The sequence below is a fragment of the Lichenostomus cassidix genome, chromosome 19 (assembly GCF_008360975.1).
Source record: "Lichenostomus cassidix isolate B80296 chromosome 19, HeHo_3.0, whole genome shotgun sequence".
NCBI lineage: Eukaryota > Metazoa > Chordata > Aves > Passeriformes > Meliphagidae > Lichenostomus > Lichenostomus cassidix.
The window spans coordinates 5700406-5924807 of NC_139499.1; the positions used below are offsets into that span (position 1 = coordinate 5700406).

A 224402-nucleotide genomic window follows, 5' to 3' on the forward strand; every position below is an offset into this window, starting at 1 on the left:
CAGGAAACATATTCCAACTTTCCCATCCCTAATTTTGTTGGCTTTTCCTCTCTTAAACTGACCCCCTTGTTCTTTTCTGCTGTTCCCTCAGTTCTACAACTTATCTCCTTTCCCTTTTCCCACCAGGACACTGAAACAGTGCTCGATCCTTTTGCAGTTCTGTTTCTTCCTACTGTGAAATCCCTCATTTTTACCACTTTTCTCACCTTCTCCACCTTTTAAAAGTGTCCTTATCCTTACTCTGGGCTTGGACAGGAGATTGCCGATGTGTTGTTAAAACATTAAGCACTGAATTTCTAACTGGAGGGAATCGGTGTAAATAGGATTTTGCTAACCTGTGTCTGATATTACATGTGACAGGGGATATTACACCCACATGGGATCTGTCAGCAGTGCCACTGGGTATTTAGCAAACTTCACAGGGATTAGTTGGCTTGTCCTACACTGCTCAACTCCTGTCCCAGTTTGTATCTAGGAAATGATGAATTCTCTCTTTATTTTGAGATCAAACAGGCAATGTTTTCTGGATAATAAGGAATGTAGAATGTCGATTAATATTTTTATGATATAAATGGAACTAAAACTAAACACAAGCAGAAATCCTTGAGTTAAAAATGAAAATTGAAGAAATAGGATTTCTTGAAGAGCTGGAGAGTTGAACTTTTTTTGAGGGGAAAACAGTGAAATAACATTGCAAAATACACTTTTTGAGGCAAACTGAAGTGCATTCTCATTACTATCTTTTCCATTTATTCTGGTTTGGGTGTCTCTCCACTTCCCATCATCTCCTTTCAGTTATTTTATTTGAAATAAAAAGATTAACCCTCAAAATCCTCACCCCACAGTCAATACCAAGGAAGTTCTGAGGGGAGAAGTCTCCCACTTATTTTCTTTTGTGCCACAGTGGATGGTAAATCATTCCTACATTAAATTCCCAGCTACACCCTTTTCTAGGTGACAACGAGTACTAGGGAGTAAATTGCCCATTCTGCAGCACAGAGAAGTTAATTAAATATATTTTAATGTACTCAACGATCTGAACTTTATTTGTACTTTTGTAATCAACCAGAGCCTTTCTCTACTATTTCATTTTTTTTGCTGGAAGAGTGCAATGCTGAGGGAGTGCAGCTCCAAAGGAGCTTTGGTGGCTCTGGAAATCCACTTTTCACAATAGGATTGCAAAGAAAAAGGATGGCAGAAACTGCCACAGTGCACCTTCTTTAAAAAACCATCCTTTTTTTAGCTATCTTTCTGGTTTGGAGAAAGAAAACAGCTCCATGGGCTGAAAGTGCTGGGCAAACGCACCGTCAGCTCGGCTGCTGCTGACATTTTTTGTTCCAAAAACCCCCAACTTTGTTTTAATGAATTTTTCAATGTAAAAGGCCCCAAAAACAAACAAAAAAAAATAGACACCATAGGGTGCTGAGCGAAATGCTGAACACAGTAAACATCTTTCATGACAAAGAACACAAATACCCTGCAGATCTGCTGTCAATAGCAAGTCCTAGGCCCCCTGCTTTCAATAGTTAATACCGAGGGCCCCTCTCTCCCCAAGCCTTAGTGGTAACAATCACAGGCCAATGCTTAAAATGTTGACATGCTAAGCACATTTGGAAAAACCCATGTCTGCATTCCCTGTGGATGGGGTAGCATCGCTGTCTAACACCTAAAGAGCAGCAATTCCAGCCAGCGAAGTGACCTCCTCACCTCACCTCCTGACCGGTTGGGTCTCTCTTGATATTCCCTGGCATGATGGCAGTGGGCATGGAGCTGACCCAGATTTGGATTTACAGCCCAAAAATCCATTTCCTGTCTCCGCTGGGAAATGTAAAATTTTCCACTAAAAATGGTTAGGAAGTGTATCTCTGTTAGGAAAAAAAAAAGCTGGTGAAAGAGGTATTTGTGTTGTGCTCCTTCATCCCCAGCTGTGTTTTCATCATGGATAGTAAAAAGCAGCATTGATGGGAAAAGGGTGTCAGGAGAGGTCTGGAGTGAAACTTTTGGGGAAAGAGTGAAAATAAATATAATGATTTGGTGCTGGGGTAGAGATATAAAGAAATGGAAAGCAGAAATAAAATTGTGTTGAAGATTCTGAACCTTTATCTGAAGAGAGTGGTGAGAGCCAGGCAAGGATTAGCAGATTGCTGGAATGAAACTCTGTAATGTGGTTGTCTGGAAACACCATCTTTTCACATGAAAACTGACATCCTTTCCCTTCTCTCAGGCAGCTCCATGTGCAGGATTTGGGACATGGCAGAGCAGTCACAGAGCTTTTGCTGTGCCAGTTTTGGCCAACTCACAAGGCCAGTTAATCCTGACATGAAAAAGGGCAGCATCCATTGCATCCTGTGCACTGAGTCACACCAGCAGCTCTCAGGCTGCCTTTGGAGACCTTTCTCCTGGCTTTTTTCATTCCACAGGACTTCACAAGAAATTGTTCTGAAGTATAAATGAATTCATATCTTTACCACAGTCCTTGTGTTATGGGGTCCTCATGCCCACTGAAACGTTTTTTAGGGGTTTTCAAATTAAAAGGGCTAAAAAGCCTGTGCAGTTGGCTTTTAAATTTTGCCCTACAGTTCTGTATCTGGTGATGAAATTTCCTGCAAAGCTGGGAGCTGCTGTCCAGGGCTGTTTCCAAAACCTTGCAGGTTGCTCGTGTTACTCTGAATTTAGGATTTGCAACAGCCCAAGGAGAAGAAAAGGCTTAGAAGTGGGACTGGAATTTTGTCTGGTTTGATTGTGGAGAAAAATGGGGCTCATGGGTTTTGTGCTGGAATTGCAGGGTGGAAGTTGGTGGGCAGAAGTCTGACCTATTCAGTTCCCTAAATCCCTAAAAGGCTCTTAAATCCCTGCTGCAAGCAAGCAAATGTATCTGAATGACACTCCTTAGGGAGCTAGAGCTATTGTATTTGCATATAAAATTTCCGCTGAGAGATAATGTCAAAAATAAGGAATTCATGTTTCCCTGGACAGATAATTTTCCTCGCTGTTACCAATAGGATTTTCAGCTATTTGCACTCAGTGAAGTGTCCCGGTATTATGGAGAATTAAAAGGGCTATTGCAAAGTTTAATAGCACACGGTTTAAATGGGAAAGAGTCCCGGTGATGGCTGGGAAAGACACCATGCTGAGGAGTTTGATGGATGCACATTCAAGTGCTTTAAAAGATAATTACGAGTATTATACAGCTACTCCAGCCTCGCATGGTTAGAGATTTAACTTGAAAGGACTTTCTCGGTACAGTTTTGCTTTTGTCACGCTAAACGGCGGCTAATTGTCAATCTGGATGATCTCAGACAGAAATTCGTACTATTTTCTGTCTAATGTATGGAGAAAAGGATTGAGGGGGAAGAGCTTATTATCACCGGCATTGGTGGTTCAGTGGTAGAATTCTCGCCTGCCACGCGGGAGGCCCGGGTTCGATTCCCGGCCAATGCAGTTGATTTTTTTTTTCCTCGCTTTCGTTTTTTTTTTTTTTTTCAGTTCCTTATTTCTCCTTCCTTTTCCGCTTCCGTCCCGGCCTCCCTCCAGCTGCAGCGGGCCTCGCTCGGCTCTTTCCCCGCCGTGTCCCGCCGGGGTGCGGTGCCCGGGGCTGGCGGGAGGATCGTGCGCGGCGGGAGGACAAGATGGAGGTGTAAGGAAGAGCCTGAGGGGACACGGGGCGCGGGCGGGCCTGGGAGCCACCCCGCTGTGGGGACAGCGCTGCCGGGGCTGCATCCGTGTGGGGATTGTGTGGGGTGTATATCCATGGGGTTTGTGTGGGGTTTGTACATCTGTGGGGGTGTGGAGTGTGTGTGGGGAGGTTATATCCATATGGGCCTGTGCGTGAGGGGACGATAAAAGTATGAGGGCTGTGAGGGGACAATCAATGTGTGAGGGGTGTGAGGGGACAATCAATGTGTGAGGGGTGTGAGGGGACAATCAATGTGTGAGGGTACAATGAATGTATGAGGGGTTTTTTGCCCCCAGCAGGGAGTTCAGGCGTTCTGGTAAATATCTTTCTGGTAAATATCGGAGGGTTTTTTTTTTGTTTAAAACTCCTGCTGGAGCAGCTGTTGGGGCTCTCTGTGAATCCCGCTCTTGTCCCTCTTCCTGTCCCCTCCTGGGAGAGGCAAAATGGGGATTTTACTGCCCTGAGCTCCGGGTAGGAGCTGAACATGCTGGAGAACGATAAACCTGAGGGGTTTGTGGATAAACCTGATGTGCTGGAGGAGGATAAACCAGAGGGTTTGTGCCAGCGATTGCCAACACAATGAGAGAATCAGAGGTTTATTGGACAATATTTCAGGGCTGTTACACCAGGCAGCGTTTCTTGCTTTCCCGCCGTGTGTTTTGGGCACATTTTGACCTATTTTAAAGCTTAAAACCTCATGAGTTCCGTGCAGCTGGATAAATTTCTGATTTTCATTTAATTTTCATTTCTCTAATGAGTGGGGTACTCGTGGGATGTTTCCCTCAAAGCCAGCTGAGCTCCTGTAGCCATGGAATCCAGGGATGCTTTATTATCATTAAATCTTCCCTACTGTGAGCATGGAAATCAGAAGTTGGTAACAAATAAGAAACTTTATTTCTAATTTCTGATTTTAATTTAATTTTCATTTCTCTAATGAGTGGGGCACTTGTGGGATGTCAGCTGAGCTCCTGCAGCCGTGGAATCCAGGGATGCTTTATTATCATTAAATCTTCCCTACTATGAGCGTGAAAATCAGAAGTTGATAACAACCAAGAAACATCTGCTGAAATACAGGTTTATATGGCATCAGTCTTAACACAGGTTAAGCCTGCAGAAAAATGAGCTATTCTGGTTGTTTTATACTTAGAAAGATGTTTTTGATGCCATTAATAATAAATCCATGATGCTTCTTATACATCCACTGAGTTTTTATTGAACTTTTTTTGCCTCCTCTCTTATGGCCTTCCTAGAGGGAAGCTTTGCACCTCTCCAGGTTCTTACCAGGCCAGAATTATCTGTTATTAGAGCAAAGAAGCCCTCAGAAACCATTGTGGTTTAAATACACAACACATTTGAAGACTTAAAACTGTAAAGTGTCAGTGGTATTTGTAGAGTTATGATGCCCTATACTGAGATATTTTTTGATATATGCAGCCCTACTCAGGAATATTTTGGTTTGGGCTAAAATTTGGGCAAATATTACCTGTTTAAAGATTGTAAAAAGTGTTTGTATTTTGGTGTTCCCATGAAAATTTTAATCTCTCTGCTTAAGTCTTAACCTCATAAAAATTAAGCAAACTGTTGAGCTGACTGCTTAAAAATACACATTAGAATTCATTCTTTAGAATTCCTTGTTTCCTGGCTGTAAAATTGGTAGTTATGAGTTAGGACTGAAGGAAATTTTATTTCTACTGCAAAAAAAGTTCATCAGTTTATAATTTTGATATTTCAGCACGACAGAGTTGTTGAAGATTCGAGACCGAGGGGAAAAAAAGAAGTGTTTTTCTGAATGGCACAGTGGGTCTGAGTGCAAAAGGAAGCAGTTGTCTTAAATAATTTAATTCTTCAGCTCGATTCCGCAGCCATGTATTTACTCCATACGACCCTTTCAGCCCAACCATTCCATACGTAATTCTCCCTATAGAATGTCTTTGATCCGCGGGGATTTCTGCAGGGCCTGGCTGAATGCAAACATTCTGAAGACTTGCATTTACCTCACAACAAAAGCTATATGGTTTGTAAAACATGAATGAAAAACTAATGCGTGCCTGAGCTCACTTGCTGAAGTTTCACTCGGGTCAGCGAAATGGAAGTTGAAGTTCATCTCAGCGTATTTTAGGAGGTCCTTTTCATTTAAAAACAATGATAGAACCTGTGGAAGTTTGTGGATGCATTTACCATTTGAAAGTGATGAACGTGACAATTCTATTCAGGCGATTCACGGTGCTTAACAAACACATTGTACCTTTTTTGTTCTTTTTTTTCTTTCTCCCTAAGCTGCTGCGCAGACCTGAGAAAGGCCTTTTTTTTTTTCCTTTTGTATGGAAACTTTCTGTTGTTGTGGCTGCTGACTGCTCAGCAGAATGTGTTGTTGGGGGAATATAGGATGTTCTGTGTCTGTTTTTCTGCCTCTTTTTTACTTTGAATATATCAATTTACAATATCCAGGAGGAATGGAGGCATTGTGAGGGTAAATATGTGCTTGGCTCTGCAGTCATCCTGCCAGCCTTGGAGAAGGATTCTTGCTTAATTGGGACTGAGGAAGTGGAAAATGGGAAACTCAGCCTTGCCCTCCTCATAAAGGAATAAGCACATAAAGATGGAAAGAATAAATAAGGAGGAAATGCAATAAATTGGGTTTTTTTTACTCAGTACAACACGTATAAATTAAGCCCTGTCTGTGTCTATGCACACACATACATCCATGGTACTAAAATACTCAGTGCTCTCTTGACTAATAAAGAAAGCAGTGTGTGTAATCTGAATTATTTTTCCCATCAGTGTTTATGTGAATAAAATTAGAGGGTTTTTTTTTCCTAAGGAAGAAGCAAATCAATTTGCTTTTAGTGTGTGAAATGGGGTGAGTAAAATAGTGTGTTGTACAAGTATATTCTGATTTATGGGGCAAACTGTGCAAAATATACTCAATATTTATGTCATAATTCTACTGACAGTTTGGAAATAATACTTTCCATAGGTGGCAGGTGTAGAATCACCAAAATACGATTTCTTGGGGCCTTTTTTTTTTTTTTTAAACTTTCTGGAAACAGTGATTGTTCTTTTAGTCTCTGTGACTTGGCAAAGAAAAATGAAACAGTTATGTGGAACTTAATTAATTTTTTTTCATTTTCCCTTTTAGAAAAGATTCAAATGCTGCATTGCTGAGTAACTTTGAGGTAAGTTTGTCTTCATTCTGGTTTTAAAGCAGCAATTTAAAGCTGTCATCAGTGCCTTAAATAATCTTTGGAACCTGAAAAGTGTCAGTGGCAATCAGCAAAACCTGTAGGGGATTTACACCTCTTTGCATTTGGGTTGTTTTTGGGAAAAAAGGGGTTTTAAAAGAAGATTTGGAAATTATTTTGCTAGTCATGGGTATTGTATTATTGCTTGTTTGGTCTTGAGATTATTCCAAAGCAGGAATTTTTCTCTGTCATTTTAAGGGAGGTGGAAGGAAATACTGTTTTAACTTAAGCCAGGTAATGGGAAGATTTCAATGCTTTGTTGATAAATGTAATTTTTTAACAGTTTTAAGAGCCCAAGAGTTCTTGTTTGTGTTATTATATTGCTGAAGCTGTTTTTTGCTGCACAGCTGTTGCATTCTATTCTGAAATAAATCTTAAAGTGTTTTATCCTGAGCTGCATCTGTCAGCAAACAGCAGAGCAAGCATCTGGTGACTGTCAGAAAGGCTTTAATGAGATACTTGGAGAGAACTCTCTTAGATTTCCTCTAAGAAATAGATGATATTATATCAGCCAAACTGGTGTTAAGTGCCTGGCTGTTAACCATGTGAAAAAAATAGCAAATATGGCTTTTCAAAGAGCTGATTCCCCTAAAACACTGATACCTTTCCATTTGCTCCGCTTCCCAGTTGCAATTTCACTGGCAAAGCCAACATTCTGTAAATCAAAGTGATAGTTTGCACAGAAAGTTCCATCCCTGCAGTTCTTCTGTGAGCTTGGAATTGTTATTTTGTGTTTGTTGTCAAAGTTCACGGCTTGAATTTGGGATTTCAGCATCGATAGGTGTTCCTTTCTCACAGGAGGTGCACAGTGAAGTAATTGCAGGATCTGCAGTTGATTACATTCCTATTTCTCACTGTCTAGAGAGGTTTGGTTTCTTATTTCTCTGGACCTGTCAGTTTATAATTCCCTTATAATTGGATATATTGGGGTTGGATCTTGAAGTCTTTACCTGAGTTGATTTACCCTCAGGTAAAAATGAGGGGAAGAGTGAGAAGCACTCTCTTGCTTTGCTCTGGGTATTGACTCTGGATACAGTGGAGAGCCTGAAGCAAAACATCTGAAAAAGTTTCATTCATCTGTTTAAAACAGCTTTTTTTAAAAGCAATTTACACTCCCATTCATCCCTCTGGGGCCAAAATATTTCTCATTTCAATTGCTGCTGCATCCACCAAAAGAGCCACACGTTTTTTGTTGTTTGCCTGATAGGATTTTCCTTGTTCATTGATGATTTCCTGTTGCAATATTTTTAGGTTAAATGCTCTCAAATGGACTAAAACACTTTATTTTTTACCTTCAGGTGTACCAGTTACTTACTGATCTCAAGCAGCAGCGCAAAGAGAGTGGCAAAACCAAGCAGAGCTCTGGCCAGCAGAATCTGAACACAATCATGTATGAGGTGAGCACTGGGAAAATCCTTTGCCAGTTAGCTCTAGCTGGAATAATTCACAATTGTATATGTATATTGATAAATACTGTATATTGTATAATTGTATATTGATTGTATATTGATAATTTGGAATCAAATCTCCCCTACTAAAAATCCCAGTAAAATAGTTTATCTGCCACTTTGCTGTGCTCACTTGATTGAGGTTGTGGGGTAACTGTGCTGTCAGAGTAGAGGTAGGCAGATGTTACTAAAATCCTTAAAAAGAATTATAAACCCTATGGCTTTTAAGTGTTTTGTTTTGTTAGGATTTTTTTAAATTCCAGTTATTCCATCCTTTTAAGACCCAGGGCAGAGCTTGCTGTCATCTGATGAATCAATGATATCCCATAATGTGATGATTAAGGTGATGATTTCAAAGCTGAGGCACAGATCACACGGTATTTTTTTATTAACGCTAAAACAGATAATGTCAATTTTTATTTTGTCAGAAAAAAAAGCCAAACCACACACAGATAACATCACTTGGCTGCCAGGTTGATAATAACCATTCCATCCCTCGCTGGGAAAGAACTCTAAAATCCTATACCACAAATACCAACATTTAAAACACCCCAAATGAGCAACTTCCCAGAGCCTTGCAGTGAGAGCCATTGTGTCTGTGCTGGAGAACTGCATGAGCAGCACCATGATTGACAGGCAGCTGAAAGCACTTTGCCTTTGCTTGCATGAGTAATTCTGTTGAGCCCTGAAACGACTCATGTGGATAAGATCTGGCCTAGGCTTTGGTTTTGTTTTAGTTCTGGCTTTGTTTGAAAAGGTACAGAGTTGTAATTCCTAAGCCTTGCATTCAACAAAATAGGGGCTTACCAAAAATCGGAATTAAATCTTCATGGAGACTGACAGTCTCTTCCTGTACCTCTGGGAAACAGCTGAGAAAGATCCTGTAAGTAAATTTGATCAGGGTGCACCTGAATTCTTTAATTGCTTTGATACATTGCTGTGTGATAAATACCTATAGGATGCTTGGGTTTGTGGAAGCTCTGGGTGTATTTTCCGTGTTGGACTGAAAGAAAACCAGAATTTGATCTGGCAGGATTGTTTTTGTATTTCTTCACAAGCTCCCTGCAGGATTGGATCTGTTGGCACTGAAGTAACTCTGAGAAAGGAGCTTTATTTTTCTGTATATTTGGCATTTTCATTGAGTTAAAATTGCCAAGAAAAGTTTTACCTGGAAGAGAAATTACTCCAGTGAAATAATTCTATGACAATATAATAATTTAATTTCAGTCATTGGTGGTGAATAACAGCTTCATTTTATCTGAAAAGACAAGGCTTACAGAAAGGAATAATCAATTATAGTTATTTACAGCTCTTCATTTTGAGGTTTAATTCAAGCAAAAATAAATACTCAGGAAGATTTTAAGCCACTTCCAGTGAAAAGTTAGCGGTGAACTGGAATTTTTGTGTTTTTTTTTTAATCAACAAACTGATTTTTTACTCAGGTCAAATCACATTGTGTAATGTAATTACATTGTTGGGTGTTGTGTTATTTTACATAAAGCAAACAAATGGCACATCTGCTGTCAAAATCAGTTGAGGTTGGTGGGTGTTACAAATGTAAAAAATGTATCAAAGTTTCATTGTATCAAGTCAGATAGACATTTTTAATAGCACAATGTCCTTGCAGATTTCATGCCAACCCACCTAATGTGCTTCTGTCAACTTTAAATTGCCAAAAATGCAGGTAAAAGGTAAAAACAACCATAGATTAGAGATCTTAAAGAGGGATTTCTGGGCTGGCAGTGAGAGGATCCCTGGCACTGAGCACATGAAAACTTGGCAGAAGGTAATGTGGGTTTAAGGATAAATAATACTTAATTTTTCTAAGTGCTTTTAAAAGACAGAAACCAAACAAGGAAGAAACCAAGGAAGCAAATGTCTGTCACAAACAGCAAGAGGGTTTTTTTAGAAGACAGATCTAAAACACACTTCTTTCCTCCCCTCTTCAACTTTGGGCTTTGGAGAGGTGAGGTAAATCTTGATACTCCAAACCTAAATTGATTTTCCAATTTTTCTCAGTACTGAGGAGACTTTTCAAAATCTACTTCTGTCATACACAGCGGGTAAAATAAATACTAAATGTGAAATAATAAATGCTTTCTTTCTGTCCCCCGCAGACACTGAAGTACATTTCAAAAACACCCTGCAGGTACCAGAGTCCTGAGATTGTCAGAGAGTTCCTGGTAGCAATGAAAGACCATAAATTAACCAAGTAAGTGGAGCTGTGCCTTGGAATAGAAGTATAAACTCACAGCAGTGCTGAAAAACTGATCCCTGTGTGCAGTGTGATAATCTGATTAATGGATTTTAAGTATTTAAATTCTCAGCCAAACATCTTTTCCTTCACTTGTGGATGAGTATTTCCACCTTCTCTTCATGTGCTGTTTGTCCCCTGATATTTGTGTCCCTCAGGATCTCTGAGATCTACATTTCAGTCATCTAAATATTGTATCAATCAACTTCCCCCCTTCCTAGGGAGTTTGTAGTAAGTATAAACATGCAGTTCTTATTTTGGGAAGTACTGCCTGGAAAAGAAAAGACTTCCTTTGCAGTTACAAGACTCCAAGGGCTCCTTTACTCTCTGGCAGTGGTGGGAGTGTCTGTTCTTAGAGCACATAATCCTCTTGAACCTCTGCAGGGTGGGAGGTGAAGCCTGATGGAAATAGAAATGCTTCTATTCCACTTGTTTGGATAGCTCTACTCACTCCTCTGACTTTTCAAGTAGGAAAAAACCAATATTTAGCTGCTTCTAAATGACTCTTCCTTCACTTCAGAGGAGGAGTTTGTCCTGCAGAGACACTGAGTGTGTTTTTATTCCCTGCTGGGAGGACTCCAAGGAGTTCATCCTCTAGGAAAGAGGCTTTTCATTCATTTGGTTGTCACAAAATGCACAGTGAGAGCATCTGGAGTGCTGCAAGGCAAGTTTTTAGCCTGTCCAGAGCAGAGGAAGTGGAGCAGAAAGCAGATTGTCAGCTTTTTGTTAGAGTTTCAGTGCCCCCTCTCTACAAACAGCCACATCCAGCACAGCAGCAGCTCTGGTGCTGCTGGAATTGCAGGCACAGGGATGCTGCTCCTTGGGAGTTCTGTCCTGGCTGTTGGAATTGTGCTTTTATTGCTTTCTTTGGCAGAGCTGAAGTTGCCAGATTAGTAAATCAGTGTTTAATCCTCCTGTAGCTCATTTTATACAGCAGGATACTCGTTTATGTAGTGGGCAAGGTGTCTTAATTATTTTCTGGAGGTGTTGAAGCATGGAGAAAATACTCTGCAATAAAAATAGAGGTGTAAAGAGGTGGTAATATGGCACTGAAAGTGCCTTAAAATTGACAGCAAACAATTTCTTGAGTAGTAGTGAGCATTCTGCATTTCTGGTGATGTCAAACATCCCTTTTTGAGGAGAAATAAGCTTTGCTGTCTGTGCAGGGCAGCAGTTTAGGAAGAAGCTTCACAGTAATGGGTGATAGCAAAACAGGCAGAGCAGGATTTTTTCAGAGTAAAAGGAACTGAATGATGTAGGTGTAGAACTCCCATTAAAAGTCAAAGGGTTTATTGTGGTTTCAAGCTCATTTCTAAACTTCTTTCAGGTAGAATTTGACCAGGACCTGAGGCTTAGCTCTTAGCAAAAAGGCAGGAGAGCTCTGTTATCACATCAGACACCTTGACTGCAGCTGCTCCCCTGGATGAGATCTCCAAGGGTGAAATACTGGAAAATTTGAGTCATAACAGAGAAACTTTGGCTACAGAATCTCTGTCTCCCTTAGTGCTGAGCACTTTTGTAGATCTACCCAAATATTCACCTTCCCACCCCTGCTGGTTCAGTGAGCTCTGCTGGAAAGGTTGCAGAAGTTACAAGCTTTAAATGAGCTTTTTGACTGTTGAATTTTTTATGGATGTTCCAAGGTGCCTTTGGGTTTAGGTATCATCCTGCCTGTCCTGTTCCTGAGGCAGTGAAGCAAGGGAATTATTCCCAAGTCATTTCTTGTGCATGGTGGCAGCAGGATGAGAGTGAAGAGCCAACCACTGGTGCAGGTGACAAATTTACTCTATTTATGGCCTGTGAGAATTGTGATTTGTTCTGTGAGCATCCTGGACATCTTCTGCTTTGTTCATCCCTCTCTCATCTGGCAAAGAACTTCCCAACTCTGCATTTGCCACGTGCTTTACAAAATAAACCCCAGAACAGTTCAGTGTGATCCTGGCACTTCTTTTTCCTGATGTTTTCCATGCATCCCCTTGAAGCCAGAAGTGTCAAGAGCCCATCTGGCAGCCCCACCACCCAACCCACAGATAGCACATGGGGTGCAATTACCCTTTAATGCACTTGATGTTAAACCACTTAAAGCAGTGATGCCTCCAGGGCAGTTTGGAATTACCCTTTGGTTCCTAACCAAGGCCATTTCAACACTGCTGCCCTTGTTAAATAAATGAAAAAAAAATTCAGGGCTTTGATGGTTTCCATTCTGTGGGATGGAGGTGTTTGGATGAAAGGCTTCACTGGGGATTTGTTTGTAGCTGTTTTCATGGAGAGCTTTCTTCCCTTGGAGAGGACAGCCTTGCAGTGTTTGCTCTTCCAGGACCTTGCTTGCAGGATCCTGTAAGGAATAATAATCTCTCTTTCCTCCCACCAAGAGTAATGAACTCCAGAGTCTCTTTGCTGCTTCCTCTCTGGGTAAGGCACCCCAAGATGTGCTCTCTTAGCTGGTCAGACCTTGTGTCTGCTGCTGACAGCTCTCTGCAGGTGGCTGATTAGATTGAAGATACATTTGTGTTAATTGGGGTCTATCCTCAGACAAATCCATCTGGTTATAGGGTCAGGAAAACCCCATCACCCTAGACTGCTTCCCCTGCCATTTCAATTCCTTGTCATCACTCCACCTTCAGTCAAAGGCAAGCAATTAAGCAGCGTTTTTGTGCTCTTAATTAGGCTCAGTTTATCTCCTAAAACAAGGACTTGAGGGGAGAGCAGGATTTGCAGCCCTGCCTGTGGGATGTGATTGCTGCCCTCAGCACTAGGTTGTGCTCGTGGATGGGAGAATCCCCAGCTGGGAGGAGAGAGCAGCCAGGGAAACAGCAGGAGCTGAGGCACAGCTGAGCTTTGAATCCAGGGAATTCTGGTTTTTCCTCCCACAAACCTGCACTGATCACACAGGATGTCAGGCTGCACGGGGTGTCCCTGCTCCAGGGAGAGAAGTGATAATGTAATTCTGGCAAATTCTGCAGTTCCTGGAAAATCACCTCAAATCCTTCTGTTAGCACTGATGTTTGCCACTCAGAATACCAGGTGAACAGACCAGCATCCATTCTGTGATGGATTTGTCTTATTAGTGTTACAGACACCAAAAAAAGCTTCCTAAAAGGCAAATTTAAAAAAGAAACACCTTCCAGAGTAATTTCAGAAAGCTGCCTTGCTAAATGGAACAAATTCAAATCCATCTAAACAGATACTTCACTAATGCAGTTAAGATGTGGTAAAGCAGTTTTCCCCACAGGTTTTCATCATCATTTTGATAAAATTCAAACTGTACAACTGAGATTTTTTTCAAAACTAAAACTCTGAACCCACATAATGAATTCTATTATTACCTTGTTGAGGCCTCAGGCTTTGGCTGAAGCTGCTGTTCAGTGAGCCATGTTGTACTTGGAAATAGATTATGCCACTAGCAGCTAATTTTCCAGTTTGAGTCCCTGGAATGGCTTCATATTTTATAAGGTATGGAGAATTGCATTGCATAAAAAGAACATTTATTAAGCTGAAGCTCTATAATTATGGTTCAATGAAAACTGGCTCTACTTGTGCTTCTTCCTGTTACTGATAGCCTATCTTGGATCTCATTTTGGAATAACCAAATTTCCAATCACTGTGCATTATTATAATTTAAAAAAACTGGACAGGAACATTGCCCTTTTTGTCTTTAAATCAACACAGTCAAGGAAGTGTTGAGCTGAAAATCTTCAGTACTTTTAGAAAGTATTTTCCCTCCTTACTGCCAAAAACTACAACAGATACAAACCTCTGAAATATTAAAGAATGAAAGATTTACTTTGTCATTTTTGTCTCCTCCGGGGTTTTCAAAATGAATATTTAACAGCAAGACAGGATGGTGCTTGTTTGACAACAGCATCATTGTATTGTTTATCAACAGCATATTGATTTTAATAAGATTATTGCATTTCTCTCTGAATTGATTGGGAATTAACCCTTGGATCTGTGGCAGTGGGGTTCAGTTTTTCCAGTGGGAACCCCAAGATGTTTGCACAGATCCTGCACCCACTGGAGCTGGGATTTCCCATTTTGGGACTGCTCCTCCCTCTCAGGATTCAGACATCAAACACAAGTTACCATGGCTGATTCAGGGCCGTGGGATTGATATTTCCAGCAGGAATAAAACCCCTGCTTATGTGTACAGCTGTTACTTCCTGGTTTTCCTAGCAACTCTAGTAAAACATCCATTCCTGAGGATAAATTTGCCTCTGCACAGCCACAGATGTTTGAAGGGCTTTTTTAGCTCTCTGTGCTGGATCTTGGCACTGTTCTCTCCTTACCCATCTCCTGCTGGAAAAACACTCTGGGAGTTCAGTAGATTAAAAAAAGGGTGATGCCAACACACATAATGTGAGGTTTTGGTTAAAATACAAACTGCAAAAATTTGCTCAATGCTGACAGAAAATGACACATTTTGTCTGAATTTCTGCAAGAGCATAGAACTATCTTTATTATTTGTTAGAAGTGATGTAGAACCCATGTAGGAATGTGCTGTCAGTTCTCTCTGCCCAGGTGTGATCTTGACCACAACCCAGTGGTGTTTTTTGCCTTGTAAAACTGGTTTTTTTTAGGATTTTTAGGCTGCAACTCAACATCTTCACCTCCTCCAACACTCTCCCCTCACACAGACCTCAGACCCATTCCTCCCCCATAACTGCACACATTTTTATCCCCAGCAGCCTGAGCTTTGTGTGTCCCCAGCCCCACTCCAGAGTGTTTTTCCCTCAGCTGGAAAAGCTGCTCTTGGCTCCAGCTGAGCCTCAGAGCTGCAGGATGTGGGCTGCAGGCTCAGCCCCACAGCACTAATTGCCTTTTTGGGATTTCTCACCAGGCAGCTCCTGTACAAGTCTGCAGCACGGACCATTAACTCTGATTAGTGGAATCTTGCTTTTATGTGAGAAAATTGCTTTCAACTGTCACTCATCTTCTGTATGGATTCCTCTCTTGAATGAGCAGCTCTCGTGTTCCAAACTGTTACTAAAATCTGGGCAGCGCAGGGAAAATGCAGATGCTGATGGTTGGGGGCAATGGAGCTGAAAATGTCCTTCACCTTCTGTTTGGATGAGTGGGACAATCCCCCTTTTTATTGAACAAGCATCAGTGTGCCATGCATGCTGTAAAAAGTGTAAAGATGAATTCATGGGAGCTGGAAAAGGTTAATTTTATTTTGTAGACTTAATGGAGCATGAACTAAATTTTAGGTCTTTGCCCATGCCAAGCACTGCAGTCAGGGCTGATCCTAATGCATGGTTGCCTTCCTTCGAGCTAATCCCTGATGAAATGGTGGTTATTCAGGTTTTAATTTGTGGATGTGCTGTCAGGAAATTCTAGGTGCACAGAGAGCCTGATCCTAGCAGTTGATTTTTGGGATCAGTCTTAAAAAGCACAGTGCAGTGGCTACTCAAATCACACCCACACTGCTTTCTGCTGCTCCTGAAATAATCCAGTTTGCCATTCAAAGTGGACTTCAGAGACATTTTGTGAGTGTTTGTTCATTGCTTCCCTCATAATTACATATTACCATCTCTAAAGATTGTTAGGTTGGAGTTGTAATTAGTGCTCATGCCACACAAGCAACTTCAGATGAAATTTGGCATTTATGCAGCTTTTAGGGTTTTTTTGCACCCTGCTGCTCATTCCTTTGTGATGTTCTGCATCATTTTCCAGTAGGGAGCTTTGCTGATCAAAACCAGGCATGAAATCCTTCCCATTACACATTTGAATGTGTTAATCACTTGTAAGCTATCTCTCCTCCTTCTGTACACATTTTTAAAACTGCAAATACCCTGAAATTATGCTTTTAGGATCTCTTTGGCCTGACTGTAAAATTCCTGTCTATTCCCTAATGAGTTATGGTAATGTGAATGGCTTACAAGCAAAAAGTCTTTTGGAGGTGACCTTTTTTTATTGTGCCCTCCATTTCTTCAGGAAACATGAGCAGTTTCCCCTAATTGATTGTTTTAGTCACGGTGTGTAATTGGTGTTAATTTATTTCTGGTTGCTGCTGTGCCTGTAATCTTCCTGTGATAAACACAGCTCTACCTGCTTTCAAACAGCTCTGGATAAATCAGGTTTGCGTTCCTGAGCTCAGGTATGAAATGGCTTTGGCTATTTGATCCTCTATATTTGGCTCTAGAGTTCTATTGGCAAAGAATTTCAAGGATACTACTTTGGAAAACGAGAAGATGAGGAAATTAATTTAATGTGTTCCTTTGTAAAAAAACTCAAATAATGTGGTTTGTCTGGAGAGGTGGTGGAGCTGTAGGGCTGGGATGTGTCTTGCTGCAAAAAGAGAAGAAAGAGCTGTTTGAGAAGGCTCTGATCTCAGAAGTGGCATGTGAGTGAAGTGCAGGAGAAACTTGGATAAAATAGGAATTCATCACACAGTCTAGCTTTGTAAGTAGGGCTGGGGGAGGAGGAGGAGGAGGAGGGAGGTTTTTACCAGCAGAAGCTGTTTGAGAGCTCTGGAAACTGAGGCACCAACATTTGCTTGGCCAGGGAGCATAAAGCAAAGAAAGCAGCAGCTCTGTGCCTCCATCAGGCACCAAACCAGGGGATTTCCCAGCTCTGCAGGAAAAAACACTAAATCTGTCATACATTCAGCTGAATTGGCCAGATTTTGGTACAGTGAAGATATTGTTTAATATTTACCCAGCTCTGTATGGCAGTGCTGCCTTTAGCTTCACTTGTCCACAAATGGGTTTTATCTCTGACTGATCCCTTAAATCACCTGTTTTCCATGGAAAGGATTTGAGGCCTCATCTCCTGTCATTATTGAGGTTTTATTCCTGCTTTTCATGACAGTAGTAGATGGCAGCAGTTATGAACATCTCATTTTTCTGCCAGGAAAGCAGCCAAAGTGGTGCTCTGAGTTCAGAGTTCAATCCAGCCAGGCTCTCCATAGTCTCATGCTGTAAACACCAAATAGATCTGAGTGATTAATATTGGAAAACAAAGGAGGTGTGTCCCTTACTTCCCACCACCACTGGAAACATATTTTGGCTCTCCAAAAGCAGAGCAATAATAAATAAATAATAATAAATAGGAGGATTTCTTGGAGCTTTCTGTTAGGAATTGTTCATATCTCACAAGTGCTGCATTAAAAATGACAAGCTTTTCTTCTGAAGCTGAAAGTCGTGATTAAAATGACTTAAATTATGATGGTGAAATTATGATGATTAAAATGACTTAATTAAATGATTAAATCCAGGACATTTTACCTGGATCATCCATGAGCCAGTGGCAGAGGCCCTCTGAAATGAATGATATCTCTGAGGTATCTCCAGACACCCAGAAATTGTTGGTAGTAAACATGGAGTGATCTGTGTTCTCCTAAAAGCTGTGAGGTTTCCTTTCTAAACAGCCCACAGCTCCAATAAACCAGGGGAAAGCCCTCCAGAATCAGTTTAAATCTGCTTTAAAGATGCCCTATAAATAGTCATAAATTCCAAGCTTTACTTCTTCCTGTATACTTCACTGCTGTAACTTTGCAAAAATAGAGAATGAGCAAGTGGCTGCCCTTTGATGGATTGTAACTCCTTAGGTATGAAAATTGTTCTTGTGGTTGTGGGTTCATAACAGAAGGTTTGGATCATTTTTTGGGCTGTTCAGCATCTCTGCTCAGTTTTAACAAAGCACCAATTAATTAATGCTTGCGCAGTAATGATCTAAGGCTCTCTGCTTGCCACCTTGGACTAGAGGTGGCAACAGCACCATGGCCAAACACAGGGAAGCACCCAAATGACTAAAACATCCAAATTATGGCTGTCAAACCACACTGCAAACCCAGTCAGGATCATTCCTGGCAGTGACATTTCATCCCTAAGTTATCAGGAATGTGTTTGCATCACTGCAGTCGTTTGAGGGAATCCTCCAATCCCTCAGTAATGTGGATTGTCTTCCCCTCTGCTTTTACCCAGGGCAGAAAAGCTGCAGCTGCTGAACCACAGGCCTGTGACTGCAGTGGAAATCCAGCTGGTGAGTAACAATGCCTGGGCCTGTTCAAAGCTTAACTGGAAGCAGCTTTAACCTTGGAGATCAATTGAATAATTGCTTTCTCATGGGCCAGTGATTGAATGTATCCCTTGATGCACATTTTACATCCACGGTTTCAAATCCGCTCAGCTTCCTGTCAGAGCCCTCCTCAGAGTCCTGCCAGACAGATTCTCCACCTCTGTTTGCTTCAGTGTCACACATTTTCAGTGCCCAAAGCAGTGCTTCATTAAAGGATTGCAAATAAGAATATATTTTATCTTTTTGCTGCTGCAACCCTATGATGAAGTACTTCACTTTCTGACAGCTGCCCTGGTTGTTACACTGGCAGGGTTACACTAAAATCAGAAATCCTACAACATGAGTGAAGCAGAATGAGAAATGGATATAAACAGACTTTCAGATGGAAAGTAGCCATTGTCAGTCTAAGAATAATTCAGATGTAAAGAGAGATTGTCGCTGAATGGAAATAGATGCTTCCATTCTCTCAATTCTCCTCAGGAATACAAACCCCCATGGTAATAAAGAGCTCGTTATAATCAGGATATTATTTCAATAAAGATCTCTTGCATTAAGAACATCTGTTTGCAATCTTACCCTGAAACCAAGCTGAGCAGGAACAGGATCACATTTTGCTGCAAATAAAAGGGAAGGATTAAAGAGGTACCAGTAGGACTATTTTTCTTCTGTCACCAAGGAGCAGAGATTATAATGCTGCAGGAGAATCTCAGAAGAATGATTTTAGCTGAGGAATTAATGCTCTGCTTTGTGGCTGAGGAGATCAGTGTCCATCAGCAGCCCAAGCAGGAGCTTTAAGGCTTTGAGTTAGTCAGAAGCCATGATTTGGAGCCTGACTCACACCTTTGTTAGCTTCATGTGCTTAGATACAGATTTATTTTATTGCCTTATGCAGGCTTTTCTTCCCTTCTTTAAATGCAGTGATCTTTTGGGGCTCTCAGGTGACTGCATGGCGTTGTCTGTCTCCTCCCTCCTGTCCTTCCTGCTTCATTGTTATCCTGTCTGCCCATAAAATATTGAAAATAGTTTGCTCCTGTATGCTCCTGGAAGAAAATAGGAATTTTGGGCCTTTCTATTAGAAGCCAGGTGTCTGTAGAGTGCTATACTTTAGATATTCCAAGTTTTGCAGCGTCAAAAACTCGTTGCTGAGACTTAGAGAACACAGATACAAGATTTAAGTTCAGTTTCAGCTCATTATTGATCCAAACCCCTTCTCTAATGACCAAAATCAGCTTGTGAGAAATTTAATATTTGTACATTTGTGGATTAGCCTGAATTTGTATGGTCATGGAGATATTTGGGATGCAGCTACTGTTCCATTGTGATTCCCCTGTAATTCCCAGGGCAAGTTTCCCCCAGATCAGTGCTCTGAGTTGCCTGGATTACTAGCAGTGTGTCAGATGAACCCTCCCCAAAATTGCAGCACATTTCCTCTTTCATCAAAGTGCATTCATCCAAGCCTTTCAGGCTCAGTGGGAAACTGCAGGTTGGTGTTCCTGAAATCCAGAGCCTGGGAGAAGCAAGGAGATGATTTTGCTGTTCAACTGCTGGCTGGAATCCTTTTTTTTTTTTTTTGATGAGGACAGAGGTTGTAGCAGTCACTGAACACACAAAATCTGCCTTTTCTGGGTGTGAAATAACCCAGAGCAGTGAGGCTGCAGCGTGTCCACAGGGAGAAGGTCACCCATGCAGGGATTTCCTGCAGGAAAGTCAATTCCCTGAGACACAGCCTGCTGGGAAGTGAATATTGGGGCTGAAATGGCCTTGGTTCTCCTCTCACTGAACTTGCCTCTGCCTCTGCAAAGCTCCTGGAGCTGAATCAGAAATGAATGATGGGGAAAGCTTCAGAGCAGTTCCTGGAAATGGGGGCACATCAGTCTTCTTTCTTAGAAAGCTTGAAACAAAATGCCAGACAGGGCAAAGCTGATTCTCACATGCTCAGAGAGTTTTGATGTCTCAAACCTTTACTCAGTGCTGCCTGACCATGGAATGGAGTCTAATTTACCTGAGAGGATAATTATAATTATTACTGCTTATTGCCTTTTTCCTTCCCAGTTTTTTACTTTTCTTCTCTCCCTCTACCAAATTCCCTATTTTAACTGTGTGCAACCAATAAATCCATTTTGATAAAATTACTTTTCAGCTCAAAAGCAAATTATGTTGTGATCTTTTGATCCCAAGGTCTTTTGTAAGCCTTAATGCATAAATTGCTGCCATTGTCCATCTTTGTCTTTTCCAGAGCATGTGCCAGGATTTATTTTCCACCAACAATAGCAACAAAAGGAGCATGAAATCCAAATTCCTACCCCACAGGGTAAAACACTGTACACATTGCAGCTCTGTTGACCTCCTGATTTAATCTTTAACACATGTTGGGCCTGGCTCAGTGATTCCCAAAAGGAGGAAATCAAAAGACAAGGATGTTTTATCTCACCACGATGGGGTTGAAGATAAAGCAGCTTTCCTAATGAACAAATTGCTCCACGTTTTTCTCTCTGAATGGAAAAGCAGATTTTAATTTTGTGCTTTTCAAATTTGTATTTCCACTTTGTACCTGTGAGCTCTGCATAACCAGGCTGGCACACTGTCTTTTATTTACTGGAAAATAACAGTCTGTTTTGAAAATGGAAGATCTTAAGAGGGTTTAAACATCTGATTTTCTCAGCAATGTGTTTTGCCTTCCCCTTGGTTAATTGTCTCGGAGGGATATTAATCCAATCATTCAGTCTTTTACTTTATTTCATTTTTTTGTGTGTTTTTTTGTCCTGTTAGTGTGGTGGTGCTGAGCGATTTCAAATCACTGCTCAAAGGAGGAAATAACAGTGATTTTCTCATCAAACATCTCCCTCCTACACTGGAGTTAAATTATGTGCTTGATTGCTTTGGAAATGATCAGAGCCCCTATTTCCTTTATTACCCTACTTTACTGATTATTTTTAAATAGAATTCTTAGCTTCTTACTCAAATAAACAATAGCTTTTAACCCACAGGTTCTTCTGTGATGCTGAGGTTTGTTCCCCACCAAACACTGAGAGAATTTCTCAGTTCTTTCAGAACTTTTTGGGGTTCTTCAGTGTGGTTTTATTTACTCTTCAACATTTGCAGTGTATTATTAAGTCTCAGGGGATTAAAACAAATAAACATTAGCACTGAAAGCTTGAAAGCAGCACAGGGAGGATGATGAAGTCTCTTAAATTCTGCTTTTGTTTGGGTAAGCACAAAAGATAAGGTATGGTTTGAATTAAGGATGTTTGTCCTTGTTTTACGGAGGAAAAAAAGGAATTTAGACAATCCTGAGTGTCTGTTTGGACAGATTTTGTGCTTACATTTGTATGAACATATATTTGAACCTTAATTTATGAATAAACACTTTAATTCCTGGAATCACCTTCATAGTTTAGTTTTTTCTGAAAATTAAATATAAGCTGCAGGAGGAACATGCTCCTTTCAGGGTGAGCTGGGAGAATTTTGTGCCAATTAATTTAGAATTTTTTCCTGATTCCTTCTTTGATTATATGTAGAGCATTAGCTCTGTATTGTGGAAGTGAAATGGGAGAATTGCTGACTTAATGAATACATACATAATGGAAATTTAATAGCAAACTGCTCTAATTTGGGAGAAATAGAAATTATCAGTGAGGCCTGACGTGAGTGAATTATCTTGCTCACATTTCACAGGTAACACACACTGTGTGTGTTTATCAATGGCATTGATGGGCTGCACCAATTTCTCCTAAACCTCTGCAGTTATTTTGGGATAGCACGGAAATTCTGGGGGAATTTTGGAATGCTGAAAGCAGCAGTGACTTGGGAATTATTTATGACACCAGGGAGCTTTTTATCCATCAAGTGTATTTGTGTCACACTGCCCAGTTCTGCTCCTCACCCAAATCTCCAACTATTGAGGGCACTTTGGTCAGAAATACCCGAACCTTCTCACAGGGCATCATCTAAAATAAAAAACCATTCCCATTTGGGGTGTGTGGCATTGCCAACATCAACATCTGAGCTCATCCACTCCGTTCAAACATTTGCATTTTTGTTTTCCTTACATAAACTTTGCATTCCTGGCTGCTTATGGGCTCAGTCTGGCTCTCGAGCACTTTCAGCCAAGTGCAAGTTAGATGTTAGCAAGGCTTTTGTGAGGAGATTTTCACAAAGATTGGTAAAATTGGTGCTGGAAATGTTGGTACTTGAGTACAATTGGGGTTTTTTGCCTCTTAGGCTTCTTCTTGCATATCATTTCTCACTTCAGCACCATATTTCTTAGTGCTGTCAGCTTCAAAGGTATTTTGTCTGCCAGTTGTAAGTCAGAAGGCTGTGAGAACATCTGTTGAATGTGGAATGAGTCTCAGAGTGACCTCCTGTTCCCCCTGAGATCTGTTTTCTTTCAGGACAGTTGCATTTGCTTCTTTATCTCCCTGCTGTCTGTGCTTGATTTTTGAATTTTTCCTTTTGGCTTGTGGCTTTGCTGCTTCCTCGCTGCTGATGTTTTCATAAATCAGGCTCAGGCTGGTTTTTCGCTTCCTGAAAGAGTGAAAAAACTTGATTTTTTACAGTTTGTGCTTTTGATCCTTCGAAATCTTGAATGTTATCCCAGCAAAACAAGGCTAAAGCATCAACTTGGCTAAGGAGCTGTCTGTCCATCCTGCTAAACATTGATTTGTGTCTGTTGGTGATCCCTGAGAGGCACCAAGAGGTGAATTTGAAATGACCACTTCCCTCTGGCACAGGCTGTGCATCTGTCAGCAGAAGGGAATTTGGAGCTCCATCCCTCCTCAGTGCAGGCTCTGGCACCTCCCTTTCAAGATCCTTTTAATAATTTTAATGAAATATCACACCACCAGAGCATCTGAAACACGAGAGCTGATTCCTTTGGATCTGTGGGGCTGCCAGAGGTGCTGGGGCTGTCCCTGCAGTTTGTCAGCCTCGTGCTGTGCCAGTAAAAATGACATCTGTGGGGTTGGTCATACTGGGAGTTGGGCATTACTCATTTGGGGTCACTGGGGAGCAGGGAAGAAAACAGGGATTAGACATTCCCATGTTCTGCTGTAAAAGCAGAAGTTGGGAAGAGCTGGTGCTGCTCTGGTTTTTATTTGAGTTCTGATTTCAGCAGAGCAAGCCCCTGAAGGAGAAAATGGGGGCAAAAAGGGCAGAAGAGATAGAGATAGAGATAGAGATAGAGGTAGATAGAGATAGAGATGATAGAGATATAGAGACAGATAGAGATGTAATTAAAATGGGAAGAGGGTTGGACTTTATCATGCAATAAATCAAATATAAACAAAGCAAAATGCCAGTTTTCTGGAGATCAGCAGAGGGATGGTAGCCAATGTGGGAGACCCTGGTTGAGCCATCCTGCCTGGAGTGATATCCCCTGTCCAGAGCTGGTTCTTGGTGCAGCTCCTGCTCCTGCAGCACCTACTCCACCTTTAAAATTCAGTGTAACCTCATTATCCAGTCTGCAAACCAGGCTGATAATCCTCTCTGCAATTTAATAGCAAAGGTCATCTGGAGAGGAGTGATTTGTCAGCAGCGTTGGCACCAAGGAGTGGGTGGAACAGATTTGATCATGGAATCACACAATCCCAGAATAGGTTGGGCTGGGAGAGACCTGACAGAACATTGAGTTCCAACCCCCCTGCCAGGGCCACCTTGCCACTTCCACACTTGGTGGTGTGATGTTGATGCTCCAAGGTGTGCTGAGATGATTCCCTCTGGGAATTGCCTGGCAGGAATCAGCTGCAGGAGTTCTCACAGGCAGGGCAAGGAGGATTTTTAGTGGATTTTTAGTGGATTTGAGCACAGGGTGTGCAGTGCAGCAGCTGCTGGGAACCAGAGCCAGGGCTGCTGTTCAAGCCAGTGTCCTACAGTAGTTCTTGAACTAACAGTACTTGGAAACCACTCCACAGGGAATTTCATCCTTTGATGGGGAGAGTCCCCAGAAAGTCGTTTGCAAATGGAAATTCACTGTCTGCCTTTTGCTGAGGAGTGGATTCTGCCTGTGTGAGCTTCCCCTCCAGGATCTGGGGATGATCCTGATGAAAGATGATCAGATTGTGCAAAGAGGGCTCGGAGGACTCTGAAGAAAAACACAAATTAATTGAATATACCACTCTGCTTTTCAGAAGGCAAGAGGCCTCTGAAGGGCTGGCAATTTACAGCTAGAGCTGATTAAACCTGCACTGACTTGGAACCATCATTAATATAAATCACTGCTCTTCAAAGGCCATTTTAAAGGACTTGGTATAAAAGAAGAAAACTCAAACCCCACAATCCTAATTGGTTTCACTTGTGTTTGAAGAGTTGTTCTGACTTGCTTTTCCAGTCCTCTGACAAGATTTTTTTTATCCTTTCTAACAGCTGCCTATAAATTAGGGCAGTTGTTTTACTAGTAGCAGAGATACAAAAGTTGCCACAGCTCCCCAGTGGGTGTTGGTCCCTAGTAAATCTTATGGAATCATGGAGTTGATTCATGACAGTGTAAAAGCTCAGAGCTTTGACATGTCTTTATGTTCAGGAATCTCCCAATCCAAGCAAATTGCAGTGGAGATCAACTGTAGGATGAGGAGGTTTATTTATGGGCTGATTATTTCCAGTGTAGGTGCTGCATGAGATTCCAAAGGGAACTCCTCTCAGGATATCCCACAGAAACTTGGGGAAAAGGTCTGGAAGGTTGGGCTGTGTGTGAGCTAAAGGCAAAGCCTGGCTCAGGATGTGTAGGTTGACAGAAGCTTTAGGATAAAGCAGGCTGTTCCCAGAGTGGTGTTTTCCTTGCTGGAAGGAAAGCAGGATCTCATTACACAGTGCCAATTGTCGTGGTTAACAATGGAGTTCTTTCTTTTTTTCAGTTCTGCTTTGTGAAATGCTTCTGTAATGAGCTCAGGCTGGCTCTTGACAAAGTCTTTCCCGCTGAGCTGAGTCTTTCTCCGTGGAGCTGAGGGAGGAAGTGTGGATTTAATGGTGACAGTGGTTTGTTCTCTGACCTGCAGATGGTGGAGGAGAGTGAGGAGAGGCTGACAGAGGAGCAGATCGAGTCCCTCCTGCAGACAGTCACCAGCATCCTGCCTGGAGATCCAGAGGAGCAACACTCAGCCATGGCAACAGGAGACAAAGGTGACCAGGCCTAGGAGGCACCTGGCAGCAGTTCCAGAGGAGAACCAGTCTGGTTTTGATACCAGTTCAATCCTGTGTTGGGCATAACTGTAAAATACATTCCAATTTTTATGGCTTGGAGGTGATGAGGGAAACAATTGTTTACAAGCAAGCACGGAAAAGGACACTATTGTCTGGGTGTTTTGTCACAAACAGGGGTGGCAGTGCCAGAGCTGGCAGTGGGGCAGCCTGAGGAATCCTTTGGGATTTTTCCATTCCCCATGGAAGAACAGCTGTACATTTGAATAGGCCCATGGACAGCTGGCAGTGCTTTCGTTAGCACAGCAGGGCTGGGATCAGAATTGCTTCCAGAAGCTTCCAGAGCAGAGGCTGCCATGGAGAGCCAACTTTGGGGGCTGTGTGGGGAGCAGAACACAGGCAGGGATGCACAGGAGCTGCTTGGGGTCTGACCAGGCACTCCCAAACCTTGGCATCATGGAATGGAGAGGATCTGTGTGAGGGCAACTCAGGGATGGCTCACATTAACAGAGATCCAAATCACTCACAAATTGTCCCAAACCTGGGCCAGCTCACAGGGGCTGAAATCAAAGCTCTGAGCACCCAAACAGCAGAACATTGAGGTGTTTCTTGTCCCTCTGAACATTTATTCCAATATTTACACATAGACCAGGCTCTCCTGTGCTGGAGGAATAAATGAGCCAACACTGAGCTCCTAATCTGGTGTGCAAGAATGAGAGGCAGTCCTGGATGAAGCAGAATTTACTGAGCTTTTTGCTCTGATTAAGGATTTCAGGATCAAGTATTTAATGTTGAAAGCCTTGGTGATTATCATAAATCATTTGTGTGTGAATATCCTCACAAAGTCAGCCGCTGGTTTATATTGTGGCCACAGACCATTCTTTTATAATTATTATGATGTACTGGAAATAGAAATAAAATTCTAAGTACATCCTGGCAATTTTGTGATTTACAGACAAGATCAAATCACAGTATCTGACTTTTTTCCGCCCCCCTCAGCTCTGTCATGGTTTTATTTTGTGTTTTTATGCAAAGAATTTATGCTTTCTGAGCTTTAGTTTTGCAGTGTATGAAAGGGACTGATAAATTCCAGTGTCTGGGGGATTTGTCTTTTTTGTTTCCATGGTATTTAAGCTTCTCTGATGTTTGGAGAGGAAAGAAAATTATTGGAAAAATGTATTTGTTGCCTCTTAAAGATAATTTATCTTACATTAAATGCCTTCCAAGGCTGGAGACTAAAGGTATGTTTAGACTGGGTTTGTTTAGTACTGAAGAGGGAAAGTGCTTGGTGGGTTTGTGATCCATCAGTATATATTTTTCTCTCCAAATGGGAAAGAAAACAAGAGAGATAAGTGGATCATAGCATGGAAAACCGTGCAATTAATTTTAAAATTAGCATTTTTATTCAGTGACTGATGTTGTTTGACATCCTGCAGCCTTGGGCTGCAAGTGTTTACATTTTCATCTGTCCTTTCCCAAAATGAAGTTATTGAAATTTGCTCTGAACATATCAAAAGCAGCTGGAACCAGGCTGTAAATATCTTCAGCCAACAGGAATAACTCATCAGATCCCTGCAGTTGGATATTCCATCCTGGGAATTGATTTGTTGCTGTGGTGGATCTTTGCCAGCCTCTGAGCTGTTGTGTGGGTATTGTACAGGATACAGAACTCCCTCACTGAACCTTCTTATCAGGATCAATTCCAGATGTTAACAGCTGTGCAAATGCATGGATGGCTTGTGCAGTGAACAAGAATTCCCCTAAAAATGCAGTGCTGAACAACAATGAAAAGGTTCTGGGCTTGTGGCATGTGCATGACCTCAAGAAATGATTTTTAAACCTCCTGCTTGTAAATTCAGGTGAGGGTTTGCTTTTCTGAGCTGTGCTGTTTGGGCTTTTCTGTGTCAGAACCCCCAGATCAGCAATGATTTATGGGGAGCAAATGTCTTCTTGCTGATGTGTCACCATTTCCCAGTGTGCTGAATATCACACAGAAGATCTGCCACTCTCCCAAGGCTGCTTTTCCCCCTTAATTAACCATTAATTAACAGGAGATGGACCCTCCTAATCCTTTTGGAACACAGAAGGTGGCACCGAGTTGGCTCCGTGGGTGCCAGAAAGGTAAAAGTGTGTTCTGAGAAGAAACTGAGCACTCAGCACTTCCTGAATATTTCAGAAGCATATGTTGCTTTTCATTTTCTCATTTCTTATATCTTCCTCACTTTTTTCCCCTCTCTTGTGTGGGTTTGGCTCTGCTCAGGGCTGCTCTGCCTGGGAGGAAGGGGAACGAGCTGCCAGAATTCCTCATCTGATCCTTGAAAACACCTGGGGTTTCTCTTCCCATAAATTCAAGCTTTCTCGAGGATTCTTTGGCACTCACTGCTGGAGAAGTTTTATATCAGAAGAAGCTTTGTTTAATGGGAGGAGAAGGAGCTGCTGCTCCTACCTGGCTGGGCGAGGGGAAATGGATCTGCTGGGAACAGATGTGCACAGGGAATTTTGTGGGAGATCCAGGAAATCCCTGCTGCTGAGCTGAGCAGCTTTGCTGGGGCTCAGGAGGTGGACAGCAGGTAGGTGGGATTTGGGAGAAATGTGCACAACAAGCACCTTGGTGTTCTGCAGGCATCATCCCAGTTTTCAGCTGGATGCACTGGTGTCCCTTATCCCATGGGGAAAGTAGGATATTGGCTGAGCCCTGCTGCCCATCCCAGACAGCTCCAGAGCAGCCCCTTCAGTTGCAATCCTCTGCATCATTTGTCACCTTTTTAATGCTCTTCAAATTCTGCTTTTTCCCTTTTGTGTTGTTGCTGGATTTCCTTCCACAAGGCCCTGGCTCGGGGGAGCAGCAGGCAGGGGGAGGGAAGAGGAAGGGCTGAAAACACCCCCACAAAACCTAATGGGATCCAACTCCTTCCTCCCAGCAGGTTTGCTCCAGCAAAGCCCACAAATCCCCCCCAAAATCTGCTGCTTCCCACTGCCCACGCTGGGTGAGAGGGCAGGGGGATGGAAATGGTGTAATTCAAGCCAATTTAAACATTTTCCCTTCTCCTCTCCAGCATCCTGCCCCAGACATGGCCTCAGTGGGAAGCTGCCTGTGTCCCAGCCCTATGGGGCTGCTCCAGGTGGGGCAGGACCCCCTGTCCTGAGTCACCAGCAAAGCTGAGACCCCAGCAGCTGAAGCCACCAGGGAAGGCAGCTCAGATGTGCTGGGTGTTGCTCTGGAAATGGCCCTGAATTCCCCTCACGCTCCCAAAAGCTGGTGGAGGATATCCATGTGGAATATCCCTGAGTGCTGCCAGGGTTGTCACCCTTGGAAATCATCTGGTGGGATCAGATGGGATGTGCAGCTTTCACCCCAAAACCTGCACCTGACCCTCCAAGTGCTGCTGCTTCCTCTTGGTTTTGAGCTTTTCCCAATGTTTTTCTGTGCTTTTCTGGAGCCGAAATCTTCCCCCCAGTGCCAGCTGGGCTGGTTGTAGCAAGCCAGGAGCAGAAGCTCTGAGGAAAACCATAATATTTAGGGGCAGTGGTGAGGCAGGGAGCTGCCAGGAGGGCAGGGAGAGTCTTAGGGAGCCTTTGGATTCTGGGTTTTTTTTGCTGGATTTTTTTTTTTTTTTTTTTTTTTTTTTTTTTTTTTTGCCTCAGCAGAGCAGAGCCCAGGAGTTAATCATTCAAACATGCTTATGTGTAACTAATCTCTGCAGGACAATGAGCTGAGAAATTATTGAATGCAGTTGAAATGGGGCAGAGTGGTTGCTATAAAAAGGGTGTCCCGAGCCAATGGGAGCCACCAGGCTCCTATAAAAGCGGGTGGGGAAGGAAAAGCAGCCGGTGGGATCACCAAAACCCCAATCTGTGTCCTGAGCTGCCTCTGCCTGGGCAGAGATCCTCCTGAGCTGCTGGAAAGCAGGCTCTGAGCCTTCCTCCAAGCACTGGGGATCCCTGTGGGGTCAGTGGGAAGGACAGGATCTGCCTGGAATCGCCCCTGTTGGAGCCTGAAAGGATGGAATCCTGCAGTGCCGTGAGTTGGGGTGGGAGTGCTGCAGGTGGGGGGGAGCAGGATGGATTCCATGGATTCATCCTCTTTTCCAGGAACTGGGTGAATCCATGGAAGTGGAACTCCACGTGGAGCTGCATTTTGGGAGCTGTGAGGGTGTCCAGAGGTTTATTCTGTGGGATATCCCTGGAGTGGGAATAGGGAGGTGGGGAAAGAATGGGAAGGGATTTTTGTGAACTTTGAGATGGATGATTTCAGCTGGGCTGACCCCAGTGGCTCTCACAACTCCTGCACACTCATCCCTTGGCTCCCAGCCTTCCCCAGCAGGTTTGGGCTTTATCCCTGATGCTAAAGCAGGTTTGGGTTTTATCCCTGATGCTGTTGCAGCCTCACAGGACCCACGGTGCCAAACACACCTCTGGGTGCCATCAGTGAGCTCAGCACTGGCCACGGCTGGCAGGAGAAAATTCCTCCTGGAAGGAAAAGTGGCACAGGAGCTCTCTGCCAGCCTGAAAATCCCCCAAAGAGGTGTTAAGTGGAGTTATTTCCAGCTCCAGGGCACAGTAATTCCCGCAGTGATGCCACTGCCAGTCCTTAGGAAAGCAGGAAATCCCAGCATCTCCAGGCATCACATTCATCCTGCTGCTCTTTTTTTCTCCAGGCTTTTAGTTTACTAGTAATTTATCTGTCTCTTCTGGTGACTTCTCTGCCTTTTGTCCCATTTGAAACCACACACAGCTGAGTGACCCCATGAAATCAGCCTCCAGCCCCCTTTTTCCTGCCTGCGGATCAGCAAATGGGTGTGAGGAGTTTGGGATGGGATCATCCCTGCCCGGGCCAGCTGCTCTCCCATCCAGAAAACGAACAGCACGGCCTGTTTCCTGTTAAATCCTGCTGCTTGCATCGGTTTACATTGTTTGTCTCATGTTTTACAGCTTCCAAGCTGATGTTGCAGTAAAGCTGGCTGGAGTTGAGGCAAGAAATCAGATGCAGGCACTGGCAGGGTTCCCCAAAAGCATTCACGAGGGTTGATCCCACAGTCACATTTTCTGAGTCACTGCAGGAGCTGGGTCCTGGCTGGTGCTCCAGGGCTGTGCTGCTAAAAAGTGTTTTCTTGGGCAATTTTTGGGGTTTTAATTGCAGGGCAGGTGGTGGAGGAGCTGTGCCTGCTCCTGCTGCAGCCAGAGCAGTGCTTTGGTGTCTCCTGAGTTTTTTTGTGACCCCTGAGCTTTGTTTTCAGTTTATCTTCCTTCCTGTCCTGTTGAGAGGGGACTGAGGGAGGCTGGCTGGGGCAGAAATTTGGATTTATATGGATGTGTATGGGTGTTTAGAGAAAATGATAGAGAATTGTGGAATAGATGGAGTTACAAGGGATCCCTAAGGATCACCAAGTCCAGTTCCCTGCTCCTCACCTCTGCCTGAAGTGAATAGGAGAATCCAGAACTCTGCTGGGCTCCCTTCCCTGGGGAACTTCTTCCAGAGCATTTTCTGTGGATATCATGGATATAAAAATGTATTTTAGACAAAGCAGGACTTTATCTTTTAGGCCCAGGGCTCTGCAGATAAACAGGGCTGATTTGGGGTGGCAGTTCCAGATCCCCCACAGTTTGCTGCTGTTGTCCTTGCTGGATGCATCCACAAGAAACAAACCCAAAACACTAAATCCAGCTGCTTTCCATCCATCCCAGGTTAGCCAGAGGCTGCCTGAAGGGCAAGGCAGGGATTTCTGCCCTAAAGAACTGAAAGTTTTTGGAATCCAAAGCCCTGAGCTAAGGGCAAAAGCTTCCTGCTGGCTGCAGGAGTGAAGAAAAGTTTCTTTACAAGCATCAACTGCTGCTGGCTGGGGAGTTCTGCCCTTTCTGGGCCAATTCTGCTTTTCTTCCTAGCAAAACAAGAAACAGAATATTCCTGTAGGGACTGAGTACAGGAGAATGGGCAGAAATTCATCCTAGGGAATACACCAAATCCAGCAGGTTCCCATGGCAACAGGCCAAGTGTAAATATCTGTTTGTGTGGGGATATTTGGGAGTGATGGAGAAGGTGTTAGAACCAGGATGGGCTGAGCAATTCCCGATTTTGCCATTTCTGGGCCTTTTCCCTCCTCTGGGAAATTGCTGTATTGATGGCTGCTTTCTTTTCTTGATTTAAAGTGTTCATTCAGGAGGATAAGTTCAGGATTTGCCTCTGCTGGGGCAGTTTGGGGTTTCTTAGGGAAAAAGGGATTTTTTTCTTCTCATAAAGGGGCAGAGCTTCAAGTGATTATTTCTTTGATGCATTTTATTCTTCTCTGTGCTGCTTTTTTAATTTGACATCTGTTCTTTAGCTGAGGGGGACATTATCCAGTGGTTGGGGATAGGGAGGAAGGAGGTCTGGATTTTGTATTTTGTCTGCAATGAATTGATATGAATTATTTAGGATTTTTTTTTTTTAGAGTGAAGGTTTCAAATTGGGATTCTCCCCTTGGATCTCACCGTTCCCAAGCTGAGTTTTCAGGGAGGGCTGATCCCTCCCTGGAGCATTAAATGCTGGGGTTCCAAAAGGCCACTGGAAAAATAAATGATCAGTGGGCTCCAAACAAAATGAAGGAGCTCTGGAAAAGGCACCACTTTGCAGCTTCTCCCAGAGTTTGGCCCAGGGGTTTCACTCATTTCCCTCCAGACCTGAAGATGCCAACTTGGGAATTACAAAAATCCATCCAAACCAGGGTTTTTCAAGCCACATCCTGGGCTGAGCTGTTCATGCACTTCAAACAGGGAAAACCCTACCAAATGAGTCTGTTCCCAAAAGCAATGGGATTTTATTTGTTATTTTTATTTGTTATTTTTTAGGGAATCACATCACCCTCCTCCTCTGAGGGCTCCAATGGCTGAACTGATACGTGGTGACCATTCCATGACAATTCTCTCCCCTGTGGGGGGAGAATTCAGCTTTATTTATTTCAGTTTCTTGCAGCTGGCAAATGCAGCTCAGCCCTGCAGGAGACAGGGATTGATGAAAACACATCTGGAATGAGGAATCACGGTGGGGATGGGACTGAGATTCTGCCTCATCCCACCTTTCATGGTGTGGATTTTAACTCCCCTTGGAAGAACCTCAAAGAAAAAAAGGTTGCACCATCCCATCACCAGCATTAATGGTGTTCCTTCTGAGTTCTGATCCTGTGCAGGCAGAACTCTGTGTCTTTGGGTTTTATTCTTTTTTGGGATTTGTGAGTTCCTTCCACTTCTTCGTGTCACTTCCCAGAGATCATTCCTTGTGTCACTGTCATTATAAATGAGCTGATGGATATTTACCTCGTTAAGAGGCCAGTGTGCTAAAAGCTTTACAAACTCATGCCTTGAGTTTGGGAATTCTCTGCCAACCACTGGGAATTTTCAGCCTTTTCAACCTCATGGGACAAGGAGTAAGGAATATCTTAACCCTCTTCTCTTAAGGCTCAGCTGAGAGCATCACACATCACTCAAAGCCTTCAGCAGCCGTGTGAGCTTTATAAAAACTCCAGCTCAGCTCTGTGATACTGCTCGGGGGTTTTTTAGGGTTTTTTTTCAGAGAATCCTAAAGAAGGGGAAGGAATTAGGCAACGGGATGTTCTGGGATGAGCTGAGCTCCCCTCCTGCACACGTCCTCGTGCCACATCAGCAGCTGTCTGCGAGCCAAGGACACGGGGAGATGCCTATGGCTGGAAAAACAGCTCCTGCTGTATTTGTTGGACTGGAAAAACCCAGGGAGCTGCACCTCCAGGGGCTCCTGCAGCTGCGGGGAAAGTTCTGTGGAATAAATCCGTGCAATGCCTGAAACACCTCGCCTGTGCTGAGGGCTGCACGGAGAGGTTCTTCCTGCCCCCATAATGATTTCTCCAGACACGTGGCAAGGTCAGCTCTCAGCTGTCCCATCTAGAAACGAGGCAGGGATGGGGGAATATGGAGCTATTTATCCCAAAATGCTGCTTTGTAGGGTTAGAGCAGAAATCTCTTTGATTTGATAGCCTTGATCTTCTCTGAGCTACAAACGGGTGAAGGTCAGGTCATAGCTCCCTGGAAATGAAGTTCATGTTCTCCTGGCTTGGATAACCTCAGTTTAAATCCTCCTGGAGTGGTGCTTGCAGCAGAGAAACCCTGCTTGGAGATGGAGCAGGATGAGTCCAAACCCTGCATGAGCCAGGGAGCAGTGCCAGGGAGTCCAGGGAAAAGGTGGAGCTGCTGCCAGCTTTGCACCAAGGTGGTGCTGTGCCTGCAGCTCAGGGTGATCCCTGGGCTGGAACTGAGGCTTTCTGCTGGCAAAAACTGGGAATGGCTCCATGGCATTCCCATGGCTGGGTTTGGGTGGCTTTGGAAAAACCCTGCCCTGCCAAGGGCAGCCTGTGCACAGGCACTGCCAGAAAAATAGCAGCAGCAGGGAAAAGCAATAAGAACAAGTGTTCCTCTGGGAAATGCCCAGCCAGACACCACCATCCTTCCAAGTGAACCGGTGGCCTGGCTGGCTTTGTGGCTGACAGGTTTGCTCTGCTCCTAAAACCATCTGCAGGCGACATGTGGGTGCAGAAACATCAGGTTCTCCTGCAGGGAGGGGAGGCAGCAGGATGTCATCAGCCTCATGTCTGTTTGCCCTAAACTTAAAAGCTTGTGGGCACAGTCCTTGGGTTTTCTCCTCCTCTGGGAATCATTAGTCTTCCCTGGATGTCCAGGCTGGGTTTTTTGGCTCAGCCAGCACTTGCAGACACTGCTGGGCTCCATCTGCACTGCTGGCTGCCCCTGTTGCTCCTCACCCTGCAGCCAGCAGTGGGTTATTCCCATTGCCTGTCCCTGCTGCAGGGCTCTGGGGTCACCCTCAGCCCGAGGGCAGCTCAGAGGCCTGGTGTGCAGAGGGATTTTGTCCTGGCATCCTCCAAGGCCTCACTGACGTTTTGGAGTCTGTGCTGCTGCAATCATTGGCAGTTTCCTTCGTCAGGAAGGTGCCAAGCCCATCCTTTTCCCCAGGGTTTGTTCCCATCCTTAATGCCCAGATGACAGGATTGACTCAGGCACATCCCTGACAGAGCCAAGGAAGCATTAGGGCTGCAGGGAGAGGGAAGGATTCCCAGCACAGGGGCTTGGGATTTTGGAATTCTACCCCACAGCCAAATGGATTTTCACAGGAGAAGCTGAAATCCAACCCTCTTGCTTTATGTGTGCTTTATCATATCAGTACCATCCAAATCCCTTTATCTCTTCAATTCCTCCTTTCAAGGCTCCATCTAGATCCAGACTTCTACAATGGAAGATTTTTGGAGTCCCTCACCCTTCCCTGCCTTTCCAGACTCCCTTTGGTGACTTCAGGGATGAAAACCACAAGCACCAAACCTCCTCCAGCTGCTTCCCAGCGAAGGAGAGATCAGAGATCCTCCTGGTGTGAGACTGAAATTGGGGTTGTGCAATTGCTGCTGAGGTATTCGAGGAAAAAATCACATTTAACAGTCCTGGCAAGGACTTGCCTAAGCCAGCAAGCACAGCTCTCCCTGCTCTGGGCTGCTGCAACAAGCTGGACAGAGCCAGGGGGAAATTCTGTGCATTCTTAGGATTGGGAGGTGGAATTAAGGTAAAATGCTCCTGGGTGAGAGCCAGGCTGTGTGGAGTAGGGATCTTTGAACTATCACACCGGACTTGAATTCAGGAATACTTTTGGAGTGGAGTTAGTGTGGGGAAAAACGTTGGGTTGGAAGTGCAGGGAGGGAAAAAAAGCCTCATTTTTGCCTGTGGATGTGCCAGACCTCCATCTAGCCGAGGTCAGGGCAGCAGTGCTGGCGACTCTGCTGGCTCCCACGCTGGCCCAGCAGTTCAGCTGATGTGGCAGGAGAGATTCTGCTCCTCACGAGGGCCCTGGCGAGGGGACAAGGCTGGAAAATGTGTCCCTGCTGCTGGAGCTGGGCCAGTCTGAGCTGCCTGAGGCTGGGCCTGGCTCCTGCAGCCTGCCCTGCACGGGACAGGGATGTCCTGCTGCTCTCTGCCGTAGGGAGAAAAGCCTGGCTGGTGCTGTGGTTCACATTTGGGAAAGAAAAAAGTTTAATTGAAGCTCCTAAGCAGCACCAGAACTCAGGGATGCTCTTCATTCCTCCTCCCACCAGCAGTCCCACATGCTCTGTGTGGCACAGCTGGACCTGAGAGCATGGGAATAACCATGAGCCATGGCAGTGATGAGGGAAAACAGGGAAAAACTGGGGGAAACATGGAAAAACAGGGAAAACCAGCCAACCAGGACCCACTTCTGCTCCTCTTGGAGCTCAGCAAACCCCAAGCTGTGACTCTGCAGCACCATCCTGCTCCCCAAGGGTTCCACCTTTCCTCCTGGGCTCATCCTTCATCCCGTGCTGAGCCCCAGCCAGGAGGAATCCTTCCCAACTTCCTGGAACAAACCAGGGCCAGGCCAATGTAAATGTCCCAGCTGAGCAATTAACACTGCCCCTTCTCAGGGCAAACTTACTGGAAACAGGATACACAGTCTGTCTCGTCTTTTATTTGTTGGTTCAGCTCCAGCAGCATTAGGGGAGAAAAGGACATTTATCCCTCATCAATAGCTGTCAGGAAGGAGCAATTTGAAAGGGATTTTTGCATCATCTGGCTGCACCGAGATGTCACTTGGTGCAGTATTTGTGCAATATTTGCTGGTTGTTTGAGCTGAGCATTGATTAAAGAAGGGCCCAGCGTGGGGCACCCTCTGCCTCCAGGATTTCCATCTGCCTCATCCAGCAGCGCTGTGTTTTCCCCTTTTCCCTCGGAGAGCAGCGTTTCCCCCTCCCTGGAGGCACCGTTTGATTGGAAGGCTTTAAAAAGGCACAATGTGTGTGAGTCACGGTTCAGGCCATAAAAAAAAACCAATAAAGCCATCTGAAAAGTGCCGTTTAATGGATTGAGGGCAAACTTACTGGAAACAGGATACACAGATTGTTTCGTCTTTAAACCGTTGGTTCACATCCAGCAGTGTTTGGGGAGCAAAGGACGTTTATCCCTCATCAATAGCTGTCAGGGAGAAGAAATTTGAAAGGGGTTTTGCCACCTGAAGGGAGTTGTGGGTTTCTCTGTACTCCCAGCAGCTCTCTGAGCACATTTAAAAGCCTTACAGGTGCTGGGAACTCTGGAAATTCAGTCTTTCCAGGGCAGAGCTTTTCACAGAGTGAGAATAATTGTCACTGTCACCAACACAGGTATCTGTTTGCATGGCAAATATTGATTTTCTTAGCAAATAAAACACACCTGAGCTGAGCCATGTTCACCCCTCTCAACAGAGGTGTTTCTCCACTCTCACTGTGGCTTTGCCCAGACAGAATTTTGGGATCTTAAAGCCCTTTGACTAGTTTTTTTTTCCCCCACGTGGCAAGCAACGCAGATCTGGGGAATGTCCCGTGGGATTGTTCCCTTTATATGACCCTGCAGCAGCAGTGACATTTCTGCAAGGTGTTTGTCTACATCTGGGCTTCTGTTCGTGAAGAGAGAATATCTTTTCAGTTGGATTTAGCTTCTGCATATCACTGTATTACCAAGTCCAGCTCAGCCTGTTCTGCTGGTGAGGAACCAAACCTGGCTTTCCACATGGAGCATCGGGAATGAAGGGGTCAGGGCGGCCTCAGGCCACGCTTTTTCAGAGGTGAGTTAATCTACAGATGTGAATTTCCTTCTCAAGCTGCACCTCCAGGGGCAGAGAGCTGGTGCAAGTCACCCTCCCTCCTTTCCCGGCCGCTTCCCCCAACTGTGGGTCGGACGGGTTGGGATTTGTGCCAGCAGCTGGCGCAGGCTCCGGCTCGTGCTGCAGCCTGCCGCTGCTCCAGATGTTTTCCCGCTCGCACACGTGGTGGGCACATGGCTGCCGCTTCCCGTCTGCTGCAGAGCAGGTGTGTGACCCCGGGGGACACCTGAGCCCTGAGCCGGGCTGTCAGCACCTCGGGCCTGTTCGGAGCTTTGCTCGATTTATGGGACAGCTGGAGCGCTGCGCTTCAACCGCCTGCCCAGGACAGTGGAGCTGTGTGTTTGGGGTGGTTTGAATACTGAAAGCCAAGCCGGGAGGGGCAGAAATCGGGACGGAATTTTCCTTTCAAAATATTCGAGAATAAGAATAATTTTCGCTCGGCAGCGGGGGCATTCTCGCGGCGTGAGCTGTGCGCGGCTCACATCTGTCTGGCACAGCTGGCCGGCCGCTGGCGCACGTGTGGTCCGCGCGCCAGACGGCGCCGCCCAGATGTGCGCGCGCGCGCGCCCCGCCCGCGGCCAGCTGTGCGCGCCAGATGTGCCGCGGGGGGCGGGGCAACCGCCTCGGCCGCGCCCCTTCGCGCCGTCAATCACCCGCCGCTGCCCAACCGCGGCTCGCGACACATCGGGGCCCGCGACCAATCAGGGCGTGGTTGTGATTTCCATGGCAGCCGCAGCCGCGCGGCTGAGGGCAGGCGGCGGCGCGGCCGCTCCCGGTGCCGCTCCCGGTGCCGCTCCCGCTCCCGGTGCCTCTCCCGTCCCTCGTCCCGCTCCCGTCCCTCGTCCCGCTGCCTGCCCACGGCGATGGTGCCCCAGCGGAGCCGCGGCGGCGGAGGGGCGGCGGTGCCGCTGCTGCGCGGCTCCAGCCCGGCGCGGGGGCAGCAGCAGCAGCAGCAGCAGCGCAGGTGAGGAGGCGCCGCGCCCGCCGCGCACCTGAGGCGGCCCGGGGCGCTGCCCGTGCCCGCCCTGCCCCGCCCGGGCCGCCGGAGCCGCTGCCGTGCTCGGGGCGGGGGGCCGCGGCCTGAGGCGGCGGCAGGAGCGGCTCTGTCCCCGCTGTCGGCCCCGCTGTGCCGGGCCGGGCCGGCCGGGCGGTCCCGCAGCGCAGCCGGAGCGGAGCGGAGCGGCAGGGAGGCTCGGCGCGCTGCTCCCGCGGCCCGTGCCAGCCGGGGGGGGATTGCCAAAGTTTCCCCGCGGCGGGAGAAGTCTCAGCAGGGGCTGCCGGCGCTCCGGTGCCTTTGTTCGGTGTGGGGCGGCTGGGGGACAGCGGGCACTGCGGTTTGTGCTGCGGGCACAGCGTGGCACAGGGACACCGAGTGGCTTGGCTTGACCCTGTACATCATCTCTTTCTACGCGCAGCAACACTTGCCCTAGACCAGGCTGCTCCAAGCCCCGTCCGTTTTATAGTCCTATAGCTTTATAGTTTTATGATTTATAGTTTTATAGCAGTAGAATAAATCTGTCCCTTAGCTGGCAGTGAGTTTGCTGGGTTAAGCCATTTGTTTGTCGCTGTTAATATGCCGTGCAGACTTTGATAGCTCTGTAGGTTTTCACTGTTCTGATCAGTTGGATTCCCTGCAGTGCTCAGTGTGGAACGGGGTGCTGAAATCCCTCTGAGAAGTGCACAGAACAGCAGTTCATCTGCTCTTTAAGTGTCATTTTCCCTCTCTTTTTCCCTTTATTTTTTTTTTATTTTATGCATAACTTTAAAGAGCTTGAAGCCTCTGTGTGTCGCCAGTAAAATTCCTTTTGTTGGATTGTTCTCCAGCAGGAACTGTATAACTTCACAAATAGTGTTTATTCTTGCATAACCAGGAGCACGTTGGTAAATCTTTTTTGACCATTCTGTATGCAAATCCTGATAATTTGCTGTATGTATATTATAGATGTAAGTAGAGCAGAATGGATAGAGTTATTTCCTTTGATTTGAAGCAGAACTCTTTAATTACCTGCTTTTAAAAGTTAAATTTTAGAGGCCTTGAATGTTGAAAAATCTAAAAGTGTTGAATTTTGAGTGCTTGGGTAACAAAATGGAAATGCATAAACATGAGCACATTTTTTTTTTACTCTTTATAAAGTGGTTGTAATAGAAATAATGAAATTATTACATAGTTATGTGTTGTATTCCCTGATATGGAAACTTCAGATTCTTCAGTCTGTGACCATGAAAGTTAATTTTAAATTTTCCAGACCTTTAGAATTTAAAAAAAGAGCCAAAAAAAGTAGGTTCAAGGAATGCAAATGTGTGACCAACATTTTTATAGTTCCTGCAGTGGGAGCTCTAAGGGAAAGTTGTTCACACATCTGCATTCCCTGATACTAATCTTGTCCAACTTTGTTCTGTCATTCTAGGAGTTGGCTCTCTTTCATTCCAGATGTTTTTATGCCAGGTGCTTTACTCCTTATTTCTTTGGGGAGGTGAATAAAAATTACTCCTATTTTATCATCCTTTTTTTTTTTTACCCTAAGATTAGTAGGAGGAGAAATCTGGGGCAAACAGCTGCAGGGCTTGAGGGCCAGGAGGGCTTAAAAAGCTAAAGATGGACTTGCAACTCAAGGCTTCTGGATTTTTATTTTTAGCTTTGAGTTTTTTTGCTTGGGATTTGATTCCTTGTACAGATTCTGACCCACACACACAAACAGCCAGAATCCAACCAGCTCATTGAGGAAAAATTTTATGGGATTCCTTCCTTAAACTTTGCTTTAGGAATGCTGAAAGAGCTTAGTGTAGAACTTCCTCTAACGAATATCTTCAGTTTTCTAAACATATACTGTTTTGAGGGTGATTCTGGAGAATTCCCAGTGCCTGCTGCCTTTCCAGGATTTATCTTAAGAGAGAAAAAAATGAAAGGTGCAGGAAGAGACAGGGAACAAACCGACAGAGTTGACATTTACTTTTTAACAGCATTTTCATTTCTCCTTTTCCAAGAGGCTGACAATGGCTAACAGCAGTTTGGGATGCTTTTCCATCCAGCTGAGCTGAATTTCCTTCCCAGTGAAGTTTTGGGTGCAGTAGTCAGGCTGTGCATCAGAACCTTCTGTTTCTGGAGGCAGTATTTTGGAATCTGCTCCACAAAGCCTTGGGAAGGGAGGGGATGTTGCCATAGCCCCAGAGAATCAGGGATTGATTGAGCAGATCTCCTAAGTAGGGCAAGGAAATCACAGGAACATGGCAGGAGGATGTGAGGGGAAAGACAACTTTCCAGTAGTATGAACTCTTCCCAGACTTCTCTCTTGCTCCTGCTTTTTGGCACAGTGTTTGTAGGATGCTGTGGAGCCTCCTGCCCTGCTGACACGGAGCTGAGTGTGTTCCTTCCTTCCAGCAAAGCTCTCCAGAAGAGCAGAGGTCAAACCCTGGCCCTTTACATTTTGCAGAGCTTTAGATTCAAACCAAACCCTCAAAAAAGCCTAAGCTCAAGGGAATGCAAAAACCATTCCTATAATCCCTGCAGTGAGAACTATTAGGGGAAGTTGTTCACCACACTTGGGCAGATGCAGGAACAAAATACATTCCACAAAACCTAAATTGTGCCCTTCCTAGGAAGAGAGCTGACAGTCACAACTTCAATACATGGCAGCTAATCACTGAGAAATCCTTCCTGTGAGTGTGGGGTTGGGTTTTATTTGGAGCTGGGTGATGCCACTGTCACTGTCCTCTCAATTTAGCCTTGGAAAGGCTGTCTGGTTGAACAGGAGGAGGGAGCTGCTCCCTTTCCAGCTCCAAAGTGAAAAGCCTGAGCTCCAGAGGATTCCTTGTCACTGCCTGCTCATGGAGCATCTTTTCTTCTTTTCCTCTGGCAGGGAATGTTTTAAACAACAACAAACCCCAAACTGTTCTAGCATAAAAGACAAATGAATGACTTGCCTCCTGACTGAGCTAAAAATTTTCAACATTTTTTGGATGAACTTGAGGAAAAAAGGTCCTGACCTGCTGCTTGGAGGGGGAGGGCAGGAGAATTAAGTGTGTGCAGGAGAAGGAAACAAAGCAGAGCAGTCAGTTTTGCTGTGCTAACATCATCTCAGGGCTGACTCACAGGCCTGACTTTTCTGGGCAGAAAATTCACTTACATGCAATTCTGCTTGGCTGCTCTTTCTTGTGATGAAACTTGTAGATCCTAATTTTTTTTTTTTCCTAAGTTCCACTGATTTTTTTTTTTTCTGGGAATTCTTTTTATTGTGTCACTTGAAACTTGCCAAAGGCCTTTCTACCACTGTAGTTATCTGCAACTTCCTCAGCTCATGGCTGGGTTGTGTTTGTTTGGGTGATTGTGGGGTTTGTTTTGGGATATTTTTAATAAAAGTTGTCTGTGCTTGAAAAAGCAGGGGGAGGTTCTCTTCCCAAGTGAGTATGAGCCTTCATCCTTCACCTTGTATTGTTCCAAGGGGTAAAATAATACATTTTTAAAATGACTATTTAATTAACATTTTAAAATGTTGAAAAACAGTCATAACTGTGCTTGTAAGGTGAGCAACACTTTTCTCAGGTAAAAACCCCACAATGTTTCAAACTCTGCTTAAATGCTGCCAAGGGATTGCTGATTTGGAGTTGTGATTTGGAAATGCTGACAATTTAGTTGCTGTTAACAGCAGAGAAATGATAACTTTTACAACCCTTCAGGCTGACAGATGTGCTCCAGAGCACTTAACTCACGGGGAGGAGAGGAATTATTATGGGGTTTATTTGCAGAACAGCAACTCTCATATGTCATCCTCATCCCAAAAGAGCTCTCCTTGGAACTTCAGGCACAGAAGGGAGTTTGCTGGCTTGGAAAAGAAATTAATTTTATGAGAGGAGCTCTTTCTGACTGCTCTCTCTTTCCTGACATGAAAAGCTTGGTCTTGCTACAGTTTATGGCAGTGTGTGCTCCAGGTAAAAAAAACAGCACAGAGGGTTGTGGGAGAGTTTAATCCTGGTTCTTTATGGTCTTGCAGCCTCTGGCAGCTTTGAACTTCCCAAAACATGTTCAAATGCATCAAATGAATGGGTTTGAGGGGACTGATGAGGGGTTTTTGGTGGTGTAGGTGAGTGGTCGGTGCTCAGAGGCTGAAATATTCATTGGAATTCCCAGCTGGCATTGTGCCCAGAGGGAGTCATTGTGTGCTTTACCCAACCTGTGAATTGAGGATTTCAGCCAACAATCACCAGCTTTTCTCCAATACTGAGAGTTCTTTGGGTTTATTTTATTTTGGTTTAAGTGATCTTCTAATAGAAATCTCTGCTAGAGTTAAACATCTTAAATTTATTCTTGATGTGCTTTTCTCTAGTGATCAGCTACCTAACTTTTGCATTTAGGGAATGTTGGTGTCTTCAAGGAGTAGGTTTTAGTTTGGAAGATGAAGGTTTTTGTGGAGGATTTTTTTTTTTCCTTCCTGAGGAAATTAGTTTTGTGGAATTTACTCAGACTGAGTAATGGTAGGGAATGTAGGAAGTGTAAATATTTGTAAGGCTTGTGTGTTCTGTGCTAAAATGCTGTTTCAGTTGTGTTAATTCTACTGAGAACCAAATCTTCACTGTATCTAAAGGATGTTAAAATTATTTTGTACTATTTATTCATTTTCAGCAGAACAATTTCCTCAATTTCAAGTTAGCTCTGCATGCTGAAACTTTCAGAGGAGAAACTGTTGCTGCTATGGAAGTATGAACTGCATGATTTATTTTCCTTTCTTTTTGAGCACTGTTCAGATGGCCTTAGTTTCCTGTCAATTTGAGGGTGTTTTTTAAAATTTTTTTTTAATGTTTAGATATTTAAGGTCCAGTTAAAGCAAGCAGAGGTACGTGAGTAGAATGAAACTTGTCACAGAGGATGAATTGTTCCTGAGTGGTGTTCTGGCCAGACAGCGTTGGCCATTTCACAGGAAAAGAAGGGAATTAATCCTTGAGTGATATTTCCAGTTTAATTTTGGTAACAGAGGCTAAAAGCTGAACTTTGGGTGATGTATTGTGACAGCTGTTGATTGGAATAAGCTTTGCTGGTGTGAAGGGGCAAAACATTCTCCTGGATGCACTGCCAGAGAAAACCTCTGCTGTGACACATTCCTGTGTGAGGAATTCCCTTCTTTTCCCCAGTCCCAAGTGGGAATTCTGTCCCCTGGCTGCTGGCTGGCTGCACATTCCCATAAAACAGGGAGAGAGCCTCTCTGAAACCAGGAATTTCTGAGATAACTGGATTTTCAGAGGAAAAGGTTAAGAGGATGATGGTTTGGAGAGAGAGCAGGGAGCAGGCAGAAGGATCTTCTCCTTCAGGGATGTGTCCTGCACTGCTGACAGAGATGGAAAAGCTAGGAGGAAGCCAATCATTTCAAATGTTGGAGATCCCTCTGTGCCTGGAGCTCCTCCCAATTAAAATCATCTGCTATTCAGAGTGCTCAGTGAGCTGGTTCAGCTCTTCCTCCAGAATTCCAGTAGAGCACTAATTTCGTTGGAATTTGGAGAAGGAGAGTCACTTTTCAGCCCACCTGAGCTGAAAAGCCAAAGCAGGTGAACTGCAGAGCACAGGTAAAATGATTGTCTGTAGATAAAGTGTTAGAAATGGGAAAAATAAAGATACAGGTGGAGTCACCCAGGCAGCAGAATGAAGATTTATCTAAGCCACTGTTGGGTATTGCTGGTGTTCACTGTAAGGCATGGCATGTTCTTAGTCCTTCTTGGAAATGGAATTAAACAGACAGATTTTCAAATTATTTTCAATCTAAGACTTTTGTTCCGACTCTTATGCATGTCTAGGAATCATCTAATAGTCTTTTTCTTCTCCTCTGTAGAAATGAAAATGACTTTTGAATAGCCCAATTTTACGAAGCGAAACTGCAAAAGAAATAATGGAAAAGTTTGCTTTTATTTTGGGCGTTCAGACTTCTTCTCGTCTCATTACAGCTTGGAAAAATAATTTTGATGTTGATTTATTGTAAAAAATTCTGATTTTTTTTTCCTTAAATTCTTTCTCTGCTTGCCATACCTTAATTTATTCCAGTTTAGGATTCCTATGGCAGGTGAACAGGATAACTTGGAATAGAAGCTCTCTTTTGTTCAGACATCTAGAAATCATCTAATAGACTTTCTTGTCTCTGTAGAAATGAAAATGACTTTTGAATAACCCAATTTTAAGAAGCTGAACTGAAAAAGAAATAATGGAAACGTTGGCTTGTATTTTGGGGTTTTAGGCTTAATCTTGTCTCATCTCTTGGAAAAACAATTTCTGTGTTGATTTATTGTTCTTGACAAATTTCTAATTTTTTTTTTTATTTTTCCCTCCCGTTGCCAGACCTTAATTTATTCCGGCTTAGGATTCCCATGGCAGGTGAACTAGAGGCAAACCTGGACTAGGAGCTCTGTTCCCTTCGAGGTTCCTCTTTCCCAAGATGGTTGGCAAGCTGAAGCAGAACCTGCTGCTGGCCTGCCTGGTGATCAGCTCGGTGACGGTGTTCTACCTGGGCCAGCACGCCATGGAGTGCCACCACCGCATGGAGGAGCGCAGCCAGCCCTCCAGAGGGGACAGGGACAGTGCCAGGGGGGACAGGGACAGCGCCACGCTGAGGACAGCCCCCAGGGAGGGGGATGGAGCCAACAGGACCCTGCCCTACAACAAGGACATGCCGCTGATCTTCATCGGCGGCGTCCCCCGCAGCGGCACCACGCTGATGCGCGCCATGCTGGACGCTCACCCCGACATCCGCTGCGGGGAGGAGACCAGGGTGATCCCCAGGATCCTGGCCGTGAAGCAGATGTGGGCCAGGTCCAGCAAGGAGAAGATCCGGCTGGACGAGGCCGGGGTCACGGACGAGGTGCTGGATTCGGCCATGCAGGCCTTTCTGCTGGAGATCATCGTCAAGCACGGCGAGCCGGCGCCCTACCTGTGCAACAAAGATCCCTTCGCCCTGAAATCCTTGACTTACCTCGCCAGGATCTTCCCCAACGCCAAATTCCTGCTGATGGTGCGCGACGGCCGCGCCTCCGTGCACTCCATGATCTCCAGGAAGGTCACCATCGCCGGCTTTGACCTCAACAGCTACAGGGACTGCCTGACCAAGTGGAACCGGGCCATCGAGACCATGTACAACCAGTGCATGGAGGTGGGCTTCCAGAGGTGCATGCTGGTGCACTACGAGCAGCTGGTGCTGCACCCCGAGCGGTGGATGAGGACTCTGCTCAAGTTCCTGCGCATCCCCTGGAACCAGGCGGTGCTGCACCACGAGGAGATGATCGGGAAAGCAGGGGGGGTTTCTCTTTCCAAGTGAGTATGAGCCTTCCTGCTGCACCTGGTGTGGTTCTGTGGGGGAAAAGAATGCATTTTGCGTATAAAAAACAGTCATCACTTGATTTTGGTTTTTCCCTGATGGTGCCTTGGGAAGCTGATTTATGATGAATGTGGAAAATGAGTCCTTGGTAATTAACAATTTGCAATCTGACATTGGTTCTGCTGAACAGAAGTAACCTGTGTGTAGCATATGAACAAACTTTTAATGGTCAAAGCTAACAAGGCTTTTTAAAAATAATTTATTTAAACTTCAGTTTTGAGAAGTAAGAATTGGGTGATATTCTTTATTTAATACCTAGGAAGGTGACTGTGGATTTTCTAATATGACTTAAAGCAAATACAGAATTATTTATCCTTCATCCTTCACCTTGTGTTGTTCTAAGGGGTAAAATAATGCATTTGGCATATAAAAAAACAGTCATCACTTGGTTTTGGTTTTTCCTTGATGGTGCCTTGGGAAGCTGATTTATGATGAATGTGGAAAATGAATCCTTGGTAATTAACAATTTGCAATCTCACGTTGGTTCTGCTGAGCAGTTGTCCCACTAATGTGTGTGCAGCATATGAACAGATTTTTAATGGTCAAAGCTAACTTGAATTTCAATATCTGATACCACCTTTACTATTCTCTGTGCCCCAAAGTAACCCTGAGCTGTTTCACCCAGACTGCTGTTACCCGTCCCAGCCAGGTCACCCATCTGATTTCAGCAACAATATTGTTGTCAAGGCAAGAATGGCCTTGGAGTTGTGTTTGCCAAGAACATCCTCTTCCAGGAAACTCGAGAAACTGCTCCAAGAGAATAGAAAGCAGAATTGGCCTGCTTTTCTCTTGGCATGTGCTCCTGAAAGGACAAGCATTCTGATGAAAATTAACCTTGTTGTAAGCAAATCTCTCACTACTCTGCTGGGCCATCTGTGCACCTGATCCTGCTGCTTGCAGAACCCAAAATCCAGCCCTGCTCAGAAAACCTAGCTGGGTGTTGTTAAAAGGAAATCTGATTAATCCTCTGGTTAAACTACTCTGGTTTCTTTGCCACTGTTTGCAGCTGAACAGCTGAAACACAGAAGCTGTTTCATCTTTACATTGAGAGAAATGTTGCAGTGTCTGACTCTTATTTTGCAGTGGCTGATGCATCAGCAGATTAAATTTCTAAAATATTAAATAATAAGCCCTATTCCAGTAGCAGGACATGCCCAGTTAAATCACTGCTGGATTTTGAATATTCAGCACTGGCCAAGTGCTTCTGAGTAAGAGGCACCTTGCACAGCAAGCATAGTTAGAGTGATTCTATTTATTTCAACTCCAGTTTTGAGAAGTAAAAATTGGGAGATTTTCTTTGTTTAATGCCTAGGAACACAGCTGTGGGTTTTCTACTATGTTGTAAAGGCTTTTAATTTAAAGCAAATACAGAATTACTGTCAGTGGCTACAAAGAGAGCTTAAAACTCAGGTGACAATTATATATTGACAATCTGGAGGTTTCACATCCCCATTCCCACTGAAGAAACAACCTCCACTGTGTTCCCAGAGTTATCAGCAAGGGATCTCATCCCTTTTTTTGGCAGTGTTTTGGCAGGTTGAAGCCTCGTGGAAATGTTAACCTGCTCAGGGCACTCCCTGGAAGCTGATCCACATGGGAACTTCTCCCTGATCACCTGGGGTTTGTTGCTGCTTCAGCAACAAAAATGTAAAAGGGTGGTTGCCAAGTTTTGTTAAGTGTCCTGTAAAAAGATAACTGCATAATCCCATTTCTAGTAAAATGTTACTGATTTACAGCTTCCAGGTTCAAGTTTTTAAAAATTAATGGACCTTTATACAGTAACCTGACTGAATTTTTATTAATATTTCTTCTTAAATCTGGTGGAATGGAGTAGGAGGAGTTGAGAATCCTTGTTTCTAAAAATTAAGAGAATGGATTGTTCAAAGTTTTTTTTTTTTTTCTTTTGAGTAAAACCTTCACATTTGAGACAAATGAGTGTGAACATGTTCTTGTGACCTTCAGCTGAGCCTGGTCACAGAATTCTTGATGTTTTAATTATCTCTCAGGGGATGATCTATGGAAGCAATTTCTGATTTCAGAAGGCTCAGGCCGTGGTGGGAAAAGCCTGAATTATGTCTGGGGTGGGTTTTATCTTATCAAATACCCTTGCAGTAGGTGGGGAGATTTAGTTTTCAGTTGCAAGAGGCCTTTATGATTTGATAATGATTTCAGTGACTCACTCCTTCAAGGGCTGCAGAAAGCCCAGTGAATATGAAAACCTTAAATGTCTGGCTTGTGTATTTATATGATTCCAGTTGAAATTGTGCAGGGAGAGCTTGAGATTTCCCAGTGTGATGTCCTTGTGCAGTTAAAACCTGCTGGGTTTGGCATCCCCAGCTGGAATATTGTGTAAAAACTTAACAAAATCATCTTTCCCCCACCTGTAAGACCTCCAGATTTTTCATGCAAGCTCAGCATCCACTTCAGCTTCCTGCTGCTGCCTCAAGTCCAACCTGAGATGCCTGGAGGTGTTTGAACTGTTGGAGGTATTTTTCAAAAGAAATCTGACCAGTTTTTAAATATCTCAAGATGACAAAAACATTTCAAGAAGGAAATCACAGTGTCACTAAAAAATCTTCATTGCCATGCTAACAGAAGATGAACATTTCAGTATTTCTCACCCTTTATTTTGATTTTTATCCAGCAAAGGCTGTGGGGATGTGCAGTGCAGGATTTTTTTGTGTGAAATGTTGTGTGGTTTGAAGTCCCTGCCAGCGTGGCTGTTGAAGGAATGCATTATGGACTCCATGCTCTAACGAGGATTGTTAATTGAGCTCTGGCATTTGCCTCCCAAGTGAAAGCAGCTGTGCTGACCACTGATGTAAAGAAATGTCAACCCCTCTAGAGCCATTTTTATGAGGTTTGTTATGGAAATAGCTGTCCAGGCAGAATTACTTCAGCATTTGCTATATTTAGCACATACTTCTTGTTTGATGCTGGCACAGATGCAGAATTATTTGGGGTCAGTCTGTGTGCTGTGCTTCCAAAGCTGAAACTCTTCCTGGCATTTTGGAGTTGATTTTGCAGTTGATTTTGCAGTTCAGCTGGAATCACTGCCACAGGCACACATCATCAATTTCCCCAAGAATTGGTGTTTCCTTCTTTTGCTGTTGGGATTTTTAGGTATTTCTCCCTGTCCCAAATCTGTCTTCCCCCACAATCCTCAAAAGTTTTTATCAGAAGAATCTTTCCCACAAATTGTTTTCTTTTCCTTCCCACCTTGACTGAAGGGACAGGAGAGGATTTAAGCAGACCAAGTGTGGAGTGTTGTATTTTTTATCAGTGCTAAATGCAGTCCCTGCTTATCTCTTCCCTGCCATCAATCACCAGGAAACATTTCATGTATCGTTACCAAAGATTAAAATGACATTTAAAATGTGCTTTGACATCTGTGAGAGGAATCCTTATGTGCACAAATTTAGGTCCAAATTGATCTTTAACACCCATTTTTTGGGGGTCCAGCAACCTGGTTCTCCCAATATCATCCTGATTTTAAATGGATTTGCAGTTTTGCTGAAGGGATTTTGGGTTTGGCTGGCTCTGTCTGAGGACCCAAAATCTTACATTTCTCAAGCAGTTAGTGATAATTTTTTCCTGGGTGTCCCAATCCACTTCTGGCCTGTTGTGGTGCTTTGGCTTCTGCCTTGCTGCTTTGAATTGCTGAAACTTCAACAGTTCTTTGATTGCTAATTTGATCTGGAGGCAGATGCTCATCTCCTAATTAGAAAGATCAAAAAGGCAGTGCCCAAACTTTTTAGTTTTCCATCCAGACCAGTGAGCTGAGGCCAGCAAGCCTCAGGAAGGCTGAAATCCAGTCACATCTCCCTGGTCCCAAACTCCCATCCTGACATCCTGCCTTTGCTTTGAGTCACTGCTAATGGTTGAAGAGGGAAGGCTGAAAATTCTGGGTTGTTTTACAGGTTTTTGTGTTTGTCAGACCCTCTGCAGCTTCCTTGAAACACCAGTCTGAAGGCCCTGCTTGCCAGGATGGTTTCCTTGTCATCATTTCCTCGTCTGGTTTGCTCTTTGTTGATTGTATTTAAATTATTTCACTTTACTGACCTTCCAGCAATGGGTGAGTGATTTCCTTCCTCTGGCCTGGAAGAATTTTAGCTCTGATGAGGAGTTAAAAAGAGTAACAAGGTGAACACTGACAGGTGTGTGCTCAGCATTGGATTTGTGGCAGATAAAAATATTCCTTTTATATATACAATAATGTCCAAACTCTTTCTAAGGTCAGAAAAAAAAGAGTTTTAAATCATTCAGAGTAAAAACTCAGAGCTTTCAATTACTCAGCTTGAGTCCTGTTCCAGAAATAAGCACAGTAAAGAAATTGTGTTACAATTTAAAAGGAGCAAGGAATGTGGGAGAACAAAGCAGTGCCAGATTCCTTCCCTGGAAGGAGAAAACACAACAAAAACACTCAGCAAAAGTAGAGCAAAAATGAAAATTACATTAGGACTGTTATTAAATGAGCAAGAAATCAGCTATTTTCTAAATATGCCACTGCTGTGATTGTGCACTTGCCTTTAAGAGCTGTGTCATGACCAAACAATCAGAGGAATGGTTATAAAAAATATTTCTGTAATTTATGGCTTTCTGTCATCTCAGGTCTCTCTTTTATTAAACAAGAAAAAAAAAAAAAAGATGAATCAGAGAATGGGCGTGAGAATAAATAGCACATGGATTTGAATTTAGAATACAACTTTTAAGAGCATCCCAGGCAGTTAAACAGCAAATGTGGGAATATGCCAGTGGGAAAACAGCTTTCTCTGTAGGTGTGTGCTTCCTTTGCACTGAGCAGCTCCTGGCATTTCTCTGCTGCCTTTTATGTCATGAAGAAGTTGCTTCAGCACAGTGTGAGAGCCTAAACCAGCCAGCATCTGCAAATAATGTGCAAATTATTCTCATTAAAACTTTGCTCACCATCAGCTCTGTGGAAACCAGGAAACTTTGTGAGGGAAAGAAGAGGAGTGGGGAAAACAAAAACCCTAACAAAACAAGCTAAAGGTCTTAACACTACTGAGGAAATATTGGTTGGAATAGAAAAAATAAACTCTTTTTTTTCCTCCTTGCCCAGGGTTGAAAGATCCACTGAGGGGGTCTTAATACTATTGAAGAAATATTGATTGGAATGGAAAAAATAAACTCTTTTTTTCTCCTTGCCCAGGGTTGAAAGATCCACTGAGGGGGTCTTAACACTACTGAAGAAATATTGGTTGGAATAGAAAATATAAACTCTTTTTTTCCTCCTTGCCCAGGGCTGAAAGATCCACTGAGGGGGTCTTAATACTGAAGAAATAATGAAGAAATATTGGTTGGAATGGAACAAATAAACTCTTTTTTTTCTCTTTGCCCAGGGTTGAAAGATCCACTGAGGGGGTCTTAACACTACTGAAGAAATATTGGTTGGAATAGAAAAAAATAAACTCTTTTTTCCTCCTTGCCCAGGGTTGAAAGATCCACTGACCAAGTGATCAAGCCAGTCAACGTGGAAGCACTGTCCAAGTGGGTTGGGAAGATCCCTGCTGACGTCCTGCAGGACATGCCAGTGATTGCCCCCATGCTGGCCAAGCTGGGCTACGATCCCTATGCCAACCCACCCAATTATGGGAAGCCAGATCAAAAAGTCCTGGAAAACACCAGGAGGGTAAGGCTTTGGTGGGTTTGATTGGTGCCTGAGTGGATGTGAGCTGCAGAGTGGGAGCCTTGGGTTTGGTCTGGGGGTTTTAAATCTGTTTCTGATATTTTTGGATGCTTTATAATGTGTTTCCCCTGTTGGGAAAGAATTCTTTGGGGCTTTGAGCTGTGCTCCTTGGGGTGTGGAGTTGAACCTCTTGAGAGCTGCCCAGACAGTTGGGAACTGGTTAGCAGTGGGGAAAAAAAGCTTTCTTGTCTGGATGTCAAACTGGATTGATGAGCTCAGCTTTTTCTGTGTGAGGCTTGGCACAAGCTCTGCCACAAAACTACACCCCAAATCCTTGGTAGGGTTTGAAAAATGACCCATAGAAAATGGCCCATGATGATCAAAATGTCTGATTTTTTCCAATTCTTTGTGGAACAAACCGAAGATGGAGAAAGGCCTGGCACTGATTAACCTAAACTTAAGGATTTGAGTCTGAATTTAATGCTGTTGGAATGTGGGTAGTGAGGCTATAGAGCTGTTTATCCCTGGAGGTATCCATTGAAAAGCTCATTACCATTGTTGGAAATAAAATTAATAACTCTGCTTCTGTTCTTTTGGGCATGTATAGTTTATTAAAAGAGGGTGACTGCTGCTGCTGCTGCAGAGTAATCAGGGAAAAAATGGAATTAAACTATTTAAAAGGACTGTCTTCCACCACTTCCACCACTCCAGACTGTCTTCTTTTCTGATCCTGAAAAAACTGGTTGGAATATAGATAGGAATGAAAAAGAAATTGGGGATGGTGAAGTCTCTAAACATTTTTGCATTATTTCTTTTTAGAAAAGATGTCATTAAACAATTGATCAGTGTATTAGAGGCTGGCAGGTTGATTGTGTTAATTAATAGCTGACAGCTCAGCATGGAAAAGGTAACTCACCCTTTTGGGTTACAATGTATAGGTTCCCTGTTTTAAAAGGCTCACTGTTTTAAAAGAAATATCAAACAAATTAATATTTCTGTACTCAGTTAAAAACTGTATTCAGTACTGCAAATTTCAAATGGTATTGGTTGTGTCTCACTGATAAAATTGACACAAGTTTTTACAGCCTGGTGACCTTCCTGAGGTCTCTCCCTGTGTGTGGCAAGCTCAGCCCAAGCTGTAAAAATTGCCTGGATTTCTGTCTCTTCTTGAAATGTATTTGACTTCAAAACACACGAGAGAAATTCAGGTAATAAACAAAGCCAGGAGCAACTCTCTAAAGGAATTAAAACCTAATTTCAAAGGCTGAGGCTTTACTGAGGCTTTTTCCCAGTTTGCTTTGAAGGAGAATTTGTTTGTTTACTGATGTTAAAAACATCTGTTAAAAACTGAAGCAGATCTAAATATTGCAAGCATATGGAACACTCATTAATATTTTGGCTGCTATTTGAATTTAATAGCTTTACTTACAGCCCCAGACAGCATTTAAATGTTATTACTCATTGTTGCACCCAGTAGATACTTTTCTAGCCACCTGTACTTTGACAAAATTACATTTGCATGTGTGGTTTGTACAGATAAAATGAGGGAGGTGTTCTGAGTGAATGCTAAAAGCAAGAGAGTTAAAGATGGTTCATCTTCAAAAGGTGGAATATTTGTCTGGAGAGCAGCAAACTGTGTGAAGTTGGCCCAGCAGGGACAGCTCTTGTGGGTTTCCTTTTCTCTTCCGGGAACCTCTGCTCATTTATTCCTTGCTGCTTGGAGAAGAGAGCATTTCTTTAAATAAATAATAAATAAATCTGGTTTTTTCCAGCCTTTTGGAACTGGCACTGGGCAAGTTAAGTGTGTTCCTGTGTACTTTCTTTAAATTTCTTCAGCTGGGATAGCCTTTCTCAGAGTTTTGTACTGGATAGGTTGAATATGGATGAATATGGAATAAGAATGAAGCTGTCCAAAGCAAGTCTTCCCAGAGGTGCTTTGCAGTACATACAGAATATCTGTATCTTGTTTGTAGCCATCTATTGGCTCATTTTGTGTTTGGAAGCAGCTCTCTTAGGTTTGTATTTATATTTGTGGTCTCCAAGGCTTTAAAGTGAACACAGAACTTTGATTGTATTCATTGAAAACAGATAAAGTTCAGACTTCTAAAGCCCAGCAAAATCTGGCATTTCTTGGAAAAGACCACAAATTGCAATTAACAGTGAAAATACTGCTCAGCAATTTAAAGCTGCTGCTCTGAGTCCTGAAGGTGAGAACCAGCAGTGTAAAAGGGTCTAAAACAGGAGCAAAATGGAAATAAATGGCTGGTGTGCTACAAAATATGAATTTCCCTAAGCTTTCTGAACAGTCAAGCCGTGTTCTTTATTCCTCTTTTCTCCTTTTCTGTCCCCTGCTGGTGACTTTCATATGTACAGCTTAAACATCTTTTTTTCCCTTCAGTTTGGAGACAAAATGATGATTTTTCTCCGGCTAAAGGACAGTGCTTAAATTAGAAATGCTATCTCTGTGTAGGTAATGCAAGGGAAGCAATGCTCTCTGCTAAATTTGGATTTTTTTCACTTGACTGTTACCTGTGTAGGGCAGGAAAACGCTGAGGTTGGCTCTCTGTGCTCCTGCTGCACAGCACAAAACCAAAAAGATTCAACCTGTGTTTGCACTTTGGCATCTCTGCTTTTGTTTTAGGAACTCACAGAGCACGAAGGGAACTTCACCTCTTCTTGTGTTGCTCTCCCAGTGCTGTGGGGATGTGAGGAAATAAACCATCTCTGACAGGATCTGCACTGGGGGAGTCACGAGCTCGACAGATTTTTCTGATGTTTTCAATAACAAAGCCATTAACTTGCTGTTGATCTGGTTCATGTTAAGCCTGACAGCATTATCTTCTCTGACAGTTTCTCTTGTCTCACTTAAGGAATGCAGAGCAAAGTCTGGCCAGGGTTGTGCTGCTCAGCAGATCTCTGCATGTGACTCCTTGGAGGCAGGATGGTTTTGCCATCATTGAATGTGTTGTGGTTTTCTGGTAGTTCTGTTACTGATCTGTTTATGGCTGTGAGGGTTCCTTCCTTATAGATACATAACTGACTTGTTGTTCCCCCCTGGAGTTTGAACAAATCTTACATCCTGAACAGAAAGGAAATCAACATCCTGAAGTAAATGGAGTTTTCATCTGCCAGTTACACAGAAAATGCAATTAATGAAGCTGGCTGAGCTAGCAGCTCAGTCTCTGTAGGGTGAAATACAAAGGTGCTTCACTCCTCATTAGGACAGTGTCTGATATGTCCTTATCAGTACTGTGAGACTGTGTAAAAGTGAGTGTCAGCAGTTTGACAGAACCCACCAGAAGAGGAGAGCAGCTCCCAGCTGCAGAGCTCTGCCTGCTGCCCAGTAGAAACTCTGTTGTTGTGTTATGGTTGGCAGAGTGGTTTCCTCTCACATCTGTCATGAATTACAGCAGATTTTCTTTGGCACGTCCTTCCCACTAAATAAATTTGTATGCTTGGAATACACACTCCAGTGAGTTCTTTTAACTTCTTCATGGAGTTGTACTCCTTTCCCTGGAGAGATCCAGAGGTGGAAGTTACAGAACTCCACAGAAAGGTTTTCACCAGGACTTTTCAAATCCACGTGGCTCTTCTAATGCCATCCCAGAGCTGTTACCCAGCTCTGCTTTATGTTCAGCTGATGGTGTTTTTCTGCAGTAGCATCCAGAGAAAAAAGCAGTTTACTCACTCCAGTTTCATGCCTGGTTTAAATTGTGAGAAACCATCTCCTGTTAAGACTCAAAACATCCACGGCAAGCAGGATTTCAAGAGTTTGTCTTTGAGATTTTAAGGGCAGGAGCAACCTCCTGAGTTTGTATTTGAGGTTTTAAAAACAGGAGCAAGCTCTGATAAAAGGTACAAAGTGTATTTATTGTGCTGTCAGAGGTGTGTGAATGCCCAGCTGCTCAGGGCTCTGCAGCTCTATTTTCACTGATTAACCTAACCTTAAAGGCATTTTGCCTTCGTGAGCATTTTCTCTGCTATTTAAAACAAAGTCTGGGGGGTTATTTCATCTTGTCTTGTGACCACAACAGCACAGACCTTCTCAGTGTCCTCTGAGTGTGTTTAATATTCCCTCTAGAGGGTGTTTCTTCCAACATATGAATCCCCAACTGCATAATTTTTCCCCAGAGCTGCTGCTATCTCATTTTTTACAACAAAACCCCCCAAACCCCTTAATTCTGCATCTCTGTGATTAATAATGCACAAAGAGAGTTCTTCCCAACCAAAATGCAAAGTGAGGTGTGGTTGCAAGCTGCCTTTTGGCAGCCATTCGTGGGCCTGTGTAAAATCCTGCTCTCTGCCTTCTCCCTGCTGGGTAAACATTTACATCCCACATGGCCCTTCCTTGGCAGGTCCAGAAGAGGTGAAGGATTGTGTAAACCTTTAAAGCTGCCTGAAAAGCTGAGGAAAATCTGAAAGATGAGGGTGACTCCATGTGCTGTGGAGTTTTGGTTCTAGGAAGGGGCTCTGGGGCTGTTTGCAAAGCAGGCAGGAAAGTGGGTGAAAAAAAGGGCTTTAGTCTTCTATAAAAATGAATTCTAGCTTACATTTTTTTTAATTTCTTAACTCCTCCCTGTGGATTTAGAAGGGTTTTCTCAGGCAACTGGATGTGGAACTTGTTTTCTGATCTCTTTTTGAGGATAGCATGCGTTCAGTTTGGCTGTAAGAATGTGTTTTGGTTTTATAATAGTGCAGCTTGAATACTGCCAACACTGAACAACAAACTGACACAGATCCCCCTCTTTTGGAGCTCCATTTGGACTTGCAAAATAATCCCCTTAGAAATGGTAAACACCATTTCTTCTCAGTTTTACTGAATTCTTGCTCAGACTGGAAATAATTCCAGCATCCTGCTTCTGTCTCTCTAATGCCACTGTGAATGATGTGTTTTAGACTTACAAATTGGTCAGAATCGGAAGAATTTGGAATCTGAAGTCTTTAATTTCTTTGGCTGCAGATGGAGTCATTGTTTCTAGAATTTCTGGATTGCTGTTAATCCCTGGGTTTTGATTCAAAAGGGGACCACTTGGTGTTTTTGGAACTCCTTTAAACCAGTTCTCTATGCAGTCTCCATCCTGACAAAACCAGCCTTTAGGTAATGGCAGTTCTGAGACAGAATTGGTGTGTAAAACCTAATCTTGGGCCTGACACTGTTTAGATTTACCTTGGTAAATTGTGCTGTGTAAATTGTGATATTTTCACGTAAATCTGATATGAAATACCCTCAAAACATTTGTTTTCCAGTGACATTATTTTTGCTGATGGATGACTGCCCTGGGCTATCTGCCATTAGGTGCTTATTAGGGATAAATGCTGCTCCTGCAAAGGTGAAGTTTTTAGAACAGCCACAAATGTAGATGTATAATATAAAGATTAGACTGAGTGATAATTGCAGGAGGAGGAAAGGAGAAGAATTCTGGGGAAACAGCCTTGGGTTTGGTCCCTCTGGTTCAAAGTCACAAAGTGCTGTCACCTGCAGTATTAATTGCTTTTTAAGAATTCCCAGGGGATAACTGCCAGAAAAGTTGAAGGTTACTGTCTGTTCCTTCCAACATCAGCACAATGTAACAAAAAAAAAAAGTTTTTTTCTTGTGAACCTTACTTTGGTTATTCTGTAACTTTTTTGTTGTGATAATATTGTTTTGTAACTTCCATTCGTGTTCTCCACCACACGGCCTGCATTTTAATGGCTTGGATAAAAGCTGCAAATGAGAAATGCTCCCCTTCATTTATAAATATTTATAGTGTAACAAGGCTCCAACAGCCACACTCTGAATTTCTGCCCAGGGTGACTTTCCTTAATGTTCCCATGGGAATGGCAGTGGCCCCTGGCTGAGTACAGATGAGAACTCTTCCTATTTTACCTAAAATATGGAATATCAGCATGTGTGTGTAGTAATTCCTGCTCTCCTAGTGAAGCCTGGGGGTTTGGATCCCAGGGATGGATTGGGATGGGAGCTGCCAATCCTGAGTCCATGCCCAGGGCAGGAAATTCAGAGCTGGCTCAGCTGCAGTCCCACTGCAGAATATTGACAAGCTGGGGATGCCTTTGTATTCTGGTCATCTGCAGAGAAAATTGTTAATAAACATCCCTGACTTCCTGCATCTCCTTCCTTTGAGTCAAAGCAGGGATGAAGCTCAGAGAGGAGCTCCATTTCCATGTCATGGCCTTATGGGATTTTTCTAAGTAGGTTTGTGCCCTTTTGTAATTTTTATTTTCAAATGGTTACACAAGACCACAAAAGTCATCACACTTGGGATAATCAATCTTTATGGTAGAAAGGATGGTAAAGTCCTTCTGGTATACTTCTTTTTTAGTTAAAAAAAAAGAATACATTCCCCCCCTTTGGAATGTTTAAATTCAGAAGCAAAGAGCTTTTAAAAATTATCCTCTAGAGAGAAGACACTATGTTGCCAAAATATTTAATGTTCTAGCATTTCTGGATGTTAATAACACAAAAAAACCTTTTTTTTCTTTAGGTTTTCTTCCCTTAAGAAGCTCTTCAGCATTTCAGACAATAATGAATGAGGGCTTTGAGTAGTATAACTTTTTTGTTTGTTTTTCCAGGTCTATAAAGGTGAATTTCAGCTTCCTGACTTCCTTAAAGAAGTGCCACAGGTACAGTATTGAATTAATTTCCTTTCTGTGGGTATAGCAGCAAATTACATCAAACAATCTTTACAAACCACTTTTTCATGAGCTTGATTATCTTGAATTCAGCATCCCAAACCTCTCCTGAATCCATGTGTAACTCCAGAGTTATTAGAGTGGTGTTTGTCAGCCTGAGCTGACTGAATATTGCTGTGAAATGGAAGGAAAATCTGAGTCTCTTTTCTGGACCAAACTGCCAAGTTTGTTACTTGGAGAGGAGCTTTTATCTTTTGTTATCTTGATTTGAAGCAAGTCTAGTCCAGAGGGCAGAGTTTTAAGTACTGAGAGATTTTTAAAAGAAATAGAGATGTTATCAAAGCCAACAAAACCAGCCATGGATAGGGGTGGTGTTTACTTAACAGCCAAGTGAGCTATGGAACTTCAGATTTTACAGAAAATTCATAATTTGGTACCCCCAAATGCTGTTAATTGTCATCAGTTCCCTAAGGGACCTGCAAAAAACAAGCAAAATCATGGAGCTCTCCAACTGTAGGATCTTGCAGATGTAAAATTGTAAAATCCCAGAACGGTTTGGGTTGAAGGGACCTTAAAGACCATATTTTTCCACCCCTTGCCATGGGCAGGGACACCTTCCACTAGGCCAGGTTGCTCCAAGCCTAGAGCAGTTCCAGGAATGGGACAGGTTAAGAACACCCAGCAATCTACCACAGACAAACCATTTTGACTTAACCCATTTGTTCAAATAAAAAACGATTTCATTTAAAAGGCAAACTGATCTCTTTTGTTCCAGCCCAAGAAGACAGTAGAGAGGAAGTCCCGTGCCAAGATAAAATGACCACGGCTCAGTGAAGTGAACTAGCTGTAGTGTGTGTTCCATGTCTCCAGAACATAACCCTGCTGGGCACAGCAAACCTTTCTGAGCAGCCTCTGTGTGATCTCTAACGTGGGCTTGGCTTTCTCCTGTCTGCCTGCTTGGATCACTGGGTGCTCCTGCTTTGCTCAGCTGCTGGAGAGCCATCCCAGCCCTGTTGCTCACAGCGTTGTCCCTTGTCACTGCTGGGCCATGTCTGCTCCACGTGTGCTGCTTCAAGGGGCTGGCAGGAGCCTGCTGGGCTCACTCCTGGGGCTTCCACATGGCATTGCTGGGATTATCCACAGCCTTCCAGATCAAACTGCAGGGATAGGGTGTGCCTGAGCAGGAGGGGAGGTGTTGCTGAGGAGGATTTGTGGAAAATGCAGGGAGATCCTTCAAAGCTGAGCACGCTCTGTGTAGATATAGCACTCTGTGCTAGCTAAAAAATCCTTGATTGGGAATAAATCCTGGGTTAAATCCTTTAAATCCTTGTTCTGCATACAGTGAAATGATGCTGTTTGTGTTTTCCAGTGTGATACCCAAAGGAATCTGGGCCACTCTAGATAAATATCTAGATATGATAAATATCACCTTCATTCCAGGGAGGTTCCTGCTAAATTCCAAGAGGTGGATTGGTATTTGGTAATACCCATTGGTTTAAATACAGTATTTATTGGTTTAATATTGGTTTAAATACAGTATTTACCACACTCTGAGCAGATTTATCCAGAGCAAAGGAAGACCATCTAAAAGACAAAAATAAGCATTGTGAAACAGTAAAAGAAAATTTCTTAAACCATAAGAAGTTGATCAAATTGAGGGTGATGGTGTTCTCCTTTAGTATTAACATTATGTAACCAAACAGCTCAAAGGTTTGGAGTGGAAACATTGGTGCTGATAATATTTGTGTCCTCTAATGTAAATAATTTCTTTTTAATTATTCACTTGGCAGACTGAACCTATGGAATAGAAGATAAAAATGGACATTTCTTGCACAGAAGGTAATAAAAGAGAATTGTAATTCTGCTCATTTGTTGCTTTTTATTTAGTTATGGTGATTAATTTTTTAGCTTCTGTAACCCCCTGGGTAAGGAAAATATGTAGATATGTTTTTTAAAGGAAACTGGTGGAGATGAGCTGATTTGTAATATTTACTTTTAACATTTCATAGCCAGTATTTCCAACAAGCTGCACTTCAGTCCCTGAACAGTAACAAGATTTTGCAGGGAGCTCAGTAAATTCCAGACCAGTTCAGGAGTGAGTGATGCAAAATTTCCTGTGTTAATCCAGGATTTTTACTTTTCAGCTTTGCTATCAGATGTCCTGGCCTGCCAACAAAAGCCAGCAAAATTTAAATCCAGTTTAAATATAGCCCAAAGCAACGTGCCCCACAAATATCCCCAAAATAGATCCTTACGTGGCCATAAATAAAAACACCCTAAATATAGCCAAAAGCACTGCTCTGTGTAGGAATAATGGATCTAAAAGCTTCCCAGAGATTAATTGCAGACCTTCACTGGGAAATCAATAGAGAAACCAGAATCTTTTCACACAGTCAATGTTAAAGTGACTGAAGCATCAACCTCATGTTGCCACTTAGCTCTGAAAAATGGATTTCAGGCTGCAATATTTCTGCCCAAAGCTGCTGCCCAGCTTCTGAGAAACCAAACTGGGAACTTCCCAGCAGCAACTTCCCACTGGAGGGAAGGAGGGAGGGACACTTCCAGCATGGCAATGCAGCCTGGGCTTACAGGGGTTTGGGATTTAAGTAGAAAATCAATTTTTTTTTTTTGCATTATGCTCCAAGCAGTCTCTCTAATGATAAACAATGGACAAAGCATTCCTTGCAGGAATGTGATTTATCTTGGCAGTGACTTTTCACCTGCTGGGACAACAGTGGCTACTCTTAATTCTGCATTATTTGTAATTCCAAAACACTGGTAAGGATAAAAAGCTGGATATTACCAGGAAAGCAAAACATAACTTTATTTTTTTTTCTTTAGAAGATCAACTGCTGCCTTTTCCATGGGAATGATCCCTCAGGCCAGTCCCCCTGGGATCAGAGGTGTGCTGCTCATGGCCTGCTCTCTTCAGAATGTTCTCTCCTGGTTTCTTCATCCTGTTTTTGTTCCAAATTTTGCTGTTGTGAGCGCATGTAAACCTGTTAAAAAAAAGAAAAAAAAAAAAAGTCACTGATGTTAATGTAGAACTGCATTACATTCGCACAACTATTTTTTTAAGGTTTTAACAAATGCAAAAGCAATGCCTGTCTCTGAAATTGCTCTTCTGTCTTAATTACGGAGCTCCATCTTCAAAGATTTTTTTCTTGTTTCTTGTAGCAGTTTGGTTTTAAATGTATGAAGCTTTCAAGAGTGATCTGTGCTTGTCCTAAAAGGTCTTTGGTGGAACAGTTTGTTTGTCTTATTCATATGTGGAAATTGTTAAATATCTTTTATTTAAAAAAAAAAAAGTTGATAAATTACATGTACAATTACAATTCAATGATCTTTTGTATTTTATTTTTCAAAATAAATGCTTTAAATGTGATTTTTGTTTATTTGTTTATTTATGCTTTTGCTTCCAAGTTAAGATTTAAATAGTTCAAGATGTTGATGTGAGGGGAAGATATGATCTCATGTCCTGGGTTTGGATCTAATTTTAAGATTTGCAATTTAATGCTTTTTGTTTGCTTTTACTAGCTGAGTGATGAAGAAATAGTGAATTGGAGTGTCCCACTGAGAGGTATAAAGGAAGTAAGGTGAGATTTGTTCACTGCAGGAAGAAGTAGGTAATTTTTAACCCCTTGAATTTGTTCCTCTAAAAGCAATTGTGTTCAGAGATGCTGAAACCTTGTGAAGTTGTATCCTAACGATCAAAACTTTGGGATACAATGTACAGTGGGATACATTTGGGATGAAATGATGATACAAAACCTTACATCATTCCTTCTGTAAGGTATTTTTGGGATGGTTGTTGTGTCTCAATTCCTGCTCACTGAAGCGCTGAAGGCGGTTTCAAACTTCCCGCTGGTTTTGAGAGGAGTTCTTTCAAAAATATTTGTATTTCCACAAATTCTCCTCTTAGCATCTGAGTGCCAGTTTGGCTTTCCCTCCCATCCCGTTTGGGATGATTTATCTATAACTTTACCTATAAATCTATATTTTCCGCGCTCCTTCCTCCCGCGCTGCCGGGGCAATGCCGGGGCCTCCCCTGCTGCCGGCTCGGGCTGCCGCTAATTAACGCGGCTAATTAACGCTGGGCGTTTCCCCCGGAGCTGCGGGGAGCTGAGGGATAACCCCTGGCTCAGCCGGGGCTGGGAGCGCTCCCGGTGCCGATCCCGATCCCGATCTCTTTCCCGCTGCCGGTGCTCCGCCCGCCGGGCCCCGGATGGTCCCTACGTGACGCGGGGCGCGGCGCTCCTCCCGGGCCGGAGCCGAGCCGAGCCGAGCCGAGCCGCGGGCACCAGGTGAGCCACCTCGACAGCCTGCCCTTCTCCCCTCATCCCCTCATCCCTCCATCCCCGAGGCTTTCCCCGCCCGGCGCTCCGCTACCGACCCCCGGCAGGTGAGGGAGGGAGGGAGCGGCAGGTGAGGCCGCCGGGCTGGAGGGGCTCCGGGAGCGGGAGGGGACCGCGATCACCCCGGCAAGGCGGGAGGTGGCGGTTAATGGTTCGTTATTAATGAATTATTCATTAGTTATTCATTAGTTATTGATTAAACCGGCGGACTCCCGGTACCCGCCTGCCCCGTCCAGCCGCGGTGGTGATGCCCTGTGGGTGATGCCTCAGCTCCTGACAGTGCTCAGAGAGCTCCAAGCTCTACAAGCTGGGGAATTCTGAGTGCAGCCCCAGTGTGCTTTAGCCACTGCTCAGTGCCAGCTCTCTCTGCTGTCCTGCTGCTGCCCGGGAAGGTCACTGATGGAGAATCCCATTCTCCCCATCCATGCACCCTGTGTTTGCTCTCAGCTGCTAAAGCTGAGTTACACTGTCCTTTCATCACACCCGGTGATGTTGTTTATGTCTAGGCATGCTGAGTATGTCAAGATTTTAGAGTCCAATGTGTGACACAGTTTACTGCAGCTCAGAGATCCCAGCCTCTCTTCCAGGATGTTTCTTTGCTATTCTGACAAGGATTCATTAGAATTTACTGGGTGTTGTGTCTTTTCCTGCTGTGTTCACACAAACCTTTGATCACCTGAGTCTCTTGAAGTTGGCTATGCAGAGACTGCTAAATCAGGTCTCATTATATCCCAGTTTCTCTTAAAAAGGTGGGACCCTTTCTAACAATCCTGTTGGTATCTCCCCAAAAAGCACATCTTGAAGAGTTCCCTTTGAACAGGAGTTTGTGTGGGTCTCCTCTGATGGCTTCATACATCAGCACCCTGATGAAAAAGTCTTTGACTGTATAACCATTATGTTGCTTTTTTTAGGTATTTAGCTTTTTTTAGGTTTATAACTTCACCAGCACTGGTGCAACCTCAGAAGGTATTTAAGAAAAAGCTGTTTGAACAAAATACAGAGCAGTTGAGGGAATAACAGAGCCTTGAAAAGCTTTTTTGAATCTTAGCATCAAGCCCAGCTCGATGCAGCTCAAGGGTTGCTGTCATTCCCTGGGGAATGAGGCCAAACTGGCAGGGCCTGTTCATTGACTGAGCCTCCTTTGCTGTGTGAGGGACAATATCTGAGCTGGCCCCAGCAAAGCTCCAGGAAGCAATCCCTGCTGTGAAATGACAGGTGGAAGGACTGGAAGGAGGCATTTCTGGTAGAGTTGGATGCTGCTGATGTTTGGATTAGTCAAATGTATGATTTAACGATAATTTTTTATTGGTGGTATTTCCTCCCTGACTATCTGTCGATCTAGATGTATTTGAAAGTGAAATGGAGGCATTTAGTTAGGTTAAATAAACAAATTCTGTAGATTTATTGAGAGGTTTAACAAAGGAATATTTTTGCACATAGTCAAAAATAATTATTGCACATGTTGGAAGTGGCAAGAAGAGGATCAGCCCAGGCTGGATGGAGCTTGGAGCAACCTCCTCTGTGGATGTGGCATGGGGTGGAACTGGGTGATCTCTGAGGTCCTGTTCACCCCAAATCATTCTGTCCTTCTGTGCTTCAGATGGATTTGTTTTCTTCATGACATGCACTGATGAACCTCTGTGTTTCTTTTAGGAGGACTCTGTTGCTATCAGCACAGCTCTGTTTCACTGCTCCAGGGGTGAACAGGCGAAGCCAGCTGGGAGAGGGACTTCACTCACCTTTTAATGAACGTCAAAAAACAGGTTCAGCTTGTCTGTCATTCATCTTTTTATTGCTTATTCTTGAAATCCTGGACTAATGATGGGCTGAGACCTTGTGTGCTAAACCTGATTATTGAGGGGATTGTGTTGTGTGGATGTTCCAGTGGCAAAGAAGGTTGTTATTCCCAAGCAGAATATAATTAATGCTGTCTCATGTTTTTTTCCCTTAAACCTTAGTGTCATATGGCAGGAGGATTATGAAAGAGGAAGAAAAACTCATTTTTCTCAGACTGTTAGTTCTGTCAGGGAAGAGGCCCTTTTTGGTGCAGTGCCAAATGGATGAACTTACCCCAAAAACACATTCTGTGGTCAATAATGCTGATATATTTAATGGAATGAATGCTGTTTATTCACAGTAGACTCCATTTAAGTGAAGTCTATTGGACATCCTTGAAAAATGCAGACAAAGAACACACTTTTGGTCAATCTTGAGTTCTTTTGAATAGTCTTAAGAGAACTGGAAATAGCAGCCAAAGCATTGGTGTCAAGTGGCAGCATTATAAATTATATATTCACAGTAAACACAGACTCACCCTCAATTTTTGACTGTGCATCTTACAAGTGAAGCTTCTGCAAGCTGTTTCTGGGTGATAATTTGTTTACCTCCTTAAAGGAGTCCCTAGCAAAGTAATTTATATTGTGTATATTCTTTATCTGTGAGACATAGTTGAGTTGTTTGGATAACTGCTGATGCCAGAATAAATATTGTTTTAGGGCAAATATTAAAATTGTTAATAGGGTGTGGCCCTTCAGAAGCACTTCCATCCTTATTTGTCTGCCTGTGCATTGGACTGTGGTGGGAAAACCATTATGAACTGTAGAGGAGAGAAATTAAATTCCTCTCCTAAGCTGAGCCAAACCTCTCAAGGAGCTGCAGCATAAACAGAAATGTTTGAAACTTCACAGTACTTGCTTATCTGTGCTTATTAGGGTGTTAAATAGGGTATTTCACCTCCAGATTTTGGTGGAAGAAGGCTGCCCACACAATGTGGAGGTTTTGGTCTGCTGAGGTCTCTAAAAAGTATCTGTTTTGCCCAGGGGCATCCCAGGTCTGTCTGGCTTCACTCTGAACTCAGTATTTACTTTCAGAGCTGAGATCTGACAGTGTGCACAATGACTGTGAGCAGAATTGTTAAGGCAGAGTAATCCATAATATCTTTTAAATTTTTATGTCATTTTTTTTCTTGCAGATTTTGAGGGAAAGCATCCTTTAGCTAATAAATAAATGTGCCAGATGTGCTTGTGCAAATAATCCTCTTTCTGTATTTTAGAGCGATTTGAGAGAAGGCTTAGAGGTAGATAGAAATATCTTTATTAGGGAGTTGTGACGCTGCTGGAGACACCTTGGGAGCAGGGATTTTACATAATGCAGTGCAAAGAGAGCAGCAGGCTTTCTCTTTGCCACTCTGCTCTTTCAATTATTATTTTTATCATGCAGTTTATTGTCAGTGCATCCCATCCTCCGGCCGAGCATGGACTGAGAAGCCTCGTAGGTGTCACTGGGGGCAGGGAATTAAATTGATAATTAGCGGCGCGATAAGCAGAGCTCCATATTTGTGTCTCGGGTGTGGAGTGGTGTGATGTGATGCGGCGGGCAGGGAAACGCCTGCTTCCCCTGGCTGGCTAGAAATCCCTGTTTTCCCGTTTCCCAGGGAATTCCAGAGCCCTGCCGGTGCCCGTCCCCGCTGAAGGTGACAGACGGAGCGCGGTTGTCACCAATGGCAGGGCCGTGTCCCTGCATCCCGCCCCCGGCAGGGCCGTGTTCCTGCATCCCGCCCATGGCGAGGGACAGGCTGGGACAGCGGCCACCCAAATTCTCCCAGCAAATGACATTTTCCTGCAAAGCCGCGCCGGAGCCAATCGCTCCCTGCACGGCGCAGCCAATGGATGCCGGGCTCTTCCCCAGCCCCTGCCGGCGGCTCCGGGGCTGGAGGGCCTTGGAATAGCTCTGCCGGCGGCACTCCTGCCCGCAGCCCTCTCCCGGAGCGCTTGGCATCCCTGCAGCATCCTTTTCCCGGGAATAACGCCGCCGCCGGGAGCGCTGGGGGTGCGGCGGCCGCTGCGGGGAGCGCCCCGGCGATCCGGGTGATTAATTTGGGTAATTTGGGTCTCCCTCCAGCACTGCCACGGCCTCCTACCCAGCCGAGCTGCTCCCCAGAGCCAGAGGGATGGTGGTAGTCACGGGGCAGAGCAAAGTGAGCGCGAAGGCGGATGATGCCATGTCGAGCTCGGATGCAGAGGATGATTTCCAGGAGCCAGCCACTCCCACCGCCAGCCAGGCTGCACAGGCGCTACCTCTGCTGCCTCAGCAGGTAAGGGCTCACCTGAGCGCGGGGCTGATCATGGCACCACACTCTGCCCACAGGTCAGCATTTCCATGTGGATAGCCAGCTCACTTTCCATGCTTGAATAAAACTAAATATCTTGAATTTATTTGAGTAGCTCAGCAGCTTTGTTTCCAAGTTCTGTCCGTGTTTGCACTTGGGAAATGCAATTAAGTGTTTATTCTGGTGCTTAAGGCATCCTAGGGTGTGATAATGAGGTTTTAGGCCTGATGGAAAGAAATACAGGTTTTTTTCAGTGCATAGTACAGTCTGATTGTGTAATGGAACCAACTGAGCACAAGTCCCAAGGTTGACCTGAGATTTCCTCATTTTTTCCCTCTCTCTGTGTAAAGCTGGGGAAGGGGTTTTGTTTTGTTCTTTCCCCAAAAGAGCCAAGAGGAGGCATTAATATCTCAAATACCTGCTATTTCAGCTGAGTGATTTCTGCTGTTTCAGATATCCAACTACAACTAGATTCCTCCCAGAAGCCAAAGTCTCCACTTTTTCACCCCTCACAGCTCCCTGGTTTATGGCAGTGGGGCAGTAAGCACACATTTATCCTGGTGGCAAACTGGAAGTACCTTTTGGAAGCTGTGCAGAGGCCTTGGGTGGCTCCTTTCTGATGTCCTGGTTGCTTTTGCAGTTCCCAGAAGTTGTCCCACTGAACGTGGGGGGGATGTTTTTCACCACCAGACTGTCCACGCTGCGGAGGTACGAGGACACCATGCTGGCAGCAATGTTCAGCGGCAGGCACTACATCCCCACGGATGCCGAGGGCAGGTACTTCATCGACAGGGATGGCACCTACTTTGGGTAGGTACAGAGTCCTCGGGGCATGCTTTGCATGGTCTCACTGAAAACTTATTTTTAAACTGATATTTAACAGCTTTTTTCCTTAGTTAAATCACATTCGTGGAGTATTTAACGTTCCACGCTTTCAAAGCATCGCAAGAGTAATTGCAGTTAAAAACTGTTTGTTGGCTGTGCAGTGGGAAAGGAAAAACCAGCAGTGCTTTGAATTTATGCATTATCTCCTCGAGAGTATCTCCTTTCAATGTATCAAGTTATTTAGGTGGTTTAAAGAAGTGTTTGGTGGTGCTCTGCACAGGAAGCTCATTTGCGCAATACTGGGTTTTAATTGATACTCAGTATCTAATAAGAAGAGGGAACGGAAGGAATGAATCTAGGATTCTTACACAGTTGCAAAGATGATGTTTTCCATCTTTTAAAAGGATATTACTGGTAAAAAAAGCACAAGCCTTAAAGAATTAATTTTTCTAAATTATTTTTGCTGGTAGTGCCTTATTCCTTCACTTCTGGGATTCCTTCCTAAGTGTTCAGCTTTTATTTTATTTTTAATTAAACTACCCATGATTACTAACGCTCCGTTTGAATTGGGGTGAGATTGCTACAAAAGATAATCAGTTTTCATGGGTTCAGGTCTTTCCCCAAAGCACACATTGCAATTTATCCTAAATTTCTTGTTTCTCCTTTACAGACATTTCCTTATTGTCTTCAGCAGACAAGGACTGAATTATTTCCAAAGCATTTTTGAGTTGTGCCACAATCTGGGACAGAGATAGATTAAGCCACTGTGTTTATTCTGAAATAAATGTGGCTTTACATGTGGCAATTTGTTGGAAAACCAATTAATTAGTGATGTGGTCAATCTCAATTGAAAATACATCTGGAACAGAGACCCAAGTTGGCACATGCTGTATTTGTTGTCAGTCTAAGGAGGATTGCAGTAATGCTTCTTTATTTGATAAGGTTTTATTGGTTAGCACTTATAAAGTGATTTTTTTTTTTGTTTATTTGATGAAGTTTTTCTTGGTTAATACTTATAAAGTGATTTCTTTCCCTGTTAAAAAATCCTGTTGCTTAACAGTGTTTCAGAACTGCAAGGAAACATGCTTTTTTTAAAATTCTGGTTCTTATTCTGTAAATGGCCCTGATCTGTGGAGAGAAACCTCCTTTGCAAAAGTACCATCCCTTCAGCTGTATCTGCATGGAATAAAATGTCCACGAGTCTGATTCTCTGGGAAAATGCAAAAGTTTATTTTGTCCCAGACCTAAATTTGATATACAGGGACTACAATCTCTTTCCCATGAAACACTGTGTCCTCTTCTGTGTTATAAATGGTTTCCTCCACATTGAATGTTTTGTTTAAAATACACTGATTTTTTTTCAAATGAGCTTTGAGGCAGAATGTGAAATGATGACTTGCAAACCGTTTTAAAAACAAACATTGGGAATATGGATCATTTATTTCAGTTACTGTCTCAGCAGAGCAAACAATGAATATCCACCATTTCCTCTCCTTCCCCACCTGCGAGATTTTTGGCAGAAATCTGTTTGTTAATGATATTTTTGCCCTTTTTTTTCAGAGACATACTAAACTTCCTCCGATCTGGTGACCTGCCACCCCGAGAGCGAGTGAGGTCAGTGTACAAGGAAGCTCAGTATTATTCCATAGGACCATTGCTAGACAATCTAGAGGATATCCAGCCTCTTAAAGGAGAAAAAGTTAGACAAGCTTTCCTGGGCCTAATGCCATATTACAAAGGTAAATAAACAAAGTAGCACTGACTGTTTCTTCTAGTGGGATTCCAGTGTTGTACTTCGTGCTTTCAGTCTGCTTTCAGCTCCCAAACCGATCCCATTGCAGCTGGGAAGTTTATGATGTATTTTTCATGCTGTTTAGATCTTTGAGGCCTCCACACCAGCTTCCTGCTGCATCCCAGAGGGTGGATTTCTGTGCTTAAAAGGGAGCAAGATCTAGGCTGTAATGTTATTAAATGAGAGGGTTTCTCTGCATTTGTTCTGTCAGGACCTGCAGCTGAATAAACTGAAGGCCACCAAGTTCACCAGATAATTTGGGCATATAATGATGCCAACAAGTTCACCAGATAACTGGGATTGATTTGATTATTATATATGCTGAGAATAACTGCAGTGAAAAGTTTCACCTGAAATAGTTGTCGTTGATTGCTTTTCCTTGGCGATTTGTCGTAATTCTCGAGCTTTTTGTTTGGTTTGTGTTTTTTTCCCCCAGACCACTTGGAGCGGATCATCGAGATAGCCAAGCTGCGAGCCATGCAGAGGAAAGCCAGGTTTGCCAAGCTGAAGGTGTGTGTGTTCAAGGAGGAGATGCCCATCACTCCCTACGAGTGCCCTCACTTCAACTCGCTGCGCTTCGACAGGAGCGAGAGCGAGAGCAAGCTCTTCGAGCACCACTGCGAGGTGGACGTGTCCTTCGGGCCCTGGGAGGCCGTGGCCGATGTCTATGACCTCCTGCACTGCATTGTCACCGACCTGTCGGCCAGGGGCATCACCGTGGACCACCAGTGCATCGGGGTGTGCGACAAGCACCTCATCAACCACTACTACTGCAAGCGCCCCATCTACGAGTTCAAGATCACCTGGTGGTGAGCTGTGGTGGCAGAAGGACAGAAGGACTTCTAGAGGGCGGAGATTCTTGTTGCTGCTCACATTCCTTGGGATCGGCCTGCTGGCAGCGGAGGGAGCCTGGTGCAGGGGTTGGGGAGAACCTCTGGAAACTTGAAAAACCAGCCTGAACTCAGACTGTTGGCTCAGGTACCTTAACGAGGCACAAAACAGAATCACCTCATGCAAAGGGTGGAGGGCAGTGGCTGAACATCTTGCAGAAGGTGCCACGTGGCTTCGGGATGGAATTGCAGATTTTTCCTGCATTTGTTGGCAATCTGGGGTGCTACTAAAGCTGACCTTTCAGTTTGACCCTCTTAGAGATGTTTTAGTTCCTCCTTCGACTTTATAAAATTGGAGTCGTACCCAGCACAAAGATTCTGGAAATGTCATTTTGATGTAATAGATAACTTTAAAAAAGAAGGAAAAAAAAAAAGAAGTATTCCCTATTTATTATTAATTGTTGTCAGGGTTAAGCTGTATTTCTTTTTTTAATTGAGAATCTGCATTGTGAATTATAATGTTATATTTCAATTATTTCCATTGTTATCAAAAGGAATAGCAGATTTGGAATATATTCCTTAATGCTTTTAGGAATAATAACTGTTCATGGAAGACTTGTGCCTGTTTTTAGCCTTAGAAATTCTACATGTTTACAATATCTACAAAAAACTCTATAGAATCAGGTCATTTACAAAGGCTTTTGGTAAATGAGAAAACCCTGTATGTATCTTCCTATTAGCAGTAGTAAGAGGAATATTTAATGTATATTATTTTATTACCGACTCTTTTTACATTCTGTGATATTAAACTTTATTTTAGACTCAAAGTCAGATGATATTAGACAAGTGCTTCCTTCACCTCACCTTCTTCAGACAATTAAATCTTAATTTTATCATTCTTGTTGACCCATCCTGGTATCATAATAGGAAAAATGAAATTCAGCCTCCACATTCCAATATTTCTCCACTCTAAACCAGTAGCAAATTTATTTCCATACTGAAAGGAGCATGGAACCACATTTTCTTCAAGATGTCATTTTTGCACTTCTGACATGAGCAACCACATCCCAAATTTTAATTACTGAATTCAGCCCAAAACTGAAAGGGAGAAAAATCTGAAAATCTTATTGTTTTGTGAGGTCCAGGAAACTCTTAAAGAGAGAGGAGGAGTAAGTGTTTGCATATTGCATTCCATTGGATTAATTAATCCAAGAATATTGCTTCATTAACCTTCTGACCAAAATTCTTGAGAAACATTCATGCCAACGATCAAAATCCTCAGTTATCTGAGGCAATTTTTAGAATAATTCTGAGAATTCCAGCATCAAATTATCTTCCAAAAAAAAAAAAAAAGAGACCTTTTTTTGCCTTGTCACCCTTTCAGGTATTTAATTTAGGAATTCAGTTGTCTCTCTGAGGTGGGTGTCTCTCTCCTGATCTCTCTGCAGAGGATCATTGTCAAGTGCTGAGTGTCAAGGCCAGAGATAAACCTGAATAGAGGGAGTTACGCACATTTGGATCTAAATTTAAGTTTGTTTCAATTGTTTCCTGAAATAATGGCCTTTTGTGTTACAAGTTCTTGGAGTTGGGTTTGGCAACCCAAAATTAAAAGTTAAACTGAGCCTAAAGTTCTCCTGTAATGAGAGGAAGCTTTGGTTGGTTTCTTTGCTGCCTTCATTTTGTTTTTCCCCTAGGGAATCTCAAACTGCAAACCACAATTTCTTATAAAATTAAATAACATCTTAAAGCTGAGCCTGACAACTTTTTGGCTGCTTGTGCACTTCAGATGTTTAACTTCAGGATTTTCAGCCTAGATTACAATGAGAATTGCAGTTTCACTGGGATTTTCAGTGGGTTTTTGCCACTTCCCATAAATGTATTTACAGAACTCTGGTTGGGATTCCAGCACTCCTTGCAGAAATGGATCACATTTGATTTTCACAGTGTATTTTTGGTTTGGCTTTAGGAATTTTCCTGCTATCGTCCTCGAGAAGCTGTGATGACAAAACTCCTGTTTCAGTCATATTTGTTGTTCCTTAATATGTTGGGCTTTTATAACTTTTTCCTGTTCATTACTTCAATATTTAAGGAAGGCAACCCCACCAAAAAAAGAAAATTAACATCTTGCTCTGTATCAGCTGTTTCTTAATCCAAACTCTCATCCTCCTGAAGACATTAAGTGCAATACTGGAAAGGAAAACATGGATTTAAACCCACATGCTTTAACTGGTGCTGGGATTTGTGATTTGTGCAGGTTAACAACGTTTTAATTGTTCCAAGCAGTCTCTGTTTACAAGGCTTTAGCTGCTCTTGCCTAACCTGTGCTCATTTTTTGACAGAAGCAGAAGAGTGCTGCAGGTGGATGGCAGGGGAGTGAAATCTAAAATCTGGGTTATGTAACATGATTGATTTCTCTTTTCTGGGCCTGTAGCTTTTGAAACTCTACATTTGCCACACAAAATGTGAGTAGCTGATCTACTAAATCCATGGCTGAGAGGATTGGTGGGTTTTGTGTGTTCTGAATATTTTAGAATTGTCTCATTAAACTGTGGAATACTGCTTTCTTTTTTATTTTTTTATTTCTTTAGGACTTTTCTTTGTATTTGGGCAGGCTGGTGTTTTGATAAAACGTTTTTTTTCTGTGCTTCTTAAGCTTTTTTGCCACTTTATTATCTACAAAGCCACTTTTCCACCCTCACACTCCCAAATCCCTGTGTTTGTGAGCAGTAAATCAATATTTAAGTTTTAGGAAGTCTACCTGGGACACACCTCATGATGTAATATATGCAAATACCTGAATTTGTTAATGTGAATATTTTTGAGATTTTGTGGTTCATTGTGTAATATTCTTCCCTGAATCTAGCTAGAGTGATAAGGGTTGAGTTAAACATGGTTCTGTGATAAGCCAGTTTATCCCTTCAACATCTCCTGCCCTCATTTGTAAAATCACTCATCCAAAGGCTGTTAAAGTTACAGGAAAACCAGGAATTTTCTTTGCTTCTCCCCAGTGAGTCATGAGGAGAATCAGGGCTCCTTCATCCACTCCAGGCTCCATTCTTGGAGCCAAAGTGGTCACAGGGTCTGACTCAGACCCTTGAAGGCAAAACTCAAACACTCCTGTCATGAGGAATGAGTGGATTTGCAGAAGTACCTAAACCTGGCCTTTGCTGAGGGATTGTTAAAATCCCAGCAAATGTGGATATTTTCAATTGCTCCAAGTGGTAGCTTTGTTGAGCTCTGACCTGCTCTGAGTTGGTGCAGTGAATGTTTTGTGATACAGAGGTTGAACAGTCCTTTTATTTGAGCTTTTTGCTGTATCTGAGTTTTCCCAGTGAAACCTAAAGCCCAGTGAACAGATTTCCAGCTTGTCCTGTGCGCTGAGCACTGATTTTTGGAAATCTGGAAGTGGGAGGGAATTCATTCTGCAGAATGCTCCCCAGTCACAACCTTCACTACCTCTAAAAGCAAACCTGGAGATCCTGATCCCCACTCCCCCACACCCCTGTTTGTTACACAAGTGCAGGAGGAGATGAGGTGTCTGGGCTGAACATTCCCAGCTAATGACTCCAGCTGGATCCCCCGTGGTCCTCACCCCCTTCTCTAACCTTTCACAGGTACAGGAAATTTCTCTCTTCTCTGCTGCACCCTCAGATTTGTTTCCAAGGTGAATACTCAGCCTATTTTAAACTCATTCTTAAACTAATATTTTAATATTGCAGTGTGGGGACTGTTAGTTGCTAAGGAATCTTATTTATGAAATCTTACTACTCTCAAAAATACCTGAATAAATGGATTATACTAACTTACAGCATAATCACTTTAATTTCACTCTTCTGCTTTTTTTTCTAATGACTGTTAAGAAATGTAAACTCTTACTTAGGGGCTTACATAGGAATATGTATTCAGCCTAAGAACGTGGATTTTGGGGGCTGAGGGCCTTGCTTGTTGCTTGCTGTGAGCTGAAGGATAACTGCATGAGCCCTCATCTGTTTTTTCCCTTAAAAAGTTAATGACTGGTGCAATTAAAGGTCATGGTTTTCTAGCTTCATTTGGCATTTGCAAGCCCTGGGAGCTCTCATTCCCAGGTTTATCCTCACTGCTCATTCTTGTTTAGAAATGACAGGGGACATGATGAGGAAGGTGATGGAAGTGGCAGCAGGGAAAATTCCTGTCAGAGCTGTTGTTTCCAGGGCAGAGTTGTTCTCTGTGTTTGGTTTCTTGCTGAAACCTTCAAGGAGGAACAATCCACCCCATTTGTGTGAACCTCCCCTGCTCACCCATTTGTGTAAATCCATTGTGATGTGGTTCTTGGAGCTGAAAGGGTGGAAAATCCCAGTGGCTGTGGGTTGCACTTGAATCTGGTTCAGAGGACCTTTATGTCACAGCTGGATCTTTCTTTTCTGCATGGCAAAGCAGAGCAATCACTTGGGACACAACTGCCTGGCAGGTAAGGGAAGAATTCAGAGCAGACACTGCAGAAAAATGATCTCTTAACTCATTATGAACTCTGAGATATATTTCTTTCACTTCTCTTCATGACTACTTCACCCTGGATAATTTATAGACTCCCCTGGCTTTAGGTTGTGGATGGCATTACTGAGCCCTGGAGTTGTACTGATCTATTTGTAGGTAAACAAATGTAAATCATTTCAGGTTTTTCACACACAGCAGAGAGGACCCACGATAGTTCTAAAGTTTTGGGCTATGAAAAAAAACAACAACCAAATCCTCCAATCTTTCATTATCTTTCTGCAAATAAGCTGATTTCAGAGGAAAATTATGTTCTGTTATTATCTCCTGTATATAATTCTCTAACTGGAAATCACTTTCCAGAACAGCAGTTCTTAGTCGTTTTACTTACACAAGCTTAGTATAAGTTTACCTCCACTTTCACTGTGACTTTTATAAATGGATTTTGTTTTGCTGAATTACAAATTGTATGTGTCTATGCATTGTAACCTGTAATGCCTTTGAAAATCCAGCCTGGATGCTAACGATCAGGGTTTGGAATTCTCTCCAAATGTGGTTTTGTTAATTTTGTTGACGTGTGACATTCAATACTGTGAGTACCGCAGTGTATTATTTCTTTATACTTTTGACTTTTCAGTTCAGGTAATATATAGTCTATCTGTTTTTTATTTAAAACACGTAGACGAAAATGTGGATATAAAGGTTGTGTTGTGCAATAAATAACTACAATACTGAAAACTGTTGGAATTCTGGCTTATGTGGTCTGCAGCCACTGCAGTGCCTTTCCTCACCTTCCCTGGGATTTCAGTGTGCTTTGCCTGGCTGCAAATGAAAATTAAGACACAAATCTCTGTCCCAGGCTGCTTTAATGGCATTTAGAGGTTTCTCATCCCTTCCTGAGCAGCGTGCTGTTCTCCTGGGGACACCAACTGCGAGCAGATCATTCCAATTCCATCCTTCCTTCCCCACCCACCCATTCCTGTGACAGAGCACCGGGACAATCCCAGCAGCCTCCCCTGCTTGTACAATGCTCAAAAACAACCTTTCTGGCTGCGTTCAGAAGTATTTTCCCTCGAGCTGAAGTAATTTCCTTGCTGTTCCTCTGTCCTGCTGAAGCGCTCCCTGTCTCACAGCGGGATGTCCATGCCGAGTTTAAAAAAAAAAAAGAGAAAAAAAAAAAAAAAAAAGAGATGGAACACAAGGCTGTGTAACTGAGAGTGGAATGAGAAGTTTGGGATAGTAGCAGGTGTTTCCCTCCCTGCTGCAGAGAGCCCAAGAGAGCTCTGGGATGCTCGTGTGGGGCTGAGGAGCCGCTGTGGGTGTGGAGAGCGAAGGGAGGCCGCTCGGTGGGAATGCGGCTCGCTGCAAGGGGCAGACAGCAGGGAGCTGAGGAGAAGGGCTGTGGATCTGTTCAAAATAGAAATCTGTGCGTGCGACAGCCCCGCTGCCCTCACACCAGCCCCGCTGCCCCTCACACAGCCCCGCTGCCCCTCACACAGCCCCGCTCCCCTCACACAGCCCAGCTCCCCTCACAACAGCCCCGCTGCCCTCACACAGCCCCGTTCCCCTCAGGACAGCCCCGCTGCCCCTCACACCAGCCCCGCTGCCCCTCACACCAGCCCCGCTCCCCTCACACAGCCCAGCTCCCCTCACACAGCCCCGTTCCCCTCAGGACAGCCCCGCTGCCCCTCACACAGCCCCGCTGCCCTCACACCAGCCCCGCTCCCCTCACGGCACCGCTCAGCCCCGCGCCACCCGCTGCCCCCTCAGGCCCTCAGCCGCCGCTCCGCCCAGCCCAGCCCGGCCGAGCCCCGCTTCCTTCCGGGCCCGGCGCCGCCCCGGAGGTGCTGCCCGCCCTTCCGCCGAGCCGAGGGAGGGACCGAGGGAGGGCCGGAGCAGCGCCGGGGCTGTGAGGGGCCGCGAGGGGCAGCGGCAGCAGCGCAGCGGAGCGGAGCGGCCGGGTGGGCCCCGCCGCCCGGGGCAGCCGGTGAGAGCCGCGGGGTGAGGGCCGGCCGTGCCCCGGGCTGGGACAGGCGGTGGCGGCGGTGTCCCCCCGGTTACAGCCCGTCCTGAGGGGCTGGGTCGGTGTCCGCCCCGCCGAGGGGCTTCAGACCGGCCCTGCTGCCTCCTGGGGCCTGGCCGGGGGTCCTTGGGGTGACAGCGATCGGGATAAACAACCACCGGGATATACGGGACCTTGGCACACCGCCTTCCTCCCTGTGCAGCTCCTAACACTGATTTTCATTAGATATATATTCTATTCGATGGGTCTGTCAGCAGTTAGCAGGGTGCAGGTGTCCCTGACAGCTTGGCCAACATGCCTCCCCAGCCTGTTTTCCTCATGAGCTCCTTGTGGATCAAGGAGGTTTTGGCTTTTGTTTTGTAAGTATTGTCGCTGCCCGGCTGAGGATTAAAGTCCTTTCAGCTCAAGCCGGGGGAAGTTTGGACAATGTTTCAGGTGCCGAGCAGTGCTATTTTGATGCTTTTGTGGGTGTTTGCCTTCCTCCATGTGCAGCTCCTGAAGCTAATTCTGATTATCTGTGTATTTTAATTAATTCCATGCTCCTGTGCTGGTAGTTAACAGGGTGCAGGTGTCACTGATAGCTTTACCCATATGCCACCCTAGCCTGTGCTCCTCATGAGTTCCTTGCGGATCAATGAGTTTTTGGCTTTTTTCCTGTAAGTATTGCCCCTGTCTGGCTTCTCACTGCACAGCTGAGGATCAAAGTCCTTTAAAGTCAAGCCAGGTGAAGTTTGGAGAACACTGGAGATGCTGAGCAGTGCGTTTTGAATGCTTTTGTGGGTGTTTGCCACTGCTGGTATCACTTTGTGTGGCGTTCAGGTTGTTCCCTTGAAGCAGGGAGTGGCTCAGAGAGGGTGTGAGATACTGGAAGATGAATGATGTGCTTGAATTACCAAAGAAATTCTCTCACAGGGTGGTCCAGTGCTGTCTGAAATCCTGCTGCTCTGTGGCAAGGGCTGGAGTGACTGCGAGGGTTTTACAGGCAAAATGAAATTGGTTATTCTTTGGCTGAGTGGGGCTCAGGGCTGGGAATTAACAGCACTGAATAGTTTGGGGAAAATGGTTACATTGTGGAGGCTGTGATTTAAATCCATGATTGACTTGCCATGCTTGGTTTTTGTCTCATTTGAAACTATTTTCGAAGCAGTGAAGTTCCTCACACCAGGACTTTGGGAAGTGCCCTGAGCTGCTCTTGGTTTTCCAGTTACACTTTTTTGAGACCAGCGACCAAACCAGGCCAGCAAGAAGGACGTGGTGTTTTCCAGGAGCAGTGCTTTAATCAGGAATTGGATGTGCTGGCCTCCTGGACATGGCTACACAAGTGGTTTTTTTGCAGCAGGGAGGATTAGCAAGAGAATTGTAACTCAGTGGAATGTTTTGCTGACTGCGAAAAAAAAAAAAAGCCCAGAACAACACACAGTAGAAAGGGAGAAATGGATATAAAGCCAATTATACCAATTCCTAGTACTGCTTTACACAACAAACTGCTTATAAGCTTGAAGATAGTCCATGATTCTGGAATTTAATTTTGTTCTGTGGTGTTATTTAAGCTAGAACAATCTTTCTCAACTCCCTTTGTAATCCCTAATTACGCTTGGGGCTTTTTTTCCTGATTATTAGCTGCTTGTGATCTAAAACTAGACCTACAAACCTTGTTTAAGTCCTGTTAAAATGCCACTTGTAACAAGTCGGGTACAAAGTATATAAAACGTTTTGAAGTTTTCCCCTGAGCTTTGAGGCAACTTAATTTCCATCTGTGCCCAGGTTAGTGTGTTTGGCAAGAAACATTGTGTAGAAACCTGTTGTTAGTGTTTCTGAGGAGATTGTAGCAATTTTAGCTAATCTCTTTATTCTGACCTGGATTCCCCAATCACGCAGCACACAGAGAGTTTTTCGATGTTTCCTGTGATTTCGTTAAAAGCCCAGCTGTGAGTCACATGGAGCTGGTGAGGCACAGCCTGCTAATTTCGCCGGGACAAACTAAACCTGTAGCTTCAGGCCTGGGCTGACATTTGAGGGGCAAAACACATCGCCAAGCTGAGGGAGTTGGGAGCTCCTGTGGCCAACAGGATTTTAGAGGTTTGAAGCAATTTCCCCCCACAAATGACAGCACCCGGCGCTGTGGTTTGTTTGAGGTGTTTGCTCATTAAAGCCGCGACTGTTTCTTCTCTTGGGACTATTTTTTCGCAGCCTCCACTGTTTATCCTACAACTGCTGCAGCTGAAATCCTTTAATTGCAGGAAAGATGCACGTTAGAAACGTGAACGCTGCGGAGATAACACTCAGCTTTCTTGCCTCGTTCCCTTGGCTAATGGCTTTTGTATTTTCTGTTCACCAGTCTGAGATCATCTTGCCCCACCCTTTCCTCGGGAGGAAATTAGCTCATGGTTAATTACCCTGCTGCTAATTACATGCCGGAGTGTTTGGGGTTGCACCTGAATCACGACTCTTTCAGCACGTAGGTTGTTGCTCCTCAGAATTTTGGGGCGTTTGCGTCAGTGCTTCTTTGGAATAAATACATTTTAAGGGCACTTCCCCATTGGCAAAATGCACAGTTTTTAGACACCTTAACCCAACTCCGTCCTTCCACCCCTTGCACTTTCTAACCTACCTTATAAATCTGGTTTTAGTAATTAAGCTAGTTGGGTGCTGTCTTGATCTGAAATATGGTGGTTTATTCAGGCACCAGAAAAATGTGAAACAGCAGCAGTTCGTGTAAGAATTGTATATTTGGAGACTTCCCTGGTTTTATTTATTTATTTTTTTCCCTGCTTTAAAATTCCATGTCTGGGGATGACCAGAGAGTTGCACTGAGTGATACTTCATTGTGAACACTCTGTGGTGTTTTTGAACAGGAAGAATTCAAGTTGTTCATTGACTGCAACAATGACTTTTGAAGAGCTGAATCACAGCCCAGTGAAAAGGCTGGTGTAGGTTGTTGCTAATGGTTGTGCCAAGATTTTTTTGGAGAAAACTTAATTTTAGGGAGGGAGGAAAAAAACAACAGACCAACAACAACAAAAAGAAACCAAAACATAACCACAACCCAAACCTTCCTGTTCCCAGTCTATATGAGGAGTTTTCCTGGTTTTAGATACATTTAATTAAGTTGTTACCAATACTGAAACTCAGTTATAGCACTTCAATTATAGAATTAAAGCTCCCACTATAATTTCCAGTGTTAGTTCAGGGAGTTATTTACAAGCTGCTTTTCATAGCTTGTAATAATTATAAATTGACTCGCAATTAGCTCTTATTAAAGGTGTTTATTGATTGACTGAGACCCTTTCTGTTGAGCTTTGACTATGAGCTTCTCCAGGCAGCTCTTGTCTCAAAGGTGACCTCTCAATCCAGCACTGATAAATACTTTATAACCCAGCTGATATCTCCTCACAATCTGCACTGATAATAAAGGTACCCTGGCAAGGAAGGGAGATGGAAAAGAACCAGAAAAACAAGCTGGTGGTGTTGGAGCTCTCAGTAAATCCGTGCTGCTCCTAAACCATCTCCCACCCAGTGCTTCTCCCCAAGCCAGAGCTGTGTCTGCAGTCGTTGTGTTGTGAAAATTGTCTTGGCTTTCTTGCTGAAAAGAAGGTGTTATATAAGTTTAGTCTTTCATGTCTGCATTAAATCAGCCCAGGGTGGTGGATCCAATTGGGGTTGAAGGAACCTCTTTTTTCCTACCATATAAAAGCTGAGGATGCATCTGCTGTTTGCTGGGACTGATACCTGCTTTAGTGGGTTTAATATGAATTTTTCTGGCTATTCTGGAACTTGGTCTGTGTGAAAATTAGAATTTAGGATGTTGCTGTTATTGAGATACAAAAGGTCCAAAGTCCTGGAGCAATGATTTCTTCTCCTTCAGTCCCTGACAGAAACAGCCTGAGGATTTATGGGCTCATAACAAAATTCATGTTTCCTGTGCCTTAACTCTCTCTGTGTCGTCTCAGTAAACGTTCCAAGTGTGTGACAGGGAAAGTGAAATGGCTTTCAGCCAGAATATTTTGCAGAAATGTTGATTTTACTGGTTTGGGTTCCTGGTCTCCTTTTCAGTGGTGGTAACTGAAACCCTGCAGTGTTTGCACACACATTCTCAGTTTCAGCTCTGACAGAGCCACAGAGGGCAGGCAGCTGCTCTGTCCTCCCTGAAAAACAGTCTGAGATTTCCCATTTTCTGAAGGGAGAGCTGTGATTTGTTGGAGGTTCTTCTCGGATGGCAAACTCGACGGGAAAAATCGAGGGGTGTGAGCAGGGATGAGGAGCCTCTGAGTTGGTATTGCCCTTTTAAAAAGGTGTTTGCTCTAAACAGGTGAATAAAAAGAGAAAATATATATTAAATAAAGAATGAAAAGAATAAAAGAGAAAGAATAAGAAGAATAAATACATTCTTCTAAAATATTCTTTTTTTTAGAAGAGTAAATATATTCTAAAAATATTCTTTATTTAAAGAATAAAAAGAAAAATAAGTGAGTGTGGCTACAGCAAGAAAAATGTCATGATGGGAAGATGTATTTGAGAGCTTCAGAATAAATTGCATTAAAGCAAGTAGAAAGTTAATTTTGAATTAAACCATAATGGTTTGGGGGTTTTTTTGAGGGGTTTTTTTGGTTTTTTGTTTTGTTTTGTTTTGTTTTTTTGGTTTTTTTTTTTTCATCATAACAAAGCTACTGTAAGATGCTCTAAAAAAGCTGGAGCAGAAGATCTGATCTGTCATGAGAGACCTTTGATGTGCTACCCTGCAGATATATCTGACTTCATGTGAATCATATGCCTCGTTTCCTCCTGATTTCAGTGGGATTGGGGAAAATAAAGCTGGACATGCAGCACAGCATGGAAGGATGTAGCCATGGGCAGCTGGAGCTTCAGCATGGGAATTCTTGTGGCAGGAAGACAAGGAATGTTTTGGTGTCCAGAGGCAGCAGTGGGACACCTTTCCAGGCTGTGATTATCCAAAATAAATCCCTCAGGAGCCACCCAGTGGGTGAGGTGCAGTTAAAAGATAGTAGAATAGAGTTGGGTGATTTCCATTTTTCCATTTCAGTGGAGAACAGGAGACCAGAAGCTTTTACTTGCAAATAAATACCATGAAGTAAAGGCATTTTATAAATTAATAACTAAGGCTAAGAGCCCATTGATTTTCTAAACTCCTCAAAGGGGTGTTGCTAATTAACACAGATATTAAGGTGTGATGAGGTCTAGTCCTGGCACAGAACAGCTCAAAAGAAGCTTCTGTCCCATGGTGTTTGTGGTGTCATTGCTGCCTTTCCTGATGATATTCACACTTGTGAAACATTTAGTAAGCAAAGCAGTGGATGAATTACATTGAATTTTTGCTCCTGGGAGGGAGATGTGGTGCTTCTTGGAATTGTTGTAAAGTGTTTTAACTGGGATACAGGAGATGGTTTTTTTTTCCCCCTTTGAATTGTGTTAGAAGTGAGCTTTGAACATTCAGGGTAGGAGTGAAAATAAGAGGTCTGACCATGCAGAATGTTGGTGTGACTGTGCAAACACGTGGAGGAGGTGATCTTTGGATAAGGAATGATACACCCTGAGCTGGTGAGGGGAAGAAGGGAATAGAGAAAGAGGGAAAAAAGCATTTTGGACACTCAGAACCTTGACAACGAAACATTTGTAGCTGTGGGAAGATCACAAAGTGCACAGCGATTTAGTTGCCAGAAATTAATTTGTGAAGGTTTTTTCCCATTCACTCGATTAGAATTTCAGTTCTGTTCATGAAAATGTTAACGCTGACCTGCAGAAATTGGCTGTGAAACTTCTTTTTTTTTCTGAAGGCAGCCGAAAGTCTGTGCTTTCTGTGCAGCATGTGACTCCTTGCCGTGGATTCAGGGTGACCTCCCTTGTCCCTGCATCTGAAGCTGATGTCACTGCAAACACTCCGAGGGGAGGGAATTGCTCGCAGTGCCTTGACTTTGCAGCTCTTTGCAGCTTTGCTCTGCACTGAGGAAAAGTTGATGTTGAGTTCTGATGTGCACCCAGGGGGAGCAGAATCCCAGAGGTAACGGTGGTGCTGTGGGGGTGAAGCTCTGTGGGTCCAAAAAAAGGATTTTTTGTGTCTCTCTGGAGGGGGTGGAAGTGAGCTGTGGCTTTCAGGTGTTGGGCTGGGAGAGAAGCAGCATCAGGGATTTTATTATATTCCTCTAATCCTCAAAGCAGTGTCTGGAACGTGGTGGTTTTGAGTAAGAACAGACACCTGAATTCTTGAAATGATTGCAATTGCAAAGCTGTTAAAACTTTGCTGTGGTGGGTGACGGGATTTTATAGGGTTTGATTTCCTTGGGCGACAGAAATCCCTGTACAATTTCTGTGCAGTTTGTGGTATGAAAATGGTTTTATTTATTTTTTGTGGTTTACAATGAAAACATTGGCTGAGCAGCTTCACCTTCATGTCATGTAATTTTATGCATATTTATTGCAATTTTTTTCTGTGACAGGCAACTACAATAGAAGTCTCTGACCAAAATGCTGCTGCAGCTTCTGCTTTTAGGAAGTGGACTTGAAACTGAATCAGGGGCAGCCAGAGAGTTTCAGGCTTTTGCTTCCCCTTTCTTTTCAGAATTGTTGCTCAAGGCCATGTGGGATGTTCTGGGAATGTCCTGAGTGTGCAAATCCTGCCAACACTCAGTTCCTGGCCAGGCTGTGCAGCTGACACTACAAAGTTGAATTTCTGAGATGTTGGCAGCCAGGAGCTCACACAGACACCTTCCTTGAGAAATCAGTAAAAGAAAACAAAACTTTTTTTTTTTTTTAAACCAATATGCTTATGTTTCTTGCTTATTTCTCCATATGGGAATGAAGGAAATCTCTCAAATATTTAAAATATAAGTGGTTTTTTCCTTCATTTGGCTTTGCAGAAGCACATTATTGTCTGTCAGACTTTACAGTGGGAAAGAAAAGAAAGTATTCAACTGCTCTCCCATTTATAAAAATGATAACATGTGTCTATAAATTATGTCATTAAGAAACTGATTCCCTAAATGTGCATGTCTCTACAACGAAACTATTTTTAGGTTATTTTTAGAAACTCATTATTTCTTTCAAAAATAGAGAAGTGGAAGAAATCTTAATACTTATGTAGATAAGATGGAATATTTAATTTGTTCCTCCCTCAGAGAAAATCATCTGTTTCCTGCTACTTTACTCAAAATAACTTGATTCGATTAATGGGAAATGTTAAACATTATCAGTCTTTTAAAATGGATAATTCAGCTTGGAACAAAAGAGCTGGTACTTCCTGTAGTAGGAAACTCAGTGGCAGTGACATTTGTGCATATTCCATCTGCTGTGCTGGATGATCCAGAGAAGAGTTTGGGGTGGAATTTCAGGGGGAAAGAAGATAACTGACTCAGTTACTGATGTTGTTTGGTTTGAGAAAATCACTTTTCCTCTTGGTTTCCAGCTGTGTGTGATCTGAGGCCATGCCCTGGTCCTCAAACTGAGGCAGAATTGGTTTTAAAATCTGCTTTTCTGTTAAGGAAGGATGTCCTGGGATACCTTTGGTGAGAGCAAAAAGCCCAATTACTGAGGTCCTTCTCAGCTTGAACAAACCACTCTCTGCTGAGGAATGGCAGGAAGGAAAAAAGGATTTTCTGGATTTACTGGACAAAACCTTGCTCTGCTATTTCACCTGTATTTCTCCCTATTGCAATCCAAATGTTAATATTTCAATATGCAGACCTTAACCTGACGATCCTGTGCTGTTTTTCTCAAATGGATCCATCATTTCCCACCAGGACCAAGCAGTTGGGATGCCTTTGGGAGGAAGCTGGCATGTGGGATGCTTTCTGGCAGGCAGGAGAAGAAAGGGAGGCTGCTTGCTTGGAGAACAGGCTTGGCACAGCGCTGGTGTAGGCAGGAGAATCTTTTTGTTGCAGCCACTAAATATAAATCCCACTGAGCTGTGCTGTGTGCAGGCAGCCAGGTTAACTCTGGCATAACTTGGAGGAAATGGGAATTTGCCTTTTCCATGTCTTGTCATGCCCAGCTGGATCAGCTGTGATCCCTCACTGTGCCCTGAAAGCCCTTTTAATGTTCAAAGTTCCCCAGAGCCACACCAGTGTGGTTCTTTCAGAGCTGTTAGAACACAATCCATTCTGTCTCTTATTTGCTCCCTTCACTGTTTTTGTGGAACTTTATTTCTTTTTTTCCCTCCATTGCATTTCCAGAGCTGTGTGGAGGTCCTGGCCCTGCAGATCTGCCCCAGTGCTGCCCCTGCCTTTGGGGCTCCAGCTTATATAACTGTGCCCTCCCTCCCCTGGCAGTCATTTGGTTGCTATGGAGCTGTTAAATAATTCAAGCAGGTGACTCCTTCCTGAAAGGCAAACCTTCAGAAGGAAGGATTCCTTGCAGGCTGTACAAGGTTTCCCTTTTTAACCCTTCTCCTCTTGCGGCAGGAGGAAAATGAACCTGAAATCGGAGCGCAGAGGAATCCACGTGGATCAGTCGGAGCTGCTGTGCAAGAAGGGCTGTGGTTACTATGGCAATCCTGCCTGGCAGGGATTTTGCTCCAAGTGCTGGAGGGAAGAATACCATAAGGCCAGGCAGAAGCAAATCCAAGAGGATTGGGAGCTGGCAGAGCGGTAAAGAGCCTTCTTTCTTCCTTTTTCCCTCCACCAAATACTATTCCTGGCTCCTGTTCTCTAGTCCTGTTTGCTCTGGCTCAGGTGCATCACCAATTCTCCAGTTTGACCTTTCCAGCAGGAATTAGAGCCTTCCTTTTGATGCAAAGATGAATGTTTATGACATTCTAGTTTAAGAGGTTTGGAAAGAAAACCTGGGAAGTAACACATGTAAACACAGCCCAACCTTCCCAATAAATACTTTGGCCTAATTTGCATATGCAAATCTGTATTTCTGTCTAGCAGTTAGAAGGGTTAAAGTGATAATTTTGGTGAAAATACCCTTTGGAGCCTCTGGAGATGGCTTGGATATAGAGATAAATCCAGGATATAGATATATCTTGGATATAGATATATATATGGAGATGGCATAGTTTTATATTTTAACTGCCAATTAAAAACCAAATTGTTTTAGTATTCTCTATGGTCATTCCTTTAAACTGCAGGGTTAAGCCCAAAAGCATCAAAACTTTAATAATTTAGATCATTTTCTAAGCACTTATTTTTCTGCAAACCAATCTGGTTTTCATCATGTGATAAATGCTTGACCCTGAAAATGGAAGATGTGTTTTCAGGGGTGATAAGCATTTGGCAGCACAGAGGACACATCATTGTTTTCCTTTGCCATAAATGTCTTAAACAGTTAATAAAAACTTTATTATTAGGGCAGATAGGCTGCCAGTCCTGGAATATCTCCAAAATAAAGTGTGGTATTTAGGGAATTCTTTAATAAGTAGCTGGGAGATGCTAAAGGCACAGAAAAGCTGTGATTGTTTGTTGCAGTGAACAGACAGGCTTGTCAGCACTGATAAGATACAATTCCTGCCTCAAGAGATTGCAGATCCAAGACTATTTATGGTCCATCCTGAGCTGGATGGATGTTAAAGACAATTGCTCAGCCTTCCAGCAGCTTGAAGGGCAGAATAATGTAACTTATTTTAATCCTTCTGCATGGGAGGAAAAGCTGCAGGATTGGTGTGTTTGCCCTCCTCTACTTTAGACTAAAAGCTGGACTTGGTCTTTGCAAAGTTTGCCTCATTCATTCAAGTTTATCTTTGGAAACAGATTGTGACAACAATGATCTGTTTCCCAAAATATTTCTGAGGTTGGGACAGGATATTTTGCTTTTGTAAGATAGTGAAGGACTGCCTGTGGTAACAGGTTGTGAAGCTCAGTGTGAGGCAGGGAGGAAGGCAAGGAATCTACAGCTGGAAATTCTCCTCTCACCTGTACCTTCAGACAATTCAGGGCTGTGACATGAGGGGACAGTGACCATGGTTAAACCTCCATTCTCTCCCTTCTGACCTCATTATTTAACCCTCCCTCACCATCCTGAGCTTTCCCTCCCTTTTACCACAGCATGGAAAGGTTGGTGTCGTGTAGGGAAGGGAGATGTGGCAGGAAGCAAGGAATGAAGATGAGCAAAAGCAAGAATTAGCATGTCAAATGAGTAATTAATGATTGCACAGGAAATCAGCTTCTTTGTCTTGTTTCTAAGCACTTAAATCAGAGCTGGATTTTTCTAACTCCAGGCTGCAGCGTGAGGAGGAAGAAGCCTATGCCAGCAGCCAGAGCACCCAAGGAGCACAGTCCCTGACCTTTTCAAAGTTTGAGGAGAAGAAAACCAATGAGAAAACAAGGAAGGTCACTACTGTGAAGAAGTTTTTCACTGCTTCTTCCAGAGCAGGAGCTAAGAAGGGTAACTTTCCTTTGCTTTCCATGCTTCTGTACCACGTGTTAAATTTTTGAGAGATTAGCGCTCTGTGCTTTGACTTTTTAAAGTTGGAATAGTGACATTTCTGGAGAGTGGTTGTTACTGAAAACACAGGAAAATGTGAGTGATGCCGAGCAATGTTTTAAATAGAGCAGTGCACTGCTAAAGCTGTGTTTCTATGTTGTTATTATACAGGAGTTCTTCCACTAAATGGCATAACTGTGTTCCTGCTGGTGGCCTGGCACTGCACTGCTGAGGGGAAGTTCCTTGTCCCTCTGGCACACATTCCTGCCAAATTCCTGCCTCAGCCATGCTGTCACACCAGCATTTAGGGCTGCAAGGGGAATTCCTCCTGAGGAGAGCAGTGGAAAAGGTGCTGCCTGTCAGTCACCCCCTCCAAATTGCTGTGTCTGAGCAAGACACAAACCCTGAGTTAAAATATCAGCACTTTGACAGCTTCACCGAGAAAAAATGGGATGTGTGAGCAGAGTGCCTTGAACTGCTCAGAAATGGGAGGCTCAGAGTGTTTGTGTGTGGGCTGGGAATATGGAGTTTGTGGCTGGCTGAGTGTTTGTTCTACAGAATGTGTTACAAGCAGGAATGATGAATGGCACTGCTGGCTTTGCATAGCAATAGCTTACACAGAGGAAAGCTGGGAAATGCTGGACTGTGGAGGAGGAATTCCAGAAGAAAAATCAATATTAATCCGTGTTAACCTTAGAGACAAAGCATTTCCTTAATTTCAAATCCAGCCTATTTCTCATTAGAATTGTCCTAGTGCATGGCAGCAGCTGGCTACGTGAATTAAAACCTTTTTATTTTACATTCATTCTTCTCACTTTCCATATTTCCTTTTTTTTTTTCATCCCTTCACCACCTGTCCTGCCACGCTCCTGCTCTCGGTGCCCTGCTTGCTTTTGGCCTTTTTATTTCAGCAGCTCAAGAGAAAAGCCCTAAGCAAGGACAGCTGGGGAGGGAGAGAAATGCTGATAACATTCTCAGGGATTTGAAGGAGATTTTTACTCCCTCCTGGGAACTGGCTTCCCCTTCTGAAGGTAATGCAGGACAGCCTGGATGAGCTGTCTGCCTGGTTTTAGTAAGCTTAGCTCTTAGCTGGGCTTTGCTAAGCACAAACTAGGGTTGTGCCAGTTGTAATTCATGAAGATGGCAAAAAAAACAAGTCCAGCATCTTGAGGTGATGTTGAATCTCTAAACTTTGCTTTTTAGCAGGGAGTCATAGCAGTAAAGGTGAAGCTTCTCCAAGCTCCACCCTAGGATTATACACTTTCCAAAAAGTAAGAATTTTTTAAGAATCGTGTGCTGCTTTGTGGTTTTTATCAAAAAAAGAATTCCAGGTTGCTGTTACAAATCTGATTGTTATAAGTTGAAGCTACTGAAGTTGGCTTTTCAAGAACTTTTGCATACTCAAAACATCTCCAGATGTTTGTTACAGAAACCAAGAAGAAAATTTCCTGTCAAGAGGAGACACATTGATTTCATTGAAACCAAAAGGACACCAAATCCCTTGCTGCAAACAGCTTCAGGAGCTCATCCTACTTGATTTGTTTGCAATTCTGCCTTGCTCTGCTGGCTAAAGATTTGACATTTGAAGATGTCCCATTGTTTATTGATTAAATTACTGACGAAGGTGGATGTCTGTGTGTAGTGGAGCTGATGACAAAGCTTTTTTTACATTCCATGCTTGGACTGGGCTCTGTGACCATGGCACAACCATAGTGAATCCCTGGAGTGCTCCTGTTCTGCTGTGACAAGTGGCTTCTCTGTAGAAAGATTTTAATATGAATAATGTTTATTCTTTGTGAAGCTGATCCTTCCTTAACTCCATCCATGCTCGCTCCTGGTATTTTGGCATTTTCCTCTGCTGGGTTCTCTTTGACTTGGTGGAATTTCTTGGTTGTAATCTGCTTCTTTTTAGTTAGACTGAATTATTTGAGAACATAGGACTAACCTGAAAATATTTTGTTGCTGGAAATACATTTGTTCCTGCAGTTCTTGGTAATCAGTGCAGATTAATTTTCCTTATATCAGGATTTCAGCTCAGAGATTAACGAAGCTGCAACTACAAGTAGTTCTTGGTGTAACTCATTAAAAGACACTTCATTCTAACTAACATTCTCTTTTTAATATTTAATATTAATCTGCCTCAGTTCACTACATCTCTCTAGTAAGTAAACAACAATCTAGTTTGAATTTGGAACTAAAAAAATAACATTCATATTCCTTAAGGTCAAACAGCAAAATGAGGCTCATTATTTTTATAACAGAGTGAACTCATTGTTGAAGTAAGTAAATAAATCTTCAACTCTGCTTTGAAATGAGATCAGTGATTAATTAATCATGGAAGAAATATTTGATAATTCTGCCCTTTTCTCTGTTTATTATTTCAAAATAAGCTTTCTGCTCCTCTAATATGAAATGTGACCAATTTAATTAATGGCCACCCTTCAGCTGGAATCCTGTGTGGGTTTTGGGATTCTCTACAGAGAATCTTAGGTATAAAGACAATGGAAAGGAAATCCCCTCTGGAAAAAAAAAACCTCCTTGTGTAACTAGAAAGGAGTTGGATTTGCACTCCCTATCTCAATTGCTGTGGTTGGAATTCAAATATTTGCAAATCCTTTTCTGCTCTTGGCACTTAAATACCAGAATTGTTCAGATGGTGCCTGAGCAAGTTATTCCCCAGAGAAGGTTGTGCTGAAGTGTGGAGCTCTGGGTAGGTGAGCAGTGTTTGTTACTCACTGGCTGACACAGCTTTGGGTTTCCTGCACTTGCTGGATCTCTTTAAAAACAAATAACAACCAAAAAAAAAACCCCAACAAGCTCCCTCAAATCCAAATTAAACCAACTTAAACATATCAATCCCATTTATTTCCTTTTCCTTTGGAGTTCTGCATGCTTGTTGAAAGCAGGATTTCTGTGCTGTGCATGTGAAGTGTTTTCAGATGGAAAGCTGTGTTTGTCCTGTGCTGACCATGGATATTTTCATGTTTTCTATCTCTCTGCTGCTCGCTTTTCACCACGTTCACTTCCACCACCTCTATTCAATCCCTCCATTCCCAACAGCGCTGGCTGGCAAGCTGAAAGGTGGGTGAACCAAACGTGCCTAGGGAAGCTATTGGAGCAGCAAAATGAACTTGGAATTTGGAAAATCAGATGGTTTTTTGTGGGGAAAATCCCCACTGTGTGTGTTCCTTGAGCAGAACTGCCCTGGGCTGCTTGTGAGCCACTTGTGGTGCTGCAAGCAAGGAGGAGGAGGGTAGAGGTCAGGGAGAGAGGGAAAACCACCCCATAATCCTAAGGAATCTGCAGAATCCCATCTGGAAACATTGATTTTAAATGGAGATATCTGACCTGGAAATGACAGTGTAAGGAACCCAAAAGCAAGCCCGTGTTGCAGTCATTTCTAATATTAAAAGGCCATTAGTGTAAATGGGGGTGTGGCTCTAAATGTTCCACTTCAGTGCCATTCTCAGTGCTCCTGGAGTTGTGTTTAATAATAATTGCTGTGTTTAATAACATCCAGCATTTCGCTGGCAAAGCTTGAGAAATCAATGACCAATTGTGTGCACAGCTGAAAAAAAAACCAGTTTGAAACTATAAAACCTCAGTGAATTTCTCCATCAGTTTAAAAAGCTGATCTGTTGTGCCCCAAATTTTCCCAGCAGAGATCCAGGAGGCCAAAGCTCCCAGCCCTTCCATCCACAGGCAGGCCAGCATTGAGACAGACAGAGTCTCCAAGGAGTTCATAGAATTCATCAGGACATACCAGAAGCCTGGCCAAGACATCTATAAGCAATGCAAACTCTTTTTGGACACCATGAGTCATAAAAGGGTAAGCTCTGCTTGAATAAAATTGGGGAAAGTGGGGAGAGAGGGAGGAAATGCTGCACTTTTTCCAGTTTGGCTTTTATGGAGTGTAGCAGGAGCCTTCAGCTGGTGGGATTAATCAAATTAAAGTCTTGTGGTAGCTTTAAATTCTTGTTTCTTGCTAGTGTGGGATCAAAGGATCCTTCCAACCCCAAAGCTTTGCATCCCAGGTAAAATAAAATCCCATGTAAAGTAGTCTGTTCAGCAATATTCTTCATAAATCTGATTTGTGGAAGTCATGAGATATTACCTGGTGAGCTTTTAGATATCACAGGATCCCAGAGTGCTTTGGGTTAGGATTTAAGATCATCTGTGGGCAGGGACACCTTCCACTGTGCTCCAAACCCCATCCAACCTGGCCTGGAACATTTCCAGGGATCCATGGGCTGTTTAAAGATAATTCAGCATCAATCCACACTTCTCCTTATATTGGGGAAGGGGAATTTGACTCTGCTGCTTTTTTTTAATATGAAATAAGGGTTACATCTTCATTTCCCATAAAAAGAATCGATGTTCTTGAAATATTAATCAGTCTGTGGTGCCACCTATGGTTGGAATGAGACAAAATTCAGCACTACTTTTTTTTCCCCTTCTTCTGCCTTTCCTGTTTAGTTTGTAGTTACTCAAATTGTCTCCTCACATTGGTCTCAATATTAAAGGGAGTTCTGATGGAATCTGATATTCCCTCTACTTTGAAAGCTTCTTGAACTTTTTTTTTTCTTTTAGATTTGTTTATTCTGAACACAGGGTTGGTGAGAACAATGTGGGTTTATTTTTGGCTTCAAGCACTGAAGGTTGTTTTCATTTCCTACCTCAGTCTTCTCAAAACATCAGATTTTTACTACATACAAACCAGACCTAAAATCCAGCTCTGCCAGCAGGGCTGAGACTTGTGTTCAGGAAAATACCCATTTTTTGCCTTAGAGAATTCAGAAATTAAGTTCTCCTTCCATTTTTTTTAATGTCTGGTTTTATTCAGCCATTTAATGGTGAAAATTGCCTTAATGAAGTTAACTGGAAGCCTTCAAACCTCTGCTGTGTTCTTCAGGAGCTCAGCAAAAGTCAGAGTTGTTTCACAAATAACACTGAATATATATTTTTAGTAACTTTATCATCATAACTGTCTGCTGTGTAGAAATTCTTCAAAATAATTCATGTTCTTGGGGGTTTTATAGATTATAAATTATCTTTTTTAAAATCAGAGGTTAAATAGGGACAAACATTCTGCCTGGTCTCAGTTGTTTAGTTGCTGTTCCTCAGGATGTGTCTGGGGAAAAAAGCATTTCTCCTGTGCTAACATACATTTGTCCAGCAAACAAATGCAACTCTTTCACTTACTAAAGAGCCAGTGTTGCTTTCTCCTATTTTTAAATCAAATTTTGCCACTATAAACACCTCTGCTAACACCTTTGCATTCTCAGACTGTTACTGCAGCTGGACTCTTGCCTTGAACCAAAACAAACCAGCAGAGGAGTTTTGCTGCTGCCAGTTCTTCCCCACAGGCACTTAATCCTTGTCCTCCTGCAGGATTTGAGCATTGAGGAGCAGTCTGAGTGTGCCCAGGATTTCTACCAGAACGTGGCAGACAGATTGCAGACCCGCTGGAAAGGTACTGAGTGCTCCTTCCTCATCCTCCTGTTCCAAAAGCAGTGATTTCACACTAAAGCCTCTTGTATTTTCAATTCAATCAAAGCATTCCCGGCTTTCAGAAATGCTGGGAACAGGTTAGAATTGTTCCCAGCAGCACCAATTCTAGAAGGTTTTTACAGCTTTCTCTTAAACTCCCAATGAAGTTCTACCCATTGTATTTTTATTTCTGCTGTAGGGAGGGAAAACAGTAAATTTTTAAAGTATTTTCTTCTCTTTTTTTTTTTTTTTGTTAAGTGTAAAGAATTGTATTTATTTTAGTCCATTAGATTTCTATTACAATTTCTGTTAAGAAATCTACAATTATATTATTTCTATTTTGTGAGTTTTTGGAACTGAATTTCAATTTTCTACACAAAATGGTGTAGTTTTTAAGCAACACCAGTCCACTGATATCTCTCCCATGATATCCATTTATGAACTCATGTTGGCTTGAATTAGTCATATTGATTTGATGATGTTTGGACTAAACTGAATTAAACTTTCCAAAGAGCCATGAAATACTTCATTTGTGGGATTTATCCCTTTCAGTGCCACCTGAAAAAGTTGAGAAGGCAATGGATGAGGTGGAGAAATACATCATGACTCGACAGTATAAATATGTTTTTTGCCCTGAGACAACTGATGATGAGAAGAAAGACCTTGCTGTCCAAAAGAGGATCAGGTAAGGCTTGAAAGGAAAAAACAATTGAGTCATCCCTAATTCTGTAAATGAGCTCTGAACCAAACATAGTAAAAACCTTGTGCTGTGCACAGAAAAATGGCTTGTTAACCAGCAAGGGTTAAAAGCATTTTATTTAAAATACAGGAGGAATGAATAGGTTGGATAATGACAACCACCACACCGGGAAAATCGGTTTGCTTTTGTTAAATTACAGCCAAAAAAAATTTTTCAGAAAAAGGAAGTATTTTTTCTGAAAATAAATTACCTCAGTGGAAATAATTGGCTCATGGCTGGATGAATGCCTCATTCCCACAAAGCACTCCTTGTGCCTGGAGTTGAGGAAGCAGCTGGTTTCAAACACCTGGATGTCACTGGCACTGAACAGTTCAACCCTTTTTTTCCTTTTTTCACAGGGCTTTGCACTGGGTGACTCCCCAAATGCTGTGTGTTCCTGTCAGTGAGGAAATCCCTGAGGTCTCTGATATGGTTGTGAAGGCAATTACAGGTTTGTGAGTGATGAAGTTTACATCTACAGCATGAAATTTCATCTCTTTTCCTTATTGAGACAATTTTTGCTGCCATCAGGGGGGACAGGGTGTTTGGGAATTTGGATTTGCAGGAATCCTTGTGGTTTCAGGCTGGAATATTGAGTGAAGCAAGAATAATCATCCACACTGAAGTGTTCAGGCTTAGCTGATCTGCTTGGAATGCAGACAGAAATGATTCCACATTAATATTTCCCAGTAAATCCTTCTCCAGTGTCAGCTGAATTTCTCTGGAATGATCCCAGGACGTTTTTCCCCTCGCAGATATCATCGAGATGGACTCCAAGCGCGTCCCTCGGGACAAGCTGGCCTGCATCACCAAATGCAGCAAGCACATCTTCAACGCCATCAAAATCACCAAAAACGAGCCAGCCTCTGCTGATGATTTCCTGCCCACCCTCATCTACATCGTGCTGAAAGGGAATCCCCCTCGGCTGCAGTCCAACATCCAGTACATCACTCGCTTCTGCAACCCCAGCAGGCTGATGACTGGCGAGGATGGATATTATTTCACCAACTTGGTGAGTGTGGGAAGAATTCTGGGGTTGGACAGCAAGATTGGGCTTTTAGTTGGTGGTAGAAATTGCCAGCAAAGGAAAACATAAATTCAAATTCATCTTCAAACGGTGGTTGGTGTTGCTTAGAGCACAGAGTTTTATCTCCTCTCTCTTCCTTCTCTGCTGTTCAAAGCAGAGCTTTGCTTTCTTTCTTTCCAATTTGAAACCCTTCATATGAAAAGTCTGAGCCAAGGCTTTTGGGTGTATTTTTACTCCCTGTGAGGAGATCAGCACTCTCTGTTCCTCAAACCCTGTCTGGGCTGTGCAGATGTTCCAGATGCAGAGTTCCCATCTGAACCCACGAGGACTTGTCCCTTGAAGGGATTGCAGAATTAGGCCATTAATTTGTGGAGGTAAAAAGGCTTTTTAAAGCTTCTCCAAGAGGCATTTATGGTCGTGAAGGCAATTACAGGTTTGTGAATGATGAAGTTTACATTTACAGCTGGACATTTTATCTCTCCTGCTTACTGAGATGATTTTTGCTGTCATCAGGAGGGTCCAGGGTTTTGGAACTGGAATTTGGATTTGCAGGAATCTTTGTGGTTTTGGGCTGGAATATTGACCAAATGTCCTCTGGATTTTATCATAAAGGGAAATCACAGAGTTGAATGAAACACATGGGATGTTAAAAGCTCATTTTTAATGAACTTTTTTCAATAGGAGCAGAGCATCCACAGAATGAGCTGAGCATTTGCCATTCCTTCCTTCAGGAAATGCATGCAGAGCATAGCAGATCTCTGCTGATCACATAATTCAATATTAATACACAGCTCCTGGCTCCCTGTCATGTTCCTTCTGGCCCCTCACCTCCCAAAAGCAGTGATCCTGAGGCTTGAAATGTACATTATCAGCTCAGTTTTTGACTTCTTCACACTTTGGGGAGAGGAAAGAGTTGTCTGATTAAATTAACTGCTGGAAAAACTCATTTTGAGGAAAAAAAAAATTTTAATTGCTTCCCTGCTGTAAGAGGAGGATGAGGAATGGAAATCAGGCACATCCCAGTGTGTGGTGATTGCAGCTTAGCAGTGATGCTCTCTCTGTTCTATTTGCAGTGCTGTGCTGTGGCCTTCATTGAAAAACTGGATGCTCAGTCCCTAAACCTGAGCCAGGAGGATTTTGATCGTTTCATGACAGGCCAGACCTCCCCAAAAAAGCAGGAATCTGACAGTTTCTCCCCTGACGTCTGCCTGGGCGTGAAGCAAATGTGCAAAAGCTTAGACCTCCTCTCTCAGTTGAATGAGAGACAGGAAAGAATTGTCAGTGAAGCCAAGAAACTGGAGAAAGACCTCATAGATTGGACTGATGGCATCACCAAGGAGGTGGAAGATATCGTGGAGAAATATCCTTTAGAAATAAAGCCCAAAAGCCAAGCCTTAGCAGCCATTGACTCTGAAAATGTGGAGAATGACAAGCTGCCCCCACCTCTGCAGCCTCAGGTGTATGCAGGATAATTCCCAGTGGCAGCTTGGAAAAGCAGCATTATCCTAGTTGGGAAGGGGAAAGAAATTTAAGGCTAAAAAAAAAAAAAAAATCACATGAGCTTAAATCAGTACATTTTTTAAAGTACTTTTTTTTTTTCCTTGGTTTTTTTTTTTGGGGGGGGTTAAGTGTAATGAATTGTATTTATTTTAGTCCTGTAGATTTCTATTAGGCTTTGGTGGGTTTTCTGAACTGAATTTCGATTTTTCTACACAAACTGGTGTAATTTTTAAGCGACACTAGCCCATTGACATCACTCCTGAAAAGCTTCCTTCTAAGCATGCACTTACTTGTTTTTAACGATTAGTTTAACTTGAAGCCAAGCTCCAGCAGAAACTCCAAAAGGTACCAATATTAGTCTGAACTTATCCTGTAGCTGTAAAGATGAACTATATATTGTAAAATATGTAAAATTGTAAATAGATTCCAAAATCTAACGTCTCAACTCTGCATGAGCTCGTGTGTGAGTGAAAATGATCTCAAAACGTTGATTTTAGCACCTTTCAGTTCCATCATGTTGCAGTATAAAGGCAAAAACCACTGTTGGAATTGAATTAACCCAGATGGGAGAAGTGATGAATTACAGACACTCCTCTTAATCTGCTTTGTTTAAAAAAGAAAAAAAGTATTTAAAAGATGATATTTCTTCATTTAAATGCTCTGGTAACCTTCTGTGGTGCAGAGAAGTGTTGATATTCCTGCTTTGGGAGGGAATGTGGAGCCAGAAATAGAAAATATTTCAGCAATATTTGTATTTAAAATTGCATCATGAGGGGAAAAAAGGGGGGAGGGAAAAGAGAATCATGAAAGAGTTGCTCCAAAAGTGGTTTCCTCTTCTGGTCACTCCCATCAGTGAGTTTAATTTTGGTTGCTTTTTTGACAATCCTGGGAGATAAATAAGTCCATATAATTGGAGGTTGCTTTTTGGAAGGAGCAGGAGCAGCAAATGCACTTTATTTCCACGAAACATCAAACTCCTGCTCTTCAGTGACCCCTTTGGCACCTTGAACGAGGTAAAAACAGCTTTGTGTCACTAAAAACTCAGATTGGGGTGAAATAAGAGCTCACCCCACAAAAAACAACCTCCTGCACCTGAACCTTTTTTTACCAAACATTTTCTGTGTCATTTGAAATCTCTTCCAGCTCAATCCAGCCTGCCCTGACTCCTTTGTGTCCCTGAGAAATCAAACCTGAAGCTCAGCTGGAACCACTTTTAAGCAATGTTAAGCTCATCGAGGAGGAGGGAAGTACCTACCTCTTAATTACTTAATTCCCACTTCATCAAAGCACTGCTCCTATTAAATTTGCACTGCAATAACTCCAGACCACGACTGTGATTTGTCCCTTTTTCTGGCAGTTTTTTTAGCCTTATCAACTATGCACCACCCCTGGTGTTCCAGAGAAGCAGCTGCAGCGATGGGATGCTCCTAAAAAAAATTAAAAAATCAAATTATTCCCGCGTGTCATCGCGCTCAAATCGCTTTTGTAAATAATCCTGGGATTGATTTATTTCGGGGCTAAACACCAGGGGCTGATTCTGATCTCCAGGTGCGCAGGTTTGTCCCGGGGAGGGGCGGGGAAAGCAAACTTTGGGCTGTTGTGTGTAAATGCCGGTGTTGAAATAAAAGTGTCCTCATCCTGCCCTCGTTCACGAGTCCCTGATAGCCTCCTGAGCGGCTTTTGTTCTGCTGTCAATGATTAATGGCGAGATAATTTGGGCTGCTGCTGCGGGTTTTTTTTTGATTTTTGGAGACAGCCATTCTAGTGCGAGGCTGGGTAACAATGTTGTTTGCTTAATTTTCTTTGCAGAAAGGTCATTGGGGTGATTAAGAACCTCAGAACGATTTTGTAACTGAAGTATCTGTTATTCATGTGCCATCTTACCAGAGCACTAAGGTGGGGATGTTTTCAGTAAATAAATTGGGTGAGGTGGTTTCTATAGCCCAACGAAAAGTGATTTCCTCCTCCCTGGAGTAATCCCTGGGCAGGGCTGGAGCACTGAGCTGCTCACAAATTCGGGTGAAACACAGTGAGAAACTCCAGAGCTACAAGAAACTGTGAACCAGAGAGTTTAACTGAAATATCACCCCTTGAAGTGATTTAAAATACCTGTGCTGTGCTGACAGTGACAATATCAGAAACTGATTTTATTCATCCACAGCCCACTATTAATTCAGTGTCACAGTATCAGAAATTTGTTTTTCCACAGCTCACTATTACTTCAGTATCACAGTATCAGAAATAGATTTTATTTTTCCACAGTCCACTATTGGTTTAGTATCACTGAAAACAAAGCTCATTGCACTGGATCTTTTATTGTAAAATACTTCTTTCTTTACTATTGTAAAATACTTCTTTCTTGAGTAAAAAAACTGAGCTCCTCGGTTTATTTCGTTTGGTAAAGAAGATATTTTACAGGAAATTAATGGCTAATTAACACTGTGCGACATTCTTGGTTCCACACAACTGAGCTATGGAATTAAATTGATTTTTCCCCCCAGTACCATGGATGTCTCTGGTGTAACTTGGGGCTCCACGGGGTTTGCTCCACTTCCAGACTTTTTGCATTATCCTCTGGTAAACACCATCATATTATCATTAATAACACTAATTATCAACAACACACAATAGTCTGTTTTATACACGATAATGTCACCTTTTACATTAATAAAGCATTGCTAATATATTATTATTTATAATGCAAAATATCAGTGAAGATGATGATGGTTTGCTCTGTTACTCCCCTGGCTTTAAGGCTTTAACCCTGAGCACTCGCAGGTATTGCCAACTCTCGCAAACAGAAGGAAAAAGATGTTTGGGATAGTTTTGAGAGGAAAAGGGGATGGGAAAGGTGAGGAGCAGCCTGAGGGATGGGAGGAAGGCAGGAGCGGGGGGCTGCAGTGCTCGGAGCCGCGGGGAGACCGCGCTGAGCGGCGGGCTGTGCTGCCGGGCTATTCCCGACTCCTTCCCGGTGCCGTTCCCAGCTCTCGAGGCCGTTCTCGGTGCCATCCCAGGCCCGTTCCCGACTTCTTCCTAGCCCATTCCCGGCCCGTCCCTGGCCCTTTCCCCGTACCATACCCAGCCCATTCCCGGCCTATTCTCGGTGCTGCTCCCGGCCTGTTCCCTATGGCATTCCCAGCCCCTTCTAGGCCCGTTACCGGTACAGTTCCCAGCCCATTCCCGGTGAGTTCCCTCCCCGTTCCCGGTGCCGCTCCAGGCCCGTTCCCGGCACCATCCCCGGCCCGTTCCCAGCCCATTCCCGGTACCGCTCCGGCCCGTTCCCGATGCCATCCCCGGCCCTTTCCCGGTACCATTCCCAGCCCGTTCCCGATGCCATCCCCACCCCGTTCCCTGTGCCATCCCCGGTACCGTTCCCGCCCATCCCCGGCCCGTCCCCAGCCCCACCCTCGGCCGTCCCCCGGCGCTCCGCTCCGCTCCGCACGCTCCTCCCCGGCTTGTCCCCCCCGCGCCACCGTCGCGGCGGGTGAGGGGTCAGGGCTGCGGCCCGGAAGCGGCGGCGGAGGCGGGGCCTGCCGTCTGTCCGTGTGTCCGTGTGTCCGGTGTGTGTCCGTGTGTCCGGCCCGGGGGCTGCCCGTGTGTCCGGCCCGGGCGCTGCCCGCCCCGCGGCCTCTCGCAGCCCGGCCCGGCCCGTCAGGACGATGGTGCAGAGCCCGCCCGGCCGGCAGCGCCGCCGCCTGTGAGCCCCGCCCGGCCCGCCGGACAGCGGTAAGGGGAGCGGGGCTGTGCGCCGGGCCTGCCGCCGAACCGGCACCGCCAGGGCACCGCCAGGGCACCGCCAGGGGCACCCGGGGCTGGGGAGAGCGGGAGAACCGGGAAAACCCCCCGGGAGGCTCGGTATGGCCGCGCTGGCTGCGAGCCTCGGGGCACGGCTGGCTCGGGGTGCTCCGGGGGTTATAGCCTTGGCTTGACTTCACTATTTACCTCAAAATACATCCTTTAAGCTCGTCAGCTTGAGTTTTTTATATGTGGCGACGTGTCAGAAAAAATACAAAAAACCCCAGTCAAAAATAATAATTTCTGTAGCACTAAAAATAGTTCTGTTTCAAAATAGAGATTGCTTCGTTCGGCTGTGTTGTTTGGTTGTTTTGGGATTTTTTTTTTTTCCTCCCCGATTTGCTGTGTGTCTGTATTTCATCCTCTCGCACTTTTTGGGGGGTTTGACTTGACTAATGATGCTTTTGATGATAAATTTCCTGGTGCATCATGCCTGGAACATGGCTGCTCCATCCCTACCAAACCATGACATCCAAACCCTGCATCACCATCACCCTGGGAAATCATGGATTGCACCACACCTGGCTTGCTTTGGGTTTTTTTCCCCTTTTTTCTCTTTGTTTGCTCTTTAAGGGTTTGCCTTTGGGGGAAATTTATTTGCAGGATTAGCTCTGCAGGTGGAATTATCCAGGTAACTTTGCCCTGGTAGCCAAACCTTGAGTATAGATAAAATTCATTGAGGTTTGCTCTCCACATCCTCTCCGAACTTCCACCAAGTTTGGCCACTGGAAGAACATGATGGGAACACAACCTGGGCCTGTCTGCTGCTGTCAATTATTATTTCGTTTTTCCCAAGGCTGAGTTACAGGAAATACTCCATAATTCTTGTGCCTCTGGGCAGGACAGAATGGTTCGAGTTTCACTGAGCTGCTGTTTCCCTCCACCTGCCTTTGCCCAGCTCTGGGAATGAACTGCTGGCTGCCATCCAATTCCTGCTCAGCAGGTGTGCACAGCACCGAGATAACTTTTGTGCACAGATAATATTGAATTGTGGCTAAAAAATGCTCCCCGAGCCCGGCCGGAGTGCCATCAGAGAGGATTAAGCCCTGGGTGGCTTTGTTCCCTGCCGTGATTTGAGGAGTGGCTGGTGGAATGTGATTCTCCTTTTCCACTTGAAAGACAAGGACTTGAAAGGCCACCTGATGAGACAAACTAGTCCCTGTGCTCTGGGAGTGCCCAGGAGCAGCTGAGGGCAGGGGACAAGCAGAGCTGGGTGTCCTTTGGGAGCCTGGGGACAGGAGGGACAGAGCCTGGGGACAGGAGGGACAGAGCCTGGCACATCCTGCACCCCCTGAGCTGATCCTGCACATCTGGCATCATCTCTTTTATTAAATAACAGCCCAGGTTTTGTAAAAATGAAGGTATTTTTTCAATTATCTAAGCTATTAATGAAGCTTGCAGGTGTCAGAATTGTGTTGCTTTGCCCAAAGCCTGGCTGGGTGGGAGCTGAGTTCCTTTTTTTGGGAAGACCTTTGGTTAAAGCTGCTCCCCAGGACTCAGAACTCCGAGGTTTTCTTTTGGAAGAAAACTTGTGTATATCCTGGCATGTTGGGGTTTGTTCACCTGTAAAATGGAGACTGAACCCACCTGAGTTTGGGCTGAGCAGATTGAGGTTTCCTCAATCAGGGACATGATAATATTCCAGCCACAGCCTTGACACCCCAGCTCCCTTATTTCAGTCTGCTCTGCTGCTTCTCTCCCTTCTTCCCACACCCAACCCCTGATTTTGCCATTCCCCAAAGCTGCCATTTCCTCAGCTTGTCACTCATTTTTTCTGCTTGTGATTCAAGCTGTGTATCTGTCTGTCTGCATCCCTGTCTCCTCACAGTCTGAAGAGCCTTTTCCTGGCATTTCTCTGCACTTCCACTGCTGAATTGGGTCCCACGTTCCTTAATGAGTGGCTTTAATGAAGTGAACAATTAACCTTGAACTGGTCACTCGAGCAAGTTCTGGTTATTAAACACTCACTGAGAATTTTCACTCCTCTTGATTAAAGCCATCCTGTGTTTTTGGCTGCTTGGCAGTGCAGTTTACACAGAATTTGATTTCTCATGGATCTTAAAAAGATCTTGTAAAACGGAATAATTTCACTTTTCCCTTCCTCTCCCAGCTTCTCAAGCTAAGCAGCAGCAACCAGAGCAGCATTTTGAATACAAATTCCAAGTCCTTATTTTATTACTGTGTGTTTTATTGCAGTCTGGGTGATTTGGGCTGTGGTAACTCGTGTTGTAAGTCATGACTTGGAAAAGCTGCAAGCTTTAAAAATGCCCATGAGCTCTCTGGGATGGAAGTGGATTCATTCCCATGGCACAGGCTCTTGGCAAACAGGGCTGCCTGCCTCAGGTTTTGGCCCTGAAATGTCTCATTTTCAACCAGAAGTTGGGTTCATTTGGATTTTCCAGCTGGGTGTGTTTTAAATGGTGTTTTTCACTTGTGGCAAAAGGCAGAATTCAGGGCTCATTGAACCAGGGAAAAAAGGTTTCCTCACTTCATTTCTCCTTCCCGACTTTTAACTTTCCTTCCCTTTTGTCATTCATCATTTTTTTAAGAACTCATAGCATATAAAAAAAACCACCAGAACTGGTTTGGATTTGTCTGTTTCTGCACGATTTTTTCCTTCCAGTGGGAAATAAAAATCAACTTTGCTGTCCCAGGAGTATCAGCTGGCACAGAGTTCAGGTGCTTGTGGTAAATCCACCAGACTTTTTAAACAACACAAGTCTGTCATACCCACATTGAGTAATGTTTGTTTTCCTTTTTTATTTCTTACATCATCCACCTCTTATTGTAAGTCTTCTGTCTTTACAGAGAGTTGAGAGTCAGGAATTTGGGTGTTTAAAATTCAGCATCAATACCATCTTCCAAATTTTCCATAACTGACCAAATGACTTCCCTTGCTTGGCTTTGTTTCCTGGGCAGACCTAAAATGTTTGCTGGCCGTGTTGCTCTTGGGGATGTCAGAATGATTAATTGAGCTTTGGAAAGTGTTTTGAGAGGCGAAAAGAAACATTTCATGCAAGTATGAAACACTTTGCTTCTTTCTGGTCATGCAGGGTTTTGTTCATATTCTGATCCTTTCTCAGGAGGAAGGAATTGCCTTTCCCACAGGTGCTGCTCTCCTCCTGCCCTGTTTTCTGTGCCCTTTGCATATGCAAAGCCATTTCCAGGCTCTAGGAAAATGGGGAGTTTTTTATCAGTAACCATATTTGTGGATAAAACAGCTCAGCAATCTGATAATTCACTTGGAACCAATTCCCTGTTATCTCCCAGCAGGGCAGTTTTGGGGGAGAAGATGTGTTTGTGCACATCTGGCTGCTGCTCTTTGGGTTCTGTCTGCTTGGATTCAAAGCTCCAAGGTGATGTTTTCATTAAGTTTCCTCCTCCACGCTCCCTGATTGCTTCTCTCCCCGTGTTGTGGAGAAATCTGCTGGCATTTCCTAGGAGCTTGTTGATTTTGGTTTATTTTTTCCCTGCTGAAGGCCAGGAGGAGGGGAAGAGGCTCAGCTGGACAGAGGTGGTGGATTCCTCCAGGAGGAATTCCTGCTTCCTGCCTGCTGGGGAAGCTTTTGGGATGTACAGTTTCATCCCACAGGGATCCACACTTCCCCAAAAAAATGAGCAAAGCTGCTGCAGATACTCACACCTCTGTTTTTCCCAGATAGCAGGATGGTGAAGTTATTCTTCCTTGCCTTTGGTTTTGAACCTCAGCAGGTTCTCCCAGAGCCACCTCTGCATCCTGCTCAGGTTCCTTCCCACCCAGCTTGGGGACATTGCCATGGGGACAGGGACAATCCCCACATCCCTGTCACCCTCAAAACAATTAAACAGCACCAGCTGAATCTCCAGTTCCCAGCTCACACAGCTCTGGCTTTTATTTCTCTTCACTATTTTCACTATTTTCACTCTTAGCCATCAATGAAATCATGTTTTGAAGAGAAGAAAACCCAGTGAAAGAGAATTTTGGTACCTGCTGCTGTTTATTGTTGTCAGACTCTGAGATGAACACCACAGCCTTGTTCCCCTGTTATTTATGGATGCTTTCCCATGGCTGGTTTGATTTGTGTTGATAAATATTCCTCTGGCACACAACATGATTTTCATTCAAAGTCTTTAACCATTTTCCTAACCCTGTTGCACTCCCAGTGTTGGGGCATCTTTGAAAACACAATTGATTTATTTATTTTTTTGAGCTGCACAGCTCAATTGAAACTTGTGTTTCAAAAAACAATGAGTTTTTTTTCTCCTTAGGATATTTCAGTGGTGGTTTTATATTGAAACCCCTCTAGTCTGATTACCTTACCTGCACAACAAGAAGGGGAAATATTGGTGAGGAAATTCCATCATTTTAAGCTTCCTAGAGGCAAGGTGGTAGTTTTGACATTATTGACAAAAATGTCAAATGACTTTGATCTCTTTAAAATTCATGTCTGGGTTTTGTTTTGGTTTTTTTTTTTTCATTTTGCCAACTGCAATTTTGCTTTTAATACCTGCTTTAGTCCAACATATGAGGTTTTTATTGTTGCTAGGAATTCAGCTCCTTTGATATTAAGCCTCAAAATGGGAATTTAATACTTCAGCTGTGACTCATTGCATTGACTTTTTGGGCTTTGCAATAGACTTGAAGATTTTCCTTGTTTGTAATTTCGGCTTGAAGAACTCATCAGTCTATTCAGCAGCTCCCTTTTCCACACTCTTTCATATATAAATAAAGAGGAATTCACAATGTTATACCCCTTTGAGGTTGCTGTTCTGGAGGAAAATTCCCCAGACTGGAGAATGTGTGACAATTCTCTGGCTTTTGACTTGGCTGCCTTTGTGTTTCCCTGGGACTCTGACAGATTAAACTGCTGCATTTCCACCCTTTGCCATGTTAAGCTTTTTCCCTGTCTGGGTTTGCAGATCCTGATTTAAGAGCACAACTTCTCCAGGCTTTCCTGGTGAGTTCCATCAGCTCTGCCTCTGCTGAACATCCCTCACTACCCAGCAATTGCCTTGGAGCTTTTCTGGAGGAAAATCCCCCAAATTACAGAATATTTTCTCACTTTTTAGGGTTCTGCCCTGGGACTCTGGCAGGTTAAACTGTTGTGTTTCCACCCTTTACCATTTTGATCTTTTTCCCCTGTCTGACAGAATTTCAAGGGTTTTTAGGTCCTGATTTAAGAGCACAATTTCTCCAAGCTCTCCTGGTGACTTTCCATCACCTCTGACTCTGCTGAACATCCCTCACTACCCAGCAATTACCTTGGAGCTTTTTTGGAGGAAAATCCCCCAAACTTTAGAACATTTTCTCACTTTTTAGGGTGCTGCCCAATTCTGTGTTTCCCTGGGATGCTGACAGATTAAATTGTTGTATTTCCACCCTTTACCATTTGAATCTTTTCCTGTCTAACAGAATTTCCAGGGTTTGTAGCTCCTGATTTAAACACAACAACATCTCCAGGCTCTCCTGGCGAGTTCCATCAGCTCAGCTCTGCCTTTTTCTCCTGCTGAGCATCCCTCAGTGCCCAGCAATTACCTTGGAGCTGGTGGCCAATGTTCCAGCCTGGCAGTTTTCATTCTTCCCGTTGCACTTGAGCTCCTTGTTTAGGCTGACTGGGGAGATTTTTATTGCACAGAGGATTAAAAAGGCTTTGCTGGAGTGGAGAGAGGCAGCAGCAGTCATTAGAGCCGCTGGCTAAATTATTTATTTGGCTAAAAAGTGAAATCTGATCTCGCTCGCCTGACCTGCCAGGAGGTAAAAGCATTGTTTTGTTTGGTTGGGGGTTTTTTTTGAACAAGAAATAAAAGTTTAAGTGATGTTCTTTAAGTTATTCATTGACACACAGAGGAGGAAGTTAGTTACCAGAGTTGAGATGCCATTGTGATTCTAACAGAGAGGAGTTTAAGGAACCCTGAAAATCCATTTTGATGGAATGCACTGATCTGGATCACCAATCTGTGATAATTAGAGTTATTTAAATACTTCCATTTAAAAAAATGAGTAATTCTTCAGGCAGCAGCATGGAAACCTTCATCCTTCTGCTTTGCACTGTGTCCTGTTGCTATTTTCATGTCAGCTCCACTACTGAAATCCACTGTTGTTCCCTTTTGCCTCCCAAAAGCTCCAAAGGCACATTACTCCTCGGAAATTGCAGCTTATAGCATTTTCTAATTGCTTTCAAAGCCACTGAGTTATGGCAGCATATTAAGCAACTGGCACTTAAAAGCTGGTGATCTCTTACATAAAAATATTAGCCCAAATATTGCTCTGGGTAGGCTTTTCAGCACATCCCTTTATTTTTTTTTTTTTATGGCTGGTTTTAGACCCTCTGGTAAACAAAATGGAGCTGTTGGAAATCCTTTTTTAAAAAAAAAGAGGAATCACAGCCCTGGAGATGCTGTGGGTGATATTTTAATATCACTGATTAAAAGCTGCAATAAACCCTGCATTGGTGTTATTTCCAAAAGAGAATTCAGGAGGGGACACTTTGGATTTAGGTTTTGATCTCCTTCCTTCTCCACGTGTTTCCACAAGGAGGGATTGGGATTTTGCTGCTAGATTGGAGTGTTTGGGATTTTGCTGCTAGATTGGAGTGTTTGGGATTTTGCTGCTAGATTGGAGTGTTTGGGATTTTGCTGCTAGATTGGAGTGTTTGGGATTTTGCTGCTAGATTGGAGTGTTTGGGATTTTGCTGCTAGATTGGAGTGTTTGGGATTTTGCTGCTAGATTGGAGTGTTTGGGATTTTGCTGTTAGGTTGGAGTGTTTGGGATTTTCCTGCTAGATTGGAGTGTTTGGGATTTTGCTGCTAGATTGGAGTGTTTGGGATTTTCACCTGGGGCTGCTTGAAGGAATTTGCTGCCAGGGACAAGACAGGCAGGAGGACGTGCAGAAGGGCAGGGCGGATCGTTCATCCCCAGCATGATCCCTGCCAGCCCCAGCTCTGCTTTCCCTCCCTCCTCCCTCTGCCACCTTCACTGGCCTGCCTGGGACAAAGCTCTGGTAAGATGCACATTCCTCATCCCCTTCCTTCCCTCTCCTTTCCCTGCTTTGCACTCTGGGTTTGCAGAGATGTTTGCAGTTCTCACCGAGAAAAACTTCCTGGCTTTGCAGAGTGGCTGGAAAAGGGTTGATGGTGCAAAATGATAAAGCCAGGATGTGATCCTGGGCTCTGGAGAGCTCTGTCTCAGCAGGTTAAATCCAGGATGTGATCTTGGGCTTTGGAGAACTCTGTCTCAGCAGGTTAAATCCAGGATGTGATCCTGGGCTCTGGAGAGCTCTGTCTCAGCAGGTTAAAGCCAGGATGTGATCCTGGGCTCTGGAGAGCTCTGTCTCAGCAGGTTTCACCCAGGAGAGTCAGCAGGCACAGCTCAGGGTTGTGTTACTGGCACAGCACCTCTGTCTCCTCTCCCCGAGTTGGATTTTCCCCTCTCTGGGGCAGTTCTGTCAATATTTCTTCTGCTAACAGGAACTGAGGCATTTCTGCCAGTAAAACCCTCGGTGTACACAAGGAAGGTGGGATCGTTGTGCTCTGGGGCATCTCAAAAAGGCTTTGTCTGTCTGAGTGCTTGTCCTTTTCCCCTCCTCTTGTTTTCTCTTCAATCGATGAATAGATCAAAGATCCTGCTCTGCCTTGCCCTGTGCCTCTCTCCTCCTCAGAGCTGCCACTTGCCAGCCCTGCTTCACCTGGATTGCAAATGACAAAGCTGGGAATCACCCCGACCTGCAGGCAGCATTCCTGCCTTAATTCAAAGTTATCAGATCCAACTTTATCCTGGCAGTGCAGAATTCTTTAGGGATTCCTCCTGAAATTTGCCCTTCCCTCTGAATTTTGGAGATCCCTAGGAACAGCTCCTGCCTTGGTGGTTTCGTGGGGGTTAAAAGCCTTTCCAGGCAGGATTTTCGGTAGGACAGAGATAAGAGGTTTGGCTGGGAGTTCCTCCTCGCAGAGCTTCAGGAGGAGATGTCACAAGGTTACCCTTTAACGCTGGGCTGTTTGCTTTTCCCTGGGAGGGGAGGTGGGGATGCTGATAGAGTAAAGTTAATTTGGGTCTTTCTGCTCTGGAGATAAAAATTCAGGAGGGGAATCAGACAGAATACTATATTTTGGACAAAAATTAATGAGTCAGGACATTTCCTCAGCGTGTAAGGTCCTGGCTTTGCTTACAGGCAGAACAAAAAGCTGTAGGTCCTGCAAGAATTAAATAAAGACCAGGAGTCTTCCAGCCTCCACCCTAACACAGTTTTTGGGTGTTTTTGCCCGCAGGATTCTCGATGTAGAAGCCTAAAATGCTGTAGGCTGATTATCAGATCCCATGTTGAAATTAGAGGCATTAAGGGCTAGGGCTGGGGTAAAGAGGGATGCTGAAGGCTCCAGCCTCAGTTTTCCAAGGATGTGCAAAGTTGGATTTGTAACTTGGTGCATTCAGACATTGCTGGCATTACAATACAGCAGTGCTACCCTGCCTAGGTGTGTGGGGAAAGGCAAGGACTGGGTTTATTGCTTATCAGCATTGCTGGAAGTCCTCATTCCTTAAAATCTGTTCCCAGCTGGCAGTTTGAGGCCCTGGGAAGGTGACATGGAGCTGTTCTGGTTGCTGCTGCATTTCAGAGCACAGCACAGCATTGCTGATGTATTCCATACATTCCATTGTACGGAAAATCTCCTTTTCCATACAATCCCATTCCTTGCTGCCCAACTCCTGTCTGCTGTGACCCACCAACCCTGTGACACAGCTGGGCCATTCCTTCTTTCCCCACCAGGTGAACAATCAGAATAATGTTCTACATCAACCTGTTGGAGAACCTGAAGGTGTACATCAGCAGCCGCCCTCCGCTCGTGGTGTTCATGATCAGCGTGAGCGCCATGGCCATCGCCTTCCTCACCCTGGGCTACTTCTTCAAAATCAAGGAGATCAAGTCGCCTGAGATGACAGAGGTACCTGCAAAAAGCGGGGATGGGAGTTTGGGAAACGTGGCTGAAGCTGGTTGGGGATTTTTTTACTTGGAACGAGGGAAAGCTCAGCAGAAATTGCTCACCCAGAGCGTGCTGAGAGCAGACTGAGTTTCCTTCCTTGTTCAGGGGAGAGAGCTGGGATTGAACCCATCTGATTTCTCCAAAAACTGTGCTGTTGTTGGGACAGCCCTGGTGGTGTTTGTATGCTTTGTGAGCCATATAATTCCTGAGCCACATCATTCCTGAGCCACATCATTCCTGAGCCACATCATTCCTGAGCCACATCATTCCTGAGCCACATCATTCCTGAGCCACATCATTCCTGAGCCACATCATTCCTGAGCCACATCATTCCTGAGCCATATCATTCCTGAGCCATATCATTCCTGAGCCACATCATTCCTGAGCCATATAAAATTCCTGAGCCATATCATTCCTGAGCCATATCATTCCTGAGCCATATAATTTCTGTTCAATGGCCTGGAACTGGGCAGGATAGGACCAGCACTGCCCCAGTGACATCCCTCATCCACCCCAAATCCCCCTGTTTTTTATGTTCCAAGGACTGGAATACTTTCCTCCTGAGGTTTAACGATTTGGACTTCTGTATATCCGAGAACGAAACCCTGAAGCACCTCCTGAACGACACCACCACCCCGGAGAGCACGGTGACCAGCGGGCAGGCCAGGTCCTCCACACAGTCCCCCCAGACCCTGGAGGACTCTGGTCCCATCAACATCTCTGTCACCATCACGCTGACCCTGGACCCCCTGCGGCCTTTCGGGGGATACTCGCGCAATGTCACTCACCTCAGCTCCACCGTCTTCGGCCACCAGATTGGGCTCTCAGGTAGGCTTTAGAAATTCGGTTTATAAACCTCTCAGAGTTTTTTTTTCCTAACCTTTCAAGGATTGGCTTCAAACTGAAACTGAGGACATTTAGATTAAATATTAGGAAAAATTTCTTGTGAGGGTGGTGAGGACCAGAGAAGCTGTGGCTGTCCCTGAATCCCTGGAAATGTCCAAGGCCAAGCTGGAATAACCTGGGATACTGGAAGGTGTCGCTGCCCATGGAACAAGGCAGTTTTTAAGGTCCCTTCCAACCCAAACCATTCTAAAGCTCTAAATAATTATTTTAATAACTATATAATCAAATAAAAATTCACCAGCTGACTATTGGTGAGATGAATCTCTTGCACAGAGCACAGATGTGTTCCCAGATTTATTGTGAGTATATTCCTGTATGGAATATACTCCTCTTTTATTTGTTAGGGGAACTTTTCCCTGCATTTAGAATGGAAAAGAACCTGCAGGTGTGCCAAGATCAGGCTTGGCAGCTTGAAATGATTAACCTAATGACAATGGAAGGTCATTTTTAAGCAAGCAACATTCCAAACAGTAACTTCTCTTCAGTTCTGTCCTGATCCATCATGTCCTCAACTGACATTTCAGATGTGACATAGATGACATAGAGAGCAAGTATTATGTTGTCTAAAAAAATTCTAGTTTATCTAAAATGCACAAGTGAATCAGCTTTAATATCACAAACAGCACCAGATAAGGTGATTATGGTTTCTGTGGTGTGCAGAGACCAATCTGCTCTCTGGCTGCCTGCCAGGAAGTTTTGACAGGAGTTTTGTAGAGAATTAATAGAAATTGAGAAGAGAACCTTGCTGAATTTTAGCTTTCAGCCAGAATTGCATTTTATAATAATGTTGAATGTCTTGAACCTGTGGGGAGACATTGCCCATAGCTGCAAATGTGCATTACTGTATTTTCTGTTCTTTTTTTGCTGCTGCTTTCAGAGCTATCTGAGTGCAAGTTCCATTTGCAGCAGCCTGGATTTATTTTTGGTCTGAATTTATCCACATGGAGTTATTGTAGATGACTTAATCTGCACTTCAGTATCTGCTGACACCTTTTTCTCTACACAAATGTCCCCAGTCTGAAAAAGGAGCATCAGAAAAAACAAATGAGGAGCAAAGTTGTTCAGAGGAGAAAGACTTTTCTTATAAAGCTCTCCAAACATGCGTGAATTGACTTCTAAAGAGCTTTTAATTTCTGAGAGCAGCCTGATGACCCCAGGTCTGGGGTGGGAGAGATTAAAAAGAGCAGCAGCTGGGGGATTTTCTGTTTGTTTTGGGTTTCAACTTTCCTTCTGCTCTCTTTGTTGCCAGTAAAGATCCGGGATGACTTGATCCTTCCTGCACTTGTGTCTTCTCCTTATCCCAGTAACGGTTGCTCAGATACTTCTGTGACCCAAACCCCAGCTTTCCTTGTCTCTTTCCCAAAAAAGGCAGAGAATCCCACGAGGAAATCAACATCACCTTCACCCTGCCAGCTGCCTGGAACTCCGACGACTGCGTGCTGCACGGGCACTGCGAGCAGGTCGTGTTCACCACCTGCATGACTGTGACAGCAGCCAGCAGTGTGTTCCCAGTCACAGTGTGAGTGCATTTCCCAAACCCTCCTCCCTGGGCTGCTTCCTGCCTGATTAATGCCTCAGCTGGCTCTCTGAGTTGTTAGTTCCTCGTGAAAATCCCTGTTGATCACGGGAATTGTGTCCTTGTGCTCCTTGCCCTGCATTAAAATGTTTGTCGTTGAGATTTTTGAATCTCAAGAATCTTTGAGATTTGAAACCTTTGAGATTTTTCTGGGGATGTTTTAAACTCCACCCCATAGCTGGGGTTTAAACTTCACTGGGAGCAAAAGAATCCTTGGAGATTTAAGGAATTTTCCCCATAATTGAGTTTCAGAGATCAGATTTGACACAGATTTGACATTCAGAGATCTTATCCTCTTCTCTGCTGTGAGATCAGCATGAGGTAAATGCTGCTTTGCCTTCACCAAAATCTCTTCCCTTTGTCTTCTCTGGGCTCCCTGACTCTGTTCCTCCACCCTGGAGCAGCACCAGGCTGTGTGAAGCCTTAGGAAAACCAGTGTTTTTCCAATTTAGCTGAGGGATGTTGGCTAACTGGAACAACAGGCAGTTAAATTCTAATCTAAGTGCAGCAATCATGTGGTTTTTAATAGACCCTTTGGTTCAACTTTGGGGTTTTGTTGTTGTGTTGAAAAGGCCAAACTAAAACCACGTTTTGAGACGAAAAGCTGTGCTGGTTGGACATGGGAAATGCAGTTCAGGGTGCTAATTATTTCTGTTTCCTTGCAGTCAGCCACCACATTGTGTCCCTGAAAGCTACAGCAATGCCACTCTGTGGTACAAGATCTTCACCACAGCCAGGGATTCCAACACCAAATATGCACAGGATTACAACCCCTTCTGGTGTTACAAAGGAGCAATTGGGAAGGTCTACCACGCTTTAAATCCCAAACTCACTGTTATTGTTCCAGATGTAAGTGCTGGGTTGTTCCTCTGCTCTGGTTTGGGTGGATGGGGTTCCTAAAATTGTCATTTTTGCTGCTGCTGGTTTATTGTGTGGTGCAAAGGCTGGGAATTCTCCACCCCAATGGGCTCTTAATAACCAACATCTAGAATTTAAAATAATTTCACAAAAGCTTCTGCTAGTATTTGGCAAAATATCTACAACACAGATTCTTAACACAAGGAACATTTTGTGCCAAAATCAGGAATCACTTCCTTTACTATTTCCAGCTTTTTAAAGGGAAAAAAAATTGATTCATGAAGTAATTTCTGGGTCAATCTAGTAATGATTGCTTCAATACCAAACTGCCAAGCCAGCAAATGGTTTTAATTGGTTTTTTCTCTGTGCAGGATGATCGCTCTCTAATAAACCTGCATCTCATGCACACCAGTTACTTCCTCTTCGTGATGGTGATCACCATGTTCTGCTATGCAGTCATCAAAGGCAGACCAAGCAAACTGAGGCAAAGCAATACAGAATTCTGCTCTGAAAAGGTGAGTGTGTGGGAGCTAAATGTTGGCTCTGATAAGGAAACAGAGAAAAAAAAAAAAAGTGGTTTTTTTGACACAGGGCAGACTGGTTTTTCTTGTCTCTGGAGATGGGGATTTGATTGCCTTTCAAAGAGGCTTTGTGGACAGGGCAGGTGGGTGCTGCAGAATCCATGGCAGTGCTTTGGAAATCCTCAAAATTAACATTTCTGCCCTCCAGAAGGGAGTTATTGCAGCTCAGTCAGTGCTGGGCTGGGACTCTCCTGCTGTAATTCTCCTGTTGCTTGAGCTGCTTTGTGTGAAGCACCAAATAGTTTTATTTATCTTTTAACACAACAGGCTGAAAACTTTGAGTAAAACAGAAGACATAATTCTACTGGTTGTTCTACTAAATTCCACTAAGCTAAAACCAAAGCTGTTGAAAGAATCATTGTTCAACAGTGCCTTGGGGACCTGCAGTTTGCCTGAAGGATTAAATATGAATATATTTAATAGAGAAGTGGGAAGCCAGTGTTGACAGCTTTTGATCTTAATGGTATTTTGTGGTGTAGGTTGATTTGGGATGGTTTTTGTGGTTTTGATCTTAATGATCATTTTGATCTTAATGATTTTACATTTTGACTGAGATATTTTTTAATAATTGTTGGGTTTTTTAATAATTTTTGACTGAGAATTAGTAGACAAAAGTGATTTTATTATCATTTTCTTTTCCCCCATCCCATTGGTGTGGGTAAAATGGCTGTTAGGGGTGGTTTCTGGGGGGGGTTTGGGTGGTTTGGGACTTTCATTCTATTGATTTTGCAAAGTCCAAACCCCCTTCAGCCTGCCTTTGATTTCCTTTCCAAGCCAGACTTTCCAACCTTCTCTGAAAAGTCAAGGACAGCTCTGCCAGCTGCACCCAGATAAGTCATATCACCCTTACAGGATTAAAAATTTCCCTTTAATTAAATACTTTCTCTCTTTTTTTTTTTCTTTTCCAGGTAGCTTTGTCAGAAGCATAAAAACCCCCCCTGAACCAACCCCAAACCATTGCCTGCTGAACCCAGCCTGGGTCTTAAACACTCTGTGAATCCATTACCTTTGCAATGTTGGTTTATTCCAACCAAAGACATTTCAAGTGCCTGTAATTGATTTGTACATATTTATAAAAAGTCTCCAATATCCCGAGGAGGGCCGAGGAGATGCACTTGTCCCTCGTGTGGAATCTTCCCTGGGGACACCCTGAGGTTGGTGTAGATAACTCCACAGAGGCAGAGCCAGAGATTTTTTTTTTTTGGGGCTGGCTGCACCTGGGCAGGTGAAGATGCCTTTGCAAACCAAGCTAGAGGTGTTTGGTTGTTTTTTTTTTTTTTTGCCCAGTCTGTACAGTGTGTTTGAACCAAGTTATGCACCTTTGATATAATAACTGCATTTCCAAGAGCCACCAACCCACCAGGTGAATTCAGTGTGTGTTTGTGTGGCCCTAATACTTTATTCCATTTGCTCCTTGCTTGCAAGAAAAGGTATCAACATTTTAGGGTTTTTTCTTTTCTTTTTGGAGAAAAAAAAGAAATACATATTCACATTTTTAATAGTGCTGTATTTAGGACAAACTTGTGCTTTTATTCATAGTAAAAAAAAAAAATTTAAGAAGTGAAGTCCCATTTTAAACTGTTACTTACTGAAAAGAACTGTTTGATTTTTCCGTTTTGTTTTGGGGTTTTTTCTTTTGGTTTGATTTTTTGATTTTTCATTTGGCTTGCTAGAAAACCAGTCAGCACAGAGACTTATCTGGAAAACTTTCCCACTTGGCCTCCCACCCCCAGGATTGTGTGTCTCTGCTGCAGAGCAGCTTTCTGTCAACTTCTTTTTTTTCCTTTTTTTTTTTTTTTTCCTTCATTCTAGAAAGTGAAACTCAACAAAAAGATGTATTGTGTTAGCAGTCTGCTGGGGCTCTGCACAGCCTGGGCTGAGTGCAGCCAGTGAAAGGAGGAGAAACCCCAGAGTGTGTGACAGAGCTTGGGGACAGCTCTGAGGGGCAGTGGCACTGCTGAGCTTTGTCCCACTGTCACTCCATGCTGTCCAGACGTGGCCAGAGGAGTTGGGCTCTCATCAGGAGGGTCAGGGAACCCACCAGTGACCCCTTTCTGTCCTCTGGGCTCATTCTGCAGGCAGAGGTTCCTCTCAGTGCATTTCTCCCTTCCCCACTCTGCCTTCTGCTGGTTTCTCTTCCTGGCTGCTCCTTACTTTCAGGGGTCAGGCTCTTCCTGCAGACACTTCCACCACTGCTTTTAAAATCTCACTGGTTGCCTTAATTGACTTCTCACCTTTTTTCTCCCAGCTTTCTCATCAGGTGGTAGAGCTGTAACAGCTCTGCATTCATTCATTCATTCATTCATTCATTCATTCATCTTTTAAATTCATTTATTCATTCTTTTTTTCATTCATTTATTCATCCCCACAGGCTTTTTCCTCCTCCTCCTTTTGCTCCAAACTCCCCAGAAGAAGAAAGCCAAGTGAGAATCTCACAGTCTCAGTGTAAGCTGGCAGAAAATTCCCAGTTTAATTCCCTCCAGACCCCACTCTGGTCTGTGTGTGTTGGGACTTCAGTAAGTTCACGAGTCTTGAGAGTGTTTGAGTGTTCACAGTTTCCTTCAGAACACATTTCCTTCTCCAGTTTCAGTTCCTTCAGTGGGGTTAACTGTTTTCCTCCAGGGGAATGTTAAGGCAAAGCTTTAGAGGTGGCCTGGTTTGAAGTTTAGGGATGAAAAGATTTCCAGTTTTCTCCTGATGCTGCTGTGGGGTTAATGCTGCTTCCCTGGGGTGAGGCAAGGAAGTCAAACAGGCTGAGAGCTTCTCCTGGGCTGTTCCTAAATCCCAGCCTGGGCTGTTCCTAAATCCCAACCTGGGCTGTTCCTAAATGCCAGCCTGGGCTGTTCCTAAATCCCAACCTGGGCTGTTCCTAAATCCAGCCTGGGCTGTTCCTAAATCCCAACCTGGGCTGTTCCTAAATCCCAACCTGAGCTGTTCCTAAATCCCAACCTGAGCTGTTCCTAAATGCCAACCTGAGCTGTTCTTAAATCCCAACCTGAGCTGTTCCTAAATCCCAACCTAGGCTGTTCCTAAATGCCAGCCTGGGCTGTTCCTAAATGCCAACCTGAGCTGTTCCTAAATCCTTACCTGAGCTGTTCCTAAATCCCAACCTGAGCTGTTCCTAAATCCTTACCTGAGCTGTTCCTAAATGCCAACCTGGGCTGTTCCTAAATCCCAACCTGGGCTGTTCCTGAATCCCATCCTGAGCTGTTCCTAAATCCAGCCTGGGCTGTTCCTAAATCCCAACCTGGGCTGTTCCTAAATCCCAGCCTGGGCTGTTCCTGAATCCCATCCTGAGCTGTTCCTAAATCCAGCCTGGGCTGTTCCTAAATCCCAACCTGGGCTGTTCCTAAATCCCAGCCTGGGCTGTTCCTAAATCCCATCCTGAGCTGTTCCTAAATCCCACAAGCCCAACCTCCCAGGAGTTCCTCCAAGGGTGGCTCAGTCTGAGGACCAAAGGCAGCAATGGCAGACAGAGATGCTCCAAACCCTGCAAATACCCAAAGCCAAGCAAATCCTTTCTCCTCCAACAAATTCCAACCTCCCAAACCCCCCAGCTGGAATTTGGGGAAACCATTTGGGAGCGAAAGGAACCTGCTTGAAAATTCCTGCCAACAGCTTTCTGCAGCCCCCAGGGACACTATAAAGATTGTGACCCACGACATGCAGAAGGGAAAAACGTTGGAGAAATGTGAATTTTTTGGCCTTAGTTGATCCCTGTGTTGCAGCAGAGAGGTGCAGGGTGTCCCAGCAGGCCAACATTGCTGGAATTCTGAGGAATATTGGATTGTTCCCAGGCGATGTACAAAGTTTAAAAAAAAAATGCAGCCAAACAGAAAAGAGTTAAAACTTTAATATTAAAAAAGTTCGGATCATATTGATCTTTCCTTTTTTTTTTTTTCTTTTTAACTATGACTTGAATCAGTTTTGATTCTATTTGTACGTGTTTTTCTTGTTCTTAGAAAGCTGCCATTTTCTTTCTTTTTTTTTGGGTTTTTTTCTGTGTTTTTTTGCATTTCCTTTTGGCATTACATATAGAAAACCTGAGCCTTGGTTTCAACCCTCTGCAGGTGGTTTGTAGGGTGGAAAAAAATGGCTGTTTCGGTTCGGTTTGTTCTTACATTTCACTTGTCTTGTTGCATGGTGGTTAATAGCTGATTTGGAAATGACATTTCTCTCCTAGATTAATTTTTGTGTTCGTAAGATGTGCATATTGCTTTGCAGAATAAAAACTATGGAGTTTATCCTGTTGGCTTTGGTTTCTTTTCCACAACCCAGGGGCTGCAGAGCTTTCAGAATTCATCCAGAATTATGTGGAGCACGGGAGGAAATCAGGGAAAAATCTGCAGTAAAATGAAATTTCAGCCCTTTTGGGTGCCCAAGGTGTAGTGAACACTTTATGTAGATTTTTTTTTCCTTTTGGTTTGTGGTGTAGGGAATGAAAAATGCAGAAATTTTGGTCCAAACCCACCTCTGCTGTTACTATTCCTTGCTAACAGGGCACTGCAGAGCATCCAAATGGTGCTTGTTCTGACCTGGTGGGAATGAGAAGAACACTTAAAAGCAAATCTGTGACATTGTTTTATCATTTTGACTGAGAACGTTTTTTGTAATTGTTTGGTTTGTATAATTTTTGACTAAGAAGTAGTAGAGAAAAGTTATTTTAATATCATTTTCTTTTCCGCCATCCCTTTGGTGTGGGTAAAATGACTGTCACTGCTCCAGGTAGCAAAGAAATCATTTTTATCCTGAATTCTGCCAGCAGAGAGGAAGAGAAGGGCAGAGAGACACATCCTCACTTGTTAAACTAACTCCCTCTCACCATCAGTTTGTTCAGAGGGTTTCACACAAGTCCAACTCCTTGAGGAAAATCCTGGTTTTTTACTGAGTTACACTTGAGCAAACTGAGAGGAGAATCCTGCTGAGGGAAAAACCACTGAGCAAATCCATTTGGGATTGAATTCAGCTCCTTCTGAACTTAAAGATGCACAACTGGGAAAAGTTTGTGTAATTCAGTGCCACAGCCTTGGGGAGGTTTTCCCAAAGCAGCTTCAAGGTGGTGTTTCAAGCAGGTGGCACAAGGCAAGGAGGGGAAAATCCATTTTGCTGCCATTTCCAGCTGCTGGGAGGGTTTGGCGGCCAGCAGTGACTCAGAACCAACTGGGATTTGTGTGGTGTTTGTTAACAAACTCAGATAAGGGTTAGGAAAATTACATAAATGTGGCTGGTAAAAAAAATCTGGTAAAAAATCTGGTAAAAAAAGGTGCTATTTGCAGTCAGCTCCTAGCCTGGGATGGGAACTGCCATCAGCCAGCAGGGCTGGAATTCCTCCCAGCAGCTGCTCTCTGCCAAAGATTTGGGAATTTGTTCCCAATGTTTGGGAATTTGTCCCCAATATTTGGGAATGACAGGAAAGCAGCTCTGCAAATCACCAGCAGTGTCTTCGTTCTGTGAGGAAATCGCTGCAGCTTTGGGTGGGAAAGGAAGAGTTTCAGTGAAATGTTACTCTCCAGAGTTCCCTGGGGCAGGCAGCTGATGGGATTTGGGTTGGAAATTCTCTTTTTCCCTCCAGCACTGGCCAAATCTCCACCTGGCTGAGAGGAACAACCTGTGGCTGAAGGCAGAGCCCCATTTTCTGTGGAACTCTGGTTAGTTTGCTCTCACCTGGGGACTCTCAGGTTTGGGTTGCTGAGCCTCACTGCTCTCCTGGAGGATGCTCAGGAGCTGCACACACAGAGGATCCTTTGTGGAACCTTTCTGGCAGGTTTGCCAACTTTCTGGGGTCAGTCTGGGCCTGACCTTGAGGTGTGTGGGAACAGCTCAGCCTCACAGGGTTTTGTGGGTTGGGATTTACCTTCAGCACCATTCCCGAGGTTATCCCTGCCCAGGGCAGGGCCATGGCCCTCGCTGTGCCTTTCCATGAGTTCCTGGGACTGCTTGGGTTGTGGTTCTCCTTTCTAAAGGGCTTTTACAGCTCTGCTGGGATCCCTGAGGGTGGAGGGGCTGGAGGGGATCTCGGGGCGGGGATTCCTGAGGGGGAAATCCTGAGGATGGAGGGGGATCCTGGAGCGGGAAATCCTGGGGACAGAGGGACTGGAATGGATCCCTGTGTTCGGAGGGTTTGGGGGTTGTCCCTGTCCGGCTGTCCCCTCCCTGCTGTCCCCATCCGGCTGTCCCTGTCCGGCTGTCCCTGTCCTGGTGTCCCCTCCCGGCTGTGTCGCCGCTCTGCTGTCCCCTCCCGGCTGTCCCTGTCCTGCTGTCCCCTCCCGGCTGTCCCCTCCCGGCTGTCCCTGTCCAGGTTGTGTCCCCGCTCTGCTGTCCCCACCCGGCTGTCCCCCCTCCCGCCTGTCCCCTCCCGGCTGTCCCTGTCCTGCTGTCCCCTCCCGGCTGTCCCCTCCGGACACCGCTGGGTGGCGGCACACGCCTGTCCTTTCCCCGCCGGGCCCAGCCGGACACCGCTCGGGTCCGGAGAGGGGAAATGCTCCAGCCAGCGATCCCAACACCCCCGGGGTGTCCTCGGGGATCCCCCAGCCCAGGGGACACCCCTCGGTGCGTCTGTCGAGTGCAGGAGCAGCAGTGCCGCGATGATCCTCCCGCCCTGCTGAGCAGCTCCTCGGCAGGGAATCCCCAAAAACCAGGAGATTCCTTTTGGGAGGGATGCAAAGTTCCCCGAACGGCAGCGGGTTTCCATCCCCAAGGCTCTCTGGCTCCGGGTGATGTTCAGCAGTGCTCAGGTTTTGTGCACAGTGAATTTGGGGATTTTCCAGCCAGGTTGGATTTATCCACAGCTGCATCCCCAGCTGCCTGGGGAAAAGCTGGGGAGTGAGTTTGGGTTTTGTTTTCTTTTTTCCCGGGTGCTGCTTGCAGGCAGGGAAAGGGAAGAGCAGGAAACTCGTGAGGAATAAATTGAACTTGTGGCTCTCCAGCCTGCTGAGCACAGGGCTGAGCGAGCAAAGGTCAGAGCCATGGACAAACCTCTTCCTGCTCTGCATTAAAGGAGCAATTCCAGAGGATTGGCTTTTCCCTGTTGTAAAGTCATCACCCGGGGCTGATCCTGGGTCTGGTTACCAAGCACAGGCCTGTCGTCATTCAGAATTCATATCAGCAGAGATATTTGGGGTAGAAATGTGCTTTTTCCACTGTGATGGCTCAGATCCCTGCTGGCAGCAAAACCTGACCAGGACCAGGACATTCCCTGACCAGGACATTCCCAGACCAGGACATTCCCAGACCAGGACATTTCCTGACCAGGACATTTCCTGACCAGGACACTCCCAGACCAGGACATTCCCTGACTAATATTAATGTACTAATTCTGTGCCTAACTTCTCCCTGAAGCCAACAGCAATTAGGCAGATAATTGGAAAATTCGAGCTTCCCCACACCTCCTCCATCATTTAAATCCACAATCCCCGCGTTTCCCGGCTGGATTTGGGAATTCCTCTCCTCCCTGCCTTGGCTTTGAACGAAGCTGAGGCTGTCGGCGAACTCCTGGCTCTGGAATTATTTATGGCACTTCATGGTGCGTGGATAAAAGGGTTTGTAGGAAACCTTCCCGAATCCCGGGAGAGCTCCCGGCAGGAATGTCGCTCCCACAGGGATGCTCTGCCGTCTCCAGGGTGACGGAATTTCGTGCTCGGAAGGGATGCAGACTGTTTGTCAGAAAGGAGTTTTCCGGAGGGAAATCCCTCCCCTGGCAGCGTGTGGAACAAACGAGAGGCTGTGGGGCGAGGGAAGCCCAAAGTCGCCATCATCTCCTCGCAGCCCGGCCCAGCTGGAGGCTGGCAGGGTGACAATGGTGACAGTGACAGCAGATCAAAGGAGTCTCCCGGAATGCAGGAGCGCAGCCAGCCGGGACTCGCCTGCTTTTGTCTGCCCGGGCTGCTGCAGGCGGGGAGGAGCTCAATGAAACCCTGGGAATGGTTGTCCTGGCAGGGGCGGGATGCTTGGGGAAGCGCTTGACATGGCTGAGGAGCGGGATTTGGGCAGAGCTGCGGGAAAGCGCAGGGCTGGGAGAGCGGGATTGAGACAGCCTGGGGTGGATGTGCTGCTGCTGCATGACAGCGAGGCGTTTGTGGCATTGCAGCTGCGGAAAGAGATCTGTTGGAACTGAATTGGAACCAAAATGGAGCCTGGGAATTGCCGGTGGGATGGGATAATGGGATGGGATGGGATATGGGATGATGGGATAATGGGATGGGATGGGATGGGATGGGATGGGATGGGATATGGGATGGATGGGATGGGATGGGATGGGATGGGGTGGACAGGACAGGGCAGTGTTCCCTGCAGGGTGGAGGCATTTCTGCTCCCCTCCCCTGAGCTGCCACAAGCCCTGAGTCCCCCCAGTCCTGCTGGTGCTGTGCTGGTCTGGGAATATCTCAATAATTTGGGAATATCTCAATAATTTGGGAATATCTTAATGATCTGGGAATATCTCAATGATCTGGGAATGCCCTAATGATCAGATCAGAGCTCCCAGGGAAGGAGGATTATCCTCTGAGGCTGACAGGGATGTGGCCAGGCCTGGGGAGGCTCTGCTGAGTGGGGTGAGCTGCTCCTCTGAACAGAGCCAGGCTTTCAGAGCAAAAACTCCCCAAAACCAGCACTCCTGGTGGGGTTGAGTCCCTCCTGCTGTGGTTTGGAACCTCCTTGGAGCAGTCTGTGGGATGTCAGAGTGCTGTCCCTGTGAGTCCCACAGTGACCTCGCTGGGGTCAGCAGTTGGTGGCTCTCAAGGACAGCACGTGGCTGCTATTTTTGGCCACATTTTCCTGGGAGCAGCTCGCAGATGTTGATGTTGTTGGAAGCACAGGGCTGGGAGAGCCCAGGAGAGCAAGCAGGGTCCTGCTGGGGAGATTGCTCTGGGGTGCTGTGTCCTCTGGGGCTTTTAGGATTGATGCCTCCTTGTCCTTGTCCTTGTCTTCCTTCTCCTTCTCCTCCTCCTCCTCCTCCTCCTTCTTTCTCCTTCTCCTTCTCCTTCTCCTCCTTCTCTTTCTCCTCTTCCTTCTCTTCTCCTCCTCCTCTCCTCCTCTTCTCCTTCTCCTCCACCCTCATTTCACATCACACAGCTTTGTCTGTAATTTTCCCATCCATTGCAATTCCAGATGTGACCTCGCTGCCGGGAGATTTTTGGGAATCTCCCCTCCCTGCAGGGACAGGGTGCCCCTGGGCCTCACGCTGCTCATTTCCCCAAAATCAGTCACTTCCAGCCACGAGCCTGCAGGGTTCCAGCTGCTGCACAGAGCTGCCAGGAAAGCTCAGCCCTCGGCATTCCTGGAAATTCCTGGAAACTCTCCCCGGAGCTGGATGTCCAGCCAGCTCCTCATCCAAACTTCTCCCTGCTTTTCCCCCTGGCAAACTGAAAAATTGGGATTTATTTGGTTTAACCCCCCTGGGAGATGCCGGGAGGGTTTTAGAGGAGTTTAATTTAATTTGTTGGGTTTGCAGGGGTGCTGGAAGCAGAGGGTGACTCACTAATCCTGCCATGTGGGAAGGTTGGGATCTGCATCGTGCCAGGGCAGAGGTCTGGAAGTGGCAGGGGAGCATTTTTGAGGCTGATGTAAAGTGATTTATTTGTTTGGTTTGCAGAGAGAAGAAAAAAAAAATCACTTGTAAAAAAAGAATTATTTATTTGTGGAGGGATGTAAAGGGAAGGCAAAGTGATTTATTTGCTTCCAAAGCCACAACAGAGCTCCTCAGCAGAGCCAGAAAAATCATTTAAACCAGAGATCTTCTGTGAAATCTTCTGTCTCTGGATGGTTTTGGGTTCTCTTTGGGGTGTTTTTGGGCTGTCACAGCTTTGACAAATCCTGACATGGAGCACCCAAGCCAGGCCACCCTGCTGTGACTGAGGACCTAAAAATTCCCACATTTCCTGCAAGTTTTCCAGTCACCTCCATCCTTTTCCTTCCTTCCTTCCTTCCTTCCTTCCTTCCTTCCTTCCTTCCTTCCTTCCTTCCTTCCTTCCTTCCTTCCTCCCTTCCTTCCTCCCTTCCTTCCTCCCTTCCTCCCTTCCTCCCTTCCTCCCTTCCTCCCTTCCTCCCTTCCTCCCTTCCTCCCTTCCTCCCTTCCTTCCCTCCTTCCCTCCTTCCCTCCTTCCCTGTGCCATTTCAGGCTCCCAGGTCTGGCACTTTCCCCCAGGATCCACCTCTCCAGCTCCATCCCTGCTCCAGAGCAGCAGGAATTTCATGGATAAGAACACCAGTGCTGGCAGCCAGGAGAGCAGGGAGAGTGGAGATCTCCCAGGAGTTTTCTCTCCCATTTACAGCCAAAGTTGTGTCCCTTGGCGTTCCAGAGCTCCTGGGGTGATGTGTCCATGGAAAAAATGTCCTTTTTTCAGGTGGGATGTGGAATTCCAGCTGCACAATCCCTGCAAATCACGGAATGCTTTGGGTCAGGAGGGACCTTGAGGTTCTTGTGTCACCTCCTGCCACCAGCAGGGACGTTTTCAGCTCAACCAGGTTGCTCCCAGCCCTGTCTGACCCAACCTGGGACACTCCCAGGGATGGGACATCCATGGATCCTGCAGCAGAGGGAGAGAAATCCTCCCCAGAGGATTGCCTTTCCCCATGGATTTCCTTCCCCCAGCACTTGGTTCTTGTCCAACCTCCCAAACCTGGCTCTAAAATCTCCAAAAACGTGAGCACACCTTGAAAAAAACGATTTTGACACACCTTGAAAAAACGATTTTGAGGCCGCAGAGGACTGAAAACCACTTTGAAGAGCTTTGGCTCTTCTCTCCAAAGGACCCACAGGTTATCCCAGGTGGGAAGCAGGTTGGGATTGGGAATATTCAATAAACAACCCACTGGGGCTGGGGAGGTCTGGAAATAGCAACGCTGCAGGTTTTAACAGCCTCATCTCCTTAGGGTGCAAAATAAGCTCTTTGCTCCAGGAGAGAGAGAGAGATCTGATGGAGATTAAGGCCAAGACTAAGCAGGGAAGGAGCCTCAGATTGCCCAGGATTGTCACCATCTGCTGCCTGATGAGCTTTCTCTTCTCCCTGCTGAACCTTTTCGGGGCTTTTGGGTTCATTTGGGCTGAAAAAAAAGATAAATCCCAAAGTCTCTGCTTGTTCCAGGGAGAGATTCTCAGGGAAAAGAGGCTCTGGGAGGTGGAGGAGCTGTGAAATTATCTCCAGCTGATGGTGAAAAACCCCAAAAATGCCTGAAAAAACCTGAAAAAAACTTTTGGAAAGGGGTTGGAGCAAGGCTGATGATCTGAGCTTTTCTGTGGCTTTAATGTTCATTTTGCTGAGCGCTGGAGGTTGCTGCTTGTAATTCCTCCAAATCTGCATTTTAAAACCTGCTGCTTCCCATTCCAGGGGAATTTCACCTCCTGAGGATCCCTGAGAGGCTGAGCAAGGCAGATCCACATTTCTCAGCAGTTTTTTCATATTTTCCTTAAATTTTAGGTCTGATTTTTGGGTTAGGGATCACCTGCACAGCTCATCTTTTCTTCCTAAGGTGCCCAAATTTTTGGATGCCCCAAAATCCGTTTGGCTGCTCTCCAGCTGCATCCTGCCCCTCCTGATCCCATTATCCTTCTCCCTTAAAATGCATTTTTTTCCCCTTCTATTCACCTCCACTGTGTCTGTGCTGTTATTTTCTTGTCCTGATGAGAAAAACAATCCTGGCTGTGCTGAAAAAAATTAAATAATTCAATTAGGAAGAGCAAATTTTTGGCTTTTATGGGATTTGGGCATCACCTGCAGTTGTGTTGTTCTCTTCCCATTCCTGCCTTTCTGCATTCCCTCCCTTCGTATTCCACATTTTCCTTTCAGGAACACATTTCCCATCTGGGTTGGATTATTCAGGAATGTTTCCAGCTGCCTCCCTCCCCCTCTTCCCAGGAAAAACAGAAATGCACAACACGAGGTTTTCCCTGCTGGTTTTATCCCAAAGATCCCATTTGCTCCAAGCTTTCCTGGAAAGCTTGATCCCAGAATTCAGGAATTCTTGGGGTTTTGGTCAGTTTTACCCCATGCTGGAGAGATTTGAAGTGAAAACTCAGAATATTTTATTTATTCCTTCTCAAAAAAGGGGGTTTTAAGTTTTATGAATAAAGTGGGCCATGGCATCTCTTTGGGAAAATCCAGATTTTGGTGTCAGAGGTGCTGAGATCTTATTCCTGCTTGGAAAAAGGTGCCACAGCACTCTTCCCTCGAAATATTTCATTCTCTGAATAGAATAATTCTATTCTCTAAATAGAATTATTTAATTCTCTAAATAAAATAATTTTAATTATCTAAATAAAAAAAATTCATTCTCTAAATAGAATAATTTTTTCTCTAAATAAAAAAAAATTTTCTCTAAATAGAATGATTTAATTCTCTAAATTAAAAAAATTGTTCTCTAAATAGAATAATTTTTTTCTCTAAATAAAAAAATTCATTCTCTAAATAGAATGATTTTATTCTCTAAATAGAGCAATTCAGCTTTAACAAAGTTGAAACAATTAGGGTAAGAATTTTGTAATTAAACTGAGATTAGGCTGGTAGGCTGGGCAAGGTGGAGTTTGTCTCACCTGAGAGTTTCAACCCAAACCTTGAAGCCAGTCCCTCCATCCCAGATAAATCCAGTCCATGACCATCCCCAATCCCAAATCCACAAACCCAGCTGAAATCACCAGGATTTACCTCTGCCTTCCCCTCCCATTGGCATTTATTTCCCTTTCCAGCCCCAGAGCCCAGAAATTATCATTTCTCCCTGAATTATTCCAATCCAGGGAGCTGCACCTTTCCCTCCCTCTGCAATCCCACCTTCCAGGGGCAGAGCTGAAGGCAAACCCAACTTTTAAACCCCATTTTTCCCCCCAGCCCTACAAAAGGGCTGAGCGAGGGGGTTAAGCAGCTTTGCACAAATAGGATTTGGAGCAGTTTGTTCCCAAGAAACAACCCTGGAGTTCAGCTGCTGCTGCTCGGGGCTGGGGTGAGGAGAGGTGATTGTGTTCCCCTGGAAAGGGATCCAGGGAGGGCTGGAAGGGCAGGGAATGGGGCAGGAATTCGGGAGCTTAGGGTTTAACCTAAAGGGAAATTCGGGAGCACAAAGTATTTAATCCTAAAGGGAAATTAGGGAGCACAAAGTATTTAATCCTAAAGGGAAATTAGGGAGCACAAGTATTTAATCCCAAAAAGAAATTAGGGAGCAGAGTGTTTAATCCTAAAGGGAAATTCGGGAGCACACGGCATTTAATCCCAAAAAGAAATTAGGGAGCACAAAGTGTTTAATCCCAAAGGGAATTTAGGGAGCACAGAGTGTTTAATCCTAAAGAGAAATTAGGGAGCACAAAGGTAGAGCATTTTATCCCAGAGGGAAATTAGGGAGCATAGAGGGTTTCATCCCAAAGGGAAATTCGGGAGCAGAAAAGCAAAGTATTTAATCCCAAAAGGAAATTAGGGAGCACAGAGTATTTAATTGCAAAGGGAAGTTAGGGAGCACAAAGCAGAGTCTGTCATCCCAAAAGGGAGTTAGGAAGCACAGAGTGTTTAATCCTAAAGAGAAATTAGGAAGCACAGAGTGTTTATTCCTAAAGAGAAATTAGGGAGCACAGAGTGTTTAATCCTAAAGAGAAATTAGGGAGCACAAAGGTAGAGCATTTTATCCCAGAGGGAAATTAGGGAGCATAGAGGGTTTCATCCCGAAGGGAAATTCGGGAGCACAGTGTTTAATCCCAAAGGGAAATTCGGGAGCACAGAATATTTAATCCCAAAGGGAAACTCGGAAGCACAGAGTGTTTAATCCCAGGAAACATGGAAACCAGACGGCTAACTCCCCAATAACAGATCCCTCCTCTTCCCAAGGCTAACCCGCAGGGATCTGGGCTCAGCCCCTCCAAACTATCCATCCCACATCTCTCTGGGATTCTGGGAAGCCTTTGGGAAGCATGGGGAGCTGAGTCGGGAGGGAGTGTGGCTCTTGGCTCTGGCTGGGGGAGCTTCTGCCTCTCCACGGGGCTGTGGGGCTGTAATGGGAAAGGGATAATGGGAAGGGATAATGGGAAATGGAACCTGGGAAAGGGTGATGGAAAAGGGATCCCAGGAAAGGGATAATGGGAAAGGGATACTGGAAATAGAACCTGGAAAAGGGTGATGGTAAAGGGATAATGGGAAATGGATCCTGGAAAAGGGTGATGGGAAAGGGATGATGGAAAAGGGATAATGGGAAGGGGATCCTGGCAAAGGAATACTGGGAAAGGCATACTGGGAAATGGAAACTGGAAAAGGGTGATGGAAAAAGGGATCCCAGGAAAGGGATACTGGAAAGGGATAATAGGAAATGGAACCTGGAAAGGGATAATGGGAAATGGAACCTGGAAAAAGATAATGGGAAAGGGATGATGGAAAAGGGATCCCCAGAAAAGGATAATGGGAAAGGGATACTGGAAAGGGATAATGGGAAAGGAATAATGGGAAAGGAATCCTGGGAAAGGGTGATGGGAAAGGGATCCCAGGAAAGGGATAATGGGAAAGAGATGATGGAAAAGGGATAATAGGAAATGGAACCTGGAAAGGGATAATGGGAAATGGAACCTGGGAAAAGATAATGGGAAATGGAACCTGGGAAAAGATAATGGGAAAGGGTGATGGAAAAGGGATCCCAGGAGAAGGATAATAGGAAAAGGATGATGGAAAAGTGATAACGGGAAAGGAATACTGGGAGAGGGATAATGGGAAATGGAACCTGGAAAAGTGATTCCGGAAAAGTGATTCTGGCAATGGGATCCTGGAAAAATAACACTGGGAAATGGAACATGGGAAAGAGATCCTGGGAAAGGGACCTTGGATATGGATGCTGGAAAGGTGATTCTGGCAGTGGGATCTTGGCAAAAGGATCCCAGAAAAGTGATACTGGGAAAGGGATCCTAGGAAAGGGCTCATGCCAAAGGGATCCTGGAAAAGGGATCATGCCAAAGGGATCCCAGAAAAGCCACCCTGGAAAAGCACTTCCCAAGAGCAGAGCTGCTCCCAGAGGGGTTTCCCTGCCCAGAGATCCCCAGCTGAATCCATGGTTCAGCTCCTCCAGCACTGCTGCTCCCATCCCATCGTGGCTCTGGGGAGCCTGGCAGGGAAGCACAAACCCCAGGAAAAATCCAGAACCACCCTTCCCACAGCTCTGACTCCCCAAATTCCCCCACAAACACTCCCTACTCCTTTCCCTACTCCAGCCTCACTGGAAGGAAACTCCCCAAGGAATTTTCAGTCCCACCAGGAGGGAAGCAAAGGGTGGATTTTCCAGGCGACTCCAGAAAAATCTCTGGCAGCTTTAACCTCATCCTAAACAACTTTGGGACAGTGAGTAAACAGATTTGGGGTTTTATAAACATCCAGCATCCAGATCCTGGAGAGGGAAAAGAGCTGGAGGGGAAGATGGATTGCTTCCTGCAGCTTCAGGGGATTTTTATTTTTGCTCAGGGGTTGAGCTGGGATGGGAATATTTTGCGTGGGAAATCTGGGAGGAGAGAGAGAGAGAGAGAGGGGAAAGTGGCTGAATTTGGGAAAATAGATTGGAGGAGGGTTTGTGTGGGTTTGATGGCTCAGGGTGGGGAGGCTGTGCTGCTGCCCAGGGATTTGTTGGGGTTCAGGGGATCCATCAGGCATCCCAGCCCTGTGGATTGGGGGAATGCTGCTGGAATCCTGCAGAGGTTTTTCTGCTCTTCTGATTGGGCTCAATGATTAAACACTCATTAGTGGCCAAAAAAAAAAACCCAAAAACCAAAAAACAACAAAACGAACAAACAAACCAACCCCCAAAAAAACACCCCAAAAAACCCATAAAACAAAAAAAACCCCAAACAAACAAAAACCCCAACAAAACAAAACAAAAGACCCAAACAAACCAACCAACCACCACTCCAAAACCTGAACCAAGAAATCCCCCAACATTCCCCCCAGGAATTCTCTGGAAGATGAGTCAAACCTTTGCTGGAATTTCAGTTTTTTTAAAGGGAAAAGCTCCATGAGTGAGTGGAGGAGAAGCAGAAGCTGCTGGGGTGAGGTGGTGGTGACACTTTTTGGTGATACTTTTTGGTGACACTTTTTGGTGGCACTTTTTGGTGGCCCCCAGCAAAGCCAGCTCGGTGCCAGGAATGGGAATTAAAATGGTTTAGCCACGGAAAAAAAAAAAAAATCCCAATTCCTATCAGTGACGGCAGAATTGCTTGGAAGGGAACTTGGGTTTGCAAATTTATCTAACTAACTTTGAGGAACTTCAGCTCCTTTTAGAAGGATTTTCCTAACTCACTCCCAATACCAGACATCCCAAAAAGCATGAAAGGAGTTGACAAAAAAGAAGAAAACCCTTTAGATAAATTTGGAATTTGCACTTCAGGGGAAAATGCCCCTTGGCTGTGGATCTGCTGGTGAGTTTAGCAGAAGATTTTGGTGCTCAGAGCAGCTCAGTGAGCTCTGAGGGACAGCCCAGGGCTGGGATCATGTTTTCCCCCTCTGGATGGGTCTGGCTGGGATGTCCTGAGCACATCTGGAATATCCTGTGTGCCACGGCAAATTCGGCTCTGCAGCTGGATGGGGAAGGGAATAACGGGGATGTGAAAGGGATGGAGATTGCTGAGGGATGAGCCTGGAGCTCATCCTCCTGCTGCCCTGGGGGCTCCTGGGGATCCCTCAGGGGTGGAAAATAAATCCCCAAATCCAACTCCTCCAGCCTGGCAGCTCTTGGGGTTCGCTTGGCACAACACACCCCACACTCCTGCCTTTTTTGGGGTTTTTTTCCCCCTTCTCTTTGTCCTGTGCCCCATAAATAATCTCAGGAGCCGTGGGTGAACTCCCTGCCCTGCTGACAGAAGTGTCAGCAGGGCAAAGGTTGGGGTTTGTTTATTTATTTACCCAGGGCTGGGGCTGCTGTTCAAAGCTCCTTCCTCACCCTTCAGCCCCTCTGGGGCAGCAGAGGAGATTTGTGGCTTCAATCCACGTGGGAAAAGAGTGAATTCTCACAGGATCCTGAGGGGATGGGAATGGTGCTGTTCTGCTGCCTTTGGGTTGGTAGAAATATGGTGCAGAGTCTGTTAAAAGGGGAAAAAGGGTTTTACTTCAGGGTTTTAATAGGAGTAAAAGGGTTTTACTTCAGGGTTTTGATAGGAGTAAAAGGGTTTTATTTCAGGGTTTTAATAGGATTTTAGGTGCACAGCTCCCCAAAGGTGGAACACACCGAGCTGCACTCCCCATATAGCACATCTGCAATTTTTATGGACTTTGCAAATCAGCATATTTGTCTAGAATCCCCCAGTAACAAACTTAATAAATGAGTTAATTGTTGCCCTATTCTAATCACCCCCTAAATGAGGCTAGAGCCCAGTTTATGAAACATATTCCAGAAAAATATTCCAGAGAAAAGGCTTCAGCCAAGGTTGAAACCTCAAGTTTTTGATACCTTTGGGCTCTCTCAGTTCCTACTGTGAATATTTGGTGTTTCTGCCTTGCAGAAACCCCAAAACTGAGCTAAAATATCAGACTGCAAAAACTACAAGCATGCAGGCTGAGGGTACAAAGAGTGTGCAAAGAGTGCAGAACAGACAAAAAAGGGTATAAAAACGTACAGAAGTGTGAATAAAAAGAAAAGGCAAAACATCATCAGCCATCACCACAGGGTGGATCCAGAATGGATGGACCTGCAGGGGTGCCTGGAGTGCTCATCCTGCAGCCTGGGCTGCCAAAGCCACCCCATCCCGGGGGCTGGGCATGAACTGCCTTGGGAAGAGCTTGGAAATGCACTGATAGCCTTGGGAAGAGTTTGGAAATGCACAGCCATCCTTGGGAAGAGCTTGGAAATGTACTGATAGCCTTGGGAAGAGCTTGGAAATGCACTGATAGCCTTGGGAAGAGCTTGGAAATGCACTGATAGCCTTGGGAAGAGGTAGGAAATGCACAAACTGCCTTGGGAAGAGCTTGGAAGTCAGGGAAGGGCTGGATTTGGTTCTCCATGTCCCTAAAGACCTGAGGACACTTTTCCCTCCATGCTCTGTTTCCATGGCTGTGTCTGGAGGGGTGAGGGGAGCAGGGGATCTCAGCCCTGCCAGGGCTTTCCCTTTCTGCTCCTTTTCCATGATTTCATGTTTGTGTTGGAGAGCTGAACTGAGCTGGCTGGCTTCTCGCTGAACCACAGACCTGCAGGTGGGAGGAAAGAACAGGCTCTGGGATGAATCCCAGGGGATTTTGGGGCTGGGAGTTCCTTCCTTTCCTTGGGGGTGTCAGCAGGGCTAAGGGTGGGGTTGCTGCTGAGGATCCCAAGGATTTTGGGGCACAGGGTCAGGTGGGGTTGCTGCTGAGGATCCCCAGGATTTTGGGGCACAGGGTTGCTGCTCCAGGCCTGAAATGATGACTCGATAAGACTGAAGCACTGAAATGGAATTTTTGGCCCACGAGGTGTATTTTGGGGGGAAGACACCCAGGTTTGGTGGGGTTTTGGCTCACGTGCAGAACCTTTGCAAAGCAGAACCAAGCCTCAGTGAGGTCACTGGGGCTCTGTGCTGTTCTCGTGGTCTGTGGGTCGAAATGAGTCAGACTTTGGGGTTTTAGGAACAATTGCAGGGCCTGCAGCTCTTTGGGGCTGGAGGAGAGCTGCCTTTTACCCACCAACACAACACAAAACATGAATTTGTGTGTCCATGGATGTGCAGGCAGAGAGGCAAAAAAGCTCTCACGTGTTGCTTTGGGATTTTTTTTAAAACAATTACAAAGTGTTTCCGTGGTGGAAAACATCCCCTGATATCCGGAGAGGGGCTGAGGGCACTGCTGGGGCCGTGTCACCCCAAAAACTGGGCAGAAATTGGGCAATCTGTGTCCTGCACAGGAGAGCAGAGAAGGGTTTATCCAGGAGCTTGGATCCGTGTTCTGAGCCCCTGGGGGACAAGGAATGATGGAATATCGGCTGGAAGGAGCAGCAGGGGTGGGGAGGGCTGGGCAGGGCTGGCGAGGGGGCTTTGGGGACAGGAGGTGACCTCCAGATGGGCATGGGGATGGAGCAGAGGGAGGATATGCAGTGCCCAGCCCGGGGGACAGCGAGGGCACCGCAGCACATCCCCGAGGGCACGGGCACATCCCCGGGGCCAGCAGAATTCCAGCGGGAATCCCTCGGGCTCCTCCCGGGAAGCCCCGCCGGGGATCCCGCACCACCCCCGCTCCATCCCCGCCCGGAGCATCCCCCAACCCCGGCGAAGGAAGGACGAACCCCGTCCGGCTGCGGCTTCCTCCGCAAGCCCAGCCTCGGAGCTCGGTGCCGCCCCCGGCCCTCCCCCGGCTCTCCCCGCTCCCCGGGCCGAGCCTCCTCCGGCCAGCAACAGTTGCCCCCGAACCGCGGCCGGGGGAAGCCCCGGGACACCGCCGGGCACCGGCAGCAGGAGGCTCGGCAGGGCCGCGCCGAGGAGCAGCTCGGCCGAGGCAGCGCCGCTCGCAGCGCCCGGAGCCGCCCGGATCCGCCGCTTCTGCCGCCGCCGGCGATGGAGCGGAGCGCAGGGACTGAGCCGCCGCTCCTCCCGGCCGGGAGCAGCCGCCCTGCCCTCCGCCTGCGGGAGCGGAGCCGCCGGGGAGCCGGCCAGAGCCCGCCCTGCTGAGCCCCCCGCCCTATACCGAACCCCCCGGGCAGCCTCGGAACCCCCCGGAGCCCCCAGCCTCATCCCGAACCCCCGAACCGCCCCGGAGCCCCCAGCCTCATCCCGAACCCCTCGGGCAGCCTCGGAGCCGGGCACAGCCCACCCTGCTGAGCCCCCCAGCCCCATCCCGCACCCCCCGGGCATCCCCGATCCCCCCCGCCGCAAACCCTTTGTGCATCCCCCGCCCCTCCGTGCTCTCCCAGCCCCTCCCGCCTCCCCTCCGCCCCCCGGTGCCCCCCCGGTGTCCCTCGGTGGCCGCCGCCCCCCCGCATGCAGCCCCCGGGCTGCCGGAGCCGCTGGCCATGGGCACGAAGCAGACCAAGGGCTGCCAGGCGGGCAGCGCCGGCGAGAGCCCCGCGGGGCAGCAGCGCAGGAAGGTTTCCCCCCGGGAAAGGGGAGATTTCCTCGCCTCGCTGGTGGTGAAGTCCGGCGAGAAGTTGGGCAAGGGCGGCGGCGGTTTGCCCCCGTACCATCGGCGGATCTGCATGATCCAGGACATGCTGCTGCTGGTGAAGCAGGGCAGGCAGGAGGAAGCCACCGAGCTGCTGAAGAACCTGCGGCAGGTGAGGACGGGCGGGTTTGCGGCGGGGGAAAGGCGGTGCGGGAGGGACAGACTCGTCCTGCTTGCGAAAGCCTGCGGGCAAACGGGCTCTGCCTGTCGGGGCGTCATTTTGGGGAAGTGGCCGCGGAGCTGCGGGGTGGGCAGGTTTGGGAGAAGGGGAAATACCCCCGGGGAGGTGCTGTGCGTTGTCTGCGGCCAGGAAACCCTGCCGGGGGGATTTTTCCTCCTTGCCTGCCTTGCTGGCGCTGCCAGCCCTGCGATCTGCAGCCTGCCCAAGGTGGTTCCCACTCAACTTCCCAAAAGTTTGGTGTTCCTGTGAAAGCGCCCAGGCAATCCGAGCTGGCAGAATCAGCTCTTCCCTCCCAGACTTGGCAGCGTTGCTTTTTTTAAAATACATTTTTTTATCTTTCTATTTGACGCACGATCGCCTGGTGGAGTTTTGCTAGTGTCGGCTGGGAGAAACGAGCAGCTCTGTGGGAGGGAGTGGGGAATTAATCGCAGAGACCTTTCGCCTTGAAAAGTCTGCTCGAGCTGGGCGTGAGCCGGGAAGGAACAGCACGGAAAGTTGCTGTGAGCAAACAGAAAGGCAAATCGGCGTTTAATTTTTTTTTTTTTAATTTTTTTTTTTTCTGCTGATAGCTGGTGATAAAAACACCCGAGCGTTGGGCATTTTCAAGGCTCTGGGGCACGCAGGGGTTTGGAGAACAGCGAGTTTGGCACGAAAAGCTGAATTAGATCCATTTCCCAGCTCGGGATTTCTCCCTGCTCGGTGCTCGGTTGGTGTAACCAGTTCTGCCAGCTGGGAAAAGTCGCTCGGATCTTTGCTGGGCATCGGGAGCTGCTTCCTTGGCCCGGAGTTTGTCCTGGGCAAAGTTTGTCCACCCAGTCTGATGGTTTTCTTTTGGGGATTTTGTGTTTGGGGGCTGCTTTTAGCATTTTTCCCCCCATTTTCTGGTCCGGGTGACTTTGGGTGTGTTGTTTGGAGCAATCCCACTCAGCCCAACTCCATTTCTCCCTCCACCCTGCAGGTTTAGGACTATCTCTGAAGCAGCCCAAATCTGAACAGTTTCATATGATTTGTGGGGTTTTTTTAATGGGAAAATTCCCATCACTTCCAACCTGGGATAAAATCCTTTTCCCGAGATGAACGTGCTGCATTGCTGGCAGTTGGGGGTACATTTGGGGTACATTTGGGGTACAATTCCCTGGGACAACCCCTTCCATTTGGGGTCTGTGTGGGGCTGCTTTGGGCAGCAGATCAGAGCCCAAATGTTGCACCCTCTCCGCCACGCCAGAACTTTATCTCCTCAGCTCCTCATTGGAGCTGGCAGGAGGGCAGAGCTAATTTTAGAGGGTGTTTATCTCCAACACCTCCCCAAAAAATAAACCCTGGGGCCTGCGGAGTGCTGTGAATCACTCTCGAGTTCTCCCCTGGCTCGGGAATGGATTTTCTCAGTGCTGTGATGAGGTGCAGGGTGGGGAGCTGGGATGTGTCCCTGTGGATGTCCCAGTGATAAATCTGGGGATTGTCATTGGGGATCTCTGTCATCCCGCTGGGAAAAAAACCCCAAAAATTCATCTTAAACTCAAAAATTCACCTTAAAAATTCATCCTTAAACCGGGGGAAGCCAGGAACCTGTTACAGCCAGGTGTCAGTGAGCTCTCTGAAGATGCTGCTCTGATAAAATAGATCTCAGAGTGTCAAAACAGAGAAGGCTTTGTCCTAGATACCATAATAGACTCCAGGCAGATTTTTGAACGAGGTGGTTTTATTCCTTGCCTCCGGGGAGGGGATGTGGGATATCCCACTGGAAAAAATCCTGATTTCCAGCAGCTGGATTTTGGGAGGAGATGGTTGAGGGGAGAACTGGTTTGTTCCCACTCTGGTGGGAGATTCCAGAGCTCTTGGGGTGTCTCAGCCTCAAAGTGAGGATTTTGGGGAAGGGATGGATGGATGGATGAGCCTGGTGGGAAAAAGATTTTTCCCTGAGGCATTTTTAGGGTGTCCCCTGCAGAGGGACTGTGCCTGCTGCTGGAAAACTGGGGGGTTTCCAGCAAAACTGGAGTTTTCCAGAAAAAAAATGCGATTTTCCAGGAAAACCAGGCTGTTCCAGCAAACCCAGTGACCTGGTGCCCAGCTCTGAGTGGAGATTTTTTATTAAATCCCAGGCATTTAGGTCACTGGGAGCCTTTCCAGTGACTCCAGCAGTGAATGAGGGGCAGTGACAGCATCCCTGCCTCTGGAGGGACTCCAGCGTTTTTTGGGAGCAGGAGGAGCACATGGACAGAGCTGAAAGGCTGTGGGATTTTAGCTTTCCATCCATAACATCCTGCCCTGCCCAGACAGGGTTTGGGAGCTTCCACCTGTGTGGGATAACCAGATCACAAAAGCTGTGTGGGATAACCAGGACAGGCTGCAATCCCATATTTTAACCCTGCTGGGGAATTCCTGCCCTTCCAGCCCCATGCCCACCCCATTTATCCATCCTGCTCCCTGGGATGGGAGCAAAGCTGTTCCCTTTACAGACCCTTGTGGGAATAATTTGTGTTCCTGGGAACGCTCAGAGGTGGCAAACTATAAAATACCGAGATAAAAAGTGATTTTTTTTTTTTTTGGTTTAAAAAGCTGAAAAGCACGAAGAGCAGACAGGCTTTGCCTCCTCGGAGAGGTCAGCTGTGGTCTCTGGTGTGGAGGCAATTTGATCCCACGAAATAACACTGCTGGTATTCCTGCTGCAGGAGCTGCCAGGGCTGGTCTGGAGGGTTTGTGCTGATTTAACATCCAGCTCCCCAGGCTTTCTTTTCCCTGCTTTTCTTCTTTTTTTTCCCCCTCTTTTTTTTCCTTTCTTTTTTTCCTCACTTCTTTTTCTTTCCGCTCTGCTCAGCCTGGAGCTCAAACCCCACCCTGCAGGGTGAAAATCCCCCAAAATCCAAACCTGCTGCTCTCCCTGGCTGAGGGGTTTTCCCCCTCAGCAGTTCCAAATTCATTGGAAATGCACTGAAATAATCAACATTTTATTGAGGCTGGGCTTCAGGGCTGCCAGAGGCTTGCTGGTCACCTGCAGGGAGCTGCTGGCCTTTCATGGGAGTGATTCCTGCATGGAATAATTTGGGATTTAGCTGCTGTGACTTCCTGGGTTTACCTGTCAGCATCCCCTCTGCTTCCCAACACGGAGCTGCTGGAAAATGAATTCATTCAGGGTGTCCAGCACCTGAAAATCCACCCTCAGACCTCATCCATGGTGGGAAAATCCCAACTCCACTCCTCCCAGCACCACCAGTTGCAGAGCAGGGTGGGTTTTAACAATACACAGCGTGGCACTTTTATTTTTATTCTCATTTTTTGCAATTTTTACAATTATTTTTACAATTATTTTTCCAATTATTTCTCCAATTATTTTTACAATTATTTTTACAATTATTTTTACAATTTTTTTTTTACAATTTTTTTTTTACAATTTTTACAATTTTTTTTTACGATTTTTACAATAATTTTTCCCTCCTCCACGCTCTCGAGTTTCAGCGGCTCAGGCAGCCAGGCTCTGCCAGTGCATTAAATTCTGGGAGTGTCTCTCGTGCCGGGGAGAGGATTTGTAAAACAAAGCGTGTTTTCCTCCTCCCCTGCTGCCAAGAGCATCGCTGCTCCCAGGCGGAGTGGGGAAGAGCTTCCCAGCGCATTACGTTTTGCTCCAGGAATTTGCCATTGGTTCTGGAGAGACGTGGAGATTTCACTGAGCTCTGGGCGAGCTGGGAGAGGGGAGGAGGAACTGGGAATTTGGGGGATTTGAGTGTTGGGATTATGGGGAAAGGGGGAAGGAAGGAAAGGAAGGAAAGGAAGGAAAGGAAGGAAGGAAGGAAGGAAGGAAGGAAGGAAGGAAGGAAGGAAGGAAGGAAGGAAGGAAGGAAGGAAGGAAGGAAGGAAGGAAGGAAGGAAGGAAGGAAGGAAGGAAGGAAGGAAGGAAGGAAGGAAGGAAGGAAGGAAGGAAGGGAGGAAGGGAGGAAGGGAGGAAGGAAGGAAGGAAGGAAGGAAGGAAGATATTGGGATAAATCCCTGGTGAGAAGGTAAATAACAAGGTCTGAGGTGGGGCAGAGCTACAGCACTGGGAAGGTGGAAAGATGGAGAAAAGTGGGAAAAGATGGAAAGGTGGATATGTTTCATCAATTAATGATGAATATCTTCACTGTGAGAAAGGGTTTGGCTACTAAAACACTCAAAAAATTTAAAAAACATGGAGACAGCCTGCTTTGGGCTCCTGGGATTCCCTCCTTGAGACACAAGAGGGTGGCAAAATTAAAACTAAGCCTCGTGGCAAAATTTTGTTTCTTTTCTCTTTTTTTATTTCTTTTTTTCCCCCCTTTTCCTCTTTCCCTTTTCCTCTTGCCTCTGTGGAAGCCCCGAGTGTGAGGACATCTCCTCTCCCCTGGCAGCGCTGTGGGCAGAGCCTCCCTGGGCTCAGGATTCAGGGGGTCAGGAATGGGGGAAATTCACAGAAATCCAGAGTATTGCAGCTGTAGTGTTCCATATATCGGGGCCTTTGTGGCTGTGGCCTCCTCTGGGGTGAGGGAGGTGGTTCTGTATTAACATTCATTCCATCCTCCCCCAAGTGATGTGGAATTCCTTTTCAGCATTCAGCATCTCCAGCTGCTGGCCAAACGCCTGGTATGATTTAATGCCTGATTCCATCTCCCTGTCTGCGTGTGCCTCAGCCTGCTCCTCCTTCACATTTCTCAGAAAAGATCACTGAGGGGCAAATTTAATCTTCCCAATGAAAGGAAAAGCAAATTGTCCTTGCCATCCCTCTCCAAGCCGAAGGTTTTTATCTCCAATTCCTGCTGGCTCTGACCTTGCTGCTCGGAGAGCAGAAACTGCTCAGAGCTTCCCAGCTCTCTCTGATCTTCCCAGAACTCTTTATCTTCTGGGTTTGGAGCCTTTCAGAGTCAGGGACACTTCCCTTTGTGCGAGGCTGTGAGCCTGGGTTGGGTAATTCTGTGAATATCTCGTTCCTTTTGGCATTTGATGTCCCAATGTCACCTTCCCAGAGATCCCAAATCTCCCCTGGCTGGCCTGCTCTGAGATTGCTGGAAGAATTCCTTGATGGGAAGTATTTTTTGGGGTTTTGCTAGGTTTCCTGTGCATCCTTGTAGGCCCATGGAGGTTTTCCTGGAATTCTGCTCCTCACCACTGCTAGATCTCAGGTTTTCCTGGAATTCTGCTCTTCCCCAGTGCTGGATCTCAGGTTTCCTTGATTTCTGCTCCTCCCCAGCACCAAATCCCAGGTTTTCCTGGATTTCTGCTCCTCCCCAGCACCAAATCCCAGGTTTTCCTGGAATTCTGCTCCTCCCCAGCACCAAATCCCACTGCTGCCTGCTGATCCCAGTCCTTTAAAATCCCCTTTTCCTGTGGGATTGGTCTCTGATCAGCTCTCCAGGGCTGCTCTGCTCAACAACCCCAACATCCAGGAGCTTGCATTTGGGAAATCCCAAGAATATGAATATTGGAACACCATTTACAACACTAATATTGGAATATTAATTCCAATTGTGACAAGAGCTGTTTTGAAATGAAGGTTAATTAATTCATTAAGGTTAATGAAGGGAGAGCCTGGGGTGTGTGGGTTTTTTGGAGGATGGGGGTTTGTGCCTTGGGTTTTTTCACCTCCTTGAGTTCTGTTCAACCCCAAAAATGAGGGAATGGATGCTCAGGACAGGACCTGGAGGATTTCTGTGTTCTGTCCCTGTTTTCTATCCCCAGAATGCAAACCACACTGAAATTACTGAGCTCTGTGCCTTCCTCCTGCTCCAGGGATGAGCCTGGAAAACCCTAAATCCTCCCAGAATGGTTGCTGTGCCTTCTCCTCCCTCTGTGCAGAGATTCCCTGGATTTCCCTGCTGGAAGAGCTCAGAACTTGGAGCCAATCCGTGCTGGGAAATTCCCAGAGCTGCCTCTTCCCCCATCCCGGGGGATTCTTAACCTGATCCCACTCTGGGACTGGGAGGATTTAATTTAAATATTGTTCTGCAGGGCTGGTCCTTCACCCCCAGCCTCCCCAGGGCTGGGATTTTGGCACAGCAAGGAAATCCCAGCGGGAAAAATCAAAATCTGCCCAGGAAGGAGAGCAGAGGAGCTCTCAGCCTGTGGTGGGAAAGGGCTGGTTTGGGATTTTCCTGGGACACTTCTGTCCCCATTCCCACCCTGCCGGCAGAGCTGCTCCCACAGAGCTTCTTGTGGGGTCTGGTTTGGGGTTTGGGATTTGGGAATTGGAGTACAGGAGGTGTGGGGGGTTGGAGCTTGGGAAAAGAGCCCCAATTCCCCAATTAATTCCCCAATTAATTCCCCAATTAATTCCCTGTTCATTCCCGAGGGATGAATTGGAGCCCAGGCTGGGCTGGTGCTGAACCAACCCCACCCCTGAGCTCCCCAAAATGAGGGCTGGAAACCCCAAATCTCTGCAGAATCAGGGCTCAGACAGCCCAAACAGCCCCAAAGCTTTGGCTCATCAGGCATCCCTTTATTCCCATTTATCCATATCATTGGGTTCAGTTCTCTCCGTTCCAGGACTGGGAGAAGGAAGGATTTGGGGGAAATCTTGATCCCAAATATCTCTGTGGGCTTCCTGGGCCAAGGCAGAGAGTGTGAAGCAATTTGGGATCAAAGTATGAATATAATATTTATATTAAATATATACTAATATAAATATATAAAAATATATTAAAATATATGTAAATACATATAAATATATTAAAATATATTAAAATATATTAATATATATTTATATATTAATATATATTTATATATAAAAATCTATATAAATGTATATAAATATATACAGTATATATACACTATATAAATAAGTATATATAGTATAGATATAGATATATAGACATATAGATATCTACTTTTATGTATATAAAAGTAAATATATAAGTATATATATAGTATATAGATATAGATATATACTTTTATACATATATAATATATATAGAGAGAGATATAGATATATAGATATATGGATATACAGATATATAGATACATATATACTTATATCTATAACATACATCCAGCCAAAATCATCCAGGAATAGATTAAACCTTGATTTTTTTGGGTTTTTTTTCCGTGGTCAGGATTTTTTTGGGGGGGTTATTCTATGAGAGAGAAGATGTTTTCCTGTTGGGTTGTAAAAAAGCTGCTTCTGCTGGCTGTAATTGGATACTTCCTCTGCAGAGCAGGGAGCCTGGAGTGTCTGGGGAGGTTTATTTGGGCAGCTGGGAGGCTGGGTTGAGTTTTGGGATGGATTCTGTGCGTTTTTACTCTGGTGGGAAAGGGTGGATTTGGGGTTTACACGACCGATTGATCCTTTTGTACTTCTGGCTGGAGTCCCACGGAAAGGAAAGCAAGTTTGAAGTGGTTTGGGATGTTTTCTGAGCAGTTCATAAACTCCAAATATGCTGGATGGGAGAGCAGGCAGAGTCAATGTCTCAAAAAGGATTTTTGCATTTAGAACTGGTCGGTTCATTAAGTGGAGAATTAATTGTGGAGAATTAATTGTAGAGAATTAATTGTGGAGAATTAATTGTGAATCATGAATTGCATTTCTGAGCACCACAAGTCCAGATCTCTCAGGCTGCAGTTTTGCTTGCAGATTGGAAAATGGGTATTTCTCCTTTGGACTCCTGATTTTTTTTCATGGACTTACTGGAATTAAGTGTTAAACTGGACTTAGTGAATTAGAATAATTCATGTTGGGAAAGACTCTTAACGTTATGGAGTCAAACCTTTGAATGAACTGAAATTAAGATTTTTTTCTTTGTCCTCCTGAGAGACTCAGACTTCCCCAAAAGCTGTGTTTGTGCTTCGCTCTTTTCTGGTTGTGTTTTTATCAGCAACTTCCCCAAAATCTCCCACAGCCAATGTGTTCTGCCCACCTGGGCCAACAGGAGCTCCTTAAAATTCAATAAATTCAAAATTTCTAAATTAAAAAATTTCTAAATTAAAAATTCTAAAATGAAAACCTGGCCAGAGGTTGGTGTCACTTTAAATCGCTGGTTTGAAATCTGGGTGTTTTAAAGTAAATGTATTTAATGTTTAAAGCTCTTTTATTCAGCATTAATCGAATTTTAATGTCACTAAATGGAATCCTTGGGCAGCAAATTCATTAATTTTTTTCCTTGCCAAGTTTGGGCATTTTGTGATTTTCTGATCTTTGATTTCTGATTTCTGATCTGACCCCAAACCCTTTCCCTTTGGGTTTTTCTGGGGAGGCTGAGCCAGCTGGGAGGATCCTATTGCCCAAATTCCCTGGGACCAGATGAAATTCCTGTAAAAAATTTCAGGAAAGAATTTTTTCACCTTCCAACCTTCTCCAAGCACCAAAAACCCAAACCCTGTTCCACCTGATGGATCCAAATCCATGCTGCAAATCAAAATGCTCTAGCATGGCATAAAACATGAAAAAACCTTAATTTCTTCCCTTAATCCCCCAAAACTGACTTCCTTTTGCTGATACAAATTTGGGGTGAAGTTCCCACTTCCCTGCCATGGAAATAATGATGTTGACTGAGCCTCAGGGTGGGAAAAGTGAGGCTTTGGAGGCAAAAAATTCTCCTCATTTCCTGCCTTGCCAAAGGGGGTTTTTGCTGCCAGGAGGAAGGTTTGGTGTCACTGTGAGCTCAGAGGTGTGTGATTCACCACCAGCAGTGCTTTCCTCCATCCCAAACCATCTCAGGGGGTTTTTAGTCACGTTTTAATGCTGTTAAAATCAGTTTTTCGTGGCCAGAGGAGGAATTGCAGCGCAGGGCTGGCTGGGGGCAGAGCAGGGAAGGAGAGGTGAGCTCATCCTGGCTTTGCTCTTGCTCTGCTCAGCATCCTGACTGGGATTTCTGGGGTTATTCAGCCCCGTGGGGAATGGGATTTATGTCCTGGAGCCTGCTGGGGTTCTTGCTCAGGAGAAGCTGGTGGAGTGGAAAATATGGGATATAAAAAATGGTATTCGATATAAAAAAATCAAAGGTAAAAAATTACATTTGATAGAAGAATAGAAAATATAAATAGAAAAGATATAAAAAATAGAAATGTACAAAAAATGGAAAATGTAAATAGAAAATATATAAAAAATAGAAATATATAAAAATAGAAAATATAAATAGAAAGTATATAAAAATAGAAAATATTTTGGAGCTGGAAATCAATCCTGGAGGAGAAATCCTGGAGGAGAAATCTTGGAGGAGAAGGAGGAGAGCAGAGCTGTGGCTCCCCAGCCAGCAGGGACCAGCAGGATGTTCTGTTCCCATTGGCATTTCAGTCTTGGTTGGTGTCAATACTCTGAGCATCAATTGGCATCAGAGAAAAGGAATTTTCTCCCTGTGTTAAATGCATTTTTGGTATAATTCCTGCTGGAGTAACCCTGCCTGGGAATGAGGGATTGAGAGAAAATCAACCACTGACCAATCAAAACCAACTGTCCACTAGTAAATATGACACCTGGAGGTGTGTTTTGATTTTAATTCCTTTTTATTTGGCTGATGAGAATGAATGGTTTAAAGTAATTGCATTTTACTCATTTTGCCTCAATCTGATTTTCTTGCTGGATATTTCTCAGCCCACCGAGGAGAACAAACCCCACCAAGCTCCTCTGGAATGTCTCCCCACAACCACCCAGCCCTGATATTATTATGCAAAATATAGATTATTTAACCATACCAATTTATTATGGATCGATTTGCCATTGCTTCAAATCCCATTACAGAAATCTGCTTTATTAATGGGCTTTGTCCATGCTGGAGAATAACTAGACTGGCAAATGAAAGAATTGAAATTCATGTTGTCCACATTAATTCCTTGGGTGGGGAAAAGGCTGGGGAAACCTTTACTTTTATCCTGAAGATGGAAAAAAACTTTATTTTTATCCCATTTTTGTTGCTTTGTCCTAATTCAGAAAATGAATTCAGTGCTGTAGGATTGGGTTGGTTTTTCTCCTTTGCTGGAATTCCTTTTTAACTCTTGGGGATGATCCCAAGTGGTTTCATGGAATTGGCCTTTCTTGAGGATAAATTTTAATGCTAAAAAGGATCAGGGAGCTTTTATTTCAACATTTAGTTCAACTCTACTTTCTCCTCTTTTCCTTTAAGATAAAATCTCTCTGTAGCTTGTTCCCTCTGAGTTTTTACCTTGCAAAATCTCTTCATTCCTGCAGTGGTGCTCAGCCAGATTCTCGTGCTCAGAGCAGCTGTGAGGAGCAATTCCACTCTCCTTGCTGGTAAAAAAACAAGGATATAGCTGGATTTTGGTGGATCCAGGTATTGCTGTTGATACAAAACCTTTTTTTCCCCCTGCTCCTCCCAGCCAGGCTCCTGCAATGGTGCAAACAGAAAAATAAAAGAAAAAAAAAAGAGAAAAAAAAAGGAAAAAAAAGGGGAAAAAAGGAAAAAAAAAAAAGGAAAGAAAAAAAAAGAAAAAAAGAAAGAAAAAAAGAAAGAAAAAAAAAAGAGGAAAAAAAAGGGTTTGGCATGGTTAGATGGGAGTCAGCTGCAATTTGTTAATCTCAATTCCCTTCTTGTCACGCTCCCATTACTCCCCAGCAGCCAGTTTGGGGAGTTAATTGAATATTTATTCCTCTCCAAGCCTCCCTGACTTACTCCCTCCAACAACTCTGGGGTGATGAGGAACCATCACTGCTCGCTTTCCACATCAGCAACATCTGAGCTTTTCATCCCAGCGATTCCCCAAGCACCCCTGAGGTGTCCCAGCCCGAAATTCCATCCCTCTGCAGCAGGGCTGGGCATGCACTGCTGCTAACAGTGATGCTAACAATGCATCTCCCTCGTGGTTAATGCAATAATAATCAACCTGCAGCTCTTGGGTTGCAGCCTGTGCAGCAGGCTGAGCTGGAACTGGGGCAAAGCTGGGAGAATGAAAAGGAGATTCATTTATTAAAAGTCTTGAAGGTGTGTTTGGGGCAGAGAGAGCTGCTCCAGAGGCTACACCCAAAATGGACAGTGAGTCATGAATTTTTCACATTTTATAAATTCTGTCTATTAACATATTGAGCTTTAATCCTCCAATTAATCCCCCAATTACACCTTCAGCTGATGAAGTCAATTACCCCAAGTTTTCTCCCCCCAGTTCACTGTTATTTACATATTTTGGGGCTCTGAGGCAGCAAAGTGTCCTTGGATTTCCCAGCTGAGAGGAATTGTTTTGTCTAAAAATGAGAGAACAGCAGCTTTAGCACTCTGTGTGGAGCCCAGAGTTACACACTAAAATTACAGAGACACAAAGCTAAAAATCCTAAAGCATCAGCACAGTGCCTGTGGGAATGGATTGGTTTCTCCTGGTGCTGCCAGGTGGGGCAGGAACATCCCTCAGGTTCTGTGGGATGGGAATTTCAGTGCCTGGGATGCTGTGGGAATACCCCAAAACCAACCCCCCAGGTGGGGGTGGCTAATCCCCACCTCAGGATTTCTGGCTGCACTGATCAATCCCCCAAAATTATCCATTTTTTTCCCCCCTGTGGTTGGGTTGCAGCAGCTCTGCTGGCTGAGGGGAAGGAGTGCTGTCAGAAAGCAGCATTTTTGAGTAGCTAGAAAACCAAAGATGCTTCCCTTCCAATCCCCCTGAGCTTGCAGTGATGCATGATGATGTTTTGTCTTTCCTTTTTCATACCCTTTCCCTTTCCTTGTACCCTTTGCACACCCTTTGCACCTTAACCCCAAATACTTGTAATTTTGTAGGCTGATATTTAGCTTAGTTGGAGGGTTTTGCAAGGCAAGAAGACCAAACATCCACAGCAGAAGGCCAAGAATTTTATACTATCCCTACCAAGAGATTCTATATTCTATATTCTATATTCTATATTCTATATTCTATATTCTATATTCTATTCTATATTCTGTATTCTATATTCTATATTCTATATTCTATTTTCTATATTCTATTTTCTATATTCTATTTTCTATATTCTATATTCTCTATTTTCTATTCTAGTCTATATTCTATATTCTATATTCTATATTCTATATTCTATATTCTATACTATATATTCTATATTCTATATTCTGTATTCTATATTCTATATTCTATTCTATATTCTATATTCTATATTCTATATTCTATATTCTATATTCTATATTCTATATTCTGTATTCTATACTATATTCTATTTTCTATTCTATATTCTATTCTATATTCCATATTCTATTCTATATTCTATTCTATATTCGATGATATTTGATATTCTATTCTATTTTCTATATTCTATATTCTATATTCTATATTCTATACTATATTCTATATTCTATATTCTATATTCTATACTATATTCTATATTCTATATTCTATATTCTATACTATATTCTATATTCTATTCTATATTCTATATTCTCTATTCTATATTCTATACTATATTACCAAGAACCGAGTGGTTTCATGGAATAGGCTGTTCCCTGAGGATAAATTTTAATGCAAAAAAAAAGGATCAGGGATATTTTATTTCAGTGTTTACTTCTCCCTGAGTGTAGGGAGGCTGCTCTGGGATTCCAAGCAGGGAGTTTTGTGATTGGAATTCTGCTCTTGTCCCAGGAGCTGAGCAAGCCCAGCCTCTGAGTGCTGAAGGTGAGAAATTCCTCCTCTTGAGAAACCTGACAGTGCCACCTTCTCCTTGGGAATCCCTTCCCCTTTCTGCCAGGATCTGTTTTGTTTCTGTGAATATTCCTCTTTTCCCTCCTGTTCCTCTAAATATTTCTCTTTTCCCTCCTATTCCTGTGAATATTCCTCTTTTCCCTCCTGCTCCTGTGAATATTTCCCTTTTCCCTTCTGTTCCTGTGAATATTTCCCTTTTCCCTCCTATTCCTGTGAATATTTATCACAGATTTGTGTGTGTGTTTCCCCTGCTTGTGACCACAAATCAAAGTCCTCAGTGGCCACCAGGCATCTCCTGTCACCTCCCAAGGACAAGAGCTGCCTGAGCTCCAAAAAAACCCCACAGGGGACTGAAGCAAATCCCAAAATCTAACTCACATTGATGGGTGATCAGCTGGAAAACACACGGGTCTGGCTTGGCTTGGGCATTAAACCACCCAGAGCTCCGTGCTGGAAAACAAAGAGGTTTTTTTGGGGTTTTTTTGAGAGCAGCACCAGGGGGATTTCCCTGCTCCTGTCGCCTCCACATCCAGCATTTAGGATCAGCTTGTTAAAGGGGATTTTCCTGGGAGATAAGTGGGAGAGACAACCCCATGCAGGGCCTGAGTCAGCTCAGCTGGCTGGGGAAGGATGGATCACCATCCTGCCATGAGCTGACAGCAGAAAATGGGCAGCTTGGCCTCCAGGTGCATTTCCCAGCAAGGACAGCTTCCTTTTGCAAGGGGAAATAAGGATTTTTTGGTGCAGGTGGGAGCTGGCAGCCAGGGTGGGTTTGTAGACTTTATCTTGGGAATCAGGAATTCTCTCTGCAGCTCTGGGAGATTCTGTTCATGGGGTGAAAAGGATGAGAAATTGGAATTTCTGCTCCTGAGCTGTGGGTTGGAAACTCCAGGAAGCTCTTTGGGCAGACAAATGGGCAGAGAAATGGCAGATTTGGTACAATTGGCTGTATTTTCTCTTAGAGCTGGGGATGGGGAGCTCAGCAGCCAGGCTGGAGTTACCAGGGTGATGTGTTCACCTCTTCCTTTGGGATTTAGCCTTGGGAATTGTTGGGATTTTGGGGTTTTTCTTAGGGAATATGGGTCACTCTGCCTCCCAGTGACCCTCAGTGTTCATGCTTTGCTCAAACCCTCCTCAGACCTGCAGCTTTTCCTGCCTGTTCCCTTTGCAGGAGCAAAACTCAGAGGGATCACTGTCCTTCTGAGGCTCCTCTGGGCTGAGGCTGGGATGTCACCCATCCGTCAGGACAAGTGACAAGTGCCACCAGCAGCCATCTGGTGCAGGCTCTGCGTGGCCAGCAGGATGCTGGCTCGGGGCTGGAGCCCCAGCTGGACTCACAGCCCTGAACTGATGCCCTGGATGGATGGAAATCAGGATTTGGGCAGCTCCTGCTGCTGGGGGAGGGATGAGGAGATGATGTTTAGTGAGCTGGAGGCAAAAAATTGTGTTAAAGGCAGCGATGGATTGAAATTATTTGGGATTTTAAAGCAAATCCTGGAGTCACCTCACCCAAACAGCATTCCCATTTTTCTGGGATCCCTCTGGCAATCAGGGGAGCTGTGGTTGTGCTCATTAACCACCCCCAGGGTCTCTCCAGCTCTGGCCAAACCCCAGCTGCAGTCACTGCCTGTGCCTGGCAGGATGGAATGAAAGCATTTTCCTGCAAATCTCCAATTCCCAGTTGTTTATCCTCCGGATTGCAGCGTCACATCTCTGCCCATTAATCCGAGTTCCTCCCATTCCAGCCTCCTGGAGGGGTTCAGGCTGCCACCATTCGTTATTTGAGTCATTCTGCCTGGGAAATGTTTCATGTTCGCTCCTTCCCCAGAGCACCGACTCCTTCCTCTGTCTGCACCCTCACTCAGGGCTTGAACGAGCAATTTGTGGCTTTTACTCTGTGAAACTGAAAATACCCCAGAAAATTCGCATTTAAAAGTACCCCAGAAAATTCGCATTTAAAAATACCCCAGAAAATTCACATTTAAACTCATTTTCCCACCGGTCTGGTGGGTTGGGCACTGAGATCTGCAGGATTTGCATGGAGGTTCCCAGGGTGGATTTTGGGATGTCACATCCAGATGTGCTGGATGCAAAAAGAGTACAGAAAGAAGCAAAAAGGATTTTTGTCTATTATAGATGGAAATATATTTGAAGTGAAAGTTCTTGGGGGAGAGTAGAAGGGAATGGTTGGACTTTTCCTCGCAGGGGTTGAGCAGCAGGATTTGTCCTCCATCCTGAAAAAATGGGTTTGGGTCACACCCCACACTGCTCTCCCTGAGCTGACCTTTCCCCACACAATCATTTTTAGGATTTTTCAGCCAGAAAAACACGGGGTTGAATCAATAGTTTTTCCCAGATAACCTGGAGCTGACAGTGGAACACAGAATTAAATCTTTCTCTTCCTTCACGCCCAACCTTTGTTTCCAACTCCAACCTCCCTGCTGGGAAATTCGGGATGCTGCCTTGGCTTTTCATGGAGATAAAGGAGTTTTGGGAGAGGGATATTTGTAATTTTTTATATATATATATACACATATATATATGTGTGTATGTATATATATATCTCCATATACATATATATATCCATATATATGCATATCTTTTATAGATATATATCTATATATCTATGTATCTCTATATATCTCTATATATCTATATATCTCTATATTTATATATCTCTATATATCTATCTATCTATCTATTTATATATATATATCTTGGGATATTTGGGATAATATCTATGATGTTTTGCCCAGCACCAATAACAGTGTTAGTGCAAACAACAACAGCAAAACCTGATTTTTCATAAGATTCCTCCCACAGACCTGCTGCGTTTCCCCTAATTACAATTAGGCACATTTTCCCTCATAAAACCATCCAAACCCCACAATTTTAAACCCTTCCTATTGAAAATCTGCGCTTGCCAAGCAGGTAAAAACCCCCGAAAAATAAGGAATGTGCTGAAAAAAGCGGCTGGAGGCAAAGGCTGGGCGTTCCTCTCCGAGCTGACGGGTGATTTGCTGCTGACAGCCAGAGCTGGTGTTAAGTTATTAAATTGCAGATGAGCTCATCGCTTGGCCTCGGACGAGCTCCAGCCTTGAGAGGCTTTAAAATATTGCATTTAAAATACGGGATGTGGTGGAGAAGAGACAGAGCTGGTGTGGCAGAGAGGGTCAGGGAGCAGCTGGGAAAGACATCTGGGCTTCAAAAAATGTGTGCGCCGGGAGGGAGGAGAGGAAATGGGAAATAAAATGGGAGTTCTCCCCGGAAAGGGGAGGAGGAATTCTCTGATTTACCAGCTGGAGGGTTTGGTTTGAGCCGAGGAGGGAATGGTGAGGAGTTTGGAGATGGTTGAGGAGGAGATGCTGAGCTGGGTTGGTGCTGGAGTTGGAGTTGTCCCAAATCCCAGAGTGGCACCTGCTGTTTGCCATCTGCCCATGGAGCAAACCCACCTTTCGCTGATGTTTGATCCCAAAGCTGAGCTCTGCCAGCCTGGCAAGGTGTCACCCACCTGTGGTGTTTCCCTCTCTGGAACAGTGGGATTTTCCCCTGGGCACTCCCTGTGCAACTCCTATTCCTTATTCCTCTCACACAGCAGCCCAGGCTCTCTCCACGCTGGGATAATTCCAAATTTTTATAAATACAGCTTGTTCAAAGCTGCAGGACAGACCCTAAATCAGTTTGCCCTCCTGATTTTCCAGCCTTTCGCTGATGTTTGATCCCAAAGCTGAGCTCTGCTAGCCCGGGAAGGTGTCACCCATGTGTGGTGTTTCCCCCCTGGAACAGTGGGATTTTCCCCTGGGCACTCCCTGTGCAATTCCTATTTCTCATTCCTCTCACACAGCAGCCCAGGCTCTCTCCACACTGAGATAATTCCATTTTTTTGTAAATGCAGCTTGTTCAAAGCCGTGGGACAGACCCTAAATCGGTTTGCCCTCCTGATTTCCCTTCCTGGGCAGTGGGCATGGGCTGGGTTGTGTTTTGCGACCACTTGGATTTATTTCCTGAGGGTTTTTGGTGCTCCCGGCAAGGCAGAGCAGCCTCACTCGGTGTTCTTTAACCACCACGGCTCTTTTATTACTGAAAATTTGATTTTTCCAGTCCGAGACTCGGTGTTAACTCAGGCAGAGCTGCGGGGCCGATCCTAAAAATACCAAGGAAACCAGCGGGATAAACACTTGTCAGCTCGTTTGCGGCCGGAGCTGTAATTGCTGTAATGTGAGATCCCTCTGGCTGCTGTCTGATGGGTTCTTTTAGAGTGCAGATGTTTGTTTTCAGCCTCTCTGAACTCACAGAGCATCGACACCTACAACCAGCGCGGGGTTTGGTGGGGTTTGGAGCATCTCCGAGCTCGGGATGAGCTTTGGTTTGTAGCACGGTGGTGTTGGCTTGGATTTTCAAGGAGGGAATTCCTGGTGCCAGGTGCTGCCAGCTCCGTGGGAGCTCTCTATACAAAAGAATTTTGTATATTATGTATAAGAATAGATAGATAAAAAATAGATATTATATATAATATGTATATTATACATATAATATGTATATTATACATAGAAATATAGATATATTTGAGGTGAAAGGAGTACACTGTGCATAACCTTCCTTCTGCTGGGGAGCACTTTCTCCTCAGCTCCCCCACAAGTGTGGGCTGATTTTAGGATCCATCCTGGCTCCTAATTCCCATCTAATCCTGCTCCTTTTCCCGGTTTCCTGCAGGATTTAGGGATGGAGTCGACCTCTCTGGACGATGTCCTCTATCGCTACGCCAGCTTCAGGAACCTGGTGGATCCCATCACACACGACCTGATCATCAGCCTGGCCAGATACATCCACTGCCCCAAACCGGTAGGTGCCACGTGCTCTTGGGAAACTGGGAATGGGGAGATTCTCCCTGAGGGCCTGGGGAATCCTCCCTGCTGCTGCTGGGCTGGGGTGGGATCAGGTGGGATGGATGGATGGATGGATGGATGAGGGATGGACAGATGGATGAATGGATGGATGAATCCATGGATGGAGGAATGGATGGATGGATAATGAATGGATGATGGATGGATGGGTGATGGATGGATGATGGATGATGGATCCATGAATGGATGGATGGATGGATGATGGATGATGAATCAGGGATGGATGGATGGATGGATGGATCCATGGATGGATGATGGATGATGGATGAGGATGGATGGATGGATGGATGGATGGATGGATGGATGGATGGATGATGGATGATGGATGGATGGATGGATGGATGGATGGATGGATCCATGGATGGATGGATGGATGGATGATGGATGATGGATGGATGGATAGATAGATGAGGGATGGATGGATGGATCCATGGATGGAGGGATGGAGGAATGGATGGATGATGGATAGATCAGGGGTGGACAGATGGGTGGATGGATGGATCAATGAATGGATGGATGATGGATGATGGATGATGAAGGATGGATGGATGGATGGATGATGGATGATGGATGATGGATGATGGATGATGGATGATGGATGGATCCCTGAATGGATGGCTGGCTGGCTCTGCTGCAGCTCCTCACCAGTGACTTTGCCTAGCTCAGCTCTGGGTGTCACCACCTGTGCTTCAAGCCCTCTTTGTTTCAAGCTGTCTGTTTTCAGCAGCTGAGCAAAAAGTACTTTCACCCCAGTGTTTGGTGGTGTTTTCCTGAGATGCTGATGCTCTGTGAGTCCTCAGAAATCCCATGCTTTAGCCACCAGGGTTATTTCCCAGCTCCCCCCCTCTCCTCCCCCAGCCCTCTTTCCCTTTGGCAGAGCCCTGGCACAGTGCACGAGAGCAGGACAACACTCAGGGCCAGGAGTGCTGCAGAACTTCTGGCTTTTCCTCCACAAATATCCCTAAATCTACAGGCTGAGGCAGCTGGGCTCTTGTCCTTACCCACCCAGAGGTGGACAGGGCTGCCCCTGCTCCCTGCTAACTTCCCCCATTAAACACATCCCCGCTCAGGGTTATGGGGTCTTGCTTCCCTCCTCCCCCATGGAGAGGCTTTCCCGCCTCTCTGTACATTGCTTTTTTCACTCTGCTTCTATTTATACCACCCTTGGCTTAAAGGTGACCCCTGGGTCTCTCCTCTGGGCTAAAATAAAAGTCCAATCGTTTTTCCAAGGCCTGGGAAAGCACAGCCTGCTGTGTGCAGCCAGGAAAACGTCGGGCTGGGCTCTCCAGCGGGGCTGTGGAGTTTTATGGGGTTTATTCCAAATCCAAACCTGCAGCAAGGAAAAAACTCCTGCTGGAGGAGGCTGGAGTGGTGAGCAGGAGGAATGTGGGAGGTGGGAGTCACTGGGGTGAGTTCTGTGGGGTGTCCAGGGAGGCTGGGTTGTTCCCAATGTTTTTAGGGAGCCAAAGGAACTGAGGGAAAGCTATTTCTCAGATAATTTGGGGTTTGGATTTGGTCCCATCCTGACTTTCAGATGTGTGGGATGCAGTTCTAGCAAACCCAGGTGCTTCAAGTGCAGCTCGTGTTCCACCTTTGGGGTTCTTGCAGGTTTTGCTGTTCAGCAGTTCCTTTTCCCCCCAGATTTCCAGGAAGTTTTCCAGCAAGGAAAAAAGTCTGTTTCCTTTGGATCAGCGACATCTGAAGGAGCATTTTCTCTCCCATGGCCAGGATTTTTATCTCCTCAGCCCCCAGAGTGATCTCTCCCTGTCCCCAGGGCCAGGAAAAAGGGACAAAACACCCCAGCAGAGCCACGTGGCTTTGGGATGGAGCAGCCAGGATGTCCCAAACACCCCACAGCCTCTCTGGATTCCAGCAGGAAGGAGTTGAAAACACCAATTTTGAGTAAAAAAGGAGCAAAGGGCCTCTGTGAAAAATTCCCAGCTCCTCGTGCCAGCAGGGAAATCTGGCCTTGGCTGCTGGAAAATTCAAGCAGTTCCTTTTTTTTCCACCAAAGCCACGTGTGGGGATGAGGGATGGCTGGGATAGGGAGGGAGTCAGGCTTGCCTCCAGCTTGAGAGGTGGTTGGGTTCAGGATTTGGGATAAATTGTTGGATTTGGGATAAGCTCTGGGGGAAAGGGGAGAGTGGAGGCTCTGGTTTGGGGTTTGTGCTTTTTCCCTGCCACCCCTGGGATGTTCCTGGGAGCTCCTCCAAGCCCCAAAGGCTTCCCAGAGTGAGATTTTGGCTTTGCTGACCTCATCCTGCTGCTTTCTGACAGGATTTTTTTCTTTCTTTCTTTTTCTGGCAGAGCAACTCAGCAAAGCCCTGTCTCAAAATCCAGTTTTGGCAAAGCCCTATCCATCCTAAAATCCAGTTTGGCAAAGTTCTATCCACCCTAAAATCCAGTTTTGGCAAATCTCTATCCTAGAATCTAGTTTTGGCAAAGCCCTATCCATCCAAAAATCCAGTTTTGGCAAAGCCTTTTCCACCCCAAAATCCAGTTTTGTCTCTCCATTCTCCCCTTGGGCAGCAGCACCAGGTGGAAGATGAGATCCTGTTCTAACATGAGGCTGAATTTGGGAATAAAATCTCAGCCTGGAAGCTGTGTACAACAGGGAATTGGGCACAGAGGGGCAGAAAAATGCTCATTTTGGCTCCAACAGAAATAACACATTTTAAAAGTGTTGGGCATGAAAACCTCAGTATCACTTGTGAGATTAGTCCTTACAGCAGGAGGCTGAAGAAAAGTCAGAATGTGTTGTTCTGTTGGAGCTAAAATGAGCATTTTTCTTCTTATTTACTGTCCCTCTCTGCTGTCCCTTCCCATGTGGCTCAAACTGCATTAATAACCTGAAATAAAGAATATTTCAGTTTGTCCAGGGTGAAGATCATCAGGGCACCACCACCACCAGCTCAGGGCCTTTATCCCCAAACCAAACCCCAACTCCAGCTCCTCTGCCCTGTGGGGCATTATGGGAGCTGGAATTCAAATTATCATCCCAAATTCCTAACATCAAACCTGTTTTTCACCATTTTGAGCTGGAATTGTAGCTATGAAGCAGTGAGGGACACTCCAGCCCAGGGGTGATCTTGTCAACCCCAGAGAATTTTTTTACTTTTTCCTCTGAGGTGTGCAAGGGAAATCCCAAATGGGAAATCCCACATCTGGCAAAGCTCAGATTCCAGCTGCAAAGGACAACACTAAGGATTATTCACTTTTTTGCTGTAAGAAATACCATAAAAAACCTGATATCTGAACAAAACCCCTTTAAATCCCCAAATATATGATATAAGAGCAAAGGGGATGATGAGGATTTAACTCAGTTCTGTATTCATGGCTTTTTCTGGGTTTTTTGGGGTTTTTGGTTGTTGGGTTTTGTTTTTTTGGTTTTTTTTTTCTGGTCTTGTTCCTAGTGTGGAGATCCCTCTTTGTGGATATTTAAGACATCTGCAATATGTGAAGCTGTCCCAAAGTGAGGAAAAACTCTGGAAAGCTCTGACCCCACTGAGGGCAGCTCTTTGTTAAATGGATGTCCTGCTCTCTGCTCACCTCAGCTCTGCAAAAAGAGACATTTTCCTCCCCTGAAGCTTTTTGGTGAGAGCTGAGGCTGAGCAGAGTGCCTGGAAAATGGGGGAAAATTGCACTTTGCAGGGCTTTTCAGCATTACATCTAACAGGGGATAATGGCAAGGTCAGGATGGGCTGGGATGGTGCCACTGCTGGGAACTCACTGGGTTGGGGTGGGAAATGGGATTTGGTTCCTCTCCTTGCCAAGGAATCCCCTGGATCTTTGTCCCTCCCAGCATCCCCATTCCCATACTGGGATGCTGACCATAAAATCATTTGGGATGGAAAAGATTTCAACTCATCACCTCCAACCATTAACCAGCCAAGGTGACTTTGATCAAACTTTCCCTCTTTTGGATCCCTTTTTGGGTTGCTAAACCCCAAAATCTCAGTGCCAGCTGGCAGAGCTGCCAGATCCCCTTTCTGCTCAGTCCCATGATAACAGTTCAACCTTTCCCAACCATCTGGAAACGCCTGGGGGTGGATTTGGATCTGCTCAGAGGTGGGTTTTTGCAAATGTCAGGTGTCACCTCATCCAGCCAGGGATGTGCTCAGCTTCCCCTCTTCCTCCCCTGGAGCATTTTGGGGACACCAGGGATGGGCAGCATGGCTTAGGATGGGTGATTAAAGGGTTAAAAAGTGGATTAAAAAGTGGATTAAAAACATGAACCAGGAGCTGGAAAAGGTGTTTCAGTCATCCTGGGGGTGAGGCTGTGGGTCCCCAGTTTGAGGCTTTCCTAAGGACCTTTTTCTCCTTTTCCTGAGAAAAAGAAATTGAATTTTGCTGGTCATCCTGGGGAGGTGACACCCATCCTGGTGACACCCACTGCCACCCCTGGGACAATCCCACTGATTTGGGGTTTGCAGCTTGGGTGGATCTGCCTGGAATCCAAGATTTTGGGGGTTTTGGGGTTTTTTTGGGTTTTTTTTTTGGTTTTTTGGATCCCAGCTATCCCTGCTGCCCACCAGCCCCATTTGGCACCAGTCGCTGCCTTTCCCCCTCATTGGGTTTGATCTGCTGTCGATCCCAAAATGTTCATTTTGCCCTGGCACTGAGCCCTGCCATCTGCTGCAGGGCACCTTCAGCTGCCAGGCTGCCCCAGAAAGGTCCAGAGTGCTGCTCCAGCTCTGCATTCTCACCCTAATTACGGCCACAAGCTTTAATTACTCTCACACAAAAGGGTTTTTGGTTTGGGGGCAGCTGGTGTGTGCAGAGCTGGTTTGGGATTCGGTTTGGGGGGGATTCTTTTTTTTTGGATCAGCATCTCCGAAATGCTCCTTCCTGCATGATGGATGGGAAATGTTGTGGGGTTTCTGATAGGCTTTTAGGGAAGTTTTATTTATTGCTTAACAGAAGGAGATAAAGGGTAGAACACTGGTTCTTTCTCCTCCTTAGAAAAACCCAAACCAAACAACAACAAAAAAAACTCGAACAAAAAAACCCAAAAAACCCCAACAATAAACAAACACAAAAAACCCAAACAAAATCCAAGCAAACAAAACCCAACCCCCTCCCAAAAACCACCAAAAAAACCCCAAAACAACCAAAAAAACCAACAAAAATACCCCACAAAACATTTCCTTTGGCTTTTATTTATGCTGCTTCAAACTTTTCCCTCTTTTTCCTCTCTCCCCTTCTTTAAGAGGGAATTTTTGATGGTAAAACCCACATGGTTCCCACAAGGAACAACATTCCTCATCCAGGCAGCATCTGGAGCTGTTTGTGGGGTTTGCATTGTTCCTGCACAGCTTTTAGGGCTTTTCTTTCTGTCCCTGTGCAGCTTCAACATTCTCTCAGCAGGATTTCCCAACAAACAATTCCTAATGTTTGGGATGGTTTGGTATGAAAAAATGGGATTTTCCTTTCCAAACCCCAAGGCTCTCCCTCCCTGCCCAGCAGAAATCCCTGGAGATTTCCTCTCTCTGCTCATTTGGGAGAACTGGTTGGAAACACACTGAGGATTTTCCCTGCTGGGGTTTTCCTCTCCCTGTTTTATGGCTTTGTTTGACTGGATAATAATTCAATTTATCATAGTGAAAATTAGGGGTTTTTTGTCTCTCGGCTGTTTGGGGTTTTTTGCTGAATAATCCAAATTAGTGTCCTATTGTCCTAGCTGATCATCCAAGACAAAAAAAAAAAAAAAAAAAAAAAAAAAAAAAAAACAAAAAACCAAAAAAAAAACAAAAACCCAAAGAGGAGGATTTGGAAGGAAATCTCTCATTGTCTATATTTTCCAGGTGTGAAATAAGTCATATTCCATTTCTCCCTGTTTGATGCCTTTGTTTAACTGGATAATAATTCAGTTTATCACAGTGAACATGTTTCTTTGTCTCTCAGCTGTTTGGGGTTTTTTTGCTTAATAATCCAAATTATTATCCAATTGTTCTATCTGATCATCCAAGACAAAAAAAAAAAAAAAAAAAAGAAGAAAAAAAAAAGAAAAAAAGAAAAAAAGACAAAAAAGAAAAAAAAGGAAAAAAAAGAGAAAAAGGAGGATTTGGAAGGAAATCTCTCATTGTCATTTAACATTCAGATGTGAAATAGGTAATTTTCTAAGGTTTATTTTTTTGCTGAGCTGCATGGAAAACAAAACTCTGGGCTGAGGGTTTCCACCCCAAATTTTTCCTGCTGTTCCCAGGATAAATGTGGTTTTTACCTGGACAGAGCTTCGGGTGCCTCACAGCTGCACATCCTGCAGCACCCAGCAAGTGATGCTGCAAGTTTGAAAAGTCCTCTAAAACAACAGAAAAAGGGGAAAAATAAAACCCCAACAACTCAATTTTGAAGGGATTTAGGAAGGGCAGGATGGGAGTGATGAGATTTACAGGACAACATTTCTTTTTGCTTTATTTAAGGTTGATTCTGAGCGACAGAAAGGTGGGAAAAACACGGAAAACAAAACTCAAAATGCTGCTGTTTGCTCAGCAACGGCTAATTGTTCTAATTTGGGTCAAATTCAATCTGTCCTGCTGTGCCCAGTGGGAATTCCTCACCCAGCAGCTCTTTAATCACCAATTTTGGCCTCATTTCCCTGGGTTTTGCCCCAGGATTCTGCTGCTGGGGGATTCATTTTTTAATGGGAGCAAATGAATTTGGGAGAATATCTGCATCAGCAGGCGCTGTGCTCTGCCCAGAGCTCTCTGCCCTGAAATTTTCCCATCTGGGGACCCAAATTTTGGTCACACCTCAACCTCAGCACCTATTGCACACCTCCAAAATACAGAAAATGAAAGATTTCCTTCCCAATCCTCCTCTTTGGTTTTTTTTTTTTTTTCTTGGATGCTCAGCTAGGAGAATGGGATAATAATTTGGATTATTAAGCAAAAAAAAACCCAAACAGCTGAGAGACAAAACCCCCTAATGTTCACTGTGATAAATGGAATTATTATCCAGTTAAACAAAGCCATCAAACAGGGAGAAATGGAATATGACCTATTTCACACCTCCAAAATATAGACAGTGAAAGATTTCCTTCCAAATCCTCCTCTTTGGGTTTTTTATTTTTTTGTCTTGGATGATCAGCTAGGAGAATGGGAGAATAATTTGGATTATTAAGCAAAAAAAACCCCAAACAGCTGAGAGACAAAAACCCCTAATGTTCACTATGATAAATGGAATTATTATTTTTATTATTTTAAATTATTAACAATTATAATTATGATAATTATATGTTTTATATTTATATTTTATATAATTATAATAATTATATATAATTATAATTAATAATTATAAATTATTTTAATAATTATAATAAATTATTATTATTAAACAAAGCCATAAAACAGGGAGAAATGGAATATGACCTATTTCACACCTCCAAAATATAGAAAATGAAAGATTTCCTTCCAAATCATCCTCTTTGGGTTTTTAATTTTTTTTCTTGGATGATCAGCTAGGAGAATGGGATAATAATTTGGATTATTAAGCAAAAAAACCCCAAACAGCTGAGATGCAAGGAGGGCAGGAGGTGACTCCAGGGTTATTATCCCCAACCTCTGCCTGCTCCCCTTTTTCCCTGGAATTTAATTCCCATTTCTTCACCCAGAGCAGCACAGCCTGGTGGTTTGCCTTCCCAAAAATTTTGGGGGGGAAGATTTGAGGCTCTAATGAAGGAATTGCCTGCGTTTCTAGTGGGAAACTTGAAATAAAATTTGGGTTTTTTAAATTTTTCTCCATGCTAATCGGACAGGCTGAGTTCATCCAGTTCATCCAGCTGTGGGAATGGCTGAGGTTTGGCATGGGATGGGATTTGTGGGATGAAACTCCTGATTTCCAGTGGAGCTGTTGAAAAGTGAGGCTCTAAATGTGTCCCTGGAAAGGCCAAATTCGCTGGGGATCAGCAGGCAGAGCTCAGAGTGATGATGACAATAATAATGATAGTAATGATCATGATAATGATGATAATAATAATGATAATGATAATGATAAGAATGATAACAATGTGATGATGACAATAATGATGATAACAATAATGATGATTATGACAATAATAATGATAGTAATAATAATGATGATGATTATGACATAATAATGACAATAATAATAATGATAATGTGATGATGACAATAATAAGGATAACAATAATGATGATTATGACAATAATAATGATAGGAACTTTAATGATGATGATGATGATGATGACAATAATGACAGTAATAATAATGATAATGTGATGACAGTAATAATGATGGTGATAACAATGATAATAATGGGGATGATAATAATGTTGATAATAATGATGATGACGATGATGACAATAGCAATGACAACAAACAATAGTGATGGCAATAATAATGATAATGATTATGACAATAATGATGACAATGATGACAATAATTATTAGTATAATAAATAAATAGTAACAATTATTATGATGATAATAATTATTATAATACCTGCAGAATCTATTATTATAACACCTGCAGAATTTATAAATAAATAACAATCATTATTATGATAATTATTATGATGATAATTATCATTCTAATTCCTGCAGAACCTCAGCCATCAGAGACCTTTTCCCCCTCTCAGGGCAGTTTTTGGTCCCTGAAGGCCTCCCGGAGGTGCTGCAGGGTCAGAGCATCCCCCGGTTGCCATGGCAACGCTGGCTGCTCTCACCGGCCTGCCTTGCTCGTTGTGCAGGAAGGAGACTCGCTGGGAGCCATGGAGAAGCTCTGCCGGCAGCTCACCTACCACCTGAGCCCGCACTCGCAGTGGAGACGCCAGGGGCTGGTGAAGAGGAAGCCTCAGTCCTGGTGAGTCACTGCTGTGCCCAGGTGTCACCCCCAGGGCTGCCAGGGCTGGGGACACAGGGGTTGCCGTGGTGGTGTGGGGAGTTGCTTGGGGCTCCCTGCGGTGGCAGGAGGAACAAATGAAAATTGAAATTAAAATTAAAATTAAAAAATAAAAAAAATAATAAAAATAAAAATATAAATATAAATATAAATATAAATATAAATATAAATATAAATATAAATATAAATTAAAAATAAAAATAAAAATAAAATTAAAATAAAAATAAAATAAATATAAAAATTAAAAATAAAAATAAGTATGAATATAAATTATAAATATAAATATAAATATAAATATAAATATATATAAAATAAATATATAAATATATATAAATTATATATATAAAAAATATATATAAATACATATATAAACATATATATACATATATAAATATATATATAAATATATATAAATATATATAAGTATATATAAAATATATATATAAATATATATATATATATAAAAATATATATATAAATATATATATAAGTATATATAAAAATACATATATAAATATATATATAAATATAAATCCACCCAGATGAAGGGAAGGGCTCAGAGCTGGGACAAAACCCCCAGGAGGGAGCTGAGATGTCACAACCTCCAAACTCCTCCATCCTCTCCAATCTCCCCATCATTTCCCCATTTATGGAGAATTTTATCGATTCCTTCCTGCTCCTCCCAGAGGTGTTTTCCTCTATTTCCTCCTCCTTTCCCTGTTGTGGAGGAGATCAGCCCAGGGAGGAGGAAAAGCCTGGAAAACCTGAGCCATCCACCCTCCAAACACCCCTGCAGGAGATCCACTGCTTCCCAATTAGCTGGTAATTAACATAATTAATGTGTCACCATGCACACCGTGATCTGTGCTCACACCAAAGGAATTTTCCTATTAAAAATAGAGAAAAAAATAACCCAAATCCCCTCCTGGTGTCATCCTGGATCTGCAGAGCTGGAAAAGAGGTGATGGGAATGGAAAGAGCTCCTTGTTTTCCTCACCTCGGGCTTTATATATTTATTATATGTTAACCTTGGGTATTATATATTTATTGTTTTTGCCTGAGGAAGCAAAAGAGAAAGGAGGAATAGAAAGGAAGTGGTCAGGGAGAGATGGGATTTGTGTCCAGGTGCTGAATTGTGGTCCTGGGAGAGGTTTGGTGGAAATGGAGCTCTAGTGGGAAATAATCCAGTGGAAAAAAAACGGAATAAATAAGAAAATAGATCTTGTAATAACAGAATATCTTATAATAACAGAATAATAATAGAATATATAATATATTATTCTATATAATAATAATAGAATATCTAGTCTATATAATTATAATAATCTATTCTATATAATAATAATAGAATATCTTATAATAATAATAATAGATAACCGGGATGAACGTGGTGAGAGGAGGGAAAAAGCCTCAAGGAAATAAAGAATTAGGATCACATCTCACAGGGATCTGCCTCAGCATCCTTGGGAAGCCCTGAGAGACCAAAACAGGGAGAAATTCATTTCATTTCCCCACACTTTTGGTGGTGTTGGCTAAAATTTGCTGGGTTTTATTTTCAGTTTATTTTATTTTTACATTTTATTTTTATAATTGATATTTTATAAATTTATATATATTTATAAATTTACAAATATTTATAAATTTATAATTTTATATTTAATTTCTTTTCTTTTTAATTCATCATTTTCTATTTCATTTCTTTTATTTTAATTTATCATTTTCTATTTAATTTCTTTTATTTTTATTTTATTTTATGTTTAATTTCATCAATTCGCTGTTTCCAACCAAGCAGCAGCAATTAAGGAGAGTTGGAGCAGCCTGGCTGGGCTCAGCACTAATGACCCAGCCACTAATTATCCTCTTGGGTTTTCCCCTTAATTAGAACAGGAAATCCTCTCTCCCTTATCACCCCACCGGGACATTAGTCACACCGATGCTGCAGCGGGGAGCTCTTTATGCCCCTAAAAAAAACCCCAAAAAATTCTAAAAAATGCAAAAAAATCCTCTTTGTGCCTCAACTCTGTCCTTAATTACCAATCGCTGGTAACGAGCAAAGCTTCATCTGCAGCTCTCCTTGGAGCAGCAGGGAAAGAGCTGAGGTTTTCCAGGGGTTTAGGGTTTTCCAGGGATTTAGGTTTTCCCAGGGATTTAGGGTTTTCCATGGATTTAGGGTTTTCCAGGAATTTAGGGTTTTCCGTGGATTTAGGGTTTTCCATGGATTTAGGGTTTTCCATGGATTTAGGGTTTCCCAGGGATTTAGGGTTTTCTCAGGGATTTAGGGTTTTGCAGGGATTTAGGTTTTCCCAGGGATTTAGGGTTTTCCAGGGATTTAGGTTTTTCCATGGATTTAGGGTTTTCTCAGGGATTTAGGTTTTCCCAGGGATTCAGGGTTTCCCAGGGATTTAGGTTTTTCCAGGGATTTAGGGTTTCCCAGGGATTTAGGGTTTTCCATGGATTTAGGGTTTTCCATGGATTTAGGGTTTTCCATGGATTTAGGGTTTCCCAGGGTTTTAGGGTTTCCCAGGGTTTTAGGGTTTCCCAGGGTTTTAGGGTTTTCCAGGGTTTTAGGGTTTTCCATGGATTTAGGGTTTTCTCAGGGATTTAGGTTTTCCCAGGGATTCAGGGTTTTCCAGGGATTTAGGTTTTCCCAGGGATTCAGGGTTTTCCAGGGATTTAGGTTTTCCCAGGGATTTAGGTTTTCCCAGGGATTTTGGGTTTTCCTCATGAGGTTTGGGGTTTAAACCATTGCTGACCCCATGGCAGTGAGCAGCAGGGATGCTGGGGTGGGAATTCCCAGATTTCCCATTTGGATGCAGTTAGGAGCTGGCTGGGAGCTGAGCTCTCTGCTGGCAGTTGAGATCAGTATTTGCCAGGGTGTGGATGTGATAATACGGGATTGTATGGATTTTATGGATTTTTTAACCCCATCCTGCCCGGGATTGGGGTTTCCAAATGCCCTGTGATGGGAATAATAAACTATGATGGGAATAATAAAATATTATTCCCAAGGGAATAATGAGCTCCCAGTCCCAGATGTTGGCATTGCCCTGACTGCTGCCAGGTGTTGCAGGTGACAGCTAGGATTTTAGTTTCTATAATTTTCATGTATCTGTAGTTTTAGTCTGTGGCTCTGGACTCCATATAGAGTAATAAAACTGCTGTTCCCAGCATTTTAGACAAACCAATTCCTCTAAAATTTGAGCTCCAAGGACACTTCGCTGCCTCAGAGCCTCAAAACATGTAATCAACAGTGAATTGCAAAGAGCAAATTGGGAGTAATTGACTTCATCACCTGAAGGTGTAATTGGAGGGTTAAACCTCGATTTGTTAATGGACAGAATTTAGAAAATATGAGAAACTAGTGACTCCCTGTCCATTTTGGGTGGAGCCTCTGGAGCAGCTCTGTCTGCCCTAAATGCACCTTGAAGGCCTTTAATAAATTAATCTGCTTTTTATTCTCCTGAATTTGCCTCTGTTTGAGCTAAACCCTGCTCAGGCATCACAGCAACTTCCCAATATTAGGTCTCCACCTTTTTTCGTCGTTGGCCACCCAGGGAAAATCCCTTCCCTTTATTCCACACCAATAAATTCCTTTATTGCAGCTGATAACGGGAAGCAGAGCAGGAGGAGGATGAGGAGGAGGATGGGCACAGAGGATGGGGAGGATTTGGCTGATTTTCTGGCCAGGCAGGTGGGCAGAGGGTAGGCTGTGCTTCCCAATCCCATCTCTCCCAGGAAGGTGAGCTCAGCCCGAGCCAAACCCAGGGAGACACTCCCAGCCCTGCCTCTGCTCTGCCTGCCTCTGCAGCACCCAAACTCTGCCAAATAACCTGAATTTTTTGGCATTTCCCAAATCCCTCTGGCTGTCTCTGTGCTTCCCCTGGAATGCATTAACCAGCCAGGGATGGAAATCAGGATGATCCTGCTAAAGTCACCTCCCTGTGCCTGGGGACACCATTCCACCCACCAGAGAGGGGAATGAGCTCCTGTCAGCATCACCAGAGCCAGGCTGGGAATCAGAACTCCTGGAATTCCTTTGGAGCAATTTGGGGAGGAGGAGGTGTTTCCCAGAGCTTCCCTTGGGAATATCCCGAATGAGCAGCAGAAAGAATACCAAATATTCCTATTCCAACTCTGAATTCACGTCAGATAAACCCTTTTTTTCTGCACACAATTCCTGTCGATTTGTGTGAAGCAGCCAAGAATTTAGGGTGAAGCAGCTCGGTTTGAATGGAATTCAATGGGGTCAGTCTGGATCTGAATTGGGGGATTTTTAAACTCTGCAATAAGCAGAGAAACTTCAAAATGAAGTCCCAAGTCTTGCACAGTTTATGGGGTGAGCCAATGGGGACTTCCTAACCTCATTTTTTGCTCCAGAGCTCCCAAACCCCCAGAGCCAGGAGCCTTTCCCCACTTTTCCTGGGTTTTCCAGCTTTTGGAAAAGTGGAGGTTTCACCAGACAGATTTAACCCCTGGTTGCCTGAGGGTTGGATCCTCCATGGCATTTATCATCCAGGCACAAAGACCTGTTAGAACTGAAGAGTTTGGATTTCATGATGGATTTAAAGAGGAATTATTTCAATGGCAGCAATGATCTTTTACCATCCCACTCCTGATTCCACCGGGGGCACAGAACATTCCTGTCCCAGGGGAATGCTGGGTTTTCACGTTGCCATTGCTTTACAAAGGGAAAAATAAAATTTAAAAAAAAAAAAAAAGAGGTTTTATGTGGGGGAAGCCCTTTGGAAAACAGGAGAATGTGGTGGAAATGCTCCTCTGGTGGGCGAGTGAGAGGAGAATTTGGAGCTCCTGCAACAAAAGGTCCCTTCAGGGCACCCAGCAGCAGCCCAGGCAGTGGGAGGAGGCTGGAGCAGGAATTTTGCAGGGTGTCCAGCTCATTCCAATCCCATCTTGTGCTGCAGAGCAGGGAATGTGGGATCTGGAGCCCTTGGGATGAGTGTGGCTGATCCCTGTGTCCCTGGCATGGCACTGTCCCTGTGTCCTTGCGATGGCACTGTCCCTGTGTCCCTGGCATGGCACTGTCCCTGTGTCCCTGGGGCAGAGGGGACAGGGGATCCTATCAATGCCACAGAACTCAGACTAGGTGCTGGATTTGGGACGTTTTGTGGTTTTCCACCTTTTCCAGCGGAAAAAAACATGAAATTTCCAAACCTCTCTGCTCCTTCCAGCACAGCCTGAGGCTCTGGGGATGTGGTTGGGGTGGATTTAATCTCTGTTTACTGCTGGGGTTCAGCATCCCAAATCCCAGCCTGGCTTTCCTCTGGGAACGTGGAATGACCACCAGAAGTGTCTGATATCTGGGAAAACCTGGAGTGACACCAAAGGGAGCCAAGATTTTTGGGAGAGAGAGAGTGGAAAACCTTTGGGAGACACCTTTGGATTGGTCTGGTTTGTCCAGAATAAATATTCTGGACAAACTAGAGCAAACTGGGAATATTTTCTCTGCTTCATAAACCAGGAATATTTTCTCTGCCTGGGCAGAAATGTTTGGAAATTTGGGCTGCTGAAGAGCAGGAGGGGGCTGGAGGAGGAGCTTGGATGAGTTTCAGGGCCCACAGAGAGATAAAAATGAAGTTTTGGAGGTACCAAAAGTGGGTAATTTCCCCCTAAAAGTGCCCTTTCCATCCCCTCTGCCCTCCTCACCTCACTCTCTCCCCCATGGCCATGAGGCATTTCTTCCATCTGCCAGCCTGGGACTCTCTGGGCTTTTTTTAGCCACTCAAGATGTGACTTTTCCACTTCTTTTACGGCTGGGATGGGAACAGCCCTGATTTGCCCTGTCAGTTTTTCTCTCCCAGATCTCCTCCTCCTGATGCTGCTGCCCCTTGGATTTATTCCCTCTGGCACGTCCCTGCTGGGTTTGTGGGACTCCCAAATCACTCCTTTGTTCATGGAAAATCCATTTTCCAAGATTTCTGGGCAGGAGCAATATTTGGGGTTGGTTCTCTGCATGCCCAGCTGGGATTTGGGATTTTTTGTGGTGCCTCAGGAGTGGGGTGGGGAGGTTAAACTGGGGTTAAATGTGTCAAAAAAAAAGGGAAAATCCTAGGAAAAAAGGGGAAATCCCAACCTTGGGAGCTGTGGGATCTTCTCTATGTTTTCTGGCAAACCTGAGCAATAAATGTGCCCAAAAAAGGGGAAAAATCATAGGAAAAAAAGGGAAAATCCTAGGAAAAAAGGGGAAATCCCAACCCTCTGAAGCTCTGGGAGCTGTGGGATCTTCTCTATGAATTCTGGCAAACCTGAGCAATAAATGTGCCCAAAAAAAGAACCAAAAAAAAAACCACCCAACACCCACCAAACCAAAAAACCCCCAAAAAAAAAACCAAAAAAAAAACCCAACCCAACACCCACCAAACCTGAGCAATAAATGTGCCCAAAAAAGGGGAAAAATCCCAGGAAAAAAGGGAAATCCCAACCATCTGAAGCTGTGGGATCTTCTCTATGTTTTCTGGCAAACCTGAGCAATAAATGTGCCCAAAAAAAGGGGAAAATCCTAGAAAAAAAGGGAAATCCCAACCCTCTGAAGCTGTGGGATCTTCTCTATGTATTCTGGCAAACCTGGGAGGGTGAGCAGGGGCTGGGATCACTCCTGAGAGGAATTTCACCTCCAGATTTGGTTATTTGCTCCCCAGATGTGGGATGGAAATGACTTTTTATCCCTGAGCAGGGTGAGGCTGAGCTCCTGGCACACCCAGGAGTTGGCATCAGCCCGGACCTGCTCGGAGCTGTGAATAATTCATGGCACTGAAATGTCACCCGGGTTGGTGACATCAGCAGGATTGGAGGTTCCCCACTGGCTCAGGCTGTAAAATGAGCCCTTGCCCTGCTCCTTGCCCTCTGGGTTGCCCCAGAATCGAAAACAAATCGATCCAAACTGCAAAGCACCATTTTCGTCCCCTGATAAATGAATTTTGCTCCTGAAGAATGAATTCCTGACAGGTAGAAATCCTGGGAAATAAAGCAGGAAGAACGCGAGGCTGGGATGAGGTGATTCAGGGCAGCAGGACGTCCCTCCCTGAGTTTTTTTCCCCTCACATTTTTGCTGCAGATTTAAAAGCTTCAGGTGGTCATGGGCACTAGCTGGGATTTAAAACTTGGATTTCAAGGCATCTTCCTCCTCCTCCTTCCTCTCCCCTCCTGCAGCTGAATTTGGGAATAACTTGGGTGGTTTTCCTCCCCTTTAGATTGAACATCCATCCTGCTGGCATCCCTCCTCTCCCACCTGCTTAAATGGGTTTTTTACTCTTGTGCTCAATTAGAAAAAGCCTTTGACTGTGAAAAGTGGGAGGTTTTTAATTTATTTATTTTTTTAATCATGACTCCTCTGCTCCTGGGCAGAGTGGAAATGAGATTTTCCATTGACACGTAGCAGGGATTATTGAAATCCCCACAACAACCCAAACTGCAACAAAACTGCAGCAAAAACTGCAACAAAAAATGCACCCAAACGGCATCCAAAACTGCATCCAAAACTGCACCAGAACTGCACCAAAACTGCACCCAAACTGCACCAAAACTGTACCAAAAACCGCGCCAAAACTGCAGCAAAAACTGCGCCAAAAACTGCAGCAAAGTGAACCAGAACTGCAGCAAAAACTGCATCCAAAACTGCACAAAAAACTGCAGCAAAAGCTGCAGCAAAGTGCACCAAAACTGCACCCAAACAGGCACCCAAAAATGCACCAGAACTGCACCCCAAATGCACAAAAACTGCATCAAAACTGTGCCAAAAACTGCAGGAAAAACTGCAGCAAAGTGCACCAGAACTGCACCAAAACTGCATCCAAAACTACGCCCAAACTGCACCAAAACTGTACCCAAAAATGCATCCAAACTGCACCAAAAACGGCACCAAAAACTGCATCGAAAACTTCAGCAAAATTGCACCCAAATTGCACCCAAACTGCATCCAAAACTGTATTCAAAACTGCAGCAAAAATTGCATCCAAACTGGACCAAAACTGCACCAGAACTGCACAAAAACTGCACCAAAACTGCACCCAAACCCGCCCAGCAGGAAAAGTTCACCCAAAAAGTCGTGTTAACCCCTGCTGCAGTTCCAGAGGGAGAGAGAGAGGTGCTGAGAAATCCTCTGGTTGGAGCCGAATACGGAAAAAAACCCCAAAATTCCCTTTTTCTTGGGAATTTTCCAAATTCTTTGGGATGTGGAGGCAGGGCCAGGGAGGCAGCAGCGGGCCGGGTTGGATCCTGTAATTCCTCATTTTCATTCCCCCAAAAAAGCACAGTCAGGCTGGAGCAGGAGCTGCTTTCCCTCTGCTCCATCCGGATCTGGTTTTGGCTCCAAACCCTCCCGGAGCACAGCAGGGATGTTGGGATTTTCATGGGAAGGGCTGGGAGTGGAGATGTGCCAAAGGAGGGGGGAAAAGGGGGAAAATAGGGGTGATGGCAGGAAAAAGATGGGAAAAAATCCAGATTGGATCGGCTCTGGAAAAATCCTTTCCCAAGATGTGAGGGACAAGCCCAGAGCTGGGCTGGTTGTGCCTCTTGAACCCTCTGAATGGGATCTCTGCGCCAGGAAAATAAACATTTTAGGGAAAGCCGAGCCCCAGGCACACGGTTTGGCAACTGATCAATCCCTGATTGCAGGAGGAGCAGTTGGGAGAGAGTTTTTTGGGGGGTTTTGGGGGGTTGGGGGTTTTTTTTTGTTGTTTTTGGGGGGTTTTTTGTTGTTTTTTGGGGTTTTTTTGGTTGTTTGTTTGGGGTTTTTTTCATGTTTGGGTTTTTTTTGGTTTTGGTTTTGTTTTGGGGTTTTTTTTGGTTGTTTGGTTTTGGGTTTGTGTTTTGGGTTTTTCCCCTTTTTTCCTTTTTTTTGTTTTTGTTTTGGGGGGTTTTTTTGGTTGGTTGGTTTCGGTTTTGTGTTTTGGGTTTTCCCCCTTTTTTCCTTTTTTGTTTTTGTTTTTTTTTTTTGTTGTTGTTTGGTTGTTTGGTTGGTTTTGGGTTTTTGTTTCCATTTTCAGGGGGTTTTATTGGTTGTTTGGTTTCGGTTTTATTTTTTGGGTTTTTCCCCTTTTTTCCCTTTTTTTGGTGTTTTGTTTCTTGGTTTTTGTTTTTGTTTTGGGTTTGGGTGGTTTTTTGATTGTTTGGTTTTGGTTCTGTTTTTTGGGTTTTCCTCCTTTTTTTCCTTTTTTTTTTTTTTCTGTTTTTGGGTTTGTTTGGGGTTTTGTTTTTGGTTTTTTTTTTGTTTTTGATTTTTGTTTCGTGGGGTTTTCGCTGTGTTTTGTTGCTGTCGCTCTTTACCAGCCCCAGGGGCAGCTTGGAGATCCAGCAGAGGATTTTGGAGGGCAGAGCTGAACCCGAGCCAAGCCTGGCTGCTCTCTGCCTGTTTCCCCATCCCAAAGCTCCCCAGGCTCTGCAATGAGATAATCAACACCAGCCCCTTCCATCTGCAAACTCACAAAAACTCCTTTTTTCTCCCCAGTCCAAGGCCAGGCATCACAGCACCCTCTGCCCCTCACACCCTCCCCAAAAATAAGTTAAAACAGCCACAAAACCAAAAAGGGAGAGGCTGGAATTAAGGATTTCAGGCAGAATTCATCCCTTCCCCTTCCCCCAACTCCTTTTCTTCCTCCTCCTCTCAATTTTTTTTTTAAACCCCACTGGCAGCCAATTGTGTGGTTTTATGAGGGAATTACTGGGATTTCTTTTCCTGTGGCCTCTTCCCTTTGGACTCCAAATGGATTTAAAGGTTCATTTTCCCAACCAGCCCAGCTCCCTCTCTCCCTAGTGGGGAGTTGCTCATGGAAATCCAACATGATTTGAGTATTTTTGTATCTAAACAATCAAAAAATCCCTTTCCAAGAGGCTTTCCAGCTTTTTTTTTTTTCCCCTCCTGTGTCAGAATTTAAAGCAAATGCTGTTTGCTTCATGGCAAGCTCTCATTTATTGTCATACAAATCCTTATTTCGGGCCAATGCTCTTCCAGGGAGGCATTTCCAGGAGCAAGGAGCTCAGTGTGTTGTTTTCCTGTGAATTGCTGATTGTTTTTTTTCTCCTGGCATTCGTGCCAGTTGCCTCTCCTGCAAATTCAGGTTATTAACGAGGCGTCAGCTGCAGCTCCTTATTACACTGGAGCAGTTGGTTGGGAAAATTCCAGCAGTTTCTGCAGGAAAACAGAGGTTTGGGAGCAAAATGTGATTTTTTTTTTTTTTTTTGCACGTTTGTGTCATGGGGAGGATGATATAAATACGTTTTATTTTGGGGAGGATGTGATAAAAAAATGGAGTTTTCCAGCAGCAGGATATTTACTTTTTTTTTTTGGCTGTAAATGAAATCGAATGAGGGATGAGCATGGAGCATTATGACATTATTGATGATGCTCTGCTGACATTTTCCTGAATGGTTTTCTCCCCAGCTGTCTTTAGAAATGTCCTGCTGGAATTCCTCACTCTGGGGCTGCCTCTTTGGTTTTTTTCCCCTCAGTTATTCCTCTGGCCTGCAAGGAATTGGGCTGAAAAATCCCAATTTTCCCTCAGCACACATCAGAGCCTGCTGTCACCATGTGTGCAGCACCATGAATTTCAACCAGGAGGAAAACCCTTTTTAAAAAAAAAAAAAAAATCCCTTTGATCTAAACATCAACATTCCTGTTTATGACAACATTTTCTGATCTGGTTCCACGGGAGAGAGCTTTGAGCTCAGTGTGAGTGTGGATAAATCAGATTCTTGCTGCTGTGTGAGCTTAGGAAAAGACTGTTCCCAATTCTGGGGTTACTTTGGTCAAAAACCCCAGCTGGGAGTGGGAAAAAAAAAAAAACCAGTTTTTCCCTAAATTGTGGCATTTCAATAGGGAACAGCCTTGTAAAATGTGGGTGGAACTGATCCCCACTAAAGCTCAGAGGGATTTGTTTCATGGTTAAGGTTTTCCCCCTGAGATTTGGGGCTGTTCCCCTGGCACAGTTTTTATGGCAGGGCTGGAGTTTTTAAAAACACAAACACCCCTCTGATTTCCATGGGATAGCCACGGGATTATTGGGATTTAATCCTGTTTGGGGTTTGTTTGCTCAATTCCCCCAGAACCAGCCCAGGGGATTCAGAGTTTTTTGCACATCAGCAGGGTGAAAAGGCAGTTTGTAGCAGAGAATCAATCTGTTCTGCTGGGTAGCAGCTAAATCCCTCTCAGGGGGAAAAGGATAGAAACCCATTGGGAAATTCCCTTTTCCGGACTGGCAGAAATCCCGTGCACACTCTGAAGGAGAAAAAAAAATGTGGAGTAATACTTAAAACAGCTCAAAATTAAAAAAACCCAGCTGTCCTGAAGTTGTCCCCATTCCCCCTTTGTAATGTCCTTAAATTGGCCTTTTGAAAGCCACACCAGACATCCCACAAGGAATTAGAGGATTTAAACCCTACAAGAAATTACAGGGATCAATGGATAAAACGCAGATCAACCCCTGGCTGCTTTCTAGCAATGCTGTCAAATGGTTATCACGGATTCTCTGGGCTTGATTTGACCCTGAGATGCTGCTTTGGTGCTCAAAGACTGCCAGACAAGAGGAATTTGGGGTTTTTTAGGTGGGTAAAGCTTGTTTTGAGGTAGCAGCTTGGTCCCAGACGGGGCTGCTCCCAAAAAATCACCGTTTTTTGGTGATTTTGGGGATTTGGGGATGAGAGAGAAGCAGCTGGCAACACCAAATGACAGCTCTGGATTTGGAGTAGCTCTGGATTTAAGTGGCACACAGCTCATGGATTTTTGGAGTAAAGCTCCATGAAATGGATCCATAGCTCAAGTTCTTCCCCCTCAGGAACCCCAAACAGAGACATCCTCCATGAATCCCAGCTGGAATCTTCCATGGAATCGATGAATAAATCGTATTTTTCCCCTCTCAGGAGCACTGCTCCCAAACAGAAATATCCCCCATGAATCCCAGTCAGAATCTCCCATGAAAATGGATCCATAACTCACGTTCTTTCCCTCTCAGGATCCCCCAAACAGACATCCATGAATCCCAGCTGGAATCTTCCATGGAATTTATCCATAACTCACCTTCTTCCCTCTCAGGAGTGCTGCCCCCAAACAGAGACATTCCCCATGAATCCCAGCTGGAATCTTCCATGGAATCTCTCCACAACTCACATTCTTCCCTCTCAGGAGTGCTGTCCCCAAACAGACATTCCCCATGAATCCCAGCTGGAATCTCCCATAAAATCTCCCCACAACTCCCATTTTTCCCTCTCAGGAGCCCCAAACAGAGACATCCATGAATCCCAGCTGGAATCTTCCATGGAATCTGTCCATAATTCACATCTCCCCTCTCAGCACCCCAAACAAATCCATCCCCCTGCTAACCCCCACCCTCCCTCCTCCCTCAGCCTGAAGGCCGTGCTGATGGGCAAACCCCAGGACAACACGGTGGACCTGTCGGGCATCCCGCTGAGCCTGAAGGACCTGGAGAAGGTGACGTGCTACCTGGAGCAGAGCTCGGAGCACATCGACACGCTGGAGCTGGGCTTCACCGAGCTGACGGACGAGATGCTGCTGCAGCTGCTGCCCGCGCTGGGCCGCCTGCCCCGCCTCACCAGCCTGGCCCTCAACGGCAACCGCCTCACCAAGGCCATCCTCAGGGACCTCACCGACACCCTCAAGGACCCCAAGAAGTTCCCCAGCGTCACCTGGATTGATTTGGGCAACAATGTGGATATTTTCTCGCTGCCCCAGCCCTTCCTGGTCAGCCTGAAGCGGCGGTGTCCCAAGCAGGGCAACCTGCCGACCATCCTGGAGTTTGGGGAGGGCCAGCTGGGTGATGTGGAGGGGCAGGATGGCTTTGGGGACAGCCAGGAGGAGCTGAGGGCTGGGGCAGAGCGGGCTGGCGGCGCGGACTGGGAGCAGACGGACAGAACGGACGAGGTCAGCTCGGCCCGAGGCGCTGCCACACCACAGACATGATGTCCACTCCTGGTGGACATCCTTGAGCAAGGGTGACTTCAAACCTCAGCGTTGGGGAGCTCTGCTGCCACTCCTGAATCCTCCAGGATGCTGCCTTCCCCCTGTGCCATGAATGTCAGCGATTTTCCTTTCAGAGAACAGGTCACAGTGATCCCAAAGTGATCCCAAAGTGATCCCAAAGTGATCCCACGGAGTGTTTGTGTTTTATAAAAGCTGGCCGGGTGTTTAGGAACATCACTGGTGTGCTGTGCTTTTGGCTCCCTCAGAAATGTTATCTCCAAGGGGCTGGAAAGCCTTGGAAGGGCAGGAGAAGGGAGCAGGGAGGTGTTGGAAGGGTTTTCCCTGTCCTCAGGGCTGGAGCCCAGCTGCCCTGCTCGTGTGATGGACAGACCCCAAAGAGCCACCCCAAAGAGACCTGCTGGGAGAAACCTTCAATCCCTCCTGCTCTTGGCTTGGGGAATCACCGAGGAGTGGTGTGGCTGCTGGGACACAACAAAAATCTGCTCTCATATGAACCAGGGTCAGAAATCTGCTCAACACACAAATCAGGGCCCAAAAATCTGCTCACACATAAACCAGGGCCCAAAAATCTGCTCTCACACAAATCAGGGCCCAAAAATCTGCTCACACATAAAAATCAGGGCTCAAAAATCTGCTCACACATGAACCAGGGCCCAAAAATCTGCTCACACATAAACCAGGGGCCAAAAATCTGCTCACACATAAAACAGGGCCCAAAAATCTGCTCACACATAAAACAGGGCCCAAAAATCTGCTCACACATAAACCAGGGCTCAAAAATCTGCTCACACCCAACCCAGGGGTGTTCCTGTTGATACTGTGCCTGGAGGGAGAGCTTTTCTCTCCTGGTTTCTCTCAGTCCCAGCCTGCAGAGTGCCTGGACACAGCCTCACCCTCCAGCCTTACCCAGACCAGGCTGGCTCCTGTGCCTGCCCAGGATTTATTCAGGAAAATCCAGTTTTTCCCCCCAGCTGTAAAAAATCCTGAGGTTTTAAGGTGGGGCTGGGAGCATCTGATCCATTCTGGGAGGAACACAAATCCTGGAGTGAGGGCTCAGGGCATCTCTGACCCAAAAAAGACCACAATAATGAAGGAAATAAAAGGAAAAACAGCCCTGGGGTTCATACAGCTAGCTGGGGTTTAGAGCCTTTGGGTCACCAGGCTGGACCAGAAGTGCTTTGTTTCTAAAATGTTCCATTTTTCCCCCAAGCAGGGGCTGGGGTTTGCTGTGTTTGGGATGGGAAATGGATCCCCCCAGAGCAGCAGAGCTGGAATGTGCACTTTGGCTTTTTTCAGCCAGGATTTCAGACCTGGGGGAGGGTGAGAAAGTGGGGAAAATTTCCTCTCTTTCATATTCCAAGCACCAGACCTGACTCCTTTTGAGAGGGAGACCTTCCTCTGCCCCAAGCCCTTCCAGCAGTGACTCCAGCTTGGCTTTTTTTGGGTGTAAACAGACTTTTGGTGCCATTGGCTCTGTCCATTGTTCCAGAGGGGCTTCAGGGGTTGTTTCTCCTCCATCTGCAAGAAGGTAAACTCAGAAAAATCTCTGCTACTTTTAATACATTTGGCACCACTCGGTATGAGTTGCATGTATCCAAGCCTTTTTTCCTTATTTTTTTTTTTAATTCTAACTCTTTCCAACAGGCATGAAAAAAAAAAAAACAACCAAACTTTCCAGTGAATATGAAATATTTCTGTTTGAAATAAAGGAGCTATCCATAAACAAAATAAATGATAATGTTTAATAGAGACCCAACACTGGATTTTTCCTCTGTCCAGGGTGAATGCCCAGGAAAAAAAACAGAGGACAAAAGAGTGCTGAGAGCTGCTGGTCTGGGTTCTTCAGGGGGCTGGGGAAATAAAGAGCTGGACACAGAAGCACCATAAAAGAATCTTTTAAATTTCAAATATTGCCAGTGTGTAAAATGAAGTGGGAGAAAGGAATGCTGGGAGTGGGAGAGTGCTCCACAGGGTGTTTATCTCCAATTTTAGTGCTCTGAAGGAAGGAGAAAAAGCTGTTTATTTGCAGGGAGGGCTCTATCCCAGCAACAAACCATGGCAGGGGACAGGATAGGGGAGGCAAGGAGTAGTGGGAACACAGGAGGAATTAATCAAGATTTCTCTAAAAAAAAGAAAAAGAAAAAGGAAAAGGGAAAGAGAGAAAGAAAAAAAGGAAAAGACAAAGAGAAAATGCAGCAATTTTTCTTTCTACCCAAGTACCTCAGTCCTGGGCTCCCCTCTTCCTCATGCACAGCCCCTCTGCCTTATTAAATTATTTAAATCATGAGCTCCTTGCTGCAGGATTTTATTTTCTGCTGAGTTATTTGCACAGGACCCAAAGGGTCTGAGGAGCTGCCTGGACCCCCCAGGTCACAAACTCCCAAACTCCCAAACCAGAGGTACTTTGCATTCAGAACAAGCTCTGCATCCTTCATTCCTGCTTTGCTCACACCACCCAGGAGCTGCTCCTGCCACATTTCCCCTCCAGCTCAGCTTCCACCTGCTGGGAACCACATCTGGGAGATAATTTCAGTCTCTCCAGAGGGAGATCCCACACTCCTGCACCACTCAAGCCTCTCTGCCCCACTGCTACTGCCAATATCCATGTGCCCAGGGAGGATTGAGCCCTCCTGAGACAGAGAAAAAAACTAGAAAAGGCTTTTTATCAATAAATCTGTGCATGCTGGAGGATGCACCCAATTATTTCCATGGAAAAAGGGAGGAAAAAAAAAGCAGAGCAGTGGTGGAGGGAGCTGGTTGTAAAAGCTCTGGCTAATCAGTGCCTCCCTCACAGCGTGGATTAGTTCAATTATCCACTTAGTGCACTTGAGGATAATGCTGATCCTGTGGGCTCAGCAAAGAGTGGGGTTTGGCTGGGATTTTTCAAGAAGGAGATGCTTCCCTTCCCTTCCCAGCTCATCAGCAGCAAAACAAGCTCAGTGCTCACTCCACAAATAATCAGTGCTCCCTGGGCTACACTGGGCTGCTGCCTCGGGTCAGGAGCTTTTAGATGGCCCTAGATGGAGGATTCAAGGGCTGAAAATCGCTGCTAGAATATCACAGCAGAATGAGGTAATTTCTCATCGAAGAGGGGAAGAAATGCCACCAGGAAATTATAAATAAAGGGTAAAACGCCCCAGCCTGGTTTGGTTGGTTGTCTCTCTCCACCAGCTCTGCCTGAGCACGAAGCAAACCAGGCTGGGGAGGAGATTTATGCCCTGAGCAACAGAAATGTAATTGGAAATCATTCTGTGCAGATTGAGGAGCCCACGGTGAGGGGAATGGAAACAGCAGGCAGGGGATGAGAGAGAAATGGGAGAGAAATAGGAGAGGAGTGAGAGAGGAATGAGAGAGGCAGGGAAGGGCTGGTGCCACACTCCAGAGCTCCTTCCTGCTGGGTTACCTGGGAAGAGTTTGTGTTTTGAAGGTGTTTTTTCATTTAAAATGAGGGTTCCACTCCCAGAGGATGGCTGGGAGCAGGGAAGGGCAGGGAAGGGACATCCCCAGGCAGGGAGGGTGAGGGAGAGCAAAGGGAGCCACAAAAAGCTGCTGGGATGTCCAGGAGCTCTGAAATACTTTGGCCAAAAGCACTGCTGCTGCTCAGGGGGAGAAGACTGTGAATGTCAACCCAAAATTGCCCAAATACCAACTTTTTTCTGAGGAAAAGCCAAAAAGTGACTTGAAGGATTCAGGGGACACCAGGGGCTGCCCCAGGCTGTGCCACCATCTGTGTTATCCCACTAAAGCTGCCTCTGGAGTGGTGCACAAACCTCTCAGGGCTCCCCTGTGGTTCAGCAGCAGCAGGAGGAGGTTTGTTGAGCTCCTGCTCAGGACCTCTCATGTCCCAGAAACACAAAACTCCCATATTCCATTAGCTGGGATCTGCTATTGCCAAGGAAATGAATTGACCTTATTAGCAGAATTCACATATCAAAGATCAGCAGAAAGGGGTGAAAACAACTGATCTGAAATGTTCCTTTGTGAGCAACAGATTTCATCTCCCCCTGACCTCTCTGGGATGCTGTGCTCCCACTCTTCCTTGGCTCCAGGGGCAGTGGGGTTTTTCTCTGCCTGGGGATATTTCCACCAGCAGGATGCACACAGCAAGAGATTTCCAGCTCTGTTAAATGTCTTTAGCATGAAATTCTGAAGGACAGATCCATCCCTCACAGTGCTCCCACTGCCTCCAGCTGTGCTCCACTTCCCCAGCTCCAGGAACATCAATATTAACATGAATATTAATTAATGATCATTAATAAATGGATGGCTATCCCCAGGCTGGACAGGGCTTGGAGCAACCTGGACTAGTGGGAGAATGCCCCAAGTGCATTTTTCAAAGTGTGTGCTGTGAGACCCCTTTATTCCTGATTAAATAAATATTATAAAAATAATTCTTTTTCTTTAACCATGGCAGAATGTTGGAATGAGATTGGCTTTAAGGTCCCCTCCAGCCCAAGACATTCTGGGATCTGTGTTTCTACAAAATATTAGCACAGGGTTTATTCACAAGGAGGAATCCTGGATCCCAAGCTGGCACTGCAGGAAAGGGATTTAGGAGGGAAGTGTCATCATTTTACATGACAGCTCCACAAACCCACAGCTCAGTTCCTCCTGATGGATGGGCAATTGGAGGTGCTTTGTTTATAGTCCCTTCTGGCACTTCTAGGCTTGCACTTTTTTTTTAATCTTCCCTCCTGTAAATCTGGCTGGTTTTATCTTCAGCTCAGTTTATGGTTTTACATAAAACTGAAGAGCTGATTTAATAGAGCCAGAAAAGATGCAACCTGTTCACCACAGCCTTTAATTATGTGTGCAGTTTGCTGAGTTTTCTTGGCTCCTAATAGCTTATTGATTCCGTGGCTTCTTTCCCCTCTGCTGTTTTATTAACTCACTCTGAAGAGAAAATAAACCTGGGGAGCTCCTTCAGGGAGGGCTGGTTGGGATGAGAAATCCACTCCCAGCCTGGTGCACGTGGCTGCTCTCAGGGAGTTGTTACTGGAAGCAGAAATGGATTTGAGGTTTACAAAAGAGGGGAGAAATATCAATAAATAACCTCGCTGAAGGTTTGGCCTGGGTGTTTGTCACTGCATTTTTCGAGGTGTGTGCTGTGAGAGCCTTTTATTCCTCGTTAAATAAATGTTATATAAATAAGTAATTATTTATTTAACCCTAGTTCTCTGGGTTACCTGGCAGCTCTGTCCTTCCCCAAGGAAAATCAGGGCCCCCCTGGGTCTCAGCAAGGCTTTGGGGAAGTGCTTTGGGATTAGGATTTTGCAAGCAGCCATCCTAAACACAATCTACATAATTAAAACCTCAAAGCATCTTATCACAGGCACAGAGTCCTGGAATAGACATTGAGAGACTCAGGGATGTATGGAAAACTGTAAGATAAAGAAGGGATATTGGCTGCAACATCACCTTCCAAGAGGAAAACTTCACCATTCCTTTTCTGTGTTATTTCACCTCCTTCTCTTTACCCACCTGCTTGTTAAACAATGAATTCCAAAATGATATTTTCCCAAGCACTCTGGGGGAAGCTGTGCTTTCCTCAGGCTCTGAGCTCCCCTCCACCACAGGCACTGCAGCAGCAGAGCTGGGGGCTGAAATGCAAATATTATCCATTTGCTGTGCCCCTCATTTGCCTCCAAAATGGGCACCGTTTGGGCAGGGGCACCAGATCAGAGCTGTGCCTTCATCCTGGTACCACACCCACTCTTCAAACCATTTTGGTGATTCCTCAGCCCTTTCTCCTCCCTGAAACCATTTTGGTGATTCCTCAGCCCTGCTCTCCTCCCTGAAACCATTTTGGTGATTCCTCAGCCCTGCTCTCCTCCCTGAAACCCTTTTGGTGATTCCCCAGCCCTGCTCTCCTCTCTGAAACCCTTCTTTTTCCTCACCTTCAGCCCCTGACCTGCTGCCAAGTGACACCACACGGCTGCTGTCATCTCCAAAGGCCTTTTTGAAGCACAAAAGCAGCACCTTTGAAATCCTCACCCTCGATGCAGCTCCTGCTTTGCATTTCCAAACAGCCTGGCCCTGACACAGAGCATCCTCCTCCCCAGCACAGCAGCAAACAGGCTGCTGGGGAGGTGGCTGGACGCAGATTAAATGAAATTAAATTAAATTCAAAGTGCAGGTACCTTGCAGGAGGGGCTCCCCATCACCTGCTGGAATCACTGTGCATTTCAAAGCTCCCACCTCACTCCCTGCTCTGGAACAATCCCCATCATCTTCCCAGCAGGTGTCCCTGGATTTCCCACAGCACAAAGGGGTTTGTTATTTACTGCTATGGCTGAAAGGAATAAAATACCTGATTTGACACAGCTCAGGAAAATTGCTTTATCCAGCCCCTGGCCAAATCCTCTCCCTGCTCCCAGCATGGCTCTGAGCTGCAGTTTCTGGCCTGGAATGAGGTTCAGGATTATCAGATGGAGGCACAGATGTGAAACATTTCTATCAGATATTTCAGCTGCTGCTGTTGTTATGGGCTGCATCCAACAGCTCCCAGATGCCCTGAGCACCAGCACTGCACTGATAAGGGCTCTGAAAACCAAATTACCACTATTATCTTGACTCAGGTATTTATTAATAAAGTTTCAGCTGGCCAGGAGAATTTATTTTTTTTTATTATAGCTGATAACCTGCAGGCTCAGCTGGAGGTTTGTCTTTAATGTGCTGTTGGACCTCAAGCCTATTCACTGCTCAGTGATAACAACACCCAACAAAGCCACAGCCAACACCAGGTGCAGTTTGCACATCCACAGAATGCAAGAAAAACCAAGAAAACCAAATCTAAAGTAACTACCCTACAGGATCTGGGAAAGCACAAGCAAGAAAGCAAGGCAAAATAAAATGAAAGGGAAATAAATTGAATTGATAAAGAAAATCAAGGAGAGTCTGCCAGAAAGCCAAAGGCAGCTTTAGAAATATCAATCATTATTTGTTTAGAGTTCATGTTGCAGCTGTGCTGGGCAATGATTTTATCAGAAACCATTACAAACAACAACAACAAAATCTAAGTATTGACTTGCAAAAAGCAACAGGAGTCTAACAAAAAGAAAGTCTTAATTATTGGAGATTAAGCTTTTCACGTCTCTATTTGATTAAAGCAGCAGGGATTTTAAATTCAGTCTCCATGCAGTGATTTTCTCATTTGCATTTTGTTCTGGTTCCAGTACCACACAGGTGCTGGGCTCTTCACTTTCAAAAAAAAAATTTTAATTTTTTTTTGTGGATTCAAAAAAAATGAAGTGTTAACTCCTTAGGCTCCTCATCACACTCAGACCAGGAACACTTTGGGGCTGAGACCATCACTGGGAGTTTGCACAGCAGCAAAAACTGAGCCTTTGCTGGTCCAACATTAAGAAACGTTAATTAACAGCTAATTAGAGTGGCATTTTCACCGTGTGGGGGATTCTCCACATAGCAATGAATGTTACAAATCTTATTAGCCAGCAGGGAAGGAACCAGCAGTAAAACCAAGTTTCCCCAAAGCAGCATCTTCCAGGCTGCAAAAATCTGTTTATCAGAAATGCTGTGAGCTTGGTCACTGCCCCATCTTGTGGGCTCAAGTGTCAGGAGGTAGAGCAGGACAGATTAACTCTGAATTAGAGCACAGAGACACAAAATGCTAAATGTTCTTCCAATAACTCCTCCTAAATCAACCCCCACCTGTTACATCAGCAGTTTTAGGGTCAGCTCAGAACGTTTCAAGCGTGAAATGAAGGCACTAAATGACACGAGCTGACAAATAAGGGGAATGTTTGTCCTACAGAGCATTAAATGATGCATTAACCTTGTCCTTCCTCACAGGAACAGGGGAATTGTGCTGTCCTCTGGCAGCACAAGGTCAGTGGGGTGCTGGAAACATCCTGAGCCTGAAAATTGCCCAAGACCCTCTGGTTATTTTGAGCTTCTGCACTGAGCAGCTCAGTTATTTTCAAATTATTTTGAGCTTCTGCTCTGAGCAGCTCAGGAGCTGCTGCCTGTGGCATCTGAGAAATTTTAATAAAGCCTTTGCCATCCTTGAGCTGGAAGGGAACAAACCTGTGGCACTTTTCTTGCATGACATCTTTGTCATCTCAGTTGTTCCTCGCTGGAAAACAGCAGCTCCTCTGTGCCTCACTTCTCTGAGATGGAGAGTTGGAAAATTAACTGCTCTGAGGGGAAAAGGAGTGAAGTGTCAACGTTTAGGATTTATTTAGCTCTGAAAAGCTCAGATACACAGGATAGCTAAAACTGCCTCAGCTGAAAGAGCCACCAAGCCAAGAGAGCTCCTCTTTAGATTTCCATTAAGAGCTGGGATGTATTAATTATAGCAATTTATGGCTTTGCACGAGTGATTATTCTAATGCTGATGCAGAGAGGATTGCCTTACAATGCTAATCAAGGAATAAGGATGAGAAGCAGCGTTTGTGTGAAATGTGGAGTTTGTGATTTACAGGGAGGGAGCAGCAAGGCAGCTCTGCCCCTCTCCTCCTCAATTCCAGGCTCTCTCCCCAGCCACAGCCTGCATTTTGGGGATAATCTCCATGTTTTCTCTCAAATCACTACAGAATATTGCCATTTCTCTTATTGCTAAAAGCTGGCACTCGGCCATTCTTTCCTTTGCTGCATATTTTCTTTCTTTCTGCTTTAATCTTTTCATCTATTTTAGATTTATCCCTGGCTGTTGGCTGCTGAGTGCCAAGGGATTCGTGCCAACTGTTCTTTTTAAACCTTTCGAAAATCCCAAATAATTGTGTTTCAAAACCAGATTTTTGTCTGCTGTTTGTTCCCCAACACGGAGTTTGATGTGCTCCAAATGTAATCAAAACAGAATGGTTTTATTTCCCCTCCCCTCAAGCACCATGAAATCATCTCTGCTCCCATCTAAGATCACAGTAAAATGCTGAGGACACTTGTTTTGTTTGAAAGGCACCATTTTCTAACAGAAATAACCATTTTCCACTCATTAATCTCAGCAAAAGCCCAGCCTGTTAGAGGAGCCCTGCTGAGGAACTTTGCTTCTGATTAAAACAATAAACAAGTGATGCTAAAATGGAGCTCATGAAGTTAACTCCAACAGACACCACCAGTTGTATCCTCAATAAACCCAGATAAACTCCTTCCTGTTTATTTAAGTTTCCCCACATCAACTTTGCTCTGTTTTAATGAGGTAATTCGAACACTAGAAAGCAAAAACAACTACAAAATCCAGTTGCAGCAAACCTTCCTTGAGCAAATTGAACAGCTCATTAAACAATTTGCTGATTATTTCTGTTTACTGAGAACTGTTTACTGTGGCTGCTTTTGCCTCCATGGTCTGCAGATTTGCATTTAAAAAAAAAGTGGATTCCTTGTGCTTCCTGAGAGCTTTAAAACCATTTTTATTTCCAGTGCATGTTACCAGAAATGTCAACATGTTCTAATACACAAGCTCTTAAAATCAGGCAAGAACAGTTTTGTTTCATTAAACACTGGGAACAGAATGTAACTTGAAAATTTTAATTAAACAGTGGAGTAACCTGTTCTTCATACTGCTCAAATCCTTTCAGATAAACTAATTAATTCCAACCATGTTTTGCCTACTCCATTACCCAGGCTGAATGTTTTTATTAAGCCCTGGATGTATTACAGTTCTGGGGGGGAAAAAAATCCAGATTAATTTACCTGCACATGATAGCACCAGTTGTTCTCTGAAAAACACTGTGCCTGGTTTTTTGAGTGCTTAATCCTAGAGAGAATTCCTGAAATTCTACATTTCATACAATTTATACTCCAGACAGCACAGCCACCTGTGCTCATGGAGGGACAGGGACACTGCCTGTGGTGCCACAGGAGCAGCACCAAGTCACAGCACCTTCTGCCAGCCAGGAAACCAAAATTAAAATTCTCAGCTCTTCACCTGAACTCCACAGGAAGTCAAAACCAATCCCAAAATCTCCCACTTAGAGCTGACCAGTGAATATTGTGATCCCCCTCAGCACAGAATGGGCTCATAAGGAATTGGTTTAATTAGGACATTTTGCAAAAGACACACCCTAAAAACCACATTAAAATCTTCCACTTGCTGACACCAAGTGGGCAGAAAGCTCAGAACCATCAGTTTGGATGTTTAGGAGCACAGAAGTGCCGTAATTAACCTAATTAGGAGTTTTGGCCTTAAATGGTGTTTTTTCCCCTTTATTTAAGCACCTTCAAGCTCCCAACATTCCCCAAAACTCTTGAACTTCGCCTCAGCAGCAGACTTTGAATTCAAATTTTGGATCAAAATGACAAACAGCAAGGCTGGAAACAAGCTGCAGATCCAGCTGCATTTGCAGCTCTTGCTGTCAGAGTATTTAAGGGCTAATCTCGGCAGTAATTACACTCTTAGTGTCTTGTTTAAACTGTTTAAAGCAAGTAATTACCACACTAAACCCCACTGACATTATCTGCACTGAACACACTGCAATCTGTGTACATCTTCACCATTTTATAGCAAGTCAGGAGTGCCCAGCGTGTTTATTAAATTGTTGCAGAATGCAAAGTCATTCCTTACTGCAATAAAGTGACAAAACACAGTATGTTTAAAAAAATTATTTTAATGAACATGTAATAAAACACTTTAACTGTTACCATTTTGTAACAGGCAGGAAAATGTTGTGTCTACACAAAATCCTGAAACTCAGGTGTGTTTTTTTGGGTTCCTTCTCCATGGGAGATGTTTCCAGCAGCACCACCTGTAACACAGGAGAAGGGCTAAGGTAAGCAGCCAACAGCAGCATTAATTCATTTGTTAATGAGCAAGATATCATCAGAAAACCTTTTGCTCACCACCAGTCAATCTGCCGGTAATTCCAGCAAATTTGGGTTAGTTTCATCACATGATATCTTTAGGGAATTCGGTAAATTTGTGGCAGAAGAAGCAAGACCTTCATCCCTTTGTTCAACAGCGCAGCAACAGCTGCTCTTACACATTTACTGCCTTTATTTTAGACTAAGTTGGTTTTTTTTTGTCTAGAACTTCACTAATTATACATTTGGAGCTAAGAATACATGGAAACATTTTTGAGACTGCAGCAAAAAAACCACCACATTCAGCTAAGAGCACAATAAATATTAAGCTCACCCAGCAGATTCTCCTGCCCTGCTGTCTCAGTGCCTTCCAGACTTGAGAAGAGCTCTCACATCAACGGGTGGATAAACCAACCAGCACATGGCAGCAGAGAGCTGCAGGCTCTACCTAAATATATTAGGAAATAAGTATCAGGCTTAAAATTCTAAGGAAAACAGGTTAAGTCAAAATATACATCTCAAACTCCTTACAGCCTTTAAACCTCGTTCTCAATGTGCATTTCACCTGGTATAAAATTCAATATAGTGCACTGAAAGCCATCACTCACCTTCCCACGAGGGCCAGCTGTCCCCAGTCCTGCCGTGTCACATCCATCTGGAAAGCCCCGGCTCTGCAGAGAAGTGGAACAGATGCACAGATGAAGGTCACATGTTTCAAAAGCACTTTGCACCAAGAGCAAGTCGCCTGCTGAGGTGTGGAGGATGAATTCCTGGCTTTAAGCTCACGTGTGTAGCTGTGTTTCAGACCAGAACCAGGGTATCGTCAGTTCTCGCATCTGACGGCACTTCCTATTCAGGGTTATCATCATCAACAGCCAGCAACTCCTCTCATTAAATTCATCACTTCAAACACTCCAACTTTTATCACAAACAGCTGGGCAATCCCCCCTCTCTGTATGAACCATTAACTTGTGTGTACACAAAATCAGTTTTGTTGAGTTTTTATTTAACCTAAGATGCAATTTCTAAGGTTATTTTTGACTTATCAGCATTAGGATCTGGAACCCTTTTTAACAACTTTAGACGCCTTACCACAAAGAAACAAAATTCAACTTACCCTTTATTTCAAGCCATCTTTCTGCTGTGGGAGTAAAAGCGAGAAAAGTGTTACTAGAATTCTCTTGAGCAGCATAAAGTAGGTTCATACAGGAAAAACGAGAACAAAACCAGACCCTCAAAACCAACTCTCTGCTTGGACTTCCACCCGTGTTTATGTTGATAAGAATGGCTGAAATATTAATATTAGACACCTTATACTAGTCCACAATCCCTTCTTAGTAATTTTTAATCAAGAAGTTCATTAGTATTTAACTTTAAAGTAGCATAGGAATGCAGCGTGCATTTATTAGCGGCACTATTTTTAAAATTAAACTGCGAACACTCCAGAACTGTGCCTGTAATTTTTATTGCACAGAACGGGTCTGGCACATCGAAAAATCAAAAAAGGAGCCCTGATTACTGAACCAGCGCCATAAAACCGATGGAAAGCGGTGGCTCTGAGCACTGCACACAGCAGCGTCACCCGCACAGCCCTCATGGAGCTCCGGGCAGGGCAGTGTGTGATCCCCATGGTGTGATCCTCCACCCACCGCAGCCGTGCCTCGAACACCCAGCCCCGGCCCAGCCGAGCGCTCCCGACTCACCGGGGAGGTGTCTCGGCGGCCCCGGCGGGCTCCCGGCGCTGCCGGAGGGTTCGCAGTGTCGCCATGGCCGCCTGAGGGGAACACGGGCCGTCAGCCGCCGCGAGGCCGCACACCCCCCGCACCTCCAATGGTGCGGCCCAGCCGCGCGGCCCGGCAGGCCTGGCGGCCGCTACCACTGCACAGCTGGGGGTGAGCCCTCGCTTCAGCTCGCTCAATGGTACGGGCGCTCTGATCGGCAAGCCGGGCCTGCGCCTCGCCGCTGCCCACCCGGCAGGCCCCGATCCCGGCAGACCCAGATCCCAGCCCTGAGCGCGGCTCCGCCCGCCCGTCCCTTACCTTCCAAAAGCTCAATGGGCGCAAGGTAAAAGGGCGCGAACTCCCCCGGCGGCTGGTTATAAAGCCCTGGGCCGTACCACCCCGCGGCGAGGGGGGTGGGCTGTGCCACTGCTCCACCGGCAGGGGTGCTGCGCGCCTTCCATTTCCCGCCGTGCGCGCTGTGAGGGAAGGCGGCGAGCCGAGCCTGGGGATCGCTCACACCGCGGCTGCCAACACCAGCCCGGATCTCCGGCAAACACCAGCCCGAATGTCCGGCCCAAACCCGGGTTTAGGCACCGCCTCGGGGCAGGGACAGCCCGGGCAGGGACCCTCGTGTGGCCCCCGGGGGGCAGCAGGCTTGCCCGTGTGGGGAGCGATTCAGGAAAACTGGAGAGCTCGAAGTGATTTCATTTAGAACAGAACAGCTGGTTTTAAATAAAAGTTCCGTGCTTTTCACATGGTGTCATGTGGAACTGAAAATAGGGGTGTTTGACTTTCCTTGTCCCTGTTAAAGGCATCAGCCATTGTTTTAAAAACACAAAGCCACCTTTGCTTTAAAATCTCACCCTCAACAGCAGGTGGTCAGTCAGCCTGAAGAAATATTTATCAAAAATACTCATTTTCCAAACGGCAAAAGCTTCCTGCAAGAAGGACTCGGGTGGTCTTGTACCAAAGCCCTCAAATTCAGTTTTTCCTCCGAGGCACACATCCTCCAAAGCCAACTTTCTTGCAATTCTCAACATATATTTTAGAGAAGTACACAGGTCCCGTGTCTCCCTATCAAATAATTTCGGCATCAAATTCTTGGAGGTGAGAATAGCTGGGAATTCAGTGAAAAATGATGTTAGCTAAGGATTAAACAGCTGAGCACAAAGGGAAGGGGACTTGGAACAAAATCTCTCTTGAGCAACCAGATTGAAGTTAAAACGTTGAGGAAAACACATTCACTTAAAATTCAGTGCTCAATTTAATTACCAAAACCCAGCAGTTCTTCCTCAGGTCACTAAGGAAGCCCAAAGCTGGAAAGAAGTCCTGAAGCACCACCTTTCTAGGCTTCTCTGTACATCATGAAAAAGCAAAACCACTCCATTACAAAACCCTCTCCACAGGTCCCTTCAACAATAAACTTTTATTTTTCTTGCAGCTAAGCTACTGTGGGGCTGAGTAACACACAAACCCTCCCCAAAACCACAGAACCCAACCTGGAAGGCAGAACCAGAGTTAAGGGTGCCTTTTCCTGCAACACAGGCCATGATTTCACACATCCATTAATTTAGATTTTTTTAGATCAGTTAAAGAGATCCTCTATCCCCATGAGTTTATCCTTCACCAGGCTCAAATTAGCAATATTGACATGGAAACACAGTGCAAGGGTTCCCAATAATCACTGATCAGTGGATTGATTCCAACATCCTTCGGGGAAAAGGAAAGGTCACAATGGATTCAAAGCAGTAACACAACACAAAGGTTTACTGGCAAAAAGACATTGGTTAAATAAATTTTATCAGGATCTGGAGAGATGGGTGTGGTTTGGGTGTGATTCTGTGGGAAAGCTTGGGGAGGGGATATTAATCAAAGCACACGTTTAAAATGAGTTATTACAGTGATCAGACATTGCAGTCGTTTCTCTCAACAGTACTTTTATGAGACATTTATATAGTCAATAACTAAATATAAAATCAAGGATGAGTGTCACAAAACAAGGAAATCGTAAGGCTTGAAGCCTGGTCAGCCCCCAGATTGCCCCTCCAGTCACTGTTCCATGCTGCTATTCTCACACATCATAAAAGCAGTAAGAAAAGTTAATTGCAGACTCTTTGCTGAAACCTCAAACCTACTTCAACTTAGTACAAAAATAGGGAAAAAAAAAAAAAAAAGAAAAAAGAAAAAGGAAACGTTAGCTTGTTAAAAAGCAGACAAGAGGTTCATAGACATTTTGGACTGACAGAACCAAGGATAAAGGGACAATGCAGATGAATTTCAGACTATTAAAATGCTTTTGCTACCTGTTGTTTACCTGAATGTGATGTGCTGCATTATTCCTCACTCAGAATTACTGGCAACCAAAAGAAATGCCACAGGCAACAAGAAAGAAAAAAAAAAAAAAAAAGGCAGTTGCACACTGATCAAACCCTTTTTCTACCTAGGGAGAGGTGAAAATGTGCAGGTAAAAAAGCTGAATGTAACAAGTCACCCATGTCCACATCCACGTGTACTATACAGGAAGAACATTCAAAAATATTGACAGGAGACAGTGATCCTAAAGTTTGCCTTTTCTCCTTCCATTAGATATAGATAGATAAACAGCACAGAGGAGAACACCACTAGAGCTTTCACCGTGGCCAACGGGAAGATTCTCACAAATATAAAAATGCTTTCCAGCTGTTGGATTGCTTCAGAACATCATCCAGGTGGAATGAAAGGAACAGAATCTCTCCTCATGGAACAACAGCAAAAAAACCCCAAACCCTCGGGGGGTTTACACAATTCTCAAACATCCAACTTTGCAGTCCTGAACATCTCAATCCCTGCTACAGCAGAATGTGGCCTCACCAAAGGAAATGAGGAGGATTCCTTGGATTCTGGTGGTGCCACCAGGATAGCTATATGGAATTTAACTGTACTAAAATGTGTAACTTGGATTTACATTCAGTGTGTTGGAGGAAGGGAATGTGAGGATCAATCCCTTCATGCTTTATCCCTGCTGGCTGCCCACCCAGGAAGCTTTGTTGTTATTACTTCAAGAGGAAAGGGAAGGTGCTGGTAAGGGCCAGAAGGGCAAGGCAATGATGTTGCTCACAAAAATGCCCTGTTCTTTGGATGAAGTGTGTAAAACATTTTGTTAAAAGCCTCCACGATGAAAATACTAAGAACAGAAAAGGTCTCCTTAAAAATACAGAGCATTTCTGCCTCATCTTTGAAGTTCAAAGCTCAGGGGAGGGGGAAATGTTTTGCTACAATTCACTACAGGTTTGCTGTAATAAACATAGATGACAATGCCCTACACAGCACAGGGCCAACCACAGACTGCAGACAAAGGTCATTGCTTTAGGTTTCAAGTGGTTTATGCCTCTCTTGTTGTAGAAAAGGAACAGAGACACTTCTGGAACCTTCACTGCAGAGTCTTTGCCAGTGTCCAGCTTTGGGGCAAAGGGAATCCTGCCATGCTGCAGATCACAACCTCGAGGATCAGGCTGTGGAATCAGTCATGATTCAGAGTCCGAGCCAGAGCTGCTTTCCCGGCTGATCTCGATTTGTAGGGAGGGTAAATGATCCAAGCGACACTTTTTTTGCCTGGACTGTTCTTTTTCCTTGATGAGAGCACCCCAAACCCTCTGGAGCTCTGAGTCATCTTCCTCTGGAGATGCCACAGAGTTTTCAGGCTTCTCTGGAGTCTTTTCCTGTGTCTTCGGAGCAGACCCCAACCTGGTCCATAAATTACCTAAGCAGATGAAAAAACAAACATTTTGTTTTTAAAAAAACCAGACAGGACTAAGAGAAAAAGTCAAGGAACCAATTCTTAAATTCACTGCATCTCTTCCAAGCCCCCATGCTCCTCCCACCTTAATGTCTGGCATGGAACTGATTATGCTCACAAAAATCCCCAGCTTCCACCTGCATTTAGATTCCAAAGCTCTGAACAAACATCTCCCAATTTATCTTGAATCTCATTCAACTTCACTCCTTCATTCTGCTTTCTGCTGGAATTTCTCTCAGACTCCAGAACCAAAGGGATTGCAGTAGCCCATTCTGTGCACAGAACTAACCTGATTTCTTCTCTCTGGTGTCAGAGTAGAGGCCTTTGACATCTTGTTTGGGGATTCCCAGCCTGCTGTGCACATCTGAGATTGGTTCTCGGCGAGGAGCACAGGTACTGCTCGGAGGTTTGATTTCTGGAGAGTGTGGCCTTTTTCCCAGCCTCTGCCTCACATCTGGGGATGTTTTCAGTGATTAAAATGACAAAAAATAAAAAATTATATTGCATTTACTCTGCCTCTGCCAGCTCAGTTTATGCTCATTCACTATTGAGAATAGACAGATACTCTGGTTTTATCTTTTCTTTTGTTTTTTCATTTGTCTGTCATACTCAGAATTCGGTCCTTGGCAATTTTTGCAATACAATTTATCCAGATTTCATTTCTATTTTGGCAATAAATTTGACATTTAATGTTTCAAGTTGTGCTCTGTCCAAAAGACAAAAATATGAAGACAAAGGGAATTATAGGACCATGTGCCAACTTGTCAGAGATCCAAAATGGGCAGGAGGGGTAAAATATCCAAACCTAACTCTGACATTCCATTGACACAAAAAGGCATTTTTCACTCATCAGTCATATTACATATGTCAGAAGTAGCTGAAATTATACACATGTAAATCAAGGAAACAAGTCAGTTAAGCTCAGAAATAAACCCTGCAATTGCAAAAAACGTCTATATTCATTTAATCCATCCTTTCATGTAAGTGTAGTCAGAATTTCACATCTGATTTGGTGCATGAGCTTCCCTATGTGCTGTTTTTCTCAGTCACACAAAGAAAAAGAGGCAGCAAATCAAGGGCAAAGTGGGGGGAAATAGAGGCAAAGAAAACGGATGGAAATAAACATCACTAAAAAAGCTTTCACTGAAGTATACTTGATTTTTTCCCCAAAGCAATTTCCACCTCAATCTCTCAGTGAGGAAAAACTGTGAATGCAGAGTTTATCTGCAGTGGAGCACAGATGTGAGCTGAATATATTTTAGTGACAATGCTGCCCAGCAATAAGTGACAGAATTACCTGATTTTACAGTGCTGTTTAGCTGCCGTGGCCCAGAGTTATTCTGACGTTTCTCTTCCAACAGGAGCCTCACATCTGCAACTTTCTCCAAGGATCCTTTGCTGCCAATCCTGTTCTTGATGTTGCTGGTGGATATGCTGTCTGCTCGCATGGAATTCCTAAAAGAAACCATAGATTTAATGTCCCTTCAATGAAATTAAATCCAGTATAGTTCTGAAGTCTTCTTGTATGGAAAATTACAGCACAGAAAATATCAGGATTTCACTGGTGAGATAAAGAGGTAAAAACATTGCTTAGAAGCTGTTTCAGTGACAATCTTAAATTTAACAATAATCCCATGAATACCTCAGTATCCATTTCAAGGCAGGCACTGGGTTTGCCTCCTTAAGGCTGTGCCTCTGGGTCAAAATTCAGAGCAGATAAGCAGCCTCAAAATTATTGACATTATAATGAGTACAACCATCCTACTGAAGAGATGTGTGTTAAAGTTATTTTATTGATCTGCCATAATGAACACAAATTCCTTTTTCCCATCAATAATTAAGGGCTACTTTTCTTTCTGAGAAAAAGAGCAAGGGGTAAAGAGAAAACAGAAAGAGAAGTTATTTCTCCCTGTTAATTGTGGTTGTTTGCATAAATTTCTATTGATTCTACTTTGAGTTTCATCACTAATAAGCAAGGATAGAGAGATCTGCAAAAGAAGAATGTTAATTCTATTAAAAGCCTAATTTCTCTATTGCCTTTTAGAATATCTACCACAAAATTACAAAGCAGCTTCCACAGTTTGCCCTCAAGCTTCGACAGCGCTGCCACTAAAACCAGGAAAACTTTCTCACCCACACTTTTAAAGAATTAGAAACTTGTACCTAATATTTTTCAGCTGCGACTCCACCTCATCTGCATACATGGTCATCTTCATGCTCTTTTTGGGCGAGGGGGTGGATATCATCTTCAGCTCCAGGTCGTAGTCCATCTCATCCGAGTCGGAGGCGCTGGCGCTGGATCTCCTGGCGGCGCTGCGCTCCCGCGACTGCTTGAAAGCCTGCAGCTCATCCCGGTACTCCACCACCACCCTGTCGTCTTCATCCATGTCCTGGTCTTCCTCCTCCTCCTCTTCCTCCTCTATGGGCTCTTCTGGCACATTTACCAAGCCTGCAGCAAGACAGTCATTCTGATCAGTTCAATTTTGAAGTATTTGAAAGGCAAACTGAAAAAGCTCCACCTGACTGTAATTCATGATCTCCTGTAGGTCTTTAAGTAGTTCTCTCTCCTTGGAGAGAAGAGTTTGCCAAATATTTAAAGTGGAATCAATATTCCAGAATAGCCTAAGTGGAGTAGAAGTGCCACAGGATAAAATGTCCCTGGTGTTCACTGCCTCAGAGGCCTGGCCAAGCATAAAGCTGGACAGAGTAATTAAAGTACAAATGCAACTCTTCCTTCCTGAGCTAAGCACAATTCCTAGGATTTTGAGGGTTTAATGTGCCAGCTGCAGGCTCTGCAATAATCCTTTCATGTCCTGCAAGCAGCAATGCCAAAAAGAACACAGGTAGCATTATTATGAATTCATCACTGACACTGATTTAAATAGAAACAAATTCAGTGTAGTCATCACCACCATTCAGGCATCTCTACAGAAACTACTGCATAACCAACACAGAAAATCTTCCAGGAGATTCAATACATCCATGGCTGTATTTTCAACAGGCCACTCACACTTATGTCATATTTTTACAGCCATTAGTTTCCTACCTTAGGCAGTAATTGAAGATATTCGAGCCTAATTAACAGAATTTTCTATTGTTCTACATCCAGAGGTTGCTTCCCATGGACTGCAAGAATTGACTTAGCAAATATGACAAATTGCCAAGAAGGCTGAAGAAGTCATTCATCCCTACTTTCAGCCTTTCATGCTACATTCCCCATGCCCTAAATTTTTAAGGGAAAAATAACCAGATAAAAAGCAGCAGCTATTTTGGGAAACAACTAGCAGCACAGAGCTTCTGCCTCAGGAATTTCCTGTAAACTCTTCAAATGGGATTCAGATTTATTTTTTTCAAGAAAACTTCCACACTTCCCACAGGATTGGTGAGGCTGATCCTGCCCAGCCCTCCACATCCCAGTGTCCCCACAGGGCTGTCCCAGTGCCACCAGTGTCACCTGAGTGCCGATGTTTATAGGGAGGAGTCAAGCCAACGTCGTCCCCAATCAGTGTCCTCTTCTTGATGACATCCCGGTGGATTCGGCGGGAATGGTACCTTCTTTTCCTGCAAGGCCAGAGAGAGGATGACATTCCTGGCACTGGAATGATAGGCTCAAACCCTAAATCCTGGATTAAGGGTGTGGAATTATCACTGATTTTAACAGCAGACACACATTTATGGCAGAGATGTGGTCTGAATGTTTTGAATCTTTGTTTTCGTGAGAAAATTCCCCTTGTAAATTCACACTCACGTCGCAAAAATATTATTTACACTGAAGCATCTACTGAGCAGAAAATCCACAAATTAAAGCAGTTTTGATTAGCTTGTCCAATTACCTGCAATGTCCCAAATTCCTCTGTCCAACACTCACCAAGAATTGCTAAGAATTCCTTTCATGCCTCCATAATTTGGGTTGCCATATTTCATGTAATACTGGCTTCTCCTTGCAGCTCCCAGCTCCTTTTTGTCATCTGCAAAAAAACCATAAATTACAGGAATTTTTCCCTCTCAGAATACAACTGAATAAAAACAAATAACCATCCAAAGACACAGAGAGTCACACTGAGTATGCCTTAAATTCAGCATGACTTCATGCTCCTCCTCCATGAAGGATTCAGTTTTGCTGACACCTCTGGAATTTCTCCTACCACCACAGTTTTATTTGTGTCTAGAAACTTAATTCCAGGGAGACTGGAATCTACAGATCAGTTTAAAAGAGCATTGCATGCCCCTGTCACTGCTGGAGGCTCTCCTCACCTTCCTCATCACCTTTCTTTTCTTTATGTAAGTGGCACTTCCTGCATGGTCCAGAAATTGTATGGATTTTCATTTTACTCATCAATAAAATAAGTATTTGGCAATAATTTCCACTAATACCTTATTGACATCTTAAGTTAAATCCATACGTATAAAATGTGGAATTTACCCCTGGAAAAAGGCATCATAAAAACTATTCCATGGTTATTTGGAAGAATTCTCTGAGCCCAAAATACAATTTCCAAGTACAGTAATTTTCATACAACTCAAACTGGATTTAACTGACACACGAAATGTGGATTTATGGCAAAATCTTAACACCTAACAATCAGCAAAAAAATGAACAATTTTCAGTAAGAATTAGGTACTTAGAGCCATGAATTAGCCAACAACCAAAACTACAAGAAGCAATGAATTCCCTGTGCTTGTTAAGGTGGTGATTTACCTTTAGTAGCAAACCTCATGAATAGCTTGTTTCCTTTAGCCAGTTTATTGGCAGGGCGAAGGTCATTACGCAGGAGAGAATCCTCTTCTACTTGGGAGAGGGCATCCAACTTTGGGGGCAAAAAAGGTATTTTGGACTCAAAAATAATATGACTGTTCAACAAAAAAAGGATTGCTTGCAGAGAAGCAATCAGATTATTAAGAAAGTTACTTTCAAAATGCTGTTCAAATGAACTCTGCTTTTATTTTTTTTAACAAATTCATGTTAGTTTTTAACGTAAATTGCTCTGAAAATTTAAAATATTTCCTTCTCTTGGTCTATAACATCAACTCGGATTATTAAATCCAGTAATTGTCAAATGACTCTGTATTACTGACTGAAATGCAGAAAACAAATAGCACAGCTTGGACAGTGAAAAAATTGACTTTTTTCCTCGTTTCATATCTAAATGATTTTACTAACAGGTTTTCATGCCCTCACACACTAAAAACCTTTCTTTTTCATTTAGAGCTGCTTTACAGAAACTACAATTCTGACTTCCATGGTGCAGGAGTGTTCACTGAGCCATTCCTAAAGGAAATCCTAATCACACCTATTATACACTCAGCCAGTGAAGATTAAACTGCTGCCAGGCCATCAATGTGTGTGCTCATTCCCACAGATCCAGGGGCAGCCTAAATCCTGCTGGTCTCTGAGCACTTTCCCTGCTGAAAGGGCATTGCCTTCCATCATTGTTCTTTCATTGCCTCCTCTCAGCAGAAAAGAGAAGCCAGGCTCACTGTTAAACTCCTCAAAAATCTATTTTAACCAAACATTCTTACATTGGTATTATCACCCACAGCACACCTGCACTCCCTCTCCCTCCCCACCTAATGTATTTTGATAATTAACTTGTGCATTGTAAATGTAAACCTAAAATGCTGTGAAAACTCCACACCAGCCAGAGCAAAACTTCCACAGCAATGTTCTGCACTCTGTACTGACCTCCACATCACTGGGATTGTCATCCTCAACCTCGCCTTCTTCTGTCTCATCACCAGAGCTTTCCTCCTGTTTTTCTAAGGAAAATAATTGGGGAAAAAAAAAAACAAAAAACAAAACGAAGCTCCATTATAGTGTGTCTGTCTTGTTTGATTCATGATTACCTACGTTGTCTGAGATCAGCCTGAAGGTGTTTTCCTTTCTCCTGGAATAATCAAATGCCTATGGAGAAGTGGAGCACACAGTGCAATCCAGAGCCCTGTGCCTGCAGCAGCACATGTGCAGCATTAGTTTAATTCTTTGAAAGCAAATGAAACAGCACTGCCTGGCACAGATCAGCAAGGCCAAGACACTAAAAGGCACATAAAAGCCTATTTCCTTCCATCTCCTTTCAGAATGCCTACAAATATCCAATACTAACAGTGTAGAACAGGTTAATGATCAAAAGCTTAGCAAGAGAGAGCAGTAAAAAGGAAAAAGAAATAACTGTAGTGACTTAATTTTGGTGTGAAATAACTAATAAAAAAGCGCATGCTTCCAGAACTGCTGGAATTGTGAGCTGCTTAGATTTTTCACAGTTCTTTTTAGTTCAGTGTTAAGAAAATTCATACTGATCTTTTTCTCAAGTCCCCAGGAAATAAAATATTGTAAAAAAGTAATGAATATGGACAGCTATGAAGTGTCCATATCAAAAAGATGTGCCAGTGTCTTTTGCAAGGATCTCAAAGTACTTCATAGGCATAAGATTAAAAAAAAAACCTCTCCTATATTTCAGAGTTCCTTATCTTAGATCTCATCTGACAATAGACTTGAAAACTTAAAGTATAGAGTGGCAGCTGTTCAAAAGATCCTGAGAATATTCCTGAGTGAAAATAATAAAGCACAATTAACCAAACTGAAACCAAGGAGAGAATGTAGGTAAACAAATTACTCAAATTCAAACCTGAATAATTAAGTTCCATCAGGGACAGTATTCATGCATTTCTTCCCCCCACAAATTAGAAGCTTCTCCTGCTTCTCACAGTAAAGACCAATTTCTTGCTTTGCTCAATGTCTAAACAGCCCTGAAATTCCTATCTAAAAAAAAGGAATGTAACCAAGCCAGATGATTCTAGGGTATCTGCATGCATCTCACACCTTAAGATGTAATTGAACAGTCTGTACTTTCTCTAATATCCCACTTTTCCAGCAGAACAGGAGTAATTCAGATGACAGTTCTTATTTTCAGATGCGGTGTAACGATAATAGAATATGCAATTTGCAGCGAGCAGGATTAAATACATATATTTATGCTCCATTTAAGCAATGTCCCTAATCTCCAAAAGTTTCATAACAAGCCTTACTCGAAGCTTTATCCACATTTGGCCAAAATTAAAGTCATGTGGATGGCTGAGGAGCCACTGAATTGTGGAGAAAAGCAGCATGAAAAGGGGGGGAATTAGAAGGATCCACAAGTTCGCAAAGCCTTAAACACTAAATTTCCCAGAAGGGCTTTTGGAAGCACTGCAGATACCTAACAGAAAGACTGAATACTTGCTTTTAGGTAATATATAGCATTTTTAAGCAAAATCTCTGGTAAAGTTAATAAATATAACCTCTTTTTGCTCTGTATCCTGATACACCACCTGCAACCACAGCAACCTCACAGCAGCCTGAGAGCAAAACAATCCTCAGGCAGCAAAATGCTGCTTTGAAAACTTCCACAGAGAAAAGGAAAATAAATTTACAATCCCAGGCATTCAGGTAGCAGACTTATCACTGAGACACTGAGATGTGCTTTTGCTGCTCTGCTCTTTTATAACCAACCTTTTAATAACTTCTTTCCTAAAAGCCCACCAGCCAAATTTAGAGCTGATCCACACCCTGGAGAAGTGCTGCACTGTCACGTTGGTGTGAAGGATCTACCGGTGGTGCACCAGAAAGGGAATTAGCTGTGGCATTTTAAAAATAGGCCATTTTCTCACACCTGCTTTTTGCCCACTTTCCCTGCCTTTGTGGGCACATCACACAGAGCTATTTCTGTGCACCACTATAAATACCAGCTCTCAGTATCAGCCTCATCTAACACGTTCAGTATCGACTGAATGACTGCTTTTGGTCTGACTCCAACCCACCTTTTAAGAAGCAGCTTCTTCAAAAGGTTTCCAAGATGAAAGCCTTTTTTAAAGTGGCAGAATACATTTACCTGCAACTATATGATAGAAGCTCCTTCAGTAATTTAGGTAATGCGATGCCCCAGCAGAAGTTTAAAGTTTCATTGATTTAATGAGATGATGTCTGTGTTTGCATATCTCAATCTACCTTTCTTGGTTTTCTCAGCTGTCTTCTCCTCGTGGTTTTCTCTGCTCTTTGTTTTCTCCTGATCAGGCAGGGAGCTCATGTTTATTAGAGCCCGTGTTGCTGTCACTTCATCGAGCCAGACCACATTACCTGTGACACATAAAACACACACAAAACCCAAATGCACTTCGTGTCACCAAGCAGTCACATCCCCTGCCTTGCTGGAGGGAAATTAGTGACAAAAAATTCAGAAATTACAGAAAAGGCATCAGATCTCTTGCAGGGAAAGGCATATTCTTCAAAACACCTAACAAGCTGGAGGACACACAATTTTCAGCTTATTACAAAGCACAAGAGCTGATCAAAAATTCAAAATCATTGTAATGCACCACCATAGGTTTCAGAGGCTTCCTGAGCACAGCAAATCAGAGCACTGGATCAGGGTCAGTGTATCCATGTGTTCCCACACAAATGGGATTAAGGGAGCAGCAGGGGGCAGGAATGAAGCCTGGATTTTTTTCCCCTTTGGCAACTTAACAGAACCTTGGACTTTACGGTGGAATTCTGTTAATCTTTTCCAAAAAGCAGGAAAATGGGGGGAAATAGGAGACTGCTCAAGCCCTTTGCACAGATTATAGAGTACCCAGGTGAACAATATCATTCAGGATGTGTCTTAATTATCAGCAGATGGTACTAAAATATAACTTACTGGGCCAATTAAAGGCATTTCATAGCTGTTGAAAGAGTTAAAACCGCTGAGAAACAGGATTTGAACAAAAGCTTTCTGCACTTGGTGTAAATACAGCAACAAATGTCACTGTTCTGCTGTTAGGCAGAGTAGATTCAGATATGAAGAAAACTGTACAGTGACCCAAAACAAAGAGATTCTCTCTTAAATTACTCAAACAGACATTAATTACAAGGTGAAGAACACCCAGATAATTAACTTCAATGATTGGTTAATACATTTTCATTTTTTTCAGTCTGACTCCTCAGCTCCAAATCTTCAGAACCTTTATGATTTCATAGAACACTAAATTCACCTTTGCACTAAGTCACCTTGAGATGTAATTCAGTTGGGAACATTGAAGTTTTTGCTGTGATTCAAATCTATGCTGAAAAGACAAAGCTTTTTCTTGATATTTTCACCAAGTGCAGCTGAGATGGTAATTCAGACACAGAGTGAAAATTATCCCTAAAAAATATGTGTAATAACTGTAGAAGTGTAAAGTACTGTAACAACCCTGAAGCCTTAATTTTCACATTAATTCACTCATGTAGCACTCAAGAAAAAGAAAACAGACCATCTTAGAAATGCAGCCCGAGATACAGAGCTCAGCTGAGCATTTCCAAACCCATGCATCAGCACAGGTCCATCCAGCAGCTCTGCACTGCAATTACCCACCCAGGGCTCATTGGGTTTCAAATTTTCTGCCAGCTTGTGCCAGTACATCAAACTGTCACACAGAGTGACTTCAAGGTTATCAGTATTTTGTAGAACACCAAATTTACACTGGAACATGATTTCGTCAGGGTCACTCCAGAGAATGAAGCTGCTGATTCTCAGCTCTCAGCCATGCTTGTCAGTAAGTTTCCAGCAATTTGGAAAACCTGCACTGGCTCCTATTTCTTTTTGTATGATTTCAGGTTTGTAGGCATAAATGACAATCTCAGAGTATTGCAGTTCCATGAGCCAGCACCCAAATGTAGCAAAAAGCAGCCCTCAGTATCAGCGAGGAGAGCACAACTCTCAACCACCTTTGATCTTGCTGGCAACCTCACTCCCCAAAACAGCCCTTGCCATGTGCACAGACATTCCTTTTCCAATCTATGGAAATCACATCCAGCTGCCACCTCCTTCCACCCACCCACTTCTCTTGGAGCATGCACTAAACAAATATGGCAACAGGTCTGCTCCTCCTCTGCATAAAACCATCCCAACCTGCCCAACTGCACAGTTCAATCATCTTCTCTTGGATATGTCAAGAAGGAAGCAGCTCCTAATTTCAGACCTTTTTTCTTTTTCCACTTAAAGGTACAGCTCTGACCAGTATTGAAAAATTAGAGTTGGAATTACAGATACTCTGTTTACTTACACGAGGTGTCATCCAGCCACTCGATATGAGCAGGAGGATACTCTTTGAAATAGGCAAAGATGTCCTGGGTACTCATCTCATCCACTCCACAAATGTAAATGGTGTCCAGTCTCACTTTAGGAATTGCTATAATGAGGAAGAAACACAAAGCTGGAATTTATTCCAAGCTTTCAGATTAGTAGCATATGGGTTTATAAAGCAAATACTTTCAATTAAATTGGAACTAACTGAAACATACACCATAACTTTATTTATTCTTCCCCTGTATAAAACCTTAGTAAATTGAGAATTAAAAGAGATTACAGCACTGGTGGATGCAGAGACTCTACAGCAACCAAACAGCTTGAAAAACATTTTTTTTCTGTTTAAACACTGCCAAAGTGCTATCATTGAGTACTAAAGAGCCAGAACAAAACAAGGCCCTGCACAAAGCACTGCCACTGGTATCACCTGATGGGGAGCTGTCACAGGCCAGGCTTTGAGGTTCCAAGCTGCCAGTTGGAAAAAAAAAAAGCCTTGAGAACTAACTGGGTGCCAAAAGCACCAATCTGTTGTGCACACATCTCCTGGCTGATATTCCAGCTTCACTGTGTGTACAGACTCTGATCTCCCCATGCACAGGACACTGAGTGCTCCACGTGTATCCACACAGTGCTCCAGGGTTGGTTTTTACATGACTTTAAAGCAGAACTGATCCAGAAGATCAATCCTGGGCATGCAGCACTAGTAAATAAGGCACACAGAAATTGTCCTGGGGTTGGTAAAACAAGGAGTGAACTGGCAAGTGTCAAATAGGTTAAAAAATAATGACATTCAAACGAAAAGGTGAGAAAAACCCAACGCAATTTCTTCTGGCAGTGATCTGGAAAAACCTCTGGGAACGCACAAAACATTGGAGGATCAATCAAGTCAAGCCACTGTGAGGAAGTAAACAAAAGGATGTCTTCTCTTGACTGCTGGATGAACTCTACCTTTCTTCATCATGTCCCGATCCAGAGCCACATTCCTCTGGGCGAGATTCACCTCGGCCCGGAAATGAAAGCGTTTGGCTCTTTGTTCCTTCTTCTCAATTGCTTCCTGCAAAGTGCAAAACAATCCACTCAAAACAGGGATCAGGAGCCTCCTCAACAAACTGCACTGAAGGATGCTTAAAATCTCCCAGACAGCAACAATTTTTATTAATAATTCTGTTAATTCTGAGATCTGTAGGTTTTAGATGTAGAAATAATTCACCAAGAAATTGCTGTAGCACAGAACAGTTTTTGTGTAGGTCCAGCAATGGGAATCAAGATGAATGGAAAACAAGGTGTTCTGGACAGCAGAGACTCCATGATGGAGCAGTAACATGAGCTTTTCCTTACTCACAAATATAAAAAAACCCTCTTTTAAAAGAAGCATTTCTACCACAGGCAGAATTCATAGTTTAAGATTATAGAGCTGTTCCCCAGTTTTTTTAATATATACAAAAGTGTGAATTTGTGTCTCTGAGCACGAATTTAACACTGGAGAATTGGCTCTAGTTTTAGAGTGGCAACTCAGGCTCCTCTTAAGTAGCTCATGAGCTCATGAGCTGTAACTTGTGCAGTTTTGGAAACTGAGCAGCTCCTTGTTCTCCAGATTTTATGAGGAAGCATTACAGGTTTTTGGCTCTCTGGAACACACACTGTGATTCCTGCCAGCTGTCTGAACACCAGGCTAAGCCTTTGTGCACGTTGGGGAAGAAAGAAATGAAATGGTTCCACCTGTCCAGTGGCAAAAATGACAAAATGTTGAAGGAGCCATAGCTCAAAAATTACCTTGGAGGTTACATCTATGCCAGTAATGAAACTTCCAGCTTTGTTTTCATATCTCCTGCTGGTGTCCTGGAACAAAGCAAAATGGTGATGAAATCTCAATGGGTACTGAAAGCAACACATTTGTTATACCGGAAAAAAAAACCAAAAAACAAACAACTGATCATTTCTGTACGAAATAGATCCTCTTTTCCTTGATCCAAGCTATATCCCCAGACAGACAGGCACAAAACCAGTAACTTTCTCTGATGTTAGTGAAAGTGAAACCACATAAACTGAACCAAAAACTTCCCTTGCTGTAAGGATTCTTTTCTTTGACAAAATTTAGTTTCTATGCCAGCTGCTGCCAAGGTTTTACTCTCTCAGCAATACAGGGAAGTCATCAAATATCCTTCCAAATTAAGGCTTCCACAATTTTGGTTTTGGGTATAGTTTCCTCGTAAAACATGAGCATATTTAACAGTGATACCTGACTACTGAAATGTCAGTTTGCACCTTTTAATCTCAACAAGTGAGAACACCAAGCCACAGCCACAATTCAACAAGTAGCTTTCTACTCCTATCATTATTTCAATCCCAAATTCCAAATACCAAGGTGAAACACCAGGTGATACTGATCCAGGGTAAAAATGGTGAATGCTGGGGAAATAAAAACCTACAAGTTTCCTGTCCATCAGTCAGGACTGCTGAACTCAGAGATGGACTAAAGCCCCTGGACCAATGACCCAATTTTGTGCCCTCCATCATTTGTATCTGTAAAATGGCACCTCTTCAGTGTGTCACCCTCAGCTGGCAAAAGTCTGAAGCTGGAAGAACACCTCTTGCTTTCTTTAGGAGAAAATGTGTTCTTTACACTTGTGCTGCAGTAATTACCGTGGCTAAAAGACCATTTCTAGAAGTAGGTTAGTCTCATTTTAGAAAGACCAAAGCACACACACAAGCCAACCGCTTTTCTTAGTAACAGCATCAAAATTCCTCTAATGCTGCCAAATGTTCGGAGTTACTAGAAAAAGAAAAGCAAAACAAACATGGTTTTTAAAGTTGAAAACCCCCAGTGTGTGAGGTTGACTCACGGAGCACAAGGAAGTAGAGCAGGCTGCTGTCTCAGGCCACATGTTGGGTAGAAGCACAAGCACGTTGGTAGAGCAGCTAATTAAAGATTAGCTTCCAAAGCAATTTCCACCCAAGTTTTGAGAGCAAGAGACTACTTAGGATTTTAGAACTGTGACCCGTTTTAAGTGCTACACTTAATCCTACTAAAACTTGTACAGCAACAATTAGCGAGAATGAAAAAGGGCAGAAAAACATGGGGAAGGAAACCCTCAAAGCCCACTGATCAGAGCCACACTCCCAGCTCTGCTATCCCGCGGTCAGCCCGTGCCCTGCTCCAGCAATTCCCTGTGTTTCCTGCACCAAACATTCCCTGTACGCTCCCCACCCACAGCCTCCTGCACACCCCAACGCTGCACCCCAAATCCTGTTCTCCACCGCCTCCTTTATTCCCTTCCTTCCCAAGCACGTCCCGCCCGCTTCCGCAGGACTCACCCCCGAGTCCCCCGCTATCCCCGCTCCCCCATCCCCGCTTTTCCCGGGAATCTCCCCAAAAGCCCTCCCGGAGCGCTCAGACACCCCCAAAGCCGGACGCAGCCCCTCCTCGCCCGCCGGTCTGGCCGCTCACCGGGATGAGCTCCCGCAGCGAGCGCCGCACGGGGATGGTCTCCAGCTCGCCCTCCTCCACCTCCATGGGCTCGGGCTCGGCGCCGCGCGGCTCCGCCGCCGTCGTGCTCGCCTCCGCCTTCACCGAGATCCGCAGGCCCCGCACGGCCGCCATGGCTCCGCCAGGCCCGCCCAGCGCGGCCAGCGAGACGAGCGCGGCGCGGCACAGAGCGGCGGGGCGGCACCGAGCGCGGAGAGCGGCCAGGAGCGCCGGGCGGGCGGAGCGCAGCGGCCCCGAGCGCCGCCCGTACCACAGCACGGCTCGGCCCGGCAGCGCCCTGCGCCCGGCCCGGGCCATCCCGAGCCCAGCGCAGCCCGAATCCAGCGTGCAGCCTGAGCCCAGCGCGCTCCGAGCTCAGCACAGCCCGAGCCTGGGGCACCCCGGAGCCCAGCGCACCCCGAACCCAACGCGCCCCGAGCCTGGTGCATCCCCTGAGCCCAGCGCACCCCGAGCCCAACGCACCCCCGGAGCGCAGCGTAACGCGAGTCCAACGCACCCCGAGCCCGGTGCGCCTCCTGAGAGCCAGCGCACCCCGAATCCAACGCACCCCCGAGACCCAGCGAACCCCAAACCCGGCGTGCACCGAGCCCAAGGCACACCCCGAGCCCAGGACGCCCCGAAGCCCGGCGCGCCCCCGAACCTCCCCGAGCCCCAGCGCATCCCGGGCCGGAGGGAGCTGGTGAAGGGCCGTGGGGCTCAGGGTACAGAATGGGCACAGAGATAGGGCAGAGCGAGGGTGACCCTGCCGTGTCCCCACGTACCCCCGGCCCTGGGGAAACACACCCGGTGAGCAGACAAACACAGAACCTAAGTCCCTACAAAGATTATTGGGGTTTTTAAAAATTATCTGAACTCTAACAATGTTCAATTTCCCCTCCCGTCCATACTAGGGGAATGTTACATCCACGATAAAATCAAACTAATTCTCAGCTCGCAGTTCTCCACAGTGTTGTGTCCCATTGTTCTGGGGCTCAGTTACTTCTCTTGGTCGCCTTGTCCCAAGGTGTTCAGGCTGTTCTAGGAGAGCAGCGCCGCCTCCTCTTGGCCTAAATAAACCCCATGGTTTCACCAGTCCCCATGAGACAGGTTCTTCATTCCCCTAATTACACTAATCGGTTCCATTCCCTCACACACAGCAGACCAGAGCCCTGTTCTAGCTGCGGATTTGCTCCAGGTGGCCTTGCACTGCTGTCAGCAGAGAGCAGATGAACCCTTGGCTAACCCAGGTGTTTCCTGATTTTGTTTTACCATCCCTGAATGTCACCTCGGACAGAACATTGCTGTACTACAGCCCTCGATGCTTGGCACCTTTCCAAAACACACTCATTGAACTCAGCAAGAAACTTGCTACTGATTCACTGTGGCTTTGGACTGGTTGCCAAAGTTTTAGAGCTTCTTAGGAAAAAACAATCTCTGGCCAACTGGTAGGGACAATAAAATCAGGAGAGGGAAAGCAAACCTGGGTACCAGTTGAGCTTTTAGTGCCAGGTGGGTGAATAGAATGTTTTCACAATATTTCATGACTCCTTTCAGAATCTGGTTATTAACAGTGAATGATTCAAAATTACAAGATGATTTTTTTCTTCTGAGACTGTGTCCCAGAGTTTTGTTTTTCTTTCACATTGCTCTCTGTCTGCAATCCCTCTGCCTGTGAAAGATCACCTGAACTCTTAAAATGTTAATTTTTTTCCAAACCTGTAGGAAGCAGGTCTGGGCAGAAGGGCTCTGCTTTGTCGTAGGCTTTGTGCAGCAAGGATGGGTCAGGGGTAATAAACTACTGAGGGGTGCAGTGTTTAAACCGGGGAGGAAAGAGAAATTTGGGAAAAGCTACCAGGCATTAGCAGATACTTGTAGCAAGGAAAGGCTGCTAGAAATAATGAAAGTCAGAAAGTGAGTGTAGAAGAGAAGCTGTGGACAACCTGGATGGAGCTCTGAACAACCTGGTCTGGTGCAAGGTGTCCCTGTCTATGGCTGGGGGTTGGAACGGGATGATCATTCCCAAATCATTCCATGATTCTGTGAAATCATTCCAGCATGGAAACACCCACCGAAGCGATTTAGGGCAGGAGAGTTACTCGTTTCCCCGGTTTTGACCACCAGAGAGAGCTCGTGCAACAGAATTTCCAAAGTGAGCGAAAACCAAAACCAAAATCTGATGAAAAACACCAATTCCTGCAGTTTTCAGGGGTTCGGCTGAAAACAGGAGATGGGGACTGGGAAAGGAGGGAAAAAAAGAATAGTCGGTGGGCCCTCAAAAAAAGGGGATTTTTTGTTTTGCAGTGGTCTGATAGGAGTCAGAAAAATGGTGAATTTTGCCCTAATAAGAAAGTCCTGGGTGATTTGTTTGTTTGTTTGAGATCTGTGAACACTGAACAGAACGAACACGTGTTCCTGCGGATATGATTTAACTCGCCCTGGGCTCTCAAGAAGGATCTGCAGCTTTTCAAACCTATGAAAAGTCCAGTGGAAGTGAGTGTGTGTGTGCTATTCCTGCAGCTGGCCAGCAAACCCAACACATCACCACGACAACTGGGATTCTGCCCTCCAAATGGATTAAGGCTCACTCCTACCTCCAGTCCATCTGGAGAGAAAACAGGATCAGCAGAGGAAGGATGTTCATTTGGGAAGCTGAAATCAACCACCTGGTGCTTTCTTATGGGTTTGATGAACCACAGGCTCCTCACCTCTAAGAATATTTTCCCACTGGGATGTTGTGAAGGTTAGCACAACACTGGTTACCTGAGCAGGGTAATGCCAGAGTCCCAGGAGATAGCTACAGAGTTCCAAAATGCCCTACAAAAAAGCAGGATATGGAGAGGCAGGGAAGAGCCTGTGACAGGGACAGCTGTGCTCTAACACTGTTTATGCAAGTGCTGCCACATGGAGACCACACAGTTGAAAAAGCACATTCCTTTCTGGGAAAAAACTCACAGAATTGGGCAGAGCTGGAGCAGAATTCTACATGCACTTACAGATATTACTCTGGGATTTAAGAGATCTTGGAGAACAATCCAAAAGTGGTAAATATTGCTTTGTTCTTGCGGACACAATTCTTTAATTTGTGCATGCCCACACACACATGGTTCCTGTGTGGCACCAGTGGAACTTAAGCTCTCCCCTGTTGCAGACCTCTGTGGTAATGCAGTCAGTGAACTGCCCTGAATAAAATCAGACTTTTTCTTTTGCAGGGCTATTTTTATCCCAGAGCAGCTCGTTGGCCCAATTCAGTGTGCAATCCCATGAAAAGCAGCTGTGCTGGCACAGCTGTGAGGGGGGAATATGTGGCTGGCAGGGAGGATGAGGACAGAAGCTGCTGGCACAGCCCTGAAGGAAAACACACAGTGAGCTGCAACCTTTGGTGTACAGAATCACAGAATATCCTGAGCTGGGAGGGACCCGCTGGGATCATCCAGTCCAACTCCTGGCTCTGCATAGACACCCCAGAAATCCCACCCTGTGAGCATTATCCAAACACTCCTGGAGCTCTGACAGCCTCGGGGCTGTGTCCATTCCCTGGGGAGCCTGGGCAGTGCCAGCACCCTCTGGGGGAAGAACCTTTCCTGATATCCAACTTAAACCTGCCCTGGCACTGCTCCAGCCATTCCCTGAGTCCTGTCCCTGCTCACAGAGCAGAGGTTGGTGCTGCACTTCAGGAGGATGTTGAAGACCACAGTGAGGTCTGACCTCAGCCTCTCCTGGGCTGAACAAACCGAGTTTGTCCATTCTCATCAGGCTTTGTCTCCAGACCCTTCAGCATCCTTATGGCCTCCTAAGGCAAGGAACGGTGTGGCAGCAGGGCCAGGGCAGGGATTGTCCCTTGTGCCCCTTGCTGAGGCCACACTTGGGGCACTGTGTCCAGTTGTGGGTCCCTCGATTCAGGAAGGACACTGAGGGCTGCAGTGTGTCCAGGGAAGCGAACGGAGCTGGGCAAGGGGCTGGAGCCCCAGGAGCGCCTGAGGGAGCTGGGAGGGATCAGCCTGGGGAAAAAACAGGCTCAGGGGAACCTTCTCGTGAGGGTCGCGCTCTGCTCCCAGGGAACAGGGACAGGGCAAGAGGAAACGGCCTCAGGGGAGGTTTAGGTTGGACATCAGGAGGAGTTTCTCCACAGAAAGGGTCAGCAGACATTGGAACGGGCTGCCCAGGAAGCTGGTGGAGTCACCGTGCCTGGAGGTGTTCAAGAAAGGACCGTGCGCGGCACGCTGCTCCGGTTAACAAGGCGGTGTCCGGTCAGGGTGATGGGTCCGGTGTTGGGACCGATCCCAGCGGTGTTCCCAGCGCGATCGCTCCCTGGTGTTCCCGCGGCTCTCCCCAGCTCTCCATCCCCTCAGCCCTTCCCGCCTCCTCCCTCCCTCCCGCCCTCACACCGCCCGCCCGCGCGGGGAGATGACGTCACGCCCCCGCGTGCGGTCACGTCCGGTAGGTGAGGTCAGGGCCGGGCCGCCATTTTGAGCGGCTCCGCGGGCGGCGGCGGCCGCGGGCGGGGGAGGAGCGCGGCGCCCATGGCCGGGCAGTTCGACTCCGAGGACCGGGCGAGCTGGTACTGGGGGCGGCTGAGCCGCGCCGAGGCCGTGTCGCTGCTGCAGGGCCAGCGCCACGGCACCTTCCTGGTGCGCGACTCGGGCACCATCCCCGGCGACTTCGTGCTGTCGGTGTCCGAGAGCTCGCGCGTCTCGCACTACATCGTCAACAGCCTGGTGCCGGCGGGAGCCCGGCGGGCCGGCGGCGAGGGCCCCGGGGCCCCGGGTGAGTGACCCGCAGCCCGGGCAGGGCAGCCGGGGCGGCTGGGCTCGGCGCTGGCGGGCGGGCAGCGCTTTGTGGCGAGTGCAGCCGTGTGGGGAGCTGCGGCTCTGCCCGAGCCCGGCCCGGCCCGGCTGCCTGCCCGCACCTGCCGCCCTGTGCCGCACCGATTCACCGGCCTGCAGACGGGCAGCCTGCAGCGCTTTGTTTTCCTGAACCCCTTAGCGGTAAATCATAGCTTTTCCGTGTCGCCGAGATGGTTCTGTGCAAGTGTCATCGCCAAAGGCTGAGTTCTGGCTGTTAGCAGGGAGGCTGAGTTGGAGTGTGAGTGGTGGGAACTCTGCAGGATGGAAACGCGAAGGTTTCTGTAAATGGGATGTGATGTTCGGTTTCTGTCCCCGTGAAAGGAGAGGCTTGGTGTTATTTCTCATCAGCTGAACGTGTAATATGAAAACACGTTTAAGTGGAAAACTTTAGGAGCAGAAGATGCTGGTTGTGCCGGAGGGAGAAGCACTGTGAGAAGCAGCATTTTTGCTGTTTAATCCAACTAAACTCCCAGCAATGCAGAATCCTTGGATATGTCAGAACGTGCAATGCTAGTGGTGTCCCTCCTGTGGGAATTAACGAATTTAGTGCTGTTACTGCTCGAGTTTGGGTGTTAATCCGTGCAAAGTGATGTGGATGTGTGGCTGGCATCTCAGCAAGGAGCCACTAGATAGTTATTTTAGTAAACCTTTGTAATAGGAGATTTTATGAAGTTGTTTGGCAGAGAGTAAACTGTGTGAATTGCTACACAGACACTCTGTGGGTCTATGGGTGGAATGAGAGACCAGTATTGGGAAGATGCAACAAGATTTATTATTTTTTTCAATCTCTGCATAGAGTGGTTGACTAAGGAGGAGATCATCTGAGAGAAACCAGAATTGGTGGCACTAGGTTTGCACTGTAATACAGGGGAAGCTTTTCAGATTGGAAAAAACTGGGAAAATACTAACTCATCCTGTTTATCCCAGGAACCTCCTAGAGCTGCAGGGTGCACTCCAGTCACAAAGCTGCACAGGTAGAAGCTCAAGGTGGCTGAATTCAGCTGGAAGTGGAAGTCACTGCTGCTGGGGAGTGAAATAGTTTGGCACAGACTGTGGTGGGCTCTCTGTCGTGTCATGTGTGTGCAGACAGGTTTGGTGCAGTAATTGCTGACAGGGATGGCTGGTAGGACAGTCAGTCACCAGGATGGTTTGTTGTGGATTCCAACCTAGTAGGATTTTAAAGACAGCAAAAAACACTGCATCATGAGTGTCTGTCACTGCTGGGCAGTTGATTTTTTTGGGGAACAACTCTGGAAAAACAGTGGCATGACTTCAGTACAGCCACCCTGACTTTTTTCTTGTGTTACATCCTTAAGCTCAGTAACATTATGTGGCATTCTGTGGGCTGGCTTTGGTTAAAATCACAAAGCACCTTGTAATTCTCTTCTGTTTTCAATGTTTATCTGATTTAAAAGCGTAGGCTTAATATATCTGAAAAGTATAATTATGTTTTAGTTGGTCTCCCTTTTATTTGTCCCCTGGATGTTCTGGGGAGGGGTGATGCATCACTCCTGCACTACAGACACTCCCACACTGATTTTACTACTTTTAATTAAATCATGCCTCCATGCTGATACTGCTGCCTTCACACTCCAGCCAGAGAAGATGCTGGGGGTGTGTATATTGAATTACACTTTAAATGTAATTAAGGTGCTCTTTCAAAAAATAAGTGGGAGGTTGTTCTGTGATGGGAGGGAGGTGAAAGCATTGGTAGAAGATTGAAGATTTCATGTTTGGGTAGGGAAAGGAATGCAGTAAAAAGAGTTAAATGATTGCAGATTATCCTGCCTGTTTATTGTGGCCAGACTAAAACATTTGGAAAAATAACTTCAGTGTGTTTTAGTGTGGTACAGCTTTTGTAGGAAGTTATTATTTGGCAAATGCACAGGTCTCACTGGGAAATCTGAATATTCCAGGTCAAGTTCTTGGGTAGATTTTTGTTGGTCTCCATGTTTGTGAAATTCCTGACTGGTCTAACACTGCTCTCAGGGATAGGGAAACCTCAGCACAGAATGAATGGGATGAGGAGCTTTGGCTTCCCTAATTTAAAAGTCATAATGTCACAGAAACATGATACTTTATTTGAGTTCTAAAGTAGAAATTTGTAAACTCTTTGTTAAATTGATCTTTCGTCTGATTCTGCAGTTTCTAATTTTTTGCAGGTGATTTTTCAGCATAACAAAGAAAAAAGAATTTAACAGAACGTTTTATGTCTTCCTGGAATGCTTTAAGGAAGTTAAAAAATCAGATAAATCCTTGAATTATGGGAAAGACAAACACTCTGCTTTCAGTGGAAATGGATCAGAATTAGGGTATAATTTGTGATGAAGTGTCACTGCTATGGCTAAAGAAATCCCAAACAGGACAAAGTGCTCTGTGCAGGCATTGGCATGGTGATGGACAACAGAGGAAATACTAAATATATCATGTGTTTGCAATTTGTCCTGAGGGTAAAAATGTGTGATATGCACTAAAAATGCCTGAAATACCTAAAGATAGAAATGCTTGCTGTAGAGAGTGCTGCATTAAAAAGACAGAAGCCTTATAGTGTTATTAAATTTGTCTGTCTGAGGTAGGGAAATAAAACAGCTAGAATGCAGAAATTGATGTTTTCACCATTCATGAGTTTTAAGAACATGATGCTTAACATTTCTAAGTCACTTCCATTGTGACTGAACTTCCTGGAATCACAGAATCCTTACAGGAAGATATCCACACTCAGCTCTGGATGAAGTGGCTTTGGGGATGTGTGAGCAGCATGGTTTAGGTTTGGTTTGAGTTTTGGTTTGGTTTTTTTTGTCTTTTTTCTATTAAGATCCAAATATATTTTAGTACAAACTAATTGCAACTTAAGAAAGTGCCTGTATTAGACATCTTTTCTTCTTATCCTCTGCAGAAATGACAGTGTGTTCTCCTGGTGTGCTCAGAGCTCTTCCACTCAATGGAGTTTTATGTTTTTATAGGGCATTCATGGGGCTTATTTGTTCTGCTCAGCAGGAGTAGGAAGGTACTTCAGAACAAGGAAAAAAGGTGGGGGAAGCACAGGGCTGGAATGTGATGCCTTCAGAGCTCAGTTCCCATATGCTCCAGGAGGAACTGGCTTACATCACTGGGATATCTCCTTTGTGCCCTGTGTGATAAGAACAGCTTTCCTGGCTCTAAACACACTCTAAACTGGGAAAGGGAGCCACCCTTGCTGACTAGAACTAGATGCAAAAATAAGAACCTGTATTTCTGGGAAGTGTTCCCTGCACTGAAAGGAAAAGCTTCCCAGAGCTTGGGAATCAAGAGAAAACTCCCTAGTGACACTGAAGAGAAGAGAGAAATGCAAACCCCCTGAGATGTGTGAGAAAGTGAGAAGTTGCTCTGTGGTTTCACCACCTGCCCACACCCTGAAGCAGCAGGATATTGGGTGGTTTATAGCCCTAATTCTGTACAACATATAAAACATATCTGAGCACTCTTTCCCAGACTGACACCAAGCCCAGGCAGTGTCAGAGGGTTGTGTCAGGAGGGAATGTGCATCATAAACAGAGAACTGACATGAGCCAGGTTTGAAACTTGAATTCTGGGACCCTTTGGATTTTAACTCTTTCCTTTCTGAGAGCAGGGGGTTTGTTGGCTGTTCTGGCATCCTGAAATGGCTGGAGTCAGGTTAGTGGAGATGGGAGTAAGTAAGAAAGATGGCACTCAGCCCTTTGTGCTTCTCATTCAAGGAGTAACATCACTCAGCTGAGCAGTGCTGGTGGTGGAGCTGCACCTTGGGCAACTCTTCTTCCTCCAGCTGTGCCAGCCTGCAGAGGAGGGGAGATCATTTCTAGTTCTCAAGTGTCCAACTTTGATAGGAAGTGACTAAAATTCCTCCAGGAGTTGATTTACCTTTACATGCTTGTGCTCTTCCTGAGAGCCTTCAGAAGATGTGCACAATGTGCTGCTCAGACTTGTGACTTCAAGCAAAATTCCAGGATGATGAAGGAAAACTGCTTTTATTCTCAAAAACCACCCCACTCACCTTCTTGCTACAACTTTTCCTGCCTTAATTATTCCATTGGCCTACAGGTATGAGCAGTGTTGCAGTTCAAACAAGAGGCTGAAGAATTCCTCTGAGCCTGAAATCTATTAATCTTTGAATTTAATCTTTGAATTTTTAAATATCATTATACCAAAGAATGATAAAACTTGGGAGCCTGTAGTGAGTGGAATAATTTCCCCACTACATGTGAGCATCATTTAGCTCATTGTAGCTGAACAAGAGTATCCACAAAAGACTTCAAATGATGGAAAGTTTACCACTTGATTGGGAAGGTGGAGTTGTATTTTATTTCCAGCCTGCATTTTATCAACTGTGACTTTGAACTATTTTGTCCTATTTATGCCTATTTTAGCTAAATTTTAGGACTGTTCTATTTAAATTCTGCAGACAATTACAAGGTTGCTGCCTTTATATTAATTGATAATTAAATTGGATTAAGCTTGTAGATTTCTTGTTCTAGGTCTTCTCAGATTTCTGCAGCTGCCTTATATTTTTTTTTTAAAGAAAAGCATCAGAAGTGTGTGTGGTTTTTTGGCAGTGTGGTCTTTGTGAGGGTAACATCTCCCCTTTATAATGCTTTTCTCTCTGTCCTTTCAAGGAGTGCATTGATCTTTCTGCTCCCAGACTCTGGCTGTCGCTCAGCTGTGCAAAATGCCTTTTAGGATGTGATTTTCCAGGATACAGTACAGTGATTTCAGTCACTTCTTCCCTGTACATAATGTTCCAGAGGACTTTTCTTCTTAAAGTCCAACTTGTATTCAGGTACACTTGGCAGCTCTCTCAGGCTGTTGTGCATTAATTCAAGAGGGTGAGCCTGTTCCAAAAGAAATAAAAAAAGGCACTCCAAAATGTCTTGTTCATCCCAGTGAAGGCTGCTGGTGCTGAGCAGGCTGCTGGATGTTCCTGATGAACTGCTCCTCGTTCCTGTGACCTGTTCACATTTTTCTGTGAGTCCTTACCTTGCTGAGACAGAGCTCAGTCTGGCTGAGTCAGCTTGGAGCAGGTTTTACAGAGGTAAATTGGTGTTTCAGGCTCTCTGTTTCTGTCATGTGGAATAAGTTCCACGTCAGTGAACTTCCCTGAGATTCAGCCTTCTCCATATGGCTGCAGAGAGCTTTGCTGCCCTGCGCTTAACATTCCTATGACTTCTTTTGACTTGTACCAAGCCTTGATCCTTAAAGGTTCACGACTAAAACAGTGGTAGTTATTTCCTCATTTTTCTATGACCAGGTCGGTGTGAAACCTGATGTCTTTACCACTTGGTTTCCCCCTTAAAACGCTAGTGGAAGTGCAGCATTCCAGATCCCCTGACACCCTGAGTAGTGAACATCAGCTGTTCTGAAGTGGTGTGGGGATGCTGCCTGTGCAGCCAGAATCCACCTCCTGTGAGCCCACAGAGCTAACAACTGTCACTGGGATGAAATTGCAGAGTTATGGCCAAGTCTAGAGCTCTAAGTTACATTTCAGCAACAGAAGTTGAAGGAATTTTGCATCTTCTCAGCACAGTACACTTTGGGAGAATAAGATGGAATCTTAATTCTCTCTTCCCATGCTGGGCTCGTCTTTCTTACTGATAATTACATCAACTTCCTTATCTCTTGGTGATGCTGGTTTGTGTTTTGGTTTTTGCAATTTTTCGAGGGTGTTGCTTTTGGGATTTGGCTCCCTATGTTTGTATTCATTTCTTTGGAGAGCCTTTCAGGGCTGTCAATGCATGCAAACGTGCATTTTCCAATGACTTAGTTCTGCTCCTTCGAATTTCCTTTAACCAGCTCCACTAACACTCGTGTTCTTTCAGGACACTTCAGCACTCATTTCTCGGGTGTTTGTCTGTGTTGATCTTACTGAATCTGCCCTTTTCTCTCTCAGAACCCCTTTTTGCTCTCCTGAAAGAACTTGTTGTAACATTAGCTTTCCATGCTGACAGTGCTACTTTGCAGGGAGTTTTGGATCAGTGACAGCTTGAAGGATTCTGCTAGCTTTGTACTCCAGAGCTAAGTCTTGGGACTGTTAGATATTCCCTGCAGAGAAAACAGACTTGCAAAGTAAGCATCTCTTTCTTGCTAAAAGAGTTACTCATTAAAGCATAAATCTTTTCATCTCTACTCCCCTCCCCCAGCCTTCCCCCAGTTTTTCCCATAACTGATTGCACAGGGCATGGTGGAAATAGAACATCATGTGTGTGTTTTTCCCCAGCTGAGCCTGAAGAACATAAAATGGAAAAAAAAGCACAGCACACAGATTGGAAATGGATATTCTGCACTTTGATGCCTGTAATGGCTTGAATGTGGACATCATCTGTGTTTCAGTGTGTTTGAGGTTTGGATTTATGGCTTGGGCTCCAACTGACAAATGTGGCAAAGAAGCTACAAGACTTGAGATTAAAAGGCTGAGTCATACCTATTATGAAAATATATGTTGTTGCTTTGCATTGCATAGAATGTAGATAACTTTCTTTGCTGGTACCTTTTACCAAAATGAAGAATAACTTCATTTGTCATTCCCATCACTTGTTTGCTGCTGTGCAAAGCAGTTTTCTGTAGTGTTCATGCCTTTAACCCAAGATACTTACAACAGGTAAATAACCATTATTGCAGTGTTGTTCTTTGGAAAGAAATCTGAACAGCAAAAGAGTGTAAAAAAATAATTTCATTGAAGTGGTACCAAAATTTAATTTGCTTCCTATATTTAGAGTATAAAACAGGAAAATTGTACAGGCTCCTGAGAAACTGATGTTCTGAACATTTTCATCTGTTGGGTCCATGTAACAATGAAAGAGACAAAGATATTTTTATCCTAGTTGGTGAAGTTTGGCAGTGCCAAAGAATTTCTTTTCCTTCCTTGACAAAATCTTTTTAAAAACTTCCTGTACTCATGATCATGATAGTGAAAATCAAAAATAGTCAGAAAAGCTGAATATGATACAAAGGTGACCAAATCTGGTGTTGAAATACTTCTCTGTAAATGCATTTGTCTCCTCAGATGTTTCATCTCGAGTAGCTACGCTCTCTTTGACATGTTGCCTTCTCTTTCCAGGGTCGAACCCCACCAGATTCCGAATAGGTGACCAAGAGTTTGATTCTTTGCCATCCTTACTGGAATTCTACAAAATACACTATTTGGACACTACAACCTTGATAGAACCCGTTTCCCGCTCCAGGCAGAATAGCGGCGTCATCCTCAGGCAGGAGGAGGCCGAGTATGTGCGAGCTCTCTTTGACTTTAATGGCAATGATGAGGAAGACCTCCCCTTTAAGAAAGGAGACATACTGAGAATCCGGGATAAGCCTGAAGAGCAGTGGTGGAACGCAGAAGACAGCGAAGGGAAGAGGGGAATGATACCCGTTCCTTACGTCGAGAAGTATAGACCTTCCTCTGCTTCAGTCCCTACTCTGATTGGAGGTAACCAGGATAGTTCCCACCCACAACCACTGGGTGGGCCGGAGCCAGGGCCCTATGCCCAGCCCAGCATCAACACTCCGCTCCCTAACCTTCAGAATGGCCCTATTTATGCCCGGGTTATCCAGAAGCGAGTCCCTAATGCCTACGACAAGACAGCCTTGGCTTTGGAGGTACATAATGGGCAAAATTTAGAAGGAAGAGATCTGTTCAAGGGATTTCCCTTTCGAGCACGTGGTAGTTTTGGAGGAATGAGAAAGGGAAAAGCGTTGTAATACTGGTTTTACGTCATGATTAATAAGTTACGGATAAAATGAGTGACTCCAGTCACTTGGAAATTAGATTATTGTTGATTATTGTTAGGTTACTGAACCAGTTTCATGTCTGTTGTCAACCATCACTAACATAAGTGTTTCCCCATCTATGTTTTCACTTCTGAAATGTTTATTTTAGGGGGGAGGGAGGGGGAGCAGTTCATGAATTGTGTGTCTGAACCCGTGTTTGCTGTTGTGTGCCTCACCACAATCTGTACAAGGTGTGCTGGGTTATTTGTTGGTTTGTGTTGTATTGGGTTTGGTGTTTTTTTCCCCCAGTCTGTCAGCAGTTTTAAAGCAATCAGTGGAAACATTGATACACTTTGAAATTACCTGGACTGAGATGATGATGTTGATGATCACATATAGAATTTAATAGTAACATCACCTGAAGCAGATTACTTTGTGTTTAGGTTGTGAAGCAGGAGTATTTTACAATTTACACTACAATTTATTAGGGAGGTCTGGTACAAAGCAGTGATTGATGGAGTAGGATTTGCAGTAAAGCAGTGAGTTTCCCTCAGGTTGATTCCCTTCCTGATAGGATCAAGTACTTCTACAGGCCCTCTTTGATTTGTCTTTTTTCCTCTTAAAAAGGTGACCAGAGTGCTCTATCTCTCCACATCAGATAGATCTCCCCCAAGTTACATTTGAGGAAATTGAGACTAAGGTATTCCCTGTGGCAGACCTTTGCCTTAGGATATGTAAATTGTATCCTTTAATCTAGGCTTTCTTTGAGCTAGAGGCTCTGGAATTTCCTGATACCTAATTGACTTCCTGTTTATATAACATTTTAAGTACTTGGGAAAAAAACAGTTTCTGTGCTGAGTCAGAGCATCTCCTCTTCACTCTCAAATAGTTTGTGTAATTGTGCATAGCACAAAAGGCACTCCAGGACTTCAGTGAGCTGGCAGCTGTAGGTGTGTGTCTGGTACAGAACTGGGAAATGCAGCACATGCTGCACATGGATAATTGATGTACAACCTGGCAGATGTTGTAGGTAGTGTAAAATATACTCTGAGTTGCTACATGTTCTGTTATATGTATGAATATATATTTTCATAAGTAGAAATTTATGTCAACTCATTAGATTTGGAGAAAATGTGAGGATTTTTACCCTTCAAACTCTCATAAAGGCTAAAATACTGTCTCTTTCCCTCTTTTTCTCACTCTTTCCACCCAGCCACCTCCTGGAGCTTGAGAATATTCCTGAATGCAGACTGTTGTAATTACCAGATGTTAGATTGGTTTTGAGCCTCTGGATATTTATCAAAACCTTTTAGTTTTCTTTCTGAATTTTGCATTCTCTAAAGCCTTCACTTTGCATTTTATTTCACCAAAGAACCCCACACTGCTGCCCAGGGCAGGGTTTGGGAGCATGGAGTGAAATAGAGAGAGTGAGGAAATACTGCTAATCCAGGCCATAAGCAACTTAGAGTGAAAGGAAATGCTTTCCATGCTGGAGAACAGCTTGCGAGTGCCAGGCCTGATCTTAGGTTAGTTCAATCCTCTTCACCAAAACTCACATGATCTGTCAAGAGTGCTTTTGTGGGTAACACCTCTCTCTTCTGAGCTACCTTCCACCTCTAGTGTCCTTTACTAACTGGTGGTAAAGGCTGAGTAGCTGAAGTGTTTGGGAGGGGCAGCTGAGAAGTGTCAGCTCAGCTCGGCTGTGTGACCACGTGAGATTTCTGGTGTTCAGAAATGGCCTTTGTGGGCCTCTTAAAACTGCTTAAATATTTATCACTTGACACCTTGGACCTCTTGGTTAGGGTGTTCCGTTCCTGTCTTGCAATAGCAGTGGTGGTTCTTTATTCTGTATGTAATGTTGCAAAAATTCAGCTTTCAAATGTGAGCCATTTATCACTGCTTCTAGTGGCCCTCAAAGCCTTGCAGCTTTTATCACTTCCAATCACAATGTTACTGAGTTGCTTTCAATGTCTGTACAGGAAAAAAGCAATATGCACTTCGTTTTCTCCCAAGTTTTTCTCCATCCTGTTTATCAAAGTGCTGTTTCTTGTTGTGTCCCTTTTCCACGTTCCCTTTCACTTCGTGGTGTTCCTTCTCTGTTTATTTAGAGATCTCTTTCTTAGATAACTTAGTAAGAGAGCATTATGTGAAACTTATCAGTCCATTTTTGCCCAGACCTCTTTATAAATACAGAAAGTGGGATTCTTTCCAAACGAAAACTCTTCTCCTTAAATCTGGCAATATTCATGGGAGGGGGTGGATCCCACTGTTTCTCTTAGAAAAATAGATTCTTAACATCAAACAGTTTTTGACTGAACTGCAAACAGAATATCTGTGCTGCTCTGTTATTTTAAGCCTGACATGCTTTTGAAGAGCTCAAGGAAGGAGGATCAGAGCAGGCGATGTTCTAATAAAGTCTGTGCTCTATTATGGAGAAAAGATTCAGCAGGAGAAGTTAACATTTATTTTGCATGTAACTGGACCTATGCAAGGAGTTTTCAGTCTATTTTAAGAGAAAATAGAGGAGAAAAAGGGAAGATCTGTGTGGTGAATGACTCTGAGATCGATCGATTTATTTTTTTTCTTTGCAACAGTAGCAGAACTCTGCCACCTTGACCTCACCAAAGAGGAGTACTTGGAATAAAACCACAGCATACAGAAGTCTTCACTTGAACCTTCAATTTTGCTTTGAAGCATATGGGGTATATTTAGTTTTAAAACTTCTGATGAAGACTGAGACAAAGCTGGCTTTCTAGCAGGGTACAGTGTTGTTCCTGAGGTGCTGTGCTTGGTGGGATGATGCACTGTGGACTAATGTTGCCCTAAGTCAATGCAAAAAGTGAGGAGAATTCAGAGACAACATCCACTCCTAGCCTAAAGGTTTTAAAACTTCAGCACTTGTAATAACAAGTAATTTTTGGAATGCTTCTCTGTGTTGTCTTCAGGAGAGTGTTTGAACTATAGCAGAGGTTTGAAGCAGATCTAGAAAGATCTGTGAGTTAGTCAGGATCTAATGGAGCCATTTTATTAAGCCAGCATTTGTCAAATGGTCCATGCTTGTTTAAAGTTAGTCCTGCTTTGACAGGTGTAAAGATATATGTAAGAACCAAATGAGAAGGTTTATATATAAAAGTGAAGTGTGAATGAAAAATTGTATCAGTGTTTCTGCTAAATGAAATTACTGTACTGGCAAAAAAAGGAATATTTAATCTCAGAGCTCTTTCCTCTTTTAACAATTACTGGAATGCAACTTTAAAGTGTAGCTCCTTGTAGGAAGGGGAGTTCATAAATGGCTGCAATGACCCTGAAACATGCCTGAAACCCAAACAGCAGCTACAGGATGCTCTGGGAGGGAGGGAGGGAGGGAAGGAGTGTCACAAACATCCCATATTGTGGTATTGCTCTATTGAACCCACCTTTTGCAGGTGAGTTCATTGTAAGGCATCCAAGATAAACCCTAATGAACACTAATTAATCTGTGATAGTCAATAAGAGCAGAGGCCAACAGTCTAAGAAAAATCCTTTGCAGACAGCAAACCTCAGTGCAACTCATGCTTTTCCCTTCCCAGTGGGTTGGAGGTTAAACACTGTTCTCTTGAAGGCTGATCTGTAGATTATATCCAGGTCTGAAGCAGGTTAAAGTTATCTGGGACATTGTTCTGGTAATGGCTGTGATTAGGAAATCAGATTTTCCACTTCTAGCATTGTCACATTGAATCTTATCCTCGTTAAATTATAGCTGATGTATTGTTTTGGTCAGCAGAGTATTTTTGTCGGTACAACCCCCCAGTGGTTATTTGCAGTAGCAAAATTATACAAACTGCATGATTAAATTCCTAAAGAGCTGAAGCTTGCATTCAGTACTGGAGGAGGGCTTCCTTTTTGCCTGTAGCAAATACATAAGAGGATTTTCTTCAAAATATGATTCATTAAAATGTCTATACTAATGACTACAAAAGGAAAAAATAAAGCTACAGCAAGAGTCTCAGTGGGCTTCTCATTACCAGATAAGTAATCATGAGAGGTATGGGAAGCTTAATTAAATGTCCATGAAAGGGGTTGAATTTATGAACTGTTAAAAGCTGTTCTGGCAAAAGATTGCAAGTGATTAAAACCTGTAAAGTTAATGGAGATTGGTAACATCTTGAAATAGTTTTCCTTGTTCTTTGTTGGCTGCCCAGAAAGTTGAAATAATGAGGTTGTGTTTGAGATGGATTTGGAATACAGCGATGAGCATCTGTCTAAACTATAACTATATTCAGTGAATTTCTGGATGAAATGCAGTGAGGCCTTTAGCCACACCTTCAGAGTTTATTTACAGAATTAGTGGAAGAAAATAGAGTGGATCTGTCCCAAAGCATCCTCCATCTGTGGTGTGGGAAGAATTCTAAAAGCCGTTGTATGTTACTAGTAAATCAGATTATTGATAAAATTCTGCAGAGGGGTAGACAGCTTTTCAGTGGTGCATTCATTAACTCTCCAGTGAGTATCTTTACAATGTAAATTGTGCTTTCTTAGGTTGTGTAAATGCCACTTAATTAAGTACTCTTAAATATGAAACAGAGCTGGGGACTGAGTTGTGTCCTGATTTGAACTACCTGCATGGCCCTGGGGGAGTGACTGCTGTGCAGTTTGTCCCTTTGTCACAGGGAGATGATGCCTTTGGAATTGGTGCTGGGAATATTAGGCTGGAGATTGGAATAGATGTGTTCCTGGGCAAGAGGGAGAGAGCATCAGTTGGCTTTGCTATTCCCAGGAGCGCTGGACTTGGCAGCGCTGAGCTAATGCTTGGACTTGATGACCCTAAGGATCTTTTCCAACCTAAACAATTCTGTGATTCAGTGGGAATTATTTCTGGGAGAAATCCATGCTGGGCAAGAGTGAAATGCCATCTGGCTTTGCCTTCAGTAGTAGTTGGTAGTGGCTGCCCAGAGTAGAACAGAGCAGTCTTATGGCACTATTTCTTATATACCTGTTATGATCTGTGAAGAGAGAGAGATCCTCCTCTTCCCAGAAGTTTTGAAATACTGCCTGAAAAGTGGAATTTCAAAACTGAGGAGCTGTTGAGCTTGCAGATGAGTGTCCACTTGGTACAGGTGCAAGCCTTCCTTGCTTTATGAGGCTCCTGATGGAGTCCCAGCAGTGTGCAGGCCTCTGTCAGTCCAGCAAGGCACATTTGTCAGGATAAGACCTGATGGCAGCTCCCAAGACCACTCTGAAGGACTGGTATTGGATTGCTGGCTCTTCAGGTAGTTCTCATCTCATCTAGGTACATTTTTTAATATCCTTTCTTGGAGTGAATGACTTTGGGGGCAGGCTGGTGTCTCAAACTGTCAGGACTAAAGCTGCTTTTTATAGCTGTGTATCTGGTGCACTTGGGTGACAGCACACCAAGGGAGGGCTGGCAGCTCATCCTGCCCCTGTTTCTGGATTGTAACGTGTGTGTTTCTTACCCCACAGGTCGGTGAGCTGGTAAAGGTCACAAAGATTAACGTGAGTGGTCAGTGGGAAGGAGAATGCAACGGCAGACGTGGTCACTTTCCATTCACACATGTCCGTCTGCTGGATCAACAGAATCCTGACGAGGACTTCAGCTGAGTGTGGCTCAACAGTTGCTCTTACAGATGGGAACAGTCTCAACTTGTTTTTATTGCAGATGCCATCAAGACTATGCTCCGACCGACGCTGCAAGCGGTATTGCTTGGATAAGCATTCTGATAACCTGCAAACCCCTGGGACTCAACACCACCATTCCTTAAGCAAGGGTCATGTAATTCAGGGTACGACAGTAGATAACTCGTGTGTCAAGTGGCAGAACTAGGCCATGATTATAGGTTGTAATGCCTGCTTATGTCCATGTGCACGGCAGCCTGGACCTTGCCAGCAGCAGCAGCTGGAGAAAGCAGTGCTGTAGATGTTCAGATAACATTTATAGCTCTCTCCGGGCCCATTGCTTATGTTGCTTCTTCCTCAGGCAATGAACATCAACCGTAGACAATTCAATACCTAGATAGAAATTTCACAGATTAATCCTGGAGCTCTCTCCGTGTTTTTTTCCATCCTGGATTCTCTGTCCTAGAAAGGCTCCGCAGTGCTCTGCACGGTCAGTTGGCTGTGCACAGCACAGATTGATGCAGGGCCCGTTGGGGACAGCCTTATGATTTACAGATCCTTACCATTTTCATGGTAAATGACAGATCCAATCAACCTCAGAATTCTAGAAGCTTGTGGACACTAGATTGATTTCTTCAGTACTGTTGATGCTTCAAACATAGCAGCTGATTTTAATTTAAGATTTTTATTAACACACAGGTATCTCTTTTTATCCACAAATACAAGGCTTATGGAAGTGTAAACCTCCATATCAGTGCTGAAAAATACGTGCATAGCACTTTAATACGTAGCTTTAAAGCAGTGTTTGATTCACTAAATATACTAAAATATTGACACTGCTTTCCAATAAAATGAAATTGTGTAGGGCTAGTTTAATTTTTCTAGAATTCTTCAATATTGTACAATACTGTTACAGTACAAATCAGTGTCAAACACGATGAACTGACAAACCAAATATTACTTTTATTTTAAAGATACTCTGGGGACTCTTCTGGTTTAATTCCCATCTGTAAAATATTTGATAGTGAATTCATGAGGATTTTATTTTTAATAAACTAATGGAAAATAATTGTGTGCTTCTGGATTGATTCTCAAAGGGCATAATAGAGTAAATATGGCTTCCTAGCTCATGATGAAAATCAGTGCATTGAGTAGGCAGTATTATGCACTGCTTGATGGTTATTTTTTAGTCTGTTCTTCTAATTATCTGGTTTTCTCTAATATAAATCAGAATGGATTTAGTAAGTTTTGTAAACTGAAATTAAACACTGAAGTAACTCTCCCTTGCCTGTACCCTGGGTTGTTTTCCAAGCACAGCACTCTGGTGACCAAACTAAATTTTGTAACTTTGACTGCGGTATAGTCCATGCAGAAGGGTGTTTTCTAAGTAGAATCAAACAGAAACTGTTGGGTTTGGTTTCTCCAAGCCTGTGTGACTCCAATGGCTCATGGGTTGCTTGTGCTGCAAAGGCCTTTGCTGCAAGGCACCGACCCTACAACAATACTGGTAACACTTTACCTCAAAACTCTGTAACATGCTGGAAATTATAATATTTCTGTTCTATTTAAGTATTAGTTGTTTTACTTCAAACCTAATCCATCAGCAAGTCTGAGTAATGTTCAGGTTCTGGGCACTCATTAATTGTGTGGACTGATGTTAATCACAGCTGTCCATCACCAGTCTCATGAGCACTACTGAGGATTATTATCAGAAAACTGACAGCTGGGACAGTGGTGGGAGAATGGAAATGAGGAATTGCAGCTCTGTTCCACCTTGGATTGCTATTCTGGCTAGGGTGACGTGCCAGTGATTGTGGGAACTCTTCTAGCTTAGTACAAAATCTACTTTGTACAAAATTTACTTTGGGAAAAAAATTCAGAAACTAACTCTAGGTTCTGTGACTCATTGGGTTCTTTAAGGCTAATTTGTATTTTTCCTCTGATCTTGGTATTTACTGTAACTGTTCAGAGGTTTTTTGTTCAATAGCTGCACTCTAAATAACAGACTTAATACTAAGTTTTTCAATTGCCCATATATGCTTATTTTTCTTCAGGTATTGCAAAAGAAACACAATAAATAGTGTGTCCTTAGAGTAACACTGTTCTGAAGTATTTTTGCCAACTGCAGTTAATGAAAGCCCATATTATATTTGTACCTTTCCAATCAGGAATTAAGATACCAAAAGAACATTTTTCTGGAAGTTTTATTATGCAAATCTTGCCTTTTTGATACAAAAGACATGAATTGAATTAACTAGCAAATACCCTGCAAACTTTGTAGATGTGGTTTTGTTAAGACTGTATAAATTGTGAATATTTGTACACTTTGAAAGAGCAAAATAAAGGAAACTAGAGGAGTCTTAATCACTGCTGTTACACTAGAATCCCAAGTTCTTGTCAAGCAGTTTTTCTTAGTTGACTGATACATTAATGCAACTGTTTTCCACTCTTCAGTTCGAAGCTGAAATGTGATTTTGTTTCATAGATAGAAAGGAGTATCTTTGCATTTGGATGAAATAGACATTTCAACTTGTCAGGCTCTTAAAGGCAGATAGGTAGAACCTCTGTTCATGAACATGTAGATGAAATCCTTTTGTGGCCTTTGTTTATCCTCTTCTATTTGTTCCCTCCCTTCTCCCCGATGCGTGCAAAAAAATCATTGCTCAGAATGTTGGTCACAATCTTTTGTCTCTCCTTGGCTGTGGTTTTGGTCTCTTGTGCATAGGCAGGTGTTAGAACTAGAATAATCATTTCTAGAAATACACCATGAAAGCAGAATGCTCAATTACACTGTGTTCTTCTGGTGCATTTACACGTTATATCACACTAAAAAGTACAACTGGCTGCTATGGTTTTTTAATATATATTTCATTTTGGTAAGCCCCAGCCTTTTTACTAATATATGACCTGGTTAAATCTTGTTAATCTGTTTGAATTGTATTTGTTAATAATGCAAATATTTCTAATCATCCTTAAGAGTAAAACACTTCCTTTTTGTTAATGGTTTTGGGGAAGGATTCTAACCAAACCTGTTTGAAGAAAAATATGAACATGTGCCATTGTATTATAACACTATCCACTTTCTTGACAGTTAAAGTCCTTTTTTATTTTTTTGTAGCATGTAATGTATATGTTCATAGTACGTGAAGTAAATAAAAGTATAGCCAAAACTTTGACTCGGAGTCATTCGCAACCAGTTCTTGGAGTATTTGCATTTAATAATTAAAAATAGAGGGGCTATGGCCATTTTTAATTGGCCATATTGGTAGGAAAACAATTAAATGCTACACTTATAGAAGTAAGACAAACCAAGGTAACTAAATTACCTTACCAACCAATAAAATAAGACTTTTTTTTGAAATAAGGTGACTTTCTTTAATTAAATGAGTCCAGGGGTTGGGGAAAAAGTATATTCTCATTTCAAAAAAGGACTTATGAGGAGTGTTAGGATGAGATTTTGTAACTCCTGGTCTCAATTCTACTTGCCCAAGTGTGTCATGGAATAATCTGGGAATTCTTTGGATGGGGTGTGTACATTTGGGAAGAGAAAAAGCTGTTCATACATTCTTAGAAATATCAGTAAAAACAAAATTACACAAATTAATACCAGAAAGAATATCCTACAGAAGTCTACTAATAATTCAGAAGAGCTGATTTATGTGTGGCAGTGGGAGAGCACTATTTCAGTGAAAGGCCAAGGGCTGAAGCACAGAAAATGAGCACCAGAGTCCCGTGGGGGGCAATGTTTGTAACATCAACCTGCATTAAACCTACTTTTGCCACTGTGTTCCTTCAAAACTGCAAGGGGACAGTGGCCTTCAGGCCCAAAGGATAAGAATCTTTGTGTGTCTCCACACAGTAAAGATTATTCTATCAGCTCCAGGTGGAAAAAAACTTAAATTTTCATAGGTAGAACCCCCCCCAGTTTTGCTCCAGTGCTCACACAGCTTGGCTGCAGCAGAGCTGCGATGCAAAAGTGCTTTTTAATGAGATTAGCTGAGATAATTTCAGAGCTCTCTGCAGCCAAAAGGAAGAGGCTGAGTCTGTCCTTCCCCTGCCAGCCATCCCCTCCTGCTTCACCCCTGAAGCTGCTGGAACACATGTAAAAACTGCTTTTCCTTTGTCATTCCTTCTCCTTCCAGCGGTGGGTTTTGGCTGCAGCAGCGCTCGAATCAATCCATGTGAAAGTTGAGGGGGCAAGGGGCAAGCGAGGATTGCATCAGCAAATTGTGCTGTGAGTATTTCCCTGGATTAGGCTGTTTATTCCTCCTGCTTTGCCAAATCCCTCACCAGTTTCCAAATATCTAAATGCCATCTGTAACGAGTGCATTCAAAAGAATTTGAAGTATTTAGACAATATGCTGTTATTCAGCAAGGGGTACCGTGAATGCACTTCACTTTTGGAAATTAAATCTGCTTGAAGTGTCCTGTTTTATTTTTATTACTGAACTCTCTACAACTTGAGTGCCTGCTGAACACAGAAAAAGTCCTAAATTGACCCAAATCTAATTTATTGTGCCCAGCTCCCTAAGTCTCTGCTGAAAAATAGACTTTAATGGTCAATAAAGTACAGAAGTCATTTGCAAGTTTTACAAATTTACACAGAGAAGGTGACTGTGCACAGCAGGGACCTTTTGGGTGCCTAACTTGGTATCATGTAT

At 44.4% G+C, this 224402-nt stretch overlaps 8 protein-coding genes, 3 long non-coding RNA genes and 3 other non-coding genes across 33 annotated transcripts; 8 read left to right on the forward strand and 6 right to left on the reverse strand.

The window, feature by feature from the left end:
• The first annotated feature begins 3370 nt into the window (after window positions 1-3370).
• TRNAG-GCC (transfer RNA glycine (anticodon GCC)) lies at window positions 3371-3441 on the forward strand. The gene has a single exon. It is a non-coding gene; the product is annotated as a tRNA-Gly (tRNA).
• Window positions 3442-3480: 39 nt separating this feature from the next.
• On the forward strand, window positions 3481-25916 carry CRCP (CGRP receptor component). Of its 2 annotated transcripts, none has more exons than XM_085078190.1 (6): window positions 3481-3637; window positions 6816-6852; window positions 8217-8315; window positions 10484-10578; window positions 18546-18603; window positions 20876-21623. In XM_085078190.1, the coding sequence occupies exons 1-6, from the start codon at window positions 3630-3632 to the stop codon at window positions 20993-20995; spliced, it is 417 nt and encodes a 138-aa protein (XP_084934316.1). In that variant the 5' UTR covers window positions 3481-3629; the 3' UTR covers window positions 20996-21623. The 2 variants fall into 2 exon arrangements, with proteins under 2 accessions (XP_084934316.1, XP_084934315.1); XM_085078189.1 differs by lacking the exon at window positions 20876-21623 and adding an exon at window positions 25629-25916 and having other exon boundaries at window positions 3483-3637.
• A 3693-nt stretch (window positions 25917-29609) lies between these two features.
• TPST1 (tyrosylprotein sulfotransferase 1) lies at window positions 29610-61434 on the forward strand. 6 transcript variants are annotated; one of them, XM_085078183.1, is made up of 7 exons: window positions 29610-29791; window positions 44739-45707; window positions 51223-51421; window positions 57990-58040; window positions 58825-58900; window positions 59840-59888; window positions 60891-61434. In XM_085078183.1, exons 2-5 carry the CDS (start codon window positions 44836-44838, stop codon window positions 58867-58869), a joined length of 1167 nt encoding a protein of 388 aa, XP_084934309.1. In that variant the 5' UTR covers window positions 29610-29791; window positions 44739-44835; the 3' UTR covers window positions 58870-58900; window positions 59840-59888; window positions 60891-61434. The 6 variants fall into 6 exon arrangements, with proteins under 6 accessions (XP_084934309.1, XP_084934306.1, XP_084934308.1 ...); XM_085078180.1 differs by lacking the exon at window positions 29610-29791 and adding an exon at window positions 37013-37384; XM_085078182.1 differs by lacking the exon at window positions 29610-29791 and adding an exon at window positions 37013-37384 and having other exon boundaries at window positions 60894-61434.
• Window positions 61435-61579: 145 nt separating this feature from the next.
• Window positions 61580-75167, forward strand: KCTD7 (potassium channel tetramerization domain containing 7). 3 transcript variants are annotated; one of them, XM_085078186.1, is made up of 6 exons: window positions 61580-61645; window positions 64058-64167; window positions 66305-66497; window positions 67153-67322; window positions 68898-69076; window positions 69566-75167. In XM_085078186.1, the coding sequence occupies exons 3-6, from the start codon at window positions 66354-66356 to the stop codon at window positions 69940-69942; spliced, it is 870 nt and encodes a 289-aa protein (XP_084934312.1). In that variant the 5' UTR covers window positions 61580-61645; window positions 64058-64167; window positions 66305-66353; the 3' UTR covers window positions 69943-75167. The 3 variants fall into 3 exon arrangements, with proteins under 3 accessions (XP_084934312.1, XP_084934313.1, XP_084934314.1); XM_085078187.1 differs by lacking the exon at window positions 61580-61645 and adding an exon at window positions 62113-62353; XM_085078188.1 differs by lacking the exons at window positions 61580-61645; window positions 64058-64167 and having other exon boundaries at window positions 64371-66497.
• Window positions 75168-76259: 1092 nt separating this feature from the next.
• On the forward strand, window positions 76260-97226 carry RABGEF1 (RAB guanine nucleotide exchange factor 1). Of its 10 annotated transcripts, XR_014855700.1 has the most exons (12): window positions 82316-82468; window positions 84864-85049; window positions 86621-86787; window positions 87738-87857; window positions 89887-89907; window positions 90486-90655; window positions 92218-92299; window positions 92869-93001; window positions 93415-93506; window positions 93811-94067; window positions 95156-96595; window positions 96726-97226. XR_014855700.1 is itself a non-coding variant. In XM_085078178.1 (11 exons), exons 2-11 carry the CDS (start codon window positions 84871-84873, stop codon window positions 95552-95554), a joined length of 1620 nt encoding a protein of 539 aa, XP_084934304.1. In that variant the 5' UTR covers window positions 76260-76416; window positions 84864-84870; the 3' UTR covers window positions 95555-97226. The 10 variants fall into 10 exon arrangements, 9 of the variants coding, with proteins under 9 accessions (XP_084934304.1, XP_084934300.1, XP_084934297.1 ...); XM_085078178.1 differs by lacking the exon at window positions 82316-82468 and adding an exon at window positions 76260-76416 and having other exon boundaries at window positions 95156-97226; XM_085078174.1 differs by lacking the exon at window positions 82316-82468 and adding an exon at window positions 77090-77108 and having other exon boundaries at window positions 95156-97226.
• Window positions 97227-97702: 476 nt separating this feature from the next.
• LOC146429084 (uncharacterized) lies at window positions 97703-98561 on the reverse strand. The gene is made up of 2 exons (XR_014855703.1): window positions 97956-98561; window positions 97703-97920 (listed from the first exon to the last, which is right to left on the reverse strand). It is a non-coding gene; the product is annotated as an uncharacterized LOC146429084 (long non-coding RNA).
• A 589-nt stretch (window positions 98562-99150) lies between these two features.
• On the forward strand, window positions 99151-116497 carry TMEM248 (transmembrane protein 248). Of its 2 annotated transcripts, XR_014855705.1 has the most exons (8): window positions 99151-99308; window positions 108119-108293; window positions 108875-109160; window positions 110607-110757; window positions 111480-111663; window positions 112044-112187; window positions 113162-115275; window positions 115643-116497. XR_014855705.1 is itself a non-coding variant. In XM_085078191.1 (7 exons), the coding sequence occupies exons 2-7, from the start codon at window positions 108135-108137 to the stop codon at window positions 113180-113182; spliced, it is 945 nt and encodes a 314-aa protein (XP_084934317.1). In that variant the 5' UTR covers window positions 99151-99308; window positions 108119-108134; the 3' UTR covers window positions 113183-116497. The 2 variants fall into 2 exon arrangements, 1 of the variants encoding a protein (XP_084934317.1); XM_085078191.1 differs by having other exon boundaries at window positions 113162-116497.
• A 15369-nt stretch (window positions 116498-131866) lies between these two features.
• LRRC75A (leucine rich repeat containing 75A) lies at window positions 131867-173516 on the forward strand. Its single transcript, XM_085078192.1, has 4 exons — window positions 131867-132422; window positions 149769-149897; window positions 158669-158781; window positions 171175-173516. Exons 1-4 carry the CDS (start codon window positions 132162-132164, stop codon window positions 171746-171748), a joined length of 1077 nt encoding a protein of 358 aa, XP_084934318.1. The 5' UTR covers window positions 131867-132161; the 3' UTR covers window positions 171749-173516.
• LOC146429087 (uncharacterized) lies at window positions 168722-171137 on the reverse strand. Its single transcript, XR_014855706.1, has 2 exons — window positions 170768-171137; window positions 168722-168964 (listed from the first exon to the last, which is right to left on the reverse strand). It is a non-coding gene; the product is annotated as an uncharacterized LOC146429087 (long non-coding RNA).
• An 8802-nt stretch (window positions 173517-182318) lies between the features above and the next one.
• LOC146429088 (uncharacterized) lies at window positions 182319-184564 on the reverse strand. The gene is made up of 5 exons (XR_014855781.1): window positions 184231-184564; window positions 183645-183668; window positions 183136-183198; window positions 182862-182975; window positions 182319-182472 (listed from the first exon to the last, which is right to left on the reverse strand). It is a non-coding gene; the product is annotated as an uncharacterized LOC146429088 (long non-coding RNA).
• On the reverse strand, window positions 182545-182618 carry LOC146429089 (small nucleolar RNA SNORD65). Its single transcript, XR_014855893.1, has one exon. It is a non-coding gene; the product is annotated as a small nucleolar RNA SNORD65 (small nucleolar RNA).
• LOC146429090 (small nucleolar RNA SNORD49) lies at window positions 183327-183400 on the reverse strand. Its single transcript, XR_014855887.1, has one exon. It is a non-coding gene; the product is annotated as a small nucleolar RNA SNORD49 (small nucleolar RNA).
• Window positions 184565-185987: 1423 nt separating the features above from the next.
• On the reverse strand, window positions 185988-201927 carry NCBP3 (nuclear cap binding subunit 3). The gene is made up of 13 exons (XM_085078193.1): window positions 201551-201927; window positions 199876-199941; window positions 199051-199156; window positions 198080-198205; window positions 196005-196133; window positions 193707-193780; window positions 192723-192831; window positions 191892-191991; window positions 191478-191584; window positions 190187-190472; window positions 189321-189478; window positions 188313-188477; window positions 185988-187987 (listed from the first exon to the last, which is right to left on the reverse strand). Exons 1-13 carry the CDS (start codon window positions 201884-201886, stop codon window positions 187752-187754), a joined length of 1998 nt encoding a protein of 665 aa, XP_084934319.1. The 5' UTR covers window positions 201887-201927; the 3' UTR covers window positions 185988-187751.
• A 4078-nt stretch (window positions 201928-206005) lies between these two features.
• CRK (CRK proto-oncogene, adaptor protein) lies at window positions 206006-222917 on the forward strand. 2 transcript variants are annotated; one of them, XM_085078194.1, is made up of 3 exons: window positions 206006-206332; window positions 213482-214017; window positions 219589-222917. In XM_085078194.1, the coding sequence occupies exons 1-3, from the start codon at window positions 206089-206091 to the stop codon at window positions 219724-219726; spliced, it is 918 nt and encodes a 305-aa protein (XP_084934320.1). In that variant the 5' UTR covers window positions 206006-206088; the 3' UTR covers window positions 219727-222917. The 2 variants fall into 2 exon arrangements, with proteins under 2 accessions (XP_084934320.1, XP_084934321.1); XM_085078195.1 differs by lacking the exon at window positions 219589-222917 and adding an exon at window positions 216723-216880.
• Window positions 222918-224402: the final 1485 nt, after the last annotated feature.

What these genes read in the sequence shown, in the direction of transcription:
- TPST1 (XM_085078183.1), top strand. Translation starts at nt 44,836, where the DNA reads ATGGTTGGCAAGCTGAAGCAGAACCTGCTGCTGGCCTGCCTGGTGATC. An exon ending in GGGGGGGTTTCTCTTTCCAA is followed by an intron (nt 45,708 to 51,222) that starts GTGAGTATGAGC and finishes CTCCTTGCCCAG; the next exon opens with GGTTGAAAGATCCACTGACC. An exon ending in TCCTGGAAAACACCAGGAGG is followed by an intron (nt 51,422 to 57,989) that starts GTAAGGCTTTGG and finishes TTGTTTTTCCAG; the next exon opens with GTCTATAAAGGTGAATTTCA.
- NCBP3 (XM_085078193.1), bottom strand. Translation starts at nt 201,886, where the DNA reads ATGGCCCGGGCCGGGCGCAGGGCGCTGCCGGGCCGAGCCGTGCTGTGG. An exon ending in GGAATTCTTAGCAATTCTTG is followed by an intron (nt 191,585 to 191,891) that starts GTGAGTGTTGGA and finishes CTGGCCTTGCAG; the next exon opens with GAAAAGAAGGTACCATTCCC. An exon ending in TCGCAGCTGAAAAATATTAG is followed by an intron (nt 189,479 to 190,186) that starts GTACAAGTTTCT and finishes GGTTTCTTTTAG; the next exon opens with GAATTCCATGCGAGCAGACA.
- TMEM248 (XM_085078191.1), top strand. Translation starts at nt 108,135, where the DNA reads ATGTTCTACATCAACCTGTTGGAGAACCTGAAGGTGTACATCAGCAGC. An exon ending in AGTCGCCTGAGATGACAGAG is followed by an intron (nt 108,294 to 108,874) that starts GTACCTGCAAAA and finishes TTATGTTCCAAG; the next exon opens with GACTGGAATACTTTCCTCCT. An exon ending in AGTGTGTTCCCAGTCACAGT is followed by an intron (nt 110,758 to 111,479) that starts GTGAGTGCATTT and finishes GTTTCCTTGCAG; the next exon opens with TCAGCCACCACATTGTGTCC.
- LRRC75A (XM_085078192.1), top strand. Translation starts at nt 132,162, where the DNA reads ATGGGCACGAAGCAGACCAAGGGCTGCCAGGCGGGCAGCGCCGGCGAG. An exon ending in TGCTGAAGAACCTGCGGCAG is followed by an intron (nt 132,423 to 149,768) that starts GTGAGGACGGGC and finishes GGTTTCCTGCAG; the next exon opens with GATTTAGGGATGGAGTCGAC. An exon ending in ACATCCACTGCCCCAAACCG is followed by an intron (nt 149,898 to 158,668) that starts GTAGGTGCCACG and finishes CTCGTTGTGCAG; the next exon opens with GAAGGAGACTCGCTGGGAGC.
- KCTD7 (XM_085078186.1), top strand. Translation starts at nt 66,354, where the DNA reads ATGGTGGTAGTCACGGGGCAGAGCAAAGTGAGCGCGAAGGCGGATGAT. An exon ending in AGGGATGGCACCTACTTTGG is followed by an intron (nt 67,323 to 68,897) that starts GTAGGTACAGAG and finishes CTTTTTTTTCAG; the next exon opens with AGACATACTAAACTTCCTCC. An exon ending in CCTAATGCCATATTACAAAG is followed by an intron (nt 69,077 to 69,565) that starts GTAAATAAACAA and finishes TTTTTCCCCCAG; the next exon opens with ACCACTTGGAGCGGATCATC.
- RABGEF1 (XM_085078171.1), top strand. Translation starts at nt 82,332, where the DNA reads ATGTCACTGCAAACACTCCGAGGGGAGGGAATTGCTCGCAGTGCCTTG. An exon ending in CAGAGCAGGAGCTAAGAAGG is followed by an intron (nt 86,788 to 87,737) that starts GTAACTTTCCTT and finishes TTTTTATTTCAG; the next exon opens with CAGCTCAAGAGAAAAGCCCT. An exon ending in ATTGCAGACCCGCTGGAAAG is followed by an intron (nt 92,300 to 92,868) that starts GTACTGAGTGCT and finishes TATCCCTTTCAG; the next exon opens with TGCCACCTGAAAAAGTTGAG.
- CRCP (XM_085078189.1), top strand. An exon ending in CATTGCTGAGTAACTTTGAG is followed by an intron (nt 6,853 to 8,216) that starts GTAAGTTTGTCT and finishes TTTTACCTTCAG; the next exon opens with GTGTACCAGTTACTTACTGA. An exon ending in CTGCAGTGGAAATCCAGCTG is followed by an intron (nt 18,604 to 25,628) that starts GTGAGTAACAAT and finishes TCTGACCTGCAG; the next exon opens with ATGGTGGAGGAGAGTGAGGA.
- CRK (XM_085078194.1), top strand. Translation starts at nt 206,089, where the DNA reads ATGGCCGGGCAGTTCGACTCCGAGGACCGGGCGAGCTGGTACTGGGGG. An exon ending in CGAGGGCCCCGGGGCCCCGG is followed by an intron (nt 206,333 to 213,481) that starts GTGAGTGACCCG and finishes TTCTCTTTCCAG; the next exon opens with GGTCGAACCCCACCAGATTC. An exon ending in AGACAGCCTTGGCTTTGGAG is followed by an intron (nt 214,018 to 219,588) that starts GTACATAATGGG and finishes CTTACCCCACAG; the next exon opens with GTCGGTGAGCTGGTAAAGGT.